This window comes from Electrophorus electricus, chromosome 15, assembly GCF_013358815.1.
Source record: "Electrophorus electricus isolate fEleEle1 chromosome 15, fEleEle1.pri, whole genome shotgun sequence".
Taxonomy (NCBI): domain Eukaryota; kingdom Metazoa; phylum Chordata; class Actinopteri; order Gymnotiformes; family Gymnotidae; genus Electrophorus; species Electrophorus electricus.
In genome coordinates, this window is record NC_049549.1 from 1,634,122 (window position 1) to 1,904,461 (window position 270,340).

Below are 270,340 nucleotides of genomic sequence, written 5' to 3' on the forward strand. Positions count from 1 at the left end.
ATATAAATAATTTCATACACATAGTTTATACAGATTCTAAATCACTATGTGATACAAATATTCATAAACCAAAATGAAAGAAACACTATAATTCACAAAGAAAGTGAAATATCTTGGTGGTGATATACTTAATATATAAGGTTATATATTTTTTCATATTAAATCCGATAACCCAGTAAAAGCCCTTTACAGGCCTATATGTACTATATGAAAATTGGCCAAGCAAACTTTTGACTACATTGCACTGGTTGCATTATTATATGGAAACTGATCCTTGATCCTGTTATCCCTGAAGTAAAAAAAAAAATGGTTTCATGAGAGTACTTTGAATCTAGTGAATAGGATGGTAGTATTCTTTCTTAAGATTTCTGTAAGCCAATAGACACAGATGAATATTTCAATTTTCTTCTATTTGACTACTGCATATTGTCCTGCCTACTGTCACAACAAACAGAAATGATCCCACATCCAATTACACTGTACCAAAATTCCTTGCGAACCCCATCACAGAAATCATTTTTCCACTTGTTGATTATGTGGTCACCCCTGGACTCATATCATTTGCCATGCTCCTGCGTGGTGAGAAAGATTTGTGGTGCACGTGGACTTGTGGGTAATTAATGTGTTGCATTCAACTGTTTTTCTTGTCATACTGGGTTTTGTTATTTTTACAGTCTGTGGTAATGCCATGACTGTAAGGGATACAAAACACTGCACCTGGTACCACCCCTATATAAGGTATAAACCTTCTCACTAGTCCAACACATCATGTTGGCTCACTCGTGGCTTCACTATGCCTTTTCACCCTCTTTATTCCCAGTATTTCCTCCTCCATGTGTTGATATCTTGTTCATGACGCCACGCGATGGTTCATTCCTTCATTTTTCTAGCTACTAGTTGGGCTTCATTTTTTAAAGACTGTAAAACAAAGGAGATGGACATTTTTCTCTATAACATTGTCTTTTTATCTTTTACTGGCTCTGAGGTCTTTTTGATTGCTGCTGAATGTGCCAAACCATGGTGTTTTTTGCATTAAAATGAGAGTTGAGTTTCTTGATTTCCTTACTGGGTGCTTTTCATTGAAAAATGTGTTATGCCTGAGTGCTTTGTGCTTGTTAAGTCTAATCAGTATATCTTTTCTTTATTTATTTTCCAGTGTGTGTGACCAGTTAGATGTCAGAGTCAGGGTTTGGATAGGGTTAGGGTTCATAATTTCGTGTACTGGTTATGTACATGGCGGTGTTGGGGTGTTGTGCAGTGTCTGTTGGGCAAATAATGTTATTCAAAATAATATGTTGCAGAAACAGTAAAGAATATACAGCACAAGTCAAACAATTGGACATAACTTACAGAATGTGTTTTTCATAGTCTTAAAGGCATTAAAATGTAATAGTTTATTTCCAATATAAATAGTGAACATTGAGTTCCTATATAAGAAATTATTTCCAAAATAATAATTACATTTAAATGAATTTGAATTGCCCCCTGAACAAATTCAGAAATTTAGTCCTTCAAGTGCTCAGAATATATGAGAATGTCTTTAAGACATCATAGGCTGCCTCATGAATCTGATTAAAAGAAAACAAAGAGCATGTAAAGCTGTCATCAAAGTAAAGGTGGCTTAATAGAACTTTAAAGAATATAACATCTAAGAAAGTTAATATTTGTTTAACACAGTATAATCATGTATTACTTCATCATTTTGATACCTTCGCTGTTTTCTAAAATGTAAAAAATATTTTAAAAATGTAACGGTGAGGGTAAGTGGTAAGGAGGAGGACGCATTTGCAGAGAAGAGTGATATTTATTAGGGGCAAATCCAAAATCAGAGTCGATAAACATACAGACTAGGAGGCAGGAGAAACAGTCGGGAACCCAGGGGTGGAGGCAACAGGAGACACAGACCAGGGTGGGACAGGCAGGGAACATGAAGCCTCGAGCCAGGAGGCAGGTCAGAGAACTGTCAAAATGGTAGTGGCAGCCTTTTGGGGAGAGCTTCGAGGAGAGCTTCAAGGAGAGACCACTGGTCCAGGCCTGGCACGAGGACATCTGGAGTGTCTTCTACCACTCCAGGAACAGGTACCAGCTGTAAGGCGTCCTCTGCCCCAGGAACAGGAACTGGCTGGTCCGGAGGCGTGGCTGCGGCAATCAGCGGCGGGTCTGGGAGTTCCGGGGGTGCGGCTACTGAAACAGACAGGCCGGGCTTTCACACAGGGAACAGAATCAGGCTGGGCAGCCGGGAACAGGATCAGGATCAGACTGGATGGCGTCCCTCACGCTGGAAACTGGATCAGGATCAGACTGGAATGGTGACCCTCACGCCGGGAACTGTACAAGATCAGACTGGATGGTGTCCCTCACACCGGGAACAGGAACAGACTGGGTGGCTTGCGAGATAGCCCCAGGTGCAGGTTGGGTGACCCTGGAGGAACACACAGATACAGAACCCTCTCGGCAGTTCTCAAAGTAGACACAGGCTATGGGGAGCTCGCATTTGCGCTTGAGCACACATGGATTGTCTGTGCATTCACTCCGCCTACTCACGCCTTGCGCTGCAGGCCATTCCCCCCTGCAGCGTTGGTCAAGACAGGGAGACTCTTGGCGCTTACCTGGGATCTTGTTGCCATCAAAATACATGGGATTCTGTTTTTTCTGAGAATGACGAAATGCCCGTGTACCCACAGTGCCAGGGGATTTGCTGTCTCTGGTTTGGTGGTGCTGAGACGTAACGAACCCGGACTGTATAGAAACAGCCGGGATTTCGTCCCAGCGGAACAACCACCTCCCAGAGTCTCGCTCTCTTGCTTTGTCCTTGTTTAGATGTTCATTCTGTAATGGTGAGCAGTAAGGAGGCAGACGCATGTGTGGAGAAGAGCAAGACTTCTTAGGGGCAAATCCAAAGTCTTGAGTAGTCTGGAATCTTTAGCGTAGTCTGGAGTCATAGAGCCAACATAGAGATAGAGAATACAGGGCAAACCAAAAACATACGAAGGCAAATAGGGGAATCAGGGTATAACAGAGGCTAAGAAACGAGAAAGCTACAATAAACATACAGACTAGGAGACACAGAGTACAAACTTACAGGCATACAGATACAGGCTTGCAAAAACATACATCCATACAGCCAAACAATGAACAGCCAAGACAAAGGGAACCAGACAGGGTTTAAATACATGAACTTAACAAGACTAAAAACAAAGAACAGGTGAAAGTAATGACGGGTGTGGAAAACCAAACGAGGGGTGGAGAAAACGAAACTAAAGAATAGTACCAAAATAATCCACTTACACTTACAGACTTGTAGTCTGGCTGGGCTCTGCAGGACTCCACAGAGTCCGACCCTGGACCATATTCAGGGCCCCTCCAAAATCGTCCAGTGGCCTCCTCCCCTGTTGTGGGAGCGTGGAGTGATGCCAGGATGATGGAAGGTCTCTCTGCAGGGTAGTAGGACTCTACAGAGTCCGATTCTGAGTACTAGACATTATTGTACCAGTTCCAGTAGCCTGACGTGGGTCCATAGAACTCTGCAGAGTCCCCACCCCGACCACACTCCCCAAATTCCCCTGTCGGAGTCAGGAGTGTTCCCAGGAATAAGGAGGGCTTCCCTGCAAGGGCTGCTGGAGGTGTTTATGTCCCTTCTTACCCTTCCTTTTTTCCCCAATCCCAGGCATCCTTCGTTGGTCTGTGTTTCTGTGACGAGGAGGTTAAGCAGGATGCAGGAACGAGTCGCAGAAACAAGAACATACGTTTATTTTAAAACATATAAAACACAACATAGCATGCAGGATATTGGATTTAAACACCGACAACACAGACACATAAACGATAGACATTTATACACATACTAATGACACAATGAGGAGCAGGTGTGAGACATAAGGAGGGCGTGGCCACGTTGATGAATACACACACGAGGAGACATTCGGGGGAAGGGGACTGGGACAAGTACAATTTGAGCACATTAATTTGTCAGGTGTGTGTGGATATGTGAAAATGCATCACAGAATTTACCTTACATTTGTCTGATGTTACTGATAATATTAAACTTAGTGATAATAGCAGCAAAATATTTATTTAATTACATTTTCATTATGTTGCTATGAGGACATTCAATAATAGTAAAAAAAAGCCTTCATCATTTAATTACTTAATAATTTAATGATATTTAGACTGAAGCATGTACTCAGTTTGTATTGAAGTATGTACTCAGCGTGTACTCAGTTGTATCATAGACAATTTCAAAGTCCTGTCCCCAGACAAGAGAAGGAAGTCTGCATACATTATATTGTCACTCTGATTGGCTGGTGCTATATTTATATATTGACAGCACATCTAACCACCAATTAACATAATCTTGATTTATATTTATGGCATGCAGCAGACACTTTTATCCAAAGCAAATTTACAATTGCGGGTTAAAGGCCTTGCTCAGGAGCCCAACATTGGTAGTGTGGTGGTGAGGCTTGACCAAGGAACCTTCTGATTACTAGGCTAATTGTCATGGTATGGCCCTGCCCCCTCCCCAAACATCTTGGGGCGTGTGTGTTCGTCCATGTTGCCACGCCCTCTTGTGTCATCCACCTGTTTCGCATTTTGTGTAATCATCTTTAGTGTCTATATGTCTCCTGTGTCATAATGTGTTTGTTGGTTTTTGAAAGGTGTTTAGTAAGGTGTACAGAGTGTGAGTGTTGTGTTTTATGTATCATTCGTGTGTGTAACAAACGTATGTTCAATCGTGCCTCTTCCCCACATCCTGTGTACCTCGAGGCGTTACACTAATACATTAAGTGTTGAGCCTCTGTAGTAGTGTACATACTTTCAGTTGATCACTGGACTGAAGATGCGTTCAGTACTGACTGTGCAATGATCAGAGAACTCAGAAGGAAAGTATATAACCAAGATTTTTATGAAATGTCCCTTGTGCAAATAAAGTATGTCCACTGCACTCATGTCCGAATGACTTTTTTAACCTGAAAAAGATTTCAGTTAATAATTGGTTATGATCTTTCTTAATTTCATTATGAAAACCTCACGGATTTCTTTAGTTTGAAAGCAGAATATCACTGGATTGACAAGTGGGGGAAACAGGCTATACCACATACATATCATAATGCGAGCACTGATGTTCATTTGAACCTTTATGTCAGTAATATAAGCGGCACACCGGGGCACATAGTAAATGCATATAACAAGAAGCTGAAGGCTACATGTGGAGAATGTTTTGTACATTGCTTGAACACTGGTTATTTTTAAAACCGTTACGATGATTGCTATGTAGGAGAATATGATGAAAGCGAGGGGACCCATCAGCACTGTCATAGCCACAGTAAAATTAAGCAGAATTACATGTTTAACATCACCACAGGCTATCTTAATTATAGAATTATGGTCACAAAAACACTGTGCTATTACGTTAGAGTCACAGTAGTGCTCAGCTATTGTCTTTAGAACTATAGCTGTCAGCAGTGGGATTGGAAGCACCCAGGTCAGTAGACATGCAATTGCTGTGGAATGGTTTGTAACAAGTGCAGGGTATTTAAAGGGTTTACATATAGCAATCAATCGATCAGCGGCCATTAGCAGCAAAGTGAAAGATGTGACAGACCCCAGATAATGGACAAAAAACATTTGTATAAAGCAAGCATGGAATGGTATTGTTTCATCTTTAAGCAAATATTTTGCAATGATTTTAGGCATTGTTGTGGTTCCAAAAGCAAAGTCCACTGCAGCAAGATTGCAGAAGATCAGGTAGCATGGTTTTTGAAGGCTCTTTTCATAAGACACAAATGCAATAATGAAAATGTTTCCCACTACAAGTGTGAGATAAATGAAGAGAAGAAGGGTTCCAACTGCTGCATAATATTCTGGAAGGAGTCCTGGAAATCCAAGGAGGAAGAATTCTGTAATTGATGTAGAATTGGCACGTTGATCCATAACTTTTGTCAGTGCTTCAAATCCACCTGATAATACACCTGATGAAACAAATGAAACACTGGGGTGTTTACTCTCTGCAATATAAAGTGAGAAACAGAATGATAAATTATATCTTCGAAGAACATTGAACATACACATACAGATGAAATTGCTAATTCAAGTGTAAGAGCTCATCTATAATTACTGTACATACATTACTATTTACTATTTAATACACAACTTTTATTTTTCAAAGCACAAATTAATAGTCATTATAAAGCCATAGTATATGCCCAGTAATATAGAACTAAGAGTAGTCAGAAGTAATCAGATGCTAAGTATTGTCTTGCCTTTGTTTGTTCAGCAGTATTTGTCATCTTTTAGAAGTCTTAGACATACAAAATTCTCAAAGCCACCCTCACAATACCCAACAAAAGATGAATCACATAAGCATCAGTTTATATATGGTTTTCCATTACACCTGAGTCCAGCTAGTTGATGTAATCTTAATATATGCTAATGCAGCAATACTTGATGTCATATGATCTGATGTTTTTTGTTTTGTTTTTGTGGCTTGCCCTCATTTAAAATCAAGCATAGCGGTAGTTTTCCCTAAAGGACACTAAAGCATACATATCCAGCTATCTCCATGTCTTGGGGTGTCTGAAGACACACTTGTGAAGACATATTAATACATCTTGTGGCTTATCTTAAGAAAGTTTTAATTAAGTATGCATATCATTTAAATATTTATATAATATTCCTTTAAATAATATACAATATAGCAAGAACTCTAGTAAATAATTATATTCTAAATTTTATGTTATTATAACTACGGGTTTTAATAAAATGTTTAGTGTATTACATTACAAACATTACATATATGCATAAGACATAATGCACTGATAAAAAAAAAATCAGAAGTAATATAACATCTGTAATAATAATAATAATAATAATAAAAATCATCATTATCATCACCACCAGAAGAAGAAGAAGAAGAAGAAGAGGAAGAAGAAGAGGAAGAAGAGGTCCAGGTTTATATCCTTTGCACTCTTGTTGTTGTCAGTTATTGTTTGTCATCCTGTTCATGGAGTATTCATGTTAAGTTTCTCATGTCTCACTTTATTGAGTTCATGTCTTTGGTTTTGGTTTGTTTTCTTTCAGTTTGTTTTCCCTGCATGTCTGTTGTTACTGTTTTCTTTTGTTTGAATAAAATGTCCACATGGATTCTGCCTCACACCTCGCCTTCACTGTAACACAATAACCGACCCAAATAAAAGGATGCAGCAAGTAGACCTGGCTGTGATAGTTGAAGAGGCTTCCACATGGATTATCAGGCCTGCCAATACAGAGGATGAGTGCTTAGCCCAACTTCAGTCGTCAAGGTTGTTTATTGACTAAATGAATGGGTGCCTGAGAAAGAATACATCTGGTCTAGGTGAAAGGTTTGCATGTATTCAAGCGGATTTGACCAACCTTGCTCTAGCCTGACTGAAATTTCTTGATCCTGAGGACATCACCCCTCCTCCTTGGCAACCATTAGTGCACCATTAGACAACTTTTGTTACGTAAATGTGTGAGTGAGAGGCATCGAGGCTGCAGCTGTATCAATCTCTCTCTAGTACTTTATTGTTGTTAGTATAATTTCTTCATAAATACAAAGTTGTGTGTGTGTGTGTGTGTGTGTGTGTGTGTGTGTGTGTGTGTGTGTGTGTGTGTGTGTGTGTGTGAAATAATATTACAGCAGCAGTTTTTTTTATCAGGGTTATTAGTAGAAATCGTGCATGCACAAATTATAACTTGAAGCACTTAATGTTTTCTGCACAGTGTGTAATAATATGCGAGTCATGCAAAAATAAATATATAAGTGTAAGTGTTTAATAAAACATGGTTGTACAATACATATTTATTTTATAATAAGAGCAAAGAATGTTTCGTACTGTGCGGGATTCCAACCAAAGATTTAATATCCACCAAAATGATGCAGCAAATTTGCATATAAAACATTGCATATGAAACATGATAAACAGATTATCTTGCCTTGCAGCCATCACATTGGTTATTTTTGGTAATGTATGAGTTTTGTGTTCATGTGAGGGTTGGTGCTTTCAACAAAATATGTGTCATCAGCAAGACAATAGACACTAATTTCTTCACACCGGGGCAGTGGGCTAATAGGTTGGTTTGCCTTAGGAAAATTGTATTACCTTTAGACATTCTAGTGCTAGAGGAGCTAATTAGGGCTAGGTAATCCTCACTTTAATTTTTGCTGAAGCAGACTCTACTGATTAGTCACAGATAATATCTCAAAAACAGTTTGAACAGGTCACAGGGCAGGAGATAGTTAAGGGTCAATTATAGAATAGATAACAGTGATTTGGTATTCAAAATACCTTAGGGTGTGTTCAGACTTGGTAGGCAATCACAAACGCCCTGTTGGTACGCTCCGTTCAAATATACTAGATAAACTTACCATGACCCTATGAGCAAGACATTTTTAGTTTGTTTACAGACAGACTCTGGTGCGATCACAAAAATGACTGCAACCATCAAACCACCAAAGTGCTCTCTAACCACCAAAGTAGGAAAATAATTTTTAATGTTTGGTGAAATGCCCAGAATTCTATACTGATGTAAATAAGACTCAGGCTTCTTCTTGTCTGTATATAGAGGGAATGAGTCACCCCACCCTGTATGGATGCCAACATTGTGCAAATTAATGGTATAAATGAAACATTGTCTAAGAAAGCCAGATCCCCTCTGTTTTTGGCATCGATCAGAACAAGTTCTTCATACTGAACCTATGGGCAGTTTGTTGGCATTTACTGCGTAAAAACATCTCTTTTGCGATAGAACATGGAAAGTTACATTTTGTTGCTCAAATATATAGGTAATTATTTCGCTTATACATCATATTTGTCCATAAATAAACATGATATGTGACTGAGCTCTCCAAATACATACTGGAATTGAAGGGTGTTTGTTCCTTTTTAATTTCAGAAATGTTTTAGCTGTTTGCCTGAAGGATACAATTATATACAGTTGACTCAACTTGGCAGGTAATTGTTTAGTTTTTGATTGAGAATAACTAGCTGTTTTAAATCATGAAAATGAGCTGAAGAAATCCTGTGTGAACATTAATCCTCTCGTCTGATCCTCTGTAATCTAATTATGGTAATAGAATTACAATGATATTCCAGCTCATATCAGACCAACCTCTGAACTGAGCTCTCTTTTATTGTCTTTGGAGGTCCTCCACGGTATTCAAACTTATGAACCGTAAGTGTAAACTTTTTTCCACACCTGATCAGATCATGATGTTTCATGTTGGGACAAAGTACAAGCAAATGAGTTTCCTAACTTCATTTTATATTGATGGACATTGCCTCAATGGCATTTCTGTTTGCAAATGAAGTTAGGAAACCCAAAGAAAAAGAACTGATCTACACTTTTGGAACTGTAAAATACCATTGAATGAATGCCAGATTTTAAGCATATACTTTTTTTTCCTAATATAAACTGGTTTCTGCTCCTAGATTTCAGAAGCACTTTGCTTGCATAGCTGATGAAGGACGTCAATTCGAAATGTGCTGTTTGTCAGGAAACCTCGTGTACTTCACTACAATTTTGAATATCTCTACATCTTTTACTACTGTTCAAATGTCTTTAGGCCACCTTTAGATTTTTGTATAAGCAATGGTATAATTTCAGTCTCTTTATTAGAATGCAAGTACAGGAAAGTACAAGAAGTGTATATTAAATTTAATTAAAAAAAACATCTTAAAAACAGCTTCTGTAGGCTACAGTGGTAAGTATTTAGTGTGACCTCCTACTGCACTTGAGCAACAGCAGGAACCTGGGTCTTTTAAATCTGAATGCATTGGAACCCTAATCATTGTAATAGACCTATTAGATCTATTGCACCAGGTTTATGCAAGACATGCTTCAGCATTACATACATGTTATTTGAGTTTAATGAATTGGAAGCTTAGTAAATAAGTATATATAAGTATTTAAGTATATACAAGACCAAATTTTGTGTACATATTTCCGGTATTTTCTGTTTGTAATATGTGATAAATAATTATATATGGTCATTATACCACTGATAAAACAACAAATCTAATAATGGCCTAAGATGTTTTCACAGTACTGTATACATATACAGCTGTTTATATATTTAAAGATTTGTATGTACATGACTCTTTTTTTTCTTATCAAAATTTTCTTTACCTCTATTGATCTCAAAGTATAAATTAGAGGGTTGAACATCAGAGGTAGGAGGCTATACAACATGACAATTTTAGCATTAAAACTGATAGCAACATTGGCAGACAAATAATTCAAACACCTAGGAATGAAGAAGAATAAATAAATTGCTTTTAAAATACATTTTTGAAATTGTACTTTTCAAAGTTGTTCTATACGATGAGAAAGTCCAGCAGTGCTTATCTTTGTCCTCAAGTTTGGGAAGGTTGTCAAACTGCCCACACATCGAAAGTAAGGCCTAACTTTAACTTGCACTGAAGCAGACCATATGTACTGATTGGTCCCAGTCAATATCTCAAAAACATTTCCAACAGACCACAGGGCAAGAGATAGGTATGGGTCAATTATAGGTACCAGTTGGTCAACTGTCGGTTTTCCACCCCCACTTCTGTTCTTCCACCAGTCATGGACGGTAGGGTCATGTAAAGTTTTGGTAGTTTTAAAATGAACCCTTGTGTGATTGGCCTGTTGGTATGCTCCATTCAAATATACTAAATAAACATACCATGACCCTTTGGGCAGGTCAGTTTCAGTCTGATTACAAACTCTTGTGCCAACACAGGAATGACTGTAACCATCAAACCACCAAAGCGCTCTCTAACGACCTACGTGGGGAAATAATTGCTAATGTTTGGCTGCCAACATTACAATTGTGAAAATTAGTGGTATAAATGAGACCGCGTCTAATAAAACCACTTACCTGCTAGATAACCTATACTATATCATTGACAAGGCCCTTTCATGCAGAATGACCAATCCCTCCACAAGTGTAAACATCCCAAACACATGTAGTTAGTTTTGGCAATGATCAGAACAAGTTCTTCATTCTGAAACTGTGAGTGGTTTTATTGGGATATTCTGCCTAAGTACATCTCTTTGATGACAGCACATTAAAGTGCTTATATTTTTTAAATACATTTTATTGCTCAAACGTGTAGGTATCTGTTCATCGTATATAACATACTTCCATCATAGATAAACATGATATATGTCTGAACTCTTAAAATGCATACTGGAATTGAAGGGAGTTTGTTGCTTTTTCTTTTCAGCAATTTCAGCTGTTTTCCTGCATGATAAAATGATATACAGCTGATGCAACTTGACAGGCAATTCTTTAGTTCTTGATTGAGATAACAAGCTGTGTTAAAGCATGAAAATGTCCTAGGATCTGAAAACATCCTGTGTGAAGATCCATCATCTAATCTGATCCTCTGTAATCTGATCATGGCAACAAATCCTCAGTGATATTTCTGTTAATTCAGAGCAGCCTCTGCACTAAGATCTCTTTTATGGTTTTTGGATTTCCTCAACAGTATTCTGACTTATGAACTCTAAGTATATATTTTTTTCAACACTACGCTGAGATCTGATCACATCACAGTGCACTTTTTAACAGGATGCATTAATTTAACTGCCAGGCATATAATATATAGGATGTTTCATGTTTCAGACTCAGGTCTAATAGACGTAGCATTCAGTGACATATCTGCTTGCAAATGAAGTTAGGAAGCTCGAAGAAAATAACTAATCTAAAGTTTCAGAAGTTGTGTAGAATGAATATTATGTGTTAAACATCTGTTTTTTTTCCTCTAAAATAAACTGCTTTCTCCTAGAAATATCGAAGTACTTTCTTTGCACAGCTGATAAAAGACATGTGTTGGAAGCATCCTTTTTCTCTGGAAACCTGTGTACTTCCCTGCAATTATGAATATCTTACTAAAGTACACATAAATTACTCACCAGGAATCTTCATCACACACACACACACACACACACACACACACACACACACACACACACACACACTCACACACTATATATATATATATATATATATATATATATATATATATATATATATATATATATATATATATATATATTTTATTTTTTATTTATTTTTTTTTTTTTTATTATTTTTTTTTTTTTTAAACATTTGTATGTTCATGATTCTTTTGGAAATTTCTTATCAAAATTTTCTTTATCTCTGTTGTTTTCAAACTATAAATTAAAGGGTTTAACATCGGAGGTAGGAGGCTATACAACATGACAATGCATATTTGCAAATCAGCATTAAAACTGATACCAATATTGGCAGACAAATAAGTAAAACACCTAGGAATGAAGAAGAGGGTGATTATGATGAGCTGAGAACTACAGGTGGAGAGAGTCTTCAGCCGACCCCGAGTGCTTGAGATTTGCAGAACTGCAACAATAATGCAGCCATAAGAAAACACAATGATGCCGAGAGATCCCAGCAGTATTACCATGGCAAAAACAAATGCTGGAAAACTATATGGAGCCCTGTCAATGCATGCAAGTCTCGTAACAGATATATGATCACAGTAGCAGTGTAAAATAGTGTTGGCTCCACAGTAAGGGAGGGGGAAAGCTTGAATAGCCATCCTTAGAATGCTAGTATGAGCCACTATCCAAGCCACTAGGCTCAGAATTAATACATTTCTGTTTGTCATAATACTGTGGTACCGAAGTGGGTAACAAACCGCTACATATCGATCTATAGCCATTAGTGCCAGTATGTATGAATCGACTGTGCTGAAATAATGCACTAAATACATTTGAACAAAACAACCTACAAATGAAATATTCCCAGCTTGAAACCAATACTTGGCAATTATCTTTGGTAATGTGGTTGTACTGAACAGAACATCAGATATAACAAGATTTACAAAAATATAATACATAGGTTTATGGAGAGTTTTTTCTGTTGAAAACAAAACAACAAATATTCCATTCCCTATCAAGGTGCACATATAAACAAAGAACATAACTACAGAAACAAAGCCATAGTAGTTAGGGTGAAGTCCAGGAAAACCAACAATTAAAAAATCCTTCACAAAAGTCATGTTTTCCTCCAACATAATGGTTTGATGTCTTTAAAGTAAAAAATGCAACTTCAGGTCTACAGGATCAAAAGTAGAGCAACACAATGGAATTTAATGCATACTGTATTAAAACATTGCCTGTTGTTACTTAGAGTTCATTATGTTACTTTCTTAATTCAAAATAGATCATAATAATTACAAATTACATACCATTGACATAAAAATGTTCAGACAGTATATACTCCCTCTTTACCTAGATCACTCCTTAGCAATGGTGGAATGAACTGGCATAGCTTTTTAGCAACTATTGGATTTACGCTGTCTCACAGTTCATTTATATTGGTCACATTATCTCACATGACCAAGAAGGGAAAATAAAAACAATTTTGCACAACATCTCCAGAGACGTATATAAGAAGCAACATTTAATGGTTAAAATCTCTGGCTGAGAAATGTCACTTTGCGTTTTTAGAAATATTATCCATTTCCTTATAGATCAGCCACACTATTTTTTAACATAGCAGCTAACTGAACACTAAAACTGAGAGTTCTTGCACTTTCAGTGCCAAGTTGTCAACTCCCAAATATGTTCCTTGAAAGATAAGCTTTTTTTTTTTTTTTTACCAAACACCATAATTCTTCTTCTGCTCTACCATAAAATACCATAAAATATAGGAATGTGTAACAATTAATCTTCCTCTTCTAGTTATCACACAAACACTTTGCAAGTTGTTTTAAACAAGCTTTCAACAAACCTCCAACAATTATATTTGGAATTCATTTTAGTTTTTGATTCGCCATATCATATTCCATACCTGCTGAGTCAATAGCACACTGAAATCTACAAGCAACACACTGGATCAATAAAAGGCCCTAGTGTATGGTAATGTTAGATGCTCATTCAGTTATTACATAGTGTATTTACTTGCTAAACGGCTTTTCTAAAATTTCTAGATTTGCATTTGCTAAATGCAAATCTAGACATATTGAATTCTCATGAGTTCTGCAGTGACATACTGAGACACTGGAATGTTCTTGACTCAGTTTAATGCTTTGTGTGCACTCTTTTCTAATGGTATTTTACATCTGATTTTTTCAATCTTATCTACAGTCGAGTTTGTTTTTAAGACTTGTTCTCAGTGAGATAAACCTTTCTGTAGTTTATCTCGGATAGTCTGCAGCCATTCTCCAGTGACTTCTATTGCAGCAGTGACATTTTGGTGCAGGGAATTGAACTTGATGCACTCAGAGTTCATTTACCCAGTGCATGCTATATGACCAAAATACATTACACCTACACCTTGTGACATCGCATTCAAAATCCATATGCATTAATATGGAGTTTGTCTCCCTTTTGCATCTATAACAGGTTCCATTCTTCTGAAAAAGTTTTCCACAAGATTTAGGACTCTATGCCTGTAAAAATTTTTGTCCATTCATCCAGAAGAGCATTTGTGAGGTTACACACCAATGTTGATTGAGATGTCCTTGCTCACAGTCTCCATTCTTGTTCATCCCAAACATGTTTGATGTGGTCGATGTCAGGGTTCTGTGTGCGCCAGTCAAGTTATTCCACACTAAACTCACCCGACCATGACTTTATGGACCTTGCTTTGTGCACTGGGGCAAAGTCATGCTAGAACTGAAAAGGGCCTTCCCCATATAATTCCTACAAAGTTGGAAGCATACAGTTATCCAAAATGTCTTGGTATGCTGAAGCATCAAGGTTTCCCTTCACTGGAACTAAGGTGCCTTTGCCAACTTTTGAAAAACATCCCTATAGCATTATTCCTCCTCCACCAAACTTTACAGTTGGCACAATGCAATCAGGCAGGTAACATTCTCATGGCATTCACCAAACCCAGATTCATTCATCAAACTACCAGATAGAGAATCATGATTCATCACTCCACACAATACAGTTCTTCTGCTCCAGAGTTAAGTGGCCAAATGCTTTATACAACTCCATCTGATGCTTGGCATTGTACTAGTGATGTAAGGCTTGCATTCAGCTTTTCATGGAAACCTATACCATGAAGCTCCTGTTCTTCTGCTGATGTTAATACCAGAGGAGGTTTGGAACTCTGCATATATTGAGTCAGTGGAATGTTGGTGACTTGTGCCTCAGACCTTGCTCTGTAACTTTATGTGGCCTGCATTTCATGGCTGAGTTGCCCAGGTTCCAAAAAGCTGCAAAATTTTAAATAATACAACTTTCAGTTGATTATGGAATATCTAAGAGGGAAGAAATTTCACAAAGTGGCTTGTAACGGTAGCATCCTGTTACAGTACCATGGTCAAATTTAGTGAGCTCTTCAGATTGACCCATTCTTTCACAAATGTTTGTAAAGACTACGTGGCTAGCTGTTTTATTTTATACTACTGTTGCAATGAGCTTGAATGAAACACCTGACTTTAATGATACAGTGTATTTCTGAGTTCAGATAATATTACTTGGATTGTGACAGGTGTGGATTGAGCTAAGATACCTATTAGCAGGGTATTGTTTATTTTAGGCAATGACCTTGCTGGTGGAGAGATATTTACACTGCCAGACATTGTAAATGAACACACTGAATTCTGCTTATGCTCCCATTGAAGAATTACTCTGTTTCCTGTTTGTAGAGGTCTCACATTTATCATTAGCTCAAGAACACTGATTATATAGCCAACTGGGGATTAGAAAGACACTTCAGCATGTCTTAAAAATTGTGGCCTTCCATTAAGTCTGATTTGTGTTGCACCTGTCAGCTTGTTGGAAAGGCAAACTAGGTCATTCCTTCTGCTCCTCTTTGTTCCATAGTTGCAATAAGAGAACTGTTTGAAAATCTTTGTGTTCCCATAGGAACTAAGGATACCTTGTCCAAAGCTGTACTATACTGACTCTTATGTGATCTGCCCCAAGGCTTCCTGAAGCCACTCAAATTCCTTGAAATCAAAATCAGCAACTAAGCCTCTCATCAAATTTTGTACTCTGTTTGGGCTGACCAAACAAATTCAGTCTAATTCAGTCTGATCCAGGTTCGAATTTTATGTACAGACTTTTCTCTCAACACATCAGCTCTGTGTTGGCATACAATGACTTTGCAATTTGCACTGAGAAAGATCCAGGAAAGAACAGTAGGAAGCTTCACAGGAGAAGAATATTCCTTGAGAACCTGGGAAAATATCTTGATATCCCCTATACATAGAGGAGACAGAACCTTCCCTATCCTTTGCGACCATTGTGAGCGCATTTGAGATGGAAGAATCTAGGCCTACTCTGCTGAGGGCACAGCAAAGGGAAACAAATGAAAGAGGTGGCAAACCTGCCCTTATAAGAAAGACACTAAGACTATTACAAACTAACTACAAATGTTTCATATATATATATATATATATATATATATATATATATCAAATGTAAAAATGTAGTGTAAAAAGTCCCAAAGACAGACCTAGACAGACCCCAGCATGTTAACTGCAATTTTATAAGGATCTGAAAAGTTATGGTATTATATTTCTACATCCAAATTAACCCATATAATTCTCTAAAATGAGTGTTTTAATGAAGAAGTATGTCCAATGTTAAGGTAAACAAGATCATTATTAATCAGTTTACTAATCAGCTTGACACTCTTATGAGTCAACTCCACATCAGTGGAAACCCACTCATTCTCCATGGTGACTCCAACATTACACCAGACAAACCAGTCATCAGACAAACCAGTCATCTTGCTTCCTTCATATTATTCTCATTTGACCTCACCTGCAAGCAGTTTCCACCAACCTACATAATAGGCAACATTCTGGACATTCAGCTGGACCACTCCAGTACTGGACATCACAGTCACCCTCCCCCACCTCTCAAAACATCACTTTCATCTGTCTCTCCTGACTCTCCATGTTGACACCTCTACTACTTGTTCTTCCTCCTTCTGCTGCAACCTGTGCTCCATTCCTCCCTCTACCCTTTTGCTTCTACTGTCTTGATTACCCTTCCTCATGCTGGATCTTTTTCTTCTCTCTCCCTGGATACAGCTACTAAAACTTTCCTCTCCCCACTCTCCTCATCAGTTAACATGCTGTGCCCTCTCTCAGAAGTAATGCACTGTAACAGGGGAGAACTGTAAACTGCTGAGCAATGGTAGGGGAAAATTCTCACCTAGATTCAGACCTCCACTCATACCAATCCTTCCAACTTCTCACTGGAAGTAATATCTGCAAAATCATTCTTCTGCAGAGCTCTTCACTATTTCGCTATTTTCTCATTTCTCCTCAAACCGCCCCCTTCCCCTTCTCCCTCCTCTCTTACTTCAGAGGATTTCATCAACTTCTTTGAAGAGAAGGTTACAAGTCTTCTTTGGGTATGTTTGCTGTACACATGAAAAAGGGGGCTTTCACACATGAAAATAGTTTTCCTTTTAAGAACAGTTTAATGCTGCTTGTTATGTCAGCAATCCAGGAACCTGGTGCTGGACACTAGCAATGAGGGATTCTGTCAAGTAGATGAAGTTTGCTTTCCAGGCCTGGCTAGGCTTGGATAACTCCTGATTCAGCTGAAGGGAACTGGAGAGCAAAGGTTTGTTGCTTTTGGATGCTTGGAAATTTAGACAGGCCATGGAGAATGACTTTTTGGTGGCTTCAAAGAGGTTCTAGAAAACACTTTGACAACTTAGAAGGAGAAGGAGGGACATCATCCAAGCCATGCTCAACAATGGTGAAGCTCTGAATTTGACAGAGAATATTGTTGGGCATTATAAGGAACACTCTGAGAAATTTCTTAAGAAACATGCATCCTATGCAGGAGTTAGAACAAGAGGCTACTGTGAGAGAGGAGTCATATTCCATTTCCCTGACACTAAGATAATAGGAAAGCTCTACAGTGGCAAAGCAGCAGGGGCAGATGACCTTGGCCTGAAATTGATGAAAGTCCTAGATATTGGGAGACTGTCTTGTATGACATGCACTTCCAATATCTCATTGACCTCAGAAACTGCATGGTGATCCCAGTTTTGAAGAATGTAGTCCATAAAATTTGTGCAAACTATAGAGATATCACATTTCTCTCTCGAATAGTCTGTGAAAGGACATTTCATCTGATTTATTAGCCTCAGATTCATGAGAAAAAATGCAGATTCTATCCTGACTGTGGAACAGTGGCCAGCTCTTTATCCTCTCCCAAGTAGTTTAGGATGCATGAGAGTTTGTTACTCCAGTATACACGTTTTGTGGATCCTGGAACATCTGGGGATTCCACAGGAGCTGCTGTAGGAGGTGGCTGAGGACTGAGACACTTGGGATTCTTTGATTATCTTGCAGCCACTGCAGCCATGAAATGGACTGAATAAGAAGAATAAGAACTGAATAATAATAATAAGATGATGATGATTATGATGATAGACTAAGGGCCTAGTGATCATTTCCTTGTGCATTTAAAGAAATAAACATCGAAAACATAATGTTAGTAGTTTGCAATCTGAATAAACAAGCAAAACCTTTATTTTTCATTTTATTTGACATTAGCTTGCTACAGTGACGTTCAGTAACGGTAGAAAAACTGTTGACCATTAAATGACTTCAGAAAGGGGCATGTTTTCAGCTGGTATCACGGTCAATTTCTGAACCCTGAGCCTCAAGATGAGAAAAGATGAGAGAAGGAAGATTGCACACATTGTAGTGTCACTCTGACTGGCTGGTGCTAATTTTACATTTAATACTACTAGCCAACAATGAAGATAATGTTGAGCACTTTTACTTACCATAATAGGTGAAACCTATTATATTTTCTGTAATAGCAACAAAACGTAACCACTGGTATATTTTATTATACTCAGCATGCCTAACAAGCTTTCTAGTTTAAAGATAAGATAACTAACAATAGAAACAACACTTTTTAAGTTGTATTTTCAACATTTTATAGTACAATATTTTGACATTCTTTCTTGGGTATTGTATATGCAACTTTGAGTAATAATAAGGCAATTATATTCAATTTTTATATGTAGAAGTTCCTTGAGACTGCAACTTAATCTTGCTTTCCTATCTGAGATTCAATACTAACTGTGTTCTTTTGAAACCCTAAAAACTGGGAATAAACTTATTATTTTAAGCTGTATTTGCTTTTAATTGTTAGAGTGTACAAAAACAGTGTACAGAAAACATTTTGTTTTTACACTTTTTACAGAAACATTTTCTTTTCTGTTTGAAGGTTCTTTCAGTATTGACAGTGCAAAAATCACAATACTAAGAGGAAGAGAATTTAACCAAGATTTTGATGTCAGATGTTAGAAAATTTCCACACGCACAAAATTTATGTTCATTGCAATTGTGTCCCAAAACCTTTTTTTTTAGTATAAAGGTTTCAGTTGATGATTGGTCCTAATCTTTCTTAATTTCATCATGAAAATATCTCGTATTAGCTTGGTTTGAAAGCAGAATATCACTGGATTGACAAGAGGAGGGAACAGACTATACCACATACATATCATAATGCGAGCACTAATGTTCATTTGAACCTTTATGTCAGTAATATAAGAGGTACACCGGGGAACATAGTAAATGCATATAGTAAGAAGCTGAAGGCTACATGTGGAGAATGTTTTGTATATTGTTTGTACATTGGATATTTTTAAAACAGTTATGATGATTGCTGTGTAGGAAAATATGATGAAAGCGAGGGGACCCATCAGCACTGTCATAGCCACACAAAAGAAAAGCAGCTTTGCATTCTTAGCATCAGTACAGGCTAGCTTACTCATGGAATTATGATCACAAAAACACTGTGCAATTACATTGGAGTCACAGTAGTGCTCAGCTATGGTTTGTATAACTATAGCTGTCAGCAGTGGGATTGGAAGCACCCAGGTCACTAGACATGCAATTGCTGTGGAATGGTTTGTAACAAGTGCAGGGTATCTGAGGGGGTTACATATGGCAATAAATCGATCAACAGTCATTAATAACAAAGTGAAAGTCGTGACAATCCCAAGATAATGGACAAAAAACATTTGTACAAAGCAAGCATGGAATGCAAGGGTTTCCTCTTTAAGCAAATATTTTGCAATGATTTTAGGCATTGTTGTGGTTCCAAAAGCAAAGTCCACCGCAGCAAGATTGCAGAAGATCAGGTAGCATGGTTTTTGAAGGCTCTTTTCATAAGACACAAATGCAATAATGAAAATATTTCCCCCTGCAAGTGTGAGATAAATGAAGAGAAGAAGGGTTCCAACTGCTGCATAATATTCTGGAAGGAGTCCTGGAAATCCAAGGAGGAAGAATTCTGTAATTCGTGTAGAATTGGCACGTTGATCCATAACTTTTGTCAGTGCTTCAAATCCACCTGATAATACACCTGATGAAACAAATGAAACACTGGGGTGTTTACTCTCTGCAATATAAAGTGAGAAACAGAATGATAAATTATATCTTCCAAGAACATTGAACAAACACATACAGATGAAATTGCTAATTCAAGTGTAAGAGCTCATCTATAATTACTGTACATACATTACTATTTACTATTTAATACACAACTTTTATTTTTCAAAGCACAAATTAATAGTCATTATAAAGCCATAATATATGCCCAGTAATATAGAACTAAGAGTAGTCAGAAGTAATCAGATGCTAAGTATTGTCTTGCCTTTGTTTGTTCAGCAGTATTTGTCGTCTTTTAGAAGTCTTAGACAGACAAAATTCTCAAAGCCACCCTCACAATACCCAACAAAAGATGAATCACATAAGCATCAGTTTATATATGGTTTTCCATTACACCTGAGTCCAGCTAGTTGATGTAATCTTAATATATGCTAATGCAGCAATACTTGATGTCATATGATCTGATGTTTTTTGTTTTGTTTTTGTGGCTTGCCCTCATTTAAAATCAAGCATAGCGGTAGTTTTCCCTAAAGGACACTAAAGCATACATATCCAGCTATCTCCATGTCTTGGGGTGTCTGAAGACACATTTGTGAAGACATATTAATACATCTTGTGGCTTATCTTAAGAAAGTTTTAATTAAGTATGCATATCATTTAAATATTTATATAATATTCCTTTAAATAATATACAATATAGCAAGAACTCTAGTAAATAATTATATTCTATAACCACGGGTTTTAATAAAATGTTTAGTGTATTACATTACAAACATTACATATATGCATAAGACATAATGCACTGATAAAAAAATAAATCAGAAGTAATATAACATCTGTAATAATAATAATAATCATCATCATCATCATCATAATCATCATCATCATCATCAGAAGAAGAAGAAGAAGAAGAAGAAGAAGAAGAAGAAGAAGAAGATGAAGAAGAAAAGAAGAGGAAGAAGAGGTCCAGGTTTATATCCTGTGCACTTTTGTTGTTGTCAGTGATTGTTTGTCATCCTGTTCATGGAGTATTCATGTTAAGTTTCTCATGTCTCACTTTATTGAGTTTATGTCTTTGGTTTTGGTTTGTTTTCTTTCAGTTTGTTTTCCCTGCATGTCTGCTGTTACTGTTATCTTTTGTTTGAATAAAATGTCCACATGGATCCTGCCTCACACCTCGCCTTCACTGTAACACAATAACCGACCCAAATAAAAGGATGCAGCAAGTAGACCTGGCTGTGATAGTTGAAGAGGCTTCCACATGGATTATCAGGCCTGCCAATACAGAGGATGAGTGCTTAGCCCAACTTCAGTCGGCAAGGTTGTTTATTGACAAAATGAATGGGTGCCTGAGAAAGAATATATCCGGTCTAGGTGAAAGGTTTGCATGTGTTCAAGCGGATTTGACCAACCTTGCTCTAGCCTGACTGAAATTTCTTGATCCTGAGGACATCACCCCTCCTCCTTGGCAACCATTAGTGCACCATTAGACAACTTTTGTTACGTAAATGTGTGAGTGAGAGGCATCGAGGCTGCAGCTGTATCAATCTCTCTCTATAGTACTTTATTGTTGTTAGTATTATTTCTTCATAAATACAAAGTTGTGCGTGTGCGTGTGTGTGTGTGTGTGTGTGTGTGTGTGTGAAATAATATTACAGCAGCAGTTTTGTTATCAGAGTTATTAGTAGAAATTATAACTTGAAGCACTTAATGTTTTCTGCACAGTGTGTAATAATATGCGAGTCATGCAAAAATAAATATATAAGTGTAAGTGTTTAATAAAACATGGTTGTACAATACATATTTATTTTATAATAAGAGCAAAGAATGTTTCGTACTGTGCGGGATTCCAACCAAAGATTTAATATCCACCAAAATGATGCAGCAAATTTGCATATAAAACATTGCATATGAAACATGATAAACAGATTATCTTGCCTTGCAGCCATCACATTGGTTATTTTCGGTAATGTATGAGTTTTGTGTTCATGTGAGGGTTGGTGCTTTCAACAAAATATGTGTCATCAGCAAGACAATAGACACTAATTTCTTCACACCGGGGGAGTGGGCTAATAGATGGTTGGTTTGCCTTAGGAAAATTGTATTACCTTTAGACATTCTAGTGCTAGAGGAGCTAATTAGGGCTAGGTAATCCTCACTTTAATTTTTGCTGAAGCAGACTCTACTGATTAGTCACAGTTAACATCTCAAAAACAGTTTGAACAGGTCACAGGGCAGGAGATAGTTAAGGGTCAATTATAGAATAGATAACAGTGATTTGGTATTCAAAATACCTTAGGGTGTGTTCAGACTTGGTAAGCAATCACAAACGCCCTGTTGGTATGCTCCATTCAAATATATTAGATAAACTTACCATGACCCTATGAGCAAGACATTTTTAGTTTGTTTACAGACAGACTCTGGTGCGATCACAAAAATGACTGCAACCATCAAACCACCAAAGTGCTCTCTAACCACCAAAGTAGGAAAATAATTTTTAATGTTTGGTGAAATGCCCAGAATTCTATACTGATGTAAATAAGACTCAGGCTTCCTCTTGTCTGTATATGGGAGAATGAGTCCTGCCACCCTGTATGGCTGCCAACATTACAAATGTGAAAATTAGTGGTATAAATGAGACCACGTCTAATAAAACCACTTACCTGCTAGATAACATATACTATATCATTGACAAGGCCCTTTCATGCAGAATGACCAATCCCTCCACAAGTGTAAACATCCCAAACACATGTAGTTAGTTTTGGCAATGATCAGAACAAGTTCTTCATTCTGAAACTGTGAGTGGTTTTATTGGGATATTCTGCCTAAGTACATCTCTTTGATGACAGCACATTAAAGTGCTTATATTTTTAAAATACATTTTATTGCTCAAACGTGTAGGTATCTGTTCATCTTATATAACATACTTCCATCATAGATAAACATGATATATGTCTGAACTCTTAAAATGCATACTGGAATTGAAGGGAGTTTGTTGCTTTTTCTGTTCAGCAATTTCAGCTGTTTTCCTGCAGGATAAAATGATATACAGTTGATGCAACTTGAGAGGCAATTCTTTAGTTCTTGATTGAGATAACAAGCTGTGTTAAAGCATGAAAATGTCCTAGGATCTGAACACATCCTATGTGAAGATCCATCATCTAATCTGATCCTCTGTAATCTGATCATGGCAACAAATCCTCAGTGATATTTCTGTTAATTCAGATTAGCCTCTGCACTAAGATCTTTTTTTATGGTTTTTGGATTTCCTCAACAGTATTCTGACTTATGAACTCTAAGTATAGATTTTTTTCAACACTAAGCTGAGATCTGATCACATCACAGTGCACTTTTTAACAGGATGCGTTAATTTAACTGCCAGGCATATAATATATAGGATGTTTCATGTTTCAGACTTAGGTCTAAGAGATGTAGCATTCAGTGACATATCTGCTTGCAAATAAAGTTAGGAAACTCAAAGAAAATAACTAATCTAAAGGTTCAGAACTTGTGTAGAAGGAATATTATGTTTTAAACATCTGTTTTTTTCCTCTAAAATAAACTGCTTTCTCCTAGAAATATCGAAGTACTTTCTTTGCACAGCTGATAAAAGACATGTGTTGGAAGCATCCTTTTTCTCTGGAAACCTGTGTACTTCCCTGCAATTTTGAATATCTTACTAAAGTACACATACATTACTCACCAGGAATCTTCTTCACACACACACACACACACACACACACACACACACACACACACACACACACTATATATATATATATATATATATATATATATATATATATATATATATATATATATATTTAAAAATTTGTATGTTCATGATTCTTTTGGAAATTTCTTATCAAAATTTTCTTTACCTCTGTTGTTTTCAAACTATAAATTAGAGGGTTGAACATTGGAGGTAGGAGGCTATACAACATGATAATGGATATTTGCAAATCAGTATTAAAACTGATACCAATATTGGCAGACAAATAAGTAAAACACCTAGGAATGAAGAAGAGGGAGATTATGATGAGCTGAGAGCTACAGGTGGAGAGAGTCTTCAGCCGACCCCGAGTGCTTGAGATTTGCAGAACTGCAACAATAATGCAGCCATAAGAAAACACAATGATGCCGAGAGATCCTAGCAGTATTACCATGGCAGAAGCAAATGCTGGAAAACTATATGGAGCCCTGTCAATGCATGCAAGTCTTGTAACAGATATATGATCACAGTAGCAGTGTAAAATAGTGTTGGCTCCACAGTAAGGGAGGGGGAAAGCTCGAATAGCCATCATTAGAACAAAACTATGAGCCACTAACCAAGCCACTAGGCTCAGAATTAATACATTTCTGTTTGTCATAATACTGTGGTACCGAAGTGGGTAACAAACCACTACATATCGATCTATAGCCATTAATGCCAGTATGTATGAATCGACTGTGCTGAAATAATGCACTAAATACATTTGAATAAAACAACCTACAAATGAAATAGTCCCAGCTTGAAACCAGTACTTGGCAATTATCTTTGGTAATGTGGTTGTACTGAACAGAACATCAGATATAACAAGATTTACAAAAATATAATACATAGGTTTATGGAGGGTTTTTTCTGTTGCAAAAAATAGAACAAATATTCCATTCCCCATCAAGGTGCACATATAAACAAAGAACATAACTACAGAAACAAGGCCATAGTAGTTAGGCTGAAGTCCAGGAAAACCAACAATTAAAAAATCCTTCACAAAAGTCACGTTTTCCTCCCACATCATGGGTTGACGTCCTTAAAGTGAAAAATATAATTTCAGGTCTAATGGAGAAAAAGTAGAGCAACACAATGTAATGTAATGCACACTGTGTATTAAAACATTGCCTGTTGTTAATTACTGTTCATTTTGTTACACTTTCTTAATTCAAAATACATCATAATAATTACAAATTACTTGTCATTGACATAAAAATGTTCAGACAGTATATGCTCCCTCTTTACCTAGATCACTCCTTAGCAATGGTGGAATGAACTGGTGGGTTTATGGTGTCTCACAATTCATTTATATTTGTCATGTAATCTCACATGACCAGGAAGTGAAAATGAAAACAATTTTGCACAACATCTCCAGAAACGTATATAAGAAGCAACATTTAATGGTTAAAATATCTGGGTGAGAAATGTCACTTTGTGTTTTTACAAATATTATCCATTTCTTTATTCAAGTTTCAAGTTTGGTTTATTCATCACATACATAGTCATACACAATATAACTCGCAGTGAAATGGTGGAGAGTGCTCTGTCCAAACTGAGGAAAAGAAAACAGGGGTGCATAGAGAAATATATATATTCTCTATATGTGAAATATATATATGCAAGATAAATATATATATATTTTATGTATGTACAAAATATATTAACAATGTATGTACAATATATGTATATTATGATTATATACACAACATACAATGTATATGGTTGTGTATATATGTACACAATCTACAGAATGTACAGATCCATTTCGTATAATAACATATCTACAGTTGTTGTGTAACAAGGTAATTGAATATAAATATATATACAGATATACAGTTATGTTACATGGTGGTGGTGGTCCCCACAGTTTATCAGTTTCCCTGATTCAGGGCCCGAATGGCCTGTGGGAAGAAGCTCCTCTTCAGCCTCTCTGTCTTGGTCTTCAGGGAGCGAAAGCGCTTCCCTGACCTCAACAGAGAGAAGAGTCTATTGTTGGGATGGGTGGGGTCCTTCACAATTCTCCTGGCCTTGGTCTGGCACCGCTTGTAGTAGATGGTTTGCAGGTCAGGAACTTCCGTGTGAGTGATGCGCTCTGCTGAACGCACTACCCTTTGGAGTGCTTGTCTGTCCTGCTTGGTGCTATTCCCAAACCAGACTGTGATGTTCCCCATGAGGATGCTCTCGATAGTGCAGGTGTAGAAGTTCCGCAGTACTTTGGAGGGCAGTCTGAAGTCTCTTAGGCGTCTGAGGTGGTAAAGACGCTGACGAGCCTTCTTTGCCAGGGAGTTGGTATGGCAGGACCAGGACAGGTCCTGCGAGATGTGAACACCAAGGTACCTGAAACTATCTACTCTCTCCACCGTGGTTCCACTGATCCTCACAGGTTGGTAGTGCCGCTCCTGCTTCTTGCTGCAATCCACGATCAGCTCCTTTGTCTTACTGATGCTTAGGAGGAGATTATTTTCCTGGCACCAGTTTTCCAGGTGTTTAATCTCCTCCAGGTAGGCCCTCTCGTCATTGTCCGAGATCAGACCCATGACAACGGTGTCGTCAGCAAACTTGACAATGATGGTGGAGCTGGAAGTGGCTGTGCAGTCGTAGGTGTACAGTGAGTAGAGCAGGGGGCTTAGGACACAACCCTGAGGAGCTCCAGTGCTGAGGGTGAGGGTGGATGAGGCGCAGTTGCCCACCCGTACTGATTGTGGTCTGTCTGTTAGGAAGTTGGAGATCCAGTCACACAGGGATGTATGCAGTCCTAGATCCCCCAACTTAGTAGTGAGTAGGGAGGGGATGATAGTGTTAAATGCTGAACTGTAGTCGACAAATAACATTTTAATATAATTTCCCCTCCCTTCGTCCAGGTGAGTCAGTGTAGTGTGGAACAGATGTGCAATTGCATCGTCAGTGGAGCAGTTGTGGCGGTATGCAAACTGCAGTGGGTCCATGGAGGCTGGCAGTGAAGATGTGATGAAGTCTCTGACTAGCTTTTCAAAGCACTTCATCACGACTGATGTGAGGGCGACAGGACGGTAGTCATTGAGGTCGGAGGGTCGAGGTTTCTTCGGGACGGGGACGATGGTGGACCGCTTGAAGCTGGACGGGACGATTTATAGATCAACCACACAATATTTTTTAACTTATCTGCTAACTGAATACTAAAACTCAGTATTTCTGCCCTCTCAAAGCCTAGTTGTCAGCGCCCATATATGTTGCTTGTGAGATAAGCTTTGCTGACAATCGCAATAGCTCTCCTTCTGCTCTACCATAAAGTACCATAAAATATAAGAATGTGTCATGATGGCCATGCCTGTCCTAAAGCTAACACAGTTTTAAACACACAGCAAGTTGTTTTAAACAAGCTTTCATCCACAAAGAACACAAAAAACTCCAGCCAAAACCAACAAACACCCAAAAAGAAAGGAGGATGAGCCCCCAAAATCTGTTAGGACACCATCTAGGTAGTGTGGTCCCAACAGAGGTGATAGAGGTAGGAGGTGTATGAGGTATTGAAGTGTGCTCAGAGTACTGCCATGCCCTGCTCCCAAGAGGGTGCAACTACGCCTGCCACCCTGTCGCCTGACTTGCTGGCTGCTCTGTGCTCTACACTGCTGGCTGCCACATTTCCTGCTCTGTCTATTCTCTGGTTTACTGCTCACTTTCCCCCCCACCTCTTCCCTAGTTCCCTGCCTGTCCATCTGTACATGTTTGCTTGCCATGCTTGTTCCTGCCACCTCCTTTGTTTTTGTCTACCCCTGAACCTATCCATTCTTCCATTACTGGTTTTGTATTTAACCCAATCACAGTGTCAGTATCTGTTTCCATTGTTCTAACCCCCTTTGTCCCTGTGTTTGCCTTTGGTTCCGTCTCGATACCTGTGAGAATTTCTATTCCTGTCTCCAAGACTGTCACAGTCCCTGTTTCCATTTCCATGCCCCTACAGATACCTGTTCAGTTTCCTATACAGCCTTTTGTTCAACATGCTGTCCACTCTCCTCTTCAGTCTTGGGTCTCCGGTCCAGTGTGAAATCCCCTCTTCTGCATCCCTTCCCAGAACTGGTATCTTCTCTGGTATGCATCCCAGCTCTTGGTCATGCTCTCGTCCCTGCTTCTGCAGGATTTGTTTCAGTTTGTTTTACCTTTGTTGACACTTTGTTTTTTCATTATAATAAAAATGTTTATGTGGAATTGTGTCTGGTCTCATGCCTTGCCTTCATTGTGACAGTGTGCTCCCTGATGTGTAAAAAAAATACAAGATTCCAATAAAAAAATTAATAACCCAGCCTCATCAAGTAAGAGATAAACAGTTCTTTAAAAACACCTACAGACAAAAGCATGTAGAAACATGCACCATTTACTAAGTTAGATTTACTTAAATTGCTTTTTAATATAAATTTTTACAATTGTACTTTTCAAAGTTGTTCTATATGATGAGAAAGTCCAGCAGTGCTTATCTTTGTCTTCAAGTTTGGGAAAGTGTTCAAACAGCCCACACATCGAAAGTAAGTCCTCACTTTAACTTGCACTGAAGCAGACCATATGTACTGATTGGTCCCAGTCAATATCTCAAAAACATTTCCAACAGACCACAGGGCAAGAGATAGGTATGGGCCAATTATAGGTACCAGTTGGTCAACTGTCAGTTTTCCACCCCCACTTCTGTTCTTCCACCAGTCATGGACGGTAGGGTCATGTAAAGTTTTGGTAGTTTTAAAACTAACCCTTGTGTGAATGGCCTGTTGGTATGCTCCATTCAAATATACTAAATAAACATACCATGACCCTTTGAGCAGGTCAGTTTCAGTCTGATTACAAACTCTTGTGCCAACACAGGAATGACGGTAACCATCAAACCACCAAAGTGCTCTCTAACGACCTACGTGGGAAAATAATTGCTAATGTTTGGTGAAATGCCCAGAAATCTAAACCGATGTAAATAGGACTCAGGCTTCCTCTTGTCTGTATATGGGAGAATGAGTCATGCCACCATGTATGGCTGCCAACATTACAATTGTGAAAATTAGTGGTATAAATGAGACCGCGTCTAATAAAACCACTTACCTGCTAGGTAACCTATACTATATCATTGACAAGGCCCTTTCATGCAGAATGACCAATCCCTCCACAAGTGTAAACATCCCAAACACATGTAGTTAGTTTTGGCAATGATCAGAACAAGTTCTTCATTCTGAAACTGTGAGTGGTTTTATTGGGATATTCTGCCTAAGTACATCTCTTTGATGACAGCACATTAAAGTGCTTATATTATTTAAATACATTTTATTGCTCAAACGTGTAGGTATCTGTTCATCTTATATAACATACTTCCATCATAGATAAACATGATATATGTCTGAACTCTTAAAATGCATACTGGAATTGAAGGGAGTTTGTTGCTTTTTCTTTTCAGCAATTTCAGCTGTTTTCCTGCATGATAAAATTATATACAGTTGATGCAACTTGAGAGGCAATTCTTTAGTTCTTGATTGAGATAACAAGCTGTGTTAAAGCATGAAAATGTCCTAGGATCTGAAAACATCCTGTGTGAAAATCCATCATCTAATCTGATCCTCTGTAATCTGATCATGGCAACAAATCCTCAGTGATATTTCTGTTAATTCAGAGCAGCCTCTGCACTAAGATCTCTTTTATGGTGTTTGGATTTCCTCAACAGTATTCTGACTTATGAACTCTAAGTATAGATTTTTTTCAACACTACGCAGAGATCTGATCACATCACAGTGCACTTTTTAACAGGATGCATTCATTTAACTGCCAGGCATATAATATATAGGATGTTTCATGTTTCAGACTCAGGTCTAAGAGACGTAGCATTCAGTGACATATCTGCTTGCAAATAAAGTTAGGAAACTCGAAGAAAATAACTAATCTAAAGGTTCAGAACTTGTGTAGAATGAATATTATGTTTTAAATATCTGTTTTTTTTTTTCTAAAATAAACTGCTTTCTCCTAGAAATATCGAAGTACTTTCTTTGCACAGCTGATAAAAGACATGTGTTGGAAGCATCCTTTTTCTCTGGAAACCTGTGTACTTCCCTGCAATTTTGAATATCTTACTAAAGTACACATACATTACTCACCAGGAATCTTCTTCACACACACACACACACACACACACACACACACACACACACACACACACACACACACACACACACAGTATATATATATATATATATATATATATATATATATATTTAAAAATTTGTATGTTCATGATTCTTTTGGAAATTTCTTATCAAAATTTTCTTTACCTCTGTTGTTTTCAAACTATAAATTAGAGGGTTGAACATTGGAGGTAGGAGGCTATACAACATGATAATGGATATTTGCAAATCAGCATAAAAACTGATACCAATATTGGCAGACAAATAAGTAAAACACCTAGGAATGAAGAAGAGGGAGATTATGATGAGCTGAGAGCTACAGGTGGAGAGAGTCTTCAGCCGACCCCGAGTGCTTCAGATTTGCAGAACTGTAACAATAATGCAGCCATAAGAAAACACAATGATGGCAAGAGATCCCAGCAGTATTACCATGGCAAAAACAAATGCTGGAAAACTATATGGAGCCCTGTCAGTGCATGCGAGTCTCGTAACAGATATATGATCACAGTAGCAGTGTAAAATAGTGTTGGATCCACAGTAAGGGAGGGGGAAAGCTCGAATAACCATCCTTAGAATGCTAGTATGAGCCACTATCCAAGCCACTATCCAAGCCACTAGGCTCAGAATTAATACATTTCTGTTTGTCATAATACTGTGGTACCGAAGTGGGTAACAAACCACTACATATCGCTCTATAGCCATTAGTGCCAGTATGTATGAATCGAATATTCCCAGCTTGAAACCAATACTTGGCAATTATCTTTGGTAATGTGGTTGTACTGAATAGAACATCAGATATAACAAGATTTACAAAAATATAATACATAGGTTTATGGAGAGTTTTTTCTGTTGAAAACAAAATAACAAATATTCCATTCCCTATCAAGGTGCACATATAAACAAAGAACATAACTACAGAAACAAGGCCATAGTAGTTAGGGTGAAGTCCAGGAAAACCAACAATTAAAAAATCCTTCACAAAAGTCATGTTTTCCTCCAACATCATGGGTTGATGTCTTTAAAGTAAAAAATGCAACTTCAGGTCTACAGGATCAAAAGTAGAGCAACACAATGGAATTTAGTGCATACTGTATTAAAACATGGCCTGTTGTTACTTAGAGTTCATTATGTTACTTTCTTAATTCAAAATAGATCATAGTAATGACAAATTACTTGTCATTGACATAAAAATGTTCAGACAGTATATGCTCCCTCTTTACCTAGATCACTCCTTAGCAATGGTGGAATGAACTGGCATAGTGGAATGGTGGAATGAACTGCTGGGTTTATGGTGTCTCACAGTTCATTTAAATTGGTCACATTATCTCATATGACCAAGAAGGGAAAATAAAAACAATTTTGCACAACATCTCCAGAAACGTATATAAGAAGCAACATTTATTTGTTAAAATCTCTGGCTGAGAAATGTCACTTTGTGTTTTTACAAATATTATCCATATCCTTATAGATCAGCCACACTATTTTTTAACATAGCAGCTAACTGAACACTAAAACTGAGAGTTCTTGCACTTTCAGTGCCAAGTTGTCAACTCCCAAATATGTTGCTTGAAAGATAAGCTTTTTTTTTTTTTTTACCAAACACCATAGTTCTTCTTCTTCTCTACCATAAAATACCATAAAATATAGGAATGTGTAACAATTAATCTTCCTCTTTTAGTTATCATACAAAGACTTTGCAAGTTGTTTTAAACAAGCTTTCAACAAACTTCCAACAATCTTTTATATTTGGAATTAATTTTAGTTTTGATTCGCCATATCATATTCCATACCTGCTGAGTCAATAGCACACTGAAATCTACAAGCAACACACTGGATCAATAAAAGGCCCTAGTGCATGGTAATGTTAGATGCTCATTCAGTTATTACATAGTGTATTTACTTGCTAAACGGCTTTTCTAAAATTTCTAGATTTGCATTTGCTAAATGCAAATTTAGACATATTGAATTCTCATGAGTTCTGCAGTGACATATACTGAGACACTGGAATGTTCTTGACTCAGTTTAATGCTTTGTGTGGACTCCTTTCTAAAGATATTTTAAATCTGATTTTTTCAATTTATCTACAGTTGAGTTTGTTTTTAAGACTTGTTCTCAGTGAGATAAACCTTTCTGTAGTTTATCTCAGATAGTCTGCAGCCATTCTCCAGTGACTTCTATTGCAGCAGTGACATTTTGGTGCAGGGAATTGAACTTGATGCACTCAGAGTTCATTTACCCAGTGCATGCTATATGACCAAAATACATTACACCTACACCTTGTGACATCGCATTCAAAATCCATATGCATTAATATGGAGTTTGTCTCACTTTTGCATCTATAACAGGTTCCATTCTTCTGAAAAAGTTTTCCACAAGATTTAGGACTCTAAATCGACTCATAAATTGCCATGTCACAATTTTTGTCCATTCATCCAGAAGAGCATTTGTGAGGTTACACACCAATGTTGATTGAGATGTCCTTGCTCACAGTCTCCATTCTTGTTCATCCCAAACATGTTTGATGTGGTCGATGTCAGGGTTCTGTGTGGGCCAGTCAAGTTATTCCACACTAAACTCACCCGACCATGCCTTTATGGACCTTGCTTTGTGCACTGGGGCAAAGTCATTCTAGAACTGAAAAGGGCCTTCCCCATATAATTCCTACAAAGTTGGAAGCATACAGTTATCCAAAATGTCTTGGTATGCTGAAGCATCAAGGTTTCCCTTCACTGGAACTAAGGTGCCTTGGCCAACTTTTGAAAAACATCCCTATAGCTTTATTCCTCCTCCACCAAACTTTACAGTTGGCACAATGCAATCAGGCAGGTAACATTCTCATGGCATTCGCTAAACCCGGACTCATCCATCAAACTACCAGATAGAGAATCATGATTCATCACTCCACAGAATACAGTTCTTCTGCTCCAGAGTTCAGTGGCCAAATGCTTTATACAACTCCATCTGATGCTTGGCATTGTACTAGTGATGTAAGGCTTGCATTCAGCTTTTCATGGAAACCTATACCATGAAGCTCCTGTTCTTCTGCTGATGTTAATACCAGAGGAGGTTTGGAACTCTGCATATATTGAGTCAGTGGAATGTTGGTGACTTGTGCCTCAGACCTTGCTCTGTAACTTTATGTGGCCTGCATTTCATGGCTGAGTTGCCCAGGTTCCAAAAAGCTGCAAAATTTTAAATAATACAACTTTCAGTTGATTATGGAATATCTAAGAGGGAAGAAATTTCACAAAGTGGCTTGTAACGGTAGTATCCTGTTACAGTACCATGGTCAAATTTAGTGAGCTCTTTAGATTGACCCATTCTTTCACAAATGTTTGTAAAGACTACGTGGCTAGCTGTTTTATTTTATACTACTGTTGCAATGAGCTTGAATGAAACACCTGACTTTAATGATACAGTGTATTTCTGAGTTCAGATAATATTACTTGGATTGTGACAGGTGTGGATTGAGCTAAGATACCTATTAGCAGGGTATTGTTTATTTTAGGCAATGACCTTGCTGGTGGAGAGATATTTACACTGCCAGACATTGTAAATGAACACACTGAATTCTGCTTATGCTCCCATTGAAGAATTACTCTGTTTCCTGTTTGTAGAGGTCTCACATTTATCATTAGCTCAAGAACACTGATTATATAGCCAACTGGGGATTAGAAAGACACTTCAGCATGTCTTAAAAATTGTGGCCTTCCATTAAGTCTGATTTGTGTTGCACCTGTCAGCTTGTTGGAAAGGCAAACTAGGTCATTCCTTCTGCTCCTCTTTGTTCCATAGTTGCAATAAGAGAACTGTTTGAAAATCTTTGTGTTCCCATAGGAACTAAGGATACCTTGTCCAAAGCTGTACTATACTGACTCTTATGTGATCTGCCCCAAGGCTTCCTGAAGCCACTCAAATTCCTTGAAATCAAAATCAGCAACTAAGCCTCTCATCAAATTTTGTACTCTGTTTGGGCTGACCAAACAAATTCAGTCTAATTCAGTCTGATCCAGGTTCGAATTTTATGTACAGACTTTTCTCTCAACACATCAGCTCTGTGTTGGCATACAATGACTTTGCAATTTGCACTGAGAAAGATCCAGGAAAGAACAGTAGGAAGCTTCACAGGAGAAGAATATTCCTTGAGAACCTGGGAAAATATCTTGATATCCCCTATACATAGAGGAGACAGAACCTTCCCTATCCTTTGCGACCGTTGTGAGCGCATTTGAGATGGAAGAATCTAGGCCTACTCTGCTGAGGGCACAGCAAAGGGAAACAAATGAAAGAGGTGGCAAACCTGCCCTTATAAGAAAGACACTAAGACTATTACAAACTAACTACAAATGTTTCATATATATATATATATATATATATATATATATATATATATATATATATATATATATCAAATGTAAAAATGTAGTGTAAAAAGTCCCAAAGACAGACCTAGACAGACCCCAGCATGTTAACTGCAATTTTATAAGGATCTGAAAAGTTATGGTATTATATTTCTACATCCAAATTAACCCATATAATTCTCTAAAATGAGTGTTTTAATGAAGAAGTATGTCCAATGTTAAGGTAAACAAGATCATTATTAATCAGTTTACTAGTCAGCTTGACACTCTTATGAGTCAACTCCACATCAGTGGAAACCCACTCATTCTCCATGGTGACTCCAACATTACACCAGACAAACCAGTCATCAGACAAACCAGTCATCTTGCTTCCTTCATATTATTCTTATTTGACCTCACCTGCAACCAGTTTCCACCGACTTACGTAATAGGCAACATTCTGGACATTCAGCTGGACCACTCCAGTACTGGACATCACAGTCACCCTCCCCCACCTCTCAAAACATCACTTTCATCTGTCTCTCCTGACTCTCCATGTTGACACCTCTACTACTTGTTCTTCCTCCTTCTGCTGCAACCTGTGCTCCATTCCTCCCTCTACCCTTTTGCTTCTACTGTCTTGATTACCCTTCCTCATGCTGGATCTTTTTCTTCTCTCTCCCTGGATACAGCTACTAAAACTTTCCTCTCCCCACTCTCCTCATCAGTTAACATGCTGTGCCCTCTCTCAGAAGTAATGCACTGTAACAGGGGAGAACTGTAAACTGCTGAGCAATGGTAGGGGAAAATTCTCACCTAGATTCAGACCTCCACTCATACCAATCCTTCCAACTTCTCACTGGAAGTAATATCTGCAAAATCATTCTTCTGCAGAGCTCTTCACTATTTCGCTATTTTCTCATTTCTCCTCAAACCGCCCCCTTCCCCTTCTCCCTCCTCTCTTACTTCAGAGGATTTCATCAACTTCTTTGAAGAGAAGGTTACAAGTCTTCTTTGGGTATGTTTGCTGTACACATGAAAAAGGGGGCTTTCACACATGAAAATAGTTTTCCTTTTAAGAACAGTTTAATGCTGCTTGTTATGTCAGCAATCCAGGAACCTGGTGCTGGACACTAGCAATGAGGGATTCTGTCAAGTAGATGAAGTTTGCTTTCCAGGCCTGGCTAGGCTTGGATAACTCCTGATTCAGCTGAAGGGTACTGGACAGCAAAGGTTTGTTGCTTTTGGATGCTTGGAAATTTAGAGAGGCCATGGAGAATGACTTTTTGGTGGCTTCAAAGAGGTTCTAGAAAACACTTTGACAACTTAGAAGGAGAAGGAGGGACATCATCCAAGCCATGCTCAACAATGGTGAAGCTCTGAATTTGACAGAGAATATTGTTGGGCATTATAAGGAACACTCTGAGAAATTTCTTAAGAAACATGCATCCTATGCAGGAGTTAGAACAAGAGGCTACTGTGAGAGAGGAGTCATATTCCATTTCCCTGACACTAAGATAATAGGAAAGCTCTACAGTGGCAAAGCAGCAGGGGCAGATGACCTTGGCCTGAAATTGATGAAAGTCCTGGATATTGGGAGACTGTCTTGTATGACATGCACTTCCAATATCTCATTGACCTCAGAAACTGCATGGTGATCCCAGTTTTGAAGAATGTAGTCCATAAAATCTGTGCAAACTATAGAGATATCACATTTCTCTCTCGAATAGTCTGTGAAAGGACATTTCATCTGATTTATTAGCCTCAGATTCATGAGAAAAAATGCAGATTCTATCCTGACTGTGGAACAGTGGCCAGCTCTTTATCCTATCCCAAGTAGTTTAGGATGCATGAGAGTTTGTTACTCCAGTATACACGTTTTGTGGATCCTGGAACATCTGGGGATTCCACAGGAGCTGCTGTAGGAGGTGGCTGAGGACTGAGACACTTGGGATTCTTTGATTATCTTGCAGCCACTGCAGCCATGAAATGGACTGAATAAGAAGAATAAGAACTGAATAATAATAATAAGATGATGATGATTATGATGATAGACTAAGGGCCTAGTGATCATTTCCTTGTGCATTTAAAGAAATAAACATCGAAAACATAATGTTAGTAGTTTGCAATCTGAATAAACAAGCAAAACCTTTATTTTTCATTTTATTTGACATTAGCTTGCTACAGTGACGTTCAGTAATGAAAACTGTTGACCATTAAATGACTTCAGAAAGGGGCATGTTTTCAGCTGGTATCACGATCAATTTCTGAACCCTGAGCCTCAAGATGAGAAAAGATGAGAGAAGGAAGATTGCACACATTGTAGTGTCACTCTGACTGGCTGGTGCTAATTTTACATTTAATACTACTAGCCAACAATGAAGATAATGTTGAGCACTTTTACTTACCATAATAGGTGAAACCTATTATATTTTCTGTAATAGCAACAAAACGTAACCACTGGTATATTTTATTATACTCAGCATGCCTAACAAGCTTTCTAGTTTAAAGATAAGATAACTAACAATAGAAACAACACTTTTTAAGTTGTATTTTCAACATTTTATAGTACAATATTTTGACAATTTCTCTTGGGTATTGTATATGCAACTTTGAGTAATAATAAGGCAATTACATTCAATTTTTATATGTAGAAGTTCCTTGAGACTGCAACTTAATCTTGTTTGCCTATCTGAGATTCAATACTAACTGTGTTCCTTTGAAACCCTAAAAACTGGGAATAAACTTATTATTTTGAGTTGTATTTGCTTTTAATTGTTAGAGTGTACAGAAACAGTGTACAGAAAACATTTTGTTTTTACACTTTTTACAGAAACATTTTCTTTTCTGTTTGAAGGTTCTTTCAGTATTGACCATGCAAAAATCACAATACTAAGAGGAAGAGAACTTAACCAAGATTTTGATGTCAGATGTTAGAAAATTTCCACACGCACAAAATTTATGTTCATTGCAATTGTGTCCCAAAACCTTTTTTTTTAGTATAAAGGTTTCAGTTGATGATTGGTCCTAATCTTTCTTAATTTCATCATGAAAATATCTCGTATTAGCTTGGTTTGAAAGCAGAATATCACTGGATTGACAAGAGGAGGGAACAGACTATACCACATACATATCATAATGCGAGCACTAATGTTCATTTGAACCTTTATGTCAGTAATATAAGAGGTACACCGGGGCACATAGTAAATGCATATAGTAAGAAGCTGAAGGCTACATGTGGAGAATGTTTTGTATATTGTTTGTACATTGGATATTTTTAAAACAGTTATGATGATTGCTGTGTAGGAAAATATGATGAAAGTGAGGGGACCCATCAGCACTGTGATAGCCACACAAAAGAAAAGCAGCTTTGCATGCTTAGCATCGGTACAGGCTAGCTTACTCATGGAATTATGATCACAAAAACACTGTGCAATTACATTGGAGTCACAGTAGTGCTCAGCTATGGTTTGTATAACTATAGCTGCTAAGTATTGTCTTGCCTTTGTTTGTTCAACAGTATTTGTCGTCTTTTAGAAGTCTTAGACATACAAAATTCTCAAAGCCAACCTCACAATACCCAACAAAAGATGAATCACATAAGCATCAGTTTATATATGGTTTTCCATTACACCTGAGTCCAGCTAGTTGATGTAATCTTAATATATGCTAATACAGCAATACTTGATGTCATATGATCTGATGTTTTTTTTGTTTGTTTTGATTTTGTGGCTTGCCCTCATTTAAAATCAAGCATAGCAATAGTTTTTTTTCTTAAAGGACACTAAAGCATACATATCCAGCTATCTCCATGTTTTGGGGTGTCTGAAGTCACACTTGTGAAGACATATTAATACATCTTTTGGCTTGTCTTAAAAAATGAATACTTGTCATTAAGGCATGTCGATAGACACACCTCTTAAGATGTCTTGTTTATAATAACCTCCCAAGATGTCTCAAAATCAAGTATGCATATCATTTAAATATTTATATAATATTCCTTCAAAGCATATACAATATAGCATTGATCAGAACAAGTTCTTCATACTGAACCTGTGGGTGGCTTGTTGGCATTTACTGCCTAAAAACATCTCTTTTGTGATAGAACATGGAAAGTTACATTTTGTTGCTCAAATATATAGCATATTTCTCCATAAATAAACATGATATGTGACTGAACTCTCCAAATACATACTGGAATTGAAGGTTATTTGTTGCTTTTTAATTTCAGAAATATTTTTAGCTGTTTTCCTGAAGGATAAAATGATATACAGTTGATTCAACTTCGCAGGCAATTGTTTAATTTTTGATTGAGATTAAATAGCTGTTTTAAAGCATGAAAATGTCCTATGATCTGAACAAATCCTGAACATAAATAGTCTAATCTGATTCCCTGTAATCTAATTATGGTAATAAAATCACAGTGATATTCCAGTTCATTTCAGCACAGCCTCTGCACTGAGCGCTCTTTTATGGCCTTTGGACTTCTTCCACAGTACTCAAGCTTATGAAATGTAAGCATAGATTTTTTAACTCTACACTGTGATCTGATCATATCACAGAGCACTTTTTAACAGGATGCATCAATTTAACTGCAATGCATATTATATATAGGATGTTTCATGTTTTTGACAGAGGTCTTTCTTCAGCTGTCCACGCGAAGTGCTTCTAAATGAGATTCCTAACTACATTTTATATTAATGGATGCATCATTCAATGACATATCTGTTTGCAAAAATTAGGAAACTCAAAGAAAAATAACTAACTGAAAGGTTCAGAACTTGTCCAGTATGAATATTATATTTTAAATATCTTTAAAAAAAACTGCTTTATCCTAGAAATATAGAAATACTTTCTTTGCACAGCTGATAAAAGACATCTGTCTGAAGCATCCTGTTTCTCTGGAAACCTGTGTACGTCGCTGCAGTTTTTAATATCTACTCCCCTTACTACAGTACACAGCAGTTACTCACATGGAATTTTCACACACACACACACACACACACACACACACACACACACACACAATATATATATATATATATATATATATATATATATATATATATATATATATATATATATATATTTAAAGATTTGTATGTTCATGATTCTTTTGGAAATTTCTTAGCAAAATTCTTTAACTCTGTTGTTCTCAAACTATAAATTATAGGATTGAACATAGGAGGTAGGAGGCTTACAAAAATATAATACATAAGTTTATGGAAGGTTTTTTTCTGTTGCAAACAAAAGAACAAATATTCCATTCTGCATATTTTCAGTCAGCAGAATGCTGGTGACTTGTGCCTCAGACCTTGCTCTGTAACTTTATGTGTTCTGCCATTTCATGGATGAGTTCCCTGGTTCCCAAAAGCTTCCACTTTTCAATAATACCACTTTCAGTTAATTTTGGAATATCTAAGAGGGAAGAAATTTTACCAACTGGCTTGTAACGGTAGCATCTTGTTACAGTACCACGGTCAAATTTTGTGAGCTCTTTAGATTGACCCATTCTTTCAGAAATGTTTGTAAAGACTACGTGGCTAGGTGTTTTATTTTATACTACTGTTGCAATGAGCTTGAATGAAAAACACCTGAATTTAATGATTAAGATACTTTTGTCCATACAGTATGTTTCTGAGTGCAGATAATATTACTTGGATTGTGACAGGTGTGGATTGAGCTAAGATACCTTTTAACAGGGTATTGTTTATTTTAGGCAATGACCTTGCTGGTGGAGAAATGTTTACACTGCCAGACATTGTAAATGAACACACTGAATATTCTGCTCCCAATGAAGAATTACTCTGTTTCCTGCTTGTAGAGGTTTCTCATTTTATAATTAGCTCAAGAACACTGATTATATAGCCAACTAGGGATTAGACAGACACTTCAGCATGTCTTAAAACACATATTTTTGGCCTTCCAATAAGTCTGATTAAGTCTGATTTGTGTTGCATGTGTCTGCTTGTTGGAAAGGCAAACTAGGTCATTCCTTCTGCTCCTCTTTGTCCCATAGTTGCAATAAGAGAACTGTTTGAATGTCTTTGTGTTCCCATAGGAACTAAGGGTACCTTGTCCAAAGCTGTACTATACTGTTACGAATGGCCACCCTCCTGACGTCCCTGTTTCCATGTTTCCTTGTGTCTGTTTTCCTTTGGTTCCATTTTCTCCGTCCCTCTTTTGGTTTTCCACACCTGTCCCTCATTTTTGGTCTTGTTAAGTTAATGTATTTAAACCCTGTCTTGCTATCTGTGTGTTTGTGGTTCATTGCATGTGAATGAATGGATGTGAGTTTTGTACTCTTAGTCTTCATGGTATGCCTAGCCTTGGTGTTTGTTAGTCTCAGAGTTCTTCCTCATGTCTGTTATAGAGCCTGTTTTCCCTGTTTGTGTTCGTGTGTTTTTGTTGATCATGTATCCCCGTGCTCTCCATGTTGGCTCTATGACCCTGGACTGTAATACCAACTCTGATTTTGGATTTGCCCACAATAAATCTTGCTCTTCTCTGCACGTGTCCGCTTTCTTACCGCTCAACATTACAACAACATACAAAAGTAATAATAATGAATAGAAATGTACATCTTGCTGGATGACACATGCACTGACATATACAAACATCTGGTTGGTGTAATTATTTCTGTCTTGTCAAAACTACCACTTTAGAAAAGCTAAATGCATACAGCATACACTTACATTGTCATATATAAAATGGATGCTTAGGTTCTGCCCTGAATTTGTTAGATGAGATATAAATATAATTACATTTACTCAGGAATGATGCAGTAAAATCTCAAATTTGCCACAGCAGTTAAAAATGCCTTTAATATCATAAGGAAAGAAAAGGATATTTAACATTATAGAAACTTTCATAACTCAGAACATATAGTACTTACATGTACTTTTTGTTTCATATATTGAAGAAATGTTGATTTGGCAAAACTCCTGCTTAAGGTTTCTTTCACTTCTTTTGTCCGTATACAGTAAATAAGTGGATTAACTAAAGGAGGCAGCAGGCTGTACAAGAGAATAACTAGTATTTGCATGTCTGCACTGAAGCTGACTCCAATATATGGGACCAAATAATTAAAAAACCTGGGAAAAAAGAAAAGGACAATTATGATCAGCTGAGAGCTGCAGGTGGACAGAGTCTTCAGCCGCCCATGAGTGGATGAGATTCGAAGAACGGCCAAAATAATAGCACCATATGAGAACAAAATGAAAGGCAATGAGAAAAGCAACACAATCATAGCAAAAACAAATGCTGGAAAACCATAGGGGGTTCTGTCAGTGCATGCAAGTTTTGTGATAGATACATGATCACAGTAGCAATTGATAATTGTGTTAGCACTACAGTAAGGAAGAGGATATGCCCTAATTACCATCATTAAAACACAAGACCGTGCCAACAACCAGGCTGTGGCACATAAGATAAAGATGGTTGAGTCTTTCACAATATTCGTATACTGGAGGGGACTGCAGACTGCCACATATCTATCGAATGCCATTACTCCCAGCACAAGTCCATTAACTAAAGCAAAATAATGCACAAAATGCATTTGAATAAAGCAACCTAAAAATGAGATGCTTCCATCATTAAACCAATACCTTGCAATAATCTTTGGTAAAGTAGTGGTACTAAATAATACATCACACACAGAAAGATTCATAATTATAAAATACATGGGTTTTTGAAGACTCTTTTCTCTTGCAAGCAAGATTAGAAATAATCCATTCCCTGCCAAGATGCACACATAAACAAGAAACATAACTGCAGCTACAAGGCCATAGTAGTTAGAGTGAAGTCCAGGAAAACCTGCAATGATAAAATTCTTCACAGAGGTAATATTTCCTTCAGGCATGATGGTCAAGAGGGAAGAACAGTTGTTGAAGCCTGATGCACAGAAATAATTAATTTAAAATAAATTAGGGACTTGTATATATTTTATAAAAATGCATATTATTTCAATTTGACAACTTTTGCATTCATATAATATAGTTCATAAAACTGATTCCAAAAAGAAGAAATAAATGTTTCTATTTCACACACACAAAAATGTATTTCAATAAGGAAAATACCTCTGAACAGGAATAGCTCAAATCTAGACTAAAAAGGACTGTCATGAAACAGGAGTTTGCAAAGACTAGGCTTAATTTGTGTCCAGGAAACTAGGCCATTTTGTAAGCAAGGATTTTGATGGTAAAATGTACCTCACTCTAAATAAATAAATAAATAAACTTTGTTAATTAGGCAAATCACTTGAAATTTGAAAACAAATCACATCACATACCTCTCCAATCTAGTTCCTAACTGCAATGAACATGCTACAACACAAGTATTTCCAACAACAGAGCCATTGTCTATTGAGCTTCAAGTCTTCCTTTAGTGGTAGCGTGCGGTCTATATAACACCTCTTTATACCTATCAATGACGTACTCTGTTGAAATCGTAGCGTGATACATATTCATGCTTTTACTTCAGGGAGGAATAGAGGATTTTGGGCACAATGTAGAAGACTAATAAGATTGTACATACTGACTTTATTACAGATTAAGTGATTTAATTAAGTACAATACTTGTGCAAACTACAAATTATAGGCTTTAAAGATGCCCTGTAAGGCATTTTTCAGCATTTTGAATTGTTCTCTGATGTCTACATAGAAAGTATGTGCTTTTGGTCAGGGCAAAAAAATGCACAGATGTGATTTTACATGCCTATTTGCAACTCTGTGATTTGGATCTAGAATAATACATAATATGTATTTAAAATTTCTTAGGTGGGCTCATGTATGATAGATAAGCCCTGCTCTGATTGGCTGGTTTACAGCAAGGCATCGTGATGGCTCACACAGAATCAACAGATCAAAATCAATCGTTTGCTAACTGTGAAAAATGATCCATGGAAAGTTTAGACATTCAGCCATATGGTTGAGCCTCCTTCAGACAATATTATATAGATAGAAGAAAATATTCTATTGCATGTGTTGCTGGTGTCTGTCTCTTCAAGATAACTGTTTCCAGGTGAGGCAACCAGGCTGGCACTTAGAACAGTAATGCTGATGGTTTCTTATCTGTTGGCTTTGTGGGTCACTGTTCATGGGCAGTGTGAGTCAGGGGAGGTCATGGCATCAACTACCACCATCTGAGAATCATGCATGAGCTAACCCAGAACAGCTGGCCACTCTTCCAGGTGCTAAAACCAATGCATCAGTGCAATTTGCCTGCACCTTAGTTCCTCTCAAGGTTTCTTTCTCATACTTTCAGGGAGTTTTCCCTTGCCACTGTTGCCTTGGCATTCTCATTAGGGCCTTGACCTGGATTCTACATAAATATATCTATCATTACAGACTGCTGAAGACATTACAATATGTTTGGTCACTTCCTGTAATAACTGAAATCGATCCTATTATCTAGTCAGTAACCCTACCCCATCAAGCAGCAACACAGTGCTTTGCATCTAAGATTCTTTTAATCAAATGCATTACTAATTAGAAGAGGTAACCCTAGCACAGTGAAGTCATTTACTCCACCAATTTTGTATTATTTAAACTGTGTTGTAGCAGTCTTTGGTATTTATTTTAGCTGGGATTTTGAATGCTCATTTCATCCCAGTTCTAACTGGGTGTCACGATTAGTCTCTCCCAGGTTCCATGTTCCATGTTTTCCCTTTCGTGTGTATTTTAGTTCCATGCCATAGTTTAGTTTTCTGTCATTTGATTTTCCACACCTGTCCCTCGTTTAGTTCATGTATTTAAACCCTGCGTTGTGGTCTTGGCTGTTCATTGTTTATTTGTTTACATAGGCGTGTCTTTGAATCCGCGTGTTTATGTTTATTCGAATGGTTGCGTTTCTGTGTTTAGTGAATGTTATTGAAAGCCCGTATATGTATGTATTAAGTTTGTAATCCATGCCTTTGTGTTTATCCTAGCATTTGCGTTTCCTAGCCTTTGTTATAGCCTACTTCCCCTGTTTGCCTTCGTGTGTTTTGTTCATTTGATAATATATCCTCCAAATAGGCTCTGTGACCCTGGATCGTTATAACAACTCTGATTTTGGATTTGCCTACAATAAATCTCGCTCTTCTCCGCACATGCGTCTGCCTCCTCACCACTCACCATTACACTGGGCAGCTGTAAAAATTTCCAAGTCTTGAGAAGCAATTCCAGGCCAGGTCTAAGAAGGCTGATGTGTCTTATTGGATGAAAATTTGATTCAGTGCACTTATTTTGATTAGAAGATATTTTTTAAACTTAAAACATTTTTTTTTATTTTCATCTACAGTAACATTGAAATATTGATATATTAGCATATTGACATATTAGCACATTTAATAATCGAAATATTGAAAATATTTATGTGTAATGGAAATGTACACAAATGAAAACATATTACATGATTACATTATATTTACTGACTGGACAAAATCTTATATATTAACAGTCAGAACAATAATTGCATATTAAAAAAATAAAAATTCTAAAAAAAAATAAAAATACCTGCAAGTATATATCTTATGTCCACTGCAGTGGTGAACTGAAAGCATTTTATTTTCATCTTAATGGTGCTTTCAGTTGACTGAGCCTAATTTTTCTTATTTTCATTATTAAAGATTCTCTAATTTGTTTGGTTCGGAAACAGAATATTATTGGATTGACAAGAGGGGGAAACAGACTATACCACATGCTCACTATAATGCGAATATCGACATTCATTTGAACTGTTAAATCGGTAACATAAGCAGCACACCTGGGCAGATAGTAAAGGCATATGATAATAAGCTGGGGGCTACATGTGGAGAATGTTTTGTACATTGCTTGAACACTGGATATTTTTAAGACCGTTATGATGATTGCTGTGTAGGAGAATATGATGAATGTAAGGGGGCCCAACAGCACAATCATAGCCACCACAGTGGAAATTAATCTTATATTCCGAAAGTCAGTACAAGCTAGTCTGCTTATTGAATTTTGGTCACAGAAACACTGTGCTATAACATTTGAGGCACAGTAAGGCACTCCTATTGTCTGGAGAGTGATCATTGTCATCATTGGAATTGGAAATGCCCACATCACTCCACATGCGAGTCCTGCTGAATAGTTTGTAATAAGAGCAGGGTATCTGAGGGGGTTACATACAGCGATTAATCGATCAGTGGCCATTAACAGCAAAAGGAAAGAAGTGACCGTTCCAAGATAATGAATAAAAAACATTTGTACAAAGCAAGCTTGGAATGACAATTTTTCATCTCTAAGTAGGTATTTTGCAGTGATTTTAGGCATTGTGGTGGTTCCAAAAGCAAAGTCCACTGCAGCAAGATTACAGAAGATCAGGTAGCATGGTTTTTGAAGGCTCTTTTCATAAGACACAAATGCAATAATGAAAATGTTTCCCCCTACAAGTGTGAGATAAATGAAGAGGAGAAGGGTTCCAACTGCTGTGTAATATTCTGGAAGGAGTCCTGGAAACCCAAGGAGGAAGAATTCTGCAATAGTTGTGGAATTTGTAAAGTGGTCCATGACTTTCAAAATGTTCCAAAACCACCTGATAAAACACTCACTGCAATTTTAAAAGGGAAACGGAAGATTGTATCATGTTTTGATAATATAACTAATTATTACATTATTATAAAACATAGATATTACATAACCAATTAAACACAACTAAAGATTAAGTCAAATCGAAAAGCAAGTTCATATAATGCATATAAATCATATAATGCAATAGCAGAATTAATAATCTATTAAGGTTTGACTTCATGTAAAAAGCTAACTAGCCAACTGATTATAGCTAAAATATTTTTATTTTTTCTTTGTAAATACCACTTAAAACCCATTACATGTATTCCCCCATAATTAACATAAATTAGAAGTTATAGAAAGCAATGCTTCCTTGCCTCAGTGTATGCTAGAGAGTAGCTGTAAGTATGAAAGCTGTGGCCACACTAGTGGTACCCATATGAGAACAACTCTAAAGCGTCAGTTTATAAATGCACATCGAAGACAAGAAAGGCCAACTATGCTTGATGTACGATCTGACGTGTGTCTTTGTTCCCTGCCCTCCTGTTTAGTCAACTAAACAAAAAGTGGTGGTGTTCCCTCAGGGGCACTCAGGAAGCAAAAATATCAAATCTGTTCGTTTTCTAATACTTCTCTCAATAGCGATGACAAATAGTGAAAATGAGCTCAATATGGGCAGAAAAACAGCCAGCTGTGGAAAGCACTGAAGTAACCCTCCTCTTGTTGAATTTATACCAAAATAAACTGAGGCTAATTGAGGCCAAAAGAGAATGTATCACGACATTAAAGAATAATGCCTTATGTTTTCTACAATGATTCTGTAAAATTAGTAAATAAAATTGATTGTTGGAAATTTTGCATGTGTTAACACTATACTATGACCAAAATACATTTTTTGAGGTTACAGTGTCGCTGAAGCAGCGACAATATTGTCAGCATCTTGTTTGTTCTGGGATACCTTTGAATTTTGATATTTTTCTAACATAATAAATAATATACTAAACATTCTAAGTAATATAATAAACATTATATCATAACACCTGTACAAATTGCACTGTATATTTTTTTACACACACAAAAAATATTTTGTGTCAGATAATTGCACCACAGCCCAATTTCAACTTCATTATAGTACTTTCAGTGTCAAAACCAAAAATGCCGAATTCAACATACTAGGTATTGATTGATCCATTGCAACGTCTCTCTTTTGGTTGTGCTTATGTAATTATGGATTCCCTTCCTTTGTCTTGGCCTGGTTTGCATTTCTGTGTTCTTCATTTATTTAGATAATGTCTATTTGTGTTTCATCTGTGTTCAAGCAAAAGCTCCCATTGTTACTAATGTTAATCTATTAGTCTCCTTCATTCTTTGTTTTACTTCCATTTATTGTCACACGTATGAAACCTTGTTAGTGTTTTCTTGTTTGGCCTCCTTGTTTAGCTGTTATCCTGCAAACCATTATTCTCTTCTCTTTTGTGTTTTCTGTTTCTTATTAAACTCACTCCTTTTTATTCATTTCCTACTGTCATTTAGTCATGGCTTCATGTCATATATCGGACTCTGACTTTCTATACTTTCTCATATGAGGCGATTGATCGCACTCAAGCTAACCTACATTATACCCTTACATCAAACCTATGCAAACTAACGAAGAGAATGCTCAAGAATAGGCTGAACTATTTCCATAATGTAGGGGCTTCTGTCTCCATGTCAAAGCAGATTTAGAAGAGGTTGTACTTTGAATACTGCCCCATGCCTGTCTGGCCCAAGTCAATAAGGCAGCACTTGTACAGAATTGTTTTGATATTGAAAATGTTTATGATATGGAAAATAAGGATAACAAGTGAAAGGACATTTTATATGTTTATCTTATTCTTATTCATGCTATTTTCATTTACATTGATATATACCCCAAAAAACTATAAAATGCCACATCCTGAGTTTGTGAACTATGCATTTGTCATTACTGGTACAGCCAGCATAGCTAGGACCCAAATTGTGATATTTATTGGACAACAGATTTATTCATCATCAATCTTTGCGCCACTAAATATGTTTATATGAATCTGCCACATACGTCCACTGACGCCTGTCTCCAATGCTTCCACTGGCTTCTCATGCCAACTGATACAGAGAGTGTGACCTGCTTCACCCCTGCAGGGTGAGGTCAAAATAAATATATAACAAAGCCATCAGTAATTACTGACAATAAGAAATATTAGCCCTAATCTACTCATATTCACTTGCTGTTGATATATTTCATTAGTCCTGAAGTGTCCTGTGATACCAACTGTGAAGACACATATTATTAGCAGAACAATCATTTGTTAAAATTCAGGGTTTGACAAAAAAATCCTAAAATTTAGACATAAAATATAAAGAAATATATAATTGCTCACTGATGAAGCAAATTGTTAAATTTTCCTGGGCTCTCCACACAAAAACATTATTCATTTTGCCCATTATATTCAGGCTATAGAGACATTTTCAGTGACATACTGAATGCAAATAATGTGTTTTGATTCAAATGATATTGCGTTCCATTGTAAAGTGGAGACAGGCTGGGGAGTATGTGATGTGTAAACAGTTTCCTAGAATATTAATGTCTCTGAGTGTATTGGAAATCTGGCTTACCAGTGTGCGTCTTGCTCTTATACATGAAAACATCTTACAACTTCCAGAGTTCTTGCAATATGTTTACAGTTATGCATCCTTGAATCATCAGTGTATAGCAGATACATGCAGGTTTGGCTTTAGAAATTGAATTAACATTGTTCTGGCTAAATGTTTGGTTAAGGCTTTTTTCACTTCTTTGGTCCTTATACAGTAGATGAATGGATTGATCATGGGTGGCACCAGGCTGTATAGTAGAATAACTAGTATTTGTATGTCAGAACTGAACATTAGACCAGTGAAGGAGGCAAAATAATTAAAACACCTGGGTAGAAAGAAGAGGGCAGTTATGATGAGCTGGGAACTGCAGGTCGACAGAGTCTTTATCCGCCCTTGATTGGTTGAGATTAGAAGGTCAACCTTAACAATAGAGCCATAGGAAAACAAAATAAAAAACAAAGGTACAAGCAACACAAACATAGATGAAATTAAAGCTGCAAGGCCATAGGGCGTCCTGTCAGTGCAAGCAAGCCTTGTGATGGATACATGATCACAGTAGCAATGGATGATTGTGTTAGTACTACAGTAAGGAAGAGAATATGCTCTGATTACCATCACTAAGATACATGGCACTGCCAGCAACCAAGCTATGATACATAAAATAAAAACAGTGGAGTCTTTGACAATAATAGCATACCTGAGTGGATTGCAGACTGCTATGTATCTATCAAAGGCCATTATTCCTAGCACAAATGCAATAACTGAACCTGTATAGTGCACAAAATACATCTGAATAAAGTAACCTAAGAATGAGATGCTGCCATCATTGAACCAATACTTTGTTATAATCTTTGGTATGGTGGTAGTGCTAAATAGTACATCACACACAGAAAGATTTATGATGATATAATACATGGGTTTTTGAAGACTTTTTTCCCATGCAAATAATGTAAGAAATGTTCCATTCCCTACCAAGATGCACATATAAACAATGAACATGACAGCAGATACAAGGCCGTAGTAGTTATGGTGAAGTCCAGGAAAACCTACAATTGTAAAATTCTTCAGAGTGGTGATGTTTCCTTCAGGCATGGTCAGGTGGAGGCACTGATTTGCTGAGAACTGATGCAAAATATTAATAATAATAATAATAATAATAATAATAATAACTTAAACAAGCAATAATGTTTGTGAGAAGAAGAACATAGACTTATTGAAGTTTGGACATTTTATAAAGGAGATCTTAGATATTGCAAAGATTGCAATATATTGTTGGATATCGCAAATAGACAGTAGGTGTGTGTATTTTACAATTTAAATAAAAATATTGTATGAGGGGAAAAAAAAACCATTCCAAATAAACATTTGACAGGTGATTTTAAAATGTACACCCATTCAATTATAATCTTTGTCAGTAAAGCATATAACTTGGAGCTCTACCTTGCTTGTATAGTTCCAAGTTTTCAGAAACATGCTGCATATTAAAACTTTAAAGGAACAAAAGGTGCCATTTGTTGGGTAGTTTCAACTCATCTTTTAGGTGCAGTCTACCTTCTTCTGGAAGACACTGTCGGTAAAAGTGAAATCATCAGTTATACCTACTCTGGACCTCCCCTATTATCATGTGACACATTACTGTTTGTGAGAGTTTTCAAAGCTCAGCTTAGGGCTTTAATGTCATAATCACTCATACCCTGACCAGCTCAAGGACTGGATACAGGTTAGTAAGTGCTGCAGACATCACCCTTCATTGACCAGCCCAGTATATTAATCAGTGATTGTTTGGACAGGACAGGGTTATTCCTAGCACACAGTCTGGCAGGATATACAAGGATGTTTGTTCCTGCCAGATCAAAGTAAAATACCCAGGAAGGTGTATTTTTTTTTTTTTTTTTACTGACTACCAAGATAACCAGAATAATACTGAGGAAACACTAATTATAAGTAGCAGAGGTAATGAGTCCTTATATTCCACAGGTGAGCATAATTAGAATCTATGGCATTCAGTCTGTATTCTGTGGAGGATGACCTCTGGTTGTGAGAGACAAAAGAGTCTCAGCTGTTGGCATACTTGACAGAGAAGAGGCAGTTGGAGGCCTGGTGCAAGTAAAAAAAAAATCTATCTCTGAATGTCAGTAAGACAAAAGTGATGACTGTAGACATTAGCAGGACATTAGAAGTGCTTCACATCTCCCTGCACATAAGCAGTACTTACACACAGTCTCTCAAGATTCTTCAACATTTCCTTCTTAGTAAAAAAAGCTCAAAAGCATAATTAAGAGCATTCTGGCTTGTAGCATTACTGCTATGGCAACTGGTTCCTCTCAGACAAGAAACCACTGCATTGAATCATAAAGAATACTCCAGTGTTTGATTTGGTTGTCTTGCCATCAACATACTGAGCATCCAAGTGCAAGTCCACTAGACTCATGAATACTTTCTTCCCACAGGCAGTAAGACTCCTGAACAGATCTGCCAAAAAGGCATTTGCAATTTTCAAACTCCTACCTCAGATCTACTCTTTTTCCACTCATAAATTTGCACCTAGTCCCTTTACATCTAAGATGGATCTTTGCTCATTTTAATCTGTACACATTGCCTGTGCCTCTGACAATGGTTAATCTGTTAAATGATTAAATTATACCAACTATCAGCACTCACTGTATAATACATAAAAAATAGCAATGCACCATCCCACTACCTATTGCCTTTTGAAGAACCCTTCTGAGATAGAGAAGTTGATCCAAGCCCAGGTTATTCATTAAGTTTATTTAGCAGACATTTACCAAGGAGACATCAACTAGTAGTGAATCTCACACTACCTGGTTGCCAACAATGAGAAAAGTTCTCATCTTTCATCTGGTGATATTAACCTACATTAATGTCACTATAATCACCAGTGTTAAACCAATTATAACAATACAATTCTAACTACACATACATGAAATTTTATTAAATTGTATAACTACCAATGTGATTTGATTACCACACTCAACAAATCTTGCTGGTATGCCGGTATTACAACCCTGGCATCAGAGTACGAATTGTGGCAGAGGTCTTGTCAGGATTGCCTGGTGGAAGGTCTATCCATGAGTTGACTGTAAAGCATCACATTTGGTTTAAATATACTTAAATACATATGTTTCTTACACCATATTCTGATCAAAAATAGTGCCCTGTTATTCCACAGTGGATATACAGTAGACTGCAAATGGTGGACCTGTGATGATGGGCCACAAATGCTATTTACCCAGACCTTTGTTTGTATGAACCCATGGAGATAGCTGGCTATAATTACAATTTTAAAACCTAAAACAAATAGTTTTTCTGTTCTACCAATTGTTTTGATTTTAATTCTGTGATAAGTCAAATTGTTTTTGACGTTAAATAGTAATTCACCATTCAGAATTCAGTGTGAAATGTCTAAGTGAAGAAGAGTGTAAAGAGTGTATAAGTCAAAGTTGTTTTTTCTGTGGATGCTAAATGAAAGCATCCTAAACGTTCATATCACTGAAAAGCTTTCCTAATATTTCAGCACTACTTCTTGTGGTGATGTAAATGCAAAGTATACACAGAACAAAAAATGCCCAAACATGCATATAAAAACTTATCAATGCATCAAATACTGAATGAAAGATTACAGCAATCTTCATGAAATCAATCAAATATATTAATCTATAAAAATCCTAATTTTATGGAATGGCCCTGAAACTCCTTTGTCTTAGCTAACCTTCTCATATGTTTATCACTAAATGCTTCTCTTTTCTTTTATTGTTTTAGTACCGCTTGTGCTAAATGGGTGTTCACTTTGTTTAAACTTAATACAGAAGTCAACACTAAACACCTGACCAGATGCTCTTCTCTGGCACCCAGCAGTGTCTTCCTGATGCATCTATTTGCTGCCTCCACTGGCTGAGCTATGCAGTGTGGCAGCAGACTCCCCACTGTCTACCCCAGGACTCTGGGTACCCCTCTACTGTCTACCCCAGCACTCTGGGTACCCCTCTACTGTCTACCCCAGCACTCTGGGTACCCCTCTACTGTCTACCCCAGCACTCTGGGTACCCCTCTACTGTCTACCCCAGGACTCTGGGTACCCCGCTACTGTCTACCCCAGAACTCAGACCCTTCAGCAGACATTTATGGTCTCCACAGCCCCATGTCCCAGAACTTGACTCACCTTGCCATCCCATTGTAGCATGGTGTCTTTGTACCTATTATACCTCTAAATCACATCTTCAGTCCATCTCAAACTGGACCAGAGTCAGCCTTAAAAACCAAGGTAAGGGAATCCCCTTCTCTACCTCTGAGGTAAATACCATCTGATGCATTGCTTAGGGCCACATGCCACAAGCAGCCCAGCCTGCCTGCTAGTTGCCATAGGTACATAATCCCAGCTCTTTACTCTCCCCCTTTATGGGTTGGTCTGTTCCCTGTTTACTCAACATATGCAACATTTCTATTATTTAAGCGCCTCATGTTTCTAAGACTGTTAAAGTTTGATCTGTTGTCCTTCATTGTCACAGATTGCTCTAAACGTGCATGCCCTTGGTATACTGCTTCTCCTGAGTACTACTATCTAGCACATGTTACAGCACTCGACTCCAACAACTCCAAGGCCTCACATCTGCTGTTGACACCTTGGGCCAAATTCATAATACATACTGCTAGATTTAACATGGTGTTAATGGCAAGTATGGCTGCAGTAATCCTACTATTGCAACTGCAATAGTAGGATTACACAGAAGAAGATGACTTGTTTGAGCAGAATCTCAGAATGCCACACAGTCAGAGACACTGTCATTAAATCAGTTTATAATGTTCTTTGTCCTACCTATGAGTCACTTACTATAGTGGAACGTCAAAAACATGCCTTGTCTGACTAGCTGCACAGTAGAATGAATATATGACAAATTATGTATGCAAAAGAAAATGCAAAAAGGTGTTTTCTAGATGATTTAAAGGGTGAACTGGCAAAAATTAAAAGGATTTTTAGTCATCTTATTTATCCAAGTTCTTAAACAATCTTTTTCTGTACCCACTAAAGTTAGGTTCACCCTAAATAATTGAAAGAATGAACTTGGACCTCTGTATGTTCTAATTACAGACATTCACTCAACTGATCTATAGTGTGTCTACCTGTATAATAGTACATTAACAAATCATGGCATGGCCAAGTGTCACAGAACACTCCCCCCCCACGAGTCACGTGGTATGGCCTGCGGCGTGCAGGGGGTTTCACCATTGTTTGTAGCCACACCCTCCGTGATGGCACACACCTGTGCAGGGGTTGTTTGTCTGTCTATTTAAACCCCCACCTGTGTGTGCCTCTTGGTTGGTCATTGTTACTGTTTCTGCTTCTGTTATTGTATATGTGTAGGCATTGTTACTGTTAGATGTCGTTGTTCCTGGCAACACTGTTTGTCGTTATGTGTCAGTGCCACAAGTGTCATCAATGTTTTGTCTTATTAAACGTCTCACTAAATCAAGGAAGTCTGTGTGTCCTGTTCTGCGCCCTGTGGCACTCGGGCCGACGTTACACCAAGTCCCATGAATTCTGCAGTAAATGAACAACACAGTCTTATTTTACCATGGAATTGATTAGTCTGTCCATGATTGGCACTAAATAAAATGAAAAAAATTAATATAGGCCATCAGTGGAATTCTGACCCCCTCCACTGAACACAACAACGGAAGCATTGAAATAGTTCAGTTGTTCTGTCTGTGGGCTAACTGGCTGACAAGGTTACAAATAATAAAATAATTGATAATTTTCTTCTTACAGTATAGGTGTTATCAAGAATCAATTGCATATAGTAGATATATGCACCTTTTGTTTAACAAATTGAAACAAAAATGAACTGGCTAAATTCTTGCTTAAGATTTTTTTCACTTCTTTGGTCCTTATACAGTAGATGAGTGGATTGATCATGGGTGGCAGCAGGCTGTATAACAGAATAACTAGTATTTGTATGTCAGGACTGAAGGTGATACCAATGTAAGGAGATAAATAATTAAAACACCTGGGTAGAAAGAAGAGGGCAATTATGATCAGCTGAGAGCTGCAGGTGGACAGAGTCTTCAGCCGTCCATGAGGAGTTGAGATTCGAAGGATGGCCAAAATAATAGCGCTATAGGAAAACAAAATAAAAGCCAAAGGGCAAAGCAACACAACCATCGCAAAAACAAATGCTGGAAAACCATAGGGGGTTCTGTCAGTGCATGCAAGTTTTGTGATAGATACATGATCACAGTAACAATTGATAATTGTGTTAGCACTACAGTAAGGAAGAGGGTATGTCCTAATTACCATCATTAAGACACATGGCTCAGCCAACAGCCAGGCTATTATACATAAAATAAAGATAGTGGAGTCTTTGACAATACTAGTATACCTGAGTGGATTGCAGACTGCTACATATCTATCAAATGCCATTATGCCTAGTACAAATGAGTTAACTGAACTTAAATAATGCACAAAATACATCTGAATAAAGCAGCCTAAAAACGAGATGCCTCCATCATTGAACCAATACCTAGCAATAATCTTTGGTAATGTGGTAGTGCTGAATAGTACATCACATACAACTAGATTTAAGATGATATAATACATTGGTTTTCTAAGACATTTTTCACTGGAAAATAATTTAAGAAATATTCCATTTCCTATCAAGATGCACATATAAACAAGGAACATAATGGCAGATACAATGCCGTAATAGTTGGTGTGAAGTCCAGGAAAACCTACAATTATAAAGTTCTTCACAGTGGTGATGTTTCCTTCAGACATGATGGTCAGATGACAGAAAGATTGACCTTGTACACAGAAAAAAACAAGCTCATGTTTATTCAAACTATACATTTTTATGAAGCAAACATTCTTTATGTATACTCAATATATAATGTAATTTTCTTATACTTAATTTTGGAAACTACAAAGTAATTTGTAAAATTTGAATGCTGAAAAACCTCATGAAATCTTACCTCTTTAGTTTTGTTCACAATGTAAGCAAACATGTTACTGCTGACAACATTCAGCAAACCATTTCTACTCTATATCTTTTGGATAGCTTCAGCAGTTTTTTATAGAGGCTGTAGTCTGTTTCCTTCCTTCTGACACTAACAGCCAAACTAAAATCATCCCTTTATAATCACTGTGGACTTTCCCTATTGACATTACCATGTGATACATATTCATGTTTGTAAACTTTAAATAAGTATTTCATGATAATTAAAGAAGGCATAAAGAAACAACACAGCCATGTAGAAAAGATGGGAATTTCCATAATTCCTAATAATGGGATATTACACATGGGAAACTTAGTGAGTGGTTTTAGGTGTGTTCCTTCTCCCAAACTTTATTTTTTCTTTAAAGAATTATCTATGGTAAGTAGCTGTTAATCAGGGAACTGAACATTAAAATGGATGAGAAACTCATTGGGCTCACTGGCTAAAGTCTGTGGTGACTCTTCTGTTACTCTTGCCAGCACAGCTGTGTCCAGATCTAGACCCCTGGCTCCAGACCAGGCCTAAGGTTCTCAAAATATATTCTCATGCCTCCCCAGACCTGTGTCTCCAGACTTATCATCCTTAGAACAACCTGGCTGTTGATACCACTGCAGGTGCTGGAATTGCACTTCGCTGCCATTTTCAGCATCTCTGTTACAGACTGCATGGGCAGGGGAAAGGGACCCATGTAGGCCATAAGTACCCAGTTGCCTAACTGTGGAACTGGTGACACTGAGCATTCATTAATGGTGCCAGTGAGGCTTGATATGGCCTTAGTCATTGAGAATGTCATTACAGTATCACCAGTGGAATACGTTTATTACAAAGTGGGCTTAGAGGGGGGCGGGTCTGGGTTGCCAGATCTCATGGTCTGGAGGTGTTGTAAAGGAGCGTGCCTACACAATGGTGAATCAAGACCACTTGAAATGGGTGGGAGGGAGCAGGCTGGGGCCAGTGGCTATGTAAGAGGGGCCATGTGCTTGCAAGAGTGAGGAAACTCAGTCCCCATTTAGGAGGGCTGTGGGGGGGGGGGGGGAAGGTTGTTGTCAAGGATGTTTCCCCCCCCCCACCCCGAACTACCATTTTGCTTAATTGACATCCCCAATGAGAAGCCTGAGAAGTAATGCCGTCTAAGGTGATTTATGACATGTACTGTTAATTGGAGGGGGAAGGTTAGCTAGGCCTTTATGTAATACTCGCTGTCTTAGGCCATGTGAGGAATGTCTTAACATGGATAATTGTATTATTTGAAAATCTTTGCATGGTGCCTGGTCAACATTATTCAATGGCCACTATACTGTGATTAGGCCCAATGAAATCATGAGTTTATTTTTTTCCCCATTTAGTTATGTATGTGCAAATCATTATGAACCTCTTGTCCCTCTTGCATTCAGTGCAGTCAATGGGCAATATTAGCATGGACAAATTCCCAGTCTCTTTCACCAGTGTGATTATCACCCCATTGGGATTGTGAGTGATTTTCTTCATTATTCCCCTTAGGTCAACTCTGATATTAATAAAAAAATATTCCCCAGTGCTCTGAATTATGAATGTGTTTTCACTAAATAGCATACCCTTGTCACACATGCTATTAGGCTGGGAAAAACAGTGGAATTTTAATTATATACTGTTGCAATGGAATTCCAAATTCATAATTATCACTACAATGAGAGAAAAAAGGTTTCAGTCTGAACTTTCAGAACAGCAAATTGGCAGTCCTCTGAATCCCTCTGGAAATATGATTTGCTTTGTGACTTTATGCCTCTCTGCTTGGTGTGAGACAGGGGACCAAACTAGAAATTTTAGCATGTAGGTTTCATTCTGTCAGTATCACAAACAGGTCCTAATTAGTCTGGTTCCCTGGAGTCCTCATTAGTACATGTTTATCTGTCATTATGATTCAATGCCTTTGAAACTACCTGGTACACAAAGAGACCTCTATACCTTCTCTTAGGAGAGAGCATAACATAACAAAACTCTCACAACACCCACAGACACACAAACACAAGCATAAACGCATGCAAGCGCACACACACACACACACACACACACACACACACACACACACACACACACACACACACACACACACACACACACACACAGAGTAATTCTGAAACAAATGTAAGATGAAACTTTTGTATTATAATAAGGTGTATTTGAAATGTGATCCTTCAAAATCAACTGACAGATTATTGATCAGGATTAATAAAAAGGCTAACAATGACAACAACAACAACAAAACCCCTAGAAAACAAGCAAACAAACTGAAAACTATGTGTAGCTGCTGATTGTTTGTCTGGATTTTATAAGAGATGACACAAATAATAAACCATAAAAATTTATAAACTATTTTAGCTATCTCAGCAATCCTGCAACATTTAGAATAAAAAGACCAAGCTAATGTAAAACTTGAGGAACTGCTATGGTTAGTATTTGATTTGGTACTCTAAGGCCTACAACCACGCTGATCCCACCACTCTCTTGACCTTGATTGACTCAGAGTTAGTGAAGCATGCATCAATTAAAGAGGTTAATTCTGAACAATAATGTGTTTGCACATGTTGCACATTTCAGTCTCATCACTGCTCCCAAAGTGACCATTTATTCCACAGTTTGTGTACCAGCTCTAGACTCAATACTGACATGAGTCAGAAAAGGCTTTCATAACAATTACTATGGGAGATCAAAACCTGTTTACAAAAACTATTTGAAATGAAACCAACCACACACTGAATAAATATTTTCATGAGGACTAGTGCTGGGTTATTTCTCTAACACCAGGATAGTCTTTTTGCAGACTTACTGCTCTAACATGTTGTAGCTGTCATTGAAGGAAACCCTAGGCAACTCTAAACAGTGTGAAAATTGCTAATAAAGGTACTACACTGAAAGTGCAGTTCAAATATTTCCACTACTCCTGGACTATTTTCTGTGACCCCAGAACAAGAATGACACATCATTAAGCATCCATTCCTCTGCTGCCTATTGGATGGAGGTGGCTGGCATAAGATGAGTAGAAGAATGTGAATGTAACTCTTCTCCCTTGATTCCTCATGTTTTCTTCTCCTGGTGTTGTGAAGTTTTATCAGGGTCAAGCTTTTTTCTTTTTTGTTGTTGTTAAAACATACACAAGTGATAAACCAATGAGCACATTCATAGATACATACTGCTCCCTATATAAACCCAACAGTTGTACTTTTTGGCAGATTTTGAGACCTGGGACTTTGGGGATGTGACAAACCAGAGCAAATTTGCAAATTTGTTTTAAAGAAATGCATACATTTCTTTTATTGCTTTCAATATTGGATGAATTGAAAGACATGGGCACTTTTTAGATTTTTTTGTGCATTACACTGCACTGGATCACATTATAGAGAGTAGAGAGGGCTAATCACATAGAAGTTGTAATTGTTATAGGGAAAAGAAACACAATGTCATTTCAAAATATTTCTACAGGAAGCATTACTGAATTTGTAATTGGAGGATTTGACACCGTGCAAAGACCTTTAGCTGTTGGTGTTGTGCTGCTGATAATGTACATTCTTGTTATGACTGCAAACTTTGCAAACATATATTTCATTATATTAGATAAACGTCTGCACCAGCCAATGTACCTTTTTATCTGCAATTTAGCATTTGTAGATATGCTTTACTGTACAAGTTCATGTCCAACTATGATAGGTGTTCTTGTAGTTGGCTGTAAAACCATATCCTATGTGCCTTGCATTTTTCAGATGTTTGTTTTCCATTTGTGTGGCATCATGGAGACGTTTGCTATTGCTGTTATGGCTTTTGATCGTTTTATTGCAATAGGAAGCCCTTTACGATATAGGTCTATACTAACCAATTTTCGTTGTGTTTTAATCACTGTTTTACTGTGGATGGTGGCTTGTGCTGTTTTGAGTATAATTCCTGTCACTATTCTTCCTTTACCATTATGTCAGTCAACTCTGAAATATGTCTTTTGTGACTATCCGGCTATTGTTAGGGCAAGTTGTGTGGATCCTAATCCATATTTCAACACAATATCTGTCGTATCCTTCTTTATCATTTTTGTAACCTTTGGGTTCATCTGCTTTTCCTATCTAAAGATAGTTATTGTTGTTGTAAAAATGTCCTCAATGAGTGACAAGAAAAAAGTGTTCAATACTTGCTTTAGTCACTTGATAGTTATAGTCTGCTACTATGCTCCTACATTTATACTTATTGTCTTGACCAGAATTGGTGTAGTTTTATCACTGGAAGAACGGCATGGGTTGATGGTTGGGTCCATTCTTGGACCTTCTTTAGTAAATCCTTTTATATATTGTCTTAGGACCAAGGAGATCAGAAACAAAGTGTTGAGAATTCTCTCAAAAGTTGAACCAGCATTTTGAAGAAAGCAAACATATAAGATGTAGATTAAAGTGGTTTGTTTCTTCCTATATGTTTTAAGCTTATCAGCAAAACGTGGCTTCAAGCTTTGAGCAGCGAGGATCCTTGTTTGATACAATTAATTTGTTATAATTGGAATAAAATACATTTACTAACATAATTCATCAAACTAGTCAAACTTGCTTTCTCCAGGTGAAACAATTAATTTTATAGGACTGTGGGGCACAGGTTATTTGCATGGAAGTGTTATAAGGGTGTAAGAGGTGACTTTAAAATCAGTATGTTGATGTCTGTTTATATAGGAAAATTCATTGATGAAAATAATGATTACAATTATTGACAAGATTTCTGATCATGTCATCTGATTACAACATAAAACAATTATACAGGGACAGAAATAATAATCAAAATGTATTTAGCATTTAAAACTATCCAAATGTTTTCAGCATTTATGTTGTATAATTTATGTTGAAACTTAATTGTGTCAAATCTAAAATGCTACATGTATGTAAAATATATGTGGTTTGGACATTTATGTGATGCAATACATCTAAACTTGTTTGTGAATAATAGGAGCAATTATGCTAGTGGTAGGAGTAGAAATGAAAACTCTCAAATAAATCAGCTGATTTTCTTCCTTTGAACGTTTTATATACTTAACCCTTAGTTACAAGACTACATGTAGAGAAAATTATTTGCTAATTAGATTAATAAGACACAGTCACTTTATGCTTAGTATAAAAATTATTTGTATAAACATTTATACATACAGGCACATATTAAAGGGAAAAAAACCCAAATAACAACACAAAGTCTCTTTTTAAGGTGTTAGGCAACCTTAAGTGTCCCGAATGGCTTAATTGTATCTTGACGTGGTTTTGGAAAGTTCTAAATAAAACATTAGTCCAAAACCTCCCATGTGTTGAGATCTAGTGATACCAAAAGCTATAGCATATGAATTAAATATTTTTATAGCGATCAAAGCATTTAGTAACCCCCCTTGGCCTGTGAATGGTGATAGTCATCTTGGAAGAAATCAGTCCAATCAGGACCAAAGGTTTCCAGCACAGGGCAAAGCTTATCAGTCTAAATAACTGTGTATTGATATGCATTGATTTCCCTTGTCTAAGTTTTAAGGGAACTAGTTAATCCAAATAATTCCAGCAAATACACTGCCCATCCCCCAACAAGTACCTGTACTAAGAACATGGTGATTGATGACTCATCTGGTCATGCCATATCATATTTTTCCCACACATTTGTAGATTAGTGGCAATGTTACCACTGAGCTCCCAAAAGTGCATTCATTTCACAGACACTGTTATCAAATGTGAATTACATTTATGATATAATCCACCATGAACAAATGATGGTAAAGGACCTTGCCCAGGGGCCCAACAGTGAGAACTCAGCAGTGATGGGGATTGAACTGGCCATCCTACAATTACAAGTCAATACCTTAACCACTAGGCTACCACTGCAACCCAGACACAAGCTCCTTACCTGTGCAGTTTTCAACAGTCTGCTTGTGCTGTCAAGGTCTGATCATGTGCTGTATTGACATTCTCAGTCACCTGAAGAAGTTACTCTTTTGTTTTATGTTACATATCACACAAATACATGAACACCTTATTTCTAATGTATTTGTCATAGATCTATATGCAAATATCTCTATATCTCTTTAGTTTGTTTCTATGTCAACACTAGTCATATGAGTAGTCCTTATGACTGAAGAATGAACCCTCTTTCAAAGTCACTTGAATCATTTGCGATACCTTCCTTGATTCTGATGCATGCCAATATATAAACTGTATGGTGCAGCACACCTTTCTGGAAACAAATGCACTCTTTGCCAACTTATTTATTCAAGTGTTTCTTTAAATTTTTCATGTGACTATATATTAAAATCACAATAACTGAAAGATACTTTAAAATGAGGACACTTATGAAAGAGGCAAATTCACAGCATTAAGCGCTTCCATGATCCATAAATATGAATATACAACAGTTAGTCCCAACCTTACAATCTGATTGGTTGAGAAGTGTTCTAACCATACTGATATGTATGATAACAGCACAGGTTTTTCACACCATCTTTTCTTTATTTTGTAGAACTGTTGTATAAAAGAAATATGATCTATAGCACTCAATATAGGCTCATGCCCAAACCAAATAACAGCTGTGAAGTTTTTCATGACAACACACTTCCTCCTGTGTTCTGTTGTTTAAATATTACAATTATGTAAAGGTATGGCAGAAAAAGGTATAATTTATTTGAAAGAAAGTGACAGTGTGTAATGGTTTGTTAGCTATTTTAGTCATTAGTTATGGGAAGTAATATGAATAAAATTTAACTGAATTTAAATTTTGTAAATATATTTTATTCTTATGGCCAAGACTAAATCAAAAATGGGTGGCAAACCTAACAAAAAATCAAAAGAGTCATTTTTTAGTATAAATGTTAAATGTAATTGCATTAATTTGTATGTCATGGGAACACATACAATGTAGGGGCATTGTAAAAGTCACATGTCTGATTAACCAATGAGCTTCTTCATTAAACATTGCTGATCTGTATAAAGATGGACTCAACAGCTTTCTTCCAAATTAGATAAAGCATTAGGTCTACTGAAAGATAGATAGATTAAACACTGCACAGACACTTGTTCAGTAATTATTGCTTATTTGACATTAGAGTTTTATTGACTTTTAGAAAAGCATGTATTAATTTATTCAATTTTAATTACTAGAACATTGCTAGTGAAGGTAAAACATCATGTCATTTCAAAATATTTCTAGAAAAGCAATCACCGAATTTGTCTTTGGTGGGTTTGACACTGTGCAAAGTCCAGTGGCTGTTGGTGTTATTTTGCTCATACTGTATATTCTTGTTATAACTGTTAACATTGCAACAATTTGCTTAATTATTACAGATAAAAAAATGCACCAGCCAATGTACCTTTTCATCTGCAATTTGGCAATTGTAGACATGCTCTACTGTACAAGTTCATGTCCAACTATGATTTGTATTCTTGTCATTGGTTATAAAACCATATCTTATGTACCATGCGTTATTCAGTCGTATATTTTCCATGTGAGCAGTACGATGGAGATGTTTGGTATTTCAGCCATGGCATTGATCGTTATATTGCTATTGGAAGACCTTTACAATACCATTCTGTTCTAACAATTTGCCGTGGTTTTCTCATAACTGTCATACTGTGGACGGGGGCTTGTGCAATTATGGCACTGTTACCTGTTACTATTGTCCCTCTACCATTTTGTTACTCAGCTGTGAAGTACATGTTTTGTGACTTTGCAACTGTTGTCAGGGCAAGTTGTGCAGATCCCGAACCATATTTTTAACAATGCATCCATTTTAATAACCACTCTCATTTTTGTAACATTCAGTTTCATTGTTTGTCTTATCTAAAGATTTTTGTTGTTGTTATAAGAATGCCTTTAAAGAGGGACAGAAAAAAAGCATTAAATACTTGTATTAGTCATTTGATAGTCATAGTCTGTTATTATGCTCCCACATTCATACGTATAGTTTTGACCAGGACTGGTGTAAGTATTAACAATGGAACAGCGAAATGGATTGATGGTTGGGTCAATTATTGGACCTTCTTTAGTAAATCCTTTCATTTACTGTTTTAGAACCAAGGAGATCAGAAATAAAATATTGAGAGTTCTCTCAAAAGTTGAAGCAGCTTTATAAAGAAACATAAGAACAACTGCATTTCAAGACCTTGAAAACACAGATGTAAAAAAGGTTTATGCTCCTCCAAGCTTTTCAACAAAACCTAACATCGAACAATGAGCAGCTAGGACCCTCATAGTCAATCCAGGCTGTGTGTCATATATTGAAATTAATGTACAAACTTTTATTTCAGGGGAGTTGATCTTCAACACTTAATACAATATATATTTTTTAATTTAATTTATTTCATAATTTTTTCCCTTTCTCCTAAGGCTCCATGTGTAAAAAAAAAACCAAAGTAATAATTAAATATTTTATATTCACAAATGTTTTGAAATCCCTCATACAAAATACACTGTGCTTCAGACCTGCTCATTAGGATCTGGAAACAAACATTTGGTTCATTGTGACAACACATGCTGTATAAAACGCTATATAAATAAGCCTGACTTTAATTAAAATGTCTATCATAAAGGTATGGAGTAGCTCAATGAATGTTACGTTGATCTTGAATTCAAATGTGCAGAGGAGATTCAGTGGGCCAACTATACAGAGACGCATCCAGAAATCGGCATTTGTAAAGCCCAAAGTGTTGTTCTGCTCTCACTGGAGCAGATTGGATTAGCAAGTAGCTGAGTCTGCTGTGTTGCGTGCCTGTGAGTTAGTACCTGAGGCCTACTGCCAAGATTCAGAAAGCACGCAAAAATCAAACAGCATTCCTTGAGAAATTGTATATTGCCTGTGAAAACCCTAAACCAATTTAAGCAGTTGGTTATATTGGCAGGATTGAAAGCAAGTGCCCCAGAAAGACTTGCAGTGCATTTAAATGGACAAAGGGTTACATCACTTGTTGACATTGCTGTCCTCCCAGATTACTGTGCTCATGCACAAGCTGTTTTTTTCTCCTTTGCGCCGGCATGGGCTTAGTGATAATGTAAATAACAAAGACCCTTTTCTTATTGGTCCGCTGTTTTTGTACACATGGTACATCACTGTACATAGTTGTAACTAGTTTATAGTTCAGAAGTAGCTGGGAAATAGAGAGCTTGATGCCATTTTAGTTTCAGTGCCCCTTTATCTTCTGTTTATGTAGCTAGGGAGATAGATTTGTGTTTTCTTCTGTTTATATCCTGTTTCTATCTTTTTTTTCCCTTGTTGTTACTGTTGTTGGGTTTCTGTTTGTTATTTGGCTTGGTCAGCCTGGTAGATGGGTTGAAGCACAAGGCTGGAAATTGATGGTGATGTTGTGGTGAATGACGGTGCTGTGGTGTATTGCATTAACCACACGGAGGCCTGATATGATATTATATTCAGAAAGTAAATGTATAGTTTACTTTTAAGAGTTAACAATTCCATTTGATGATGCAGTTGAAGCTTTTGAAAGGAAGAAGCTGAAATAGATTTAGAATCTGACGTAAGAGAATGTGGGTGGCAGGGCATTAATCAGGCCAGTAGAAATAGTTTGCTATGGTATCTGTATCTAGTATGGTATCTGGTATCTAGGTCTGCTCCATCTTTGCTTGAAAAGGCTAGTCAGTGGTTATGGATGAGGAGGGAACATGATAGTTCATACAGGAGAATACAGCATAGAGAGTTTTCAGTGTCAATGTCATATCACTATCATGTCTAGAATGAGCATGCATTACCGTGCTAGTAGGGCTAGATACGGCCTTAGTGATCACAGAGGCCAGTATGAATCTGCATTATAGGGTGTTTGGTGGCACAGTGGGTAAAATTCATATGTAACTAGTTGTATTGAGTATGCATCAACAGTGCCAGTGGAGTACTTGGAGTCCAGCCATAGTTACTGTGGAGGCTACAATGGATTTATGATTTGGGGAGTGATTGACAGTGCAGGGACAGCACAGTGGGTAAATATGTCTGTCTGCTTTTATAATATAGTAAAGTTTCTGCGTAACTGGCAGCTCTGAGCATGTATTAATGGTGCCACTAGGGTTGGGTAAGCATTATTCACCAGTGAGGCCATTATGGATTGGTGGATTATTATTATTATTATTATTATTATTATTATTATTATTATAGATTGATTGTCTGTGGGGCAGTTTGGAGGTTTAAAAGCAAGTTTGGAGGGGATTGGCTCTGGGATGCTGTGTCTTCTGTGGGTCTGAGCTTAATTCAGTGAAACACTGACAAAAGGAGGTGTCCATCTGACAACACCTGTAAAACGTTTGCAAGGTAGTTGGTTAAAGGTGTTGATTATGAGTGGAGTGAGTGGGCCCTACATGAGTGGGCCCTACATGAAACCTTAATGATGTAAAAAGCATTCAGGACAGAGTTTTTAAATGCTATCCAAAATATGATCACATTTTCAAATGATATGACTGTCATATGTTAATCAGCAGTGCTGGGACAGAGCTTTCTTTACTTAAACAGCTTTAATACCTAAATAGGTGGATCACATTTCTTCTTATTTTAAAGCTCTACACCTATATTGATTTGTAAGTAGGTGACCAAATTTGGCAGTTTGGCCAATAGCAGGTGCTATTAACATGCAAATAAATATTTTTCACTGGTCTGATTGAGCAACAACTTTACATGCTGCTTCCTAAGGTGTTCTAAGCATAACTTATTAACTGAAAAAATTTAACTTTGTTTCAGTTAAAAAACTTACCAGTTTTTGGCTATCGCTGATCATTTGAAAATGTATTTTTCATACTTATCCTAAGTGTTTGCCCAGTCATCTCAAAACTAATCAGCAGTTTCTCTCTGAAAAATCATTCCAAATCATGTTGAATCATGGCTGCAGTACCTCAATCAATAGGTGTTTAGGTACAATTAACTAAACATTAAAAGTCATAGGCCGATTATCACTGTATTTGGCAACTATTTACAATGTCACATTTATGAAGTCATCTGCCAAGTTTGGTAGGAATTGGCCTCAGGGGAATACTGCAGTGGCAAAAAACTGGCACAATTTTACAGTTCAGTGAATCTGAAGACTTTTCAAATGAATAAATTAATGAAGTTATATATTTATATAGTGTATTTCAAAGAAACCACAGTTGCTTTACGATTGACACACATAGCTTTTACATCCAGTCACACGCCAGTGACAAGTGGCAGCCAATTGCGAACAGGTGTCCCCACGTGGGGGGCTGAATAGGGTTCAGGGGGGAGACAGGACAACAACAAAGACAGAGCACCATCCACCACTGGGCATGCGCACACATTCACACACACATTGTATTTAAATAGGACTACTGCTTTCATTCTTTTTAAATATGGTTCTATAAACAATCTATAGATCTTCCTTAGATAATTGTGCATCTTTCTAACATGCCCCTCCTACCCGGAATTGGGAAGTGTGCACAGACACGTGGTAAACCAGAGAGCAAAATCATACTGAACTATATAAATGGTCTTCAGCAGTCAGCTTTTGTAATCACAGTTGATCTGACACTGAAGTAGGCTGTATAAATCCCCAAACAGGATCTGTGTTTTCAAAGACTTTGAAAAAAAAGGATAAAGAACAGGATTACTTTGGACACTCAACTGATAATTAAAAAATAACTACAAAAGGCCTTTTTTGCTCTTCACACTGGCACAGAAAACACACTGAACTATGGTTGAAAATGTTTCTAGAAAAATTATTACTGAATTTGTTATAACAGGTTTTGATACTTTAGAAAAACCAACAATTGTGGGTATTATCATATTCATTATATACATTGTTGTTATGCTTGCCAACTTTGCAAATATATACTTTATTGTTTTGGATAAACGACTGCACCAGCCAATGTACCTTTTATCTGCAATTTGGCAATTGTAGACATGCTCTACTCTACCAGCTCATGTCCAACTATGATAGGTATCCTTATAGTTGGCTATAAATCTATATCGTATGGACCATGCATTGTTCAGATGTTTGCTTTTGGTTTAGGTTTTGTGATGGAGCTGTTCACTATTTCTGCCATGGCATTTGACCGTTTAATTGCTATACTCAATCCCCTGAGGTATCATTCTATTCTGACAAATTTTCGTTCTGTTCTGCTCACTTTTTTGCTGTGGATCGTGGGTTCTGCTTCTATGGCCATAGTTCCTGGTACAGTGCTACCTCTGCCATTGTGTTACTCAAGTCTGAAGTTTGCTTTTTGTGATTATGCAGCTGTTGTAAGTGCAACTTGTATAGATCCAACTCCATATTTTAATTTGATTTCAATGTGTTCCTTCATACTTATGATTGGTTCTTTTAGTTTTATTTGCATGTCTTATCTTAGGATAGTTATTACTGTCGTCAGAATGAACTCAAAGGGTAACAAGAAAAAAGTGTTCAGTACTTGCTTAAGTCACTTGATAGTTATAGTCTGCTATTACGGACCTATCTTCATACTAACAGGCCTAACCAGGATTGGGTTAGCCTTAACAATGGAGCAAATACATGGCTTGAGAGTTGGAACAATTCTTGGTCCTTCATTGGTAAATCCTTTTGTATACTGTTTTAGAACTAAAGAGATCAGAAGTAAAATATTGAGAATTATATCAAAAGTTGGTCCAGCCAAACAAAGAAGACAATAAATCCCAAAGGTTTTGTATTGACCTTTATCTTTAACTATATTCTCACTGGTTATTTTGGGTGCAAAAATTTTTATTATCTCCACTGACCACATATATTTTATCAGAACAATGACTGGAAATGATAACAGGTATGTATGCTTATGGTGTGACTACGGTGTGAGAGTAGACGGTTTTTTTCTGTAGGCATTCCAAATGTCTTGCTAGTATGGAGGCCACCTTAGTTTTCAGGACTGTGTGATCACCAGATGCAATTAATGTCACCCCCACCAAGTCACTCTCCTTAATTTCATTGACGACCTTTCTTTCCCAGGCAAAATATTAAAATATAAAACTATCTATTAATTCAAATATAATTCAAAGTAGGTAATGATACTTTAAGTTTATAACTAATTCCAGAAGGCCAACAATTTACGTTTATATTCTTATATTTTTCCAGCCATGCTGATAGCTAACTAAAGTGGTTTGGCATGTGTCACCTTTACACAGTGAATAAATATATAAGACTTTACTGACCATTTCATTCTTAACCTCATTTTTAAAACTTAAAAAAAAAAGAATTAAAATGCAATATAAACTGAAAATACTTGAATGAGATATTGTGCTTGGGCCATTTTAAATATGCCTGCCCTGCACTGTTGTTGGACCCCCCACTGTAAAGCTACTGTTTAAATCCTGTGCTATCTATTTTTCTCTCACATGTAAACATATTTTTCATTTGAAAATGCTCTTTCGTTTAATGGCGAAGATTCCTTTTCAGCCACAATAGTGTCCAGCCAGGGCAGGTCTGTTCACACAGATTTGTTCACTTACAAAAATTAATGTAACTAAACAAAATTTAAAAAACTGGATCTGTACAAAAAAATAATTAATTTTACACAAGAGAAACATGTTTGACTATTGCTTTTAAGAACACTTATTAAACATTTCCCTGACTACTATATGGCAAATCAGATCATCTGTTAAATCATCTGTTAATGTGTCTAATGCCTAAATATTTACAAAACATAGTTATGAAAGCCACAGTTTGGCATTTAATATACTTGTAACTTGCAATTACATTTTATGTTACAGCAACTGGGAATGTGAGATAAATGGAATTTAAACTTTTACCCTAATGCACCTCAAAGGTGAATTTTATTAATTTTACGTTCGCTTCCTGGGTATTTGGCTTAATTCCATTGCACAACTCTCCCTGCACGTTTGACTGTCAAACAATGACTCTAGCTTGATTATGAATATAAATATATAACTATGATGATGTCACTTCAGTAATCAGATTCATCACTTGGAATGATGAAAACAAGTGGCAAGGATTTGGTTGAATGGAGCAAAAATTTTGTTTTGTATGTTACTGAAACATAAGAGATGATTAAAAAATATATGCCTCACTTTTTAAAAGATATTTCCTATAATATAACTTTAAACTTTATTTAAAGTTGCTTCTCTTGAATTGTTAAGTCTTTTAATTTAATTACATAATTAACATGATAAAAATGCAACAAAATATAGGCATCAGAAATACAGGCCTTTTACAATTCATTGCTTTTATTGTTTCATTATTCTGCTTCTGCTTTTAGCTGGGGCTTATACTTTACCATTGGTGTTGTTTTTTTAAAGTCTCTTTTTGTTTAGAGAAGCATTATCATTCACTGACCAAATCCCATGTTGTAACATGCATGTGTAAAGAGCTCTAATGGTCCAATGAGGTCCATGCCAGTTCTCTTAAAGGGCAACTCAGTCAGAAGCAGGTGGCATAATGGTGCTCATTTGAAAGGCACACCACCAGCATACATTGCCGCAGTCATCCAGCCAATAGAACTGCTATTAGTCTGTGTAGCATTTTGTCTTACCCCTAGGTACCCTGCCATGAAAACTGAATGCCTGAGACTCTTTGGTATTAACAGCTGTTACTGTTTCTTCAGTGGGGATCCTGTGCCACTTGGTAAAGCCTTCATCCAGGCCCACCCACTCCAGGACTGCATGCCTCAGTACCTTGTAGTCCAATTGAGTGCCTATGTGAAGTTGTGCAGCAGGTTGAGCTTCTGCAGTGAGCAGTGGCAAAATGCATGGCATCCAGCTGATTGAAGGCCACACTCAAAAGATATCAACATATGCATCTAGATCATCCTGGGGCATCATCCATGACAAGATTTGGGTTATGGCAGAAGCATTGGGCTGGAAGATGCTTCTGAGAACCTTGGCCAAAGCCTCAAAGAGGTGCATCTGCTCCTGTTGCATGTCCAGGAGTACCTGATGCTGACAATGCTGGAAGGCTGGCCAAAATTTTGATCACCTCACTCAAAGGGGATATTTCCATCGTGATGCTTCCCTTCTTCAGTTCCAGGTTTTGGCACTACTGTGGTAATATCTGTGAGGAAGGGGGATCTGAGACAGTTGGATTGGAGTAAGTAAACATTGAAGATAACACCAATCAATAAAGAAAAACAAGCCATGTCCTGGTGGTATGCCTGCTGTTAACACAGTTTTGGAGTTCCACACAAGTGAATGTTGTCTGTCCAGGTCTCTCTCTCTCTACTTGGAACAGAGACTACCCAGCTTATCCAGAACAATGAAATGGTGCACTGAATGGCCACACTGCTACATCAACATTTCTTTAATCAAAGTCCATATCTAATACACTCAAACATATTTAAAAAACCCCCAGTCTTAGATACAACTTTCTACATTCATTACTTCATTACATTAGGGAGGTGTCTCCTGTTCTCAAGTATGTCTCTGTCAGCTGACTAGCCTCATGTAGGTGTTGCTGTAGCAGCTCCAGGCAGTGACTCTGGACCAATTACACTGTCTAGAAGGCGAGCTATTTCAGCACTACCAATGGAATACAATAGCTGTAGAGTCTGGCTCCACAGCAAAGAAACAATACCTTTTGGTGCTGCTTAGGGATTTGGCCAGCCTGTTGCATGTTTAGGTGTGTTCAAAGTATTCCACAAACTCTTCTGGTTTGTGCTATGGAGTCATCTTCATAAATTGAAATTGGCCTGCAGTTGGAGCACTGGCAGGCTTCAGCAGACTACGGAGGATCTGATGGCCTGCATCTTGCTCCTTAGTGAGGGCTTTAAAGTGAAGGAACTGCTCACATAGTAGCTCAAGGAACTCCTGATGCTGTGTTTGTTGCACAACAGCAAGAGTTTTGATAATATTTCCAAACAAGAAAGTCTTTAAAGAGACTTACATGAGTTCAACAATCACCAGCTTTGGTAAGGGAGGAAGGACTCTTGGTCAAAGAGGAAGGACAGGGAAAGTGATAGTGATAGTGAAAAGAGATTTCCTTACTGCTCACTATGAAACAAGAAAAAAAACTTTATGTAAGTTATATAACTTTTATATAACCTTTTTTTCCTACATTCATTTTGCTTTTTAGCAATCAGTTTTGTTTTGTTTTTTGACTCAGGGTCTGTGTTAGTCCTCTGCTCTCTCTGGAATTAGCTTTGGCAACCTACTGAAAGAGTTGGCATATAAGTAGTCTGCCATTATGCACTCACAAGTTTTATTTCTGACTGATTCACCTGTGCTGCTTCTACGCTGTGCAGATGATATTTGCCATGACCCTGCTTTTTCATCACCTGGAAAAGGCCCATCAGCTAATACAGAGACCAGAGGAAAGAACAAGGCAGCTATCATGGCCTCTGGAAGGAAATGACTCAGTTTTTGATATGGCTTTTGTATAAGTAAGAATCAGCAGTCTGTCATTGCTGTATTTAGCTGGCAGGATGTGTGACTTTTTACAATTCTCTATGTGCAACAGCCAACCAACTGATGGTGTTTGTAATCTAGCGTTATGCAAAGGCTGCTGTCTCCACTGAAATAAAATTAATATTCTCATTTTTCCATGTCATCATAATGATGACATGGAAAAATGAGAATATTATGAACCTCTACAATTTATCTCTCTGTACTTGCAACTAATCACAACATCCTGCACAACCTATCCAGTATTAGCCATTCCACATGGCTCCTCCTCAGTTTCCACCATTTAAAAAATATTCAAACAATCCATATATGTCCTTCCTTTAATGTTTGTTTCAGCATTCAGTCAGGGTCCAGCATACATTAAGTCATTTTAACTGTTTTAACACATTTTGGACCAATTTATTGTCATAATTAAAATCAAATCCCAGCAAAGAGGAGGAACTGTTATTCTCTCACAAACATCTGCTGATGACAAACAAGGAAATCTGCTGTCCCACTAGAGGGTGCCGTGACAGAAGTCATGGTGAAGTAGCCAGGTCAGCTAGCTAGCTAGCTGGCTAATTGGCTACTTAACTTCCCTATGAAGGCCAAACACTACTACAGCTAGGCTACTAGCTACCTTAAAGTACCATGCTTTAAAACAGATCTCTTACAAAAATAGCAACCATTTGTTAAGTTTAAAACAGTAAAATAATAAAGAAAGAAATCCAAGTTGTATTGACATTTATACACTGTTCACCTGCAGCTGTCACTGCTGAACCATCTATGTTGTTCGCTATTTTTTTCAAAATTTTTCAGATGTTAGTAACTTCTTCTTTTCCATTTTGCATTGCATGGAACAATACTATCCATTCAAACCATACTCAAAAACCAACCAGTTCTAAGTATGCATCTTGGAATTTTGAGTGTACTCAAATTTAACAATTTTAATTACACTATATACTACATACTCATAGACTAGTTAGTATTAGTAAATAGTATGCAGTTGGGATGCGCACATAGTCTTGGCCTTACTTTTCTTCAGACAAAGAATGGTCTGCTCCGAGGAAACCCTGCTTTTCCTAATGTGAAGGATACTCACTGGCAGCATGAAGCAGAGTAAATTGTAAAGCTTATTCATTTAAAGTGGAATTGTATGATGCTTGTGTTATGTAGGTGCTGAGTATTCAGATTGAACTGTGGTGGTTTACTGGTGGGCAAGCTAAATTGTTTGGGTTTGGCATTACAACTCTTGATAAAGTGAGCTCCACATTACATATCCTGCTCCCACTGGCACACTTGTAGCTGAGCTTGATGACAACTTTAAAAGTAAATAAACTCCATTCACCTGTAGCTATGCTGACACAAACATGGTCATATCTGACTCACCCCACTCACTCTCTTGACCACACTTGTGCTAATCACCAGAGATAGGCACTGCCCATCTCAGCTATTGATGTAACATTGCAGTTCATGTGTCCTGAACCAGAGGATAAGCTCCTTCTGACTCCAGTGATAACCATGGCCAAATCCTCTGGAGCCCCAGCCCAAGTCATTTTCAGTGATGGAACTTTGACAGACCTTCATGGTGAAACCAAACTGTTCACCACTTCAGCCCTAGGAGCAGAACTAAAGAAAACTCTGACTCCAGGGTAGCTTGAGTCATTATTCCAGGGCTGATGTCAGTCTAGCTGGCAGATATAAACAGCAAGGAGATGAGCAGCATTACAGATGTCAGTCCGCTAGTCCACAGCCTCCCGACTCATGACATGTACACTTTGCTCATACTTGGGATTCAGGAAATGGATAGTTGCTGAAGATGTTGGAACAGCACAGTTATGCTCATGTACTACAAAAAGCCCAGTATAATAAGGTCAAATTCACAGCTTACAATGTTCTCATAAGGTTGAATGATCCTGCACACTCCAGATGTAAATTGGAACCATTGTGAAAAGGACATTATACTGTGACATGAGCAATCAAGCCTGCTGATGGTCATGGTATGCATGAATTACTTTTATTTTGAAAATATTTTTTTTTAAAGAGCGGAAGAGAGAATGTAATGCAGAGGTGAGCAGAGTGCCTGTCTCCTGTGCTCTGGCTTTATTTGTTTTCTTCCCAGCAGAATTCATAGCCAAGTCTATTACTTTAGTACTGAGTTTCTGTAAACTGGTTCTTTCTGCATGAAGATCTTACATTCATATTTTACATTATTTTTTCTTATAATTACAGCTCTTGTGTTTGAACAAGCCAGATCTGATATTTTTGTTTTTTAATTGAAATTAAAACATTGAGAATTTGGCATTGCATTTTTATCTTTTAATATAACTGAATTATTTACTTGTTTAACCAATTACAGTGCACTTTTTATTTTTATATTATTTTTTAGAGTTCTCTGAGTATTAAAATATGCTATACAAGTAAATTTACTTTGCCCTGCCTTACCTTACGCTCTAAATATTGTAATAACCAGCTACCAGTTATATCTAAAATTATTTTTGCAATGTGTAATACAAGTATTTTCAATCTAATGTATACTTTTAAGTTCATTTGAGTTTTTAGGAATTAGGTGCTCAGCCAAGCATTCATAACAAACCCTTTGACTATTCAGCATGTGAGAGTTAAATAAATATATTAAATATATGAATATAACCGCAAATTATTGACCTTCAGGAATATGTATAAAAATAGTTCTAAACTAGAACTATTTTTTATATTCAATACTCAGATAACATCTATTAATTACTGCTTTAAAAAGTATTTAACCAATAATTAATAGATACTTGTTTGAATATTCAGCCTGAAAGTATGCTCCTACATGTAATAAGAAGAGAGACTTGGTGAGAATGACAATGATTGGTTGTGCATTACTCAGTCCTGAAAACACAAACACAACTTAAACATTATACCAGCAAGTGGACTGAAAAGCCTGCAAGAAAAAACCCCACAATCCTAAACACTTAGACTTTGTTAAAAGTTTAATACATTTATCATGTCTATTAATTGACCTGATAAGATATCTGTAGTCAGTTGAGACCACAATAGAACATTTTGTCCATAAAAATTACCAGTGACTTTGGTATGAATGATGTTAAAAAAGCTTGTGCAGAAACAGTCCAAACATATTTGAGAGTATTGTCTTCTTTATTTATCTGGTTCAACTTTTGATATAATTCTCAGTATTTTATTCCTGATCTCTTTAGTTCTAAAACAGTATATAAAAGGATTTACCAAAGAAGGACCAAGAATTGTTCCAACTCTCAACCCATGTCTTTCCTCCAGTGTTAAGACTAACCCAATCCTGGTTAGGCCTATTAGTATGAAGGTGGGTCCGTAATAGCAGGCTATAACTATCAAGTGACTTAAGCAAGTATTAAACACTTTTTTCTTGTTACCCTTTGAGTTCATTTTGATGACAATGATAACTATCCTAAGATAAGACATGCAAATAAAGCTAAAAGTACCAAACATTATTATGGAGGAAAACAATGACATTAAATCAAAATATGGATTTGGATCTACACAAGTTAGCCTGACAACAGCTGCATAATCACAAAACACATACTTCAGACTTGAGTAACACAATGGCAGAGGTAGCACTGTACCAGGCACTATGGCCATAGAAGCAGAACCCACGATCCACAGCAAAAAAGTGAGCAGAATAGAACGAAAATTTGTCAGAATAGAATGATACCGCAGTGGATTGAGTATAGCAATTAAACGGTCAAATGCCATGGCAGAAATAGTGAACAGCTCCATCACAAATCCTAAACCAAAAGCAAACATCTGAACAATGCATGGTCCATACGATATGGATTTATAGCCAACTATAAGGACACCTATCATAGTTGGACATGAGCTGGTACAATACAGCATATCTACAATTGCCAAATTGCAGATAAAAAGGTACATTGGTTGGTGCAGTCGCTTATCCAAAACAATAAAGCATATGTTTGCAAGATTAGCAAGCATAACAAAAATGTATACTATCAATATGACAATACCTACACCCAATGGCTTTTCTAATGTATCGAATCCTGTTACAACAAATTCAGTAATCATTTTTCTAGAAATATTTTGAACCATAGTTCACTTTTTGTGACAGTTTGAAGGACATAAAAGGCCTTTGAATGAATGAATAAGGAATTATCAGTTGAGTATCCAAAGTAATCCTGTTCTTTATGCTTTTTTTTTCAAAGTCTTTGAAAACACAGATCCTCTTTACAGATTTATACAGCCTACTTCATTGTCAGATCAACTGTGAAAACAAATCTGATGACTGCTGAAGACCATTTATATAGTTCAGTATGATTTTGCTCTCTGGTTTATCATGTGTCTGTGCACACTTCCCAATTCCCAGTAGGAGGGGCATGTTAGAAAGATACACAATTATCTAAGGAAGATCTATAGTTTGTTTATAGAACCATATTTAAAAAGAATGAAAGCAGTTGTCATGCTCGCCCTCCCTTGTGTTCTGTTTTCCATGGTGACACCTGTTTTGTTATCTTCCTGGTTTTGTTGCCATGTGCTTCCTTGTTTTGGTTTTTGTTTTCTCTGCCCCCTTGATTAGTTTTTCACCTGTTACTCATTTCACCTGTGTCTTGTTATTGCCATATTAGTTTGAGCCTACATGGATGGAAAAGGACCAGCTCAGTATGACCTGGGCAGCCCATAAATTTATGGACAGAATGGACCAGCTTATAGGTAGAGGCATATTAGGACTGGATGAAGACCATATAGCCTGTGTCCAAGCGGATATTACAGCCCTCTTAGAGTTGTGTAGGCGGGGAATGTCTCCAGCTTCAGTGGCTCTTTAACCAGGTAGTGGGATTTGTGAGCAAAGCTCCACAAAACCTGAAAACCTCCCTACACTTTACCCAAGGTGCCACCAATGTTGGAGGAAATAGACATCTGAACATGTTCCTCAGCCAGGTCCATCCTTCTCATCTATTATCTCTATGGACCAGGCTACCCCAGGGGGTAAGAATTCTCATGGATTATTTGGGGGGTGCCGTGTGCCCCTGGGTTTGGCCCTTTCATGGCCCAACAGGACTTTCCCAAACCTTGTTTGACCCAGAGAAAGACTCTGGGTCTCAGTGGCTGCCTAGGGGCCTCTCTGTCTTTGAGTCCCCCTACAGGTGACCAGCCTCCAGACCCTGGCAAGGGACACGACAACCAGCTTCCAGACCCTGGCAAAGAACACGACAGCCAGCAGAGCGCAATGGCCAGCGGAACTCGACAGCCAGTAGGATGCGACGTCCAGGTTCCAGACCCCAGTGTGCTCCTTGATGCTCAGGCTGTGTCAGGCATGCTAGGAAACCTACCGGACATGACGCTGATCATTGCTGCACCTTTGGACCAGTCACCTGCAGCAGCTGCACATCTGGACCTACTGCCAATAGGTACTGCACTGCCAGACCCCTTCCAGTTCTTTTTCCCAGCATAGAAAACATGACCTTGCCAGCTCTGGTTCCCATGCTTTGGGCCAAGGCCATCCCCATGCCTCGTACAAGGCTTATTCCAATGGCTACACCTTGTGGCTCTCCAGTGTTCCTAGTAGACACATGTTGCAGCTCTCCTTTGCCTCTTTTGACTCCTGTGGCCATGATTCACAAGTGGCCATTTATTTCAGAAGCCTTTTTGTTGACCTCCCAGACCCCAGTGACTCCAGAGGCCTCTCTTTCAGGATTCTGGACCTCAGTGACTCCTGTGTCTATGCCTTGCGTTCCTCTGTAACTCCTCAGCTCTCTCAGGTAGCTGTGTCAGCGCCTAGAGCTGCCCCAGTGTTCTTCCCATCACCCATTACTGGCACTGTACTTATGTCTGTTTTTGTTCCTGTTCCTGTTGTTGTGCCTGTTTCCGTCCCCGTGTCAGTATCAGTTTCTGTCTCATTTCCTCTGAATGTATCAGTTCCTGTACCTGTGTCCATCTTTGTTCCTGTCCCTGTGTCTTTTGTTCAGTCCCTAATCCATTCTGTTCTCCATTGTCCTGTCCAGTCCTCCATGGTCCAGCATCCTGTCCATTTCACCATAGTCCGTGTGGTGTCTAGCCACAAGTGGTAATGAAAGGGTCCAAGGACCACACTGCCCATGTTCACACTTCCGCTGTTGATCTGACAGTGCTCCACATTAATGCAATTTCACCATTCATATTTTACATAAGGCTAAGGTCTATAGGCCTGCCAAAATACTGACTCAAAGCAAATTTAGCATGTATTCATGGCAAGTATTTATGTACATACCTTTTTTTGGTGACAATCTGACACCACATTGTCAAGTTTTAGCCAGTTTCAAGTTTCAAGTTTGGTTTATTTGTCACATACATAGTCATACACAATATAACTCATAGTGAAATGGTTGAGAGTGCTCTGTCTAAACTGAGGAAAAAGAAAACAGGGGTGCATAGAGGAATATATATTCTTTATATGTACAAAATATATTAACAATGTATGTACAATATATATATATATTATGTTTATATACACAATGTACAATGTATATGGTTGTGTATATATGTATGTACACAATGTACAGAATGTACAGATCCATTTTGTAAAATGACATATTTACAGTTTTTATGTTACATATGTTACATATTTACAGTTTTTATGTTACATGGTGGTAATTGAATATATATACAGTTATTGAATATATATACAGTTATGTTACATGGTGGTGGTGGTCCCCACAGTTTATCAGTTTCCCTGATTCAGGGCCCGAATGGCCTGTGGGAAGAAGCTCCTCTGCAATCTCTCTGTCTTGGTCTTTAGGGAGCAAAAGCACCTCCCTGACCTCAACAGAGAGAAGAGCCTATTGTTGGGATGGGTGGGGTCCTTCACAATCCTCCTGGGCTTGGTCTGGCACCGCTTGTAGTAGATGGTCTGCAGGTGAGTGATGCGCTCTGCTGAACGCACTACCCTTTGGAGTGCTTGTCTGTCCTGCTTGGTGCTATTCCCAAACCAGACTGTGATGTTCCCCATGAGGATGTTCTCGATAGTGCAGGTGTAGAAGTTCCGCAGTACCTTGGCGGGCAGTCTGAAGTCTCTTAGGTATCTGAGGTGGTAAAGACGCTGACGAGCCTTCTTTGCCAGGGAGTTGGTATGGCTGGACCAAGACAAGTCCTGCGAGATGTGAACACCAAGGTACCTGAAACTATCTACTCTCTCCACCATGGTTCCACTGATCCTCACAGGTTGGTAGTGCCGCTCTTGCTTCTTGCTGCAATCCACGATCAGCGCCTTTGTCTAACTGACATTTAGGAGGAGATTATTTTCCTGGCACCAGTTTTCCAGGTGTTTAATCTCCTCCAGGTAGGCCCTCTCATCGTTGTCCAAGATCAGGCCCTTGACAACGGTGTCATCAGCAAACTTGACAATGATGGTGGAGCTGGAAGTGGCTGCGCAGTCGTAGGTGTACAGTGAGTAGAGTAGGGGGCTTAGGACACAACCCTGAGGAGCTCCAGTGCTGAAGGTGAGGGTGGATGAGACACAGTTGCCCACCCGTACTGATTGTGGTCTGTCTGTTAGGAAGTTGGAGATCCAGTGGCACAGGGATGTATGCAGTCCTAGATCCTCCAACTTAGTAGTGAGTAGGGAGGGGATGATAGTGTTAAATGCTGAACTGTAGTCGACAAACAGCATTTGATTACATAAGGGCGTGCATGTGGAGACCGAAAGTGTGGTTAAAAGTTATATTGTAATAGGTGTTTTCTTGAATTCTGTAGAAGTAGTTTATGTATCCAGGATAAAAAAAAATCTATTTTATGGCCATCCAGGTAATATTTCAGATTCAACAGAATGCTGTCATCACATATCTCAGCTTCTTTTTTTTGGAAGCTGTGTTCAGAGTGCAGGGTCAGTCATTGTACAACACCACCCTGTTTGCTTACAGGGTTAAGGGCCTTACTCAAGGGCCCAACAATTGCTAATGGCAGAGCTGGGAGTTAAACCCACAACCTTCCAATTGATAGCCCGATTCAGATATTTTCTGACAAGCAAAATGAATGCACCCACTTGCATATATGTTTTAAGCTATTTGGCTAAATAATGCTTCTCCAGAAGCCATCTGTGCTTGTTTCAGATGAATTGCTGTGACTTAAGCCCCTCCCAAGATGGCAGATGCACAGATAAAGCCAAGATGAATTGTTGTGACTCTAGCCTCTCCCAATTTCACTGTCCTTGAGGAATTTACATGAGACTATGAGCTGAATCATGCTGAAGTACATAAATACCATGGGTTTTGCCAGATAGGGTTTGAAGTAGCACAAAGTAGCACCTTTGCTTGTCATTTCTCAGACACAAAAGTGCATGAAATATTGAAGCTGTGATGACACTTCAAGGACTTTGAAAAGAAAGAAGATAAAACAATCTGTCACAAGGCGCATTAAACCATGACTAAGAATGATTCCATAACGGAATTTGTTATAACAGGTTTTGACAATTTTGAAAGGCCAGTGGCTATTGGTATTGGTATTCTTACAGTATATCTGCTGGTTATGCTTGCTAACTTTGTAAACATATGCTTTATTGTCTTGGATAAGCGTCTGCACCAGCCAATGTACCTTTTTATCTGCAATTTGGCAATTGTAGACATGCTCTATTGTACCAGCTCATGTCCAACAATGATAGCTGTTCTTATAGTTGGCTATAAAACCATATCTTATGTACCATGTGTTGTTCAGATGTTTGTTTTTGGTTTAAGTTTTATGATGGAGCTGTTTACTATTTCTGCTATGGCATTTGACCGATTAATTGCTATACTCAATCCACTGCGGTATCATTCTATTCTGTCAAATTTCCGTTCTATTCTGCTCACTTTATTGCTTTGGATTCTGGGTTCTGCTACTATGGCCATAGTTCCTGGAAGTGTAGTTCCACTACCATTGTGTTACTCAACTCTGAAGTTCATGTTTTGTGACTATGGATCTGTTGTCAGGCTAACTTGTGTAGATCCAACTCCATATTTTGATATGATGGCAATTTTATCTTTCTTTATGCTATTTGGAACATTTGGTTTTATCTGTGCAACTTACATAAGGATAGTTATTGTTGTAATCAAAATGACCTCAATGTGTAGCAAGAAAAAGGTGTTCAATACTTGCTTTAGCCACTTAGTAGTCATTATCTGCTATTTTGGGCCCACATTTGTAGTGACAGTTCTGACAAGGACAGGTTTGGTTTTAACTGTGGAGGAGCGACATGGTTTGAGAATTGGGACTATCCTTGGTCCATCTTTATTAAATCCTTTCATATACTGTTTAAGAACAAAAGAAATCAGAAATAAAATATTCAGAGTCATATCTAAAGTCAAAACAATCAAATAAAGAAAGAATATGAGGTTCTTCGATATTCCTGAAACAATTTATATGCACTGTTTTCCTCTGATTAATCCAACTGTGTAGTTGACAACAGATGTTAAATATAAAGAAATACAACTTAGTGTATTTTTGCTGTTTAACTGCTGTTCTACCATTTACATTACATTTACATTGAAATGTGCCACATGGAAGTACTGCCAACATCTCTGGGAAAAAAAGAAAATGAAAACCTAAAGGATCGTTCTAATGATTCTGTAAGATATGGCTGTAAACAATAGAAATAGAGAGGATAATTCAATTAAAATTCAAATAAAACAGGGCCTGCCTCACCAGTGTACCACATCTGGCAGGAGTGATACCTATATTCAGATCAAAAGTTGTACTGTTGTAGTCGTATTCATGTCAGTCTTCACTGGTTTCCTGCATTAACTGCCTATTTCTGTTAACATAAGCAAGTCATTTTAACATTGACAATTTTTGCGGAATTGAATAATCTTTAGTAAAATAGTTTTGAAATGACAATGAATATGAAGTTAAGGTAAAAACGCAATAAAAAGTAATATTTTTCAGGGTGAGGCTCTGTCAGGTTTCTACTGTCACCACAATCAGTTCCTATATTTGGGGGCTTTATTCTTCAGTACTGAGTAAGGACATGTGGGGTTCCAATCAGCTGATTGGCCAGTTTTTGGCTCAGCTGTTGCTTTAGCACTACTCATGGGGTTGCTGCAAGAAGAAATGCCATCCACTGAGGTAACTGGGTGATTTGTGTGGATCCAAATATTTTGCCTGTATATTTATTGTTTTGTAACTGTGCAGTTAGTTCCAGTCTGCTGCATGTATGTATTTTCTTAAAATAAGAAACACATTCTTCAACTCCACTGTTACAGGGAAATAAGTATCCATCATATCATAGCTCATGAAAGTGTTTTAAGCTGACCGAAGTAATAAAATTAATAAATTAATTACAATTAGGGAAATTCATGTATACAAACATTAATTTAGTTGAACGCATATAATACACACCATGTGAGTTTACAAAAAGTGAACATTAAGAGAAATCAGCCTAGTTTAATGTATTTATACTTCTAAATATCATGTCATCTAAATATGTTGGAATTGTCATCAAAACACACTTATCACACAGCCTTCACTGTGACTAATGTAGAAGGAGCTGGGTAGCCTTAAAGAAACGGGAGTCACTGAGAGATGGTGCTAACTCTTTTGAGGACATCCTTTATTGGCAAACAACAGAAAGAATACAAAGGCACAATCGACATTTGCAGTTTGTAAGGGTCTAATGAAAAATCAGGCAAACAAAATAGACATGGATATCAAGGTTAGAGCAGTTACACTGATAACCAATGTATAAAACTCTCAGAATAGGAAATACCCAGTGGCAATTTTAGACTGTGGGATCCACGCTAGGGCCCATCAGAGGGCCTGTTCATTTGTACCTTTCTATCTTATTCTTCTTCACTTATTTATATTCACCATATAAATAAATGCATTGTGATCAATAAGTCAATGTTCTTTATCATGAAACATTTTATTTTATTTGCGTTAGCCTACATGGCCAACTATTTCTGCCCATTGACAGAAAGTTTTCTCAGAAAGCACTGAGAAAAGCACAACACAGGCAAGGAGGAATTTCAGCAGATGGCTTTGGCAATTCGAATGCAAAGCACTGGCAATGGGCACCTCTGGGACTTAAAAAGCAAGCGAGTGGAATGATGAACAGCTGCAGGTGATTACTAATAAGCAGGTGATTGGTAATGGGGGAATAGCTGTAATGTGTGATTGGTAAATTCCTGCCTGATGGTGGAATGACAAGATTTTAACATAGTAACATTGTAACACAGTAATAGTAGCAATTTTTAACATGGTAGAATGTTCACATCAAGTTTAATTCATTTTTCAAAACACTTTAATGTGTTTTAAATGTGTAGAAGAGATTTGGCAATGTTAACATGATCAACTATATGAATAAAAAAATATGATTATTGATGTTTTTAATATTTATTATAGACTCCAGTCCATTTATACCAGCTGCCCCTGTCAAAACCCAGTCATTGCCCAGTTTGTGTAAATTGTGCTCCTTTCCTTCATCAATAATGAGTACTAGAACACATTCTGAATATGCAACAATGGGAATAAGCCAAAGAGATATTAGGAATGCAAAAGCAAGGAAATGTAAAGTAAGCAATTGATGTCGGACCGACACAAACAAGATGACAAGAGGTATATATACAGGGCAATGAGGATAAAACATCAAAAGGCAAATAACAATATATGAGATATGAAGGAGGGCAGAATGAAATAGACACAAAAGCAAAACCATCTGGTGCTAATGCCATGAAAACCAGAGGGGAGACGTTATAACCACACCATTCAAGTAATGCACAGCTTCCAAAGTGCAAAGGGGCAAACAGGGCCCCTCAGTTCCCAGAGCAGGACTGAGCCAAGAGGATGGTGTTGCGCCGGAGGAATAAGGCCAGTGGCTAGAAGCAGATTAGGAGCCAGGTCGAGAGCTATGGTCCAGTCAGGATCAGGTGCCGAAATCAGGAACTGGTCAAGAATGGGAGATGCAATCAGAAAGTGACAACAGATCCAGGGAAAGTGACTGGAGCAGGGGAAGGGCCTGCAATAAGAACAGGAACAGGACATAGAATAGGAACAGCAGTAAGAGATAAGCAGGACAAGAGAGGAAGCTAGAATAGAAAGTGGACCTGGAACTGGAACCCACTTAGGGGTGGGAACTAGAACTAGGCCTTTAGAAGGAGCCAGAACTGGAGGTGAAACAGGCCTCGGGCCTGGAGAAGGAGAAGGAACATGATCCTGACCTGGAACAGCGAGTGCAGACGGTAAAGGGGCTGAGAAGTGGACCGGAGCATCTGTGACAGTAGCAGGTGGTGTGGGGGTGATGGTGGGGTTGAACTGGGGGGTATGTTTTATCAGTATTGTTGGCATAACTGTCATTAATTTTCTTACTTAATGGTTTGCTGCCTGCCATTTTGCATACAAGCTCCGATGCCAACATTCATAAATTACAACTGCTGTCAGTGGAAGTGCTGATGATGCATTGTATGAGTCAGTGGAAGTGCTGACGATGGGTTTGTATTCATATACTCTCTCACACAGTACAGTCAAAATTACAGCCAGTTCAAATAAAATCACACCAACTGAGAAAGAAAAAAGACAAAAGTATAGAGTGTGTTTTTAAAGGCCATTTATGTAATGGACTTTTATTAAATCCTTAAGAGTAGATGCAGTCACATCCCATGCCAATACTGTAGCTGATTTATCATTTATCATTAGTGTGCTCAAGGGCAACAATATCATAATAGAATAAAGGTCATTATTGCAATAATCATATATTTGGACTGAACCAATTATGTTTAATGGTATTTTTAGCAGCAATATTAGCAATATTTAGCAATATTAGTAATTTTTTAGATAATGTGAAGGTAAAATAGCCACCATTGTTTATAGACAGAAACCAGGATTTTTGTTAATCAGAATTTCATGCACATTGGACAATGTGGACAGTATGTACTCCCAGAATTTTATAATCTCATTACAGCCCTAAAGCATATGCAGGAATGTGCCGACAGTAAGGCATGGGAAATGTGGCAATAGTATAAAACATATGGCTATGTAGATCACCAGAGCAGGCTTGTCTATCTGCTTCTCATTGTCTAAACTTCACTAAAAAATGTCACTTATGTTACTGATACATGATATTACATTTTACATGATATTAACTGACAGAAGTCTGCACATTCCCAACTACATAGGGATCTTTAATTTAACTCTGACAGATTTTGGTGAAACAAATGCTATGATTCCTAACCTTATGAAGACATTTGTTTTTAATTCTCAGTACATATCATAGGAGGCCTGTTTAACTAACATGGTTTTTATTTATTTATTTATTTATTTATTTATTTATTTATTTTTGTATTCATTGGTATACACAGTTTAACTCTTGTTGTCCTGCCATATGATTTTTCATGGCAAATTTATGTACTGCATTACTCATCTATGCACAAATTCTTGCTATAATTTTAGCGTATTTAGGCTTTTTTATTTTATTTTTTTTGCCCTAAACCTTTAAGCTGCACATGGATCCGTCTAATCCCTCTGAACCACAAGTTGTTTAAAAATGAATGGTTTTGCATTATTTATGGTCTGAAAACACATTTTTGTTATTTTGACCAGTTGTCATTTTCTGCAAATAAATGCTCTAAATGGCAATATTTTTATACTGAATTTTGTAGAAATGTTGGTAGGAATTTGTAGAATAAAAAGAAAATATTCATTTTACTCAAACCTATTACTAAACAAGACAAACCTTTTCTCTAAAGGTTATCAAGTGTCATGTGCCTCTTACCTAGTTCTGAAAGCTACTGAAACAATACAATACAAAAGAAGAGACGGTGGAGTCGGGGACCTTTTAAAAAATGACCACGTGGCTTGCAAAGACAAATGTGTTACTGCACTGACTAACCTCTTACGTGAAAATATATGGGAAAATGTCACTATATATAAAGGTCTCAAGTTCACTCAGATTCTGACTTCCAGAAAAGGCAACGAACAAAAGCCCATACTGAAAGGTGAATCATTTAAAGTGCTTTATCATTATTAGAATTAACTGGTGTGTTCTAATTAATCAGCTACAAATAACTCTTTTTAAATAATACTGAAGAAGGTTTATCATTGTAAGTGCACCATCTTCATATTTTATATACAATGAACTGAAAATATACACATATATATTTTTATATAGTGTTTTTGTTTACTTCATTGTATAGATCATTTTAAGGTGAAGAGAAAACCAGCACCTACAGGAGAATCAATACCATCATGAGTGCTTTAAACTCTAGTTTATCTACTAATATGTCATTTGTGCACCCTGAGTACTTTTTCATCAGTGGTTTTTCTGATATGCCTTTCAGCAAATACTACTTTGTTTTCTTATTTTTTATTTATATCACCTCTGTGTTTGAAAATTCAGTTGTCTTTATGGTGATATTAACTGACAGAAGCCTGCACATTCCCAAGTACATAGGGATCTTCAATTTAGCTTTGGCGGACTTTGGTGAAACAAATGCTATGATTCCTAACCTTATGAAGACATTTGTTTTTGATTCTCAGTACATATCGTACGGGGCCTGTTTAACTAACATGTTTTTTGTGTTTGTATTCAGTGGTGTACAGAGTTTAACTCTTGTTGTCTTGGCATATGATCGCTTCATTGCCATTTGCTTACCCCTGAGATACCATGTCATCATGAATAACTCCTTTATATTTGTAGTCTTAATAGCAGTATGGTCGATTATCACTTTTTTGATGGGCATGATTGTAATTTCAATCACCAGACTTTCATTCTGTAAAACCAATGTGGTAAAAAGCTACTTTTGTGACCATGGACCCATTTACACAATTGCTTGCAATGACAACAGCATAAATTATTTCATGGCAAAACTATGTACTGTATTACTAATCTATGCACCATTGGTTGCTATAGTTTTGTCATATTTAGGCATTTTCCTTTCCCTACGTAGGATTACCACATGGGAGGAACGACTTAAAGCACTGAAGACTTGTGTCTCTCATCTACTGGCAGTAGGAATATTTTTCCTCCCTTTATTGGGTATATACCTTGCGGCTTTAATTTGCCCTCTGCATCCCAATGCTAGGATAATCAGTACTTCCCTATCAAGTGCTCTTCCACCTATGCTAAATCCAATCATTTATGTCTTAAATACAACAGAATTTAAGGGTGTCATATTGAAAGTGCTCAAAAAGAGATCCACTGTAATGGCCCAGGGTTGAATGAAATGACAAAAACAAACAAACAATTAAGAAAACAAGCAAAAAAGAGATCTGCCCACACAGCCCCAGGGAGCAAAAGCACTCTAGAAAAAATAAATAAATAAAGATTTTTGCCTCATGCATGTTGGCAGAAAAAAAAATTGAATAAAATTTTAAGAATCTTGCTGTGGACTGAATTGAAGATCCTTGTCAGATTTATTTTTCTGAAAGCCTGGCTGTAAGTGTAAAATGATTGTACAAACATTTTTAATTATTGTAAAATTATTATTGCAAATGTTAGTTCATCAGTGCATATTTGTATCTATATGGCCTAATATAGGATTACATATATGTATAATTGTAAAGGGCCACAGCAGTTTAACTTTTTTCCCCTGTGGCACCTATGATCCAAATTATAAAGTACTTCAAGCACATGTTAAAAAAGGTAAATACTCAGTTGCGCAGTCTTTCAACACTCCAGAACTGGACTCTAAATTGGACTCTATACTGTGTAAAAGAATGTGAGATGAAGAAAGCTAAACCTGAGCCAAAGTAGAAAGTCAAACTCACTGTGGAACATAGTGGTGCTGTAGATTGTACTCTTGATTAAGGGATGAGACTGTGCTGTAGGGATAAGACAAACACTGTCAAACCACAAATCTGAGTTGAAAATTAAAAAGTGTCAAAATAGTTCAAAATTCAGCCTGGGTATGCTTAATGTAATCTGTGGGTAGCATTTTATGCTTATAATTATTTTAATACCTGATCAACTGATTTCTTGACTTGGCATATATGTTTCGGCAACAACCATTTCTCAGGATGTGTTTAACATGCAACTTGATCTTTTGCTGCCATCTTGTGGTAATTATGGAAGAGCATCCCCTTCTAATATAGACTGGTTATAATACTTGCAATGAAGCATGAAAAAGCAATTAAGCAAAAACAACATAGTTATGTGTTACTAGGATGCTTCTGTTTTAGGGGGAATAAGTTTCACTTGGTTATCAGATGTTTGCCTGAATTACATACTGTTGTTTTCTAATGAAAAATGAATGCAGTGCACAGGGTCTATGTGCAAAGTAAATGTATTTTAGGATCCATTAATTTTCCTTGTATTAAAAGAAAGCTAAATAAAATAAATAAATAAGTGCTGTGTTGAATCTAGAGTTTGCACATGGTAGTATGTAAGCTAGATTTGTTGTTGTTGTTGTTGTTGTTATTTGTTTTGTCCCTTTTAGGCATCAATATACGGTTAACTCTGGACCTTTCAGCTAATCCATGTAGTACATCAGTAAGCCACTATATACCAGTATACCACTTTAAACTAATCCACTTTAAATTAATCCATATAGAGCATTACTAGACAATCCCTAGACCACTATGTATCAGTATTCCTCTCTAAACTTGCCAGGTCAAGCCCCACCACTGCCAAGTTGCCACTGTTGGGCCCCTGGGCAAAGCCCTTAACCCTCAGTTGCTCAAGTTGTGTTCAGTCAGAATCGCAAGCTGCTTTGTGTAAAAGCCTCAGCAAAATTCCATAAATGTGACTGTAAATGTAAACTAAACCATGTAGAACATCACCACACCACTATATACCAGTATACAACTTTAAACTAATCCATGTATTCTATCAATAGGGCACTATATATCACTTTCACTCTGTTTCATTCTCAGAGATCTGTTTGTTTCTGTTTGGCTTCACTGTTATTCAGCTGCATTACAAGTTTATCTTAAATTTTCACAAAATCATTCTGCTGTCCTATTGTGACGTGAAAGAAGCCTCACAAAAAGAATCACAAGATTACATCATAAATGCTTTGAGAAAATACACATTGTTTGGGTGTTTATTTTTATTAACATTATGATTGCATACATATTCATTCATTTCCAAGATTCAAGAGTTCCCGTTTGATTTTTAACACAATAGGTTAGTAGACACATAATGAAAATCCCAAATCCCATTTCATAGTTTATATCTGACAGATGTCCAGTGCAGTTCAGACCCATTAGAAACAGATATATGATATGTAAAAGTGATGAATTCCTCTAAAAACTCTAACTCGCTGCTTCTTGCTTACGCAAGTGTGGTGCTACTTTTGGTGTAATAAGAAATTTGAGCACTTTGTCTCGCAGTTCTTCAGTCTTTAAGCTGTATATGATAGGGTTTAGCAGTGATGGAAGGGTAACAAATATGGTCAGAATTGCTGTGTACATATCTATTGATTGTATTAATCGCAGATTCCCCAGTATATAAGACAAGATCACTGGCAGATAATAAATTAAGACCAAGAGTAGGTGAGTGAGGCAGGTGTGGAAGGCCTTCCAGCGCTGGGTTGCTGATGCAATTCGTAACACTGCAATAATTACTATAGCATAAGAACAAATAATGAATGTCAGAGGACCAAACAAAACCATTAGAGACTTGGCAGTTACCAATCTCTTGTTATAAGAGATATCTGCACAAGCTAGAACGAAAACTGGGCCATGTTCACAGCAACAACTCCCCACCACTCTTGAGTTGCAGTAGGGGAGGAGACTTGCCAGAGTTACTGGGTAAACCTCGATCAGAAACACCAGAAACCAAATGGCAGCTATGATAAGTCCCATCCTCAGATTAGTGTTTATAGTTGGGTAGCGCAGAGGAAAGCAAATAGCAACCAGACGATCATAAGCCAAAAGGGCGAGAGAAAAGGACTCCATATCACCGAAAAAGTGCAGGAAAAACATTTGGGAGAAGCATGTGCCAAATGAGATGTGATTGAGGTTGAATACAAACACAGGGACCATTTGTGGAATGATAACACTGCTTATCGAAATGTCAACAATGGCAAGGTTGCAAATAGCAAGGAACCTAGGGTTTTGTAAACTGGAGTTCATCATGACTACAGCCAGTAGAGTAAGATTACATAGCAAAGTGATCAGGTAGATAATTACGAATGCTAGTATCAGGTAGTTCTTGTTGGCCAGTGTGTTGAAAGCAGTTAAATAAAATCCCCTATCAAATGAATCATTTCCATTGCTGACACTGAAGGTAAAATTCATTTGTGTGGTTTCTTTACACCTGCAAAAATAAATAAATAAAATGTAAAAATCACAGAAAGAATACATGTTTACATTAAAATGATAATTGTAATAGATGTATATGACAATATGGCAATATTATTAATAAAATATAAAAATAAAGTTGTGAATATTCATAATTCTATTATTGTTATTTATATTTTAATATAAATCATTGTTTAATATACATTAATGTTATACAGAACTATTCTGTTAAACATTTACAAAAGTAAAATAAAAGCTATATAAAGCTGTCTAAAATCACAATTTGCCATTGATACGAGGCAAATAGAACACTACATGGCACAATCATTATTATAAACTATATGCAGTATGACTTACGGGCAATTTACAAGTCCACTCAGTTCAGCCTTCTCTTTGAAATATAGAACATCTAAGGAATGTCATAAATATAAGCAGCTCAAAAAAATGTCAAATGGTAATTTGGGATTAATTAGTCACTGAGTGTACAAACAAAAAATCAGTTAGCTTCAACTAATTAAACTGAAAGTTTCTTTGCAGTACCTAATTGGACTATTTATTACAAACAACAACAATAGGGGGATGAACTGTGTATAAGGTTTAAGTGAAATTTTCAACCTAAATGTTGTCCTTAGATACAAAATTGTAAAAGGATGCCACTACCAAATAGCAAATGTTGCATACATTGATTTTTAATTTATGTTTCAGCTGTAGAAAGCACTTCTAATTTAAAACCTCTTGGATTCCCCATCGCACTTAGTAGTCTAGGCTAGTTTAATAACATCTGCCAATTATGTTTTTATTTTCATTTTCTCTGAATTTTGGCAGCTGGAACTTAATAAAGAGCACTAAAATGAGCTCAGTGTCTCTTTCCCAAATATAAACATAACACTGAAACAACAACAAACAATCTCAAGTTCTTCAAACAATGAGATGTGGCCACTCTTTTAATTTACATTTCCAGCATTGTTTACTTATGATTTTGACACAAAATTGGATAATGAGGTTTGGAGTGACTGCACAGCTCTCTAGAAGTAGGAAGTGCAACAGTGGCATTTTCTCAATAAATAAATTACAGAGACTAATATTCTTGTCTTATTTGGCTCTCATTCTCTACTTTTAGGACTTGTGTGGCAATCTGAAGTTTTAGGTCAAATTTATGCATAGTATCGTAGCTGTTCCCAGGACTGCACTCTTCTGGATGGAGATCTCAGAAGTTGTTCCTGGGATCTGCTGGAGCCACTTTCCAAGTTTGAGGTTCACGGTCCCTAGTACTAGGGGCAGTGGAAGTTCAATGGTGTACCTGGTTAGTAATTGGAAGGTTGCCAGTTCAAGCCCAAACACTGCCAAGTTGCCACTGTTGAGCCTCTGAGCAAGGCCCTTAACCCTCAGTTGCTTAAGTTGTACTCAGTCACAATTGTAAGTCACTTTGGATAAAAGCATCAGTTAAATCGGACTAGTGCTGAAGTTGAGCTTCACACAAATTAAATATGCACTCCTGTTGCAGTCTTGCACATTATCCTACTTGTTGCTAGAGCACTGTACTCTGAACTGCTCTGGCTGCTACCAGTGACTGCTATGTTGATTATAGCATGTCACTGACTCTTTTGCACAACTCATTTTGCATATTACCAGTACTGTGTACTGGACTAAATAATTGCACTGTCTATTCATTTTGTATTTGTCCTGTCCTGTATTTATTATTGTTTATATAATGTTTATAACATTTTACACTATATTGTATTGTTTGCACTTTTGTGGCATGTTGTCTGTTGCACAGTTGTTTTATGTTGCACCATGATCCTGGAGGAACATTGTCTCATTTTTGCTGTGTATTTGTATATAGCTTAAATGACAATAAAGCCTCTTTGAACTTTGAACTATAAATGCCATAAATGTAATGGTAACATTGCCTTTGCTTTAGGTGAATTACAAGGTCTTTCTGCTTCAGAACTGGAAGTAGGAGAACCCTCTGCATGTACTTCAGTGCTGTCAACATTAGTGTGTAATGTATCCACCTCAACCATCTCATCAAAAATAATTTAATTTCAGTCTGATTTCATTTTTCATTAGATGGTGTGAAATCAAGATAACAAAGTTCACATCTAGTTGATCAAAATGTCCTTTCTAAGATGTTTTCTTCACAAATAACTAATAAAGGTGTGTTCAAGGATGTCTGTGCTTCAAACTGTGTCATAGTGACTGCACAGGCACTGCAAAGACAATATCACTGCAGAGAGGGCTACAGTCATGAACTGCCTGTGCAGCAAAACTGCACATTTCCAGAACTGACTCCCAACTCACATCCACATCCACATCCAGTGATTAGCTATATATCCCAGGTGATCCCCCACATTAAAATGCTGTGGCAGGTCTGGGCGTAATCAAGGCCGATAACTTTGGATTAAAGGAGATTATTGGAAAGGGAATCAAGTCAAGAGGGACAGAGCTGAAGTGAAACTATCACATAAAACTGAAAAAGAAAAAACCCCACCCCACCCCACCAACACAGTACTTACAACATGTACACACCAGAGACCAATAAGCATGATCAGCATAGACCGGCATGGGGGAGGAAGAGTCTAGTCTGTTGACAGCACTAAAGAAAATGGACCATCAAAATATTTAAACTTTATATCTACACAAGAAAACATAAATAAAAGGGTAGGCACCCGCACCTTAACTAAGATGCCTAGATATCTGCCTATTACATGTAGAATGAATAACTGCATCTACTGTCCAGAACTCTGTTACAGCTCAAGTAATATCAAATAGCTAAGTAATATATGAGTGTATCACAGACTCATTATTTAACAGAGCTATGGCTAACAACAAAAAAGCCTGTGTTTAATTAAACAGTGTCTTCCCTCTCTCTCTCTCTCTCTCTCTCTCTCTCTCTCTCTCTCTCTCTCTCTCTCTTTCTCTCTCTCTCTCTCTCTCTCTCTCTCTCTTTCTCTCTCTCTCTCTCTCTCTCTCTCTCTGTGTGTGTGTGTGTGTGTGTGTGTGTGTGTCACATGCAGTGTGCATTCTCTTCTGCTTCTCCTCCCTCCATCTTTTAAAGGGAAAGCTCCGTCTATGCGGGAAGCAGATTTTCTGCAACATAAACACCTGCATCACTCATTATATTGGTTCCCCCAGAAACACATAACAAACAAGCAAGTATGTGCTCTCGCGCATAACACTGATGTTGACCCTCTGTCCTCTCCAGTTACATTTACAGCACACCTTTTCACTCTAAGATTTTGGAGAAAGTTACTTCCTGACATGCATAAAGTATTTTAATGTGCAGTCACTTTAGGCAGGTATGGCCTTGCTCTTAGTTCAAGTATGAACCCTCCTTTGATGTTGCTGTGCTGAAGCTATGAAACAGTCTATCACTAAGCATTAGATCTACTCCCTCTATCACAGTCTTTAGATCTAGTGGTAAAACTTACCTTTTTACTTTAGCATTGTAGTGTAACAGAAATGTCGGCACTTGCCAGCTTTGGTTATTTTAAATGTATAAATGTGCATAAGTAATGTCTGCATAGTATACTAAAATTGAATATTATACATATGAAGATATCTCAAGTAAATTATGTTAATCCTACATGATGAGTAAATGCTTTTATCACCTTCAAATTAATTTGACTGACCTAATGTCTTTTTAAGAAGGCTTGGTGCAATATTTTTCTGTTATATAACTCATAAATTGTAGAATAATTTTCTAGAAGGTGTTAGGAATTAATGCTCCATGGATACTTAAAGCCGGAATGAATACTTATTTGATTACCATGGCCTATACATTGCTTGGTGGACCTTTACTTTGTTTAACATTTCATGATTTTATTAAAAATAAAACAACATTTTAAAAAATACAACAAATCAATATTATTATAATCATTATTATATCATATTTATTATGTATTATCATTAGGATGTGAGGACAAATGTTTTGAATAATATCATGAACATTATGTTTGTTATTATCTGATTTGTTGATCGATAGAATGATGTCATCTTAAACTATACCAGTATACCACTTTAAACTAATCCATGTATTATATCAACAGGGCACTATATACCAGTATGGTACTTTAAACTAATCCATGTAGAACATCACCAGACCACCTTATACCAGTATACCACTTTAAACTAATCCATGTATTATATCAATAGGGCACTATATACCAGTATACAACTTTCACTCTGTTTCATTCTCAGAGATCTATTTGTTTCTGTTTGGCTTCACTGTTATTCAGCTGCATAATTCATTTTATCTTGAATTGTCACAAAATCATGCTGCTGCCTTACTGTCATGTTAAAGAGACCTCACAGAAATAATCACAATATTACTTCATGAATACTTTGAGAAAATACACATTGGGTGTATTTTTATTATCATTATTATTGCATTCATATTCAGTCATTTTCAAAATTCAAGAGTTCCCTTTTGATTTTTAACACAATAGGTTAGTAGACAAGTAATGAAATTCCCAAATCCCATTTCCTATTTTATATCTGACAGTTGTCCAGTGAAATTCAGACCCATTAATACCAGTTATATGATATGTAAAAGTAATGAATTCCTCTAAAAACTCTAACTTGCTGCTTCTTGCTTATGCAAGTGTGGTGCTACTTTTGGTGTAATAAGAAATTTGAGCACTTTGTCTCGCAGTTCTTCAGTCTTTAAGCTGTATATGATAGGGTTTAGCAGTGGTGGAAGGGTAACAAATATGGTCAGAATTGCTGTGTACATATCTATTGATTGTATTAATTGCAGATTCCCCAGTATATAAGCCAAGATCACTGGCAGATAATAAATTAAGACCAAGAGTAGGTGAGTGAGGCAGGTGTGGAAGGCCTTCCAGCGCTGGGTTGCTGATGCAATTCGTAACACTGCAATAATTACTATAGCATAAGAACAAATAATGAATGTCAGAGGACCAAACAAAACCACCAGAGACTTGGCAGTTGCCATTCTCTTGTTATAAGAGATATCTGCACAGGCTAGATTGACAAGTGGGCCATGCTCACAGCAACAACTCCCCACTACTCTTGAGTTACAGTAGGGGAGGAGACTTGCCAGAGTTACTGGGTAAACCTCGATCAGAAACACCAGAAACCAAATGGCAGCTATGATCATTCCCATGCTCAGATTAGTGTTTATAGTTGGGTAGCGCAGAGGAAAGCAAATAGCAACCAGACGATCATAAGCCAAAAGGGCGAGAGAAAAGGACTCCATATCACCGAAAAAGTGCAGGAAAAACATTTGGGAGAAGCAGGTGCCAAATGAGATGTGATTGAGGTTGAATACAAACACAGGGACCATTTGTGGAATGATAACACTGCTTATCGAAATGTCAACAATGGCAAGGTTGCAAATAGCAAGGAACTTAGCGTTTTGTAAACTGGAGTTCATCATGACTACAGCCAGTAGAGTAAGATTACATAGTAAAGTGATCAGGTAGATAATTACCAATGCTAGTATCAGGTAGTTCTTGTTGGCCAGTGTGTTGAAAGCAATTAGATAAAATCCCTGATCAAATGAATCATTTCCATTGCTGACACTGAAGGTAAAATTCATTTGTGTGGTTTCTTTACACCTGCAAAAATAAATAAATAAAATGTAAAAATCACAGAAAGAATACATGTTTACATTAAAATGATAATTGTAATAGATGTATATGACAATATGGCAATATTATTAATAAAAAATATAAAAATAAAGTTGTGAATATTCATAATTCTATTATTGTTATTTATATTTTAATATAAATCATTGTTTAATATATATTAATGTTATACAGAACTATTCTGTTAAACATTTACAAAAGTAAAATAAAAGCTATATAAAGCTGTCTAAAATCACAATTTGCCATTGATATGAGGCAAATAGAACACTACATGGCACAATTATTATTATAAACTATATGCAGTATGACTTACGGGCAATTTACAAGTCCACTCAGTTCAGCCTTCTCTTTGAAATATAGAACATCTAAGGAATGTCATAAATATAAGCAGCTCAAAAAAATGTCAAATGGTAATTTGGGATTAATTAGTCACTGAGTGTACAAACAAAAAATCAGTTAGCTTCAACTAATTAAACTGAAAGTTTCTTTGCAGTACCTAATTGGACTATTTATTACAAACAACAACAATAGGGGGATGAACTGTGTATAAGGTTTATATGAAATTTTCAACCTAAATGTTGTCCTTAGATACAAAATTGTAAAAGGATGCCACTACCAAATAGCAAATGTTGCATACATTGATTTTTAATTTATGTTTCAGCTGTAGGCAGCACTTCTAATTTAAAACCTCTTGGATTCCCCATCGCACTTAGTAGTCTAGGCTAGTTTAATAACATCTGCCAATTATGTTTTCATTTTCATTTTCTCTGAATTTTGGCAGCTGGAACTTAATAAAGAGCACTAAAATGAGCTCAGTGTCTCTTTCCCAAATATAAACATAACACTGAAACAACAACAAACAATCTCAAGTTCTACAAACAATGAGATGTGGCCACTCTTTTAATTTACATTTCCAGCATTGTTTACTTATGATTTTGACACAAAATTGGATAATGAGGTTTGGAGTGACTGCACAGCTCTCTAGAAGTAGGAAGTGCAACAGTGGCATTTTCTCAATAAATAAATTACAGAGACTAATATTCTTGTCTTATTTGGCTCTCATTCTCTACTTTTAGGACTTGTGTGGCAATCTGAAGTTTTAGGTCAAATTTATGCATAGTATCGTAGCTGTTCCCAGGACTGCACTCTTCTGGATGGAGATCTCAGAAGTTGTTCCTGGGATCTGCTGGAGCCACTTTCCAAGTTTGAGGTTCACGGTCCCTAGTACTAGGGGCAGTGGAAGTTCAATGGTGTACCTGGTTAGTAATTGGAAGGTTGCCAGTTCAAGCCCAAACACTGCCAAGTTGCCACTGTTGAGCCTCTGAGCAAGGCCCTTAACCCTCAGTTGCTTAAGTTGTACTCAGTCACAATTGTAAGTCACTTTGGATAAAAGCATCAGTTAAATCGGACTAGTGCTGAAGTTGAGCTTCACACAAATTAAATATGCACTCCTGTTGCAGTCTTGCACATTATCCTACTTGTTGCTAGAGCACTGTACTCTGAACTGCTCTGGCTGCTACCAGTGACTGCTATGTTGATTATAGCATGTCACTGACTCTTTTGCACAACTCATTTTGCATATTACCAGTACTGTGTACTGGACTAAATAATTGCACTGTCTATTCATTTTGTATTTGTCCTGTCCTGTATTTATTATTGTTTATATAATGTTTATAACATTTTACACTATATTGTATTGTTTGCACTTTTGTGGCATGTTGTCTGTTGCACAGTTGTTTTATGTTGCACCATGATCCTGGAGGAACATTGTCTCATTTTTGCTGTGTATTTGTATATAGCTTAAATGACAATAAAGCCTCTTTGAACTTTGAACTATAAATGCCATAAATGTAATGGTAACATTGCCTTTGCTTTAGGTGAATTACAAGGTCTTTCTGCTTCAGAACTGGAAGTAGGAGAACCCTCTGCATGTACTTCAGTGCTGTCAACATTAGGGTGAAATGTATCCACCTCAACCATCTCATCAAAAACAATTTAATTTCAGTCTGATTTCATTTTTCATTAGATGGTGTGAAATCAAGACAACAAAGTTTACATCTAGTTGATCAAAATGTCCTTTCTAAGATGTTTCCTTCACAAATAACTAATAAAGGTGTGTTCAAGGATGTCTGTGCTTCAAACTGTGTCGTAGTGACTGCACAGGCACTGCAAAGACAGTCCAGAACTCTGTTACAGCTCAAGTAATATCAAATAGCTAAGTAATATATGAACCTATCACAGACTCATTATTTAACAGAGCTATGGCTAACAACAAAAAAACCTGTGTTTAATTAAACAGTGTCTTCCCTCTCTCTCTCTCTCTCTCTCTCTCTCTCTCTCTCTCTCTCTTTCTCTCTCTCTGTGTGTGTGTGTGTGTGTCACATGCAGTGTGCGTTCTCTTCTGCTTCTCCTCCCTCCATCTTTTAAAGGGAAAGCTCCGTCTATGCGGGAAGCAGATTTTCTGCAACATAAACACCTGCATAACTCATTATATTGGTTCCCCCAGAAACACATAACAAACAAGCAAGTATGTGCTCTCGCACATAACACTGATGTTGACCCTCTGTCCTCTCCAGTTACATTTACAGCACACCTTTTCACTCTAAGATTTTGGAGAAAGTTACTTCCTGACATGCATAAAGTATTTTAATGTGCAGTCACTTTAGGCAGGTAGGGCCTTGCTCTTAGTTCAAGCTAAAGTGTGAACCCTCCTTTGATGTTGCTGTGCTGAAGCTATGAAACAGTCTATTACTAAGCATTAGATCTACTCCCTCTATCACAGTCTTTAGATCTAGTGGTAAAACTTACCTTTTTACTTTAGCATTGTAGTGTAACAGAAATGTGGGCACATGTTTGTACTGTCTTATATCTTTCTAAAGTTAATTGTGTCCTTTTGTTACTAACTTTGCACAACACTAGCCAGCTTTGGTCATTTTAAATGTGGAAATGTATATAAGTAATTTCTGCATATTATACTACATCTGAATATTATACATATGAAGATATCTGAAATAAAATATGTTAATCCTACATGATGAGTAAGTGCTTTTATCACCTTCAGATTAATTTGACTGACCTAATGTGTTTTTAACACAGCAGTCCATGTTGTTAGCAAGATAAGAGTTAAATCATATTCTTATTCAATTTGCAATGTATGTCTATTAAGTTCTGGATTTACTACAATGTCATGTTTTTGACATTAGAATTATTTGATGGCTAAGTTCCTACATGTCTTGCTGATCTCTGAGAAAATATAACTCGCCTGAGGCAATACTGTTCCTAGAATGGTTTATAACTAAATTGGTGAAATATTTTTTTTCTGTTACATAACTCATAAATTGTGGAATCATTTTCTAGAAAGTGTTAGCAATCAATGACATATATATATATATATATATATATATATATATATATATATATATATATATATATAATGATTTTATTCAAAATAAAACATACAACAAACCAGTATTATTATTTCATATTTACAATGCATTATCAATTGGATGTGGGGACAAACCTTTTGTATAATATCATGTATGTTTGTTATTGTCTGACTTGCTGTTCAATAGAGTGATGTCATCTTAAAGTCCTGGAAGACTAATCGCCTATCCCATCACCTAGAGACTTGTTAGTGTTAGTCTCATACGACAACCCTTTGTCTACTCTAACGACTACAAGATGTAACATCTATATCTTTTTGCTGTTCATTAAGTTAATGACTGGTTTGTTTATGCTGTTGCCATTTATTATGGGGGTCTCTGGCAAGTGTCCCTGTAGGTCTGTAAGCCAATAATGGCTCTTCAGGGAATGAGTTGTTTGCAATGACATGATCTGCAAAGAGTGGCGTCAGATGAATGGGCCACAAGTTCAGTTTATTCTGAGACCGACGTGCTAAATGTATTTCACAGCTGCAGTTAGTTTTGCTGGTTTGATGTATGATGCAAAGGTCTCCTCAGATACAACCAAATTAATTTAAATGGCATCTGCTCTTGCTGTGTTTTATCTTGGAGAAGGGTAATGACTCCAAATTAGGTCAAGGCCGAAGGCAGAGAAAAAAAAACAACCCTGAATCAAACAGTAAATGTAAATGAATGTATTTAAGGGCTGGCAGAGCAACAGTAAGGAAACTTCAAAGTGTCTGATGATATCTACAGGTCACATGCTATCGGTTATTTACTGTAAAGCATCTGCAGATGTTTATTTGTTCAGTTTGAACAGTAAAGACATAAATACCCTTGAAAGACACAATTAAGACATAAATACTGAAGAAAGCTGGTATTTATGATATTTAATACAGGGGTGTCTTTGGTTGGGGTAGTGGGGGGTGTACGATGGTTTCAAAGGCTTGTGGTTGAAGGCAGCCCTAAAGAATCATTAGAATATTACTGTCAATATTATCTCAGTATCATTAATAAGATATTTGATTTACAATATACTATAAAAAAAACTAATGGCTTCCACAAAAGAAACCAAAAAGGAAAGAGAAAAGAAAGGGCGACACTATGTCACCCAATTTTTCACAAACAAAAGTGGTTGTAAGTATGAGTTATGCATCAAAGAGACAGCTGAGGTTTTTAATAACTTGAGTTGATCTAATAGGAACACCAGCAACATCAACAGTGAGGTTTGAGAAACCAGAGAGAAGCCTACTAGTAAAACTTCAGATTTATCAGCATTACATTTCAAGCAGCAGCATCCAGTTTTAGATCTCTGATACATGAGATCAATGCCTCAGCAGAAGCCATGAGGGATTATATCAATCTGAATGTCATCAGCATGACAGTGGAATTTAAGGCCATTATTACGAAGATCTGGCCTAGTGGAGAAATATATAAAATGAAAGGAAGAGGCCCAAGGTCAGATCCCTGGAGTACTCCTTGAACAACAGAGGATGATTTTGTGTATCGATAGGTATCGATAATAATATCAGTCAATTTAGAGCTAAGCAATTAATGTTAAGTATACCATTTAGTATTTCATGGTTTACAGAATAAAAAGCTCCTGTGTCATCCAAAAGAACAAAAACCCACATCAGTTGAAAGCAGCTAATTTGCAACTCTTAAGAGGGCAAACTCAGCACTGGGCATAGTCTTTGAACTTGTCTGGCAAGGAGTTGGCAGGAGTTGCCATATCCCATAGTGAGATACTAAAATGACTGATTGAAAGAGAATGTTAGGCTACGGATGTAACCACAGTCCTCTGATAAGATGAGTGAGGTTTCTTACTGGACCACCTTCCTTGCATGAATCAAGGAAGTGGAATGCTCATATTGAATGACAATATAACATTGCGTCTGTCATTAAAGATGGAGGAAGGGTGACTTAGAGTAACGGTTGACCAAAGCTGCCATAAAATTTGTTGTGCACAATAATGACACCAAATGGAAGAAACCTATTGATTTGGTGACCACTTGACCTTTCCTCTACTGCCACAATCAGGCCTTTTCCCTTGTTTCCCATTTCCCATTTTCACTTTTACAGCTGCTTTTTTTCCAAGTTGGTAGGGACAGCTGTAAAAGATGACCATTTGCACATCTCTTATAGAGGGTATCAGTCTTACATGAATTGAATCAGCAACTGGATTATATAACTGATGCAAAGAAAAAGGGATTTGACTGGTTAATTTATACAGGATGAAGATAAGATATATACACATCAACAAAACTCAATTGACTCACTTCCCCAAGTAAAATTAAAGGCTCAACTGACATTTGGCTATCATCAATGCTATTATTAATAATATTTCACCAAATTCACAAATAATCTATCTAAAGGAAGAATGTCTGCTGTAGCTGTGATAATCATTTTCAATAACCATAGGAAGATGTGGAAGGTCAGATGCCTAGCCTAACAGGAAACCAAAGAGGTCAATGGCATGTCTGCTTAAAGAGGAAACAGACTTCCTCAAAGACAGTCTGAAGTATGGAATGTTAACACAAGCTTTTCCAAAGCATCCACTGAGCACTGAATCCACAGCAGTACAGTTTACTGGGTACAGTTTTCGGAGTTTTCTGGGAACTAGCAGCAATCTCCCTTGCCAGTGTATTCTTCCAGGCCCTGGAAAGGGCAGAACAATGCCATATTAACACAAACTTTGAGCCAGCCATGCTTGGCACTGACAGAGCACTCAATCACCTAAACCAAGAAGCTCAAATTACAAAAACAAAGAAAACAAGAAACCAACCAACCAACCAAATAAACAAACAAACAAACAAACAAACAAACAAACAACAAGAAGAAACATTTTTCAACACCATGATCTAATTTATTAAATGATATTTTGCCACACTTGCCCAGTTTCAACAATATTTCTGTACATACAGACTGTATTCCAAATGTGTCATGTAAAAACAATCATATTTTAATATGTATTTATTTATGTTAGAAACTGTGAATGTGAATAACAGTACTGATATGCAAACATCCAGAAATATACATTACTGCTAGATTGAAAATAGTGTTAAAATAATGAAAAGCTGCACACAAACACACAAGTACATTCTTGCAAATGTGTAAATGTGTTTTAAGCACAGTGTCTCATGGCTTTTGGCTTGACATGTGCTTGTTGTGTGTGGAAAATAATGAGTGAGGTGTGCAGTAAAAGGAATTAATAGTTTAGCTGTAGTGTTCTTCCCTGGCAGTTCTAATTTTCCCACTATGCAGGTATGAAAGAATAGGCTGAATCACAATTCTGGCTCTGTTGCAACGCTCTGTGTGCTGTGAATGCAGAGCAGAGAAATAAGCATATTTTAAAACCTTTTTTTTTTTACATTTAACAAATGTTATACACAATGTTTGGCCATTTTCATTTCCTCTTTTATTAAAAGTACAAACAGCTGCAAATGTGCTGCTTCCAAAGATTCCATCTCTCTGCTCAGGTTAAACCTTTACTTTGTGAGTTCAAAGATATGTACTGTAATAATTTGTACTGGGGTTACATTTATAGGTCTCTGTATTGGGTTAGTGTAGACTTTAAGCAAATTTCCAAAGACTGTATCTAGGCTTTCCTGCTTGCACCCATATACTGAAAATGCAAGCTGAGGATATTGATAGAAATTGTATACCAAACCATTTATAAAAATATCAATCATCAATCAGTGATTTATATAAGTATCTTTATGTATCATCCATAAAACACTTCTGTATTTTCAATGACGTAGATAATATTTCTGAAAAGCAGAAAACCATGATTAATTTAAGATTTCTAGGAATGTGTTATTTTTTCTTTGTTTCTTGAAAAATGCATGGTCCCACAGACAATTAAATACCCAGGCATAAATCATAGAGTTTGTATCCAGGAAATGCTAAACACAACATACAAACAAGCAAATATAATGCTACTCCTATCTCGACATATTATCACAAGGCAAATGTTACTTTCCATGCTGTTAACTGAATGTAACAAAGCAACAGATCACAGGTTACCTCATAGCGAATAAACATATTCTCATAATTAGCAGACTACTGCCATCTTCTGTTCATGAAGTAAGGTATGTACAGTTTGTTATTTATCCCATGAAAAAAAAAAAACTAAATAAGTTCTTAGAGGTAGGGTAAGGGTAAAACAAGAACAAAGAATAAAAAATAAAGAAATAAGAAATATTAATAACTTTAAATAATTGTAGACTATACATTACACAATATGTCATGTCTACAGGTTGTGAAGACTATATATTTTGCTTAAGTAATTTTAAAGCTTTGATTCTGCTTACTTTTGTTCCCAAACCATAGATTATAAGATTCAGTGTTGCAGGGAAACTAATGACCAGCTGTTGAAGGGGCATAAATCATGGATACTTCAGGCCACTTTGCTATAAGGCTATTAACTAAGAGGGCCATTTCAGAAAATCGGAATATTTACTGATCGAAACTCTTTCCTGTTAGCATACATTTCCTCAAATTTATGTGGGGCCTATCAGAAAATTATATGTAATTAAACTTTGATTAACATGATTTTGCATAACAATAATTACAGTCTATGTAAGGCACAATGAACTTTATTGCAATGTATGACCTATCATCTACACAAAGTATATTTGGCAATCCATTGTCAAAGAGTTTTTTTCAGTGTTTGCCTTTGTTCTGAACCAGTTGAAGGGAACTTGATAAAGTTCCTTACCCTTGCAGAGGGCATCTGATAAAGCATTCTCCACATGACTGAAAGATATTTGATAGGAGCCAGATACAAAAAATCTCAGTTCAACCATTTTAATTTGTAAATATTACAGGAAGATGTGAGGATGTTTTTGATTTATGCAAGATATATTCCTTGGAAGTCATTATTGTTATAGAAGTATATAATCACGTAGGTCAGAGGATCTGCCCTGTCTTTGTGAGGGCTTTGTGCGGGTTTTCTTCTATCCAAATCCCAGATAACGTCTAACTAAAAAAAAAACAAAAAAAAACTAAACAATAGCTTTGCTATATTTTCTTTAGGTAAACTACTTGGTATTTTAAGAAGGCATCCACTTGAAAGTCTTATAAATGTTTGAATTGACATTATGTATAATGTATTTCCAGTAATTAGAATATTTCAACTTTGAAGTATATTTTAAGGCAAGTGTGATCATGAGAACATTTTTTTTCAACAATATCACTGGTTTATAAGAGGAAAGCATAGTATTTTTTTGGGAAAATTATATTTATTAGTAATCTTGTTTAATATGTAAAGTTAAGAAAAAACTATATTTAAAATAAATTTATTTCTTAAGACGCTTTTGTGAATCTGTCCCCTGGTCTTCCCCAGACCCCAATATATCTGCCGTTTTTTTTAGCTTTTGCCCCAGGCAGCAGGACAGTGGGGCAGTGAGGAATGGGGAATGAAAAGCTGGTGACCCTGCATTTGCTTCAATCAACCATAACCCAGGAGTGAAGATATTTTACCAATGGAGAAATAAACAAACAGACCACACAGTATCCGTACCATCCATACAAAAGGTAGGAGGTGATGGATGGCATCTTGTGTTAAAACTGATTCAAGATACAAATATCTTGTAAATATTGGATATGGTGTTATGGTTTGGAAATAGGGCCAGATTTTTATAGTCCACCTTTAATTTTTTGCATAAAAAAAAAAACAGTAAAACTGTGGTTAAATATAAATAGACATACCGATACAATTTGTCCAGAAGGGGACAACATTGCTCTTTATAATGTATGTGTGTGTGTGTGTGTGTGTGTGTGTGTGTGTGGGTGTGTGTGGGTGTGGGTGTGTGGTCAGGGGTTATTGTATGCTTTAAAAATTCATACATATGATTTCCTGATGTGACCCAGTCTGAATGCAAGCTTGACTGGAAGTTGCTAATTGAGAAAACACCATAATTAGGATTTAGATAACATTAGAATTTCATATCTTTGTCATTAGATTTTCAGTTAACATAGGAGATCAACGTAAATTTTAAATTCTGTTAAATGCTAATGCAGAAGGACTTGCCTCATTAAAAACTTACTTTACAATGTGGTGAAAGTCTGGTACATGTCAAAATATATACAATTTAAAACAATTCTTAAAACTTTCAAAGCAATAATCCAACATCACATCAATTTTATGCTTATGAGGGATAGACCGTTTGCTTAAGGAGCTTTAAAGTGTTCATTCTAATTTCTTTTGTCCGTAAACCATAGATGATAGGATTCAATGTTGGAGGCAAAATCATGGCAGCCACACCACTAAATTGTCTTATATGTGTGGGAATATCTGTAAGCCTGTAAGAAATAATAGTGAATAGGCCTAAACATTCAAAAATGATGAAAACTATTAAGTGTGTGGCACATGTCTGCAGGGCCTTGCTACGTGTGTCTGAGCTTTTGTTACGGAAACAGGCTATGAGAATCTGCAAGTATGTAAAAACAAATGTGCCTACAGTTACTACCTGAGAGAAAGCTACAGTTGTCAGTCCATAAATATTATTAATAGCTGTGTTCCCACAGACAAGCTGGAGCAGAGAGGGGTTGTCACAGTATGTATGGGTCAGGAGAGATCGACACCGTGGCAAGCGGAGCAGCAGGATAAAAAGCACAGCTATCATAAGTATGTTTGAGAGCCAGACCAAGGAGATGATTTTCATTATGTGTGTGTTGCTCATAATTGTGTTGTATCTCATTGGTCGGCATATAGCCACATATCTGTCATACGCCATAGCAGTCAAAATGAACACCGCACCTACTATGTACATATGTATAAAGAAAGCTTGGGTAACACAGGCTGAAAACTGTATGGTCCTGGTATCCCACAAGAGTTCTTTGATGAGTTGTGGATAAAGGGCTGTAGAGCCCATAAGATCATTTATAGGCAGGTTTAACAGCAGAATGTACATGGGCTGATGAAGACTCTTATTTACAATGATAGTGATCAGGAGGATGAGGTTACAGAAGAGAATGATCATGTAGTTAAGTGTAGCAAAGAGGAATGCAGGGAGGATGCTCTCAGAGGGGATGTCGAAGCCTTGAATTGTCAGCAAGAATGATTCATTTGAGAAGTTGTTCATTCTTGAGTTATTTTTAAACCTGTGTTGAGGGAATAATGGTGGTCATTGCTAAAGCTTCTAATTTTAAAGAAAAACATGCTGAACAAAGAATATTGATTACAGACCAATTTAACAGTATATACATTTTAACTATAGCACAATACATCAGAATGTTTTTTACTTATTTTTGTTAATTCATTTTTGCAGTACATACTCACCCTCAAAACTGAGCCTTCTGAGATTTTGTTCAGTGCCATTTTAGTGAGGTACCAGATGTTTGGTTTGCTGTTTAAATCTGAAGTGCATTGTGTATAAAGTGAATAAAAACACCTGGGCACTTTTTCAGCACCCAGGTTTTATAGAGTTCAGAATACTGGCTGTACAGCAAGGTGCCTAATGGCATATATTCTCAGGAGGAGATAGGGAAGAAATCTCAGTTTGCACGTGTGTAAACTTTAGTGTACTGCTAAGTAACAATATCATTCAGGGCAGAAATCCTGTGGGATTGGCAGCATTATGGTTGTGATTGAGCCTGTATCAGGCTACTGCATAACCTACATTGATTTTATTCAAAGTGTCTGCTTAAGTTAAAATATTACTTTATTGGCTATGCAACAGTGCACTTTTAGAACCTTTACAGTACTCCTTTAGAAAGGAGTTTCCCAATCCTGCTTCTCTACTAAGCCAGCACTGTGCATTGTTTTTGTCTTCCCAGCCGTTATGTCTTTGTTAATCAGCTCAGGAGTTTAGTTATGTGTGTTACTACACTGCATGGCACATCATGTTCATTGCAGATATATTTCAGGACAGATGTACTTTCACAAAGAACAGAGAAATTAGACTTTTTGTGCTATATCTGTTGAATATATTAAACAGGCCAGATTCACACAAGGTGTCATTTTGTACAAATAAATTCAAAGCAAGCCAACATATCCAAAAAGCAAGCAAAAGAGACAGTCACAGAAATATTTTATTATTGTTGTTGCTGCTGCTAATGATTTTAAATAATGCCTGATAACGTCGTCTTTCTCCTGCACCCACAGCCATCCCACACGTTACAGCTTCAGGCGTCTTATCAGTTTAGATTGCTGTCCCTGAGAGGTATGAAACATCACCTGATGGATGTAAAAGGTTCTTGAAGCAATGCATGCTTATTATTAATCAAATCAAATCAAAGTTTATTTGTCACATACGTAGTCATACATGCTACAACTAGCAGTGAAATTTTGCTTACATGAAGGGTATTGTAGAGATAGAGAATCTAAAGATATAAAGATAAATAATATAACTAAGAGAAAACAGTGGACCACTATTACAATGTAAACAATGTATATATGTTCATCACAATTGGTATAGGGGATGGTGGTAGTGAGCATTGTATGGTTGATTGTAAAGTGCAGTGTATAGTTGAGAGCAAAGGTGAGTAGAGAGCATAGATTAGTAGTGAGTGGAGAGCACTGACTCACCTAAATGCACTCTTATCCTTGGCTGCCCATGCTTAGTGCATCATAACCCTGTGATTTACTTGTAAAAGGGGAACATAATCCAGTAGAGGAAACAATGCCAGGGTCGCTGTTTGACTCTCCCACACTTATGTGAATGCAAACCTTTGTTTTTTCAATGCCATAAACAATGCATTTCTAATATCTCTTGTGTTCATTCCATATATAATTGGGTTCAGAACGGGAAGGATTGTAAAAATCATTATACCACAAACTTTTTGTGCATTAGGAGGTATATTCTGGAAACGATATGAAAGAACGCCAAAAATACCAACTATTTCAAAGAGACTAAATGTAATCAGCTGTGCTGAGCAGGTATTTACAGCCTTTTTTCTAGCATCAGATTGTGAATGGGAAATGCAGGTTTTGAGAATCTGGGCATAAGAGAATACCTGAATACTCACACTAACCACATGCATAAATCCAGTCAAAACTAAGCCATATATATTGTTCACAGTAATATCACCTACACATGAGAGTTGTACTAAGGCCATATTTGAACAATACACATTAACAATAAATGTCTTGCACTTTGGCAGTCTGGCCTGAAGAGCAAACAACACGACCTCTAATGCAATGTCAGTGCCCCATGCCAGAGCTATAACACCTCCAACTGTAAAGGGTGTCATGATAGAGTGATATCTGAGTGGCTTGCATATTGCTATGTAGCGGTCAAATGCCATGGCTGCCAGGATAAAATAAACACCACCTGCATACAAATGCAGAATGAATCCCTGTAACACACATGTTGGATAATAGACAACATTTGACTGAGTTACAATATCGATCAGCAGTCTGGGAAGGAGAGTGGTGATTCCTACTAGATCTGCTAGTGGAAGGCTGAACATTATGTAGAACATTGGCTTATGAAGGCTTTGTTGTGTCAAAATGAGTGCTAGGATGATTCCATTACATAACACTGAAAAAAAGTAGATCAGAGTCCCAGTGAAGAAGACAGGATATACAGCCTCTGGAAGGACATCAAATTTGGCAATCTGAAGACTCCAGCTAAAGGTGTCATTTGAAAATTGGGCTTCCATTAAAATCTGTGGAACAATCAAAAATGTAAGAGAAAAGTTACACATTTCCAAAATATTTTTATCCTAGTATTTATCTAGTAAATTATATATTTTTTCTTTGATTCAATATTGGAGCAATATTTTACTCCTTGAAAATTCTTCATTATTTGGACTACACATTTTGGACACTTTTTTTGTATTCTGTATGGAACAAAGCCTTTCATCAATAATGACACCAAATGTAAGATTGTCATAATGAAAAATGTAGGTACATTTTAACAAATATAACATGAAATAATAAAAAAAAGTTTGTAAAAAATCATAGAAGGCCCTGTTCCTGTTTTAGCTTACCATTGGCTTAGCCTTTGTTAACTTCAGGCAACATCAGGTGAATATTTGGCCAGTAAAGTAATGAAATGCACAGATCTTCTAGTGGCATCAATAGTGAAGCACAATGGCACATTTATATACAGTTAAATCCTCCAGAGACTATGCCAGTGACTCACATGTAATGCCAGAGAACCGTCGGCAAAATCTGTTTAAAGTCTATAAAAAGCCCCCAGCTGTCTGGAAATTTGTATGTTTTGTTTGAAACTACTAAACTACTTTAGGTGATTATGACCTCATTAACATTTATTAAAGTGTAATGTGAATGCACATGTGGAGTGAGTTACATCAGTTGGCTGCTCCTCATACCAACCCCAGTTTCTACAGTCCACCAAGCTATTGTTAGCAGTAAACCTCTGTGGGTAGATGCCCTGTAAACGGTGCACTAGTAAATGTAATAGGTTTCCCTCTTCCTTTAATTGAGGGTGGCCTAGTCCACTTGAGTTTGGCGCATACTGAATAAAGGTCCTAAAAGGTTGGATGTTGTCAGTGAGAGACACAATGCATTATAGCTGATACATTTACCATACTTCATATATTTCATTTAATTACATTTTCATTTTGACAGCATAATTTAAGTCATTTCAAATGAAAAGAGACATCTCTTTTTTTAGACAATGGAATTATTTAATTATATTTTGATGACACATTTGAAGACAGTACCAGCATATTGTTTTTATGTTAAATCAGTCTACATATTCATAAAGGTTAAAGCTTTCACATTAGCTTTATGTGACTGTGACCTTTACTTTTTTCAAGACCAAAAAAAAATGCATTTCTAATGTCTTTTGTATTCATTCCATATATAATTGGATTGACAACTGGAGGAATTGTGAAAATCATTATACCACACAATTTTTGTGCATTAGGAGATATATTCTGGAAATGATATGAAAGTATTGTACTGGTAGAGACTATTTCAAACAGACCAAATGTAATTAATTGTGCTGAACATGTATTTATAGCCTTAATTTTAGAATCAGACTGAGTGTGGGAAAGGCAGGTTTTGAGAATTTGTACATAGGACAATAACTGAACACCCACACTAACTACCTGCATAAATCCTGTCAAAACCAAGCCATATATATTGTTCACAGTAATATCACCTCCACACGAGAGACGCACCAAGGACATATTATCACAGAACACATTAACAATATATGTCTTACACTTTGGCAGTCTGGCCTGAAGAGCAAACAACACGACCTCTAATGCAATGTCAGTGCCCCATGCCAGAGCTATAACACCTCCAACTGTAAAGGGTGTCATGATAGAGTGATATCTGAGTGGCTTGCATATTGCTATGCAGCGGTCAAATGCTATTGCTGCTAGGACAAAAAGTACACTACCTGCATACAAATGGAGAAGGAAACCTTGTAACACACATGTTGGATAATAGACAACATTTGACTGAGTTACAATATCGATTAGCAGTCTGGGAAGGAGAGTGGTGATTCCTACTAGATCTGCTAGTGGAAGGCTGAACATAATGTAGAATATTGGCTTATGAAGGCTTCGTTGTGTCAAAATGAGTGCTAAAATGATTCCATTACATAACACTGAAAACAAATAGATCAGAGTCCCAGTGAAAAAGACAGGATATACAGCCTTAACATGGCTTAATGTTAAGTTAATAACATAAATACAGAAAATACACACTGTTCCATGTTTTGTATCAACAGTTCTTTTTTTTCCCACGTCATACATTAATATATGCATGACTAAAGTGAAAATATGCAAGGTAAGCTAAATATTGTGGAAACTGAATCCTTCAGTCAACTTAAATTTCATGAACAATGTCTTATTACATGTATCTTATGGCTGATACATTTGTAACCAATCCAAGCAAGTCAGTAACAAGTATGTTGTGAATGATGAAACTTCTTTTGATTCTCTGAGGTGCTGTCAATTTATTTTTTGAACAAAATATACATTTATTTGGATTTGTATGAAAAGGAAACTTGGCTTTAAGAAAAAAGGAACTAAGTGAACGATACAGTTGCTAGGCATTGGTTCTTGGTTTAAAACAGACCACTTGTTTCTCCTCAGCTTCCCTTGAATGTAAAGCCAATCAAAAGCCAAAATATAATGTAAAGGAATGAAAATTATAAAGAAAATGAACAGATCTAACATCAAAGTTTACAATCATTTACAATCGTTTTCAGTTCATGCCCTTTACAAATAAAATTACTATTACTGTTTTTTTCACATAAAACATTAAATTGGTTTTACTGATTTTAGAACAGTATATCCTGTTGTTCTTTTTAATAACCAGGGCTATACTTGATATTTTCCTTTTGACAGCATAATTTGTCATTTCAAATGACTTTCTTTCTACAGACTATAGAATTGTTGTTTAATTATATTTTGATGACACATTTGAATACTGTACCAGCATATTGTTTGTTTATATTGAATCAGTCTACATATTCGTGAAGTATAAAGCTTTTCACGTTAGGTTTATGTGAATGTGACCTTTATTTTTTTCAAGACCATAAGAAATGCAATTCTAATATCTTTTGTATGCATTCCATATATAATTGGATTAACAACTGGAGGGACTGTGAAAGTCATTATACCACACAATTTTTGTGCATTGGGAGATATATTTTGTAAACGATATGATAGTATTACAGTAGTGCAGACTATTTCAAACAGAGCAAATGTAATTATTTGTGCTAAACAAGTATTTACAGCCTTGATTTTAGCATCAGATTGAGAGTGGGAAAGACAAGTTTTGAGAATTTGTACATAAGAGAATAACTGAACACCCACACTAACAACCTGCATAAATCCTGTCAAAACCAAGCCGTATATGTTGTTCACAGTAATATCGCCTCCACATGAGAGTTGCACTAAGGCCATATTTGAACAATACACATTAACAATAAATGTCTTGCACTTTGGCAGTCTAGCCTGAAGAGCGAACAACACGACCTCTAATGCAATGTCAGTGCCCCATGCCAGAGCTATAACACCTCCAACTGTAAAGGGTGTCATGATAGAGTGATATCTGAGTGGCTTGCATATTGCTATGTAGCGGTCAAATGCCATGGCTGCCAGGATAAAATAAACACCACCTCCATACAAATGCAGAATGAATCCCTGTAACACACATGTTGGATAATAGAGAATGTTTGACTGAGTTACAATATCGATCAGCAGTCTGGGAAGGAGAGTTGTGATTCCTACTAGATCTGCTAGTGGAAGGCTGAACATAATGTAGAACATGGGCTTATGAAGGCTTCGTTGTGTCAAAATGAGTGCTAAAATGATTCCATTACATAACACTGAAAAAAAGTAGATCAGAGTCCCAGTGAAGAAGACAGGATATACAGCCTCTGGAGAGACATCAAATTTGGCAATCTGAAGGCTCCAGCTAAAGGTATCATTTGAAAATTGGGCTTCCATTAAAATCTGTGGAACAAACAAAAATGTAACAGAGAAATTCCACATTTCCAAAATATTTTTTATCTTAGTGTTTATCTACTAATTTTTTTTTTCTTTGATTCCATATTGGAATAAAAATGAATCATATTTGCTACTTTGTTCCTTGAAAATGTCTTCATTGTTTGGACTACATATTTTGGACTTTTAAAACATTTTTGGTATGCTGTATGGAACAAAGCACTGCTGCCTTACATAACAAAAATCCACAAATAGCTAATAATGATAGCAAATGTAAGAATGTCACAATGAATTATTTAGATATATTTTAACAAATATAACATATGAAATAAAACAAAAAATGTTTATTCTAAAAAAAATAATTCAAGGCTGTTTTCCTTTGTTTTAGCTTACCCTTGGCTTAGCCTTTGTTAACTTCAGGCAACATCAGTTGACTATTTGGCCAGTAAAGTAATGAAATGCACAGATCTTCCAGTGGCATCAATAGTGGAGCACAATGGCACATTTATATATAGTTAAGTCCTCTAGAGACTATGCCAGTGACTCACATGTAATGCCAGAGAACCGTCAGCAAAATCTGTTTAAAATCTCTAAAATGCCTCCAGCTGTCTGGAACGTTGTGTGTTTGAAATTACAAAACTACTACAGGTGATTATGAACGCACTAACGTTTATTAAAGTTTAATGTGAATGTTGTGATTTTTGCCTGTGTGCTGTGGTTGGGTTGTGTTGGCTGTATCTCTTTCTGTTGGTCTTTGTGTCTCCATAACTGGTTTTCCTTCCTATTCTTCACTCACCATTACCAAAGTTTGGCCAATAGCCCATCAAAAGAAGGTTGCAGAGTCATTCCACACACCTGAACAAAGGGGAAACCCTACAAAACAAGTGACAGAAGCACCAAGGCAGGGTTGGAATATTGGGCCAGAGTACTACATCATCTGAGTAACTTTTTTGGAAATTAATTTTGGTCTTCATACTGCATACTGATTTGAGGCCCAATCAGAATGTGAGTAACTTTGTACAGATGATATTTTTATGAATGTTACTGTCTTTGTCTTGTTTGATGTATGTTTTGAAACAGTGCAGCTGGTTACTGAATGGGGTTTCACACTGTTACCTCTGGTTACATCTTTGCCTTCAGGTCATTATTGAAAGACAGGATGCATTGCCAGGCCAATCTCATTCACAAAAATATTGAATGCATGGCTTAATGTTAAGTTAATAACATAAACACAGAAAATACACACTGTTCCATGTTTTGTATCAACAGTTCTTTTTTTTCCCACGTCATACATTAATATATGCATGACTTAAGTGAAAATATGCAAGGTAAGCTAAATATTGTGGAAACTGAATCCTTCAGTCAACTTAAATTTCATGAACAATGTCTTATTACATGTATCTTATGGCTGATACATTTGTAACCAATCCAAGCAAGTCAGTAACAAGTATGTTGTGAATGATGAAACTTCTTTTGATTCTCTGAGGTGCTGTCAATTTATTTTTTGAACAAAATATACATTTATTTGGATTTGTATTAAAAGGAAACTTGGCTTTAAGAAAAAAGGAACTAAGTGAACGATACAGTTGCTAGGCATTGGTTCTTGGTTTAAAACAGACCACTTGTTTCTCCTCAGCTTCCCTTGAATGTAAAGCCAATCAAAATCCAAAATATAATGTAAAGGAATGAAAATTATAAAGAAAATGAACAGATCTAACATCAAAGTTTACAATCATTTACAATCGTTTTCAGTTCATGCCCTTTACAAATAAAATTACTATTACTGTTTTTTTCACATAAAACATTAAATTGGTTTTACTGATTTTAGAACAGTATATCCTGTTGTTCTTTTTAATAACCAGGGCTATACTTGATATTTTCCTTTTGACAGCATAATTTGTCATTTCAAATGACTTTCTTTATAGAGTTCAGAATACTGGCTGTACAGCAAGGTGCCTAATGGCATATATTCTCAGGAGGAGATAGGGAAGAAATCTCAGTTTGTATGTGTGTAAACTTTAGTGTACTGCTAAGTAACAATATCATTCAGGGCAGAAATCCTGTGGGATTGGCAGCCTTATGGTTGAGATTGAGCCTGTATCAGGCTACTGCATAACCTACATTGATTTTATTCAAAGTGTCTGCTTAAGTTAAAATATTACTTTATTGGCTATGCAACAGTGCACTTTTAGAACCTTTACAGTACTCCTTTAGAAAGGAGTTTCCCAATCCTGCTTCTCTACTAAGCCAGCACTGTGCATTGTTTTTGTCTTCCCAGCCGTTATGTCTTTGTTAATCAGCTCAGGAGTTTAGTTATGTGTGTTACTACACTGCATGGCACATCATGTTCATTGCAGATATATTTCAGGACAGATGTACTTTCACAAAGAACAGAGAAATTAGACTTTTTGTGCTATATCTGTTGAATATATTAAACAGGCCAGATTCACACAAGGTGTCATTTTGTACAAATAAATTCAAAGCAAGCCAACATATCCAAAAAGCAAGCAAAAGAGACAGTCACAGAAATCTTTTATTATTGTTGTTGCTGCTGCTAATGATTTTAAATAATGCCTGATAACGTTGTCTTTCTCCTGCACCCACAGCCATCCCACACGTTACAGCTTCAGGCGTCTTATCAGTTTAGATTGCTGTCCCTGAGAGGTATGAAACATCACCTGATGGATGTAAAAGGTTCTTGAAGCAATGCATGCTTATTATTAATCAAATCAAATCAAAGTTTATTTGTCACATACGTACTCATACATGCTACAACTAGCAGTGAAATTTTGCTTACATGAAGGGTATTGTAGAGATAGAGAATCTAAAGATATAAAGATAAATAATATAACTAAGAGAAAACAGTGGACCACTATTACAATGTAAACAATGTATATATGTTCATCACAATTGGTATAGGGGATGGTGGTAGTGAGCATTGTATGGTTGATTGTAAAGTGCAGTGTATAGTTGAGAGCAAAGGTGAGTAGAGAGCATAGATTAGTAGTGAGTGGAGAGCACTGACTCACCTAAATGCACTCTTATCCTTGGCTGCCCATGCTTAGTGCATCATAACCCTGTGATTTACTTGTAAAAGGGGAACATAATCCAGTAGAGGAAACAATGCCAGGGTCGCTGTTTGACACTCCCACACTTATGTGAATGCAAACCTTTGTTTTTTCAATGCCATAAAAAATGCATTTCTAATATCTCTTGTGTTCATTCCATATATAATTGGGTTCAGAACGGGAAGGATTGTAAAAATCATTATACCACAAACTTTTTGTGCATTAGGAGGTATATTCTGGAAACGATATGAAAGAATGCCAAAAATACCAACTATTTCAAAGAGACTAAATGTAATCAGCTGTGCTGAGCAGGTATTTACAGCCTTTTTTCTAGCATCAGATTGTGAATGGGAAATGCAGGTTTTGAGAATCTGGGTGTAAGAGAATACCTGAATACTCACACTAACCACCTGCATAAATCCGGTCAAAACTAAGCCATATATATTGTTCACAGTAATATCACCTCCACATGAAAGTTTCAGCAAGGACATATTATCACAGTACACATTAAAAATCAGTGTCTTGCACTTTGGCAGTCTGGCTTGAAGAGCAAACAACACGACCTCTAATGCAATGTCAGTGCCCCATGCCAGAGCTATAACACCTCCAACTGTAAAGGGTGTCATGATAGAGTGATATCTGAGTGGCTTGCATATTGCTATGTAGCGGTCAAATGCTATTGCTGCTAGGACAAAAAGTACACTACCTGCATACAAATGGAGAAGGAAACCCTGTAACACACATGTTGGATAATAGACAACATTTGACAGAGTTACAATATCGATTAGCAGTCTGGGAAGGAGACTGCTGATTCCTACTAGATCTGCTAGTGGAAGGCTGAACATAATGTAGAACATTGGCTTATGAAGGCTTCGTTGTGTCAAAATGAGTGCTAGGATGATTCCATTACATAACACTGAAAACAAGTAGATCAGAGTCCCAATGAAGAAGACAGGATATACAGCCTCTGGAGGGACATAAAATTTGGCAATCTGAAGGCTCCAGCTAAAGGTGTCATTTGAAAATTGGGCTTCCATTAAAATCTGTGGAACAAACAAAAATGTAACAGAGAAATTCCACATTTCCAAAATATTTTTTATCTTTGTGTTTATCTACTAATTTTTTTTCCTTTGATTCCATATTGGAATAAAAATGAATCATATTTGCTACTTTATTCCTTGAAAATGTCTTCATTGTTTGGACTACATATTTTGGACTTTTAAAAAATTTTTAGTATGCTGTATAGAACAAAGCACTGCTGCCTTAAATAACAAAAATCAACAAATAGCTAATAATGATAGCAAATGTAAGAATGTCACAATGAATTATTTAGATATATTTTAACAAATATAACATGAAATAGAACAAAAAAAAGTTTATTCTAAAAAAAGTAATAATTCAATGCTGTGTTCCTCTGTTTTATCTTACCTTTGACTTAGCCTTTATTAACTTCATGCAAATTCAGTTGACTATTTGGCCAGTAAAGTAATGAAATGCACAGTTCTTCCAGTGGCATCAATAGTGGAGCACAATGGCACATTTATATATAGTTAAGTCCTCTAGAGACTATGCCAGTGACTCACATGTAATGCCAGAGAACCGTCAGCAAAATCTGTTTAAAATCTCTAAAATGCCTCCAGCTGTCTGGAAGGTTGTGTGTTTGAAATTACAAAACTACTACTGGTGATTATGAACGCACTAACATTTATTAAAGTTTAATGTGAATGTTGTGATTTTTGCCTGTGTGCTGTGGTTGGGTTGTGCTGGCTGTATCTCTTTCTGTTGGTCTGTGTTTCTCCATAACTGGTTTTCCCTCCTATTCTTCACTCACCATTACCAAAGGTTGGCCAATAGCCCATCAAAAGAAGGTTGCAGAGTCATTCCCCACACCTGAACAAAGGGAAACCCTACAAAACAAGTGACAGAAGCACCAAGGCAGGGTTGGAATATTGGGCCAGAGTACTACATCATCTGAGTAACTTTTTTGGAAATTAATTTTGGTCTTCATACTGCATACTGATTTGAGGCCCAATCAGAATGTGAGTAACTTTGTACAGATGATATTTTTATGAATGTTACTGTCTTTGTCTTGTTTGATGTATGTTTTGAAACAGTGCAGCTGGTTACTGAATGGGGTTTCACACTGTTACCTCTGGTTACATCTTTGCCTTCAGGTCAATATTGAAACACAGGATGCATTGCCAGGCCAATCTCATTCACAAAAATATTGAATGCATGGCTTAATGTTAAGTTAATAACATAAACACAGAAAATACACACTGTTCCATGTTTTGTATCAACAGTTCTTTTTTTTCCCACGTCATACATTAATATATGCATGACTAAAGTGAAAATATGCAAGGTAAGCTAAATATTGTGGAAACTGAATCCTTCAGTCAACTTAAATTTCATGAACAATGTCTTATTACATGTATCTTATGGCTGATACATTTGTAACCAATCCAAGCAAGTCAGTAACAAGTATGTTGTGAATGATGAAACTTCTTTTGATTCTCTGAGGTGCTGTCAATTTATTTTTTGAACAAAATATACATTTATTTGGATTTGTATGAAAAGGAAACTTGGCTTTAAGAAAAAAGGAACTAAGTGAACGATACAGTTGCTAGGCATTGGTTCTTGGTTTAAAACAGACCACTTGTTTCTCCTCAGCTTCCCTTGAATGTAAAGCCAATCAAAAGCCAAAATATAATGTAAAGGAATGAAAATTATAAAGAAAATGAACAGATCTAACATCAAAGTTTACAATCATTTACAATCGTTTTCAGTTCATGCCCTTTACAAATAAAATTACTATTATTGTTTTTTTCACATAAAACATTAAATTGGTTTTACTGATTTTAGAACAGTATATCCTGTTGTTCTTTTTAATAACCAGGGCTATACTTGATATTTTCCTTTTGACAGCATAATTTGTCATTTCAAATGACTTTCTTTCTATAGACTATAGAATTGTTGTTTAATTATATTTTGATGACACATTTGAATACTGTACCAGCATATTATTTGTTTATATTGAATCAGTCTACATATTCGTGAAGTATAAAGCTTTTCAAGTTAGGTTTATGTGAATGTGACCTTTATTTTTTTCAAGACCATAAGAAATGCAATTCTAATATCTTTTGTATGCATTCCATATATTATTGGATTAACAACTGGAGGGACTGTGAAAGTCATTATACCACATAATTTTTGTGCATTGGGAGATATATTTTGTAAACGATATGATAGTATTACAGTAGTGCAGACTATTTCAAACAGAGCAAATGTAATTATTTGTGCTAAACAAGTATTTACAGCCTTGATTTTAGCATCAGATTGAGAGTGGGAAAGACAAGTTTTGAGAATTTGTACATAGGAGAATAACTGAACACCCACACTAACAACCTGCATAAATCCTGTCAAAACCAAGCCTTATATATTGTTCACAGTAATATCACCTCCACACGAGAGTCGCACCAAGGACATATTATCACAGAACACATTAACAATATATGTCTTACACTTTGGCAGTCTAGCCTGAAGAGCAAACAACACGACCTCTAATGTAATGTCAGTTCCCCATGCCAGAGCTATAACACCTCCAACTGTAAAGGGTGTCATGATAGAGTGATATCTGAGTGGCTTACATATTGCTATGTAGCGGTCAAATGCCATGGCTGCCAGGATAAAATATACACCACCTTCATACAAATGTAGAATGAATCCCTGTAACACACATGTTGGATAATAGACAACATTTGACTGCGTTACAATATCGATTAGCAGTCTGGGAAGGAGACTGCTGATTCCTACTAGATCTGCTAGTGGAAGGCTGAACATAATGTAGAACATTGGCTTATGAAGGCTTCGTTGTGTCAAAATGAGTGCTAAGATGATTCCATTACATAACACTGAAAACAAGTAGATCAGAGTCCCAGTGAAGAAGACAGGATATACAGCCTCTGGAGGGACATCAAATTTGGCAATCTGAAGGCTCCAGCTAAAGGTATCATTTGAAAATTGGGCTTCCATTAAAATCTGTGGAACAAACAAAAATGTAACAGAGAAATTCCACATTTCCAAAATATTTTTTATCTTTGTGTTTTTCTACTAATGTTTTTTTCTTTGATTCCATATTGGTATAAAAATGAATCATATTTGCTACTTTGTTCCTTGAAAATGTATTCATTGTTTGGACTACATATTTTGGACTTTTTAAAAAAATTTGGTATGCTGTATAGAACAAAGCACTGCTGCTTTAAATAACAAAAATCCACAAATAGCTAATAATGATAGCAAATGTAAGAATGTCACAATGAATTATTTAGATATATTTTAACAAATATAACATATGAAAAAAACCAAAAAATGTTTATTCTAAAAAATTAATTCAAGGCTATTTTCCTTTGTTTTAGCTTACAATTGGCTAAGCCTTTGTCAACTTCAGGCAACATCAGTTGACTATTTGGCCAGTAAAGTAATGAAATGCACAGATCTTCTAGTGGCATCAATAGTGAAGCACAATGGCACATTTATATACAGTTAAATCCTCCAGAGACTATGCCAGTGACTCACATGTAATGCCAGAGAACTGTCAGCAAAATCTGTTTAAAATCTCTAAAATGCCCCCAGCTGTCTGGAAATTTGTATGTTGTGTTTGAAACTACCAAACTACTTTAGCTGATTATGACCTCACTAACATTTATTAAAGTGTAATGTGAATGCACATGTGGAGTGAGTTACATCAGTTGGCTGCTCCTCATACCAACCCCAGTTTCTACAGTCCACCAAGCTATTGTTAGCAGTAAACCTCTGTGGGTAGATGCCCTGTAAACGGTGCACTAGTAAATGTAATAGGTTTCCCTCTTCCTTTAATTGAGGGTGGCCTAGTCCACTTGAGTTTGGTGCATACTGAATAAAGGTCCTAAAAGGTTGGATGTTGTCAGTGAGAGACACAATGCATTATAGCTGATACATTTACCATACTTCATATATTTCATTTAATTACATTTTCATTTTGACAGCATAATTTAAGTCATTTCAAATGAAAAGAGACATCTCTTTTTTAAACAATAGAATTATTTAATTATATTTTGATGACACATTTGAAGACAGTACCAGCATATTGTTTTTATGTTGAATCAGTCTACATATTCATAAAGGTTAAAGCTTTCACATTAGCTTTATGTGACTGTGACCTTTATTTTTTTCAAGACCAAAAAAAATGCATTTCTAATGTCTTTTGTATTCATTCCATATATAATTGGATTGACAACTGGAGGAATTGTGAAAATCATTATACCACACAATTTTTGTGCATTAGGAGAAATATTCTGGAAACGATATGAAAGTATTGTACTGGTAGAGACTATTTCAAACAGACCAAATGTAATTAATTGTGCTGAACAAGTATTTATAGCCTTAATTTTAGAATCAGACTGAGTGTGGGAAAGGCAGGTTTTGAGAATTTGTACATAGGACAATAACTGAACACCCACACTAACTACCTGCATAAATCCTGTCAAAACCAAGCCATATATATTGTTCACAGTAATATCACCTCCACACGAGAGTCGCACCAAGGACATATTATCACAGAACACATTAACAATATATGTCTTGCACTTTGGCAGGCTGGCCTGAAGAGCAAACAACACGACCTCTAATGCAATGTCAGTGCCCCATGCCAGAGCTATAACACCTCCAACTGTAAAGGGTGTCATGATAGAGTGATATCTGAGTGGCTTGCATATTGCTATGTAGCGGTCAAATGCTATTGCTGCTAGGACAAAAAGTACACTACCTGCATACAAATGGAGAAGGAAACCCTGTAACACACATGTTGGATAATAGACAACATTTGACTGAGTTACAATATCGATTAGCAGTCTGGGAAGGAGAGTGGTGATTCCTACTACATCTGCTAGTGGAAGGCTGAACATAATGTAGAACATTGGCTTATGAAGGCTTCGTTGTGTCAAAATGAGTGCTAGGATGATTCCATTACATAACACTGAAAACAAGTAGATCAGAGTCCCAGTGAAAAAGACAGGATATACAGCCTCTGGAGGTACATCAATTTTGGCAATCTGAAGGCTCCAGCTAAAGGTGTCATTTGAAAATTGGGCTTCCATTAAAATCTGTGGAACAAACAAAAATGTAACAGAGAAATTCCACATTTCCAAAATATTTTTTATCTTAGTGTTTATCTACTAATTTTTTTTCATTTGATTCCATATTGGAATAAAAATGAATCATATTTGCTACTTTGTTCCTTGAAAATGTCTTCATTGTTTGGACTACATATTTTGGACTTTTTAAAAATTTTTAGTATGCTGTATAGAACAAAGCACTGCTGCCTTAAATAACAAAAATCAACAAATAGCTAATAATGATAGCAAATGTAAGAATGTCACAATGAATTATTTAGATATATTTTAACAAATATAACATGAAATAGAACAAAAAAAAAGTTTATTCTAAAAAAAGTAATAATTCAATGCTGTGTTCCTCTGTTTTATCTTACCTTTGACTTAGCCTTTATTAACTTCATGCAAATTCAGTTGACTATTTGGCCAGTAAAGTAATGAAATGCACAGATCTTCCAGTGGCATCAATAGTGAAGCACAATGGCACATTTATATATAGTTAAGTCCTCTAGAGACTATGCCAGTGACTCACATGTAATGCCAGAGAACCGTCAGCAAAATCTGTTTAAAATCTCTAAAATGCCTCCAGCTGTCTGGAACGTTGTGTGTTTGAAATTACAAAACTACTACAGGTGATTATGAACGCACTAACATTTATTAAAGTTTAATGTGAATGTTGTGATTTTTGCCTGTGTGCTGTGGTTGGGTTGTGCTGGCTGTATCTCTTTCTGTTGGTCTGTGTTTCTCCATAACTGGTTTTCCCTCCTATTCTTCACTCACCATTACCAAAGGTTGGCCAATAGCCCATCAAAAGAAGGTTGCAGAGTCATTCCCCACAACTGAACAAAGGGAAACCCTACGAAACAAGTGACAGAAGCACCAAGGCAGGGTTGGAATATTGGGCCAGAGTACTACATCATCTGAGTAACTTTTTTGGAAATTAATTTTGGTCTTCATACTGCATAATGATTTGAGGCCCAATCAGAATGTGAGTAGTATGTTCAAACACAGCCTGTGTGTTCCAACTGACCTTTTACAAGCATGGATTGAGTTACATCGGTTGGCTGTTCTGCTTTAATAACAATATATGCTCAAAAAAGTCAGTTTCATTGAATCATTTAGGTTATGAATGCTACTCACAGCATTTATTACAAGAGATGTCCATTACATGCACAATTTATCTGGTTTATTCAGTAAAGTTCTGTTGTGTATAACTATGTACAGATGTTCTTTTTCTGAATGTTACTGTCTTTTTCTTGTTTGATGTATGTTTGGAAACAGTGCAGCTGGTTACTGAATGGGGTTTCACACTGTTACCTCTGATTACATCTTTGCCTTCAGCTCATTATTGAAAGACAGGATGCACTGCCAGGCCAATCTCATTCACAAAAATAATGAATGCATGGCTTAATGTTAAGTTAATAACATAAACACAGAAAATACACACTGTTCAATGTGTAATATCAAAGATTCCTTTTTTTCCACGTCATACATTAATATATGCATGACCAGAGTGAAAATATGCAAAGTAAGCTAAATATTGTGGAAACTGAAGTCATCTTAAATTTCCAGAATAATGTCTTATTACAGGTATCTTATTGTAACAGGTAATACCCATATACATTAAATTTCTTTTAGTGTGCTGTGTGCCTTTTAAGGTTACTGCCTCTGCATGATTGGGAATCTCATGAGATATTTAACTCCTGTTTCTTCTTGTTTGAATAAGAGTGGCATATGTCATATGGCTAATTTGTGATGCCCCTCATTTTAATTCCTGGACTGTAACTTTTTAAACGGATTGAGGCTGAGGCTGTAGAAGTTTTGTGGTGCAAAGGATTTTTCCTGTGCTGTGTTTTAATGTAATTGAGAATAATTATGTCTTTAACTTTATAAAGGACATTACTTTGGGGAGCCAGGAGATTTTGGTCCTGAATTACAAGTCATGATAGGTGGTAAGAACATCCATATGGTGGAGTTACAAACCCGATATTGGTTTTGAAGTGCTCCATTTATGTATGTGCCTGCTTGTTTGGCTTTAGGTGATTAGAAGACTGGTATACCGAGTAAGTAACATATGTGAATGGGTAGGCTAATGTTAAGGGTTTATGGGGAATTGTATCATGCTTTAATTTCACTTGTGGTGTTTTACTGGATTGAGCCTGTTGTGCATCAGAGAAAGCCACTGTTTTGTTTTTTTTTCTCTCTGCAGTTTTCTTTTGATTTGTTTCTTTTTTTGGCTTTTCTTCCTGTATGGATGGCATGTATTTTTAATTGCTCTTAACTTAGTTATCGGTATTACTGTTAGCGTTTGTTCAGTGTTGTCGGTGGTGCTCCACAGTTGGGGAAGGTGTTTGGAACAGGTGGTGATTAGTGCTAATGCTGCTACTACAGAGGCGAAACTGGTGGAAAAAAAGGTGCATTCTTGTTTTAATTTTGAAGTGTGCTTTATTTTTAGTCCGGGATTTAATTAGATTTCTTTTATATGCGCAGATTTCTGATAGCTTGGGCAATGTGGTCGCTGTGCCTTACTGTACTCTGGGTATTAGTAATCCCAGGACATGTAGCCCTTAACCACATTATCCCCACTGAATTTTGTATGTTGCAGGTGATTACTGAAATCATTAGTTGTTGATGTGATTGTATTTGAATTCATGTTATTAAGTCATGTTTTAATTATATTTCTTATATGAATCAATAAACGATCTATGCATCAGTTTCTGCAGTCCACCAATCTATTACTAAACCTCTGGGTGTCAAGACCCTGTATATGGTGCTTTAGTAAAGGTAATAGTTTAACTCTTTCTTTGAGGGGGGCCAAGTTGACTTGAATTTGGCACATACTGAATAAACATTTTTTCATACTTCATATATTTCATATACTTAATGTTTTCATTTTGACAGCATAATTTATCATTTCAAATGAAGAGAGACATTTCTTTCAATAGACAATAGAATTGTTATTTAATAATATTTTGGTGACACATTTGAAGACAGTATCAGTATATATAGATAGATAGATAGATAGATAGATAGATAGATAGATAGATAGATAGATAGATAGATAGATAGATAGATAGATAGATAGATAGATATATTATGAATTAGTCTACAAATTAATAAAGTATAAAGCTTTTCACATTAGGTTTATGTGAATGTGACCTTTATTTTTTTCAAGACCATAAGAAATGCAATTCTAATATCTTTTGTATGCATTCCATATATAATTGGATTAACAACTGGAGGGACTGTGAAAGCCATTATACCACACAATTTTTGTGCATTGGGAGATACATTTTGTAAACGATAAGATAGTATTACAGTAGTACACACTATTTCAAACAGAGCAAATGTAATTATTTGTGCTAAACAAGTATTTACAGCCTTGATTTTAGCATCAGATTGAGAGTGGGAAAGACAAGTTTTGAGAATTTGTACATAGGAGAATAACTGAACACCCACACTAACAACCTGCATAGATCCTGTCAAAACCAAGCCATATATATTGTTCACAGTAATATCACCTCCACACGAGAGACGTACCAAGGACATATTATCACAGTACACATTAACAATATATGTCTTACACTTTGGCAGTCTGGCCTGAAGAGCAAACAACATGACCTCTAATGCAATGTCAGTGCCCCATGCCAGAGCTATAACACCTCCAACTGTAAAGGGTGTCATGATAGAGTGATATCTGAGTGGCTTACATATTGCTATGTACCGGTCAAATGCCATGGCTGCCAGGATAAAATATACACCACCTCCATACAAATGTAGAATGAATCCCTGTAACACACATGTTGGATAATAGACAACATTTGACTGAGTTACAATATCGATTAGCAGTCTGGGAAGGAGAGTGGTGATTCCTACTAGATCTGCTAGTGGAAGGCTGAACATTATGTAGAACATTGGCTTATGAAGGCTTCGTTGTGTCAAAATGAGTGCTAAAATGATTCCATTACATAACACTGAAAACAAGTAGATCAGAGTCCCAGTGAAAAAGACAGGATATACAGCCTCTGGAGAGACATCAAATTTGGCAATCTGAAGGCTCCAGCTAAAGGTGTCATTTGAAAATTTGGCTTCCATTAAAATCTGTGCAACGAACAAAAATGTAACAGAGAAATTCTACATTTCCAAATTATTTTTTATATTAGTGTTTAGCTACTAAATTTTTTTTTCTTTGATTCCATATTGGAATAAAAATGAATCATATTTGCTATTTTATTCCTTGAAAATTTCTTCATTTTTTGGACTACATATTTTGGACTTCTTTTTTTTTTTGTATGCTGTCTGGAACAAAGCACTGCTGCCTTACATAACAAAAATCCACAAATATCTAATAATGATAGCAAATGTAAGAATGTCACAATGAATTATTTAGATATATTTTAACAAATATAACCTGAAATAAAACAAAAAATGTTTATTCTAAAAAAAATAATTCAAGGCTGTTTTCCTCTGTTTTAGCTTACCCTTGGCTTAGCCTTTGTTAACTTCAGGCAACATCAGTTGACTATTTGGCCAGTAAAGTAATGAAATGCACACATCTTCCAGTGGCATCAATAGTGGAGCACAATGGCACATTTATATATAGTTAAGTCCTCTAGAGACTATGCCAGTGACTCACATGTAATGCCAGAGAACCGTCAGCAAAATCTGTTTAAAATCTCTAAAATGCCTCCAGCTGTCTGGAACGTTGTGTGTTTGAAATTACAAAACTACTACAGGTGATTATGAACGCACTAACATTTATTAAAGTTTAATGTGAATGTTGTGATTTTTGCCTGTGTGCTGTGGTTGGGTTGTGTTGGCTGTATCTCTTTCTGTTGGTCTGTGTTTCTCCATAACTGGTTTTCCCTCCTATTCTTCACTCACCATTACCAAAGGTTGGCCAATAGCCCATCAAAAGAAGGTTGCAGAGTCATTCCACACAACTGAACAAAGGGAAACCCTACGAAACAAGTGACATAAGCACCAAGGCAGGGTTGGAATATTGGGCCAGAGTACTACATCATCTGAGTAACTTTTTTGTAAATTAATTTTGGTCTTCATACTGCATACTGATTTGAGGCCCAATCAGAATGTGAGTAGTATGTTCAAACACAGCCTGTGTGTTCCAACTGACCTTTTACAAACATGGATTGAGTTACATCGGTTGGCTGTTCTGCTTTAATAATAACATATGCTGAAAAAAGTCAGTTTCATTGAATCATTTAGGTTATGAATGCTACTCACAGCATTTATTACAAGAGATGTCCATTACATGCACAATTTATCTGGTTTATTCAGTAAAGTTCTGTTGTGTATAACTATGTACAGATGTTCTTTTTCTGAATGTTACTGTCTTTTTCTTGTTTGATGTATGTTTGGAAACAGTGCAGCTGGTTACTGAATGGGGTTTCACACTGTTACCTCTGGTTACATCTTTGCCTTCAGGTCATTATTGAAAGACAGGATGCACTGCCAGGCCAATCTCATTCACAAAAATAATGAATGCATGGCTTAATGTTAAGTTAATAACATAAACACAGAAAATACACACTGTTCAATGTGTAATATCAACAGTTCCTTTTTTTCCACGTCATACATTAATATATGCATGACCAGAGTGAAAATATACAAAGTAAGCTAAATATTGTGGAAACTGAAGTCATCTTAAATTTCCAGAATAATGTCTTATTACAGGTATCTTATTGTAACAGGTAATACCCATATACATTAAATCCCTTTTAGTGTGCTTCGTGCCTTTTTTGGTTACTGCCTCTGCATGATTGGGAATCTCATGAGATATTTAACTCCTGTTTCTTCTCATTTGAATAAGAGTGGTGTATGTCATATGGCTAATTTGTGATGCCCCTCATTTTAATTCCTGGACTGTAACTTTTTAAACGGATTGAGGCTGAGGCTGTAGAAGTTTTGCGGTGCAAAGGATTTGTCCTGTGCTGTGTTTTAATGTAATTGAGAATAATTATGTCTTTAACTTTATAAAGGACATTACTTTGGGGAGCCAGGAGATTTTGGTCCTGAATTACAAGTCATGATAGGTGGTAAGAACATCCATATGGTGGAGTTACAAACCCGATATTGGTTTTGAAGTGCTCCATTTATGTATGTGCCTGCTTGTTTGGCTTTAGGTGATTAGAAGACTGGTATACCGAGTAAGTAACATATGTGAATGGGTAGGCTAATGTTAAGGGTTTATGGGGAATTGTATCATGCTTTAATTTCACTTGTGGTGTTTTACTGGATTGAGCCTGTTGTGCATCAGAGAAAGCCACTGTTTTGTTTTTTTTTCTCTCTGCAGTTTTCTTTTGATTTGTTTCTTTTTTTGGCTTTTCTTCCTGTATGGATGGCATGTATTTTTAATTGCTCTTAACTTAGTTATCGGTATTACTGTTAGCGTTTGTTCAGTGTTGTCGGTGGTGCTCCACAGTTGGGGAAGGTGTTTGGAACAGGTGGTGATTAGTGCTAATGCTGCTACTACAGAGGCGAAACTGGTGGAAAAAAAGGTGCATTCTTGTTTTAATTTTGAAGTGTGCTTTATTTTTAGTCCGGGATTTAATTAGATTTCTTTTATATGCGCAGATTTCTGATAGCTTGGGCAATGTGGTCGCTGTGCCTTACTGTACTCTGGGTATTAGTAATCCCAGGACATGTAGCCCTTAACCACATTATCCCCACTGAATTTTGTATGTTGCAGGTGATTACTGAAATCATTAGTTGTTGATGTGATTGTATTTGAATTCATGTTATTAAGTCATGTTTTAATTATATTTCTTATATGAATCAATAAACGATCTATGCGTCAGTTTCTGCAGTCCACCAATCTATTACTAAACCTCTGGGTGACAAGACCCTGTATATGGTGCTTTAGTAAAGGTAATAGTTTAACTCTTTCTTTAATTAAGGGGGGCCAAGTTGACTTGAATTTGGCACATACTGAATAAACATTTTTTCATACTTCATATATTTCATATACTTAATGTTTTAATTTTGACAGCATAATTTATCATTTCAAATGAAGAGAGACATTTCTTTGAATAGACAATAGAATTGTTATTTAATAATATTTTGATGACACATTTGAACATTTGAAGACAGTATCAGTATATATATATATATATATAGATATATATATATAGATATATATATAGATATAGATATAGATATAGATATAGATATAGATATAGATATATTTATTTATTTATTTATTTATTTACTTTATTTATTTATTATGAATCAGTCTACATATTAATAAAGTATAAAGCTTTTCACATTAGGTTTATCTGAATGTGACCTTTATTTTTTTCAAGACCATCAGAAATGCTATTCTAATATCTTTTGTATGCATTCCATATATAATTGGATTAACAACTGGAGGGACTGTGAAAGTCATTATACCACACAATTTTTGTGCATTGGGAGATACATTTTGTAAACGATAAGATAGTATTACAGTAGTACACACTATTTCAAACAGAGCAAATGTAATTATTTGTGCTAAACAAGTATTTACAGCCTTGATTTTAGCATCAGATTGAGAGTGGGAAATACAGGTTTTGAGAATTTGTACATAGGAGAATAACTGAACACCCACACTAACAACCTGCATAAATCCTGTCACAACCAAGCCATATATATTGTTCACAGTAGTATCGCCTCCACACGAGAGATGCACCAAGGACATATTATCACAGAACACATTAACAATATATGTCTTACACTTTGGCAGTCTGGCCTGAAGAGCAAACAACATGACCTCTAATGCAATGTCAGTGCCCCATGCCAGAGCTATAACACCTCCAACTGTAAAGGGTGTCATGATAGAGTGATATCTGAGTGGCTTACATATTGCTATGTAGCGGTCAATTGCCATGGCTGCAAGGATAAAATATACACCACCTCCATACAAATGTAGAAAGAATCCCTGTAACACACATGTTGGATAATAGACAACATTTGACTGAGTTATAATATCGATTAGCAGTCTGGGAAGGAGACTGCTGATTCCTACTAGATCTGCTAGTGGAAGGCTGAACATAATGTAGAACATTGGCTTATGAAGGCTTCGTTGTGTCAAAATGAGTGCTAGGATGATTCCATTACATAACACTGAAAACAAGTAGATCAGAGTCCCAGTGAAGAAGACAGGATATACAGCCTCTGGAGAGACATCAAATTTGGCAATCTGAAGGCTCCAGCTAAAGGTGTCATTTGAAAATTGGGCTTCCATTCAAATCTGTGGAACAAACAAAAATGTAACAGAGAAATTCCACATTTGCAAAATATTTTTTATCTTAGTGTTTATCTACTAATTTTTTTTTCTTTGATTCCATATTGGAATAAAAATGATTCATATTTGCTAATTTATTCGTTGAAAATTTCTTCATTGTTTGGACTACATATTTTGGACTTCTTTTTTTTTGGTATGCTGTATGGAACAAAGCACTGCTGCCTTACATAACAAAAATCCACAAATAGCTAATAATGATAGCAAATGTAAGAATGTTACAATGAATTATTTAGATATATTTTAACAAATATATGAAAAAAAACAAAAAATGTTTATTCTAAAAAAATAATTCAAGGCTGTTTTCCTTTGTTTTAGCTTACCATTGGCTTAGCCTTTGTTAACTTCAGGCAACATCAGTTGACTATTTGGCCAGTAAAGTAATGAAATGCACACATCTTCCAGTGGCATCAATAGTGGAGCACAATGGCACATTTATATATAGTTAAGTCCTCTAGAGACTATGCCAGTGACTCACATGTAATGCCAGAGAACCGTCAGCAAAATCTGTTTAAAATCTCTAAAATGCCTCCAGCTGTCTGGAACGTTGTGTGTTTGAAATTACAAAACTACTACAGGTGATTATGAACGCACTAACGTTTATTAAAGTTTAATGTGAATGTTGTGATTTTTGCCTGTGTGCTGTGGTTGGGTTGTGCTGGCTGTATCTCTTTCTGTTGGTCTGTTTGTCTCCATAACTGGTTTTCCCTCCCATTCATCACTCACCATTACCAAAGGTTGGCCAATGGCCCCATTTATTAATAACTATATATATAATTGTGAGAATGGCTCCAGTTGATCCCAGGAACAATAGCTGAGATTTCATGCAGCTGGATACTGAATGGTGTTTCACACTGTTAGCTCTGGTTACATCTTTACCTTCAGGTCATTATTGAAAGACAGGATGCATTGCCAGGCCAATCTCATTCACAAAAATAATGAATGCATGGCTTAATGTTAAGTTAATAACATAAACACAGAAAATACACACTGTTCCATGTTTTGTATCAACAGTTCTTTTTTTTCCGACATCATACATTAATATATGCATGACTAAAGTGAAAATATGCAAGCTAAGCTAAATATTGTGGAAACTGAATCCTTCAGTCAACTTAAATTTCATGAACAATGTCTTATTACATGTATCTTATGGCTGATACATTTGTAACCAATCCAAGCAAGTCAGTAACAAGTATGTTGTGAATGATGAAACTTCTTTTGATTCTCTGAGGTGCTGTCAATTTATTTTTTAAACAAAATATACATTTATTTGGATTTTTATGAAAAGGAAACTTGGCTTTAAGAAAAAAGGAACTATGTGAATGATACAGTTGCTAGGCATTGGTTCTTGGTTTAAAACAGACCACTTGTTTCTCCTCAGCTTCCCTTGAATGTAAAGCCAATCAAAAGCCAAAATATAATGTAAAGGAATTAAAATTATAAAGAAAATGTACAGATCTAACATCAAAGTTTACAATCATTTACAATCGTTTTCAGTTCATGTCCTTTACAAATAAAATTACTATTACTGTTTTTTTTTCACATAAAACTTTAAATTGGTTTTACTGATTTTAGAACAGTATATCCTGTTGTTCTTTTTAATAACCAGGGCTATACTTGATATTTTCCTTTTGACAGCATAATTTGTCATTTCAAATGACTTTCGTTGTATAAACTATAGAATTGTTGTTTAATTATATTTTGATGACACATTTGAATACTGTACCAGCATATTATTTGTTTATATTGAATCTACATATTGGTGAAGTATAAAGATTTTCACATTAGGTTTATGTGAATGTGACCTTTTTTTTTTTTCAAGACCAAAAAAAAATGCATTTCTAATGTCTTTTGTATTCATTCCATATATAATTGGATTGACAACTGGAGGGACTGTGAAAGTCATTATACCGCACAATTTTTGTGCATTGGGGGATACATTTTGTAAACGATATGAAAGTATTGCAGTGGTAGAGACCATTTCAAACAGAGCAAATGTAATTATTTGTGGTGAACAAGTATTTACAGCCTTAATTTTAGTATCATATTGAGAGTTGGAAAAACAGGTTTTGAGAATTTGTACATAGGAGAATAACTGAACACCCACACTAACAACCTGCATAAATCCTGTCAAAACCAAGCCATATATATTGTTCACAGTAATATTGCCTCCACATGAGAGTTGCACTAAGGCCATATTTGAACAATACACATTAACAATAATTGTCTTGCACTTTGGCACTCTAGCCTGAAGAGCAAACTACACGACCTCTAATGTAATGTCAGTACCCCATGCCAGAGCTTTAACACCTCCAACTGTAAAGGGTGTCATGATAGAGTGATATCTGAGTGGCTTACATATTGCTATGTAGCGGTCAAATGCCATGGCTGCCAGGATAAAATATACACCACCTTCATACAAATGTAGAATGAATCCCTGTAACACACATGTTGGATAATAGACAACATTTGACTGAGTTACAATATCGATCAGCAGTCTGGGAAGGAGAGTTGTGATTCCTACTAGATCTGCTAGTGGAAGGCTGAACATAATGTAGAACATTGGCTTATGAAGGCTTCGTTGTGTCAAAATGAGTGCTAGGATGATTCCATTACATAACACTGAAAACAAGTAGATCAGAGTCCCAGTGAAGAAGACAGGATATACAGCCTCTGGAGAGACATCAAATGTGGCATTCTGAAGGCTCCAGCTAAAGGTGTCATTTGAAAATTGGGCTTCAATTAAAATCTGTGGAAAAAACAAAAATGTAACAGAGAAATTCCACATTTCCAAAATATTTTTTATCTTAGTGTTTATCTACTATTTTTTTTTCTTTGATTCCATATTGGAATAAAAATGAATCATATTTGTTACTTTATTCCTTGAAAATGTCTTCATTGTTTGGACTACATATTTTGGTATTTTGGACTTCTTTTTTTTTTTGGTATGCTGTATAGAACAAAGCACTGCTGCCTTACATAACAAAAATCCACAAATAGCTAATAATGATAGCAAATGTAAGAATGTCACAATGAATTATTTAGATATATTTTAGCAAATATAACATGAAATAAAACAAAAAATGTTTATTCTAAAAAAAATACTTCAAAGCTCTGTTTCTCTGTTTTAAAAGGTGTCATTTGAAAATTGGGCCTCCATTAAAATCTGTAGAACAAATAAAATGTAAAAGAAAAAAATGACACATTTCTAAAGTGGGAATTTGAAGGATGAAACTTAAGGTAGAATTTGAAAATTTTGCTTCCATTACAAACCTGTGTGAGAAATGAATACAACAGAAAAGTTATTCCTTTGCCAGTATGTGTTCTTTTTGTTCTTGACTAACAGCTTCAAAATACTTATTACATTTACAGATCAAGTCATAAGCCGAAATGATGATAGTTAATGATGATACTAAATGATTACAATAAATGCACTTGATTGTTGCAGCTTTTTCCTTAAACATTTTAACATTTTTTCTTTTATTTTAATATTTTCTTAAGCTCCTGTTCTCTTATTTTGACATACCTTTTTAAATAACCTTAGTCTTATATTGTATTCAGTAAAGCTGCTTTGAGATAATGTCTGGTGATTAAAACAACATAGGAATAAAATTTAACCAAAATCAATTGATATTTATGGGAAGATGCTGATCTTAATTTTATCACCTGGTGCCCAGCAGGGTACATTTATATATACTTAGGTTGCTAATCTCATCCTGGAAGGCCTGTGCATTGCCCCAGGAGTCACCCTAAGAAGTTCCTTGAGCACCCTCCTGTAGAGCCCGCTGTCAGTCATTCGGCCCCTTTAGTCCTACGCTACGGCGTGAGCATGGTTGGTGGTGTTGTTCTTGCCAGGAGGTGGTGGAGAATACATAGATGTGTAGGCCAAAGTCTAGAAAGTTTTGCTTTTTTTCTCATTTACACCCACTGCTGCGTTCTCTCAAAGGGATAAGGCCGATCAAACCACAATACATACTATATGCTTCCAGCTTTGTGGCAAGAGTTTAGGGAAGGCACTTTCCTGCTCCAGACTGTGCCTCTCTGCACGGAGAAAAGAACATAAAGACATGGCTTCTTGTGGTTGGAAGAACTCCAGCAGCTTGCGCGGAGCCTTGACCTTATCCCCACTAAGCGCCTTGTGGATGATTTGGATTGTCAGTTGGTGGTGGGGGTAAGGAGGCATGCAGCAGTATCAGATCAGATTCCACAGCATCTCTTACAAGGTATTCTACACATTTTAGTTTTTCCACACATACTCAGTCTATTAGGTTTAGTTACAAACCTCACATATGATACCAGAGGATCTGGAGCAACATCTTATTGAAATGTTGGAGAAAGCTAAGCTAGTCTACAACTTTAAATATCTGCTGCCACAAGTTTAATTGCACTTAAAGAATAAAAATAAAGTTCTGAAACAATACACATCAGATTGAATTTCCCTAAAGCAGGCATACACAACTTCAGTCCAGAAGGATGGGAGGCCAACAACATAAGTTCCCTGTGAAACACGTCTGATCTGGTAATGACCATCTAGTCAGAAGAGAGAAATCACCAAACTGTGATTGATTCAGGTAGTTAGTTTCCCCAACATTATAGTTAATTTATTATTTTTTTTCTAATAGTCTCTATATGGTACTGCATTACAATTGAAAGATGTAGGGCAATTATGCCACAACATTTTGAAAGGAACAAGAACAAAAATGAAAGACACTACATTACAAATAATAATAATAACAAAAGAAAATGAAGTTGATTTAATGGCAGAGCAATACCTGGTACAGAATACAAACCCAAAGTCACCAGGTTGTTTGTCCAAAATGTAACTGACAGATCACAATCATATGTACTAAAAATAATGTTGTGAGCTGGGCACGGCGGTGGCCTATAAGTCGCAGGGTGCAGTAGAGGAGATGATAGAGGGGACACCATCTCAGGCGCGAGGCATGGTGGAGTCTAAACCTCTCGAGAACAAAGTGTCCATATGATATGGCACAGCAGAGGCAGCACATCGGTGAGCCTCCTCTGATGAGCAGAGCTTGCAGGATGCTGCAGGACTGTGCCTGGAAGAGGAACACCCTGTTGCTGGCAGGATGCAGTAAGGGCCATGTCTGGCAGAGAAGCATCCTGTGCAGAGAAGCCAGGACACAGCAGGTGCCACATCTGGAGCAGGCACACTGTATAGTGGTTAGGGTGCACAGGGAGGTGTGAGTCAGGCGTTAGAGGCACGCTCACTGAACAGCAGGTGCAAGGGGAGGATCACCTGCCCCAGAGTGGGCAGATGCTAGAAGAACGGGCATGTTGGGGTCCTCCCTCTTAAGATCAGTGATGGGACCTCTTGAACCCAAAGCTTTCTTGTGTTAGATTAGGATTCCTGGTTTTTGAAACAAGGACTTCACTGACCTTTTAGTGTGATATACATTATAGCCACAGAAGCCAGAAACATATTTTGCCAATGCCAGGTAAACACCTGGGCAATGCAGTGGATGGACTACATTGAAATCTGAATAAATAGAATAAAAATGTAAAAAATAAATAAATAAATAGGTAAAAATAGGCTAGCTGTATATAGTGCTATTCACAAGGTCACTTTACAAAATAAGAAAGTAAGCACAAAGCACAAAGAAGTATAAAATGTAAACATTTTTGATGATAATTGAGTCCACAGATTTTTGTTACAAGTTAAAAACACTTGTAATTGCAAAGTTGCAAAAAATGAATGCAATATTATGTTCATGAAAATATGTAGGAGATATATGTGATTTTCATGAATAGTGCCCTACCAGTGACAAATATTCTGAAACTTCAGGGAATCTAAGAGCATCATTAATGAGACATGACATTTAAGTTTCATTATGATTGGTCAATGCTAAACTTGAGACAAACCTTCTGATCACTGACTAAACAATACTAATCACAATTTCTGACATATTTGATGAATTTGCATATGGTGGTCATCCTGTTTTGAAATATCAAAATATTTTTGGTATCTATTGAGGAACAGACTCCTGCAGATATGAGAACACCAGTTTTGTGCAGGTCAGGTGAAAAACCTAGGACTAGTTTGCAAATGTAGGTTTTGCATATTATGCAAATTAGCAAAACAACCATCGTGGAGGATGATGCTTGGACCCTAAAACTTTTTGAAAATTCAATATGAATCTTATGTCCTGTTTCCTGGTCAAGTAGTTGGCAAAATATATAATTGTGCACAGTTGCCTGTTATACCAGAACCCAAGGCCTGTTACATTAACTGCTTTGTGAATCTACATAAGCATGGAATTTGTGCAAAATGGTATTAATGAAAGTATACTATAAAAACAATAATTGACGAATATATTTGTCTTTAAAGTAATATTGAAATATTGCATGATTACATTAGTGTCACATTAAGATTTTGGCATTAATATGACACAAAACAAAATCAAATATATCAAGAAATATTATTTTGTACTTGTCATGCTGTGTCTAAGTGTCAAATTAAAGCATACAAAAATTTCATGGGCTTGCAATGAGAACATGTTTGGTGGAAGAATTAAGTATATAGTTGAACTAGGGAAATTCTACTTAGTGAAAAAAAAATCATGGAAGAAAGCAGACGGACTTTACACCTTTTAATTTTTTATTCCTACAGCATGTCCTGCTTACAGTGCTAAATAATAAAAAATATCAGCAGTTGTATAATATTCAAAATTAGGGAAAACCTGAATAGTGACATAGTTGATGAGTAATATTACAATAAAATGTAAATATATGAACAAACATTTATATAACATTTATAACATGAAATTGGTGCATTGCAAAATTATCAATTCATTCATTACTTTCACTGATGTCATATCCTTGGCCCCAACAATACAATCACAAGCCATAGTTAAGAATAAAAGACCCAGTTTATATATGTTGTTCTAAAATTTCACATAGAAAAATCTATTTTTTTTACCCACTTAGGTTTAATTTTCTTGTGGAAAAAGTAAAAAATGTTCTGTCGAATTTCCTTAGTTTTCAGTCCATATATGAGAGGATTAAGAATAGGAGGAAATATCATTATTGACACTCCAAAGGCCTTTCGTAAGTTTGGAGCTGAATTCTCAAATCTGTGAGCGATGAGAGCAAAGAGTGCATAAAACTCAAAACATAAGAAAACTATTAGGTGTGTACCACACGTCTGAATTGCTTTTCTTTTAGCATCTGACTGCCTTCGAGAAATGCAAGTAAATAAGATTTGAATGTATGTAAATAATACTATCATCAGTGACAGACCTTGAGAAAAAACCATAACAAAAAGACCAAAGTAGTTATTTGAATTTATGTCCCCACATACGAGTTTCATTAAAGATGGATTATTGCAGAAAATATCTACTATTTTTGTGCTACAAATCTCTTTGCGATAGTTAAGAGCAAGTAGAAAACCAATGAGAATACAATCTATCATCCACATAATGATAATTATTTTCAGCAAGTTACTTGAGGACATCAGAGAGTTATATTTCAGTGGGAAACATATGGCAACATACCTGTCATAAGCCATTGCACTGAGAATGACTAATGACCCAACCCCATATAGATGTACCAGTAAAGCTTGTATGAAACATGCAGAGTAGGTTATTGTTCTAGTCTGCAAAAGTATACTAGACACCAGCTGAGGAAAAAAGGCTGTCGCGCCTATCAAGTCATTTACAGGCAAGTTAAATAACAGAATATACATGGGCTTGTGAAGTTTGCGATTCAAAGCAATTGTCAGCAGGATGATGAAATTAAAGAGCAAAATTACACCATATGTAAGGATTCCAAATATGAATGCTGGCAAAACATAACATGGAAGCAGGTCCAGTGATTCCAAAGTCAAAGATGTTGCATATATGGAGAAGTTATAATCCATTGCAAACTTTGTTTCAAAGTTTGAAGAACCTACAGTGGAGGGTAAGAAATGTTATGCAGAGCAAATAGACAGATGCATGTATAACAAGAATACACCTGCAAAGCATAAGTCACTGATAACATGAATGAATTAACAATAATTAACATAGACTTTCATTTAGTATTAGGACGAATACTTGGCAAAGTTTAGTATTGTATGAGAGGAAAAGATCAGAGATCCATCATTTCAGACATGCATTTTAGTATTGCATGTTATTTTTATACTTCAGACATTAAAAGCCAACCAAATCCCAATTGCACTTTCTTCCAGTGTAATGTCTCTAGGGGAGACCTAACAAGTGGGTGTCTGTGTCAGTTCCAAACTATATAAAAGCACACAGCAAACAGATAATTTAGATAATTGGCCATAATATTAGGAATTTCTTTCTCAAAACTTTGTTTGTCTAAGTCACAATAAGTGATGGGTTGTGTGTTCTATGGATACCTTCTCTTGGTAGAAATTATATCATGTGACAAAACGCTACAAACCTTCAGCATTCTTCCTCATTCTAGTTTTGTTTTCTTACAGCCCCACCCAATAATACAATTTTGTTCTTATTAAAATGCTTCACAAAAGTTTATATTTACAAACACACTATGATGACCTTTGATATTTAAACTGGTCAATGTCTTTTTTAAACATTTTTCATTGATAACGCAGGAAAAAAAATTACAAGTTATGGCATTTAGGTTAGCATGCCTGATTTTCTAAACAAGGACTTCACTGACAATACTTTACTAGTTTAATTACACAGTGATCTATTGGTTATCAAGGTCTATTTACCACAAGAATTATTGGCTATTTTACCTAGAATGATACAACACATCATTCAGGATCTGATGTCATTAACAATATTCAGATTCTTCAAATTCTTCAGATTAACAGAAGTGTGAAATCTTGTACATGTACTTAAAAACCTTATAAATATATACTATATATTAAATATACCATATATTAAACATATTATAAAGAAAGACCATTACATTGCAGAAGAAAATGATCCAATTATTTTTAAATATGTTTTTTAAGCTGTTGAAACTTTTATGAAGATGGAAGTAACTAATATTATTAGACATCACACTGGCAGGTAATTCCTCTTTATGCTGGGGATATCTTCTTTTGGAAGTAGAAAATGATCTTCTGTCGAATTTCCTTTGTTTTCAATCCATATATAAGAGGATTAAGGAAAGGAGGAAATATCATAACTGAAACACCAAACGCTCTTCTTGTGGATGGGGATACCTTATCAAATCTGTGAGAAATTAGGGTGAAAAATGCATTGAACTCCAAGAATAAAAAAAAAACAATTAGGTATGTGCCACATGTGGATTACCTTGTACTTTGTATCTGACTGAGTTTTGAAGGTGAAAGTGATTAAGATTTGGATGTATGTAAATGCAACCGGGTGTGTGTATGTTTGGATCCATATAGTATATTGATGGAAAATATGACTGATGGGAAAATGTATAAAGTACTTCACATGTGACGTGTTTCCATGTGGCTGACGATGTTGAAGGTTTGTGGGGTACAAAGTAAGATTCTGCCCAAGTCAGCAACGGAAAGGTTTTCTAGAGCAAAGGGTATGAGCAGAGGTGAGTGTGTGAACATTTCGGTATGCGGTAGAGTATAAATGTGTCCAGGAGTGTATGATTATTGCATGTGTTTCAAACTCCAACAGGTTGGCACTATTATTCCGTGAGGGTTTATGGTAGCGTTTTGGCCCATGTATGTTGATTGTTCCATGTTAGCACATGGTATCATGCTAAGTTGGGTACTGGGAGTGTGCATAGCTAGGAGGATCGAGTTCCATTGGGTAGAAGTTATTTTGTTTTGTTATTTTGTTGAAGTGTTTTGAGTGGACTATTTAGGACCATGTCTGATGGAGAGAGGGAAATATTTTTTAGGGGTTTCGCAGGTTGGAAGTGAGTACTGTGTAGAGTAGCGCTGTGCACAAGCAGCTGAGTGAAAACTTTATTTTGTTTACATGTTCCTGACTTAAGCTCACCAGAGAGGTGAATGTTTCATTTTTGATGTCCCAGGTTTATGTATCCCCTGTAATAGACTGACGTGATTTTCTGTTTATAAGTTTTTTTTTCCTTATAATCTTTTTCAAAATCCCAGTCAGTGGGATCTGTTGGAATAAAGACCCAAAAGTGTTCATAAGCCATCTGTGTGGTTTCTTTCCCCAGCGACTACAAAGTGATACCAGGAGTGGGGTAGTCGTTCTGACAGTTAGCCTAATGTCAGCTTATGTGTGGGGAGGCACAGATCAATAGGGTGGTAGTGCTGAAGAAGGTGGAGCGGAGACGATCGTGGATGAGGAGCCAAGGCGAGTGGAAGAGGGCATGCGAGGAACCAGCCATTGGACTGTGGAGTAACACAGTCTGAGAGGCCAAGGGAACTACAGAGAAGGTTGTCTACAAAAACTCTTCCTCATGGAGTCCAGAGGATTGCCATAAACATTAACCTTTGCAAAGTTTCGCATGTACAGAACTTTCTAAAATGCCAGAACATCTAGATGAAGGTGTGGAACTAGTCTTGGTCATGGCCAAAGAAAGAGTAACAGACATTCAAGCCCAGATTGAGGAACTAAATAGAAAGCATGTGATGACCATGGAGACTAATGACTCTTTACATAGGGCACAGATCATTCATATGTTTATGTGCCAAGGGAATGACACATAGCACCATTCTCTGGTGATTTAGCTAGAGATGGGAGATCTGTAGAGGACATCATTGAAGAAGTTGAGCATGTGCTCCATGTACAAAATCAGTCTGTGAGTGATCAGTATGATTTTGTTGTGTCACTACTGAGAAGTGCTGCATTAGAAGAAATTCAGTTACGAAGCGATAGCAAAATTGATCAGGTTTATGATCTTTTCACATACTTACAGGAAGCCTTTGGTGATAGATGTAATGGTCCGCAGATGTTACACGAGTTCAATAACCGTAAGCAGTGAGAAGGAGAGGACTTACTTTAGTTTTAACATTTCTTGTGACAGTCTCTTAGTAAGGGCACCTGATGTGGTATCTAACATGAAACAGATATTGAGAGACCAGTTTGTGGAAGAGGTTTGTGATCCCACTTTGTGAAGAGAGCTCCGTAGATATGTGAGGGATAGGCCTTCTTCTTTGCAAGTGGAAATGCATGAAGAGGCTTATTTGTGGAGTGGGGAGGAACCCTCTGTAAGCTCAAGGGCTTCTAAATCTAGAGGTAAGAGCACTGAGCAAGTGGAGATAACTTCTTGTGCCTTGGTCAGTGCCCACGAAGACCGCACCTTGTCACAGTAAGACATTAAAGCAAGCTGTGGGGACTTGTCCCATAGTGGAAGTCAGAATCGGGGGTGTTACCGCCTCATGTTTACTGGATACAGGCAACCAAGTGAGCAGCCTGATGGAGGAGTTTTTTCATCAGCAGTTGGGTGGGGAAACGAGATATGTTGGCAACTGCAGGATGGCTCAGATTAACAGCTGCTAATGGATTAGATATCCCCTACTTAGGATATTTAGAGTTGGAAGTAGAGGCAATGGGAATGAAGATCCCAGATTGTGGGTTTCTAGTGGTAAAGAACCCTCAGAATCAGCAGACAGCTATACCCTGCATAATGAGTAAGCTAGATGTAGGAGGCACAATGGAACAAGAAGCTAAAAGGTAAAAGCATTGCAGGACAAATAAGCTTATGTTATTGCTGTGGGAGCTGACAATCTACTGTATGCGTAGACAGTGAAACATGAGATTAAGCTGGTGGATGACGTGCTGGTAAACCTCCCATACCATAGAATTCCACCTACTCAGTATAAAGAAGTCAAGAATTATATCTCTCCAATATTGGAAAAAGGAGTTATTCAAGACAGCTCTAGCTCCTATGCCTCACCAGTGGTGGTGGTACAGAAGGTGGATGGTTTCCTCTGCCACGAATAGATGAGAGTTTTGGTGCTTTGCGTGGAGTGAGGTTTTTCTCCACTATTGATCTCACTAGTGGTTATCATCAGGTGGCCGTTGAAGAAAGGGATCAGCATAAATCTGCATTCACCACTCCTTTTGGTTTATATGAACATAAAACCTAGACTCTTATGGGAGTCTGCAATGGGCCAGCAGCGTTTCAGCGGTTGATGCAGGTGACCATGACTGACTTAATTTTCCAAATAATGCTCATATATTTGGACAATATTTTTGGTACTTTCTAGGACATTTCCAGAGCATTTGGAGAGGTTAGACACAGTGTTGAGACGGCTGCAGGAGACAGGGCTTAAAGCGAAAGTGGAGAAATGTCATTTTCTCCAGGATAAGGTTATCGTTTTAGGACATCAGATTTCAGCTGAAGGTATAGCGACAGACCCAGGAAAGGTGTCTGCTGTTGCACAATGGCCGGTGCCCAAGATGCTGAAAGCACTGCGATCATTTTTGGGGCTCTGCAGATAATTTGTCAAACCATTTTCACTGATCGCAGGTCCCATACATGATTTAGTAAGTTGTTGTCTGAAAATGGGCCCCTCAGCCAGAGTGAATGAGCTGATGGTAAGCCTGTGGAACACAGAGTGTCAGGCTTCATTTGATCATTTAAAGGAGAAGCTGGTTAGTGCACCTGTGCTCAGTTTTGCTGATTTTAGTCAAGACTGACACAAGTAGTCAGGGCTTGGGAGCTGTCTTGTATCAACAGCAAGATGGAGCGAGAAGGGTGATGGCTTATGTGAGTCAGAGGTTAAGAAATGCTGAGAAAAATGATAAATACTACAGCAGTATGAAGTTGGAACTCCTTGCCTTAAAATGGGCCATAACAGAGAAATTTAGGAGTCTGCTGAGCACAAAGTTCTTGGTGGTTACGAACAATAACCCACTATGTCATCTGAATACTGCAAAGTTATGAGCCATTGAACAATGATGGGTTGCACAGCTATCAGCATATGACTTTGATGTTCAGTACTGTCCATGTCGGTGCAATGCTGCAGCAGATGCCCTCTCTAGGTACCCGTCGGCAGGGGAGACCGAGATTGATCCGGAGGATAGTGAATATGACAACTGTATGGCTTTTTGCAATTTAACGAGTAGAGGGACTACTCTTGACCCAGAGTTAGAGATAGGATAGATAGAGAGGTGTGAAGTTAGACAGATATGGCTGAGGGAAGCCTGGTACCTGGGTATGCCAAGAATGAGTTAGTGGTTTTTCAACAACAGGATCCGGTGCTGAGTGTGTTCAGAACCTGGTGGAAAAGGGGAAAGAAGTGTTGAATACACAACTGCTTGAGAGTGTGCATGACTCTATGGGTCATCAGGGCATAGAGAGAACGCTCCAACTACTATACTGTAGGTGTTTTTAGGTAGGGGTGTATGAAGAGGTCAAGCAGTGGGTAAAGAAATGCCAATGTCGTGTTTTGACCAAAATGCCTCATCCCAAAATACATCCACGCATGTAGTCTTTTCTAGCTACCAGACCATTGGAGGTAGTAGCTGTAGATTTTTACCCAACTCGAACCAGCATCTGATGGGAGAGAGAGTGTCTTAGTAATTATAGATGTTTTCATTAAGTTCACACAGGCTTTTGCAACCTGAGATCAAAAAGCTGACACGACTGCAAAAATTCTATTAAAAGAGTTGTTTATTCACTATGGCGTGCTTGAGGAGTTACACTCTGACCAAGGCCGGAATTTTGAAAGCGAGGTCATTGCAGAGTTGTGCAAGCTGTAGGGGGTTAAGAGAAGCCACACAACACCGTCCCACCTGACTGAGAATGCCCAAAGTGAGCAATTCAACAGGATGTTCCTCCAGAGAAGAAACGCAGATGGCCAGAGCATTTACCAGAATTGACCTATGCATATAATGTGACTCCACATGCGACTACAACGTATTCTTCATATTTCTTGCTGTTGAGAATGGATCCTCATCTTCCGATTGATGCATTGTTAGGAAGAGATGCAGTTGTGCCTAATCACAATTGGCTAGCGATACATCAGTGCCAGTAGAGGCACATGAGAGAGCCAAAGCTTATTCTGAACAGAAAGCAGCTGAACGCATAGCCATTCAGAGGAACAAAGTGTACTGCCCCTCCACTGATGTAGGTCAGTGTGTGTATGTGAAGAATCGACCCCCAGGCAGGAACAAAATCCAGGATGCCTGGCAGGCTGTTCCTTCTCGCGGAGTGGACGTGCAGGGGATGAATGTGGACTCAGTGGAGGGAGGACCAATAAAAATAATTAATTGAGTAGATATACATCCCTGCACTCATTCCCCTAGTCCTGCCCCTTGGAGGGGAAAGCGAGAGCAAGTCGTGGAATCTGTGCCTGTGGATGAATTGCAGGTTGAATTGGAGAACCTTGAGGAAGGGGTGATGTTGGTAGGCACAAATCTTTCAGCCATGAGTCGTCATATGGATCAGATTGGCTCAGGGGATCCTAATCTGGATGTAGCAGTGAGGACGTTTTCTGAACCAGATACAGCAGATACAGGGGAAGTGACTGCTGACTTTAGTCTAAAGCCAGAGGTATTGCCTGGTCCAGTTCTGCATAGGAGTAAGCGGACTAATGCAGGTCAACATTCAAATCTGCATCGTGAACCCAGGTCAGTTGTAAGATCTTGTTCAATAGACCCAATGATGGTTTCACAGATGTTAGCTAATCTAGGTACAGTATTCTTCAGAAAAGCTGTGAACAAGGTTAGAAGGTCCCGCACAGTCAACGAGGATGCTGACTGATGGGCAGGGGAGAGTGAAACCGGGTGATAAATACGAAGTGGATTGAAGCAGAACATGGGTGTCGCGACAGCAGTTGAGAACGCAAATACATGATGTCATCATTCCTCCTGACGTTGGAAGCTTATAGGAAGCTTATATATAGAATAGAATTCTAGAAGTGTTAACACTAGAAGTGTTATCAGAAGTCATCCTGGTTGGATGTTAATAGAAAGAGGTAATAACATTTGGATTATGTGTATGTTAAAGAGTAATGAACCTCAGCATGTGTGTATATTTGAATATATAATATATATATGGAAATATGACTGATGGAAAAATGCATAGAGTACTTCACATGTGGTGCATTTCCATGTGGCTGACCATGTTGTAGGTTTGTGGGGTATAGAGTGAGCAAACAGCAATGACAACACAAACAGCAATGACACACCTTGTAAAAAAACTGTTATAAACAGTCCATAGTAGTTATTCAACTGGATGTCCCCACATACAAGCTTCATCAAAGATGGATTATTGCAGCAGATATCTGCTATGTTAGTGCCACAGATCTCTTTGCGGAAGTTCAGGGCAAGTAGTAAACCAATCAGACTAAAGTCTAGGATCCATATTATTGTGATTATTTTCAACACGTTATTTGGGCACATCAAGGTGTTGTACTTTAGTGGACAACAAATGGCAATGTATCTATCATAAACCATAGCAGTGAGAATGAGAAGAGACCCAGCTCCATATATGTGTACCAGGAAAGCTTGCAGGAAACAAGCAGAGTAGGTGATTGTTGTATTCTGTGACAATATATCAGACACCAGCTGAGGGAAGAAGGATGTTGCCCCTACCATGTCATTGATTGTCAAATTAAACCACAGTACATACATAGCTTTGTAAAGGTTCCGGTTCAGAACAATTGTTATCAATATTGTCATATTAAAAAGCAAAATAGCACAATATGTAAGGGTTCCAAAAATAAATGTTGGAAAAATATTTGATGGTAGGATGTCCAATGGTTCCATTGTCAGAAGAGTAGTATATATGGAAAAATAAGTAGCCATGTTAAGGTCCCCTTATGTATCAAGTTTTAATAAACCTACAACAGAGTGTTAATGTAATTTGTCCTTGTGTGCTCTTTTTATAAGTCAGACATTAGGCAACAAGCCTATTCCATTCCCCAATGCTCAGTTTCATGGTTACATGGTTATTCAGAGAATACTTTCATAAAACTCAATTAAATGGCAAATAAGCATATTTTGAGTCTGATATTACTGAAATGCAAGCCAAAATAATATTGATGCAACTTAAGCTGATTTGTTTTTGCCTAAGAAAATGCATGCTTTGACAACAGACCTCATTTGTAAATATAGCTACTAACTGATTTATAGTTGCTTTTGTGGTATGGTTTTGTGCAACAGAATTTATATGAACAGTTGATTTCTGGTGAATTGTGTCTTACTGTGTTGTGTTGAACTGTGTGTGTTACGTTACATTCCTTTTGTATTACATGATACATTCCTACAGTGTCTTTTGTGCAGGACTAGATTAAAACAAGATAGGGGAGATGCTACTCTACTTTGAACTATTTCTGTTAATAAGTGATTTACTGAAGCTCTTAGCTGCAGAAGGCAGCAGTCCCTGGGCTTATTACTTATTAAGACTGATGACTCACTCCATTTCTGCATGGACTACACCAAGCTCAATTATTATTTAACTAGCAGATACAGCTAAGTGCAGGCAGATGACAATCGAGGATCGAGGAAAGCATTGACAATGGCCATGGGGTTTTCTGAGTTTAAGAAAATGCCTTTTGATATTACATAATACCACTGTGATATTTTATATTATGATGCACAATATGGCCCAGAAGCCAGAAACATATTTTGCCAATGCCAGGTAAAATACCTGGGCAATGCAATGAAAGTATCACATCAAAATCTGAAAAAAAAAAAACAAAACAGAATACATTTTTTAAAATTAAATAAATACATTTTTAAAAAAAGATTAGCTTTATATATTGCCATAAAAAACACAAGGTAATTTTACAAAATAAGAAAGTAAGCGCAAAGCACAAAACAGTACATAATGTAAACATTTATTGTTAATAACTGAGTCCACAGATTTTTCTTACAAGTTAAAGACACTTGTAATTGCAAAGTTGCAAAGAATCATTTGAATCCAATATTATGTTCATGAAAATATGTAGGAGATATGTGTGATTTTCATGAATAGTGCCCCACTAGTGACAAATATTCTGAAACTTTAGGGAATCTAAGAGAATCCTTAATGAGACATGACATTTAAGTTTCATTACGATTGGTCAATGCTAAACCTGAGACAAATCTGCTGATCACTGATTGACCGATGCTGATTACAATTTTTGACATATCAAAATATTTTGCCAATTTTACTTAACAGATTATTCTGTTAAAAATAGATAAAAATATTCTATTAAAATTAGAAGTAATATTTTATGTTTCAGTCCTCAAAAAATGACAAAACTGCATTCTTATTAGGACCTTTAGAGCCAAAGAATCATTAATATCAATAAGAGTTGGTATTTGTAGGTAGTTGGCAAAATATATAATTGTGTAGAGTTGCATGTTATATCAGAACCCAAGGCCTGTTACATTAATTGCTTTGTGAATGTAAATACACAAGGCATTTGTGTAAAATGGTATTCATGAAGGTACACTATATTATTATTAATATGACACAAAACAAAATCAAATATATCACGAAATATTATTTAGTACTTGTCATGCTGTGTATAAGTGTCAAATTAAAACATACAAAAATCTCAAGGGCTTGCAGTGAGAACATGTTTGGTGCAAGAATTAAGTATGTAGTTGAACTATGGAAATTCTACTTAGTGAAAAAAATTAATTATGGAAGAAAGCAGGGGGACTTTACACCTTTTAATTTTTATTCCTACAGTATGTCCTACTTACAGTGCTAAGTAATAAGAAATATCAGCAGTTGTATAATATTCAAAATTTAGGGAAAACCTGAATAGTGACATATTTGATGAGTAATATTACAATAAAATGTAAATATATGAACAAACATTTATATAACATTTATAACATGAAACAGGTTCTGCAAATGCATCATGTCATTCATTACTTTCATTATTTTCAAATCCTAGGCCCCAACAATACAATCGCAAGCCAAAGTAAAGAATGAAATATTCAATTTATCTATTGATGCTATAAAATTGCACACATGGAAATTTTTCTTTACTCACTTAGGTTTACAATTTTTTGGTCCAGAATGTTTTGTGGAAAAAGTAAAAAATGTTTTGACGAATTTCTTTAGTTTTCAGTCCATATATGAGAGGATTAAGAATAGGAGGAAATATCATTACAGATGCACCAAAGGCCTTTCGTAAGTTTGGAGATGAATTCTCAAATCTGTGAGCTATGAGAGTAAAGAGTATATTAAACTCAAAGCATAAGAAAACCATTAGGTGTGTACCACACGTCTGAATTGCTTTACTTTTTGCATCTGACTGCCTTCGGGAAATGCAAGTAAATAAGATTTGAATGTATGTAAATAATACTATCATCAGTGACAGACCTTGGACAAAAACTATTGTAAACATACCAAAATAGTTATTCAACTTTATGTCCCCACAAATGAGCCTCATTAAAGATGGATTATTGCAGAAAATATCTACTATTTTTGTGCTACAAATCTCTTTGCGATAGTTAAGAGCAAGTAGAAAACCAATGAGAATACAATCTATCATCCACATAATGATAATTATTTTCAGCAAGTTACTTGAGGACATCAGAGAGTTATATTTCAGTGGGAAACATATGGCAACATACCTGTCATAAGCCATTGCACTGAGAATGACTAATGACCCAACCCCATATAGATGTACCAGTAAAGCTTGTATGAAACATGCAGAGTAGGTTATTGTTCTAGTCTGCAAAAGTATACTAGACACCAGCTGAGGAAAAAAGGTTGTCGCGCCCATCAAGTCATTTACAGGCAAGTTAAATAACAGAATATACATGGGCTTGTGAAGTTTGCGATTCAAAGCAATTGTCAGCAGGATGATGAAATTAAAGAGCAAAATTACACCATATGTAAGGATTCCAAATATGAATGCTGGCAAAACATAACATGGAAGCAGGTCCAGTGATTCCAAAGTCAAAGATGTTGCATATATGGAGAAGTTATAATCCATTGCAAACTTTGTTTCAAAGTTTGAAGAACCTACAGTGGAGGGTAAGAAATGTTATGCAGTGCAAGTAGACAGATGCATGTATAACAAGTATATACCTACAAGGCATAAGTCACAGATGACATGAATGAATTAACATTAAGTAACATGGATTAACATTACGTATTAGGAAAAATACTTTGCAGCAAAGTTTAATGTTGTATGATATAAAAAGATCAGAGGTCCATCATTTCAGACATCTAAATGAACTGCATATTAGTATTGCATGTTATTTTTATACTTCAGACATTAAAAGCCAATCCAAATCCCACCTGCACAGTCTCCCAGTGTAATCACTCTTTGGGAGACCTAAACAAGTGGGAGTCTGTGTGTCAGTTCCAAAACATGCAAAGCACACAGAAAACATATAATTCAGATCATTGGTCTTAATATTAGGAAAATCATCTCAAAACATTATTTGTTCTAAGTCACAATAAGAGATGAGTGGTATGTTTCTATGGATACCTTCTCATGGTAAAAATTATATTATGTGACAGAAATCTACAAACATTCAGCATTCTTCCTCATTCTAGTTTTCTTTTCTTACAGGTCCACCCAGTAATATAATTTTGTTCTTATGAACATGCTTCACAAACGTTTACATTTGCAGACACACTATGATGACATTTGATTTTCAAACTGGTCAATGTCTTTTTTAAAACGTTTTTATTGACAAAGCAGTAAAAAACAAACAAAACAAAACAACAAAAAAAAACAGTTATGGCAGTTAGGTTAGCATGCCTGATTTTCTGGATTAATTACACAGTGATCTATTGGTTGTCAAGGTTTATTTACCACAATAAATATTGGCTCCCTTAGATATTTTAGCTAGTAAATTTTCTTAATATATTTTCTAAGATCAGCACAATGAGATAAATATATAATTTTATTTTGATACCAGGGCTTACGAATCTTAAAATATATATTTGTTAGTAGCTCTACATTCTTACTTAATTTTTTCTTACTTTACCAAGAATGGTAGACCACATCACTCAATAACTGATGTCATTAAAGATATTCAGATTCTCCAAATTCTTAAGATTCATAGAAGTGTGAAATCTTGTACATGTACTTAAAAACCTTATCAATATAAAACTATATATTAAAAATATAATAAAGAAAGACCATTACATTACAGAAGAGAGAAAGTGATCTAATTATTTTATAAATATGTTTTTAAGCTGTTGAAACCTTTATGAAGATGGCAGTAACTAATATTATTAGACATCACGCTGGCAGGTAGTTCCTCTTTATGCTGGGGATATCTTCTTTTGGAAGTAGAAAATGATCTTCTGTCGAATTTCCTTTGTTTTCAATCCATATATAAGAGGATTAAGAAAAGGAGGAAATATCATAACTGAAACACCAAACGCTCTTCTTGTGGATGGGGATACCTTATCTAGTCTGTGAGAAATTAGGGTGAAAAATGCATTGATCTCCAAAAATAAAAAAACAATTAGGTGTGTGCCACAGGTCTGGATTGCCTTGTGCTTTGCATCTGACTGCCTTTTGAACATGCAAGTAATTAAGATCTGGATATATGTAAATAACACTAACAGCAATGACACACCTTGTAAAAAAACTGTTATAAACAGTCCATAGTAGTTATTCAACTGGATGTCCCCACATACAAGCTTCATCAAAGATGGATTATTGCAGTACATATCTGCTATTTTAGTGCCACAGATCTCTTTGCGGAAGTTCAGGGCAAGTAGTAAACCAATCAGACTAAAGTCTAGGATCCATATTATTGTTATTATTTTCAACACGTTATTTGGGCACATCAAGGTGTTGTACTTTAGTGGACAACAAATGGCAATGTATCTATCATAAGCCATAGCAGTGAGAATGAGAAGAGACCCAGCTCCATATATGTGTACCAGGAAAGCTTGCAGGAAACAAGCAGAGTAGGTGATTGTTGTATTCTGTGACAATATATCAGACACCAGCTGAGGGAAGAAGGATGTTGCCCCTACTATGTCATTGATTGGCAAGTTAAACAACAGTACATACATAGGTTTGTGAAGGTTCTGGTTCAGAACAATTGTTATCAATATTGTCATATTAAAAAGCAAAATAGCACAATATGTAAGGGTTCCAAAAATAAATGTTGGAAAAATATTTGATGGTAGGATGTCCAATGGTTCCATTGTCAGAAGAGTAGTATATATGGAAAAATTAGTAGCCATGTTAAGGTCCTCGTATGTGTCGCATTTTAATAAACCTACAACAGAGTGGGAAAATGCACACACAGAATACTTTGACAAATAGTGCCTTATGTAGACATTTACATTTTAGATTAATTTTTTATTTTTTTTTAAATAGTAAGAAGGTTGCTTACCCAGAGTGGGCCTTTACCAAAAAAGCTTCGCACCTGTAACAACAATTAGCTCAGTAGAGAAATAGAGAAATAGGGCCATACATCTTAAAATCATTTCAGAAGATGAAATGTTAATATAGTTTGTCCTTGAGTGCTGTTTTTATAAGTCAGACATTAGATGACAAGCTTTTTCCATTCCCCAGTGCTCAGTTTCGTGGTTACTCTGGGAGGGGATATAATGTGACTCTAGAAGACTTGGTGCTCTGCAGATTCAGAGAATACTCTCATAAAACTCAATTAAATAACAAATAAGCACATGTTCAGTTTGATATTACTGAAATACAAGCCAAAATAATATTTATGCAATTTGAGCTGACTTGTTTCTGCCCAAGAAAATGCATGCTCTAATCCTGAATGCATGATCCAAACATGGAAACACAAATAGTTAGTATATTAAGAAATAAAGGACTCACAAACATATGCTTTACTAAACCTCAGAGTGCTTATTCCATTCTGGATTTCTTACTTGGACCATTTTTACATGGACTTTGACAAACAGACCTCATTTGTAAATATAGCTACTACCTGATTTACAGTTGCTTTTGTGGTATGATTTTGTGCAAAAGAATTTATATGAACTATCAATTGCTGGCGATTTGTGTTTTATTGTGATGCGTTGAACTGTTGGTGTCACATGTTACATTCCTTTTGTATTACATGTTACATTCCTACAGTGTCTTTTGTGGGGGCCTAGATTAAAAACAAGATAGTGGAGATGTTAATCTGCTTTGAAGTATTCCTGTTAATGATCACTATGATCTTTTAGTATGATATACAATATAACCCAAAAGCCAGAAAAATGTTTTACCAGTGCCAGGTAAAATACCTGGGCAATGCAATGAACGGACTACATTGATATCTGAAAAGAAACAGAGTAAAAAAATTTTAATAAATAAATGAAGATTAGCTTTATGTATTGCCATACAAAAAGACAAAAGGTCACTTTACAAAATAGGAAAGTAAGCACGAAGCACAAAACAGTACAGAATGCAAACATTTTTTGTAAATAATTCAAGTCTACAGATTTTTCTTACAAGTTAAAAACACTTGTAATTGCAAAGTTGCAAAGAATCATTTGAATCCAATATTATGTTCATGAAAATATGTAGGAGATGTATGTAATTTTCTTCAACAGTGCCCCACCAGTGACAAATATTCTGAAACTTCAGGGAATCTAAGAGAATCCTTAATGAGACATGACATTTAGGTTTCATTATGATTGGTCAGTGCTAAACCTGAGACAAACCTGCTGATCAGTGATTGACCAATACTGATCACAATTTTTGACATATTGAAATATTTTGCCAATTTTACTTAACAGATTATTCTGCACAAGACAGTCTAATAACCTGCTAATGTCACATTTTAGGGTCAACCAAAGTTGGGATTTGATGAAAAATCAATAATTAGTCAACATCATCTTGCTATTAATGTCTGTGAGAAACATTTAAAGGCTCCTCAATGTTCTGGATATTTGTTAAATGTTAAATGTAGAAGTAATATTCTGTGTTTCAGTCCTCAGAAAATAACATCTAAAAAATGACATCTAAATGAACTGCATATTAGTATTGCATGTTATTTTTATACTTCAGACATTAAAAGCCAACCAAATCCCACCTGCACAGTCTCCCAGTGTAATCACTCTTTGGGAGACCTAAACAAGTGGGAGTCTGTGTGTCAGTTCCAAAATATGCAAAGCACACAATAAACATATAATTCAGATCATTGGTTTTAATATTAGGAAAAATTTCTCAAAACATTTATTCCAAGTCACAACAAGAGATGAGTGGTGTTTCTATGGATACCTTCTCATGGTAAAAATGATATGTGCCAGAATCTACAAACATTCAGCATTCCTTCCTCATTCTGGTTTTTGAATCTTACAATTCCACCCAATAATACAATTTTGTTCTTATCAATATCCTTAACAAATTTTACATTTGCAGAAAACACACTATGATGACCTTTGATATTCAAACTGGTCAATGTCTTTTTTAAACATTTTTCATTGGTAAAGCAGAAAAAAGGACCCTTCTGCTGTTATGGCAAAGCCCATTTTAAACCAGTTTAAAATGGAAGCAGGGAACCAGTTTTATACCAGATGCAGTAACCGCTCTGTGGCACATTGTGAGTGATATGCTCATATGCTAATGAATGTACCCTTTTACCCAAGGCATGGGCAGCATGGGTGCCATGGCAGTAATGCTCAGGGTGAAGTTACATGCTCTAATGTAAAATAATGTCAAATAAATAATCAAAACAAAACCTTGTACTTTAAGAGAATTTGGCAAAATAGTGTTCAACTAAATATTTTCCGGGAGGAATGGATAATTGATTGTCAAAGAGGACATAAAAAGTAAATGTTAAGGGTATGATATACACCAATCAGTCATAACTTTAAAACCACCCACCTAAGATTGTGTTATTGTGAGATATTTCATTTCACTGTAACAAAAATAGTTAGTTTCACACATGGAAAAATGTTTATGGTTTATGGTTAGTACTACACAAAAATAATTGCATGTAGCACAGTGACATGGTAGAATCCCTTTAAATCAAGCATTTTCTAGGTAAAATATTTAATCAATTATGATGAAATATCACTTCCCTCTCCAGACACCAGAGGGCGCCCTCGCCGGACTATTAGTCCCATTGTGTTAAGGTCTTTCACCAGTTCCTGATTTCCCTGTGTATATAAACTTGAGCAACCTTCAGCAACCCTGAACATTCTTTGTCTAGCATGTTATCTCTTGTGATCACCTTTTCTTGGACTTTGGTTTATAATTTTGGGGTTCTTGTTACTTGTTTTGTTTCTTTGTTTGGACAGCCTATTGATGTAAGGTTCTTTGTATTTCCTCTTCTGAATATGAGCTTGGGTTGCACCCCCAGTTGTTTTGGTCTAGTGGCTGCCATGAAAAGGAGACAGCAGAAAGTGAAACAAGCATTTCAATTGGTAAATGTACTGTAAGCACATAGCCAGTCTCCAAAGTAAGTCGAAGACAGTGTGAGTAATGCTTCAGCTTTAGAGAAATTATCAACAAAATTTAGATCCTGAAAAATAATAACAATGTGTTTGTATTGTAGGGCATGGATGGTGAGGATGATGTTGTAGTGGCCATTGCGCACAGCATATGGTTCAGCCTCGTCTGCAGCGAAATGTAGCATCACCCACACCAGCTTGCGACAGCTTCCAGGTATGATGTCACAATCTGCCAGTCTGTCACAAAGGTCCCCCACAGACAGTTGATCAGGAGATTCAGGATCTTAGACACATTCCAGATATAGGAATGTGCTTTCTGAAACTACAAATCAAACATGTGGCTCAGATATGCCTGTGTGTAAAACACTGGGCTCACAACTCTTTTGAATCATGTCCCAAGAGTATGAAATGTATTAGAAAGTAGTCTAATGGTAGCAATAAACAATACTATAGCTGATGCCTCGGCATATAATACTGTATGTTATATGCATTCCTGAGTTAACTTTAAACTAATTTTTTCAGATTTTTCAGGACATATGCTGAACATTTCCAGATATTCTAGTGGTAATATGTGTTATTTCCCATATAACAACACTTAAGACACACTAAGGAGCATAATATTAACCAATCAACTACATTCAAGGGTGCAATGCCTCTAAGTTCATATTAGCATGACCCTACAAAGCATAGAGCACATAATAGAGGGGCAGTTCTCACATTATTCAGGCTCTCTAGTTTAGCACCAGGATTTTCTAAAGGTTACACTACAAGGTGCTAAAGCATTGCTTCTGCTGGAACATGTTAATCACATGTAGGTGGTACACACATAATGGCACCTTTGGTGCACAGTTAGGACAACACCTATCACTCTTTCCCTTGTAGCATTAAGACCACTTGAAGGCTACTTTGGGGAATTTGTGAAGTGCCATTCTAAGTGTGAAGATTAAACACCCTGATAAGGTTATAGCAATAGCTTCACTTTTGTTTTGGTTTGGCCTCCTTTTTTTAGACAATAGTATTTTCTTTGTAGAGTTATTTTTTGTTTGTAACATAATATAGCATTAACTCCCAAATTACAATTTAGAAGTCTGTTAAGCCATTTTAATTTGTGAATCTGTTTTACACCATTTTTTTTTTTTTTCTGTTGACACTGTTACCACAAGACTTGTTCTTGGGGATTAAATTAATTTGTAGTTTTTATTCCACTGTGAACAGAAGCTGAACTGCTTGTTTGTAACTTCTAATGTTAAAATGGAGGGTTTGTAGAAAGGCCACTGATGTTCACTGTTCACAGGAAAAGCTCGGCTTCTACTCCTCTACGGAGAGGAGATGGACCTTGAACTTCCTGTTCCTGACCTATAGGTGTGAAAATGTAATGGAAAAGAAAATGCAGAATATGCAGAACCTGTAATCTGCATCTTTGAGTGATTGGTTGCAATTTGGTTATCATCCATCCATCCATCCATCCATCCATGAGAGGGCCCGCAATTAATTCCTGCACATTATATTAAGTTACAGTCATAAACTTTAGAATAACAAAATCAGCACAGTGCAGTTTATTTTGTAATGATGGCTAAAAGATGTTTTTTTCAATCACCTGAGACATTTTTAACATCAGGGTGTTTCATCATCTTAATGTAAATCCTTTCATTAATGAGATGAACAGGGGATGTAGTTAATGATGTCCTACTGACACTGTTATGTTATAATTAACCCTCAGGGGCTTGTTCCCAGTCTCACAGTGTAGAACTTGTACACGGGTAATTTAGTAATAAACAACCCTGCTAATAATCCCTTTGGGAAGAAATACCATGACACTGATCTTGACTGATAAATAGGATGTTTTCTTTTTAATTTAAACATTTTATTGTTTATTATTATATGAGAGAACCAACAGAAAAATTATTTTAAAAAGAAGTAATATAGGTTTTAGAAAAGATGTTAGAGATTAAAACATATATAGAAAATCTTCTTTCGTATAACTTTGAGGAAGTTATAATTGGAGAGATGTGGCAGTGTAGTTGTTAAATTTGTTTTTCATTTTTCAACAACTCACTGCAGTTGCTATTTCTCCAAAATGTGATCAATCCATGAAGAATTATAAAGATGCACTTCATGTAGAAAACTGACATACATGACTATATTTTTAATTCACTTTAGGTAGCTGTATTTATGTATTGATATATGATATTTTGGTGTCAACCTCAAAATATCATTAATGTTGAGGTAAAACTAAAGAGTTAGAGACTGATCTTAGCTAACATTCATCCACCACTCTGAAAAAATGCCTATTAATTAGCAGCCAGTGAGCTGGCCAAAGAACAGAGCAGATGTTTAGACAAAGCCAAATTTAATTAATTCATGTGGTCGTTACTTCGGACCTCTGAGCATATTATAGCTTTCCCACGTGTGAATAAGGAAAACCCAGGTGCGTGTGATTGTCCCTATGAACATGTCCATAATGGGTAGTAAGCATTACCTACATAGGAGGTATCACTTCACATTATGCACTTGTCCATAAGAAGGTTATATTAGTTTTAAATGGAAGATTATGGGTTAAAAACATTTTTCTTTCTTCTTTTTGTCTTATGTCTGTTGAGCCTAGAAAAGCAGAACCAGCAGCCTGAATGGTTCTATTAGTCCATAAACACTGATTCTTGGTCGTGTATCAAACTTCTTGTTACCTGAACCTATGGCCTGTATCAGGTCCACCGTTTTGCCAGGGAAGTTTAAAACAAATAAAGAGGTATAACTCTTTGACCTCAGACAGTGTTAGCTAACTCAGTGTAGCATTCCAGAAGCATGTAACCAAAAATCTTATCAAAATTGATATTAGTTGCACTCTGTATTATGTTTAGTTAGTAAGACTTCAGGATATGGTATGAACAGAACTGAATTGCTCCTGGCAATCAAGACTAGGTGGAAGATTATAGACCACTGAGGAAAGAAAACTTTTGTGTTTATCATACAATAAGTTGGGAGCAGCATGTAGTGTAATGTAGACTGTTCTGTTCACATTCTAGTCCTTGATTCCAAGTTTAATGTTAAACTCTAGTTCAACTGATGAAGGGCTAGTTAATCAAGGCAGGCCTGGACATTAAGGCAGGTGTGGCAGGTGTGTTAAGATCAGGGAGAATACTGAAATGTGCAGTCAATGTACATCCAGGAAAAGAACTCATGCAGATTAATTCTAGCAATGCAGAGAGAAAGAGAGAGAGAGAGAGAGAGAGAGAGAGAGAGAGAGAGAGAGAGAGAGAGAGAGAGAGAGAGAGAGAGAGAGAGACAGAGAGACAGAGAGACACTAAGAGGCAGATATAGTCAAAGGTTTGTTTACAGTACCCCAGTGCACACTGTGCACACTGTGTGGTTGTTACTAATTATGCTAATCATGTTCCAGTATGTTTTATTTGGACTAAATACATGTTTGTGGTAGGGTTGTGTAGTCCAGTTATACCGCAAATGTGCTTCCAAGTGATTTTAAGAATAAAGGGAAATTGCATGGTGAGAAATGTAACCACTTTTCATTCACCAGCAACAAACACAGCCTCACGTTTGTTCTCAAGGCCAGTGTGCCAAGATAGTCAAATCAGTTCAGAAACTGAGGCAAGAGCAGCACAGTGCATATTTTCACACAAGCAATGGTCAGCGCAGGACTTTGTCTTCTTTTACTCACACAAACTCACATATTTATGAGCACATTTAGCTCTCTCATTAGTCTGAGCCGAATACAACTCTGTTTCCCTGTGCTGACAAACCAGTTGACCACACGAAAGACGCCGACGGGGTGTACATGAACGGCAGAGCTAAGTGGAACTTTAGTCAGTCTGATGATGGATACAGCAAGATACTTGCAATGGCATTTTGATGGTGACTTAATCCATAAGCAAAAAGAGTTGAACAGAACTGAAAGTGTCTGGTATGGGTGCACAACATAGCACAGAAGCACAGTGTACTGAACCCTGTAAATGCATTCTTTCTCTTAATTGCAATTTAGAACAACAATTTAGGCTGTTTTGGGCTGCAATCAAGTGGAAAAAAGATAGGTAGGTCACTGTGATCTGTTATCTAATATACCTAATTATCCCCTGCATCAGGTGCAGTTTTTCCTAGTGTAAAACATACTGAGATACAGTGCTGTAGTATTCCAAAAGTATATAACCAAGAGTTTCATCATAATTTGATATTAATAAGATGGGTTGGAAAATGTTCCATTACGTTTTTTTTCGATTTGTTTTGTTCCAGTGATCCAGTGAGTAATATATGCTGGAGGTCAGGCAAGGCCTGACATATCCTGTTGCTTTACCAGTGTATCATGACCACACCTGAAACATTTCTGAATATAAGAATGTTTAGCTGCCGTCTAGATTCCAGATGTGAGCAGCACATCATTCTACTGAAACTGAGCCAAGACACACATAAAAACCACAATAAGCTGTGAACTGTGCTAATTTTGAACATTACGGATAGAGCTAATTACTGGCTACTATTAGTGTCAAACCACATGTTACAAGAGCCGACCATCTTGTGAAAATAACTGAAATGTGTGGATTGATAGAACAAGTTCAGATCCAAATACATTCAGTAGTACAGTGACACAATTTTAAGATTAATAAGGTCAAAAGTCACTCACTGTGCCCAGGGCCTTAACTGATGGTGCAGGCCAGTAGACATGTTTGTAGTGTAGTGTATTCACTCTTAAGTCTCAGTGCCTGGAAGAAGGTATGAGCAATGTGTCGTGAAGGACTTAGAGGGTATTTGGTACTTTTTCCTAATGAATTCAGTACAAAGCAAGAAGCCAGCAAATGGACAATATGCATATAATACTGTTCATTATATAAAAAGCTAGTGCATTACATATTTAGTTGTCAGAATGATAAGCTTCAGTGATTTTTATTGAATCATGCAACTCCATAACAGCCAGCTACCACCCAACCAGGTCACTCTGCTTGGTAGCCTAGTCAAGATCACTGGACCAATCTTAAGTATGTTGTACCAACATTTACATTTACTGCAGATACTCATATTTAGAACACTTTACATATTTATAAGTGTGACAGTGTGTGTGCTCTCTGGGAATCAGACCACTCACAAATTGCCTCCCCAAGAAATACCTGGAGGGCAGTAGTACTCTGGAAAATCCTGGAGCATTCATTTAACTACAAAAAAGTTTAAGAATCAGTGTAGTTGTTGAGCAGTAAAGAGGTTACTGGAGAAAGATGTCAAACTATGCATCTGTGCTAACCCAAAGCATAGTATACACAACATTACAGAGATCAATTAGTGATGGAGGGAGTTTAGTCTGACACATGAAAGGCCAAAGCATTTCACCCTATGACAAAGGTGGCAGGTAGACAATAAAATTAGATGAAGAGAGCAACTTTTACACTTTTTCCTGCAGTTAAGGATGAAAGCTTTTGAAAACATGCTTGATTCCACCTACATTCCCACTGATGGAAACCCCTTGAACATCCTGGTCAGAAAAGAAAAAAACTTTTGGAAAAGAAAGATGGTCATGTTTCATGGAGTTGCAATGGAATGTGTTAAGGGGTGGGCTATATGAGGTATCAAGTGAACAGTCAGATCTTGGAGTTAATTTGTTGGACCTACAAGGCAGAAATATATATCAGAAATATTTTTCCACTCTTCCTTGAATACATGTGGAAGCAATGCCCACTGTTTAAGCTTTGACAGCAGTTTGATTACTCTGAAGTCTTCAGAACAAATACGGACAGGACAGAAAGCAAGCTTGCACATTATAACTGTCCACAAGAGGGCAATATGATACTAGTAATCATTTTAACTATGAAAAAATCTCAAATTCTATCTTCTACTTCTATAATAAAGCAGACACATTTTTATTATTTACTTATTTGCTTGTTTATTATTGTGGTTGAAATTATAATGCTTTATTTAAAAAGTTGTATAAGCCACAAAAATAGCTCATGCATAAACTCTAAGACAAAAAAAGCAATAACAATTTGCTTAATGAAATAAATTCCAGAAAGATATATTGCTATAAACTAATGACTAATGGTTCTGTGACTCTCCGTGTAAATGCATATGAAGAGTTTCAAAAGCAGCAGTGATGAGGCCCAACATTTTACACATTTTAATCCACTGCCCCAGATACAGTACAAACACGCTCTGTTTATAAGAAGTTTATCTGTACACAGTACAGTTTTATACACTGTAGTTGCTGTTAATTGTTGCTATGCGCAATTTATCAGTTTACCTTTCAACCCAGTTTAATCGAGGGCCCGCTCCTGATCACAGGACCACGTCTGACCTGATATTATTTGGGTGGCCAGCCATTCTCAGCAGAGCAGTGACACAGTCATGATGATGGCATGCTGGTGACTCTTGCACTGGTGTATATTCAGAAAATTCATATATTCAGGCCATTCATATATTCAGACAACAGTTTTCTTGTTGTAGGATGGCTAACACAAGGCATTGCATGAAGGTGTTTCTTTTAAATAAATGTTTCTAATTAGGTGGGTGGTGAATGTATATATAACAGTGATTGGATTTGCTGTGTAGACAGTATTTTTAACAGTACTTTCCTGCTCAGATTTGAATATTTAATTTAACTCCCAGCATTACAAATGGCTGAGATGTTTTAAAAGGAAATATCAGCTTATAGTTCACACTGAAAAATAAAAAAATCTAATTCTAGTAGGTTTATAATTAGCAACCTGATAAAGGACACAAAATCTATAAAAACGGTCATAACATTATAAAGAATGTTCAAATAAATGGTTCGTACATAATTAAAGGGTACTGCATGTGTGGTGGTGTGTAGGATGGCATAATAATCATATTATGCTATTAGGCAATGTTGTTATTATTATTATTTTTGTTCACTGCAATATAATATTAGGAAGCATATTAACTGCCTCATTTTCCTTTTCAACAGTAAAGACAGCAGAGCTGGCTCTCATGTGTGGCAGGTGTAGAGGTAGGTGCTGCTCAGACTCCAGCTGGGTGGAAAGTCCTGACTGGGGTGACCCTTCAGGTGCTTCTGCATAGTGGCCAGGCTGCTACAGAACTCCAAACACAGGGTGCACTGGTACGGTGTGGCCCCACCGTGCGTACGTAGATGCTTAATCATAGCAGAGTAGTCGCGTGACCGCTGACCACACAGCCGACACTCAAATGGCTTCTCCCCTGGCGACCATGATGGAGAGAATAACCGAGAGAGTGAGAGAGGGAGAGAGAGAGAGAGCGAGAGCGACAGATAGAGAGAGGACAAGGTCATGTAGCATCTAGGCAAAGATCAAAAGATTGATAAAGAATCAGGCTTTAGGGCATGGTATGAACAGAACTGAACCGTTCATTTGTTCACATTCTGGTCTTTGATTCGAGGTTCCTGCTCTAACTCTAGTTCAACTGATGAAGGGCTTGTTAATCAGCTGAACACTGAGACTTTACAGAGCAGGAAAACACTGAAATGTGCTGTACATGGATAAAGGTAATTTGATTTGGAAAGTATCCTGTGTTTGGTACCTGTATGTACTCGGAGATGTGTGTCCAGCTGGTGTTTCAGACTGAATCTCTTGCTGCAATGTTTACACTGATAGGGCTTCTCTCCTCTGAGGTCCCTTCTCAGCGTTCGCTGAGATTGCTTCACCCTCAAATCTTTCCTACAGAATTTGCATCCAGCATGTACCTCCTCGGAACCTAGCAATGAGAGAGAGAGAGCGAGAGAGGATGTGAGAGAGTGAGAGAGAGGAGGGGGGGAGGGAGGGAGAGAGACAGAGAAGGAGGTCAAAGAGAGAGGGAATAGGAGAGAAAGAGAGAGAGAGAGAGAGAGAGAGAGAGAGAGAGAGACAGACACTGAACACTGAATCTGTGTCAGGTTTGTTTGAAAGGTTCCAGAGCTGGTATAGTCTTATGCACTATGTGATAGTTATTGATTACAACAATCATTATGGTTAGCTCTGTTTCAGTATTAGTTTCATTTTGAATTTCATTTGGACTCAATATATGTTTGTAGTAGTGTTGTGTAGCCCAACTATACTGCAGCTGTGCTTATCTTAAGAATAAAAGGTAATTGCAAGGTGAGAAATGTAACCACTTTGCATCCACCAGCAACAAACACAGCTACACTCTTGCTCTCTAGGCCAGTGTGCCAGTATAATCACACCATCTCAGAAATAGATCTAAGGCAAGGGCAGCACCGTGCATATTTTCACACAAGCAATGGCCAGCACAGGATTTTGGCTTTCTCCTGCTCACACAAATTCAGTCACATTTCTGTGAATTTTTAGCTCTTTTGATGTTCTGAGGCGGAGATAACCCCGTTCCACTCTGCTGTCAAACCAGTGACCACATGTGAAAGATATTTGTGAGAGTCAACAATGGTGCGTGCATGAGGCTCAGAGGCCAGTGGAACTTTAGTCAGTCTGATGGTGGACTTAGTCTTAAAATACCTAATCTGACTTAGTCTACAAGCAAAGCAAGCCATTTGAGTTATTAGTATCAATGCAAGGCCTTACACAGAAGCATAGTGTACAATGGCCTGTAAATGCATTCATTCTCTAAAATGCAAATCAAAATAATAAATACATGCATGCATTTCCCTCAGTACATTTCTCCTGTTTCCACTTAGCAAACTAGTGGAAATATATAAGAAGGTCGCTGTGGTTAATTAACTAACATATATGCAAATGACATTTATTTCCAAACTACACTGCTCTGTTTCTGCACAGGTCGGTCAGCCTAATATTTGTTAGTTTTGCTTTCTGCTCAGAACCTTGCGCTGCAAATCTGGTTTCTTTATCACGAATGTAAAAGATTCATACTCTTGTAAAACAGTTTGAAGCTCATTTTTCATAGCTTTTAAGGTTGCTCACATATGCACTTGTATATGGTGCATATCAAGTGGATCTGAGGGGGAGATGGGATGAGAACTGTAGAGATATCCCAGTGTTACCATCATTACCAGTGTTACTATGGTGATGGGATCAGAACTGTAGAGATATCCCAGTGTTACCATCATTACCAGCATTACTATGGTGATGGGATCAAAACAGTAGAGATATCCCAGTGTTAACATCATTACCAGCATTACTATGGTGAGGGGATCAGAACTGTAGAGATATCCCAGTGTTACCATCATTACCAGTGTTACTATGGTGATGGGATCAGAACTGTAGAGATATCCCAGTGTTACCATCATTACCAGTGTTACTATGGTGATGGGATCAGAACTGTAGAGATATCCCAGTCTTACCATCATTACCAGTGTTACTATGGTGATGGTTAGGGGCCCATTTTTAGATAAGAACATCCTGTGGCAGCGTTCAGTGTGTAACCTGCTGTACTGCTCCTCATGTCCACACACACATACACATACACACACCACATCCTCTCTCATACAGCTCAAAAGATGAAGAAAAAAAGCGTGGTTAACACTTTTGTCTTTGTTAAGATACCAAGTCAGTTTGTGAGAACCTAGGACATATGGAACCTGTTGTAAATTTGCGCTGCTGCAAGAGTGACATAAAGCTTTTGGTGACTTATCACCTACTCCTAGTCATAAAGACTCCTACATGTACGCATGCGTACTCACACATAGAGGAATTTGCAATGACAAAAAAAGAAATATAAAATCCTAAAGAATAATTTGACATGAAAGAAATGTGCAAATGTCATGAAAGCTGAGCATAATAATAAACAGTAAAAGTGTAAAATAACTGTTTCACTTTGCTGAAGTATGCACAAGATGGCTTTGCACTGGCCTACTTACAAATTTAGGTATTAAAGACTAGATATTGTATTAGGTAGAACTTTTCTCATGCCCTTTCTGTTGTTTATGTAGTGCATTTTATTAAAATCTTATACTATGAGTCTAACACACATACATGAAAACATAAATACAATGTGGGGTAACAGGTAATATCGTCATCTTTTTTTACAATCCATGCACTGTACAGCCAATCATAATTCACTGCAGAAAATACAGTACAGTTTTTGTTTGCCAAGCAACCACAGCAGTGCACCAGTGTACCACAAGAGAGAGCCGCAGAGATCTTTCTCTATCTCTATGTCTGTCTATCTATCTATCTATCTATCTATCTATCTATCTATCTATCTATCTATCTATGCTGTGATCTGGCACCATACTCATTGAGGTAATGCAAAATAAAGCAGAATACTAATTATTGTTGTAAAAATGGAAGGAAAACAATACAAATGTAATACCATAATGCACACAATTATAAGAATGAAGTTTTCTTTGGAAAAAGGTTAACAGATGTTGACTACTAACTACATTAGAATTATATATGACTATTTGTACATGATAAACCACCAACTCCTGCTCTGTGTGTGTGTGTGTGTGTGTGTCCGTGCAGGTGTGCGTGTGTGAGTCCATCCACGCACCTATCTTTCCTGAAGATGTGGACCTGGGTGTTTGTCTCCAGGAGATTTCTACAGCTGGCTTGCTGCAATGTCTGCAAATAATTTCCCTGTCTGACTGAATCTTTGGCTTCCTGTGGAAGAGAGAGAGAGAGAGAGAGAGAGAGAGAGAGAGAGAGAGAGAGAGGTGGCTTAAATGTTGCTGCGCTTCTTCCCCATGGCTCTGGCTTAAATTGCAAATGCTGAGTTCAATTTCATTTACACCTTCCCAAAATTTAAGTTACAAGACAGACCTGGATAGCAGTCATTTATTATATATGTTGCACTAAATAATAAATTCTTCAACATCTTCAAAACATGTAACAAATTTCCATGTAATTATGGGGCCTAAACATGTGTAGAGGTGTTCTTGTTTGGGTTTACATTTAGCGTTCTGCTTAAATATGAGTGACCACAGCTCAGTCTGACGAGTGAGAATGAATTAGAGTTATATTAGTATTGGAGTTATAGATGCTTATGTGTGACTGACATTTGGCGAAAAAATGCCTCTCTACTTGGTACTCTCATTTAAGAGCTGAGTAGCATTTTATTTTCACAGTTTTTCACAGTTGGGATTTTTCAGATACCACTCGAAGAACATGAAGTAGTATGGAACAAAGTGTCTTCTTGCACCATCTAACGCTGCACCACATGGCCATGTGATTGCACTGATAAAACGCAGTTTGCTGCTGATAACGTTACTGAGAGTGTTTGCGCTCTGCTCTTCATCATCTCGACCTCTTTGTAGATTCCACTGTTTTTGTTCGTATCTTTTCCAGCCCTGCCCCCTAAATCACTACTAACTTCTATACCTCGTAAAATTATTATAAAGAAAAAACAACCAATGCTATCAATCCAAAATAAATCTTTAACAACACAAAACAAATGAAATTACTACAGGGAGGTATTCACTACAGAGAGGTTCAATATCAGCTTCTGTAATATTGTTATTTTTTGACTATTTACTGTCATTTGCATTTTATTGATATTTTACTGTCATTTACTTACATTTCTATACACAGCACCAGAGTTGAACTGAGGTGTCAGTTATGTTTTTCAGTTAAGATAAAACGCATCAAACATACTAAAACTAAAAACAGATAATTAAATGCATACCATAATCTTATTTATTTAAAAGGTTGCTTAGACACTTCCCACATGTGTTTGTGTAAGCATGCATGCGTGGAACGTTGCACACATGCACATCTGCATGGATGCTACTGTTTGTGCATGCAATGTCACCGAACTTAGAATGTCTCATAACTGAAAATTAAACCTTAATCCTTTTAACACATAAAAAAATATATCACTTACACAGGATCTTACATCACCTTCCTTTGTGGGTCTCAAACTAACAGAGAGAAAATGTGTGAAGGGAAAAAAAGAAAAAAGAAAAAAACATTTGCGTGTGTAGCAGGAAGCAAAGCATGACAGCGATGGCTTCCTCTGCCAAGACGAAGGTGGACACTGATTAAAATCTGCAATAGGAGAGAGAAGAGATCTGGGGAGCTGATAAGTCCCCACTCATTCTCCCAAAACAGAACAGGAGGGTAGTGAAGCCACACTCTTATCTGATTGATTAATGGGCTCAGAACGTTTGCTGCAAGACTACAGGTAGGAGTCTTGCTCAACTGGTGGCAGCACTGATACTGAGCATCGGTCTAGAGCAGGTCACACACAGTAGTATGCAGAAAGAACATTTCAGGTCATTTTCTGCAGCTGATGCAACTCCTCTTTGCTCTGTCACTGTCAATAGTCATTAAACAAATGTTGTGCAGACGTGTGTGTGTGTGTGTGTGTGTGTGTGTGTGTGTGTGCGTGTGCATGTGTGTGTGTGTTTGTGTGTGTGTAAGCAGACATTGGCTTAAAATGAGACTGAAACAGCACAGTGCTCTGATGGAGAAGAGAGACTTTCATGTTTGATGTTTGGGTAATGAGGGAGAATTAAGGGGTCTCCCCTCTGATTCTCCATCCTGATAGTAAAGCACTTTTGCTCCATAACACTCCACAGACAGGAACCGAGTGGGCAGTACAGTGCAAAGGCTGTGTGCATACATACAGTAGTGCTGCATCTTGTGTGGCTTTAAGCCAGGGCAACAGAGGAGGCACACTGATCAGCATCTCTTCTTCCAAAAAACAATAAACAGATAAAAGTAAACAAAACAGGCAATCACCTACAGATGTGTAGTATTAAGTAATCAAATTATTAATTAAATGATCCCTATTAAATAGGTGTATAATGAGTCATTAGTGACTGGTGACACCTGTGATAAGACATGGTGTGTAGGTGGAGGGGTAGCTAAGGAAAATGACTATTGGAAAGTACAGACAGAATGACAATTGTCTGACACGACCTCTTCATACGAAGTTGAGGTGCCAGTGACCCATAGACTGCACCCATCTAAGCCTCACATGAGTAATGAAGACCAAAAAATTCAAAGTCAGTTATGCATCCTCGTAATAGACTAGTGGTTACAATTTATGTCTTCATCTTTATGCAAGGAAACTTTATACTATATCTTTAATGTGTTTTTGAACATAGATGTTTCATGTATTATTCTGAAAAGCTATGCATCTTATTAATAAGTTATTTTCATATTTCTGTTCAAATGATATGACCTTTACATTAATTTATGGCTTTCAATATTCATGTTTTATAGGTATATTTCTGTGTGTGCTATTCTGTTCTATTTAGTATAGAATGTATTTTTTTCATGTTTAAACATTGAGAGGGGCATTCCTTAAGCACAAGTCCTCACCTCTCCCTGGTTTGTGATACTGTTCCTTCTAGTGCTGCATTGATGGAGTCACTCTTCCCTTTGAGGCCTGGCACGAGTGGACTAGCTAAAGTGAGAGGCCCAGGTCCAAGGAGATGCTGGTATGGTTGAAGAAGCCCTGAGTATCTCGACAGAGAGCTGGACGTCTGTGGCTGGAAGGGGCGGTGAAAGAATGGGTACATGGGTGTGGGGTAAGAACAGGCCATCATGTGTTGGGAGGCCGTCAGGGCACGCATCGCCATGAGGTCGCTGTAGCTAAGCACCATCTGATGGGAGGGGTTCAGCGGGGGCCAGCGGAGAACGGACGCCGTGGATGGAGAACTGGCCAAGCGGGCCGTGGTGGAGGTTGTGGCATATGTGAAAGTTGTGGGTGACGATGCAGCCATAGACAAGCGGGGCTTCTGTAGAGGGGGCGACGGAGTGAAGGTGCACCGGGCCCTTGCGTGGTCACAGTGGATCACAGGAGAAGAATCTAAAGAGGAACTGAGAGATGCCTCATCAGAAGAGGGGATTTTCTTGCATGATGTTGAATCACAATGGCCTACGTCCACATCTGGTGTAGACCCCCTGCCTGCATCTTTAATCCTCTGTAGGCTGTCTATCTGCACCTGACACTGCTCCACAAGTGCGTGGACTTCCAGGTGTTGAGCTCCCCTCAGCAGCTCCAGAAGGTCCTCCTTTGGAACCTCTACCCACTCACTGTACACATAGTCCAGGATTTGCTTAAGAGTGTTGGGGGGAACACTGTCGATGGTGCACCGATAGCCCATACCTGGACTCTGCCTGGTGAGCTGCCGTTCAAGGCTCTTGCTTGCCCAGGCTAGCACCAAAGCATGCGCTTTGAACACATGACTGTCCGCTATGAGGACAGTGTCACAGAGGGTGCCCGTCCGCAGAAATGCTTCAGTGTGACGCAAAAAGGGCATGTGGTTAGGGTTGTGAATACGGATCATCTCTGCTCATACAGAGGATAGGGATGGGTGAGAACACTGGCGAAGGTGATCAGGATGTACGGTGTGCTGGGTAATCTCCATTCAACCTGCTGAAAAGGAAGAAACAAACAAGTGGAGTTACAGAGGAGATGCATTCAACTAACTGGGCTTCACAGTGCGAACTCAGAACCAGGCACTGCTGGCTAGAGCATGTGTCATTGCAACTGTATCTCCAACACACCAGAGTCAAGCAGTGAAAAAATCTCTGTTTCTACAGTAGTTTTTATCTGGCTCAGAAAGCTAGAACATGAAAACCATCAACCATCAATGTTTGCCTTAAACTGAAATATACATTGTAGTCTGACAAGTGACCCACAAAAACAAGAGTTATAACCTTGGTTTTAGAGATGACTGACAAATGTGACTAACACTGAGAAATTTCATCTAGTAAACGTACAAATGTTCACAGCAAAATTTGAAAAAAAAAAAAATCAAAGTGCAAAAATCTGAATTCCATATTTGCTAACCTCATGAAAAACATGCAAAAAAAAATAAATGAATGACAAAAAAAACAAAACAAATATTTTACTGTTTAGCAGCAGTGTACTTTTTCAAAATCCAAAAAAAAGTTAAATAGTTCAAAACAGATAAGATCGAAAAGGCCATGTAAGCATTAGCCAAAGATTTTTCACATGCATCAACTCATAAACAAGTTTAGGAGTTGCATCTAAATAATTTTACCACAACAATTACAAGAGTTTTATAAAGCTGTGGCAATTGCTTTATAGCTCTTAAATGCCATAGAGTGTATGTATTTTCAACATAAAATGATAATATAGCGCATTTTACAATATCATATACACTGTATATTTTAATTAAAGAACGTTAAATTGCTTGGTTCTTTAAAAGCATGAAAATGATAAATGTATGTATCCCTTAAATCTGGTACTGCAAAAAATGATTTATCTTGACTTAAATGGTTGATTTCACAACCTAAATTACTGTTAACTTTTTTAACATTTTAAGCTTCCCTATCTTAATTCAGTGGTATATATGACAATTCACATAAATGTAAAAGTGAAAGATACTTCAATGGGTCTGGTTTATATTTTCACTTGAAGCACTAAAGCAAATACAGACAACTAATTTGGTGCTTATAAATATATATATTTTCAGGAAAGCTTTTCATATTACTAATTAACATCCAGAAATATTGGCATACATTCTCATAGCGCTGTCATGCATACAGATATACGTGGAAGTACACACACAGACATGCATGCATATACACCCACATCCATGTACAAAAAGATAAATCCACAGTCCACGATGGTAAATTCTAGATGTCCCATGGTTTTATTTGAGCTATTCTGATGTAACTTTTCCATGGCTGACAGTCACAATCTGGCAGTGGCTGTTAACATTACCAATACTGATACTATACACTTTGCCAGCCTTTACAATGATAGTATTATAGATTACATAGGTTGTACCTACATGTAACAAAAAAGGTGTATCCTAAATCTCATACCATCTAAGATTACATCTAAAAAGATACAATATAAACATATTGAAAACTGTAAAACTGTAAAAAAAAAAAAAAAAATGTAATTTAACTCTCACACCTGTAAGGTGTATAAGGTGTGTGACCTGCAAATTTTCCACTTCTGACAAAAGTTGTATATCATCCTCCACCCACCCTAATTTTATGCAGCTCCGTGATGACACTGAACAATGAGAAAGTCATTCTCATAAGGTGCATGGAATTCTTCCATTTGTCCATATTAACATAATTTATTTTATGATGTAAGAAACATCTCATGGATGCACTAGGATGCATCATCAGTGATATAACCTGGAGTCATCGGATGTTCCAGGTCTCTCAACATCAGACACCCTCGCCCAAGGGACCCAGCCGGGGCTGATCAAGCCCCGGCTTGTGTCCCAGCAGCTACCCACGGATCAGCCCTCCTATTTCACAGAGACTCTGACGCTTGTCATCTGAAGGCGGTGTTTATTAGTGAGTTGGACCACGTCAACCAGAGAACACCTTTCACACTTTGCATCATCTTTGAAATTTTGCTCTAAAGCTTGAAGGAAGGCCACAGATCTCTGTAGAATGTGAAACTCTGACTAATGCCTGTACACGTCTTCTCATAAGACAAAGCTCCAAGTTTGTTTCATCAACAACAACAGTATCAAAGTGAATACAGTAAGCTGGTTAAGATACAAATCTACTGTAGTAACAGTGTGATGTGGTGACTGGTACATCATTTGATTACGGAGCAGTACGTCGCAAAATTATGTTAAATTTACCACATTGCAGTATACACTACTTCTATAAAAGAAAGATAAATTAGTTTTGCTTCTAGACATCTACATGCAAAAGCATGTAGCACATACTGAAAAAAGTTAATTAATAAAAAAAATTTATATATATATATATATATATATATATATATATATATATATATATATATTGCAAGTTCTGAATACCCATTGACACTTGAGGCTAGAGGCATAGGACTGATGGCATAGTAAATAATGACATAGACAGAACAGCATCAAGTTGGTCAAAGGTGTTTCCTCACTGCGCCTTTGAACTTTCATGCTTAGATAATCCCAGTTTGTTGTTATTGTTGTTGTCTGCACTGGCTTCACTGGCTAACCTTAATATCATTTTGATTTGACAGAGTCTCTGCCAAACTTGCATGCAATATTATTTTAAAGATATGATCACTCCCCCTTATTCTAGTCTTGTTGATGACAGATTAGATGGAAAGTAGATGTGATTAAGTGATAGACCTTAATTTCCGAATTACTGGAATTCAAGATAAAATAATTTAAACAAATACTCTTGCAAGCTTGTGCTTTGAAATCACTTCCTGTTAGATTTCACAACCAGAATAATGTCTAAATATATATTAGTTTTTCTTATTTTTCTATTTTTGGATAGCATAATAATAGAGATTAAATAAAACATAGCACACATTTGGTTAGACATCTTACCAATTAATTAGCCTGATTTGTAGTAGTTTTGTTTTTTGTTTTTTGGGGTTTTTTTCCTATTAGCTATGAAGAACTATCCATTCAACTGAAATAAGATTTGGGAAACTTCCAGGAGTTACTGGCTAACCTAATATTGCCCGTTTGGCTTTTCCGAATATTCTTTTCCCAGAATTGATTCATTTAAAAATATGGCTAATGTCTGCTCTGTGGAAACCTAGATAACATTTAAACATTCTGGTCAGCTTTCTGCAGTTTTACATGCATAACCCCAAAGTGTTGAGTTATGGAAACACTCCTTTGTCGTGTTCATTATATGCCCTACATGCCCAAATCATCAGCTGGTGAAAGGTGAAAAGTTGTTTAGTGACTTTATTGCTGAGTTTAAATATCTGAGTCTTGCTGCAGTTGTTTCAAAATGCAACACACCTTACATCTAGTGTAGATTAGTGTGTGGAAAATGATTATGTGTGTGTGTGTGTGTATATATATATATATATATATATATATATATATATATATATATATATATATATATATATATATATATATATATATATATATATATATATATGTGTGTGTGTGTGTGTGTGTGTGTGTGTGTGTGTGTGTGTGTGTGTGTGTTTACTTTATTATACTTTATTTTTCTGAAAGGTAGATCACTGCGTGTACCCAATAAGAGGGATTCGAGAGTCAGACAGAAGAGACTACAAAATACTAGCCACTTTCCTTACCAAAACTGTAGACAAAATCTTTGGTCATATTATTTAAGATGTAATACAAATAGTTTTTTATACCTTTGTATTATGTAATTGTATGCTGGACAAATGTCGCAATGTAATATGCAAATAAGGCCAATCTTTATAAATTTGTTCTATTTCACGATAACAAATTTATACATATCTTAGATTACCCCAGTCCTAGTCCTGCATTTCATCTCTAAATATTTCAAATAATATTTCTAACACTGATAAAAAGGCGCAAAACAGCTCAGCTATTTTAGAACAAAATGATAAAGAATTGTAATTATGCATAACTGATGGCTGACATTCTCAGATGTGTCTGGTAGAAGCTTACTGACACTACGATCAATATTAATTATCAATCCTGAAAGTGCTGCAGTCATTCAGGTAAGGCTGCAGTTATGAATGCTATGGCCCAAATACCAAATGCTAAATCATTTATGCCCTATGTAAAATGCAAAATTCAACCATTTATGTGAGAAAGAATAAAACCATGGCCAGTAGTAAAAAAAATATGTTAACGATTTTGTGGTGAGGATATGACAGGTAGAAAAGGATGCTACAGACATTCATCTATAAACACGCAGAAAGCTGAAGCTAGTAAACTCACCTACTAAGAACTTCCTACAGTGCAAGACTTTGATACCTATCTCAGCGCTATACAAATAAGAGAATAATCTATAATCAAAATTTTTCAAATGTTACAATACTTCCTCATCCAATCTACCAATAATCTACCCTATGCTCATTTTCTGAAAACAAAGTGATTAGCAAAGAATCAAAAGGTCATTTGTAGGGTGACATAGGCAACTTGCAGACTTCACTGAAACACAAAACTGCTGAAATGAAGTGCTCAGTTTAGGTCCAGACAGACAGAGAGAGACAGAGGCCCACGAGTCGAAAGGGGAAAACCTCTCAGCAATGACACATCCTCTCCAGGCTTGCTAAAGTGAGGCTCTCCACGCACACTAACAATCAGTGTGACTTGCACGGCAGCATTTGAAAACTATCTATGATGTTTTTCAGCTAATAAATAGTCCAGTAGCGCAAGACGGCAAGAGAGAGATGGAAGAGAGAAGGAGTACAAGAAAGACTTACCAGTGCATTTGAGGTTTAGGCCACGTCCTGAAATGGGTGAGTGTGCATACACACACGCGCGTGCACATACACGCTTTTACACATACGTATTGTGGCTTTGCCCAGAAATGACATCGACCTATGGAGGATTAAATGTAGGTGAACTAGAGCATGACCACCTCTGCACTCTGGACAACCCCTCCCCTTCATAAGCAGTTACTTCTGATTGGCCTCTTTGATGCACATCTGTACAACCTGATTCATTCTTCCTAGAGCTACACTGTAAAATAAATGGCAATGGCCAAGATGAAACTATAAGATGCCAGGAGAAAAAAGGTCATACCATATTAATATGGATAAAAGGTCTTAAATGTCACGTGTTATTATTTTAGGAGTAAGTAAAATATGTAATTAAATAAGAAGATAAATAATTGTTGAAAAATGTAATATTTAACTTTAATCTTTGTTAACTTTTTTACATTTTCAAAAGTCAGTGCATGCATACAACACTAAATGTTTTGATTTCAAAAGGTTTCTTAAAATAAAAAAGCACTATTTTTCCACACATAGCACGACTGAATCCACTTTTCCTTTCGCTTTTTTATTCACCCGCCTACTCATTCTCTGACAAACAATCCACAATTCGCAAATGTCAAGAGATGGAAAACAACTAATAAAGGAAAAAATGGAAATATTATTTGCTGCTCAGCCACAACTGAAAATCCAGCATTACCCATTACCCAAAACCCAGCATTACCCAATCCTCCCACCCCCAAGTATACCATCACCCAGTTCACATACTGATCTGAGGTGCTTCCATAATTCTCACACAGCCCTCCAAAAGATGTTTTGTACATATCTTAGTTGACGTTACCACCTAGTATACCATACTTTAGGCAAATGTGCAAAGACAACAGAGATAACTACGTCTCCTCCGAAACAGTCCCAGATCAAACTGTCTCCACATCTCTATTTTATGTGAGCTACTAGAGTTCTATGACTGCTTTAACAGTGCATCGTCCTGTTCTCTGTTCTAACATACTGAAGCCTCCATGCCTGATGCCATCTTACATGTTTACCCATACACATTGTAATATGACTACGACCATCTGACAGACAGGCAGGGAGTGACAGATACAGCTGGGTGCAGGTATGGTTAACCTTTATGAGGCACCATTAATACAAGCAGAATTAACTAGATAACTACAGTTTATGTTATTAGCGTTTAATCATTAAATGGCATTATATCATGAATTTTCATTCCCTTACGAAGTTATATTTTGGCATATTCAACTGAACAAAATCTGAATGCTCTTTCAAACCTTATGTAGGATAACTAGACAGAAAGTTAAATCATATAAGCAGACCCACTTCTGCTCTGTGTCTGAAGCTTATTTACACGAGTAAGAGAAGAAGCCAGAGAAGGTGCAATAGATGTTATAAGAGAAATGATTGTAGGATTAGGATTTTAATCTTTTGCTGTTACGCGAGATTTGAATGATGTTATCATTTGTGTATGTGTGTGTGTGTGTGTGTGTGTGTGTGTGTGCGCGTGCATGCATGTATGTGTGTGTGAGTGTGTGTTTGTGTGTGTGTGTGTGTGTGTGTGTGTGTGTGTGTGTGTGAAGAGTATTTGCAAGCAGACATTTCAAAGCACACGTGCATGTGCATGCATGCGTATACATGTTTCCCCACACTGATAAACATGGGGAACCTACTGACACTATCGAATACGTGTACAGTTTACATTTACATTTTCAGCATTTAGCAGATGGTCTTATCCAGAGTGACTTACAAACGTGCTGTTATTTACTCATAGAAAGTATGAAACAAGTATAAGCTCTATATCAGAGAATGATAAGTGCAATTACAAACAATATCAAACTATACGTCCTAGAGCTTCGGTTACCCAACAGGCGCAGGATCAATGGTCATGCTTAATATTCCACAAATATAGATAAGTTTTCAGTCTGCATTTGAAGACTGCAAGGGATTCTACTGTCCAGACAACCAGTAGAAGTTTTTTTCCACCATATGGGAGCCAGAACAGACAGTAGTCTAGATGCTTGTCTTCCATAAGACTTGAAGCATGGTGTTTCAAGCTGAGCCATACTTGAGGTCGAAGTACTCAAGGTATAGACTGGGCTTTGACCATTGACATTATGTATAGAGGGACTGTCCCATTTTAGGCTTTGTAGGCAAGCAAATTAGATGCAGGCAGCTACTGGAATCCAAGGAAGGGCACGCAGCAGCAGAGTGACTTGTGTGAACTTCGGAAGACTGAAGACTAATTGTGTTGCTGAATCCTGGACAAGTTTTAGATTTCTGATGGCCCCATAGAGGGAGACTAGAAAGTAGTGAGTTGGAGTAGTCTAGCTTTGGGATGACAAGAGACTGCACAAGCACCTGGATAGCTTCCTGTGACAGAAAGGGTTGGATACTTATTATGTTCCAAAGGTGAAATATGAAGATGAAGACCGGATCAGATTTGAAACATGAGTTGAGAATGATCATGTTATCTGATAGGATTGTCCCTCCATACAGAGCATCATACCAAAGCTGAAGAGAACACAGAGGAGGATGTTGTGGTTTACTGGGTCAAAGGCTGCCGAAAAGTCCAGAAACAAGATGGGTGATAGTTTTAAAGCTTCTTTGTAACTGCTATGAGTGTTGTTTTTGTTGAATTCAGTTGTTCTGTTCAGTTGTAAAGCAAGTTTCTATGCACAGGGAGTGGGCAATTATCAGTGAATGCAAGGGTGAGTGCAAGGTGTCTAACTTATAGATTGATGTTAATTGATTATTCAACATTCAAATGATCAATAGGCAAACTTCTTTGAGACAACAAAATGGAATCTGATTTCAGAGGGTTAATTGTTAAACATGTTATCATAATCACACACTATTTATTTCATTAGAAACAATATGTGTATGTAGAATTATTATGTAGAATTTTTTTCCAGTTGTCAGTTTCTGAGTACAAGATCTCTGTTGGCTGGATGTTTTTGGAAACTCAGTTTCAAACCAATTGTAACACTGACAGTGTAACCCTCATAGCCTTTCATTACCATGTCAGTAACACTTGTGTTGAGAGCAGTCTGCCACCCAAATAATGTTCAGCCGTCAGTGGTCTTGTAGTCATAGTATCATCAGTATAGTGATGATAGTAGTATTAGTGTTGAACTTGGTATTATTAGGTATTGGGCATTGACAAATTGTGCATGGAGACAGATGGGCTACAGTCTGATCTGGGATTGCAGTCATATACATACACTTGCATGATAGATGTACTTAATAAAGTGGCTAGTGAGTATAATCTGACCAGTATCATTATTAGTTTATATTTCTCTTACAGGTTCCTTCACTTCAGTACATACTTTAACCCTAGTATCTTCAGAACAAAAAAAAGTTCATTTTACAAGTTTAACTCCAGTCCAGTTTTGTAATGTGCATGAAATGCAGTCTAGCAGATTTTAAAATACACGTTTGCAAACTGAATTCTGCATAAATTAATATCATCAGGATCTTATTTGTTTGTTTTCATGATAAAGATCCAGGATAAAGTACTGGGCCTCCACAGTGTAAAAGTATTTCTCAGAAAGACACGAAACTGGAACACACCATCCAAATTTATGACCACTCACAATTCCTGCTTATGCTTTGTACCTCTGGTTTGACAATAATGGTGTTAGGTGACTGGCGTTAGGTGAGAATGCTATCATAAGACCTCACAGGAAGTCTCATAACACCTTAGTGAAGCCAGACCATTACCCCTCTGTTTCCTTTTCCCCTAAAGAGAAACTGAGTACCATTTAAGGCCTATCCACTAAAAGGGATAGGGCAGCTGTATGAAACAGCAAAGATATGTGCTTTGATGAGTAAAATATCCAGCATTTACACTGGGCAAGAAAATAGGATCTTCTTTTACTTCTCAAACTAAAATAGATGGACTTTACAGGATTTGAATTTGAATCTATTTTTTAGAATTCTTCTACCATGTATGATTTTGTGTGACAAGTTTTACATTAAGTATATATTTCTTATTTATAGATACGGCTGTTAATTATACTTAAATGCATGTATGTACTTATATGAACTTGTAAAATGTACAGTGTTTGATGTTTGCCTATGTTTGGTGTAGCATCCCTTTTCTGTGTACAGCAGGGGATCCACTTTCCTAGGTATCATTCTTCCTTATTACATATCATGCATAATGGTGTGGGTATACTGGAACAAAAAACTAGGGTTGATAGAGAAATTCTGAGAACATTTGGATTCAGCATGCAAAAATAAATCATAAACACAGGAAACAAAAATGCTTTTGACCAGTGTTATTTGACCAGTGGCAGGTAAGGAGAACCAACGCTAATTTAACCTAAAATGGGCCTCGTTTAGGATCAGAAATTAATTAGGGTGAGGGTCATATTTAAAAGGTACATATTATTACATGTATCAGGCTACTTAGAACAATAGTACTTAACAGTTCCTGGTTTGAATGGTCCAGTAATTTCCACACTGGCCCCCAACACACACTGGCTTAAAGGAAATGTCAGGTTTTGCATACTGTACTCAACGACTTTTGTGGCCATATGGAAGTGATGCAGTCTGAAACTACTATTGGGACCGAAACCCTTTGGGGAAATTAGACTGCTCACTTAAGACTCACTTAAAAATAAATGTAGCAATTCTTTATATTCATAGAAGGCATTATACATAATATCCAAATATGCATGAATATACTGTACATATGGTAATATGGCAATGTTATAGTAAGTTTGTAAGTAGTTCCACATGTACCCATACAGTCTAAACATCCTCAGCTGGCATGCAAGGCATGCAGTAAGTATATTCTACTGCACACAGAGGCAGTGCACCTGGGTAGCTAGTGTCAACACGCTGCATTTGATTTTCATTTTCCCACATAATTTCAGTGTGATTTAATTCAGTGAGAAATGGCACGGCTGGCCGCTCTTAACCAACTGATGACCTTAAAACAGATAGCTGGTGAGTAAACATGTGGTTGATGACTGAATGCTATATGGTACGAACCCCATATGTCGTTGACAACGCAGATAGCGGGTAGAGAGCTTTAGCACAGCTTCGGGGGACTTGACAGTAATTTCAGAAGCCACACTTTGCAAACCTCAAGCAATGTATAATCTGCAATCTTCTGACAGTTTAACACTTAATGCCAAGGATTAGTACACACCAACGTTGGCTGAGTCACTGTAAAATCTGTAAAACAGTTTCACTGAGCAAATTACGAGAGTTTGTGTGTCTGTACATATGTTCTTGAGTGCAGGTATGCAGACCATAAAACCACCTATGCAGACTTTCAAGGACAGCCAAATGAACAGCTATGTGTTCAAAGTAAAGACACAAGGTTAAATATTCATTACATTCAGCTATAAGTGAACAAAGCCTATGCCTTATGTAAAAAAAAAAAAAAAAAAGAAAAATGAAAATGAATCTTTTCAACTTTGTTTCTGCTAAGGTCTTCACTTTTGAGGTAAGTTTATGGGTGCTGTAAAAAAAAAAAAAAAAAAAAAAAAGGATATCAGAACAATTATACACATTAAAATGTCCTTACATGTGCCAAGACATTAGGGATTACATAAGGGCCTCCAGAAGGCTCGACCATGAGATCTGGCATCCCAGACCCACCACCTTCCAAGCCCACTTTATAATAAGCTTACCACTCCACATGACACAACATTCAGAAGCATCCCCTAAACTAACCTGTGACATCCTGATTCTCAGCCACTGACTTGTTCTTTCCCCCAAATATAACACCATGTCCAGCCTCACCATAGTTCCTGCAATGCAGCGTGGAGCCTGAAGTGGCCTATCTACATCCATTACCAATTTCCAGTCTCGTGCTTTATCCCATTTATTGCTAATGCTAACTTGTGTCTGACCACTGACACTCTGCTCTTCCTTCCCAAACCTAATAAAGCTATTCTCACTTTTGCCTGGAAGAGAACTAACCTCAGTGTGCCTACTATCCAATAAACATGCTAAGGATCTGAATATGCCTACATGAATAATGTTCCTGTGACAGTCTTAACTTTGCAACTTGATAAATTGTACCTGGCAAATCCATATTTTCACCTACCCACTGACATCATAGGTAGTTCCAGTGACAAATCTGACACGAATTGTGTCCATCACCCATAAGTCTCGACAGTCTATTGTTCATTTCTCACATCTTCCCACCTCAGCTGACAGTGTTTTCCTTGAGTGACTGTTATAGCACACCTGCCTTTCTCTTCCTGTTCTTGAATAAAGTTAGTAGTCATTTGCCTCCTCTTTGATAATGTCATTTTGTCGAATGCCTTCCATGAATTACATGACCCAAAATGGTGCACTCCCATTTTCTACCTGCCCTTCAACATCTCTGTGTTCCAAAGCTCTCTGCGCTGGATGTTTCACTGGTTTCACCACCTCCCTTGGACAGAGACTGACTTTGCCTTGCCTTTTGCCTTGGTTACAGCTATGCTGAGTCAAAAAGATGTCTGAATGTTGGGAACATAGAGAGGAATTTAATTGGCTCCAATAAACTTGGAAATAAAGTCAGGATTACAGCTTTGCTGTGTCACTTCAGATGTGTTATAAAGCCATGAATTAATCATGGAGGAGAAGAGTAAATGATTGAATGATTGGGTAAACCTATATGTATGCAGGGAGCTCTTTACTTCCCTCCTACTTAACTCCATGTCTCTTCTAACTGTTTTCATTGAGGACACATGAGGACAGCATCAGCACCAACCATAAGGCTGAAGACTCACTCTGCATTTAAGTCATTCTCCTTTAGCTTGTGGGATTTCAACTGACACCTATTCACATGCTGGTGAAAAGCCTTCATATTTGAACTATCAGTGAACTTACAAATCCCTTAATTCACATTTTCCACCCAAACACTTGCTATCCACTACAAAAATGTTTGGCATTAAATATTAGGTCCTGTGAGTAAATCATGACAAAAATCTTATTTGTTTATACCATGCAAGTCCTTCCTAACAACACTGACACCTATTCAAGCATTTGTTTCCCTTTTTTGGAGTAATACAAGACCCATTCAAAGACTAAATGTCTGAATTAGTTCGTGTTAGAACCAGGTAGGGTTAGATGACCCTTTCAGGTTGGTGGGCAGAAGTGGAGTTGAACGCAAGTTGAATTTTAAAAGGTTTAATGAATCCACTCACAGGGTAATGCAAAACAGACTAAGTTCAATGCCCGTAGAGACAAATGGCCAGGCAGACTAAACTGAACAGAAACAGGCAAACTGGAAAAAGCTGAGTAACCAGGCATAGAGTCATACAACAAGAGAAACATACAAAGCTTAGAAATGCTAGACAAATACCAAGCTAGACTTCACAAAGATAGACTAGAACTAGTGAGTATAAATAGAAGCATTAGGGAAAACTAGACCGAGGTAACAATAAACAGGGCACTGTAGTCCACTGGAGACAGGCTGGAGGCTGCAGATATGATTGACCTACTGACATGATAGACCTACTACTCAGGTGGGAGATGAGTCTACTGTGCTCATCTCCCAAGGTGAACCCAAACTAATATGACTGGGACATGACAAATTTACATGAATGGAAAAGTCAGAATGCAAGTTACCCCAGTAACACTCATAAGCATTAGCTAGGCACATTCACACTGGTAAAAACTGTGGTTTCACAATAATCTGGAATTTGAGCAGATCTGTGTGTGTCTGTGTGTGTGTGTGTGTGCGCGCGTGTGTGTGCGTGTGTGTGTGCGTGTGTGTGTGAAAGAATGACAGAACAAGACAGAGAGAACATTTAGAGAAAGAGAGAAAAAAGAACATGAATGGTTGAGATATGGGGAATCATCAGTGGTGGCTCAAAGTGAAATTCTCTGTAATGTGTGGGTTTGAGACAGCAAAAGAGCCCAAGAGAGACAGTGAGAGTGAATGAGTGAGAGAGAGAGAGAAAGCAAGGGAGAAAAGGTAACAATCAGCCAGTTACTAGTAAATACTACCACAATGTGGGAAATGTAACATTTTCCAGCATATGCTAAAATTAAGTACATTTCATATATCGTTATTCTGAGGATTTTTTTCTGGTGTGACCTTATTATCAGGTGAAAGAAGGTGATAATTCTTGGCCTGAAGATATATGTTTATATGTTTAAAGCCACAAAAGGTAGTGCAGTGGCCAGCTTCAGCTGTAACAAACCCGTATTTTACCAGGATTTAAAGTTATATTTCACCAGGGTTTACAGTTATTGCATTCAACCACTGCGGTTCTTGATGGCCAATGAGACTGCGTCAATATGATTTAAATGAGCTGGTTAAACCTTGAACATGTCACTCATTTGAATATTCAAAATTAGTATCAAACTGATGCAATACAGAACATATTGCATCATATTTAAGGATGACATCTAAATGTTTATAAGCAAATTACACCTTCTTTAGTTGTGATTTCAGTACTGCCTTCATAACAACAGGATAGCAGCAGTCTTCCTGAAGCCCTAGACAAGGGTGCTGGGGCACATTTTGTCACGATATAGCAAAGGGCTTTGAACACATGACAACAATGTATGCTCAAAAAGTATGGTTTATTACTATTCTTTTATTCATTTTGTTGCCCCATTCTATTTTATCTTTATCATGTATAGCAATCTGTAAACATGTTTTAAAAAAGGTACTATGCAAATAACAAATATATATATATATATATATATATATATATATATATATATATATATATATATATATATATATATATGTGTGTGTGTGTGTGTGTGTGTGTGTGTGTGTGTGTGTGTGTGTGTGTGTTTATATGTTTTCACTGCTTTAGAACACCTCTTTAGGTAATTAACAAACATCTTTTTGAATCACTTTGTGCCACCCCCCCAAACAAGCACCTAATGAACTGACTAATGGTGTCCAGTGACACATGCCTCTAAATGAGACATGATCCCCCTCATGAGCCCCTCATGAGCCAGAGTGTGTGTCAGCACTGGTGTATGATAAGACTCTGTAGGACAGAGCAGCTTTGTGAGTCCAGATGAAGGGTAGATGACTGGCAATCATTCTGGACTTGGGGAAATAAGAGACATGCAAAAATGTTCTGTGCTTGGGGTCTGGGAAATTTAGGAATTATGCAATAATGTGAGCATACTGAAGCAGAACCGAAAATTTTAAAAATGTAAAATAACATTTTAAAATTGATAGCTATACAGTTACTACAGGAATAGTTCCACTCTTTGAGGACAGACTTTTAACCTTCTAATGGGTATCATCCAATGCACCTGTGCTTCTGTTTTCCTCTGCACTTCATTGCAGATTGCAACTCAGTTGTTAATCAATTACAAATTATCACTGACAGGACACACATTGTTTGCATAGTGATTTCCATAGTGCATACTGTCACAAAGCTGCAACACATAGTTCTGGGTCAATGCATAGAAGACCTAAGGCTAAGGCTATTAATGCATCATACTGAATGATAAACATAAAGAAAATAAAATACAATGTACAGCAGAGCCTTAGCATCCTGTTCTAAGTGAATCAGAACAGAGATGCTTATCTAAAGTGAGATGCAGTGTGTTAATAATTAGTCATGAACAAATGTGGTTGCTTTGTGCGACAGGTGCGGATGGATTGTACAGGGTGAAGTGTGATTGCCTTTTCTTTCAATGATAGGAAAGGAGAGAAAGGGAATGCATGTTTTGGCAGTTTAGCAGAACCTATAAATGTGTACAGTAGTTTGAGTGAACACTCGAGTGTTTATTAAGCAAAACCTGACACCATGAGTGTGTTGCCCATTCTCACAGTCTCAACACAACATGGACGAGACGGACAGAAATGCTACTTTAAAAGACATGGTTTTATTAATGGCATGTTATGTGCACACTGAAATAAAAACAGCAAAATATGTCCATTATAAAATAAAAATACCACCTGCAAGATCATGAGCTTCTAGCAGTGTAATTCAGGTCTGTTGTTTTTAGGTAAGTGAAATATGTGCACAACGGTTTACAATAGGGACAGCGGGGTTTCATCAACCCTACTGCCAGTGGATGGGATGTGAAGTCTGTGAACTGACTAATGGTGTCCAGTAACACACCTCTACATGGGCTATAATAGCAATGATGTGTTTGTTTTGTCTAGCACAGTCTATCAAATGTACTGCCTATTACTGCCTAAATGTGTCCTTGTGAAGGTACCGTCTGACTAAAGTGAGTCTATAGAAGGTTTCCAGCGAGACAGAACATTTTGGACAGAGGTACTTTATCAGTTGTGCAAAGCAGCACTTTTCTTGCATAGCTGATGAAGGACCTTTGTCCAAAACATCCCATTACTCTGGAAACTTTGTGTACTTCAATACATTTTTTATTCTGTCTTTTTCTCTCTCTCTCTCTCTCTCTCTTTCTCTCTCTCTCTCTATATATATATATATATATATATATATATATATATATATATAAATCCAAAGACGATTTGTGTTTTGATGACCTTTTTCGCCCAGTCAGAATTAAGGATTAGTTGTTTCCAGTGGCAAGACATTTCATTGCTGATGGACATTGTATTAATTACATATCTGTTTCCATTGGCAGTTGTTAAGAAGCTAAGAAGCTCAAAGAAAAAGAGCTGATCTACTGATCTTTGCGTGCAGTGCCGATGAAGGACCTCTGTCTGAAACATCCTGTGTCTCTGGAAACCTTGTGTGGTTCGCTACAATTTTAAAACATTTTTCTCTGTATATACATACAGAGAGAAAAGTTTTTAAATGAACTATAGAATAAATGAACTATTTACACACTAAAACAGGTTATCAGCAAAGTGAAAGATGATCCCTCACAGAAGTTTCAAACACTTTCAAGTGCTGAAGATTAAATGTGGGCTTTAATTGAGGCTTTAAAAACTGATATGGAGGATACAGACCTAATGCCGAATGGTAGGCTGTTCCACAGTCATGGGGCATGATCAGCCTCAAACTATAACTGACATCGTGGAACATTCAGAGGTAGTTGACCTGTAGATCTGAGTGGTCGCGTGTTTAAATGGAGGCAGAGTAAATAAGGGGCCACAGCATATAGAGCTTTAAAATCAAATAGTAAGACTTTAAAATGAATCAGGAAATGTATGGGGAGCCAGTGAAGGGAGGCTAGAACTGGGCTAAAAATAATCAATGAAACTGCAAAACCTGTCTTTATAGTGTTAAGTTTCTTGTTCCTTAGAAGTGTTAGTACGCATACCTGTTCAGTAAACATATCTCAGTCAGAGGGGATCTGCTGTACCTCTCGCCGGTGTGGTTAGTCTGAGTCAGGGGTATTTCCCTGCAGCTTCACCTAACACAAAGGCAGCAGTGCACATCCACAAGCCCCGCCCATATAAATACATTCAGTTCAATCATGTTGAATTCAGTGGAACCTCTTTAGTCTGGTTCTGGTCTGTCTCAGTGTTTCCTCTGCAGGCTGTTGATGTCTTGAGGTTTCTGTTCCAGCTTTTCTGTGTAAATGCAGGTAACAATAATTCAATGAGTCTGAGTCCAGAACCTTGGTTAAATGCTGCATGCTACACATTCATTGGACAACATTTAACCAATATTAACAAAAAATGACATGCATGTAAGCAAAATTCATGAGCTGGTAACACATGTAAAACTATATGTGGCTTGTTTATAAATGTTGTAAATTTATACATATCACATTTTGTGAGCCTTTAAAGTGTTCTGCTTCATATACTATAGAACATCACTGACCTCTAGTGGTACAAAATCATATATCGCATCAAGCCATTTGTTTTAATCGTTGTTTCATTAAAATAAAGCTGTATGTATCAAATAGATATGAAGAATGTTATCATGGTGAGGTAACCGTTCGAATATATTTATAATATATGTATTATCTTTGCTTAGATCTGGTAGATTTGTAAACTTCCATCAATTATAAGTCATGCACATTTCACAAAAAGGTCAATTTGTAGTGTTCACCTTATTCTCATTAACAGCAATGTTAGACCAGATATGGAAGAATATGAAGAAGAAGAAAAAACGAGCAAAATAAATAACAAAATCAGTCAGAAAGCTAAAAATATCGAGATTCCTTTGACTGCGCTCTGGAATGTATGTATCACAAATTCTTGATAAGATAAGAGCGCTATAACGGGGCGGTGGAGGATGAGCTTAGCGCAGAGATAACTAAAGACTGGAAAACTACTCGATGTAAGGCTAAGAGTTCGAGAGTTCGAGAGAGAGAGAGCGCTCATCCACAGCAGATATATAAGACGTCTCCACGATTCAGTTCAGTGAAATTTATTTAACAAGCGTTCAAAGTGTACTCGGCCCTCTATAGCGACTGACTCATAACTTCAGCAATCTTGAAAACGGAAAGGTCCGTGGGCTGCGACGCCTCACAGAACAAGAATCACACGCACATCTTCCCTCAGCAGAGAATTAGCCATTACGCTTTTGGTGTTATTCGATGTCGATACGTCAAGGCTCACGTCACTATTGCAGCGCTTACTCGACACGGTATCTCGAACCTGCAGTGGAAGCTTCTGACGTCACTGGATGTTGTGGAACTGGTTCGACAGGCTTGGCGCTGTCTTGTAACATGCGAGCTATAAAAGAAGGTGTCAAATCCCCGGCTATGCTTTTACTGCAAAATTGGAAATGCGGAAAATATGCAGGCCGCAACGAGGAAGAATCGTTTAAGAACGTGTCAACCCGTTGCAGTTTGCAACCCGTTTCAGTTTGCAATATTTTATTGTACTACTTTTTCATATAAAAACGGAAACATAAAAAAAAAAATTGCAGCACTTTTATGAAACAAGAAAATGATTAAGTGTTTTATAGTTTGCAGTGCTGTGCTGTTTTGAGTAAGACTGCTATAATTTATGAAAACCACCAGGTGTCACTGTTTTGCCATTCGCTTTCACCGCTCCAGCGCTTCAGACCTTTTACATCGGCACAATCAGGAAAGAAGCCTCAAAAGCTTCACGAGGCTTCGTCTGCCCATCACTACATTACATAAAAGCTTTTTCCTCGGTGCTTTAATGTCAGTAATCTGGCTCTCCAGGGCCTCGAATACTCTTTACCAATTAAGGTGGATTAAAAGTAGTCAAACATTTCAAAGATCTTTGACATGTAATCAACAGATACAGTTGATTACATGTCCAGTTGGCTTTGTCTTAATCACAGAGACTGAGTACAAAGGCTGAGCATGGATGGAGCAGAAAAGAGGTTCGGAAATCTTCTTTTTTTTTCTTTTTCTAAAATCAGCATCTCCACATATACAGCAGCCATTTAGTTCAAGTGTTTGGTGAATTCCTTCACAGACACACCTCATTCTACTTAATGAGATGCTGAATAGGTGATCACCTTAACAAAATCTTGTTCTAACAAGCAACAGTATAAAAAACACTGCTGCTGTCATCACTGTTTTCTGGTTATAGAACCAGCTGGATGGGAAAAGCAGTGCTGGGACTACCCAAAAAGTAAGTGTAGTCAAAATACAGCTCCATCTTGAAAATTTCAAAGACTGCAGTTCATAAGGACGAGGCCAAGCAGCAAACACATGGAACAACAACAGCTACAGACTGGCAGAGGTCAAAAATGACTCTCTGCCGAACATGATGATCGCCACTTCACCTGAATGTCACAAGTTATCTACAAAAAGAAGGCCATGCAGCAGCTGGGGTGAATTGCACAGGGAGGACAGTTCGAAATTGGCTTCTGGACGCAGGGCTGAAGTCGTGCAAAGCTAGAAAAAAGCCTTTTGTCATTGAGAAGCAAAGAAGAGCCAGACTGTTTGCAAAAAAAATGTAAGGATTAGACTGTAGAGGACTGGAGTAAGGTCATCTTCCCTGATGAGTGCAGTTTTCAGCTTTGTCCAACACCTGGTCGTTTAATGGTTAGACGGAGACCTGGAGAGGCCTACAAGCCAGAGTGTCTCGAACCCACTGTGAAATTTGGTGCAGGATCAGTGATGATCTGGGGGTGTGTCAGCAAGGCTGGAATCAGGCAGATTTGTCTTTGTGAAGGACACATGAATCAAGCCACTTACAAAACTGCTGGAAGAAAACTTGCTTCCTTCTGCTCTGACAATGTTCCCCAACTCTGATGATTGGTTTTTTCAACAGGACAATGCTCCATGGCACACAGCCAGGTCAATCAAAGTGTGGATGAGGGACCAGCAGATCAAGACCCTATCATGGCCAGCCCAATCTCCAGACCTGAACCCCATTGAAAACCTCTGGAATGTGATCATGCAGAAGATGGATGGTCACAAACCATCAAATAAAGCCGAGCTCCTGGAATTTCTGTGCCAGGAGTGGCGTAAAGTTACCCAACAGCAATGTGAAGGACTGGTGGAAAGCATGCCAAGACGCATGAAAGCTGTGATTAAAAATCAGGGTTATTCCACCAAATACTGTGTTGTTTATAAATGAATATGAACTTGTTTTCTTTGCATTATTTGTGGTCTGAAATTTTTAACTGTTTTGTTATTTTGACCATTAGTTATTTTCATTTAAAAAAAAAACACATGCTCTAAAATACAATATTTTTTAGCTGGAATTTGGAAGAAATGTTGCCAGTAGTTTATAAAATAAAACAAAACTGCTCAGCCTGGTCAAACACATACCCATTGTAGCGAACTCTTTTTTTCCGGAGCTGTATATGACTACTCTTAATTGCCACTGATTACTAAGGAGTAGCTCTGTGCCTCCCTCTAGTGGCCTCACTTAGCCTAGCAGAAGACAACCCAGAAGCCAGCCACTGCAGAAAGACAACGCGATCTAAATAATGCGCTGAATCTTCTGTTCCAATATTGTTCCAAGTGGTTGTAACAGGCTTGCGTCCTCTCATTGGCCTGTTCCAAATTCTTTTACAAAGTCAGCAGAGCGCCATTGGCCTGTTCAAATGAGATTCTCGATTTTTCATTGGCTCTTCTGTTGCTATCCCGTTGCCGTCTCGTAGCTGTCACGCTTCTCACTGCTGTCACGTCTCTCAGCGTGCAGTAAGTACCGCCGGGTATGAAATTTTACCTTCGATTCGTTTTTGATCAGTTTTACGCTCTTGGTCTTTACCTCCCTTTTATACCCCGTCTACGTAGGTCAGGAATGTACTGTAAAAGTGAGTTTTAATGGGCCAAATTAGCAGCCAGAACCGACCGACCGAGCTCGCTCGTCTAGGTCGTTTATGTGCGGAATATCGTGTGTCTTGACTATCTGGCTCGCTAGATGACATTAAAATTATTGACTAAACGTGCCCAGGTAGTTTGCATGCTCGTCTGGAGTGGTGCTTTACAAGACAAGATCGACCGTATTGCTGAATTGTATGTATTGCAGCGGTGTACCGCGTTCATTCTAAGTGTTCACCAAGCAAAACGCGGCCGTGTCGGCGTTAATCTGTATTTGGCACTGCTGTGTGTTCTTCTTTCTACAGTTTGGGTATCGACCAGCGATTCAAGTTAGTAGCCTGTCAAAGTTTCACGCGTGCGCGCGTCGTCTTTTGTCTCCACAGACGTGTGTGAGTGCGTGCCCTTGTGCCTCTTCCTCTCTCGTCCCCTTTAGGACAAAATGGATTACAAGCCCTCATTCAGGCGTGAGACCTCCGGCAAGCTCACCCTCCAGCTTTCGCCCGAGGCCGTGGAGCAGTCCGAGGCCTACAAGCAGCGGCCGGCCCCAGTCTCGGGCTTGGAGCGCCGAGAGGGTGATGGAGGACACCAAAGACCGCGTGGTGGCGAGCAGGGGTGACCCTGGGAACACCCGGCTGGTGCTGACCGAGAGCACAGTCCAGTTCTGGCAGTACCGGGGTCAAACATTCAAATGGCTGCTGACCATGGGATATGCTGTCATGGTGTTGGCAGCCCATCAACGGGAGCGCAAGGGTGGAGAGACTTTGATGTTCCCTGCCATGGCGAACAAGGACGCCCTGGTCCAGTACGCGAGCCTCTTCCACGACGTGACGAGAACCGTCGGGGAGCGCCGGACCAGGGACGGGTCCTCCTCTCCTGGGCGGGAGGACCACCGTCTCGACGGCTTCGGGGAACACCAGAGCGTCTCGTACAGGGACCTGTACGAGGGTAAGGACAGGGAGAAGAGGAGGTATGTAATGTATTCACGCAGGACAAACAGAGCAGCATTGGAACATGGAAGGTTTTGCAGTTACACGTGCGGTTTTGTTAATCCAGCTACGTTCAGTGGATCCAGCGGCAGAAGGTGAGGCCTGGGAGCAAGATGGAGGCGCTGCAAAAATACATCCAGCGCAGAGATGTGAAGGAGATCGCCGTCCGCAGACGAGCTCTGTGACTGCCTGTCCGTCGGTGCCTGCTCGGGCACCAGCACCCCATCTTTCAGGTGTGTGTGTGTGTGTGTGTGTGTGTGGATGACCGAGTCATTGAGTGCCTTTGAATGTGACTCCTTTCTGGTGACTGAAATTGCTCCTTGTGTCTGTACGCAGGTGTCTCCAGCCGTCAGAGTTCCACAACCAGCAGCTCCGCATTGGAAAGCTCCGGGGCGTGGCTGACGTCAGAAGGGTCCTGTGTTCGGCTGCTGGCCGTGGAACTCACACGGCTGGAGATGGAACAATAGCCTTCCGATGCCGACCTGCTGGCTGTGTCCATGGAACTGGAGACTGAAGGTGAGTTGTCCTTCTGAATGGACTGAGTGAACTATACAAGTATAAAATTAAAGGTCTGTCTTGTTGTTTGTCCTGACTGTAACTTGTTTTGTTGTGATGCATTGTAATGCAGCTATAATGGGAAGGACATGGAAGCAGTGAGGTAGGTGATGCGAGATGGTGGTGATAGGTCTCTATTTCACCCTGCACGGTCATTAATTCATTCTTCACTTAATCATTAAATCACTAAATGCATGTTAAGCGGTGCTCTTCATGTTTGCTGGCTAAAACTGTGTCATCTTCATTTCATCTGCTTATTAAATTAACGTAGCTGCACATGACGACATAGATTTGCTTGACGCTGCTGTCGTCATCATCGTCGACGGGTGGGTTTGGGAGCGGCTCACACTTCAGTAGCACTCAATGCTTTTAGGCTTCAGTAGCATTAGATACTTTCAGGCTTCTTGGATGTCAGTCGTCCCTGCAGGCTGACGTGCACCAGTTATGTGATGTTAAGTGACATCTTTTGCCCTTTTCTAAGCTCATTAATGCGTGTTGTTCCAGCTCCCTCTTCCTCTGCTCCGGAGGTCCCTGCCCCACCCCAGCCGCTCCCTGCCGACGGCTGAACCGGAAAAGCATCCTTCGCAAACGCAGCCAGTGCTCACTCCTGAGGTGAGTAGCACCACCCCGCTTCTGGTGCTTTTGTGGTAGGTTGAGGAAAACGGCAAGCCCGTATTCACGATGCGTCTGTTTGTTCGTTTAAGGTGCTTCTGCCCGAGGGCTGGAAGCAGACACTGCCCAGAGAGCAGCATCAGTGGGTCAGCAGAGAGCAGTCCGGGACGCCGGCACTGACAAAGAATCTCCGTGTGTGGGCTGGTCGCCTCCTGGACCCCGGCTGGACATATTGGAGCAGCTGGACCCCATCCATCGGGAGAAGTTCCCAGTGGTCCTGAGTTGAACTGAGGTGTCAGTTATGTTTTTCAGTTAAGATAAAATGCATCAAACATACTAAAACTAAAACAGATAATTAAATACATACCATAATTTTTATAATATAATATAATTTATTTAAAAGGTTGCTTAGACACTTCCCACATGCGTTTGTGTAAGCTTGCACGCATGCATGCGTGGAATGTTGCACACATACACATGGATGCTACTGTTTGTGCATGCAATGTCATCCTTTTAACACGAAAAAAAAATAATTCACTTACACAGGATCTTGCATCGCCTTCTTTTGTGGGTCTCAAACTAACAGAGAAAATGTGTGAAGGGGAAAAAAAGAAAAAAAAAACATTTGCGCGTGTAGCAGGAAGCAAAGAATGACAGCGATGGTTGCAGCAGTTGGTCAGGTTTATGTTCAGCAACGTTGTGTGACCAAAGAATGAGGTCAGCTGACTCCTTGAATACACTGAACGACCAGGTTATTCCATCAATGGATTTTTTTCTTCCCTGATGGCATGGGTATATTCCAAAATGACAATGCCAGGATTCATCAGGCTCAAATTGTGAAAAAGTGGTTCAGGGAGCATGAGACATCATTTTCACACATGGATTGGCCACCAGAGTCCAGACCTGAACCCCACTGAGAATCTTTGGAATGTGCTGCAGAAGACTATTTTGCACAGTGGTCCAAATCTTCCATCATCAATACAAGATCTTCGGGAAAAATTAATGCAACTCTGGACAGAAATAAATGTGAAATTGCAGAAGCTAGTGGAAACGATGCCGCAGCAAATGTGTGCCGTGATCAAAGCTAAAGGCGGTCCAACGAAATATTAGAGTGTGAGCTTTTTTTTTTTGGCCAGGCAGTGCATTAGACGAAGATAACACAAGTAAACACAAATTGCAGTTTTCAAATGAAGGTTTTTATTAAGGGAAAAACAAAAATCCAAACCTACATGGCCCTGTGTGAAAAAGTGATTGATCTGTGGTCTGACGAGACAAAAGTTGAACTTTTTAGAAGGTATATGCCCCATTACATCTGGCGTAAAAGTAACACAGCATTTCAGAAAACAAACATCATACCAACAGTAAAATGTGGTGGTAGCGTGATGGTCTGGGGCTGTTTTGCAACTTCAGGACCTGTAAGACTTGCTGTGGTAAATGGAACCATGAATTCTGCTGTCTACCAAAAAATTCTGAAGGAGAATGTCTGGCCATCTGTTCGTGGCCTCAAGCTGAAGCACACTTGGGTTCTGCAGCAGGACACTGATCCAAAACACACCAGCAAGTCCACCTCTGAATGGCTTAAGAAAAACAAAATGACTTTGGAGTGGCCTAGTCAAAGTCCTGACCTGAATCCGATTGAAATGCTGTGGCATGACCTTAAAAAGGTGGTTCATGCTTGAAAACCCAACAATATGGCTGAATTAGAACAATTCTGCAAAGAAGTTATCGCAAACGATTGATTGCAGTTGTTGCTGCTAAGGGTGACCCAGCCAGTTATTGGGTTTAGGGGGCAATCACTTTTTCACACATGGCCACGTAGGTTTGGATTTTTTTTTTCCTTAATAATAATAATAATAAAAACTACATTTTGTGTTTACTTGTATTATCTTTGTCTAGTGTTTACATTTGTTTGATGATCTGAAACATTTAAGTGACAAACATGCAAAAAAATAAGCTCAGGAAGGGGGCAAACACTTTTTCATGCCACTGTAAGACCAGTGTATTCACTGTGTCTGTCATTGCAAAGACTCATCTGCTTGCCTTATGTGTCTGAGCATTTATATTTTTTGATTGCTATTTTGGTTATTGGACTCTTATGCCTTTATTTTGATTTACTCTTTGCCAGTGCCCTGTTGGATTTGTTTGCCTGTTATCTGGATTTTACCTTTGCTCGTATTTCAACTATGTCTTTGGATTGCTCCTCTTCATTATTAAAATCAGTTTACCTGCGTTTGTCTTTCACCACACCTGACAGAATTACATGGAGACTGAGGAAATGACAAGGAAGTAATTTCTGACCAGGACCAGGATATGAGGAGGGAATGGGTTTTTAGCCAAGGGAACTTAATATGACTTCATGCAAGAAGGGTGCATGACTGAAAAAGCCAATTAGTCCTGTATGTGTGACACCCACTGAAGCCACAGTGGGAACTGGAGACTGTTTGTTCCATCACCTACTGGATGAGTATTGTTACGGAAAGATGTGTGTGTGTGTGTGTGTGTGTGTGTGTTCCAGGTTTACTGCCAGGATTTCCCCCCGTTTGGGACTTTGCCCCATTCCTCGATGGGTTTTTGAGACACTGCTCCTATTTAATGGTCCCTCCCACAAGAGAGGAAGAGAAGCGAGAAGGGAGTTAGTTTTGTTTGTTTTGTTTGGCTTGATTTGAACTTTTGTATGACTTTTGTGTATAAGCTAGTTTCCCCCATTTTTGGACTTCATCTTTGGCTTCACCCCTCCTGGTTCGGTAGTTGGTGTGTGTGTGTGTGTGTGTGTGTGTGTGTGTGTGTGTGTGTGTGTGTGTGTGTGTGTGTGTGTGTGTGTGTGTGTGTGTGTACACATATATAGATTGTATAAAGAGTGTAAATATTGTTTGTTTAGTACTTTGGTGTTGCACACTGGTGGTAGGGATTGACTGCCATTTTTGTTGGGTGTGGGTTTTGCCTCTGTTTGTCAGGTAGTTAGGAAAGTGTTGTATGTTTCTTGTGTTGTTTGAGTTAGTTAGTGTGTAGTTTTATTTCATTAGTGTGGGTTTGGTTTATTATTTTGACCTGGGTCACTCCTGAAGATATTTGCTAACTGTCACGATCAGTCCCTTCCATGTTCCGTGTTTTCTATGTCTTGTGTTTGTTCCGTTCCATAGTTTCGTTTTTGTTCTCAAAGTGATTGCGTACACCTCTCCCTCATTTCTAGTTCATGTATTTAAACCCTGCTGTGTGCCTTGGTCGTTGCTGTTCATTGTTTGTTTGGAGGTTTGACTGTTTGTTTTGCTGTTTCATGGTTTATTGTTTGAATTAATGTTTGGTTGTTTCTTTGTGCTCCATGTCTTTGTGTTTATCTTAGCCTTCGTGTTCCCTAGCCTTAGTTCCTACCCTGTTTCCCTAGTTTGCCTTTGTGTGTTTTTGTTTTGTAATGTATCCCAGTACAAATTTCTGATACACGAAGTAAGCGTCTGTACACATATTTATGTGCACGATGTTAGTATATTTTCTCATCTTCACCAGGAATATATTTTTCTGTGTGTGTGATCATGCAAACACAGCACAGGTGGAAGTTCTCCTTTTATTTCACTGGTAGTTCTTCTTTTGTTTTCAGGGGGTATTTTCTTATGCTAGGCAAATACTTATTGTCATTTGGAGTCTGTGATGCCATCTGTTAACAGCTGGATTTACCTATAAGGTAATTTGTTTTTCATGGTTTTTAATTGTACATTGTAGGCTGTTCATTATTTTTCAGCATGCTGACACATATTCTTATTGAAACACCTTCAACAATCCCACAAATGTATTTTGAAATTTCATAATTTAGCAGGACAGTTGTAATAGTAACATACAGTTGATTATTACTAAGCATTATATTTTATGTTGAATATTTTTTTAATATATATAATATATCTTAGATTACATTAAGAGAAAGCAGCAATTAACAGAAAAAGTTAGAAAGCATTTGACATTTTTGCAGTAATATAGGCAGCTGTATGAATATTTTTTTTGCATAAATATGCATCCTTTTCATTAAAAAAAAATTAAGAATAAATTAAACAATTTCATAAATATATTCAATTTTGAAATTAACCCTATCAAATGTAAAAGGATATTTATTGTTATTACAATTTAGTGCTATACGTTTCTGCAAGAATAGGTTTCAGTTCCACTAGAATTGTTACACCACAAAGCTTATGCATAGAGAATGAGTCACTTGCAGCTGTGATGTGCCAAAGTGAAGAATTGATGTTTCCTGATCACATCAGAGGTTCTAAGAACCAAAGCCAAAATAGTTACAAATGCAAACGTCTCATGTTCCACAAGCAGCATATCACACTGAGGGCTATAAACGATGGATACTGTCTGGAGAATTTTCTACCTGCTTGGTATGTACAGCATGTCATTCATTTAAAAAACAAGTAAAAGAGAGACTATTAAACTATTAAATTGTTACTTAACAACAACAATAATAATAATAATAATAATAATTGACTATGATCTGGTTTCTTCCCTCAGTCACACTGTGTCTAAACATTGCCTTAACAAATAAAATAACTATACAAGAGGAAGCTGCAACAAAACAGGAGGGCTTATGTGTCACAATCAACTGTACACATGATTTTCAGGAAATGAAATATATGCTCTGGTTTAAGGATGCTATTTGGAATGGGGAAAAGTTTGAGGGGACCATTGTATACAGTAACAAACCAGATCAACCTCAGGCTTCTGAGTATTCTGGAAGAGTGGAATTCCTTTCTCAGGACCAGGGTTCCTGCAGTTTAAGGATTAATCATTTGCAAAAGAATGACAGCGGTGCATATCAGTTCAGGCTCATAGATCAAGGATACAGGTACATGAGTAAAATGAATATGAGTCTGACAGTGAAGGGTAAGTTTTGTGATGTTTTATGCATATTTGTTAGGGGAGTGGATTGGGAATTTATTAGGGTCTTCATGTTAGATTTTGATAGGTTTGTTGGATTTGAGGGGGTTTGTTGTGCTGTGTTGGCCCTCTAGACAATCCCTGCAAGATCGACCTTAAGTCATCTGGACCAGTCAAGGAACATGATACTGTGACATTGCGCTGCTCAACATCAAAGCAGTGTGGATTTGCACCTGAATGGGACCCGTCCAGCATAAATGCACCAATTTCCGTCACAGATGATAAACATATCAGTGAGCTGAAGTTGAACGTGAGCTGGTTGGACAATGGGAGAACGTTATCATGTCATCTAGCGAAAAGCAAAGATGGCTGTCTGGCCCGGAATGTCACTCTGGCAGTGGAATGTGGGTATAGATGGAAACAGAATTAGAAATAATTTATGCATTTAATTTATACTGTATAAATATATACTTCTTTACATTCAGAAATTTTGTTCATTTACAAATCAGGGTTAGCACTGTACAAACACGTTACACCAGTTTGTAATGTGTAACAAATAAGAGAGTTAGTAGACTCTGTGCACACAGTGAGTTTAGTGAGGTGATTTTCAGGACATTAGCTGCTGATGATTGATAGCTGTGTGCGGCATCCCTAGAACATAAACAAAGAAGTGAAGGACAAAGCATTAGTAACTTAATACAATGAGCAGAGCCCTTTGTTTCTTAGGCATCTCCAAAGCAGGTCATGATATTTTTTATTAATTCCAATGCAAATCGCCACGGCATTCTGTATGTCCCAGATAACAGATTATCAACCTATCTATAATTGTTTTTGGATTATCTCTCTTCATTGTCCTTGTCATTTTAGGATATGTTCCGGGCTTTCCTATAATAAGATTCCCAAAGTTAAAAAAAAAAAAAATAGGGATTCTGTAATTGCAATAGTAATAGAAAGTTCCTAAATACTGTATTTTCTAAACTGAAATAAGATTTTAGACTTTGTATGATTCTGTAATGTCCACCCTTGAGTGGCAAACTGCGATAGAAAACATTTTTCAGGGGTACTGTTTTTTTTCTTTTTATTCATTTATTTATCTAGATGCACCCAAAGATACAAAAGTAGATGTAAAATCTAAGGATGTGAAAGAGGGAGAAAGTGTCACCATCTCCTGCTCAAGCAAAGCCAACCCAAACGCTGCCTTCACATGGTTTAAAGTCAATCAAAGCGAACCCTTCCTATCTTCAGATATGTTCACCTTGGACAGTGCAAAACAAATCCACAGTGGAATATACTACTGTCAAGCCAACAACAAATACGGGAAGGAAGATTCACAAACATTTGCAATCAATGTTACTTGTAAGTCCTGGTACCTTAAAAAATAATCGAGAATTAATGTATTAAGAATAATACACTGGGAAAAAAAAGTATTGTAAATTGAACTAAGCCAGAAATTAAATTGTGGACATTGAAGCAAGACTGCAAAAATGACACCATTTTACTTTTCAGATGCTCCTAAAGAAGTCCAGGCCAAGTTAGAACCTGCTGATGTCAAAGTGGGGGACAGCCTTACACTGAAATGCCTGGTACACGACAGCAATCCATCAGTCATGCCGGGGTCCTTCAGGTGGTATAAAGATGGCAGCGACACTGCGAACTACAGTAATACACTCTTCATCCAAAACGTAGAGAAAAAGCATAAAGGATGGTACCATTGTCAGGCCAAAAATTATGTAGGGGTAGCAGACTCCAACAAAATTGAAGTATCTGTAAAGTGTAAGTACTGTACTATATTTTTGACAAAAAATAGTTTTCACTTTAATACTAACATTCCTTATATGTAAGATTAAATATTTTACTGTAATCTTGAATGTTGAAAATAACTTTCTGTTAGGATCATAAATACAAATGTTGTAGAAACAGGAGTATCAGTCTTCTGTGCATGGGCCCTATACCATGGAGATGTTTCCAACCTACAAAATAAATTAATTGGTGTTATCAGATTTCTTGGAATACACATTTTTCAAAATCTGTCTGTTGTTCTCTCTACAGATCGTCCACAAGACACTTACATTGATGGCAAAGTCACAGTGAAGCTGCACTTATCCCTAAATCTCACCTGTGTATCTGATGCCAATCCTGAGCCTAGCGATTACTCCTGGTTCCATAAGCCAGAGCATGGGAAAAATTATGTTGAACGTTCACGCACTCTCCGGGAGTATCTGGTTGAGAACGTGACCATTCAAGATGCTGGATGGTATATGTGCAGCCCCAGAAATGTAATTGGTATGGGATCAAACTCCACAGCGTTCAGACTTAAAGTTCTCTGTAAGTTCTTCATTTTTGCTTTACATTTTCAGTGAATTTGTTCAGTACTACTTAAAACCATGTAAGGTGGGGTGTAAATATGTGAGATATTTCTTGTTTTCCAAATTTTTCCAAGTTGATTTAGGTATGATTCATGTTTTGGCCCTTTCCGATTCATGCATTTTAAATGTTCAACTCAATCATTTCTTGGTCTTAAAGAGAATACACCAAAAAAAACAAAAAAAGAACACTAACAAATAGCTGAAGGGTGAAAGCTTCTCTGATTAAATATGCAACTAAGCCTATATGGCTACTTTTTATTCCCTATATAGTACACTATAGGCAAACAAATACAATAAAATTTGATCAGAACTGTTTAGAAAGAACATGACGGTGTGAAAAAGCCCATGCCACCATGGGCTATAGATAGATAGAGAGGTAGATAGTCTACTTGCACCATTTCAATAATTTAAGACTATGAAAAACTTACATCCAGTACAAACATTTCACTGAAACAATATATATGTGTATATATATTTTTTGTTTGTTTGTTTATTTTTTATTTGTGTGTGTGTGTGTGTGTGTGTGTGTGTGTTTCTCCTAATCTCTTGTCCCAACATTTATTTCATAGATGCCCCAAAATTACCTAAACTGACAATGGCAAAAGTCTTAAACGAGTATGAATTGCTTACTGTTAGTTGCACTGTAGAAAGCTCTCCAGTGGCAAACATCACGCTAAATCTCACAAACCCAGGAAATAAACCTGTAGAGCTGGTCAGGAACCAGAGTAACACTCTCAAGTTCTTTGTTAATGCATCCAAGTCAACAGCAGGTCAATACACCTGCACAGCGCAAAACACAGAGGGAGAAAACTCCATAACAGAGCAACTGAAGGTTTTGTGTAAGTAAAACGTTCTCTTACTTATCATATGGTGAAAGTTATAAATATAGCCAAAATAAGATATAATGAAAGCATTGTTAATGGAAAAAAAAAATATTAAGGATGCACAATGAAAATTAACATGTATAGCTAAATCATGAAAGTGAAAAAGTTGAATGACCCATCCTAAATTGGCAGATCTGCCTCATCTTTTCAGATGCCCCTAAAAATGTACATGTGCAAACCCAACCTGGGCAAGAGCTGAAGGAGGGAAATCATCTGATGCTCTCTTGTGAAGCCCATTCGGAGCCCAGCGTGTCCTCGTACACATGGGAAAAATTATCTGAGGCACATAGAGAGACAGCCGGACAGGGAAAGACACTAACTATACATCCACTCAATGCATCACACTCTGGGGATTACATCTGCATTGCCAGAAATAACCTTGGCATTAATCAGTCCGCACCAGTTCATATCAGAGTCAAGTGTACGTATACTTTCATATAATGTTAGCTCTTGTACTAATGGAAAATGGCACAATTTGCAGAAGACATAGATAGATGACTGTAAAGCATATGAACTCAGGTCACTGAAGTTTCATGTTAACATCAGTCTCTGTCAACTTCAATACTGTGGCACAAAGTAGAGTACTATATTGGTGGCTAAACATAAAGTCTGATTAAAGACATGGTTATACACTGAATAATACAATTTTGGAAGTTTTAGCTTCTAATTTTGTTTGGGGCGGGGGGCATAGTCAGTCAATAGGAGCAATCACACAGCCTGCACAACTTGTGTGAGGGAGTGAGGTAAACACCAGATTCATGAGGTACCTCACATGTACAAATACAAATCTGAAAGAACCATGATTCAGAAAAGTGAGCTGCAGGATTCATTTAATAGTTCTCTCTTTATTATTGTCTTATTATGATTACATATTATGTACCAGATCAAAGGTGGTTTCTTCCCTTAAAAGATATTCATCATATAAAACGTTTGTTTTTCCTCAGATCGCCCATCCACAAAAATAATCCATAACATCACATACATGTCATCTATGTGGGCGCAGACCCTTCCAGTGCATCTGACATGTAGTGTGCAGTGTGACCCACCAGCCACATCTTACGCTTGGTACAGGCTGGAAGACAACACAACAGCCTTGTCTACACATCAGAACTACACGGTTCACCCTCAAAGCCCAGGAATCTACTACTGTTCTGCAAAAAACGACATAGGCATGGGGACTTCGGAAAGAGTCGAGCTGTTTCTTAACCGTGCGTATATATTACATTCAAATCTGTTAATACATTGACAATAAATTGGTAGGAGAATTTATATGAAAAAAAAGATAATGTAACAGAAGTTGCAAGCAGAAAATAAAAAAGTAATTCTTTGTGTAAAAATTGCTAAATCCTTTAAAGTTTTTGCTTGTGCTGGTGTACAGCTCTTTTAAAGCTCTTTCAGGTGCTGATTCCTGTATTTTCCATCTGCTTTGTGATTGCTGGCGTGTTTCTGCTGTGTAGGTATGAACTTCTCTGCTGTACAAAATTCTGCCAAATATTACAATAAACATATAATAATATTGAAACATTTATAAAGGCATGTGGCACAGTATATTAAAAAAGGAAACATTTCTGCTGACAGTAAAAATTTAGACCCCTAATTTTCAGTTCCACAGATTTTATTTACAAATGTGTGCATTTGTGTTTGAAATAGAATACAAATAAATATCTATAAATAAAAATAATAATATTTGCCTACAGAAGACTATAAATCTGCCTGAAAAATATATAAATACAATTTTTCCCACTTTAATATTTAAATTATTGTTTTATATATGTTCATTTTTCTTTCATTTCACAGATTCCTCTTGAGAAAAAGAGCTTCTGAACAAGATGATAATAGTTCATTTTTCTTCTCAGAAACCCTGTCACGATCTTCTACAGTAGCAAACTTCCTCTCATTGGTTAATTTCCCTCTATTTATCTCAAGACTTAACAATTTGTTTATGACGAAATTCATCACGGAACTCAAAACGTTTGTTTTTGTTTTTAGTTATTGCATTGATGTTAGCCTTAATTCAGAGCAATTACTTTCATCAGTTGTGTGGGAATGTCTAGACAAGAAATAAAGAGAGTCAAAGACTATGTAGATTAACAAGCTAAGTTCTGTGCAGATCTCACAAAACAACAATAGGGAGAACTTGATGATGGAAAGAGAAGTGTCATCTCAACTCAGAGACCATCAGTCACTGGCTACTGCACTACATGGTTCACCCAGCAGGGATACCACAGTCGCAATGTTAGTGAATCCTGATCCATGTACACGTGCAGAAGCAGGAGTGCCAAACACATTTATAACACCTTTAGAATGCCTGATTTGCTCTTGTTTGTTTTATGGTTACTTTCTCACAGTCACACAGTGTATGATTTTGCACAGTTGCCACAAACCATGCAGGTAGGAAAACTGTTTAGACCTTTTTTCATTTTTTATATCCCATAACAAGAAGCATGATTTGCTCCCACAAACAAGGTCATGCTGTGCTAACGTATCCAATTTCACGGACTTCACAGAAGGGGCTTCCAAGCACAGAGGGCATTCCAACCACCACCTCTACTAACTTTGCAACCTTGCAGTTCAAGAATAAAAGTAATCCGAATAAAAGGTAATTTCATGTGAAATTAAATATTAGCAAGATGTAAATACTAGCAAGTAACCAACATACTTTATGTTCATTGCCTAATGCTGTGTCCTGTAATGAATCATCTTACAAGTGGTGTACTTGTATAAGTAGTTTTTGTTTGGTTGGGGGGTGTTTGTTCATTTGTTTTTTAAATATTTATATTTGCTATACGGTACTATAAGAATTTTATTCTAAAGTTTGTAAAAACTCAACAAAGACATTGTTTTAAAAATAAAATAACTGGAAAAACTAACAGACTAAACTAATAATGAAGCTTTGTGCCAGACATATACTTACTTTAAACAAAAATGTTTACACAGAATTATTTCTATCCTAGTGAACCCAACACAGACAGTGGACCGGTCTACGCTGTGGTTTCCAAAGATATGCAAAACACAAAGGTAAATTAATCTCAAAACGCATACTACAGATCATGGCGCTTTTAAATCAACACATCCTAAATACACGCAATTCAACACATATTACATTAAAAAACAAGTAAGCCGCCGGTTAATCGAGTTTTAACATTATCACAGCTGGACAATGTCAGATCATTGGCAGCTCTGTAGATTTGGATTTGGTTTGGGTATCAGTTAGGCATAATCCATGGAAACATTTCGGAGAAAAGTCACTTCAGAGTGTGTCTGTCTTTCAGACTGCAGAAAGTGATAGTGGCGATTATGAAAACATATCTGGTGCTAATGCACAAAAGCCTGCTGCTACATACATGAACTGGGATTCTGACACTAGCGAGGAGGAAGAGGAAGAGGACAAAGTACAATACTCCACGGTCGTCTTCACCGAAACACCGCGTCCTAACGCGAAGCAATTTACACCGAAGTCCACTCAAAGCAATTCCAGTTCTGATGAGGAAGTCAGAACCGAATACTCGCAGGTCAAATGATTCCTCAATATCAGTTAAAAACGCAGCCGAGTCATCCGCTTAGGTATTGATGAAGGAAATGTGAGGATATGTGGGGTGATAGAATTTTTTCATGTGCTACTTTTTTCCCCTTTTTTACTCAGCTTTTACCTGTTTTGTGTGAAGTTTTTAATGGCGATATTGTGTAAACATTGCCCCACTGCAAATAAGCACGCCCGATGTAGATCATATTAGTTTTGTGTGTGTGTGCATTTTACAAGATGCTGATATGGAAGATTTCAGTAATTGTATATACAGTTCGTGTTTGACTTTATTATGTCATCATGTAATCCATTAAAAAACATTTTAACCAGAAAATAAAGTTTTACAAAAAGCAAGCTACACTGGGTATATATCGTTTGTGTCACGGTGCGTGGCGTGCGGCAGTAAACAAAGCAGTCCAGTGAAACCAGAAATACTACGGACGCAGCACCGAGGGTGGACACCTAGACTAGACAGAAAAGGACATTATACACACAGGGAAACGAATGCGGGGGAGTCGAGGCAGGCAATGATCATGAAAGCAAATGAAGTGTTTGGGCCGGGGAGTGAGGCAGGGCTGGGAGACCAAAAAGAAACAACAGAAGTATTTGCGTCGGGAGGAGCGACACATACGATGGGACACCGCTGCAGTTTGTCTGCTAAAATATAAGAAATGACATGATATGATAGTTTGTAGAACCAACTTTTATGGAAGCATAATTTTCTGTATGACTGTCATTCTGGAGGAAGGTTGGCCCACTGTCCTAATGGGCTTCAAATTGTCTGGAAATGGCTTTATAACCCTTCCCAGATTAACGGACAGAACATTTGCTTCTCTAAGACCTTTGCTAACACGCTGCCATTGTGTTAACACGCACCTGAATGCTCCAGATCAGCAAACCACCAAACCACCACTGCTTTTATAGCAGTGGTCATACTTATTTATCAGTTAATCAATTGCATTTGATTAGCTGCGCTTGGCTGACACTTGCCCTCTTAACTCCTCTGGTAGCAGTGAGGATGTGCTTAATGTTTCACACACTGCTGCATTTTGGCCTAGCTTTTGTTAAACAATGATGCAGTGTAATGTCATGCGTTGCTGTTCATCTAAGGTTATGTACTAAATTATAAGAACTGTGAGGACCAGATTTTTTTTTCCATCGTGTTCTGATATATACATAAAACTATGGAATTCATGGTTCTTTGTTTTTCACATGACTATATAACTGTTAAAGATGGCATGTTATTTCTTCGTTGTGGATGTCAGTTCCTAGCAGTTATCTGGGTATTTCAGATTTTCTTTCATAATTTCTGGGAACATTATGTTCCCCTCTCAGATTAAAACAAGCCAACTGACTAACCATTTTTGCAATGTCACCTTTCCACAACTGCACGCTAACCATTACTGGTGCCATGATGCGAGTAACAAAGCATTTTGGAGACAGTACCCTGTGGTTGGCAGGGCACATTGGAGGCAGTACCCTCTTCTCGGCAGGGTACGTGAGAGGCAGGTACTCAGGGTACTCAGGTCACCAGGGCATCCCGATCCAGACAAAATGTTGTGGGGTGTTTTTAATTTAAGGCTGGCTGGGAAAGGACATTGTATAGCCTCAGATTTGTCAGCTATTGAGAATTTCACAGCTATTCCAGTCTTTGTATTAGCCAAGCAGTCAATTATATTAGTCAGACAGGTAGGAGTATATTTGAGGGATCAGTGTGTATGGAAATGCATGTACCCATGCAAATGGAACTGGAGGCCACATTGCCTGATGGGCACAGGCCTTTTCCCCACCTTCGTACTGCTCACCCTTTCTCTACGCCTCTGCAGGATTAATTTATGCTGACATTCCACGCTGTGGATCCCAGGAGTATGATGAGCACACCAGTATCTGTTGCTCAGGGAAGCTGTACAAGTAGAAATCCAGCCTTACACAAGTAAGTTTTACCAAGTTTTTCTTTCTGGAGGAATGTGGTGTGGAAATGGGTACGGTACAGTTGGTACAGCAGAGGAGGTCCAAGGTGGAGCCACCTTTTCTCTTTTTTTTCCTTTCCCCCTTTAAAATATTCTTAAGATTCTGCGTTGCTCTCATGTACTGCTCTCTTGCCTTCGGGTTACTGCGTTCTGTGTGGTCAGCAGTGTTGTGGTTCAAAAGTGTACCAGCTGTGGCAAGAGGGAACACTGTGTTGTGACGAAGTGCTGCATCGTGACCAGCTGGCAGGGTCGGTGTGCGTTGGGAAAGCCGTGTACTCTCCACACCATTACACAGTGTGCCAGAGACAAATACACCTGCCTGCAGGTCAGCAATGCTGTGGAAGGGACCCCTTCGACCCTGCAGATCTGCTGCAGTGGATTCAGGTTGTATTATCTTACCAAATGTCAGTGTTAGGGGTTAGAAGGAAAAGCAGGCTCAGCCCACTGCAGCGTTGGCAGGGTAGGTTCCGCTACAGGTTGTACTGCTCTGGGTTTACCTGCTGTTCCTTGTGTACTCACTAATCCTGCAATGTGTGATAAATGTTCAGTGCTAAATCTAGGCTTCTGCACATTCCAGTGTGCTGAATGGGTTTTATCTTTGCATACCCAGACACAGAAGGCTAGTGGAGGTTGTAGTCTGCTGTGGTTCTGACGCATACATTCCCAGCAGCCGTGGCCACAAGTGCTGCTCCGGTCACCTCCATGACCTCTCAGGGCTGGAGGACCAATCAGAGGCTGAGTGCTGTGGTCCTCTCCTGCTCAAGAAACACCAGCGCTGCTGCTACTCCACAGAGAAAACCCTGGTTTATGAGGCTCAAGCGGGCCATTCCTGCTGTGGACACTGGCACTACAACATGTCCTTTTGGAGGTGCTGTGCTGGGAAACTCACCCCAATGACAAATGTTTCTCAAGAATTGGGAGGAGGTATTGGGACATACTCAATATTTTCATGATTAGACACACAAACCTAGTTCAAGGGCAGTGTATGAGTGAAAAATCAATAAAGAAATAAAGCAAATGTATGGAATGTCAGAATAAATGAGAGACTGTATTCTCACTAAAGGGTACATGTTTACATTAAGTGTTTGTTTTTAAGATCGCAGCCACTACTCCTGTCTTTATCCATGTGCTTCAAATTAAAAGTACAGAAGAATTATTGGTGATCATTAAATTACTATAACATTATAATCTTCCTCCTTACAATCTTCTTACACTCTTCCTGCAGAGTTCAGTCTTCGACCTCTAACGGATCACAATGCCTCTGCTCTTTGCAGTAAACCAGGTAATGCCTTTATCTTTGGTTGCAAGGTTCTAGAAGGTTCCTTAGATCTAGTCCTTTTTGCACTTCCACCTCAATGTTGTTGACTCACATTCCTGTTGTCACTCAACCCATTATTCATCCTACAGGCCAGTGGCCACATTACATTTCCTAAACGTAAATTGTGATGAGCTGATGCTGGTGGACTCCAGTCAAAGCTAATTATCCCTCTATTAATATAGATGGCTTCGCACTAGAACTCTCCATCATGGTTTGAAACCTTGCAATTGGTTTTTCCTCCACCTTCTACTTTCAGTCACATATATGCTCAGCAATCCAATCAGCTGTCACATCTCTGAAGGGACAGAGAGTGAACAGTGCCAGAGGTGAGACATGTTTTTGTAACAGAAAACCAAAGCAAGGCACAGGCAGGCAACAAGAAAACGAGGCAGATGTGAGGTCTTCAACTGAGAAACTTCTGAAGTAGGTTAATGCGAACTAGGGCATGATATCAGCCTTTTCTCACCTTTACAATATTACCATTTTTTTGTGTTTTTTTTGTTTGTTTGTTTGGTTTTTTTTTTGGTTGTTTTTTTTGTTTTTTAATTCAGGAACACTAGTCCCTGCATTCATTAACTCAATTAAATTAAAATTCATTTGAAAAGCACTTTTTACAACAGGCATTTTCACAACGCAGCTTCACAGAAATGGCTGTCCTAGCGCCCAGTGAGCGAGCCTAAGGCGTCAGTGGCAAGGTCCTGGGGCGTATGATGAAGAATCCCTGACAGGAAACAAGACTCAAAGGGGGACCGTATCCTCCTCTGGTCGACACTGGGGAACACAATGAAAAACAAAATGAGCTGAAGTATCAAATTATCAACAAGGAGGGATGACTTAGGAGCAGATAGTGATTTAGGAATGAAAGCAATGCTAATGATTAGTCGGACTGAGCAGTGGACAATAAAGGACTGAGGTCAGAGGCCCACAGTGGCTAGCGGGAGGGAGTAAGACTAGGGATTATCCATTCCTTCCACACTAACGCACGCACTGAGAAACCTCTAACACTAGCCTTCGTAAATACCATTGTGTCATTCAAATCAAAACTTAAGACCCTGTATTCATAGGGGTGTGTTCTAATTCCATTTAATCACTCCCCTAGCCACTTTTTCTAAGACATGCCTGTTCGTCTGTTCCTGTCTTCCTTTTCTAATGCGTCTATCTCTCCATATATGGTCTTCGTGCGTCCTGATTGATATTGACATATCTATTATTACTCAATCCAAATGATTAATGTTTATGCTGTGCATGTCTTTTAAAGCAGCCTTTGTTGTTTAAAAGGTGTATAACAACTTTAGAAAGTCAAGTTGTGTATAAGCAGCTGCAGAAAATACACAAATGAAAGTTACTTAAATATTGGCAGATGATTTTTTTTTGTGTGTGTGTGTATGTGTGTGTGTGTGTTTTAAGTATTATTGGGAACAGTGGAGAGCACAGCAGTAAAACAGAACCAAACAAACTGTATGTGGATCCCCCTGCAAGCGGCGGGCCGTACCACGTGACTAATGGGGGGAGGAGCAGTCCATAACAATTCCTTTTGTTATTTTCACTGGTTATTTTGATTTTACAGTGCCTTGTTTTTTGGAAACATCACATAAAGTAGAATTTTTCAATTGAAAAAAATTGGCCAGTTAGTGGTCTGGCTCTCTAGCCCACCGTCCAGAAGTTCACTGCGTAGATCCTTTTGTAGGTTTTACACAAGATGGGCATGCGGGTCATGATATCAGCAGTAGAAAACACAGGACCAGATTTTTTAAGAAGCATGTGAAACCTCCCTCAGTGTTGAAATATTCTCTCATTCTGCTGACGGTGGATTTGACTGGCTGCAAAATGAGAGAAGAATAAATAATTGCACCTTCTTCTCTTTGACATAAAAAACATTTTTCCATTCATGGAAACAATGAGTTAGTAAGTCTCTGAGGGTGGCTAATTTGCATAAGCTGCCTTAATTTAGCACTGCCACTCCTTAAAATGTATATTCAAGAAGTCATAGGCACTAAAGCCTGCTGCCTAGTGGCAACTTCGTCTCCTGGTGTAAAAAGGTTTCTTTGCACCTGTGATTGATTTTGTGCATGTAAAATGCATTATCCCAGCAAAATGATCACTAATTCTGACCGTTAGTTAGCAAATAGGAGACTGAGAAAAAGCACCATCAAGTTTGGTCTTTCAGATGAATGAGCTGGAATCGATTACTGGATGGATGAGAATTTTGTGAGCGGGAGGTCACATACCAGGAACTTGTATGAATGAACTGATGGGACAGTTTAGTTGGAACAAACTGGTCATGCCTAGTTGGTCTATCTTGCCACATTTGACATTGAATATCAGTGTATCATTAGGATATACTGTGATGTCTGAGGCAAGGATAATGGCAGGGTCAAAGGTGTCTGAGGACAGAGTCTATTCTCAGCATCACTTCAAACAGGAAGATAGATTAAGGGATCTTCTAAGTGGGATACATCCTGAGTTGTAGGGAGTCAGTGAGGCAGAAGGCAAGGTTAATTTCTTTCTATTCCTGTAATGAGTAGGGTGACCTGTGGATAATTATTGGACAAGAGACATGACCTGTTGAGTTTAGTGACAAATTTGTTTCAGCCAAGTAAACACTTAAAGTGGAAGAATAATTATAAAATACGGAATTGGTGTGGATTAGAAGTGCAGAGGCTATAATGAGGTTACCTAACCAAAACAGGATGTGGTGAGGTATCTGCCAATGGTGCACAGGACTGGTATGTGGAAGGGTGTTGCACTACCCTTATAGCCACAAGCAGGTTGGGTGGCAACACAAATTCTCTCTTTCAGCTCACACTAAACAAATGCCAGTGAAGTGATCTGGAAGTGATGTAGTAGTGAAGTGACCCTGGTCTTAGGAGGGCTGTGGATCTTAGAATATCTTCTTGGATGAAAAAACATCCTACAGATTTATCTTGCAGAAGGAGGTGAAATAACATGGAACAAAGATAAGTACTCATGGGTAGAAATATGGATATCAATACAATGCATCTCAATGAAGAATGCGTCTACAGAATATTTGGAAAGAGGTGCAAAGCTGTAATTCATTCTGTCTGATTTTCACTCATAGTTGCTTTTTCAACTCTTCAGATTGTTTTAAAGTGGTCTAATTTACACCACTGAACCTGGGAAATTTTGTCTTTAGAAATGTGCAAATTGGGGCTAACTGGGAATAGAAGTGTCATTATATCTTGTTGTTTCATGTCTCTAGGACTTTTATTATGCTAGGCTGATTCCAATATTTATGGGGATTTCTGATTATGAAAACTATAAAAAGTAACCACTGTATACTGTTGTATTTTCACTTAATGGTTTTGTGACTCTGTGCCATCTGATTTGTTCGTGTTAGTGATACTGCGAGACGAACTTGGGCTTTACTGGCTGTTGAGACACACCAGCATACAGGTGTTTGGGTTTTTTAAGAAGGCTTTCCAGTGTAGATAGCTGGAGCCTTTTTCTTTGTCTCTCTTCACCACAGGTTCATTTTTCAGGCCCTGTGGGGGCTTTTTCAAGCACCATGGGGGCTGTGCTGGTGGCTTTTCTGGGGTGCGTTAACCATTAATTGTTGGCTCACATTAGAAGCATTTTTGTGGTTTGTAAATTGTGTTTAAATAGCTTGTCGCCTCCCTCAATTGTTTGTTATGAACCAGCTTGAGAGTGGTCCATAAAAGTTTTATTTAAAAATACATTGAGTGGTTGCTTACAATGCTAACAAAATGTTTGTGAAACCATTACAGTTACTTAGATTTTTGGAAATATTCATAAAAATATCTAGTCACAATATGTAAAACACAATCTGCTTCAACTTTGAGTTAACTGAACTTCAAATAATATAGACAGGAACACAAAAAGAATAAGCTATGTAACTTTAGCATAAGAATAATGTGTGATAGCTGTAAGGGTTTTGTTACTTGACTTGCTGCGATCTACAGCTGCAGCATGTCTGAAGCTCTAGGCTACAGACACGTGTGATTGTAAGATAGATATAGTTTTGTCACTTAATGACTTTATCACCCAGAATAATCTAGACATGCTTCCTCTCAAGTACATTTAGGAGATACTTATTGGGTATTTGCGTCTGACCTGCTCGTTTTGAAGCATATCAAACAAAAAAAATATTTTCTGCTCTGAATGACTTAAAGTAAAATGCAAATTAAAATCAAAAGGAATAAATCTGAAGTCTTAAGTAAGAGTTTCACATATTTGACAAAAAAGAGCAATATTTTTAGAATATTTTTAGGCATCACTTCTGTTTTTTTTTGTACACATTGGTGTCTTCCTGTTCAGCTGTTCAAACGATACTGAGTTCCCCCAACAGGGGTAGTATACTGTAATACAAAATAACCTTACCAACCAAAATTAATTTGAATAATAATAACAATTAAAAAACAAACATAAATGTTGAAATAAAATACAAATTCAGTAAGGGCAGATTTTAAAATCACCATTTAAAAAATGGTGAAATGAAAATAAAATTGGTGAAATAAAAACTAAATCTAATATACAAATCAATACAATCAAAACAAACAAATCAACAACTGAATGAGGAACTAATCGGTAAGTTAAATAAAAAGACTAGTGAAAGTAATATAAAACAGCTATATAGAGAGATATTTACTTCTCAATCTTGCTGTGTGTGCAAAGGGAATTAGTGAAAACTGAATGAATAGGTCATATTTCTTTGGCTGTTGAATTAAAACAATCAAAGTCACTGATTTCACCTTTAAATGAAAATCCAGAACTACCTCATCCTTTAAAGAAAGACCCCTGGACTACGATCCCTGTCCTCTAGCTCTACCCATATCTGGCTCTCTAGCCCACCGTCCAGAAGGGAGGCTACACCGCTACACCGAGGTCCACTCCGCTCTGCAAGCCTTCGTCCTCCTCGCCTTCTCCCTGTCTCTTCAGCTGTATCTCTGCGTATTCTGTCTCTTCACTCTGTGTCTTCTGGGCCTCTCCACCACTGTTCTGTATAAGTGAATAGTTGATACAGGCATAATCCACTTCTTTGTCTCCTACCTCTTCTGCCATCTTGGCCCCTTCTGAAGTTGTGTTTGTGTCCTCTTCAGCAGTCTGTCCTCGAAGATGGGCTTGTTCATCTACTCCTGTGACATCTTTCTGCATTAATTTAGGACAAAGATGTTAAATAAACCTTTTAGACTTCTCAGGATGTCACAAAGATTCATTCCTTTTAAAGCAATCGCAGCGTTACTATAGGACACATCATGGAATGCAACCATTTAATTTATGCATCACAAGTATTTGGAAGGTGATTTTGAAACTCAGGTTATTTTATATGTTGCCTTAATATACTGTATATTAGGTATATGATAGAGGAATGAAGTTAAGAATTGAAGGACTCATTTTCAGGGTCCTTCTTGCAGTTATAGAAGTAATGTTAAAGGGGTCCATGAAACTGAATAATAAATGATAAGAACTTACTTGACTATATTGACTTTTTATGGACTCTGGGTGAAGGTCTTCAAAAATTTCTTCTCTAAAAACATTATGACATAGGAACAAAGCCACACCTGCTCGTTGGATTTCTTTACCATTTTCTACATTTTACACAAACTGTGAAAATATCAAACATTGAAATAACAAGTGACCATGCTGCATTAAACAAATATTTTTTGCCCCCCTTCTCTTTGGAAATCAATTCGTATATACACTGACAACTTTCACTATTTATATTTGTCTTAAAAACAAAATCAAGAATGAACCTTTAGATTGAAATGCCTGTAGGCTATGAAAAATATACATTCAGTCAGGTGTGTCCAAAGGTTTGTTATTGTATAAACTGACTAGTCACTGACTAGTTACTATGTGTATAACATAAAACCTTGAAAAGCTATATGATTCATCATAAAATCACACTTTTTTATAGCTCAGCTATCAGAGAAAGTCAGTTATACTGTACCTGATCCACAGGGCCACAACACAGAGTAGAACACAAATGAGGCATAAGCTAGTCACAACCATTAAACATATGATGACTGTCCTTCTGTTGTTATTGTTTGGACCTTTAAAAGAAAAAGAAGCATTTATATTCTAAGAGGCATTTTAAACATTTACTAGTGTCAAAGATTCTTTGTGAACAAATGAAACTTTTGTGAACAGTGAAAACCGAGTATGACTACACAAACAGTATAAGCTTAGGTTTATTTAGTCATCTGTTAACCATTAGTCAGTGGTTCTACAACGTACAATGGTTGTACACTCCTGTACAGTGTTTTGCCAGGTCACAGTCTTTTTCTATTAGATTCCTGGAATTGGTTGAACTTGGTAGCTTCTTCATTTCTCTTTTTAAGGAATATTATAAAGTGGAGGCATCTTGTTTCTCTTCCACTGAAGTATCTCATATTTTCTTTTTTTTTGCTTTGATGGTTTTGCTTTGTCTGCTTTTTTGAGTCAAGCATCATGGTGTATCTGAACAGATATTACTGGTACCAAGGTTACAGCATGCAAATAAATCACTCATTCACTTTTAGTTTGATTAAAGTGTGTTGCAGTCAGTTCAAAATCACTTGTTCATAAAAGATTTATATTTAAAAAATTCAGTGTTTACTTATTTTCATTCTAGGATAAAATCTGTTTATTTAAATCAATGGTAAAGTGCTAGAAGATCTGTACTTTGAAGCATTTATTTGAGTTTGCAAATCTTTGAGATGTTTGTTGTTTCTAACGAATCTATATTTCTGAGTGGCTCTTCTTTAATTCCATGTAGTAAATTTGACTACGCATAAACAGACTCAAACACTAACATGTCTGTAAGATTGATATGGTCTAAATCAAGGATTATTTTTAACTACGAGGCCGGCAACCCAAATTAACACACGATGGGAACTTCTTTACTGAAGTTCTTCTTTGTTGAAGTCATTGCCTTTAGTATGGAGAAGCAGACCAAGGATCTGATCATGAACAACCAAAAAAACAAGACTAAAATGAAACTAAGGAAACAACCAAGGTGCAGAGCATAAGGAATGACCGAAACAAACAAAACCTGAACAGAAAGGACACACAAGAAAACTAACATGCAGAGGGAAACTTTGAACAAGAGTACCTGCAAGGGAATACGCAACAGAGTTAAGGCTGGCCAAAGACCATAAGAAAAGGTCTGGTTTTTAGGCTTGTGAGGTGTGTTATTGAGGTGTCAACAGTGTCAAGAACATACTCACAGTTCACGGTGCTGTTCACAGAGGTTGATTGAGTCATATTACAGTGATCTTTCCCTACATGTTCACTGTTAACACTGGTTATGTTGTTAGAATACTGGCTAGTGTACTTCCCATGAAAAGCAGGTCCCCCTGAAGACATAAAGTACATGTCCAACACATGTTTGTGCATGCTTTGAAGCACTTTGCTTGCACACCTGATGAAGGATCTCTGTCTGAAAAACTTTCATTTGTACTGCCTCTATAGCAGTGAGAGTCTAACTAGGAGCTAGAAAATAAGGATGTGTTAACAAATTATAGAGTATTGTTTAGGAATTGAATAGGAAAGTAATATACTAAACTGTAACTGCAGTTCTCTTTTGATGGGTCAGGCACCAGTCATCTAATCTGCTTTTTAAAATCTAAATCTATCAAGTTACCCTTGGAGTCACAAAACATCCTTTCATAAAGGTGTTGACATTTCAGCCCTTTCAATGAAAAACCAAACATCTGCCATTTCACCCATTTCACCTTTATGTGTAATCAGTTGTTTTTGATTTTATATAACCTTTACATTAAAATTACATTAAAATACTAAATATGCTTTAGGTAGACTTAATTCATTCATGTGGGCATTTAAAAATAAAACTTTCAATAACAACTGTAGACTTTTTGTGGGCAGTGGTTAAGGTACTTGCCCTGTAATCAGAAGGTTGCTGGTTCAACCCCACCACTGCCAAGATGCCACTATTGGGCCCCTGAGCAAGGCCCTTAACCCTCAATTGCTCAAGTTGTACTCAGTCATAACTGCAAGTTGCTTTGGATAAAAGTGTCAGCTAAATGTAAATGTTTTTCATCACAAGGGCTCATTTATCAGCGATCTTATATCACAGTGCTCAAGTGACACATTGGCAGCCAGTGTGATTAAAAGCATGTGAAATGAAAGCGCACATACCAGTTGTTAGCCCTTCTGTAACATGGGTGTTGGTTGTTTGTTGTTCTCCTTAAATGAACAAAATGAGCATGTAGGTATACAGTAGACTATGTTACTAATATGTCCATAAGTATAAGCAAAGTTTAGAACACCTACCGAAGCATGTTTTCTTTAGAGTGAGGAGCATCAAACAGACTGTGACATGCAAATTCATTTTCTACTTGGACTTAATGCAAGATGTGCACATAATCCATAAATAAGCATATGCAGATTCTGAGACTCTCCGCTCTCCTGACTCATCCAACCTTTTAAACATATTATAAAATATTTTTTTAAATGATTCCATAATCAATTCAATCAGTTATTAGTGGACCTAAAACTTCATTTGGACTAATTACTTTTGTTAAGCCCACATGATGTTTTCTAACAGGGAAACATTAACATGGGTATGAACATACCTCTGCCCTTTCTCTCTCCTCTTTCTTCACCAAAGATTTTTAGTGCCTTGTTATTCTGTTTCACAACCTTCCTCTTCTTATGCAGCGCTACTTCCAGTTTTCTTATGCTTTGACACTTCTCTGCACAACATGCTTCACAGTGCGACTGCCTGGGTGTGACCAACTGCCTGTAAACTGCAGGGGTGATCTGTTTCCTGCAGCAATTGTTTCAGCCTGGTTATTTTACAGTGTATCTGATGCTCCTTATCTTTCGGAAGGACTATTTTAGCAAGAATTTGCTTAAACACAAATACACTGATGTATTTGAATTGTACATAAGCATTCATTGAGCGTTAACTGAGAGTAATAAAAGTGCTTTTGTAATTATATTCTTTTGAAAAAATATATATTTCTATCTGCAGAGAGGTCCATACAGTAGTGTACATTAACCTATATTGCTCAAGTTCCTTAAAGAATGTTGGCTGGAGTCTGAAGATTTTTAGCCAGATTGGTAGACACAAAAGGAAGCAGAGGAGACATATCTGCAGAAATAAGACATGTATCCAGCTTCAATATCATTGATTTCATACACATTTATATAATACTGACATATTAACTGATTTTAGTGATGAAAGATTCCTGCATAGTGTTTGCAGTACTAAAATGATACATGTTTCTCAGAAGATTTTAAGTATATACCTACATTTTTTCCTATTTTTGTCAGAAATTCCTAAGCATGAGGAAGTACTCTCATGTTTTTAAACTAGATTTCTGAGAATTTGAGGTATGATGTTTTATATATATATATATATATATATATATATATATATATATATATATATATATATACATACATATATTTATATATATTTATATATATATATATATATATATATATATACATACATATATATATATATATATACATACATATATATATATATATATATATATATTTATATATATACATACATACATACATATATATATATATATATATATATATATATATATATATATATATATATATATATATATATATATATATATATATATAAACCTTATGGGTTTTTCATGAACATGCAAGCTTCCTTATGTACCCATTCACTTATGAGCCACTTTATTAGAAACATCTACCTTGCACTGACTGGTCAGAGACAGGCACAGCCACCTTACAGGTGTGTAAGAGAGATGTACCCACACAGACTAGCCCATCTGTTGCCATGCAAAATGTTTTCGCAGCTCTCTACCCAATTCCCAGTGGTAAGTTTCTCTTACTCCTGATTGCATATAATTTGGGTGAAGGTACCATTCTCATGCTAGTTGTATTTTAGTGGGTGTTGTGCTGCTATGATTGTATCTGGCACAGCAGTGTTGCTGGAGTTTTTCACATCAGTGCCACTGCTGGCTTGAGTTTTGCCCGCCACCCAAGCTCACAATTAAGATAGTTCCTACTATTTCGTGTGGACAGAGATGGCTGGTTAAAGTCTCCTTAGGACATGTTGAGCTGTGGCGGTGGGCTTTGTGTGTTTCAGAAGTACAGAAATTACTGGAGAAAGTGGAGGAACAACAAATTGGTGTTTATGTTTTACTATCATTTTGAAATGTTATTTTGTACTATGTTGGTTCATTTAAAATATACATCCTGCTGCATGATGTGGATGAGGCAACGCAATATTGTGTTATGCCTTATGAGTACTTATTTCAAAGTGGAAGTTCCCAAGTTGTGAGTTGGAGAGAAGTCTATTCCCACGTGTAAGGCCCCTGGAGACTGTATGCAGCCTGTGCCATCTTGTTTGTAGAGAGGAATAGACAATAATCTTCTAAATGTTTCGTTCCATGGGATTGGTGAAGCAGTTCCCAGCCATGCGTACATCTGTTATACGATGGTTTTGGAACCTCGGCCTTCACGCCATAGCTCTGTGCTCAACTGCATGGAGTCCTCAAAAGCATCAAAGCAGGCTGTTGCTTGTAGTAAGATACATATTTATCATCGCTAGCTTATTGCACACAGAATTCCTTCTACGATTACCACCTTTGATCCCAACCACTTTTTTTAAACAATAACTCCATCTAAAAGAGTGTGTAAATGAAATGTGAATATTAACAGTGCAAAGAATATCAAGAAGACAGAAATGGAGCTGAAAATGCACAGTGTAAAGATTCAGGAAGATATGCTGGGTAGGAGCAGTCAGACAGACAGTATCAACCAGAGGAAACAAAATGCAAAATCCAGAAACAGTCCAATATCCAAAGGAAACACAGCATTGACAAGGATGAGCAACCAAGTGTAAACAGGCACACAGCTTGGAAATGTGACATTAGCACAAGACTTCACACTGGGGCTTTTGTGAATATTGCTTTTGTGGAGTCCAGGCTCATGCACAACAGGATGTTGGCAGGGCGTGGCCAGTGATTAGTAAACCGGTGAGGCTGATTGGTGAAATGTGCCTTGGGGGTGTGGCACGCTGGAGCATTGACCAAAGGTGGGCAAAAGGTCAGCCATATTTATTAGAGGTCTTAGTTGACAGTCATAATGTCATAATGAGACATAGAAAGATGTTTTATTACTCAACTCAATCCCTTAGATACAGAAGTTGGGTTATGATGGGTTGAGCTGAATGTTATGAAGGAAATTTTCACATGTAGTTTTGGTAGACAATCATTTACAAAGGAGGTTTCTTCATTTTTATATGTTTTATGAGATACCACTTCTGAAATGTTAGGTAAACATAAAATATTTATTTTACAAATATAATTTGATAATGTACTCTATATCTGAATCAGAATGATCAGTCCATTGTAGTCACACTTTTTGTAGCTTTCTTTTTTTTATCATGTTTTTCATTGACGTTATTGCTACATCACCGCAAAGTTTAGATATCCTAGCCATTTTTCTTTCAGACATTCCATGTGCATGCATGCCTTGGACAACGTCAGGCCGGTCAGTCACTCAGAGTGTCATGTTGGATGCCAGTATGACAGGTCTGGCTTACATGTAATAACAGCTCTTCATAGACCATGCTGAAATGTTTCTGTTGACCACATCATGAATCTTCGTTTTGTTGAACTCTCTCAGCTTACACTGCTACAGTCACCTGCTAGCAGTTGCTTTCAATGCTTTTAATCAGAGCACCTACATTTGTTTCTACTATCATGCACTTCTTTCAGGTCAGTTAACATTTCCAGTAACTGCATTGTACATGTATATGCAACTGGAATTGGATTTCTCAGTGGTATATGTTTTTCATTTTCTATATTTATTTTCTTATTATTTGGTATTTTTGTGTGTATGTATGTAAAGGAATATGAAACTACCACCACAGCTAGCAATCAAATAGCCGTTCCTTTGATAGCTAGCTGGTAAAGATGAGTAAAAGAAAACAAATGTCACAGTATAAAGAAATAAAATAATTGTAAATTTAAGGAATCACTTGACTTTAACATTTACAAATATATTGCATTTTGCCAGCACCTAAAAATCACAAAGTATTAGAGAAATTAGAAATTTGGGTTGTGATTATTAAAATACCTTTTAATTATGGTTGGGAGCTGGCACATTTGGCCAGTCATCCAGCAGGAGGGACACGCCCACTCCTGCTCAGGATCACGGCACACACCTACCCCACTCCCAACCACCTACCTATTAATCCTGCTCACCTGTTGCTTGTTTCTTTCCCTCACTATTTAAACCTGCAGGTTCCCGAGGACAGCACTGCACGTTAGTGGACTAGACTGTCAGATATCAAGGCAGAGTGCAACGCGACATCAAAACGCCTTTTTGTTTTCCTGTTGTCGCTGCTTTGCAGTTGTGTAATTAATGGATAATAAAGAGCACTCTTTTTCCCTCTGTGCCGCAACCTTCACAGGAGCTTATTATATCTAATGTATTATGTCTAATTGTATAACTTATCTAATACATTTTTGTTTGCTGTTAAGACAGGATGTAAGAAACACATACCAAAGTCAAGACCGAAGCTTTTCTGCATTGTCTATATACAATTTAAACATGCCCAAAGTCTACATGTGCATACAGAGAATCTATTTGAAACCAGTTCAAATCAAGACTTACCAAAACAAAACGGCATCCACATCAGGTTTACACTGAGCATGTAGAAGATTTCATGCTAAAGATAATTTTGTCAGCCAACTAAAACACTTTCATGTACTGAAACCCTGAATCTTCCCCCCCATATTAAAGTATACCTGATTATAAAGTTCATATGTTTAAAAAAAGAATTCTTTATGGTCATTTATATTTACTTTCTTGTATTAATTCCTGCATTTTCTTACTTTTGAGGACTTTACTTTTTCTTTTCAAATGTTCCAAACATACCATATAATTTTTCCACATAGCAAAACCACACAAGCTTTCAAAAAACAAAATTTCCTTCTCAATTACTTTATTTTTTGCTTTAGGTGGGGTGGCATTGAGGCTGAAAGGGTTTCAAACAAAAAGATGACAAGCCAAACATCAAATACATGAGCAGCTCTGAACAATGCTTTTGTATAAAGATTGCAGAGTTTCCATCTGAATTATTACATAAATGAGGAAAAATATTTTCATCGTTATCATCACCACACAGTCAGATGCTTACAAATATTCTTTACAATGCACAAAGTGAAAAATTAGACTAACAAAACTTTGCTTATGTTCACAAATAAATCTGTGTTACTAGTTCCATGTTTAATATAATTTTTGTGTTGGAAATCCTGAAAAATGCTATATAGTGAGTGCATAGTCCTGTTGTATTTTCAAGGATTTGCAATAGAAAACACATATTTACATGTTACAGTATCCCTTTACCAATTCAGGTGCCTTTCTTAACGTAAGTTGTTTTTATGTATTATATTGTTAGTAAAATCAAGCTGTATGAGTTCAGATTTGAGATATGTACACACTGTACACATCTACATGACATTTTAATTTGTACAACCTCAATAGAGGATGTTGAAGAATAATAAATAATACATATATTCAAAGCACCTTTGGTAAAGTGATACCTTTTGCTCCTTTGTCAAACCACGTGTATTTAATAGATCTCATATGACTTCCGTGTGCTTCAGACTTGTTGGATTGCATTCTGCTGTCTTTGAGGGTTTACCTGATGTTGTCCTCTGACATTAAATCCATAAGAAAAAAAGAAAACTGTGAAGGTTTTTTTTGGTCGTTTGTTTGCACAAAACTCTGGAAAATAGATTTGAGTTAAACCTATGAAAGGACATAGGATAACACAAAATGATCTGTCATTGAAAGAAGGGGTATACCAGTCCAGTCATTGCATGGTTACTCATTCTGACATTTGTCTTACACATAAAATCTCAGAAAAACTGAACACGTGAAACACTTTTTAAAATAGTATGTCAAATAGATAAAAAAATAATAATAAAAAATAAAAAAATTACAAATGCATTGTGTTTTTCTTTTCAAAGTCAAATGGTTTCTCTTACCACAGGGACTACAAGAACCTTTGCAGGAAGTATGTCAGAATTAACTAAAGAATAAAGTGTTTGATCTGAATATCATCACTGTAAAAAGATATAAAGCAAAATGACAGTCAGCCATGCCATGTACCAACTTCCAAAAAATCTGTTTCAGATGCTATAAATTGGAGAATCTCTTTATCAGTTAATGCCTACAGTGGAGTCACAGAAACCCAAAGACACTTAAACAATCACTTCAGGACACATCATAAGAGAATCACTGAATGCGCACTGCACTGAGCATGGATTCTGGTATGCTCAGGGAGTGGCCGAGAACATCTCTGGATTTGAAGAAATATTCTGTCTGCAAACGTATAATTGGAGATGCCAGTGCTAGAACATCGAGACATGCCACATGTCTCATTCCCTGATGCTTCGGCTTGCTGTGGACACAGTGTGAAGGACCACTAGTGAAACAGGACTGGGCTGCAATCCATCCACATGCTATTTCAATATGTATTAGAAAACTAGTATGCATCCCTTCTAAATACAAACAGCAGGGCAGTGGGGCTGCAGCAGAAAACCGATGAGGTTTTAGCCAAAACGTCAAAACAATATACATGGAAAATTCACATGAATTTGACACTGCAAGATGTAAAAGCAGCTCCAACCCAGGGGATGATGCTCATTGTGAATTATGGAGAAGTGTAGTTGACTGGGAAAGACTGATTACCAAAGGAAGGCTCTGGGCCTTAGTGGCCACTGTATCCCTTTCGGTCGAGGCTTCAGGGAAGGATTGCGATTCATTTGGCTTTGATTTCTGTGTAGTCACTGCCATCATCCCCCCTCCCTAAACCTCCCTCTCGAGGCCGCCCTCGCATAAACTCCAGGGCAGCGTAGTTCAGCTCCTGCCTCTCCAGGCCTGCCATTGAGCCAACAGGCTGGTAATCACTGTCGTCTCCCTGCGCAAACAGAGCAAGAGAACACTGCCTTCAGTCTTAAACAGACACCCCATCTAGTGTGTACCCTCAAAATGATGAAAAACAACGAGGTAAGATGATAGGTGAGCAAGCAGGTCGTTAGCTAATTGTAGCAAAACAAAAGAAAGCAAGCATGGTAGTTAGCAAAGGCAATGGGCATTCTCATGATAGCATGATGGGTTACATAACAAAAACCCAAGAAGGTGCTGTTTTATGGAACTGGATTCCCATTGCACTACAGGTTGTTTTTGGTAATGCTTAAGGACACTGCTTGTACTCCAACCACTGACTTATAAACCCATCTCAAATTGCAGCCTTACCGTGCTCTCCTCTAGGATGGAATTAAACTTAGAGCCCAGCAGCTCAGTCTTAAGCTGTTAAGTTAGGGGGGAGAAAGAGAGACAGAGAACGCAGTAAAGCGATGAGGGAGGAGAGAACACTCAAGAGACTCTACGGCCACACTACGAGCCTCCATCATAAACCACCACCCATGCTTGGCATGCAAGCAGGTGTTACATCAGGCCTATAGCACTCAGCGCGTGCTGACCTTTCATGGGCTGTATGGCGTAGCATGTAAAACTGGGAAACAGCCTACATATAGGCATAATTCCTTTCTTTCTTTGCAGCAAAATTTGTATGCCCTTGTCTTGGTTATATTCAAAGTGCTTCTAAGTGTACAACCACTACAACCGCAAGTCAAGAGCTTTGAGTCTCTTCACGAGATTCTGAACTCATTCAGTTAAGGAACTGATATATTTGTAGATTTGTAGATTTCAAATGTAGATAGTGTATAGTACTCATAATCATGTTTAAGTGTGAAAAACATTTTACAATTGGAGTTGGACCACCACAGAATCTACTATGTGTGTGTGTGTGTGTGTGTGTGTGTGTGTGTCTGTAAATGATATTAAAAAGTGGTAATTTGTCTAGTTTTGGCAGAATGTGCTTGTACCAACCTCAAGACATCAGCAAAAACCACTCTAAACAGCTGCACATGGAAAAATAATTCATAAGTCATAATTCATCATGGTAATATCTCACCACTTTTTTCCTGAGACTTTGTTTGTCCTTCTTGACTGCGCTGTAGAACATGGAGGGATTCTCCACTTTAGATCCCACGTCCTGCCCAGGGTTGCTATTCTCTCTGGAGGGTGGAGTCAGAGGATCAGACTCTGTCTCACACGCAATGATGCTATTGGCTGGCTTAGGGCAACACTGTAAGCCTGGGCATCCATTTTAATAAAGGGATTGCTTTCGCCTCCCTAACCAAGAGGCTTTGCGATATAATTATTTTGTTTGTTTGTTTGTTTTTGTTTTGTCCAACTATTTTTTAAGTGACTGTTTGTTTGTTTTTTCCCAGAACAAAATGGTGGATGGATGTTTGCTGAAGCACTTGAGGTTAAGTGCCTTAGCTTAGCTTATCTTAGCTTAGCTTAGTGGTTTGAGGATGGGAAGCACTGGAGGGACAATAGAACTTGTCTTGTTAGTCTTGTCATCTAGAATCCACATCATGGCCGACACTGTCACTTTGTTTGCCTTCTCATTGCATGTGTCCCAGCTTACCGTTTTATCAAATCGTTTAATTTGTGAATGGGTTATGGCTTATATAGCAAATGCCAAAAGAAACATTGGAGAATGGATGACTAGGCTTGGGTGTTTCCTTGTTCTTCCACCAGTTCCCCTCTATGGTAGGTTACTTACTTTTTGTTGTTCTGTCCCACATATCTTACAGCTGCGATGATAAAAGCAATGACAGCCACTCCTCCAATGGTTCCCACGATCACTGCCATCATGTACTTTTCTGAAACATGACATGAAGTACCGTGAAATATATGAATATTAAAATGAAACGGTTTCAGCCTTTTGTAGAGATATAGTCACGAGCAAAGCTCAAGAATTTGATGGAATTGGAGAAGACCTGACCAGGCTGGGTGGTGAACTCACTTTCTTGCTGTAGCTCCAGCCGGATGGTCTCGGTGCCGTACATATTGGTGATGCTGCAGTGAACGTGAACAGCTGTGCCACCGTTATTACCCCTTTCACCTTTGTCACGCAGTTTGATCATGCCGGTGGACGTGTAGCCGTCCGAATGCGTGTAGTAGTTGAAACGGCCGTTCGTCTCATTAATAGTGATATTGAGGTCGGGCAGGTAGAACTCGATGGAGGGCTCAGGATTCCCTGAGGCGATGCAGACACACTGCACACCCTCTCGCACTATGGTGCACTTGGAGTCGTCGAGGAGAATTGGGGCAACTATGGAGAGACAAAGACAAATTGGTGATTTGCTTGTATTTATATTACCTTCACTCTGATCATACCACTGTGAACCACTCACTACCCATCATACATCAGGAAAAGAAACCTTCCCAACTCACACCACGCAGATGTTGAGGTAAAAAAAAACCTTCCTAACTCACACTGCACGGTGATGTTGAGGTAAAGTAACCTTCCTAACTCACACTCCACGGTGATGTTGAGGTAAAGTAACCTTCCTAACTCACACTCCACGGTGATGTTGAGGTAAAGTAACCTTCCTAACTCACACTCCACGATGATGTTGAGGTAAAAAAACCTTCCTAACTCACACTCCACAGTGATGTTGAGATAAAGAAACCTTCCTAACTCACACTCCACGATGATGTTGAGGTAAAGAAACCTTCCTAACTCACACTCCACGATGATGTTGAGGTAAAGAAACCTTCCCAACTCACACTCCACGATGATGTTGAGGTAAAGAAACCTTCCTAACTCACACTCCACAGTGATGTTGAGATAAAGAAACCTTCCTAACTCACACTCCACGATGATGTTGAGGTAAAGAAACCTTCCCAACTCACACTCCACGATGATGTTGAGGTAAAGAAACCTTCTTAACTCACACTCCACAGTGATGTTGAGCGAGGTGCTGGCACGGCCATGCTCATTCTCAGCCAGGCAGCGGTACGTCCCATCAGCCTGAGGTCTGATCTCTAGCAGCTCCAGTACGGACACTTCATCGGCTGTTATGGTCCCCACCAGCTCTCCATCCTTCAGCCAGGTGAGTGTGGGGGCGGGGTTACCTTGAGTGCCACAGTGGAGAGCCAGCGAGGTGCCTTCCAGCACTGTCAGGGAGCCGTTTACCCATGGCTCCCTTGGAGGGTCTGCGGACGCCAGCCGGCCAGACAAAGTGAAGAAAGTAAGAAAAAGCAGAAATATGTTGGAAATAGATGCATCAGATAGGATGCATAGGATTTTCTGTAAACAAAAGGAATATAAAGGAATCAAACAATGAGAAAAAAAAAACAAAACAAAAAAACAAGCTCAACTGGCACACTTACACCTGACAGCCAGGTACAAGGAGGTGTTCATCACTCCATAGCCATTATCACCTACACAGGTGTAAACCCCCTCCTGCTCTGGAGTAAGGGACTCCAGATAAAGTGAAGCATTTGAGGCTATGTCTGACATCAGCTCCTCGTCTTTGAAGTGCCAGGATATTCGTGGTGGGGGATTGCTGTCCACATCGCAGTGCAGAACCACTGAGTTGCCCTCCATTACCTCTTGAGATACGTTAACCCACACCTTGCGAGGGGCGTCTAAGAGGGTGGAGGGGGAGAAAGTACAGAATATATGTAAATGGGCAGGGTTCATTGGATGTATTTCACCCAAAACATTGTTCTCCTGTGCTGTAAGACTCTGTTTTGTAAGTTTTGTAAGACTTGTGGGGATGAGATTCCTCAGATTCCTTAGGTGGCAGATGAAGCCTTTTACCACATGGTTTTCATCTCCAAAACTGCAAATAGTCTTAAATATACTTAGAGGAGAAGACAACCATGTCAACCACAAACTATAGATACACTCATTGAATCAGCAACAACAAAATATCAATGCCATCCAGTTTTTGGGAATAAAGCCAATTAGATTACCCTGGACTGCTAGCCTGAGTCAGAACACAGCATGGGATTCAGTCCACCAACTGCTGAATCAGCAGTTGCTTAGTAGTTTAGTGTGTGCATGGCCAAAACTTTGGCAGGCTGGTGTGTGTGGTCTGCTTAAGTATGTGCAGAGACCCAGATAGAGACACGGAACCGCATCTGCAACTGGTCTGCTTTAAAAGCTATTTGTTTTAGCTGGAGAACACAAATTAATATAGGATGTAGCTCACATTTGACATCCAGGGAGATGAGGCGCTCATAGAAGAAAGTGGTGTTGGGGTAATGAACCCTGCAGCCCAGCAGTTGCCCATTGTGCATAGGCCTGGGAGTGAAAGTGAGAGTGCTGGACATCACCGCTGTGTTGCCTTCCTCCACAAAGTCCGTAGTGAAGAGTGGGTCGGGCAGGTAGTCTGTGTACATCCAGTGGATTTCAGGGCTCATTTCTGGACAGTTGTCTGGCGCATAGCATGTCAAGTCCAAGCTCTCATCAGTGACTATTTCCTCTGGGACGTCAATGTTTGGCTGATCTGAGAAAGAAGCAGACGTCTCAAATTCTACAGCAATTTTATAACACTAGCGCAAGAGTCATTGCTTCTCATTTTCCTTTTAAAAGAAAAAAAAACATCAACAAAAAAACACTAAAATTTAGCTGGCCAGAAGTCCATACTTATTTCTAAGAAGTCCATGCCTATAATAACCTATATTAACAGTTCTAGCCTTTGCAGACATTTAAGGCTGTCAGGTTCTACATTACAGCACTTACCCAAGACCTTGAGCTCGGTGAAATCAGGGTAGGTGTATATATTTGCTCCTCCTAGGTCTGCTCTGAAGTAATACCTTCCCGAATGCTCAGCTCCTATATTACTGATCTGCAGGGTGCAGTTCTTCTGCAGTAAGTCACCCAGGAGCCTGGTGCGGCCCTTGTAACTTTCGTGCACGATTTCCGTGCGGGACTTGTACACCACCGGAGGGAAGAGCTGAGGGTAAGGCTGGCCAAAATACCAGATCCCGTGGATGCCCCGGTAAGGCCTGATGCTGGCGGGGTACATGAACGTGCATGGGATAACCACGCAGGAGTTAGTCATAGCAGAGATGTCCCTGGGCATCCATACATTCCACTGAGCACCTATATCTGTTTGAAAAAGAGACAACAACAGGAGTGGGTACATAAAGAAAAAGAGTGACAGAGAAAACTAAAGCAAAGTGCTGAAAATTGACTTGAGAAGAGAAAGAAAAACTTGAAATTGACATTTATTACCTCTTACAAACAGCAGTAAGAAGAGCAGCAGTTCCAAACACTTCATGATCTCAGTTCAGCTCGGGACCATCAACCTTAAAAGCATTTACCACAAATGGCCATTGTAACTGTGACTGAACCTAAAATGTACATGAATATTTGATATAGATTTGAATACGGATAGCGTTCTTGGTAAAAATAATTCCGAAATGATAACATTTTCTCATGGATTTTTTTTTATAGGTAATCTTTCATATATTTTCACAAATATTTCTACAGTTTGTTCACAGGTATTTGTACACTGTCAGATATCTTAGGCAATTAACTGAATACAAATGTAAAGGCAATTTTTTTTAAAGTCTGTAATAAAGCTGTGACATGGATAAAAGCTAAACAGAACTCTACCTTGTAGGATCTTATGAGGCACTTTTTTTCTGCCAAATTCACTTCATATTATCTTGACAAAGGGTTAACTAGTCATTCTTGTTGTTGTGTGAAGTGTTATGTAACATTTTCACATTAGCCAGTTTTTTTAAAACTACCTTTCCACTTTCCTGTTTAATGTTTCCTGCATTCACTGTATGTGCATGTATTTATAATGATAATTTCAAGAACCAGAACCACCTGATTCTGGTTCTGATGCTGAACTGCTGGTTAGCCGAGTCAGACAGGCACCAGCTCTCTGGTCTCTCTCTGGTATCTCTCTGGTCTTTCCCTGGTCTCTTCCTCGTCTCTGTCACACACACTGCAGTGCTCCCTCACTGTAAGTGAGCTCAGCTGACTTCGAGTGCTCCCCTGAAATAACCAGAGACAGCGTTAAGGATCAACCAATGACATTAGCCTTACTCACTAGCCACACACACACACACACACACACACACACTCATATATATATACACATCAGATACTCAGCACCTGCGTGCCACAGTGCTTCAGTGTGTGGGAGAACAGAATTACTCATTCTGACAGCATGACATCAGCTTCTGGAGCTTCTTAGATACAGATACTGGAAGCTCTGTTTTATAAGATGACACATCATTCAGAGGTCATTAGCTAGTGTGGACTGTTTACTTTACTTCATGGGCATCTGTTTACTTTATTTATGGGTTATTTATTCGTGTTTAATCATGCACACACCCATGACTGTTCTCTTTTCTCTCCTTTTTTTGCCTGTTTTCTTTGCATTATTTCTCACACGCTCTCTCTCAGACACACACACACACACACACACACACACACACACACACACACACACTTTAAAGCGCCCTTAAGAGCAGACGGGAACCACAGATGGTCAGCCTTGCAAAGGATTGTTAAAGAAATCTTTAGTGATTACCATCTCTAAAACCCCTTCATGAGCATAAGCCTCATACACTGAGGAACAATGGAAAACTTTTGTTCATTTCTGTGAGTGAGAGAAGAGCATGCATCTCAGTCACTGCTCTTATAAACAACCAGCTGCTACACTGAAAGGAAGAAACAGGCCTTTACTAGAGACAAAGTGACAGAAGTTCATATATCCAGATATGTCTAGATATTTCAATATGCTTCCCTGGCATCAATTCTAAACCTGAGTTAAAAGTCCTGGGCTTTTGAAAGAGCTTACAAACAAAAGCAAATGTATATGACAAAACCAGTTTTTAGACAGTTAAAGACCACCTAAATCTAAGTGTTGCTCTATGAAGTGATTTTACTGGGGTTATTATGCCACACTTATGGTTTTTCATCTAGGCTGTGCAAAAATCCAATCGTCCTACCCATGAAGACCAAGGCAATGACACAACCACCACTAGGAGAACACACCGATGCAGCACAAGCAGTGAGACAATGTACCAGCCACACAAACAGGCCATTCACTGGAGACAAACGAAGCTCTCACAATGTCTGTGAAGCGCTTGTGTCATACCAGCTTCAACTCCTGGCTCTGCTCTGACCTCCCGACAGCTGAAGCGCAGCTCTGGCTGGCCGACTTCTCCGAGCACCTGGCTGCTCCGCTTACCTCAGACGTCTGAGATGGCGAGGGACAGATAAGGAGCGGAAGAGGGACAGGGACACACGTAGGGAAAAGGGAAGATTAGAGGGTGCGTTAGCCCTGTGTGCATGCTGGCCGTGGGCAGTCATGAATATGCAGACATTTCTCTCCGTGCTCCAAGCCCACACCAAACATTCCTCATGTGGGGATTCATCAATCATCTGTTCCATCTGTGCCTGCTCAAAGCACCAGGACTGGGTCAGACTCTGCACTGCTTCACTCATCTCTACTTGACACTGGAAAGTATGCCACCATTGTAATTACAATTTAATCTAAAAGGCATTACAACTTAAAATGGAATGAACCCAAATGTATTTATCACTGGGAAGTTTAATAAGGTATGAGAACTAAAGTGATTTGCTGTTTGATGATATTCAAATATGCTAGATGTTGAAGGTACAATTTTTTCTTGACCTTTTTTCCCCACTGGATATCAGTGAAAAAAAATCCTGCCTGATTTCCTGGCATGTATTTTTGTAATATGTCTTAATATTCATGCTATAATATCCACATGCATTAATATTAATTATACAATATTCATGATTTTTGGGTAAATCATGTTGCTTGTCATTATTTCTTTGATATTGCAATAGAAAATATCAGATTAAATTAAAATCTGATCACTATCACCTTAGCTCTGTATGGATTAATGGAAGTTTATAGATCCGGTCAGGTTTCTTGGGGAAGCCATTCTCTTTGGGAATTAGACCTCCAGTTTATTTGCAGTAGTGCATTGCCCAGAAATTTCTCAAAATTTTATACAAGGCATAGGGCGTGTCGAGGAAAGGCCAGGCAGTGGACCACTGCCATACGGACCCACGTGGTAAAGTTGAAAGGAGAGCAGTGGAGTGAAAGTACAACGGCAAGCCTGTGGAAGACTCGTGGAGTGCAATATGCCACAGTATCCCACACATATGGAAAAGTCCCACACACCATGCACCACACTCTGCTATGAGGCTGTCAGTACAACATACCAGTTATGTGACCTTCTTCAACAACCTCTTATCTGTCATTTGGTGCAGAACATGGGCAGTGGTAGCTCAGTGGTTAAGGTACTTGACTTGTAATTGGAAGTTTGCAGGTTCAAGCCCTGCCACTGCCAATTTCCCACTGTTGGGCCCCTGAGCAGGACCCTTAACCCTCAAGCTGTACTCTGATATAATTGTAAGTTATTTTGGATAAAAGTGTCAGGTAAATGTGATGTAAATTACATAGTGAGACAGAGAGATTTGGGTAGGAACCCATAACCTTGACCAAATGTGACATGTGATGAACTAATCAGTAATGGGCATGACCTCTCTGTAGATTAGCATCAGTCTCCTGTGGGTTTTGGTCCAGATCACTCATGGCTGCTCCAGCTATGAAGAGGAGCTCAGACCTCATGCCTTTCAAAACAGAAACATTCTTTTTTACTTTTACTAAAAATCTCCTTCCGGATACAACCTATATATTTAAAAGGGCCAAATTTAGTATTTAATGTTGTGATTAAATAGTCTGTGATTAAAAGAACTGGAGGATTTTTCCTAGTCTACATGCAGCTTGCCTGGGACATGCAACAGGCATGCCAACACAGGTGCTCACTAAAATTACCAGAGAAGCAGATGGCCGTGACTGCTCCCTTGCGTGGGTGTGTGTATGTGCATGCATGCTCTGTAGGTAGTGCCTTTAGAGCTTACTGCGGACTAAACAGGGATGCTTATTTCCCATGACAATTCAACTTAAAAATCCCACCAGAGGAAGTCTTAACTACCCCCATGTTAGAACACAACTACTCCTATAATCAGTTTGTTTTGTCTGAAGATGTAAAATCCACGTATTTGCACTTGAAATAACAGATATGCTGACCTATGCTGTAAGCCATCTCATTTTCTCCACTAAATTAAGGAGTCTGAACCAAGTAGCGTATGTCGAGCAGTACAGAAATCCCACAGATCAGGTAAATGTGAGAATATCACAGTCCTATGGCAGAACAACCTCTACCTTCTGTGAGCTTAGCAACAGGGGCTGGTCAGTGAGAAGCTCCTCTCAAAAGACTAACGAACACACACCACACATCCTTTCCTATACATATTCAATTATTTCAAACAATTGAGCAATTGCTCATCTATAGTCTTATACATCTGTATGTGTTTTTTTTGCTGTTATGAGCAATTGGTCATCCACTAAAATAACCATGCCCGTTGGCAGACGTTCTCTCACTGATGCATACATTCAGCTCGGCCATGTGGGCTAGCAGTCTTGTTTTTCTGTTGTATACTGACGTGCTGTCAGATATGGACAGATGGTGGACTCAGTAGTCTCTCTGTGCTACGCAGTAACTTCCTGCCCACACCTCGGGGTGGAGAGAAAGAGGCCCAGGTCCAATTCAGCAGAACTTACCAGCACCCTCCCCCCCCCCCCCCCCCCCCCTTATGCCTGGGAGAATCATGACTACTGGGTATATGGGGCTTATTCTTAGTAAAAGACAAAAAATCAGTCATTTCATATTATCTTTGATTACATTACAACTGAGTTTCAAATACCTCAGGGCTGAGTACCCCTGGTATGTTCCAGACATTAAAAAAATCAGACCAATGCTAAAAAACATTACAGTTTTTCTGGAAATATAATCAAAAAAGATCTCATAGCTGCAAACATCAAGGAGTGTAAGCGATATCGCTAATAGCTAGATGTTGAGTACAATGAGCTTGGTTAGAAAGCCAAAAACAAGTGGCATCATTCATCTCTGCCTCTGCTGAAACCAGACCAGACAGGAAGAGTGATACCATGATATCTTAAAATTGATTATAGGGTGAAACAATATGCTTCATGGACATTGCTTAGCCTATTATATGAAGTTCAGCATAGCTAATTTCACAATGACACACCAGCACTGAACACTTGTAAGCAGGGCTATTCAACCCCCTTTCTGATACATTTGCTCTTTAATGCACTGTTACTGGTGTAATAATCCACTAAGGAATCTTTTGTTCTTTGGTCTTTGGACACGTGAGAAAGCAGATGTGTCTTGTCTTTTATTATGTAGTGCTCAATGACATGGGTGTTTTTATCAGCAGAACGAAATGAAGTGTAGGCGTGTTTAAAGTCCCAGCGTACACAGTGGCTGCACTGTCTTTTCACTGTGTGACACAGGTAAATCTGCTTATTTATTACTGCATGACTGAGGAGCCTGAAGCGTACTCCCCACCCCTTCCATTCCCTCCTTTACACGTGTCTCTCTCTCTCTCTCTCTCTCTCTCTCTCTCTCTCTCTCTCTCTCTCTCTCTCTCTCTCTCCTTCTCCATGTGCATGTTGGGTTTACCCCAGTAACATCCTGCCAGCAAATGTAACCTTTCCCAAGAAACCCACACTAATCTCCAAAACAGCACAGCACAGCCAGCAAATAACAACTACATTTTACCCTTCATAGTCTTCTCAGACCCAGCTAAATACGAAGGGAATAGAATCATATTAATGCCTTAAATTAAATATACTTAATCTAATAAAATATAATATATATTAGATAACATCCAGCATATAAACAATACATACATCATATATAAGTAGAGAAAGGTAGCACTGTAGATCTTGCAACTAGGAGATTTGCCAGAGCTGGAACTACAGTTCCTAAAGTCATTAAGACTCACCCAGCCGATTGGCCCAGGTCTCCTCTTCTCATCGAATGGTGAGCGTTAAATCAGTAGCACGAGCTGCTGTACCCTGATACGCACTACACCCTCCCACACCCTCTGCGCCGCCTGTCAGGGGTGAGGATCTCGCCGGGCGGACCTATGTGGCACGACCCAACACTTGCACCACTCCCCCTTTTCTGTATGGAAATGTTGGGACCCTGGTGTACAGAGCATTGTTCTGCCCCGAAGGCCATTCATAAACTGGCCCCCACGCTGCCCCTTAGCACAAAGGGCAACACTGTTGGCACTGTTGGCACTACAAACTATGGGTCAGGCAGAGAGGAGCTGGGGCTACTCGAACAAGGGCAGGACAAAAGACTGGATGGAGATGAAAAGCAAATGATTTTCATCTTTTGAACTGGAAGGAATGGGAAGATTGTAAACTAGTTGCTGGAAAGGTGGCTGTATTCAGTGTATACATCCATACATATACATGTATGCATGGAGTGTATATGGAGAGAGAAAGAGAAAATACAATTACATTAAAAGGGAAAAGATATGTCTTAGATCAGACCTTAGATGGCCCTTCTCTTCCATACTGTAGTGACTCAGGAGGAAAATTAACACAGAGTTCCTCACAGCTATACTAATAATTTCAAAATAGCTTTAAAATGTGTCATTCTTTTTTTACATTTCTGTCATTTTACACAATTTTGTTTTCATATTGAAATTTTACAAATTTAAACATTTATGCAGAAATGTATAATTCTCTAAACATTTCTCATGCTGTCTCCATAAACTGTCAACATAGAAGTCCAGAACTATATCTTGTTCAACTAAAATGATAGGAACTGAAAAGGTGATATAAGAGTTGTGATGCATAACCAAGAGGGCATATAGTTTATATCATTGTTTTGTTCAGTAGGTTTTTTTTGTTTGTTTTTTTGGATGTATATTTTCCATGGCACTGGGATACAGATGTGATGTCATAGTGATGTGAGCGAGGCCTAAGATAATTCAGTATTTATTCATGGGATTCATGTGCTCTGTTATCTGACAATAGTTACACACTTCTCAGTAGTGAAATGACAATCCATTTGCTACACCCTCAAACGCCCACTATCCAGCCTGCAGACACGCAAACACCACTCCACCCCGCGCACACACACCCCTTAGGCCTCTACACACAGAGGTTATTGTACTGAACGCCCTGAGAGCAGAACAGAGCAGAACAGAGCAGGCCAGTTCGAGCCTGTCACCAAGCAATACAGGGAAGTCAACGTGGTCTACTTATTGTCTTTAAATGACAACAATTCATCTCTTTCTTTCTGGAATATATTGGCTTTTCCTTCTCTTATTCGCCTTACATTCATTGGTTGGTTTGGTATAGCATAGATGAATCAGGTTTTTACGCCTTCACTGATCACAGTCATGGTGACATCATATTGCACACCTCACCTCACCCCACCTCTACAGACACCCCCAGACCCCCAACAGCTCAAACCCCTCTACCCCATCACATACCCCCATCAGTTCACTGGTGCAGGCCATGATGTCACTGAGTGTCAGGACGAAGCAGATCAGGCCTATATAGCATGCTCCCGGACACTCCCTAATACAGAAAGAAGCCTTTGTCTCTCTGCTGTGTCCGGAACTATGTCCAGTGTAAGAACACACTGACTCAGATGATCTGAAATAAGACCACCTTCAAGAACCTGAGGTGCCCACACAGCAGAACCGTATATAAAAGAACACAGGCTACTGCTCGCGCAAAGCGCCATCACATTATCTCTTGAAACACTGGACAAATGAGCACGATATTGCACAAAGATCAAAGAGTAGTCAGACACAGGCCATTTGATTTGTTTCTTCAGCCATGACAATAACCACATGATGGTTTTTTTTCCTGAAAACTCCCAAAAGTTCCACTATTCTCTTATCCACACATGAGAAAAGTGTTCCTCTGTGTAGGTGTGCTATAACTGACCATGATGATCTGGAGTCTGAGTCATGTGTAACTAGAAATAGCAAGACTTTTTAAAGAATTTCAAATGTACTTAAACTGTTGTTGAACCCCATGTCCCAGTGCGCACTTTTCAGTCTGCATCTCAGAGAGCAACCACTGGACCAGACCACAGGTTTCATCATTCACACATACATGAGTCTTTTTTAACAATATAATTTATATACTAAGCACACGTGAACTATACTGTAATCCATAATCCTTGGATTAATATACTTAACAATGCCATAGTATACATCATATTGTTGAAATGTCAAAATAAATCATAACTTTAACTAGGTGCTGACTTAAACAAGCCATCATGAGATTAAAGTCTATAGGCTGCACCTCAAAGATGAAATAAGCAAGTATTTAAACAGATAAAGGTTGTGTGGTTGAGCATCTCTGTGATGAAACTGTATATCTTCAGATACATCTCACAAATTTAGAATTGACCTCATGGTCATAGTTGGAAAAAACAGCTATCTGTAGGTCTGAGTGAAAGCTGTTTCTATTACATTTTTGCTCCCAGTATCTCTAGAGAGTGGTCTACAGATTAATGTTAAAATTAAATATAAAACACCTCATAAGGCTGCTAGTTCTAAAAAATAAAATCTGTAAAGAAACAAAACCTTGGGTACCTTCCATTTTCATGTCACTTGATATTGTTACCTCATTAGAAGCCTTTTAAGGAATTTATTTTCATTCTTGCCACTTATGAACTATGCCTTACTCTTCAATTTGCAGCAATGCCCTCTAATTAAAAACAGCTATACTTCACAAGAAAATTGTACAGTAAACTAGACCACACATGCACACACATGCCATTCACTCGCAGCCAAACTAAAATTAAAACTGCAGGACATTAAGTCAGTACTGAGGACTTCTCGGTGGAGATCACGGACGTCTCAAACCATATAATCTTGCACAGGTGATGCGTCAGGGAAAGATGACTTACCCTAACGAATGATCTTCACGCCATAGACAGCCAGACCGATATGCCAGAAACGTCAGTATGATGCCAATCTCGTTCCCTCTGGCATCTGTGTTCTCAGTGCCTCCCTGCTCAGTCCTCCAATGTCCAACCCCCCACCCCACCAACACGCACTCTCACATTCACACACTCACTTTGGTAGTTAGGACCTTGGAATCCATCATTTTTTCCATTTACTGTGTGCAATATGGAGTGCATTAATCATTATGATTCCATAATAATTAGAAGCAAGTGTTGAGAAAGTTCACACACTAGTATTTCAATAAAATTCTTTGCTATTCAGCAAGCAAGCTATTTCATGTCATTGAACATGTTTAGTGTGTGTGTATTTATATATATATATATATATATATATATATATATATATATATATATATATATATATATATATATATACACCTCTTACCACAGTAACCTCTTATCACAGTACATTGCAGTTACCTACAATCTTTTTCATATATATGAAAAAGATTGTAGGTAACTGCAATGTACTGTGGTAAGAGGTTTAGAGATATTCAAAAGATTATAGAATATTGTAGTAAAGTCTACAGTTTCCAGAGAGACAGGACATTTTAGACAGGGGTCCTTCATCAGCTGTGCAAGCAAAGTGCTTTGAAGGACCTCCGTCCAAAGCGTTCAGTTTCTCTGGAAACTCTGTGCACTTTACAACAATTGTAAATATCTATACATACACGTGTGTGTGTGTGTGTGTGTGTGTGTGTGTGTGTGTGTGTGTGTGTGTGTGTGTGTGTGTGTGTGTTTTACATTATACCACTAAGAGTGTTCCCCTGTAAATCAATCCAAAATGTCAACATGGATTAATTTTCTGATGTCTCTTGATATTAGCTCTAACACTACCATGCAACACCAACCATAAGGAACACATGCTAACTCTTTCTTCTCTTATTCTGCTGCTCAATCTCTCCTCTAACAACCCATCTACTTCTGGCCTTCCATATAGCTCCACATCAAGTGGAGTGTAGTTATTGTATCATCCACCTCAAAGGGTCAAAACCAGAGCAGGAGGCAGGGCTCTCCACACTGCACCAAGCTTAGGCAGACATCAACGATTGAAGGCTGACATCCATCTTGTTTGCTTGCTGAAGTTGAGTAAGTGGCAGGTGTCGTCAGGTGTGCTGAAGTTGAGTGAGCAGCAGGTGGCCTCGGGTGTACTGAGGTGGAGTGAGCAGCAGGTGGCCTCGGGTATACTGAGGTGGAGTGAGCAGCAGGTAGCCTCGGGTGTGCTGAGCTTGAGTGAGCAGCAGGTGGCCTCGGGTGTACTGAGGTGGAGTGAGCAGCAGGTGGCCTCAGGTGTGTTGAGGTGGAGCGAGCAGCAGGTAGCCTCGGGTGTGCTGAGCTTGAGTGAGCAGCAGGTGGCCTCGGGTGTACTGAGGTGGAGTGAGCAGCAGGTGGCCTCAGGTGTGCTGAGGTGGAGTGAGCAGCAGGTGGCCTCAGGTGTGCTGAGGTGGAGTGAGCAGCAGGTAGCCTCGGGTGTGCTGAGCTTGAGTGAGCAGCAGGTGGCCTCGGGTGTACTGAGGTGGAGTGAGCAGCAGGTGGCCTCGGGTGTGCCGAGCCTGTGTTCTCCCTCCATGACTAAGGCTCATAGCCGAGAGAGTCAAGAGACAGCCAAACTGGATTTTCGCCTTCTTTAATGTAACAGATGGAGAAAAGGGATATGCTTTTATTGGCCAGCAACCACTTTCTGCTTTTTGAACTAAAGCGGCAACCAGAGACAAAGCTTGCATCTTCACTTCAACTGTTTTTCAGAGTGAGCAGTAAAACATTTTTTTCTGTTAAAGAAAAAAAACAAACTATAAAATAGTAATAATGATTAAAAAAAAAAAGAAAAGGCTAAATGTGACCCTTGGGCACAACAGGTGCTGGTATTCTTGCCTCTGTGCTGCATTTCATCAGCTGGCAGCTAAAGTAGGCCATACCAGAGAAACAAGGCCCAACAAGATCCTGCCAGATATTTCTACCAAACCAAACAAGCTTTCAAAGAAAATGTGAGAAGCCATGGCCCTGATAAGTTTCTTATACATGTCAAGCGTTGGGACACACCTGACTGAATGTGTTTTTCATAGTCTTCAAGGCATTTTAATTAAATAGTTTCTTCTCAAAGTTGTAAAAACATAAATAGTGAAAATTGACTGTCTACAAATGAGTTGATTTCCAAAACAAAAAAAATATATATTTGAAACTATAAAAATAAATAAAATAATAAAACAATTTTAAAAGCCCCTTCAGCACTGCTGCATTCAGAATTTTAGTTATTCACCATGGAAGTGTTCAGTGTATACAAGAACTTCTTCCAAGCTGGTTAAGAGAACACCAAGCCCCTACAAAGCTGTCATCAAAGGGTGGCTACTTATATATAATGATATTTGTCGTGATGTTATTTCATTCTTTTGATATTGTTTTATTCTAAAAATGTGGAAAATACTAAACAGAGTAGGTGCATCTAAACTTTTTACTGGCAACTTATATCAAACACAATCATCTGAAATGCAGTTCATCAATTTTCCAGCATATAAACACATCTCTGAATTCAGAATGGGGTACACACTTGTGGCTTATTTATGTACGAGATAAAAACTAGATATAACAAACCAAGTGCAGTTCAATTCACTGATCGCCCATCTAACCTCACCATAATCATATACTGTAAAATGAAGTTACACTACAAGTGAGGGATTAAACATGGTTTTCTTGTTCTCAAAGACTGTGAAATAGGTCAGAGGGAAAGACTTACACCACCCAGTGGCTATATATGAGAGACCATGGAAAATGGCCAAAACTAGGGAAAGCATGAGGGGAGAATAAAAAATAAAAACAAATCAAACCTCTCACATAGAACATATTTATTGTAATGTGATTTGTCATCCATTAAAGTAGTTATGACATGATTGTTATAAAAAAAATATACAAATATAAAAGCATCGCAAATTATTTAAAATACATGTATGAAAATGTATTAAAGTAATTTACATAATTTTGGCTATTTCAATGATAACCCACAAAATACACAGAAGGTACAAACAATATTAGTACATTTCTAAAATTAACAGACAGCACCTTTTTGTAAGACCATCTTTAAATATAGCAATACACTGGTATCACTGTTGCCATCCCTAGATTTTAAAAACAAATACAGCATGAAAGAATCCAGCAGGCTGGAAACATGTGAAAATTTGTTGTGTGTACATGTTTTTATTATGAGATGTAAATATTGATGTTAAATTATGGTAAACAAAAAAAAACAAAACAATGAAAAATCTTCACCAATCATTGGAACAGTCTTTCAAGGTATGCATGTCTGAGGTCTTTTTTTAAATAAAAAGGAGGAAGTTTTATTCTTTGAACATTTACATAAAAATTTAAGAAATTATTTCAACAGTAAAAATTCAATAAATCAGGACATTGTGCTTCGCAGACACAATTGCATGTCAACATACCCGCCTACCCTATGATATACAGCTCATAACTGACAAAAAAAATATTACAAACTTACAAAAGCTCAAATGTCACGTGTAACATTCTAGAAGAGCTCACTGATGCGTCACACCACCAAACTCTCACGACTCACTGCTCCATTCTGCAGAAGAGAGACATATTTAAATCAATAACACAGCACTGCAGCGGGTGGGTTTAACACACACAATTCCAGCACCTTTGGTCCACACTCTTACAGTGTAAATATGACCATTGTCAGACATTTGTTGGCCTTATTTTGCTCTTTTTTGTTTTACCCATTGCTTAAGGAAACAAAAGAAACTTTTGAGTTAACAATTTGTTATTTCCCCATCAGGACAAAACATCTTTAAATGGCGCAATATAAGATGATGTATAAAAGTCCGTCATAACTGTCTGGTTCTCACCTTGCGAAGGTTGGTCTTCTTGGACGAGGGTAAGCTGCCTGTATCGTCTGCATAGGGTAGGGGGGAGGCTGGCAAGCGATCGGGGTTTCCTACAGGCCGGGTGAGGGGCAGCATGGGCACTCCCCCGTGTGCACCCCGGAGCCGCTCCGAGTTGTCGGCGGTGGTGTCCAGTCGTTCTTGGCTCCGTGCTCGCTGCTGTTCGCCCAGCCTCTTCCTCTCCATGGCCTCCAGCAGCAGAGTGTCATCATACGCGCCACGACTGCCTGCGCGACTCCGCTCGCGGTCCCGCTCACGATTCAGCTCTATCAGGTCCTCACGGCTACGGGTGCGCCGGCCTTGCAAGCCGGGCCCGCGGGGATCGCTGGGCCCGACACGGCCACGGTCATCTGGGGAGTAGTCGCGCCGCCGTCGGTCATCAAAGTCGCGGCCGTACTCACGTGTGCCATTGCTCCATTCACTCTCAGAGCTGCAAGGCAAGGAAATAATCATCATGGATTTACGGTTTTAAGATTAAGTGCAGCGTTTGTAACTGAGAACAGTTCACCAACCTTCGAAGGTTTAGGATATGCTTCAATTAAGACTAAATGAAAGAGGCAGGTGTCTGAAATGTATAAGGTCATCATAAGACCTCTGACCCCTGAACCTCTTCACTCTACTCACCCTCTCCTGGGTCCTCGGTCTCTAGCAGAGCATTCATCATCTCTGTAACGCCGCCCGACGTCTTCAAGGTCCTCCATGGAACGAGTGCGGCTGCGGTAGCCCCCAGGCCCGCCCCCTCTCCTGGGATCGTCTCTGTATCTGTGCTGAGATACACTGCTGATGGTGCTCATGTTCTCGTCGTCATACACAGTGTTCAGCTGTGGAGGTCTGGCACGGACACGGTTGCGTACATCCGCGGGATCGTGCAGTGAGCTGATCTCGCTCACGCTTTCCACTGTCAGAGAAAATGAGCACAAGAAAAAGGAAAATAAAGTGGAAAGAAAAGAGATTGCAGGATCACAGGATGAGGAAGGAAGGGTAGGTGTGAGTAGGTGTCAGTGAGTGAGTGAGTGGAAGCAAGAAAAGGATTATGATACCAAAGAGAAGGAAAAATATTGGGTTGTATTAGTTATTCCACAACACAAATCACCAAAACTTTTGGCAAGACAAAAGAAGAATCCAGGAGATACTTAACACAGTCTCACCCAGATTGGCCTTTTGGATTCACTATAAATCACTCCTCAGAAATGAGAAATCCCAGAAATGGGGAGAGATTGCAGGGACAGACCCCAGCTCAAGGACACTCACGGCGGGTGTATTTGCCTGCTGAGTCTCCCGGGCGGCTGGGATCGAGGTTCCCCAGCTCTCTTTCCATGTAGTACAGTACACGCGTGGGATTCCCGTCCTGGTTGGCCTGGATACGGTATCCACTTCGAGCTAAAACACAACCAAGTTCAGCCCTCATACACTTGAATCAGAAAAGTCAGTGAAGGCATTTAAACATTATTTGTTCAGCTTCTTGCTGGTAGATCTCAGGCCTTGTACAGCAGTTTATTAAAGTAGAGGTTTGCAGGTGGCTTCACGGATGTATAGCAGGCAGAACCTAGAGTTTCTGCGACAAGTTTTCCCTCTTCACTTACTTTGGGTTGGTGCACCTTCATGGTCAAGCAGCAAAGGTACCTGAGATCCATGGCCAACTACAACAGGAGGAGAAAACATCAGTGAGCCAGCTGCAGCCGACCTGACGTTTGTAAAAACCTTCATCTCCCGGGGCTCAACCATGATGTCTTATACCTCAAGCACTCAGTGCAGGCTTGAGAACCTACTTTATTCTCATTACTTTGGCAAACAAAGCCAACATTTTATTAAACTAGCTACCCGAGCTTTACTGAATGCATTGCTTTCCAGAAAAGAAAATCGTTGGGTGCGGAAGAGCTACCCACCCGAGCTGAGGGCATCCATATCCCTGCTGAAGCCATTGGGGGCGTGGCCAGCACCGCTCTGTGTGATGGGCAACAGCGGAATGGGGGGTGTTGGTGTCTGCATCCCCAGGGCGTAGACTGGCTGCCCATATGTGCTGGAGGCGTAGATGGTTGGGGCATACTGACTGGCGAGGCCTGCTTTCACTGCCTTACCAGCCTCATACACTGTGAGCAAAAAAAAAACCCAGGGGTTAGTGTCTACATCATCTTTCACCCGCATAATACTGTACACAGAATGCAATAAATAAACTACAAATAAGCCATTAAATAATAAGAGCAAGTGAACCAAGTTGGTAAATCTGCAACTCAACAGCCATTCAGCTGTGCCTACTGGCAATTGCGGCAATAAATTTTGAGTTTAGAAGAGAAACTACATTTACTTCATTATGCAGCCACCATGGTAACTGCAGACAGGAACAACGCCTAGGTGAGTAACTGGGTGTATGAAGTCATGGGTTCGCTGTGAATGAATGGGTGAATGAATGGGTGAATGGATGGGTGAATGGATGGGTGAATGAATGAACGTGTGCACTCACGTGCTCGCGGGCAGCAACAGCGCTCTGGGCAGCAGGGGCAGCTGATGTAGCAACAGCATGTGTGAGGACAACATTGACACCAACAGATCCCAATAAAGAGTAACAGCAGCAGGAAACCAAGCACCACCAGCACTACAAGCAACCAGTCTGAGAGAGGAAGAGAGAAACTGGTTGGATCACATCTAACCAGTACCACAGCTTCAGCAACTACTGCCAAATACTCAACACTCAAAAGAGACGCTCAACAATTTTTCAGAACTGCATACAAATTTGCAAGAACATACTTGGGTTAAGGACATTTTGAAATTCTGAAAAATTGGTTACAGAATGCATGAGTGTGTGTGTGCTTAACTATGCAAACTGCAACTGGATGTCACAGCAGTACTGGCATAACTGTATGATTAACACAGGGAATACAACACACCACTACACAGTTCTGCATACCAGCCCAGAAAGACTACAGAGTTCTAGAGAAAGAGAGACATCAGCCCAACTGGTTGACTTCTAAACACAGCCAAACAAATCTGCCCACAAAGATCATAACCATTCTCTCCACACAGACACGACAAAAGTTAGGAGTGGACTTGAGCCTGGATATTTTGTGTCACCATCCCAGAGATTGAGCACCATCCACAACTACAACCAAGGGCTGAGCTATCCCTTGGAGTTTTCAAATGATGCACGAGACACCTTGCTCATACGGCCCAATTATCTTAATCATCCACTAGCTTCTAATAATAATAATAATAATACGCACCCGATTTAGAAGTGCCACTCTGGCATAACGTGCTTGAGGAACACCCCTCCCACCACCTCCCCAAATGATCTCCTCTTTATTTTCATCTTTTACACAGTAGCTTCCCTTCTGAAGGTTTGAGTGGAGATAAAAGTGCATAGCTTGAGCGGCATTCTAGTACTAGAGGTGCACATAGTGTACCTTCCATGATCAGTAAGTCAATGCCAGGCAGAAGGTCTGTAGTATTTGACTTTCTCTCTGTGAAAGAAGGAGGACAAAGCCATAATTATTGAAAGAGGCTCTGCTGCATCTGCCCCAGCAGAAACGTTATCTGCTCTTAAACTGCTCTAGTCTACAGCTCAGATTCACTGGTGACGACAAAGGGGCTCACGTCGGGCCAACGGCACTTGGTAAGTCAACACAAACCAAAAGAAACGCTCCATACGGCATTTCACCCCTTCAGCTCTACTACAGTATGCTAGCAAAATGCATCACTTACCAAAGGAAAGAAACACAGTCAGAAATGTCTATAGTGGTGACATTAAAAATGTGGCAGCAAAAAAAAAGAAAAGAAAAAGGATTTACTAAGGTTTGTACACATTCACAAAGTGTGCGTGTTCGCGGGGGGTGTGTGGGGGCAAAATATAATTCAATACAACACAATACCCAATACAATGAGCTCGGTGTAGTCCTCGCCATTTCCTGAGAGGTCCTGTGAGGAAGCAACACTACAGACATATACGCCGCTGTCACCCCATGCCGTCTGGGCGATGTTGAGGTCGGCATCTGGGTAGGAGCAAGAAAGGCAGTGGCTTCAGTGGGACACACCCAACCCACATTATTATCCTTGCTCCTTTTAAGGCTCTGCATAAACTGATATTAAACTAATGGTCAAGAAGTACTTGACTATTTATTCTAACAATAATATGGTATCATTGCTACCTATCAGCACAGCTGTTGGGAAGGCAGTATTTTGATCTACTCTGACAATGGTTACAAGTTTTACTAGTATCTTAATTACCGGTCTCTGCCACTCCTAGCTAGCTGCATGCCCAAACTTAACCCTCTTGCAATTTCAGGTCACCTCACAATTCCTGCAACTGTACGTCAGTAGATGTACCTAAATTCAAGGGTTTTTTTTTTTCAATCAGAGAAATTAACATTTGGAAGTAGTTCGACGGTAGAAGGAAAAAAGCCACTTCCAATTTGAACATTTGCAGCCGTTTGCGTTGTAGCATCACTGTTTCTTACTGTTGATTATGCTGATCTTGCGGCCCTGGTAGTTGTTTCCCAGCGTGACAGAGGTCTGTTTCGAGGCCACAATGCTTATGGTCCTCGTATTGTCCGCACACTCGATGTTGGGGTTGTAGTTGGGGTTGGCCTGCACCAAGGTGTTCTCAATACTGCTTGGATTCAAGGCAGCCTGGATTGGGTCTCGGCAGAACGATTTGTACTTCCAGGTGATCAGAGGGGCAACTGTGGCAGTGGTTGTGTAATCACACCTAAGAGTGACAGGCTGAAAAAGGATGACCACATAACGCTTCACTGGACAAATGACGTTGACCGCTGTCGTGAAGCCTGTAAGAAAAGATGAGATTAGTTAGTGATGATTAGTTAACCACCATTTCCAAACTGACAGCTACCAAGAGTATGGACAAACTGACATTTTTACCACAAAATGGCAGCAAGATTAAATAAGACTAATAAGATTAATATCCTGTCAAAATATAACATTCAAAAGAAATTTAAATTGCCATAAAAAATGGAAATATTGCTTCCATCATGTTGTGCACTGGTATTTGGTGACATGTTCAAAAAGGTTCTGTTAGCTCATGGTATTCAACGGCCATTGTAAGCAATTCCAAAGAGGGTGGATTAAGACGCCAACCACCAATTGAAACAGTGCGTGGGCTGGGAAACGGGAGGCGATTCATTCCAACAGGGATTCTGGGGATTCCAAACACTGTGGATACCTTCCATCTGCGATGATCAGTGTGAAAATGTTATAAATCATTTAACCATAAAGGGTCACTGTCTGGATGATCCGATTTTAAAAAATCCGATTTATTTTTCCAGGTGTGCACCTAGTTGACACTGCTTAATATCTTGGTGATAGACATATCCTCACTTGACAACATGAATGGTGTGAGTTATTTCCCCCTTTATGTAACCTAGAACTGTACCAGTTTTGGCCTTATAGACATAAACAGGCATGCTCCATCTTGCCTTACCTTTTCAACACTCTGCTCATGCGTATGATTTTCATATTTCACCTGACTATTTTACCACACTGTAGCAAAAACCCGTCAAACAAGCGTGAATAATATCACTATGTGAGCCAGACTTTACACATTTGTGTTCTTCTGGTGGAGACACTGCAAGACACATTACACTATACAGAAGAAACCATGAAATGCCTCCATGGTGTGGTTTATTTTAGCATAGCCTTTGGTGTAGCACTGTTCGACAGGTAAAGTGAGTAAGGCCAATAGACTGAAAGCTTTGACTTTCCAGTAAGGGTTATTTCATTAGTAGTACTAAAGAAAATATTTGTAGAATTTAGTAATTAGTAAACTTAAGCAAATTAATATAATTTATACAATAGCGTAGCACAAGAATTATGTACATACACACACACACACACACACACACACACACACACACGTGTGAGTTTTGGTTTGATTTACGCCATGATTTTTGACGACAAACCAAATGTTAATGGATGGCAATCAGTACTTCAACAAGGTATCCTTTTCAAATGCCATTGGTGACAAAATGGTGACATATTTCCTGATATTTATTACTGGTGGCTGTGGTAAGTTAAAAGTTTTTTTTTCCTTTTCATATGCAGTATCTGATCATTTCCATGACCCTGGTTAAACCATAACTTTTGTGTTGAAGCTCTTATTTTGACATCTTGCTACTGAGTATTTAAGCATTTAACAATTATTCAGCATTGTTGTGAAAAGAAAGTACTACAGGGGTTAAACATGCCTTTAGCAAATGTAATGCAATTATCATGATGCAGTAGTCATATCCCGCCACTTCTTGATAAGGAACTTTCATGCAAAACAATGAAAGTAAACAATCAGGAAAAGCACTTCCATGGTTAAGGCAAGCTACAGTAGACCTGATTCAGCTTCAGGAAACATACAGCAGGAATAATCTCTGGCTGTTGGGTCACCTTGCTATGTACAAAATTCATTTAGTAAGATTCATCACAGGTTGTTAATGATTGTCACTGTTAAATCACATGGAATGCAATTCAGCTTCAACTGAAAGCCTGTTTAGACCCAGAGATTATTCCTGAACAACTGGTGCACATCCATGTGGTTTGGCATCGTCTCACTTAGAGAGTTTTCAGTCACTGCAGCTGTAATATAAGGATCTCTCCACCCAATACCACCCTAGTCAATTCAGTTCTTCATCTTCTACTGCACTACTCTTCCCATGTTCACGAAAGACAAGGAGGTCAATGCTCACTGTATCCAGTTACAAGGGAATATATATTACTGTTCCTGAGAGCTCACCAGGCAACTTCTTGCTGCAAGCGTCCTGAAACTTTTAAAAGACAAAAAGCCTAACTACACATTAGTGAACATCTTCACCAATGAACATCTGAATTCCTGCAAGCTCAAACACTACGAGTGAAAGAAAACAAGATGTGGTTAAAAACGAAGTGGTAATCGTGTTTCTTGGAGCAACGCATATTCAAGAGAGCGAGATTTTCTATCAGGAAAAAAAAGGCTCGATAAAAGAACTAAGTAAATGCGAGATGCGGGGGTTAGGGTTAGTTTTACCCTACAAGAAAGCAGACTAGCGTCATTATATCTACGTGACATCACACTGAAATGCTGCGCTAGACGAAAGCGGACAGCTATGGGACTGTCCGGTGTCGATGACTCAGGCTTGAGCCACACCGTTGTCGGACACGCCGTGACCACCTCCCCACGCTCTTCACGGGAACGCGCACCTCACCTACTGCCTTATGTTAAAAGGGGTCATGTGGAATTAAAACATAACTTTCCAAGTAGGTTAATGATCATAGACCGGAAAAAATAAGGAACAATAGCACAGCAAACATGCCTAATAACTTTATAAAAGGTTAGTCATTTACAAATATATGTTAGGATATCACTTATAAGACATTAGTGCCAGGCATCTGACAGCATAACGTTAGGCCTTGACTACGCTGTTTTTGTATTTTATTCGCCAAATTTGCCTTCGCTTACAAAACCGCTAAACGGCACGTCTATCCAAATAACTTTAATAGGCTAAAGATTTCTAAAAAGACAAGATGAACTCACTATAGACATGTAACAACAACTGAAAATACTTAAAACTCCCGTACCTGTTACTAAGCAGATGAAAAGGATTAAAGTTAGTCTCATTTTGAGATATGGTCCCCTAAATTAATGACAAAAAAGAAAAAAATATATATCCAGCGTTAAATACCAAGGTGCGAATGGAAAATTCGATCACACATTTGGGGGGGAAAAAAGGATCCGCAGCTTTCTCGCAGTATTTTCCTCACGCAGGTATACCCTCCATTTTGTGTGTTGGTCTGAGACAGTAACGTGAAACTCCACAGGTGAAGTAGGAAGGCAGACAGCACCTCACGAAAGCTGCTTTACCTGATCCAGCAGGGGTTCGGTTGATAATAATCTCTATATAACTATGTATTATGAAGGGAAATTATTCTAGTGAGTCTTTAAAAATACCAAAACGGGCTGATATGGATTACCTTCTCTTGTTTGAGTATAAATGTAGTATGTTTTACGTTTTATATTTAACGGGCTACACCCACTGTCCCTCAAGCGCAGTGAGAAAATGGTTTGGTCCTCTTACGCACACGAAAAGGTTAATGATTACAGACACAGCACAGTGGGTTACGCGCACACGCCACTAAAGTCGCACATCACACTGTAGTCATGGCTATATTAGGAACTCTGGGTCTGAAGGGTTTTTCTCTAAGGGAAAAATAGCCCAGTCTGAATCTCCAGGCTTCTCCGTACTTGCAGTCCAGAAGGCCGGAGCCCTGACTAATTCTGCCGTTCATCTGAGTGATATTCAAATCTGGACATCAGATCCGGTTCTGAATGTTGATGAAATGGTTCATGTAATTGTTGGTCCACTGGTTCATGTAATTGTTGGTCCACTCTGTCATCACACCTGACTCCCAGGTAAAGGGAGGATGGGAAATCTGTAGGACCTGGATCTGATCTGAACACTTCATCTTGAGTCGGCTTTAGCAGACTTTGCTGATGGGATTACTCAAACACGGATGTGATGATTTAAACAAAAGAGAAACTGTTTTGATTCAATACTTTTATTTAAATTTAATGAGGATATGTATAGTAGGTTGAAATGAAACTATAATTTCTGATCTTCATTAACAGTTGGCGAACATGCTACGAAACTCACTGATTCTGTAATCTCAACTAAATAAATGCAAAAAAAAAAAGAGAAAAAAAAAAGTAAGTGTCTGAATATTGAGATCACATAATCAAACCGTCTGCCTCCAGTGGTTATCAAATGTGAGCCAAAGTTTCAGCTTGTAGACTTTGCTTTTAACTAAAAATCTGAACTTGAATAACAGTTTGTCCAGTCATTTCTAAATGTTATATAAATGTACTGTAGTGACACTAGTGAGTCTTAGAAATTATGGATATTTTGATATTTGGATGTTTTTTTAAATAAAATTATATTCTCTGCTCGACAAAAAAATGGTGGCAATTCAGGTGTGTAACTATAAATCACCACTTTAAAGAATTCACAGACTAATTTTAAAGAAACATGGGAATCCACTTTCCATGTTATAAAGACTGAAAGAATAAAATAAGTAAATAACGAATAAAAAATCTTTATTGTAACATGTTAACATTAAATATTAGAAAACGAGAATACCATGGTCCTTGAACCAAGACTAATTCTATTTTTTGTCACGAATGTAAAGCAGTTAGGAAATAACCCCAAAATTTATATATATATCAAGACAAATATGCTATGTTTAACCAAGTCATAATTGTAAAATAATATTTGTAACAGTACTATGGGCCATGAAGACCCATCGCGCTACAAATGAAAAATGCCCTGCAATTACACAAAGTACATTAATCAAAATGAGAACACGTGCGCTACATTTTTTGTGGTGCAAAAAAATAAAATAAAAATGTGTTCAACTTCAGAAACTGAAGAATGACGTTAAATCATTCTGATTAATATGTTTTGAGCCGTTGCAGAGCGTTTGGTAACTCGATGGGTCTTCCCGGCCACTGTAACTATGAGAAGAACCTTGATTTCATACGGAAAAAAACAAGCAAACGCTACAGAAACAGTGTGACGTTCACAGTTCAGTCCAGCAGCAACCAATAAGAAAAGGCATGGGCGTGGCCCAACGAGTTATCGCGCACACTCCCGTCCAGCGGAAACCAATAAGAAGAGGTGTGGGCGTGGTCCAACGAGTTATCGCTAGCACTCCCGTCCAACAACAACCAATAAGAAGAGGCGTGGGCGTGGCCTAGCGAGGATCTGCCAGGAGCCCTAGAGAGAAATTCCTACTTTTGCGTTGCAGAGGAAACATTGAATCCCGTATTAAAACAGAGGTAAGAACTGGGTAACAGTTGTTTAGCATTCATCCTTATCCCACACGATTTAACGTCCGCCGTGTGACTTTTATGTCGCCGTGATGTTTCAGAGCCATTTAAAAGCATGACAGCATCGTGATTAGGAAAGTCTGAACGCACAAACAGGCTCCAGCCTTGAACACCGATGTCCTGAGGGAGTAACGACGCACAATTACACCTCGTCCTTGCTGACAGGCTGCCATTCGGCCCTCGGCGGGTTTGGTGATAATTGTTTGAATGTAGGTTAGTCGAGCTGGCAAGAGAAAGCCTTGACGTGTAATCCTTTCTTCTTAATAATATCGAGCGTCTTGTTGTTGGATACAGGCCATGTATTGAGTCTGCTGGATGTAGATTTCCAGACAGGCTTATCTGCTCATTGCTGCATATAACGCTTGTGCACGCAAAGCTTATCTGCATTATACGCTTATTATGATTATTATGAATGTTTCTATTACTAGGAAACAAATTAAAATGCTCCTGTACACTTGCGATTTTAATTAGTGAAATGAGTCTTTAAAATGATAAAACGCAGGGGTGAATAGTGTCTTTGTGAACCAGGCAGTCCGAGCCCCTGGTGAAGTGCATTTTAACAGATGAATTAGTTGAACAATGACACATCAAAAAGATCAAAACAAATATACCCTTAAAATGATGTAAACATTGTGCAATTTCACATACTTAATTTCACATAGTTTTTCAGTATCTTAATTTTGTATGAAACCTGAATATATATATATATATAATTTTTTTTTTTTTTTATTATTATTTTTTTTGTGTGTGTGTGTGTGTGTGTGTGTGAAATTCACAAAATCCACATTTGTTTTTGTTTGTTTGCTTGTTTCTTCTGAGTTAGTCATTTCACACAGTCACTTAAATATAGGAATGTTCAGTGGTTTCACTTTTCTCTCTCCCTGATAAATCCAGCCATGGGGAAGTCCGCGTTCTCCTTGCCAAAACCCAAGAGTCCGGCTCATGAACACCTAAGCCCAAAGGAGCCTGACTCTGAACCAGAACAGGATGAGAAGAGTGACATTTTGCAGTTCCCTTACGTTGAGTTCACAGGCAGGGACAGTGTCACTTGTCCCAGTTGTCAAGGCACAGGACGAATACCAAGAGGTAAAGGCATGGCTGTCAATTGCACCTGTTCACTTTTAACACTTTTAACTGGTTCACTGGCTCCACTTATTTCTCTAGTGATATTCTTTAACAAATTTGGAGCACTACAGAACTGCTATGAAATGTATTAAGTCAATATGTTATGGTACTTATGGTGTGCTTTACCTCTTGTCCAGAACAAGAAAATCAGCTTGTTGCTTTAATTCCATACAGCGACCAAAGACTGAGGCCAAGACGAACGTAAGTCTCACAGTACGGTTTCATCGTGTCTCACACACACTACAGCTGTGATACATTCCAGCTCTTCTGAATGTGTTGCTATGGAGATATGTGGCCATTGTCATTATCCAGCAGGGTTACCTATGAGCTTTATGATCTGATTGAAGAAGTTTAATTCACCCCCGATGGAGGCTAATACCAGGCAGCTGAAATGTTACATAAGAAAATACTTGTGTTGTCATTTACCATTCTGTTAAATACGAAAAGGAAGACATGCACTGGTAGACATGCAAACTTACCTACATGAAAAACGTTAACATATTGAGAGTGCTGTTCTGCATATGCATTGCTGGTTTATTCCAGCAGCCATATTATATGGCATTATCGCTCATATTTTACATATATACTCTATCAGATGGAAACCTTTGTGTGACTGTAATATGGATGTCTGTACATTTCCAGAAAGCTGTACGTCCTTTTGTCAGTGCTGTTGTGCATACTGCTCTTCGTGCTGGCTGGGTTCTTCCTGTTCCCACGTGCCATAGACGTTCACTATATCGGTGTGAAGTCTTCGTATGTCACTTTTGATACAGAACAACGAATCATGTATATCAACATCACAGTAAGAGCTTATGTTTCTTCCATCTTTGGTGGATTGGCACCTTGTGTGAATGAAGCCCTGTTTTAAAGCTTAAAGAGGGCTAATCAGATTACAGATACACTTTGAGCTACACTCAAGATGGGTGTAGGCATTTTGAGCTGTTTGATGTTGGTGGAATTAAATTTGAATTAATCTGTTTTTTTTTCCTTTTTCCTTTCGTTTGTTAGAATACTCTCAACATTACTAACAACAACTACTATCCTGTAAAAGTGGCAAACATCACAGCACAGGTGCAGTTCTATAACACGGTGATTGGAAAGTCACTTATGAGCAATGTGACAACTGTTATGCCCCTGGACATGCAACAGGTACATTCTGAACAATGGTGTGTTATTGTCAAGTTTCAGTTATCACTGCTTTCATAGCAGGTCCTGTTTCACATATCTGTGCATATCTGATCTTAACACAGGACCACTGATCTTAGTAGTCCTGTAGTTGTATGCTTTTCAAAAAAAAAAAGTAACATTAAAAACATAGAGCCTCTCGGCTGTTTACTTTTCTACGAGAGCAGGCTACACCTTCAGCGATGGTTGGGTGCAATTATGAAACCTTAGGAGAGGCAGAACTTGGGCCTCATCTCTGGGCAGACCCCGCTAGCACAGCTGAGTTACTCCACCAGAGGGAGGAGAGGAGGTGACAAATGTTTCGCCACAGAGGATGGTGGAGACTGTGGGTTTAAATATGGACTAGGGAAGGAGGAGCTTTAGGCATCGGCTTCAGTTATTTCATAACTCCATTCAGCAGTTTATGTTCAACAGTTATCTTGATGTTAGAACAAGCCAGAACAAAGCAAAGGTATCTGGTAATGTTGTTTACCACACCTAGTCAGATTTTACTGGCCTGACCTCATTCCCAGTAGTGGAATGCTGCTGCTAGTCTAACGTTCAGGATATTGCAGGTCTGCAGTACCTGATGAATACCCTCACAGGCCACTGAACCATAAGCTTGAGCCTTTAATGGATTCACATATCAGACTCAGTGTAATTTGCTTCTTCTGGATGTTTGGCCACAACCGCAACTACACAACCTCTGCCGTTTCTCCGGAAAATGTTAGGTTAGTTTAGGGAGTGGCTCTGAATGCTGTTGTTTTTGAGGTCCCGTTCAGAATGAGTCATGAACTCCTAATCAACCTGAAGTGGAGATAACAGCGGCAGGGTGTACACTGGAGACCTCACAATGAGTCTGCCATTGTGTACAACACATTGGAGGAGGTGGATAATCCAGACATGATCCCTAGACTAGAATAATGGGAATTCAGATTTAAGCAAGCGTTTCTTAATTTAGCTTTGTAAATACATGCTCTAGAAAAAATATTGTTTGCAATCAGGGCCAGATGTTAAAGAAGCATGCAATTTTTTTAGATCCTGTATATTATCCCTATTATATGAATTTATGCTGTGTTTTTTTTCTATTGAAGTGTTGAGAAAATGTAATTAGAAATGTATTAGTTGTTACAGTGAGCAAATCAGCTTTGGACGTCCAGTGTGCCCTTTTCTCTGTTACACATGATTTTCTAATCAGGCACCTTTAGTGCTTTGTGAATACTGTGTGTAATGCTAACATCCGCTATCAGCTCTGAAGCTCTGCTCCTGTGCAGATGGACTTTTCTGTTCTCACAGTAATGGCCAACGAGATAAGCATTTTGTAAGTACTCTTACAGTTCTTTCTTATCTGAACCTGGAATTGCCAGGCACATTTTCATTAAACTTTATTGCGTGTGCTAAAACATTTGTAGGGTTCTGCCACACTTCATCAAAGAAGGAGCCCCATCCCCTCAATCCTCATTTTTCTCCCAAGTGTTTCTCTCTAGACATGGCATGCTAAGTCCGTATTCTACCCTTCTCTCTGCTGGATGCATTCACAAAGTTATTGGCAGAGTGGGAGGATCACCTCCTAGTAGAGAAGTTTCCTGACTGGTTAATACAACTCAATCATGTTTAAATGTTTTTGCTGCTGATTAAACATTCCAGGACAGTCATAGACACTTTCTTTTTCAGAGTGGCTGTTTTAGTGAGAGCTATCAGGGTGTAGACACAGTTGAGTGTTAAATTGTTTACATCCGCTTAAACATTTTGTCTATTTTTCAGTGATTTCTGTACATTGGAGTACATAAAAGTGCACAACATTGTGGTGTTGATGCAGTAAGTACATAATATTTGACTGTTAACCATATTTTGAATATATTGTTAGACCAATGGGAACATCTATGTGATTCTTATTCTTACAGGTTATTAACAATCAATAACTCCTTTGTGTTGGGGATAGTTGTTTTACTATGTTGTTGAATGGAACCCACGCATGTGTGTTGGGGTTGGGTTCACCTTCCCGTCTGGTCTGATTGTCTTTCCTCAGGATAACTTTGACCACCATGTACCTTGGCCATGCTGAACAGGTTTCCCAGGAGCGATACCTGTACTTGGACTGTGGCGCGAACTCCACCAGCCCCAGTGGACATATGATGGTGATTGAGTGACCCCTGACCTTGACCCAGAGGACACTAAGCTTCTATTCAACAATGCGTATCAGAGAACTGTGCCCTGAATGTCCCCTGGTGCCTGTGTTTGGTGAACTCAGAAAGGCCGCAGTTCCAGTCAGAATGATCTCATTATTGTTGTCTCACCAGAGTTGGATTTGGGAGATGGAACAACTTTTGAATAACTTTTAGTGACTGAGTGGGTGAAGTAGAGTGATTGCTTTGGCTTTGCATTGCATTGTTATCTTAAACTTTCAGTTCCAGTTTCAGTGACCAAGAGAGTTAAAGGAAGAGGCTTGTTTATGCAGAAAAGTGTACAATAATATATTGTCTATTAAAAAAATATGCAATGCAGTCAAAAAGGTTAGACTTTACTCATGAACCACAAAATTTTCCATATGAAGAGTGATGAGCTATGTGAGGAAAAGAATGTGCATTACTGTGTTAAGAACCACCACAGCTTCATTTAACACACTTCTCCAAATTATTAAAGTTAAAATCTATTTTTAAATAATGATTTGGCGATATATTTTAATAGATTTCTAATGTATACATTTTTAGTTTTAGGTAGGGGTTTTAGGTTTTTAATTTTTTTTAGTTTTAGGTAGCGTCATCGTGGATAACCACACAATCAGAAGACAATTAATCAACCGAACCGAATAATTGACATGCTGTTTATTTTAGGCCAGAGTCTGAAAATGAAACATTCGAAAGAAATTAATTTCATAAGATGAAAACCTTTCAAAAAGCGATATTAATATTGCTGCAATGTGCTCTGCTTAGTGTTGTTGCCTTTTTGTTATTGTTTATGGGTTGTAATATTGTGATTTAAATAGTGATGTGGCCACCATACATTAATCACTCTCAGACTGTTTTTTAAAATCCTTGTCCAGTTCCAGCTTACGTTTAGCAGTCTAAAAAGTGTTATATTGCAAGAGCAATGCAAGATGCATTTACTGTATATCATTTACTTACAATCTCCAGAAAGATGTATTTAAAAAAGTGCATCGTGTTAGCATGTGATTCAGAAGTATGGTGTGAGTATACCATATGCTCACAAGGTGGTGCCATTTTAACAATTTTTCTCTTGATTTTTTTTTTTTTTAGAGAAACGTGATTTAGAAATCATTAAATGGTAGAGCGAGTTTCATAGTGAAGTTTCTCTCTTTTTCATTTAAGATGATCTTAACACCACGATACTTTTGGAAAACGAGTCCCAGAATGTATACGCAACACATGTGAACGTGCCATTTTGAGATTTTATGATGCATCATTACAAACCATTTTCATCCAGACGCTTGGAAATAAAGAATCTTAAAATGTAGAGTGTGAAGTCCTACTTTAAAGATCTAGTAGGGCTGTTTATCATATTAAACTGGTCCTGTGACTGAGGAAGAGCGGGAGGAAGGGAAAGGAGCCGTCACTGTACTGTGACTGACCGTGGCTGTGGTAGGGTGCTTCCTCGGCTGGACTACCGTTGAAAGGGTTTAAATGCCCCGATGCAGCGCCCTGGGTGTCTCTCAACAAAACAACCACGCACATCTGTTGATGCCATTGGAAATGGTTTTTGCTTCCTGTCCCAGTTTCAGGAGAGATGCCTGTTCTCTTCCACTTTAATGAACCCTTTGAAACATCATTCCATGGCTATAGGCTATAAACCTATTTTATGATGGATAATTGCTTGTGTATAGACAGACAATTATTCTGTCTGCAGTGACAAAATGTTTGACAGCTATATAATGTGCACTGGTCTAGCTAGTTTACTGCCATTAAAAATCATTCAAAGCATTAGTGAATAAGTAAGTCATCTAATGTAAAAATGTATGGTTACTTATGTATGGTAAATAGTTATATCACAACTTATATGTTCTGATCATTAAGGAGGAAGAGTCCAGCAGAGTTGCTAAGACGCATGAGTATTACCCTGAAATTAAATCTTCAATGCAAAAAGGATGCAGGCCAGAGAAGGGAAAGGATTGTCACTACATCTGGTCTGAGAATACAGCGCTGTGCTTCGACTGCGCGGGGGGATAATGTGGTGCACATCTGGAGAAACCATTTCCCTGCAACTGGGAATGTGATACTTTTCAAATAGGCCATGGAAGTTTCATAGGAAGTCATACTCATTTTTGTGGACTAGACCTCATGGAGATATACCACCAATAACTACTGCCTGTGTAGTAATGATTGGGTTTACATTGCTTCTCTTAATCATCACTAAAATTCCAAATCAGTACTAGTGTTTTTCATTATTCAAATTCTGATGGAAATGCATTCTATAATAACAGTACAAAAGCAAAACTCTAGAGACCCTTTATCACAACATGCCTTTTATTGAAGATAATCATCACACTGACTCTCACTCTATTTCCTAGACTCTTTCCTCCTGTGCTAGTTCAGCTGCAGCCCTCTGCCATTCCGCTTCTGTCCAATAGGGGTGCTGTGGTGCGGCACCCAAACAATGCAGAGGGCAGCTAGCAGCCTGTGGAGCTTCACTCTTCTCAGCTCCGCGCGTGAGAGTGGACATGAGAATGGGAGTGCTCGGCAGTAGGTCCACCCTGCTCCTGCTCGCGCTGGCCCTGCAGGCTGGCGTGTGTCTGGCCAGCTCGGACGCACCGCGTGGGGTCTCCCTACCGTTCGTCTTTGACCCCAAAGCTACATGTGACCCACCCTGTAAACACGCTGGTATCTGCATACGCAACAACACCTGCTACTGCTCACATGGATATGAGGGAGAGACCTGCCAGTATGGTGATGTTTGCTTTTAGTTTTACCTGTTGAGGGACTGTGGTAATGTTTGCATGTGCGAGTAACATATTTGTTGTAACTCTAGTGAGTGTGTGTGTGTGTGTGTGTGTGTAACATTGTTATTGTAACTCTAGTAAAGGTGTGTGTTTATATAACATTGTTATTGTAACTCTAGTGAATGTGTGTATAACATTTTTATTGTGCCTCTTCTTAATGAACACACATGATGCTCTAAGGTCTGTAAGACTGAAGGTCTTACATTTCTACTACAATGCAATTGAACTTACAGAACAATGTCTTATAAGACTAAATTTTACAGGGTGATTTTTGATTTCAGCAAATTGCAACCCAAAATGTAAAAATGGGGGTGAATGTCTTCGACCTGGAAAATGCAGATGTCCTTCAGGGTTTGGAGGAAGATATTGTCACCGAGGTATTTGAGTGCACTCTACCAAAGCCTCCGTCACTCTGCTATTTCTTAAACACACTCTCACTTTTGTCATTTTAGCCCTTTTTAGCAAGATGCTTGAAGCCATGAAGGTCACATTTTCATGAGAAAACAGAGACAAAGAAAACATTTACTGACATGGAAGCAGAGAGAGAGAGAGAGGCAGAGAGGGAGAGAGAGAGAGAGAGAGAGAGGCAGAGAGAGAGAGAGGCAGAGAGAGAGAGGGAGAGAGAGGAAGAGAGAGAGGCAGAGAGGGGGAGAGAGAGAGAGAGAGAGAAAGAGGGAGAGAGAGGCAGAGAGAGGGAGAGAGAGAGAGGCAGAGAGAGAGAGGGAGAGAGAGAGAGAGAGAGAGAGAAAGAGGGAGAGAGAGGCGGAGAGAGAGAGAGAGAGGCAGAGAGAGAGAGGGAGAGAGAGAGAGAAGAATGGCCTGATGAGTTCTTTAATGGGGTGTTTGCATTTAATAGTGGTGTGCGATGGTGGGTGCTGGAATGGTGGTGAGTGCACTGCAGTGAATGGAGAGGCAAAGTGCATCTGTCCCTCCAGCTGGACTGGCACCAAATGCCAAGAAGGTTTGTTGACTTGATCGATTAAAATATCTGAACTTAATCCCAATTATTAACTTGTGAAAGTTTAAGCAGTAAATGGATCTCCAGAGCTCTTGGGGGCAGAGTTCCAGCTTTTCTCATCTGGTCTTTTTCCACTCAGTGCCCCTCAGTTGTTAATGAAACATGCAGCTGGAGACGTTCAGGGGGCCTACTGCACATGTCCAGACAGCTGATTGGTAACTGCATGACATTCTGAGCATGTGCTCTGCTGTTGTTTCCATAGCAACCTGTCCACAGGGCTGCAGGAATGGGGGCAGCTGCGTGGCTCCAGGAATCTGCACTTGCCCGGAAGGATGGGTAGGGGGTGCCTGTCACACAGGTGAGCTAGCACACACACCACATCAACACAACAGAACTACCTCCGATACTTTGAATTACATAAATACTATGAATGATATGTTTTGTTAGTGTATCATATGTTAACGTAAGCTAACTTATTGAAACAAAACTAAAATACTATTATGATGCCAATAATAAAGTACCATAAATAAAGTGTGTAATTGCATTAAATAATATTATGGCAGCTATTATGGCGTAATACTATTAGACCAGTTGATCACGCTATGACTACACTGGGTGTCTGTGCTGCCATTAAAACCAGCTGAAATACTGCATTCACACCAGCTGCATACATAGCGACACAGTTCGACATGTTCATACATGCTAACATGTTCATCTCTCTGCCCCTGCAGCTGTGTGTAAGAAGCCCTGTGTGAATGGAGGAAAGTGTGTGTCTCCAGACTCCTGCCGCTGCCGTGCTCCTTTCTCAGGGCCCCAGTGTGAGGAGAGGAGAAAGCTCTTCTAGCCAAAGCTCGCGCCACGGCCGCCCTGTGCACAACTGGGGCCTTTTCAGAATGGTGCTATTCCTTAGTGTTTGTTCATTTGATGTTTTACTTTATACATGTTTAGATATTCAACATGCATTTATTATATGCAATGACACAAAATATGCTGTGTAATGGATTATTTACGTGGTAAATACAAAAGACAAAGAATGAAGGTTCACTGGTGAATATACTGTACAAACACGTTAAATATATAAAATTCCATTCAAATGCAAAATCAGCTACAAGTTTTATTACAAGCCTGTTACTCACCATTCTGTACTTTATTTCAATTAGCAAGTATCAGTTGAATTCCAAATATGAGTTACATACACTGATGCAGGAGTTTATACTTGTACCCAGTGTCACCAGTATATTTTGAAATAAAAATAAAACATTTACTAAATAATAAGCCGTGAGAAGTTTCAGATAATTCTATTTCAAATATAAAGTACATATACATTACTCACTCAATCTAAAATACAATAATCAAAATATTTTTCTATAACTAATTTTACAAAATAAAAGAAACATATGCCACTAAAACACACTTTTCTTCAATGTACAGCATTCAAAGAGTCAGGAAATGAGTGGACTTAACCAGCTGGAAAGAGAAATAGAACATGTTTGCAGAGAGTTTGCAGAGGACATCCAGCACGGAGGCTCTGCTCTGCTCTGGCTGCAGGCCACTCCACAGCCAAGCCGGATGAGGTGCAGGCTACACCAGCGGAAAAGCTCCAGAGGGAGAGTCATTCTTCTTCCAGCTGCTGATGAGTTTCACTCATGCACACATGCAAATGTGCAAACATACACACATAACACAACACACACACACACACACACATGCTCAGGCACATACACAAGTTCTCTGTACTTTCTTTATGTTGGGAACAGACGAAGTCTACAGAACCAGCCTCACTGGAGCTTTGGGGGATCCTGGTTCTTCTTTCATCTTCTGGTCTGTTAATGCAGATTTTGCAGCTAAATTACATTCAGTAGCCACAGAGTAATCACAGTCAGAGTGAATAAGCCAGCAGGTAAGTAGCAAGGTCACACAGGTGGAGAGGGGAAGGTGGGCTTACTCTGATGGCACAGGTAGGGCCGCTGTACCCTGGACCACAGTGGCAGAAGTTAGGCAGCACACACCTTCCACCATGGAGACACCTGGACTTGCAGATGGCTGTGCCAGTTACGTAACACATTAGTAACACCACAGTAACAATACCACTGTGCTCACTACTATACTAGATCAATGAAGACGGAAACATGTCAATCGGGACAATGTGGGTGGAGTGAGAGGAGTTTACAAGTGGCGGGGCAAGACACTTTGTTGCACCAATACATGAATACAATGAGCTTTGTGTTTACTTAATCAATCTTAAAAGGAAAATAAAAGAGGTCAAATATTCTCATCCTGGGATTAACAAAACCAACACAACAACAAATGGCAGAGCAATTTTAGCAGTTTTTATCTGTGTGTGGTGTATATACGTGTATTGCAGGGCAGCATGTGGTGCAGGGCAGCTGCACAGTGACTAAGGCCGATATTGTTTGGACTCACGAGTCTGGCACTGGAAGCCCTCCCAGCCTGCAGGACACTGGCAGGTGTTGGGACCCAAACACTCGCCTCCATTTTTACACTTTTGCAAACACACCGCTACACATGGAACACACATTACAACATTACACGTTTCTTAGTAAACCTTCATCATCAAACATCATCAAACACAGACACAAGATTTTTTAAATATTGCTCCAAGTAACTGAATCCTGAATTGTAAGTATTACATTTTTCAAACATCAACCATTTTATAAAAAAGACCCAAGCATAATAAAACAGGAGTATGCTAATTTATGTAAATTTAAGTACTGTCATATCCTGGGTACAGTCAGGAAAGCGCAAGTTCACTCACGGATGTTGCAAATCTTCCCATGCCAACCAGAGACACACGAACAAGTGCTGGGTCCCACACACTTTCCTTTGTTCATGCACATGGGATCACACACACCTAAACAAACATAGGCTTTTACAAGTAGTTCCAATATGACATATGTAACATTAAAAACTGTAAAAGAAAGTATACAATTCCTTTGGCTTGCAGACAACCACACTCCAGAAAAAAAAAGCCAGTGCAGAGTTTGACATTTAATGTTAATTGAAGCCACTAAGTAAATATGAAACCCACTCTTTTGACATCTCTTTCCAGTATAGCCTTCTGGACAGGAACACACGTTATTTCTCATGCACTGTCCACGGTTTTTGCAGGGAGGGCTGCAGACAGCTACAACACACAGAACATAGGGCACATCAGTCTACTCACACTGCCCTAAAGCCCCCTCAGAACCCAGAACACTCCATCTAGTCCATGATGCTCTCTGAACAGCAATGCTCCCACAAGCCTGCTAAAGTATGAATTATGAAATATTTTTTAAAATGTTAACTATTATAGAAAGTTTAGACCTTATCTCAGTCGCAATTACTGACAATCAAGGCTTGCAAAAAGGTGTCAGTACTGCACCTATCTGACACTGTGACCCATAGAAGCCAGTGGGGCAGGCACAGACGCCGGGTTTGATGCAGGTGCCGCCGTTTAGACACACAGGCTTACAGTCCGCTAAAAGGGGAACAGAGAATCCCAAACAAATATAGGATAGGGACAGAGAGAGGGTCAAAATGAAAAGGTCAACACATCTTAGCATAAAGAAAAAGCCACAATCGCAAACCCAGCCTGAAGACATAAAGCAGGCACCTGAGTTACACGTTGGTCCAAACCAGCCAGGTTTGCACTCGCACACATCCGGGGACACACACACACCGCCATTCTCACAGTGCCTGTTACACACCACTGCAGACACAAGCAATAAATGCAGTCAATATACATTACCAACACCCGAGAAAGTGAAGAGAGGATGACGTGGCAACATGACTTGCTCAGTAATTACTGACTGTTACCCCCAATAAAAATTAACCTGAATCTTGTGTTGTGGGTTTAAAGAGCATGCTCACTAATTTCACACCGTGGGCCCACATAACCATAGGGGCAGGTACACAGGTTTCTGGCCAAACAGCTGCCAGCGTTTTGACATGGAGGATTACAGTTAGCTGAAAGACAAGGCAGAGGACACATTTTAACCCAGATTAAGCTCAGGTCCCACCAACTTGAGGAGGAAGGGGAGAAAGTGTGGAGCTCACCTTCCTCACAGGTTGGCCCGCTGTATCCTACAGGGCACTTGCACACGTTGGGCTTCACACACTTCCCTCTGTTCTTGCAGTCAGGACGACAGACGGCTGATAGAACAAAAAGACTCAGATCATGGTTCCAGGGTGGTGGTGGGGGGTGCATGGGAAGTGTAGACGTTTAGGGTAAAAGCTCCTATACATAGGTTAGTGGGTGGAATGTGCATGTCACCTATGTGGCAGTTATAGCCAGTGTATCCTTCTTTGCAGGTGCAGGTGTTAGGCAGCGTGCACTCCATGTTCTGACCACATGGATAACGACACAGCGCTGTACACACAACACAACTACCACTTAAAACAACAAAGTGAGCCTAAAAGCCTCACACTGAATAACACCGAAAACTAGTTGACCCATAGCCTATAGCATTAAAACAGTACAGACCATCACTGATGAAGCGATAGCATTAGAGGGAGGAGCTCACCTTTACAAGTGATGCCATTGCCCTGGTAACCATAGGGACAGGGACCACACTTGAAGTGTCCTGTGGGAGTGAGCTCACAAGGCACCCCGTAGAAGCAGATGGAGCCTGCGCAGGTCCTGTTGCCCCCGACGACCACATCCTCCGGGTCATGCTCATGTGGCTGCAGGTCGGCACCCAGAGGAGCTACAGGCTCAGCGGTTTGGTCAACACTGGAGACAGAGGCCTTTCTGTCGAGAACTGATGATCTCATCCTGCTGGATGGAAGCCTCTCGGCTCGAGCAGGGGGCTCAGCGGGTTTCCGGGAGGAAGAGGAAATGACATCAGGGCTATCCCTTTCCCTGGTGCCTGGTGTCTGCCCTGTAAAAGACTGAAGGTCAGAGGGCCGAGCTTGAGGAATTGAACAAATGCTGGCATCATCTTCCTGCTTTCTGAACGTTGAAGTTGATGACACGCTGATGATACGGCACATGCTACTTTCCACCACCACATCATCAGTTACTGTCAAACCATCTCCACTCACTGGATGCTGATCTTGAAGCGCAGGTTTGGCCATTGCCATGGAGACCTGCAGGGCAGGGACCGCAGATGTACCCAACAGATATGAACCTGCTCTCAAAACACTGGACGCCTGGATAGCATGGGCGTCTGGAGCATGGACTCTGAGCTACCAAGGAAGCAGACACAGGAGAAACTAACAATGCAGGGCAAGAAAACTAATGTCAGAATGAATACAGAAAGACTTGGTGAGCCTTAATCTACTAAAGATCTTGATTTCTGGTTGTACTAAAACGACCCATCATTTTAAATGAATTGGCAAATTTGCAACAGTATATTTTTACACACAACATGACAAAATGCATTACTTTCTACAAACTAATTACAACATTCCTTCTAGTATTGAGCTGCAATCTCCTGCTTCCATTCTTTTATCTGTAGTGTAGAGTAACAAGTCTACCTGGAGCACGGCTGGGTTTGGTGGGTGTGAGCTTAACTCTCCCACGCCACTCGACTGCCGAGTCTTCACCCACATCGAGCAATGCTTTGCCTTTCAACACGTGATGAGTGGGCACTGTTAGTTCACACTCTTTTAAATGAAAATGCATGCAAATCTAGAGTTTGAACAATGTGAGTTGGTGGTCATAAACATCTGTTACTTGTTACTCTCATGGCTCTACTGCAAAAATCAAAAAGCCTTGCCTTACTGGCTTGTAAATTCTATGTCCATCTTTCCACCTAATATTGCTTTAGTAATAATGCCAATAATAACATCAGTAGTTTCAGGACACAAGACATCATTTTGCTAAACTAATGTTTTGACACATACACGGTCCTTTTTCATTCTGTGTCAGCAGGCTTCAGTGAGCTTAATCTACTCATTAGGAGAGGGGGCGCTGAAAGGAGGCGTGGACTCACAGCTCCTCCCATCCCCACTAAGGTGGGCGGGGCAGGGCGCACATTCAAATGACCCTGGTGTGTTTTTACAGGCCACTCCAGGAAAACATGGAGACAGCAGGCACTCGTCAATGTCCTCCTCGCATCTCGCACCTGCAGGGCACACGACATCAAATGGACTAAAACGTTATTCATAAATGATAATAGAGAGCTGAGAGCTGCAACTAACAGCTACATAAAGACATAAAAAAAATACTGCGGTTAATAGTCATGTAGGCAAAGCAACAATTTACCAGTCCAGCCGGCTGCACAGCGACAGGTGAAGGAGTTTAGCCCGTCCACGCAGGCCCCCTTCCGGCAGGGGTTTGGTCTGCAGTCATCCACGTCAACCTCACACCTCTCACCCTCAAAACCGTCGGGGCAGGAACACAAGTACTCACCGCTGCCCGGGGGGAAGTTAATATTGGTAACACAAGAGGCCCCGTGCTGGCAGTCACATTGACGAACTGAGACCTGGAAAACGCGTGGTGAAAGTATTTACATGCACTATAAAGACATATGTTTAAAGCTAGATATCAGAGAAACATTAGATGTAAAAACATTAGAATGATAGAAACATAAGATGAGCTATATGTTAGCATGTTAGGTAAGTATCAGTACGTTCACATTTTAGGAAGCAAATTGGCACCCTCTAGTGGTCATGACAGACACAAAAATATGCGTCAGACATGCCAATATCTTGAGATAAACACTAACAAAAAGGACACGATATTTGTAATATCTGAATTTCTGAAAAACCAAACGGCTTCCCTCAGCCATTCTTATGTTCGCCTACACAGCTGAGCATCGCTCACCTCCACGACAGCCCGCCTCTCTGCATTACAGTCATCCGCCACAGCCAGTCCGAAGCTCACCGGCGAGGACGACAGGGCCTTCCAGATGAGCAGGCCAGCAGGTGAGAGAAACGCCTCTCTGGGACCAGACAGCAGCGTGAACAGAACTGTAGAGCCTTCTGGGTCAGCAGCTACAAACTGGTACACGAAGTTTTCCCCATAAAACGTCTGCAGTTTGGTTTGCTCTGAATGGAACACTGGAGGCTTGTTTTCTGGAACATCGGGATACGATCAGAAAGCAAAACATTAGCGTGTACATCCGTGATTTTGCTTACACTACTAGACACAGACCAGGCCAAATGGCTTAATGCACAAACTTCCCTTCTTAAATTGGTGTAAATATTTACATGAATTCTTTCACGGGGGGGGCTTTGGGGATGTGTGTTCACTCAACAGATGAATCCACATGCATCATCGCTACCATCACTAGGCTTTACTCATGGGTGGTCCCTCCACACATAAAGAAGCAGAACTACATGTCCGTTGGGACAGAGCATGTGGAGGGCTTACTCTCAGCGACGGACCAGGTGTGCGTGGACAGAGCAGGGCGACAGGTGAGGCAGGGACTGCTGGGACTTCGCTCGTCCTTAACGTAACACTGGCCATCGATCTCACAGCTGCCGTTCTGAGGTGTCGGAGCATACATAACCCAAGCACACACAAATTACTGCAGAGTCTGCAAATACAATCAAGTAATGGCTCAGCAAAGAAATCATTTGTCTTCACTTACTGAAAACCACTTTACAGGCATATTGCAGCTGCAAAGTTGGTGATGCTGGACTTCAGCAATAAAAGTGATGAGGAGTGGGAACAATCAGAGTGCTGTCAGACTGATCCCAGCAGGACTGGGGTCTGGATGGCAGCAGAAGTACAAAGGGCTAAATTGTTTCCAGTGGGTTCCTCAAAAATGCAACCATCAGGCCCTGTTGGCGAAGGAGCCATTCTGTCCAAATGCTTCATTATCTCACACGTCAAGATGAATGGGAGTGAAGCCCATAGTCTTGCTAAAGAGTGTTTGCTTTTGCTTTAGAGGAAGGCGTTTGAAGCTTGTAGGCGATCTCTGATCAGGGTGTTCAGGACCTAAAGTGTGTTTACGAGTGTTTGTGCAGGTGAACATTGCCCCTTTGATGATGTCTGCATAACCTTGCTAAACATGCTGTCTGTTGTAAAAGTTCCTGTTAGTCATAACAGGAATTTCTGTCCTTTTCTCTGCGTGTTATCCGTCTGAACATTATTAATATAAATCATGTTCTAATCTGTCTGTAAAGACTTAATTATATAGTCATTCGACTGTAAGTACCATCATTCTGTGGCACATTTCCAGCACTGGAATTTAACTCAGCTTCGAACAGGAAGCAAGCAAGAAGAAGGGCCGCGGTGCATGGCACACACCTTCAGAGCGCAGCGAACAGCAGTGCTGAGCACACACTCCTGACACGCTCCGTCGAACAGTGTGAACACCTTGGCATTGCTGAAGCTGTAGCCATCGTTGGACACCTGCACGGAACAGACGGACCAGGACCTGATTGGCTGACGGCAACGAGAACAGAAGCCCGGCCCCCGAACACGCTTGCAACACTGCCTCACCTTGATTTGCCATCGAGTGACTGGAGGGGGTGAGGCTTGAGCAGACTGAATGTCTTCTGCTGGCAGCTGACATTCTAACACAGAGGAGCTGAGGAACAAGGCAGGGCTCATCACAGACGCTCCCAGCGACCACTCACCGTCCACTATCTGTGCAAGGAAACAGCCCACGATAAGAGCACACACACGCATAAGGGTACACACACATTTTCTGAAGCAGTGTCTTCAAATTGATTTCAAAATATCTGGCTGTTTTTGCTGTACCTTGCATTAATTTTTGGAAAGATTTTAAAGGATGAGCTGACTGGGATGTTACAAGAGCACATTTGACAGACTAAACAGAGTGTGGATACAGACAGACTTGATATAGTCATGCTAGACATCATCAGCGAGGATGCAGACAGACTGGATACAGACAGACTGTGTACAGGTAGACTGGATACAGACAGAGTGGATACAGACAGACTGTGTACAGGTAGACTGGATACAGACAGACTGGATACAGACAGACTGTGTACAGGTAGACTGGATACAGACAGAGTGGACACAGATAGACTGTGTACAGGTAGACTGGATACAGAGAGTGGAGGTCTTCACCTTCTCCTTCATAAATTCACATTTCAGCTCCCTGGAGTTGGTGAAAGCCTGTCCGAGGACACGGATGTTGGTGCAGAGGCTCTGTCGAACGTCACACAGCTCTCCAGGTTCCAAAGCGCTGATCTCTGGAGTCTGATCTGAACAGTCAAAATGCAGCAGACACATTCTACAGAGCACATTAGGGCCTCCCTGAAATAGGCAAGGACAGTGGGCAGTGGTAGCTCAGTGGTTACGGTAATTCACTTGGAAACGGAAGGTTGCCAGTTCAAGTCCCATTGCTGCCAAGTTACTGCTCTTGAGCCCCTGAGCATAACCTTTAACCCTCAACTGCTCAAAGTTGTACTCAGCCATAATTGTAAGTTGCTTTGGATAAAAGCATCAACTAAATGCCGTACATGCTGTCTCAGTTAATTGCTATGAGTCTGAAAATATATAATGTGGTATTAATATTTAGCATTTCTAATCATAACAATGTACAATATACTGTTTACTGTAGGAAATTATACTGTTTGAAATTACTGGCTGACTTTCCTTTAATACACAACATTACACTATGGTTGTGACCTCGTTTTATGGCTCCAGATGCTCACCAGACGCTTGGCTGCAGTCATATGTGCTGAACCCAGGGAAGCACATGCATCCGCTCTCGGTGCACTGGCCGTTACCACTGCAGGAGCTCGGGCACCTGAGGAAAGCCAGCGTTTCCCGGGTCTCCTTCCTGCTCCCCACCTCCTCTGCCAGCCTCCTCTCACACTCGTTCTCCAGGAGGGGCAGGGTGGCACCCAGCCATGCCGCCTCGTCCTTTAGCTGCTGGTCCGCCACGCACATGTCAAGCGCGTGCTCCAGCACCTCACCCAGCAGACGCCGGCAGGCCAGCCCGACCGTGGAGTTCCGCAGGGCCCCCTCGCAGAGCTGCTGGGCGGCCGCCTCCGTCAGGCCGGACTCAGTGGGCCAGGTCGGTGCCGGTGCCTCGGGCTTGCTGGACACAGCGTGGTCCTCTGGGAAGTAATAGGCAAAGCTCTCCAGGTCTGAGTGGCTTAGACTCTGGAAGGCAGGGGATTGTCCGTGCCCCTGGTGCCTGCTTACAGAGTGGACAATCCGGGTGTCGGTGTCTGCTCCCCAAGCGGACTGGCTGGGCCTGTCTGGATGGAGAGAAGAGTCTGGGAAGCTGATGTAATCTGCTGTGACGTCCAGAGAGGGGATGATAGAAGGAGCGCGAAGGCGGGCCGTGTGCGAGCAGGAGGAGGAGCTAGAGGGAGGGCGGGCTCTAGGTCTTGATAGGCCTGGCTCCTGACCACAGTGGCAGTAAGGGGGCATGCTTGCCGTGCTCTCATAGGCTGGGAGTTTGTCAAAAAGACTGCTGCTTGGTGCTAATCTAGCAAAGGAGAAAAAAATTTTGTCATTTATATACATTTGGCCCTGAATGGGATAAAAAATTAATCATTCATGATGTGGTAAAGTACAATTTTAAGCTACTTGTTTGAAAATATATGTATTATTAACATACATGCATACATATATACACATACACACACACACACATACATATATATATATATATATATATATATATATATACGTGCAATATTTTAATGTGGTACTATGTCTTACACATTGTATAAGATGCACTGCTCCTACACTTTCGGCTGAGTTTTTATCATTCAATTAACATAATGGAATAAGGGGAGCTGGCTTCATGGTTAATGAAAAGTCCTACCTCCAGGCGTTAATGAAAGAAGCACTGTCCTGCACAGCTTTGCCACCCTCTCTATGGTAGTCATTGAGCGGCTGACCATCGAAAGTTCCACACAGGCCCTCAGTGTGGCCCCAATCTGAACCAGGGGCCGTCATGCTCAGACTCATGCCCCACTCCGCTACATCTGCCCTCACAAATGCCCCTGAGGAGAAGCTCACCTGCAAAGAACAGAGCACGTGCCCTCTGACCGATGGGAACTCAGCAACGAGAACCCTGTTTCCACAAAGGTAACAAGCCATTGTTCAAGTCTGGCTCTTTAAACAAACCAGTAAAGTGAGCAAGTGTCTGCTTTTTCCACCAGACACAACCCACACGTTATATTTCTTCATGCAATGTAACAGTTAGAAGAGAACTAGTCGCCCCCTCATATCTTTGCATACACTCTAGCCAAATGGCAGACCTAAGATTGAAGACAGCAGAGTTGGTGCTAACATCCGGTCTGAAGGTAAGTCCTCGTCGGAGAACGCAGCCTAGGTCTTTTTTTTCCGACTCACCGTGACTTTGCGGCCCTGATAGGACTCTGTGATGCGCATGTTGCTCTTCTCCTGACCTCTGCTCCTGACCGAGAGGCGAGGCTTCGTCTCTCCGGCCAACCCGTCGCACATGTCAAAGGTGACGACGTGGCCGGCGTCTCTGGCTGCGAAGCCGCAAGCGCAGGACGTGGGGTGAGGGGTCGTGCTGGCACACTCCCGCTGGCGCACGTGCACCTCGAGCGGCCAGGCCTGGCTCCGGTATAGCACGAAGGTGCCGATCTGGAGATTATCATACCTCCTGGGAACAAGGACATGAGGGAAAGGCATGTGGTCTGTGCTTCCTGCACCTTCTTCTACTCTGACGCTACTGTGATGATGCATGAAAAGGAACAGGCTAGTCATTGCAAAGATGGATTTTACCGCACCTGCCGTCAAACGTGATGATGTGTGGATCAGTGAAGGAATAACAGTAACCAGCTGGGATGTCCTTTACGGTTATCTGGTGAAAAAAGAAGCACACAAAAATGCACAGCAAGTAAACAAAGAAAGAGAGGCACTTCTATATACAGTATATATTACACACACACACACACACACACACACACACACAAAGCAGTAATGATTGCTTTTTGTCTACCTGCACACTTTGGGGTGTGTATCCATTCCAGAGGAAGTTGCTGCTGACTATAGGTTGGACATAAATCTCAGTGCTTCTGTCTCCATCGGTGATGATGTCGGTCACTGGGCGGTAACGAAGCATCACTCGGCTACACACTCCGTCACGGCAAGGAGATGACACCTGAAACAGTGCCACCTCACAGGCTGACAGAAGCAGGTCAGGACCCAAAGTCTCCTCACCTGAGCACAGAGAAGCCTTTTAGCAACACATGGCTATGGAGGACGATGTCCTAGTGCTGACCAGCCATATGAATTATTTACTTGTTAAAAACTGTATGAATGATGATAAGACTCAGAGAGAAACACTTATAAGAAGTCATACACTGATGAATGAATGAATGGATAATTGCATGAATGACCAACTACAAAGTAAATTTACTATAGTTTCCTGGAAGATGCCCATATCTGCAGTACATAGAAACTGATTTAATAAGAATTCTGACATAACAAGAGTTCTTTCAAAAAGATCACTAGGAATAGAACAGAAAAACACTGCAGTTACAGTAGATGACGGTAGACCAGTGTGTATCTGTGTCAGTTACAGTAGATGACGGTAGACCAGTGTGTATCTGTGTCAGTTACAGTAGATGACGGTAGACCAGTGTGTATCTGTGTCAGTTACAGTAGATGACGGTAGACCAGTGTATATCTGTACCTTGGCTCCTGGTGCTGAGCTGTAACTGAAGGGAGCATGTGTGTAGAAGGCAGGGCAAGGGAACAGTGCTCTCCACCAGCAGCTCATACTGCTTCCCATCCTCTGAGACAGAGGCGAGCTCAGGCCGTAGCTATGGTCCAAGCACACAACAAAGTTAGGATGTTACATGCTGGGATTTGTAGTCCAACCAGACAACAAAGCGAGGACATTGCATGGTGGGATTTATAGTCCAACTGCACAAGGGATCATGTCAAGGCAGGATGGCCATGAACATACTCGAATCCCTGCAAAGAAGTCGCTGCTCTCCACTGTGACACTTTGCAGGTCTGGAACATCTAGAAAGAAACTGGAGCAACTGCAGTAGATCTGGAGAGACAGAGAGAGAGAGAGAGAGAGAGAGAGAGAGAGAGAGAGAGAGAAAGAGAAAGAGAGAGTGAGAAGAAGAGAGAGAAAGATGGGTGACTGTCACGGGACCCCCCCAAGTATGGCCTGCCGCATGCAGGGGGGGTTCACTCTTGTTTGTGGCCACAACCCCGTGAGGGCACACACCTGTACGGGGTTAATTGTTAGTGTTTGTTAGGCTATTTAAACCCCTGTCTGTGTGTCCCCTCACTGTTGTTCATTGTTTCTCAGAGTCAGAGCATATGTTAGTATCCATGTTTGTCTAGCCTGTGTTTATGTCACAATCTTTATCGTTAGTGTTAAGTGTGTTTATGTTCACTGTTAATGTTATGTGTGACTGCCACCATTGTCTATTACGTGTTGTGCCATTAAATGTTTTGCAAAGTCAAGGGAGTCTGTGCGTCCTGTTCCATGCCCTGCGGCACTCGGGCCATCACAGTGACTATGTTCATATATGAGAAATTTGCTTAAATAACACAAGTGCAATTTGTAGATTATTTTTTATGTAAACTGGCAGCTTCAATAAGTTTGCAATGAGTCTCATATGGGTCCACATATATAAATGAATGTTATTAATGTTTTCACATCATATGGCACATAGAGTGCATTTATGCTACAAACTGTTTTTGCATACTCATATGTAGCCCATTAATACAAAACAAGTCTTTTGACTTTTGAAAACTGACTGCATGAAGTGGTTACCCTGTCTCCAAGACGCAGATTGATCCCATCCAGCTCGATGAGGGCGGAGCTCTGTAAGGTGGTCTCACGTCTGAGCTCCTCCCTGCTGTCGTCTGGGGCCAATCGGTACCAGGTCACAACAAAGCCCAGGGAGCTGTTCCCACTGTTGCCGTCAAACACGCACTTCAGGTACACGTTGCCGCCAGACACCTCTGCCGTGATCTCAGGCATGGAAGGGGGAGGGGCCTGCTTATGTGCTAGAACTTAGAAAGATTATGCAGTTATATATTTCTATAATTATAGGTTTATGTAGTTTGGCAATTATACAGTGTGTCAATTAAAGCAGATATATTTAATAGTGCTGCAAATTTGAGGCATGCTTCCCAGGTTTGGATGAAGGCCATGAAGAGCGAGAGTAGAAAAGATTGTTTTGGGATATATCAGGGTATATCTAGTTAGATAAAGCAGTAAAGAACCACTCTCTGTGACCATGGCCCTCAAAGGTGATGGTGGAATCGGGGAGATTTGGTCCATGCGAGGGTGGAGG

The 270,340-nt window shown here is 38.3% G+C and overlaps 33 protein-coding genes, 2 long non-coding RNA genes and 4 pseudogenes across 51 annotated transcripts in view; 9 read left to right on the forward strand and 30 right to left on the reverse strand.

Annotated features, from left to right (window-relative positions):
- Positions 1-4,986: 4,986 nt before the first annotated feature.
- Positions 4,987-5,934, reverse strand: LOC118242558 (olfactory receptor 52K1-like). Its single transcript, XM_035534333.1, has one exon. It carries the CDS (start codon positions 5,932-5,934, stop codon positions 4,987-4,989), a length of 948 nt encoding a protein of 315 aa, XP_035390226.1.
- Positions 5,935-10,529: 4,595 nt separating this feature from the next.
- LOC118242559 (olfactory receptor 52E8-like) lies at positions 10,530-13,067 on the reverse strand. Its single transcript, XM_035534334.1, has 2 exons — positions 12,142-13,067; positions 10,530-10,581 (listed from the first exon to the last, which is right to left on the reverse strand). The coding sequence occupies exons 1-2, from the start codon at positions 13,065-13,067 to the stop codon at positions 10,530-10,532; spliced, it is 978 nt and encodes a 325-aa protein (XP_035390227.1).
- A 6,293-nt stretch (positions 13,068-19,360) lies between these two features.
- LOC113568787 (olfactory receptor 2AT4-like) lies at positions 19,361-20,326 on the reverse strand. The gene has a single exon (XM_026996945.2). The coding sequence runs from the start codon at positions 20,324-20,326 to the stop codon at positions 19,361-19,363; it is 966 nt and encodes a 321-aa protein (XP_026852746.2).
- Positions 20,327-24,214: 3,888 nt separating this feature from the next.
- On the reverse strand, positions 24,215-25,171 carry LOC118242560 (olfactory receptor 52E8-like). Its single transcript, XM_035534336.1, has one exon. It carries the CDS (start codon positions 25,169-25,171, stop codon positions 24,215-24,217), a length of 957 nt encoding a protein of 318 aa, XP_035390229.1.
- Positions 25,172-30,359: 5,188 nt separating this feature from the next.
- LOC113569254 lies at positions 30,360-31,275 on the reverse strand (annotated as a pseudogene).
- Positions 31,276-41,477: 10,202 nt separating this feature from the next.
- On the reverse strand, positions 41,478-42,470 carry LOC118242561 (olfactory receptor 2AT4-like). The gene has a single exon (XM_035534337.1). It carries the CDS (start codon positions 42,468-42,470, stop codon positions 41,478-41,480), a length of 993 nt encoding a protein of 330 aa, XP_035390230.1.
- A 2,689-nt stretch (positions 42,471-45,159) lies between these two features.
- Positions 45,160-46,125, reverse strand: LOC113568786 (olfactory receptor 1500-like). The gene has a single exon (XM_026996943.2). It carries the CDS (start codon positions 46,123-46,125, stop codon positions 45,160-45,162), a length of 966 nt encoding a protein of 321 aa, XP_026852744.2.
- A 2,721-nt stretch (positions 46,126-48,846) lies between these two features.
- On the reverse strand, positions 48,847-49,830 carry LOC118242562 (olfactory receptor 2AT4-like). Its single transcript, XM_035534338.1, has one exon. It carries the CDS (start codon positions 49,828-49,830, stop codon positions 48,847-48,849), a length of 984 nt encoding a protein of 327 aa, XP_035390231.1.
- A 4,711-nt stretch (positions 49,831-54,541) lies between these two features.
- LOC118242532 (olfactory receptor 2AT4-like) lies at positions 54,542-55,528 on the reverse strand. Its single transcript, XM_035534100.1, has one exon. The coding sequence runs from the start codon at positions 55,526-55,528 to the stop codon at positions 54,542-54,544; it is 987 nt and encodes a 328-aa protein (XP_035389993.1).
- Positions 55,529-59,180: 3,652 nt separating this feature from the next.
- On the forward strand, positions 59,181-60,125 carry LOC118242563 (olfactory receptor 1M1-like). Its single transcript, XM_035534339.1, has one exon. It carries the CDS (start codon positions 59,181-59,183, stop codon positions 60,123-60,125), a length of 945 nt encoding a protein of 314 aa, XP_035390232.1.
- Positions 60,126-67,409: 7,284 nt separating this feature from the next.
- Positions 67,410-68,362, forward strand: LOC113567720 (olfactory receptor 13C4-like). Its single transcript, XM_026995814.2, is given in 2 exon segments — positions 67,410-67,587; positions 67,590-68,362. Coding segments are annotated over 2 exon segments (951 nt in total).
- A 6,837-nt stretch (positions 68,363-75,199) lies between these two features.
- On the reverse strand, positions 75,200-76,141 carry LOC113567724 (olfactory receptor 13-like). Its single transcript, XM_026995819.2, has one exon. It carries the CDS (start codon positions 76,139-76,141, stop codon positions 75,200-75,202), a length of 942 nt encoding a protein of 313 aa, XP_026851620.2.
- Positions 76,142-80,443: 4,302 nt separating this feature from the next.
- LOC113567725 (olfactory receptor 49-like) lies at positions 80,444-81,376 on the forward strand. Its single transcript, XM_026995820.2, has one exon. The coding sequence runs from the start codon at positions 80,444-80,446 to the stop codon at positions 81,374-81,376; it is 933 nt and encodes a 310-aa protein (XP_026851621.2).
- A 4,848-nt stretch (positions 81,377-86,224) lies between these two features.
- LOC113567726 (olfactory receptor 1500-like) lies at positions 86,225-87,205 on the forward strand. The gene has a single exon (XM_026995821.2). The coding sequence runs from the start codon at positions 86,234-86,236 to the stop codon at positions 87,203-87,205; it is 972 nt and encodes a 323-aa protein (XP_026851622.2). The 5' UTR covers positions 86,225-86,233.
- Positions 87,206-89,239: 2,034 nt separating this feature from the next.
- LOC113567727 (olfactory receptor 52K1-like) lies at positions 89,240-90,226 on the reverse strand. Its single transcript, XM_026995822.2, has one exon. It carries the CDS (start codon positions 90,224-90,226, stop codon positions 89,240-89,242), a length of 987 nt encoding a protein of 328 aa, XP_026851623.2.
- A 4,579-nt stretch (positions 90,227-94,805) lies between these two features.
- On the reverse strand, positions 94,806-95,792 carry LOC118242564 (olfactory receptor 52K1-like). The gene has a single exon (XM_035534340.1). The coding sequence runs from the start codon at positions 95,790-95,792 to the stop codon at positions 94,806-94,808; it is 987 nt and encodes a 328-aa protein (XP_035390233.1).
- A 9,602-nt stretch (positions 95,793-105,394) lies between these two features.
- On the reverse strand, positions 105,395-106,330 carry LOC113567729 (olfactory receptor 52E4-like). The gene has a single exon (XM_026995823.2). It carries the CDS (start codon positions 106,328-106,330, stop codon positions 105,395-105,397), a length of 936 nt encoding a protein of 311 aa, XP_026851624.2.
- A 1,570-nt stretch (positions 106,331-107,900) lies between these two features.
- Positions 107,901-108,851, reverse strand: LOC118242565 (olfactory receptor 52B2-like). The gene has a single exon (XM_035534341.1). The coding sequence runs from the start codon at positions 108,849-108,851 to the stop codon at positions 107,901-107,903; it is 951 nt and encodes a 316-aa protein (XP_035390234.1).
- Positions 108,852-109,934: 1,083 nt separating this feature from the next.
- On the reverse strand, positions 109,935-110,920 carry LOC118242566 (olfactory receptor 52B2-like). Its single transcript, XM_035534342.1, has 2 exons — positions 110,916-110,920; positions 109,935-110,835 (listed from the first exon to the last, which is right to left on the reverse strand). The coding sequence occupies exons 1-2, from the start codon at positions 110,918-110,920 to the stop codon at positions 109,935-109,937; spliced, it is 906 nt and encodes a 301-aa protein (XP_035390235.1).
- Positions 110,921-111,677: 757 nt separating this feature from the next.
- Positions 111,678-112,628, reverse strand: LOC118242567 (olfactory receptor 52J3-like). The gene has a single exon (XM_035534343.1). It carries the CDS (start codon positions 112,626-112,628, stop codon positions 111,678-111,680), a length of 951 nt encoding a protein of 316 aa, XP_035390236.1.
- A 3,151-nt stretch (positions 112,629-115,779) lies between these two features.
- Positions 115,780-116,730, reverse strand: LOC118242568 (olfactory receptor 52J3-like). Its single transcript, XM_035534344.1, has one exon. The coding sequence runs from the start codon at positions 116,728-116,730 to the stop codon at positions 115,780-115,782; it is 951 nt and encodes a 316-aa protein (XP_035390237.1).
- Positions 116,731-118,774: 2,044 nt separating this feature from the next.
- LOC118242569 lies at positions 118,775-119,725 on the reverse strand (annotated as a pseudogene).
- A 1,151-nt stretch (positions 119,726-120,876) lies between these two features.
- On the reverse strand, positions 120,877-121,827 carry LOC113567731 (olfactory receptor 52J3-like). The gene has a single exon (XM_026995825.2). It carries the CDS (start codon positions 121,825-121,827, stop codon positions 120,877-120,879), a length of 951 nt encoding a protein of 316 aa, XP_026851626.2.
- Positions 121,828-124,986: 3,159 nt separating this feature from the next.
- Positions 124,987-125,937, reverse strand: LOC118242570 (putative gustatory receptor clone PTE03). Its single transcript, XM_035534345.1, has one exon. The coding sequence runs from the start codon at positions 125,935-125,937 to the stop codon at positions 124,987-124,989; it is 951 nt and encodes a 316-aa protein (XP_035390238.1).
- Positions 125,938-129,133: 3,196 nt separating this feature from the next.
- On the reverse strand, positions 129,134-130,084 carry LOC118242571 (putative gustatory receptor clone PTE03). The gene has a single exon (XM_035534346.1). The coding sequence runs from the start codon at positions 130,082-130,084 to the stop codon at positions 129,134-129,136; it is 951 nt and encodes a 316-aa protein (XP_035390239.1).
- On the reverse strand, positions 130,085-135,438 carry LOC113587121 (annotated as a pseudogene).
- Positions 135,439-137,054: 1,616 nt separating this feature from the next.
- LOC113587133 (olfactory receptor 51I2-like) lies at positions 137,055-138,020 on the reverse strand. Its single transcript, XM_027025664.2, has one exon. The coding sequence runs from the start codon at positions 138,018-138,020 to the stop codon at positions 137,055-137,057; it is 966 nt and encodes a 321-aa protein (XP_026881465.2).
- Positions 138,021-139,157: 1,137 nt separating this feature from the next.
- Positions 139,158-145,794, reverse strand: LOC113587115 (annotated as a pseudogene).
- A 2,192-nt stretch (positions 145,795-147,986) lies between these two features.
- Positions 147,987-148,931, reverse strand: LOC113587116 (olfactory receptor 51I2-like). The gene has a single exon (XM_035534347.1). It carries the CDS (start codon positions 148,929-148,931, stop codon positions 147,987-147,989), a length of 945 nt encoding a protein of 314 aa, XP_035390240.1.
- Positions 148,932-150,217: 1,286 nt separating this feature from the next.
- On the reverse strand, positions 150,218-151,171 carry LOC113587117 (olfactory receptor 52B2-like). Its single transcript, XM_027025635.2, has one exon. It carries the CDS (start codon positions 151,154-151,156, stop codon positions 150,218-150,220), a length of 939 nt encoding a protein of 312 aa, XP_026881436.2. The 5' UTR covers positions 151,157-151,171.
- Positions 151,172-154,302: 3,131 nt separating this feature from the next.
- Positions 154,303-164,770, forward strand: LOC113587125. Its single transcript, XR_003411703.1, has 3 exons — positions 154,303-154,351; positions 154,432-154,541; positions 164,686-164,770. It is a non-coding gene; the product is annotated as an uncharacterized LOC113587125 (long non-coding RNA).
- zbtb32 (zinc finger and BTB domain containing 32) lies at positions 160,189-173,390 on the reverse strand. 2 transcript variants are annotated; one of them, XM_027025649.2, is made up of 5 exons: positions 173,285-173,390; positions 167,488-168,544; positions 164,714-164,823; positions 161,834-162,007; positions 160,189-161,494 (listed from the first exon to the last, which is right to left on the reverse strand). In XM_027025649.2, exons 2-5 carry the CDS (start codon positions 168,456-168,458, stop codon positions 161,265-161,267), a joined length of 1,485 nt encoding a protein of 494 aa, XP_026881450.2. In that variant the 5' UTR covers positions 168,459-168,544; positions 173,285-173,390; the 3' UTR covers positions 160,189-161,264. The 2 variants fall into 2 exon arrangements, with proteins under 2 accessions (XP_026881450.2, XP_026881449.2); XM_027025648.2 differs by having other exon boundaries at positions 167,488-168,547.
- Positions 173,391-189,713: 16,323 nt separating this feature from the next.
- Positions 189,714-202,529, forward strand: si:dkey-24p1.1 (uncharacterized protein LOC556718 homolog). Of its 5 annotated transcripts, none has more exons than XM_035533893.1 (22): positions 189,714-189,888; positions 190,001-190,030; positions 190,432-190,539; positions 190,632-190,831; positions 193,055-193,171; positions 194,132-194,215; positions 194,848-194,906; positions 195,037-195,408; positions 195,537-195,806; positions 196,501-196,758; positions 196,909-197,175; positions 197,452-197,727; positions 198,338-198,607; positions 198,804-199,073; positions 199,597-199,860; positions 200,031-200,109; positions 200,450-200,552; positions 200,763-200,887; positions 201,001-201,043; positions 201,160-201,251; positions 201,607-201,670; positions 201,925-202,529. In XM_035533893.1, the coding sequence occupies exons 7-22, from the start codon at positions 194,873-194,875 to the stop codon at positions 202,171-202,173; spliced, it is 3,036 nt and encodes a 1,011-aa protein (XP_035389786.1). In that variant the 5' UTR covers positions 189,714-189,888; positions 190,001-190,030; positions 190,432-190,539; positions 190,632-190,831; positions 193,055-193,171; positions 194,132-194,215; positions 194,848-194,872; the 3' UTR covers positions 202,174-202,529. The 5 variants fall into 5 exon arrangements, with proteins under 5 accessions (XP_035389786.1, XP_035389790.1, XP_035389789.1 ...); XM_035533897.1 differs by having other exon boundaries at positions 201,026-201,043; positions 201,925-202,038; XM_035533896.1 differs by lacking the exon at positions 200,763-200,887 and having other exon boundaries at positions 201,026-201,043.
- A 14,260-nt stretch (positions 202,530-216,789) lies between these two features.
- On the forward strand, positions 216,790-219,140 carry LOC113587132. The gene is made up of 2 exons (XR_004776872.1): positions 216,790-216,982; positions 217,697-219,140. It is a non-coding gene; the product is annotated as an uncharacterized LOC113587132 (long non-coding RNA).
- Positions 218,384-234,245, reverse strand: mag (myelin associated glycoprotein). 10 transcript variants are annotated; one of them, XM_027025654.2, is made up of 13 exons: positions 234,156-234,245; positions 227,459-227,560; positions 226,177-226,347; positions 225,574-225,647; positions 225,079-225,447; positions 224,546-224,842; positions 223,719-223,976; positions 223,281-223,541; positions 222,346-222,654; positions 222,103-222,202; positions 221,443-221,545; positions 220,722-220,775; positions 218,384-220,383 (listed from the first exon to the last, which is right to left on the reverse strand). In XM_027025654.2, the coding sequence occupies exons 4-13, from the start codon at positions 225,617-225,619 to the stop codon at positions 220,225-220,227; spliced, it is 1,956 nt and encodes a 651-aa protein (XP_026881455.1). In that variant the 5' UTR covers positions 225,620-225,647; positions 226,177-226,347; positions 227,459-227,560; positions 234,156-234,245; the 3' UTR covers positions 218,384-220,224. The 10 variants fall into 10 exon arrangements, with proteins under 10 accessions (XP_026881455.1, XP_026881454.1, XP_026881461.1 ...); XM_027025653.2 differs by lacking the exon at positions 234,156-234,245 and adding an exon at positions 231,211-231,312; XM_027025660.2 differs by lacking the exon at positions 234,156-234,245 and adding an exon at positions 231,211-231,312 and having other exon boundaries at positions 225,574-225,692.
- A 2,795-nt stretch (positions 234,246-237,040) lies between these two features.
- On the reverse strand, positions 237,041-245,853 carry lsr (lipolysis stimulated lipoprotein receptor). 2 transcript variants are annotated; one of them, XM_027025639.2, is made up of 11 exons: positions 245,654-245,853; positions 242,554-242,880; positions 241,969-242,088; positions 241,504-241,560; positions 240,567-240,713; positions 239,992-240,195; positions 239,689-239,745; positions 239,357-239,485; positions 238,730-239,003; positions 238,070-238,535; positions 237,041-237,786 (listed from the first exon to the last, which is right to left on the reverse strand). In XM_027025639.2, exons 1-11 carry the CDS (start codon positions 245,691-245,693, stop codon positions 237,751-237,753), a joined length of 1,857 nt encoding a protein of 618 aa, XP_026881440.1. In that variant the 5' UTR covers positions 245,694-245,853; the 3' UTR covers positions 237,041-237,750. The 2 variants fall into 2 exon arrangements, with proteins under 2 accessions (XP_026881440.1, XP_026881441.1); XM_027025640.2 differs by lacking the exon at positions 241,504-241,560.
- A 1,964-nt stretch (positions 245,854-247,817) lies between these two features.
- On the forward strand, positions 247,818-253,721 carry tmem106ba (transmembrane protein 106Ba). The gene is made up of 8 exons (XM_027025647.2): positions 247,818-247,907; positions 248,853-249,044; positions 249,221-249,284; positions 249,726-249,885; positions 250,092-250,232; positions 251,522-251,568; positions 252,012-252,065; positions 252,277-253,721. The coding sequence occupies exons 2-8, from the start codon at positions 248,855-248,857 to the stop codon at positions 252,395-252,397; spliced, it is 777 nt and encodes a 258-aa protein (XP_026881448.1). The 5' UTR covers positions 247,818-247,907; positions 248,853-248,854; the 3' UTR covers positions 252,398-253,721.
- Positions 253,722-254,874: 1,153 nt separating this feature from the next.
- Positions 254,875-257,434, forward strand: LOC113587110 (von Willebrand factor D and EGF domains). Its single transcript, XM_027025627.2, has 5 exons — positions 254,875-255,148; positions 255,483-255,578; positions 256,058-256,162; positions 256,422-256,517; positions 256,891-257,434. The coding sequence occupies exons 1-5, from the start codon at positions 254,923-254,925 to the stop codon at positions 257,001-257,003; spliced, it is 636 nt and encodes a 211-aa protein (XP_026881428.2). The 5' UTR covers positions 254,875-254,922; the 3' UTR covers positions 257,004-257,434.
- Positions 257,288-270,340, reverse strand: part of vwde (von Willebrand factor D and EGF domains) — a 13,488-nt gene continuing 435 nt past the window's right edge. Inside the window, exons 2-29 of one of the 2 annotated variants that reach the window (XM_027025626.2) lie at positions 269,815-270,056; positions 268,987-269,076; positions 268,711-268,840; positions 268,015-268,235; positions 267,803-267,876; positions 267,399-267,675; positions 266,866-267,062; positions 265,739-266,523; positions 265,149-265,285; positions 264,555-264,701; positions 264,360-264,464; positions 263,478-263,592; positions 262,929-263,179; positions 262,368-262,587; positions 262,096-262,227; positions 261,638-261,727; positions 261,203-261,346; positions 260,683-261,039; positions 260,433-260,528; positions 260,216-260,311; positions 260,030-260,125; positions 259,773-259,868; positions 259,542-259,637; positions 259,209-259,304; positions 258,936-259,031; positions 258,584-258,679; positions 258,105-258,202; positions 257,288-257,982 (exon numbers count right to left, since the gene is read on the reverse strand). In XM_027025626.2, the coding sequence (XP_026881427.2) occupies positions 257,971-257,982; positions 258,105-258,202; positions 258,584-258,679; positions 258,936-259,031; positions 259,209-259,304; positions 259,542-259,637; positions 259,773-259,868; positions 260,030-260,125; positions 260,216-260,311; positions 260,433-260,528; positions 260,683-261,039; positions 261,203-261,346; positions 261,638-261,727; positions 262,096-262,227; positions 262,368-262,587; positions 262,929-263,179; positions 263,478-263,592; positions 264,360-264,464; positions 264,555-264,701; positions 265,149-265,285; positions 265,739-266,523; positions 266,866-267,062; positions 267,399-267,675; positions 267,803-267,876; positions 268,015-268,235; positions 268,711-268,840; positions 268,987-269,076; positions 269,815-270,056 (4,592 nt within the window). In that variant the 3' untranslated portion in view covers positions 257,288-257,970. The remainder of the gene's footprint in view (positions 257,983-258,104; positions 258,203-258,583; positions 258,680-258,935; positions 259,032-259,208; positions 259,305-259,541; positions 259,638-259,772; positions 259,869-260,029; positions 260,126-260,215; positions 260,312-260,432; positions 260,529-260,682; positions 261,040-261,202; positions 261,347-261,637; positions 261,728-262,095; positions 262,228-262,367; positions 262,588-262,928; positions 263,180-263,477; positions 263,593-264,359; positions 264,465-264,554; positions 264,702-265,148; positions 265,286-265,738; positions 266,524-266,865; positions 267,063-267,398; positions 267,676-267,802; positions 267,877-268,014; positions 268,236-268,710; positions 268,841-268,986; positions 269,077-269,814; positions 270,057-270,340) is intronic. The other variant, XM_035533892.1, reaches the window with a different exon arrangement.

What these genes read in the sequence shown, in the direction of transcription:
- LOC113567727 (XM_026995822.2), bottom strand. Translation starts at nt 90,226, where the DNA reads ATGAATTTTACCTTCAGTGTCAGCAATGGAAATGATTCATTTGATAGG.
- tmem106ba (XM_027025647.2), top strand. Translation starts at nt 248,855, where the DNA reads ATGGGGAAGTCCGCGTTCTCCTTGCCAAAACCCAAGAGTCCGGCTCAT. An exon ending in CACAGGACGAATACCAAGAG is followed by an intron (nt 249,045 to 249,220) that starts GTAAAGGCATGG and finishes CCTCTTGTCCAG; the next exon opens with AACAAGAAAATCAGCTTGTT. An exon ending in AGACTGAGGCCAAGACGAAC is followed by an intron (nt 249,285 to 249,725) that starts GTAAGTCTCACA and finishes GTACATTTCCAG; the next exon opens with AAAGCTGTACGTCCTTTTGT.
- LOC113568786 (XM_026996943.2), bottom strand. Translation starts at nt 46,125, where the DNA reads ATGGACCACTTTACAAATTCCACAACTATTGCAGAATTCTTCCTCCTT.
- si:dkey-24p1.1 (XM_035533893.1), top strand. Translation starts at nt 194,873, where the DNA reads ATGGATACTGTCTGGAGAATTTTCTACCTGCTTG. An exon ending in TATGAGTCTGACAGTGAAGG is followed by an intron (nt 195,409 to 195,536) that starts GTAAGTTTTGTG and finishes TTGGCCCTCTAG; the next exon opens with ACAATCCCTGCAAGATCGAC. An exon ending in AATTGAAGTATCTGTAAAGT is followed by an intron (nt 197,176 to 197,451) that starts GTAAGTACTGTA and finishes TTCTCTCTACAG; the next exon opens with ATCGTCCACAAGACACTTAC.
- LOC113587133 (XM_027025664.2), bottom strand. Translation starts at nt 138,020, where the DNA reads ATGGATTATAACTTCTCCATATATGCAACATCTTTGACTTTGGAATCA.
- LOC118242560 (XM_035534336.1), bottom strand. Translation starts at nt 25,171, where the DNA reads ATGATGTGGGAGGAAAACGTGACTTTTGTGAAGGATTTTTTAATTGTT.
- LOC118242568 (XM_035534344.1), bottom strand. Translation starts at nt 116,730, where the DNA reads ATGGAAGCCCAATTTTCAAATGACACCTTTAGCTGGAGCCTTCAGATT.
- lsr (XM_027025639.2), bottom strand. Translation starts at nt 245,693, where the DNA reads ATGAGACTAACTTTAATCCTTTTCATCTGCTTAGTAACAG. An exon ending in CACCGAGCTCATTGTATTGG is followed by an intron (nt 241,561 to 241,968) that starts GTATTGTGTTGT and finishes CTTCTTTCACAG; the next exon opens with AGAGAAAGTCAAATACTACA. An exon ending in TGACTTACTGATCATGGAAG is followed by an intron (nt 240,714 to 241,503) that starts GTACACTATGTG and finishes TTCCTCTCTCAG; the next exon opens with ACTGGTTGCTTGTAGTGCTG.
- LOC113567725 (XM_026995820.2), top strand. Translation starts at nt 80,444, where the DNA reads ATGACTAAGAATGATTCCATAACGGAATTTGTTATAACAGGTTTTGAC.
- LOC118242558 (XM_035534333.1), bottom strand. Translation starts at nt 5,934, where the DNA reads ATGGATCAACGTGCCAATTCTACATCAATTACAGAATTCTTCCTCCTT.
- LOC118242564 (XM_035534340.1), bottom strand. Translation starts at nt 95,792, where the DNA reads ATGAATTTTACCTTCAGTGTCAGCAATGGAAATGATTCATTTGATCAG.
- LOC113587110 (XM_027025627.2), top strand. Translation starts at nt 254,923, where the DNA reads ATGAGAATGGGAGTGCTCGGCAGTAGGTCCACCCTGCTCCTGCTCGCG. An exon ending in TGGCACCAAATGCCAAGAAG is followed by an intron (nt 256,163 to 256,421) that starts GTTTGTTGACTT and finishes TTGTTTCCATAG; the next exon opens with CAACCTGTCCACAGGGCTGC. An exon ending in AGGGGGTGCCTGTCACACAG is followed by an intron (nt 256,518 to 256,890) that starts GTGAGCTAGCAC and finishes CTGCCCCTGCAG; the next exon opens with CTGTGTGTAAGAAGCCCTGT.
- LOC113587116 (XM_035534347.1), bottom strand. Translation starts at nt 148,931, where the DNA reads ATGGATTATAACTTCTCCATATATGCAACATCTTTGACTTTGGAATCA.
- LOC118242570 (XM_035534345.1), bottom strand. Translation starts at nt 125,937, where the DNA reads ATGGAAGCCAAATTTTCAAATGACACCTTTAGCTGGAGCCTTCAGATT.
- LOC113567729 (XM_026995823.2), bottom strand. Translation starts at nt 106,330, where the DNA reads ATGAACAACTTCTCAAATGAATCATTCTTGCTGACAATTCAAGGCTTC.
- LOC118242562 (XM_035534338.1), bottom strand. Translation starts at nt 49,830, where the DNA reads ATGCCTGAAGGAAACATCACCACTCTGAAGAATTTTACAATTGTAGGT.
- LOC118242565 (XM_035534341.1), bottom strand. Translation starts at nt 108,851, where the DNA reads ATGGAAGCCCAATTTTCAAATGACACCTTTAGCTGGAGTCTTCAGATT.
- LOC113567726 (XM_026995821.2), top strand. Translation starts at nt 86,234, where the DNA reads ATGAGTGCTTTAAACTCTAGTTTATCTACTAATATGTCATTTGTGCAC.
- LOC118242532 (XM_035534100.1), bottom strand. Translation starts at nt 55,528, where the DNA reads ATGTCTGAAGGAAACATCACCACTGTGAAGAACTTTATAATTGTAGGT.
- LOC118242561 (XM_035534337.1), bottom strand. Translation starts at nt 42,470, where the DNA reads ATGCCTGAAGGAAATATTACCTCTGTGAAGAATTTTATCATTGCAGGT.
- LOC113568787 (XM_026996945.2), bottom strand. Translation starts at nt 20,326, where the DNA reads ATGGATCAACGTGCCAATTCTACACGAATTACAGAATTCTTCCTCCTT.
- LOC118242567 (XM_035534343.1), bottom strand. Translation starts at nt 112,628, where the DNA reads ATGGAAGCCCAATTTTCAAATGATACCTTTAGCTGGAGCCTTCAGATT.
- LOC113567731 (XM_026995825.2), bottom strand. Translation starts at nt 121,827, where the DNA reads ATGGAAGCCCAATTTTCAAATGACACCTTTAGCTGGAGCCTTCAGATT.
- zbtb32 (XM_027025649.2), bottom strand. Translation starts at nt 168,458, where the DNA reads ATGATCCGTATTCACAACCCTAACCACATGCCCTTTTTGCGTCACACT. An exon ending in CACATCTTCAGGAAAGATAG is followed by an intron (nt 162,008 to 164,713) that starts GTGCGTGGATGG and finishes TCTCATTGCTAG; the next exon opens with GTTCCGAGGAGGTACATGCT. An exon ending in ACATCTCCGAGTACATACAG is followed by an intron (nt 161,495 to 161,833) that starts GTACCAAACACA and finishes CATGGTCGCCAG; the next exon opens with GGGAGAAGCCATTTGAGTGT.
- LOC118242559 (XM_035534334.1), bottom strand. Translation starts at nt 13,067, where the DNA reads ATGTTGGAGGAAAACATGACTTTTGTGAAGGATTTTTTAATTGTTGGT. An exon ending in ATTTTGATAAGAAATTTCCA is followed by an intron (nt 10,582 to 12,141) that starts AAAGAATCATGA and finishes CATGACTGGTGG; the next exon opens with AAGAACAGAAGTGGGGGTGG.
- mag (XM_027025654.2), bottom strand. Translation starts at nt 225,619, where the DNA reads ATGAAGTGTTTGGAACTGCTGCTCTTCTTACTGCTGTTTGTAAGAG. An exon ending in CTTACTGCTGTTTGTAAGAG is followed by an intron (nt 225,448 to 225,573) that starts GTAATAAATGTC and finishes TTTTTCAAACAG; the next exon opens with ATATAGGTGCTCAGTGGAAT. An exon ending in GCTGGAGCTACAGCAAGAAA is followed by an intron (nt 222,203 to 222,345) that starts GTGAGTTCACCA and finishes GTCATGTTTCAG; the next exon opens with AAAAGTACATGATGGCAGTG.
- LOC113587117 (XM_027025635.2), bottom strand. Translation starts at nt 151,156, where the DNA reads ATGGCTACTAATTTTTCCATATATACTACTCTTCTGACAATGGAACCA.
- LOC113567724 (XM_026995819.2), bottom strand. Translation starts at nt 76,141, where the DNA reads ATGGTTCAAAATATTTCTAGAAAAATGATTACTGAATTTGTTGTAACA.
- LOC118242563 (XM_035534339.1), top strand. Translation starts at nt 59,181, where the DNA reads ATGTCATTTCAAAATATTTCTACAGGAAGCATTACTGAATTTGTAATT.
- LOC118242571 (XM_035534346.1), bottom strand. Translation starts at nt 130,084, where the DNA reads ATGGAAGCCCAATTTTCAAATGACACCTTTAGCTGGAGCCTTCAGATT.